Source organism: Pseudorasbora parva, chromosome 23, assembly GCF_024679245.1.
Source record: "Pseudorasbora parva isolate DD20220531a chromosome 23, ASM2467924v1, whole genome shotgun sequence".
NCBI lineage: Eukaryota > Metazoa > Chordata > Actinopteri > Cypriniformes > Gobionidae > Pseudorasbora > Pseudorasbora parva.
In genome coordinates this window covers 26,194,954-26,443,615 of record NC_090194.1, presented here as the reverse complement: position 1 = coordinate 26,443,615, position 248,662 = coordinate 26,194,954, and the positions used below count along the sequence as shown (strand labels likewise).

At 39.0% G+C, this 248,662-nt stretch overlaps 13 protein-coding genes across 21 annotated transcripts; 9 read left to right on the top strand and 4 right to left on the bottom strand.

Annotated features, from left to right (window-relative positions):
- Positions 1 to 11,360: 11,360 nt before the first annotated feature.
- Positions 11,361 to 84,213, top strand: sez6a (seizure related 6 homolog a). Of its 4 annotated transcripts, XM_067433786.1 has the most exons (17): positions 40,227 to 41,023; positions 50,329 to 50,922; positions 51,629 to 51,756; positions 59,804 to 59,996; positions 63,787 to 63,972; positions 64,290 to 64,458; positions 66,044 to 66,210; positions 67,538 to 67,732; positions 70,063 to 70,201; positions 73,689 to 73,885; positions 75,007 to 75,201; positions 77,362 to 77,553; positions 77,719 to 77,913; positions 77,997 to 78,032; positions 78,830 to 78,938; positions 79,019 to 79,118; positions 83,755 to 84,213. In XM_067433786.1, the coding sequence occupies exons 1-17, from the start codon at positions 40,858 to 40,860 to the stop codon at positions 83,782 to 83,784; spliced, it is 2,991 nt and encodes a 996-aa protein (XP_067289887.1). In that variant the 5' UTR covers positions 40,227 to 40,857; the 3' UTR covers positions 83,785 to 84,213. The 4 variants fall into 4 exon arrangements, with proteins under 4 accessions (XP_067289888.1, XP_067289886.1, XP_067289885.1 ...); XM_067433787.1 differs by lacking the exons at positions 40,227 to 41,023; positions 83,755 to 84,213 and adding an exon at positions 11,361 to 11,792 and having other exon boundaries at positions 79,019 to 79,460; XM_067433785.1 differs by lacking the exon at positions 83,755 to 84,213 and having other exon boundaries at positions 40,222 to 41,023; positions 75,010 to 75,201; positions 79,019 to 79,460.
- A 2,736-nt stretch (positions 84,214 to 86,949) lies between these two features.
- Positions 86,950 to 101,831, top strand: phf12a (PHD finger protein 12a). Its single transcript, XM_067433122.1, has 15 exons — positions 86,950 to 88,220; positions 88,449 to 88,630; positions 90,127 to 90,199; positions 92,465 to 92,891; positions 94,807 to 94,927; positions 95,508 to 95,640; positions 95,734 to 95,898; positions 95,982 to 96,125; positions 96,217 to 96,778; positions 96,872 to 96,988; positions 97,428 to 97,571; positions 97,649 to 97,747; positions 97,822 to 97,904; positions 97,987 to 98,125; positions 100,887 to 101,831. The coding sequence occupies exons 1-15, from the start codon at positions 88,155 to 88,157 to the stop codon at positions 101,240 to 101,242; spliced, it is 2,811 nt and encodes a 936-aa protein (XP_067289223.1). The 5' UTR covers positions 86,950 to 88,154; the 3' UTR covers positions 101,243 to 101,831.
- Positions 101,832 to 102,231: 400 nt separating this feature from the next.
- Positions 102,232 to 105,767, top strand: dhrs13a.1 (dehydrogenase/reductase (SDR family) member 13a, tandem duplicate 1). The gene is made up of 5 exons (XM_067432959.1): positions 102,232 to 102,547; positions 102,829 to 102,947; positions 104,628 to 104,751; positions 104,854 to 105,180; positions 105,269 to 105,767. The coding sequence occupies exons 1-5, from the start codon at positions 102,421 to 102,423 to the stop codon at positions 105,526 to 105,528; spliced, it is 957 nt and encodes a 318-aa protein (XP_067289060.1). The 5' UTR covers positions 102,232 to 102,420; the 3' UTR covers positions 105,529 to 105,767.
- A 3,369-nt stretch (positions 105,768 to 109,136) lies between these two features.
- Positions 109,137 to 115,299, top strand: dhrs13a.2 (dehydrogenase/reductase (SDR family) member 13a, tandem duplicate 2). Its single transcript, XM_067433686.1, has 5 exons — positions 109,137 to 109,531; positions 109,883 to 110,001; positions 110,070 to 110,193; positions 110,315 to 110,641; positions 114,806 to 115,299. The coding sequence occupies exons 1-5, from the start codon at positions 109,219 to 109,221 to the stop codon at positions 115,063 to 115,065; spliced, it is 1,143 nt and encodes a 380-aa protein (XP_067289787.1). The 5' UTR covers positions 109,137 to 109,218; the 3' UTR covers positions 115,066 to 115,299.
- Positions 115,300 to 117,840: 2,541 nt separating this feature from the next.
- Positions 117,841 to 144,427, bottom strand: si:ch211-176g13.8 (F-BAR and double SH3 domains protein 2). Its single transcript, XM_067433255.1, has 20 exons — positions 144,114 to 144,427; positions 143,772 to 143,869; positions 143,591 to 143,636; positions 140,081 to 140,157; positions 139,829 to 139,973; positions 139,606 to 139,739; positions 139,367 to 139,421; positions 137,423 to 137,551; positions 135,991 to 136,113; positions 135,155 to 135,250; positions 133,056 to 133,172; positions 131,827 to 131,922; positions 129,606 to 129,758; positions 129,396 to 129,518; positions 129,229 to 129,312; positions 122,484 to 122,676; positions 122,137 to 122,360; positions 121,853 to 122,003; positions 118,845 to 118,906; positions 117,841 to 118,760 (listed from the first exon to the last, which is right to left on the bottom strand). Exons 1-20 carry the CDS (start codon positions 144,279 to 144,281, stop codon positions 118,677 to 118,679), a joined length of 2,358 nt encoding a protein of 785 aa, XP_067289356.1. The 5' UTR covers positions 144,282 to 144,427; the 3' UTR covers positions 117,841 to 118,676.
- On the top strand, positions 144,302 to 154,744 carry plekhb1 (pleckstrin homology domain containing B1). Of its 2 annotated transcripts, none has more exons than XM_067433257.1 (7): positions 144,302 to 144,406; positions 146,170 to 146,371; positions 149,137 to 149,289; positions 149,376 to 149,478; positions 152,716 to 152,755; positions 152,841 to 152,919; positions 154,421 to 154,744. In XM_067433257.1, exons 2-7 carry the CDS (start codon positions 146,335 to 146,337, stop codon positions 154,552 to 154,554), a joined length of 546 nt encoding a protein of 181 aa, XP_067289358.1. In that variant the 5' UTR covers positions 144,302 to 144,406; positions 146,170 to 146,334; the 3' UTR covers positions 154,555 to 154,744. The 2 variants fall into 2 exon arrangements, with proteins under 2 accessions (XP_067289358.1, XP_067289357.1); XM_067433256.1 differs by having other exon boundaries at positions 152,841 to 152,934.
- A 3,453-nt stretch (positions 154,745 to 158,197) lies between these two features.
- Positions 158,198 to 175,444, bottom strand: rab6a (RAB6A, member RAS oncogene family). 2 transcript variants are annotated; one of them, XM_067433789.1, is made up of 8 exons: positions 175,066 to 175,444; positions 167,523 to 167,581; positions 167,345 to 167,398; positions 163,171 to 163,276; positions 162,054 to 162,165; positions 160,175 to 160,268; positions 159,835 to 159,901; positions 158,198 to 159,692 (listed from the first exon to the last, which is right to left on the bottom strand). In XM_067433789.1, exons 1-8 carry the CDS (start codon positions 175,133 to 175,135, stop codon positions 159,628 to 159,630), a joined length of 627 nt encoding a protein of 208 aa, XP_067289890.1. In that variant the 5' UTR covers positions 175,136 to 175,444; the 3' UTR covers positions 158,198 to 159,627. The 2 variants fall into 2 exon arrangements, with proteins under 2 accessions (XP_067289890.1, XP_067289889.1); XM_067433788.1 differs by lacking the exon at positions 163,171 to 163,276 and adding an exon at positions 162,916 to 163,021 and having other exon boundaries at positions 175,066 to 175,434.
- Positions 175,445 to 176,055: 611 nt separating this feature from the next.
- Positions 176,056 to 179,088, top strand: mrpl48 (mitochondrial ribosomal protein L48). Its single transcript, XM_067433149.1, has 8 exons — positions 176,056 to 176,210; positions 176,392 to 176,444; positions 176,526 to 176,557; positions 177,894 to 177,976; positions 178,058 to 178,227; positions 178,406 to 178,508; positions 178,651 to 178,740; positions 178,912 to 179,088. Exons 1-8 carry the CDS (start codon positions 176,190 to 176,192, stop codon positions 178,987 to 178,989), a joined length of 630 nt encoding a protein of 209 aa, XP_067289250.1. The 5' UTR covers positions 176,056 to 176,189; the 3' UTR covers positions 178,990 to 179,088.
- A 196-nt stretch (positions 179,089 to 179,284) lies between these two features.
- dnajb13 (DnaJ heat shock protein family (Hsp40) member B13) lies at positions 179,285 to 188,116 on the top strand. Of its 2 annotated transcripts, XM_067433137.1 has the most exons (8): positions 179,288 to 179,467; positions 179,594 to 179,697; positions 186,661 to 186,822; positions 186,976 to 187,133; positions 187,214 to 187,327; positions 187,399 to 187,512; positions 187,764 to 187,840; positions 187,946 to 188,116. In XM_067433137.1, the coding sequence occupies exons 1-8, from the start codon at positions 179,400 to 179,402 to the stop codon at positions 188,100 to 188,102; spliced, it is 954 nt and encodes a 317-aa protein (XP_067289238.1). In that variant the 5' UTR covers positions 179,288 to 179,399; the 3' UTR covers positions 188,103 to 188,116. The 2 variants fall into 2 exon arrangements, with proteins under 2 accessions (XP_067289239.1, XP_067289238.1); XM_067433138.1 differs by lacking the exon at positions 187,214 to 187,327 and having other exon boundaries at positions 179,285 to 179,467.
- Positions 188,117 to 188,179: 63 nt separating this feature from the next.
- ucp2 (uncoupling protein 2) lies at positions 188,180 to 191,654 on the bottom strand. Its single transcript, XM_067433139.1, has 8 exons — positions 191,513 to 191,654; positions 191,238 to 191,372; positions 190,466 to 190,696; positions 189,892 to 190,105; positions 189,585 to 189,779; positions 188,797 to 188,898; positions 188,536 to 188,716; positions 188,180 to 188,458 (listed from the first exon to the last, which is right to left on the bottom strand). The coding sequence occupies exons 3-8, from the start codon at positions 190,589 to 190,591 to the stop codon at positions 188,344 to 188,346; spliced, it is 933 nt and encodes a 310-aa protein (XP_067289240.1). The 5' UTR covers positions 190,592 to 190,696; positions 191,238 to 191,372; positions 191,513 to 191,654; the 3' UTR covers positions 188,180 to 188,343.
- Positions 191,655 to 193,056: 1,402 nt separating this feature from the next.
- ucp3 (uncoupling protein 3) lies at positions 193,057 to 196,039 on the bottom strand. The gene is made up of 8 exons (XM_067433140.1): positions 195,929 to 196,039; positions 195,637 to 195,766; positions 195,323 to 195,530; positions 194,790 to 194,997; positions 194,515 to 194,712; positions 193,874 to 193,975; positions 193,617 to 193,797; positions 193,057 to 193,527 (listed from the first exon to the last, which is right to left on the bottom strand). The coding sequence occupies exons 3-8, from the start codon at positions 195,446 to 195,448 to the stop codon at positions 193,413 to 193,415; spliced, it is 930 nt and encodes a 309-aa protein (XP_067289241.1). The 5' UTR covers positions 195,449 to 195,530; positions 195,637 to 195,766; positions 195,929 to 196,039; the 3' UTR covers positions 193,057 to 193,412.
- Positions 196,040 to 203,813: 7,774 nt separating this feature from the next.
- Positions 203,814 to 246,401, top strand: rsf1b.1 (remodeling and spacing factor 1b, tandem duplicate 1). 3 transcript variants are annotated; one of them, XM_067433130.1, is made up of 16 exons: positions 203,814 to 203,984; positions 227,241 to 227,332; positions 227,541 to 227,633; positions 227,775 to 227,980; positions 228,110 to 228,252; positions 234,447 to 237,070; positions 237,980 to 238,276; positions 238,360 to 238,464; positions 238,551 to 238,630; positions 238,818 to 238,872; positions 242,290 to 242,399; positions 242,508 to 242,575; positions 242,661 to 242,868; positions 242,946 to 243,187; positions 243,569 to 243,748; positions 245,792 to 246,401. In XM_067433130.1, exons 3-16 carry the CDS (start codon positions 227,601 to 227,603, stop codon positions 246,343 to 246,345), a joined length of 4,905 nt encoding a protein of 1,634 aa, XP_067289231.1. In that variant the 5' UTR covers positions 203,814 to 203,984; positions 227,241 to 227,332; positions 227,541 to 227,600; the 3' UTR covers positions 246,346 to 246,401. The 3 variants fall into 3 exon arrangements, with proteins under 3 accessions (XP_067289231.1, XP_067289230.1, XP_067289232.1); XM_067433129.1 differs by lacking the exon at positions 203,814 to 203,984 and adding an exon at positions 225,424 to 225,767 and having other exon boundaries at positions 238,001 to 238,276; XM_067433131.1 differs by lacking the exon at positions 203,814 to 203,984 and adding an exon at positions 225,484 to 225,767.
- LOC137062411 (uncharacterized) lies at positions 213,987 to 219,474 on the top strand. The gene is made up of 16 exons (XM_067433285.1): positions 213,987 to 214,070; positions 214,149 to 214,290; positions 215,217 to 216,070; positions 216,163 to 216,282; positions 216,354 to 216,401; positions 216,522 to 216,605; positions 216,710 to 216,775; positions 216,967 to 217,055; positions 217,637 to 217,688; positions 217,774 to 217,824; positions 217,947 to 217,991; positions 218,087 to 218,151; positions 218,228 to 218,300; positions 218,627 to 218,780; positions 218,976 to 219,086; positions 219,203 to 219,474. Exons 1-16 carry the CDS (start codon positions 213,987 to 213,989, stop codon positions 219,307 to 219,309), a joined length of 2,145 nt encoding a protein of 714 aa, XP_067289386.1. The 3' UTR covers positions 219,310 to 219,474.
- Positions 246,402 to 248,662: the final 2,261 nt, after the last annotated feature.

Here is a 248,662-nt window from a genome sequence, read left to right as displayed (position 1 = left end):
ATAATTCTGGATCAGAAAGCAGACAGTGATATAATCAATGAGCAAGGGGACTCTTTGTTACCGCTGTGATATTTGCTGTTTGTTTGGTTTTGCAGCCTCGTGCACCATTTCAACCTTCCACGCAGCTATCACAGAAGATGTTGAGGACCTCGTCTTCACGCATTTAAGAGTTGTGATGTGAAACAATGTTTATATAGTCTAACCTCTGGGTTCACAGACAAAGCTTAAGCCTAGTCTCAGACTAAAATGCATTACTGTTTTAACTGAATGCAACTTGCACTGAGGTATCTTAAAATACACTATATTGCAAAAAGAATTGGGACACCCCTCCAAATCATTGAATGTATGTGTTCCAATCACTTCCATGGGCAAATATGCATACAATCAAGCACCTAGGCATGCAGACTGCATCTACAAACATTTGTGAAAGAATGGGTCGCTCTCAGGAGCTCAGTGAATTCAAGCATGGTACCGTGATAGTTTGTCACCTTTGCCAGTCCATTTGTGCAATTTCCTCACTACTAAATATTCCACGGTCAACTGTTAGTGGTATTATAACAAATGTGGAAACAATTAGGAACAACAGCAACTCAGCCATAAAGTGGTAGGCCATGTAAAATCAAAGAGTGGGGTCAGCACATGCTTAGGTACAGAATTCGCCAACTTTCTGCAGAGTCAATAGCTACAGACCTTTGTGTGGCCTTCAGATTAGCTCAAGAATGGTGTGTAGAGAGATTCATGGAATGGGTTTCCATGACCGAGCAACTGTATCCAGGACTCACATCACCAATCCGATGGATGAGTCTGGGTTTGGCGGTTGCCAGGAGAACGGTACTTACGCGTACATAAAGTTTGATGGAGGGGGGATTATGGCATGGTGATGTTTTTCAGGGCTTGGGCTTGGCCCCTTAGTTCAAGTGAAAGAAACGTAATGCTTTAGCATACCAATGTATTTCGGACAATTTCATGCTCCCAACTTTGTGTGGAACAGTTTGGGTGTGGCCCCTTCCCTGTTCTAACATGACTGCACAGCAGTGCACAAAGCAAGGCCCATAAAGACATGGATGAGGAAGTTTAGTGTGGAGGACATTTGCTTTGCCCTGCACAGAGTCCTGACCTCAAACCAATAGAACACCTTTGGGATGAATTAAAGCAGAAACTGCAAGCCAGGCCTTCTCATCCAACATGTGCCTGACCTCAGAAATGCGCTTCAAGAAGAATGGTCATAAATTCCCATAAACACACTCGTAAACCTTGTGGAAAGACTTTTTAGAAGAGTTGAAGCTGTTATAGTTGCAAAGGGTGGGTATAGTTCCAAATCCATATTAAACCCTACGGATTAAGAATGGGATGTCATTAAAGTTCATGTGCATGTAAAGGCAGGTGTCCCAAAACTTTTGCCAATATAGTGTATGTCAGTGCCATGGTGGATAGTTCACCCAAAAATGAAAATTACCCCATGATTTACTCACCTTCAAGCCATCCTACACTCTAAAAAAAACTGTGCTATATAGTACTAAAAGGGGTTCTTTGGCTTGTAATCATAGGGGAACCACTTTAAGTGCTGTATAGCACTAAATCTCAGTTGTTCTTCAGTGGTTCTTCACCAGTTCTCATATACAGAACCTTTTAAGCCCCTGGATGGTTCTTTAGCAGTTCTTCATGGTTCTTTGGGGTGATAAAGGTGCTATATAGCACCACTGCTGAACAAAGAACCTTTCAAGCCCCTTTAAAGGTTCTTTACATACCAAATAACTACTTTTGGTGCCGTTTAGCACCATTATCGAGGAATAAATAAAATGCGATATGGCACCTCTTATGGGTTCTACATAGCACCATTTGACAAAGGTGCTATAGAGCACCTTTAAAGATATGGTGCTATTTGGCACCATAAGTGGTTCCCCTATGATTACAAGCCAAAACCGCTTTTAGTGCCAAATACCAGCAATTTTTTAGAGTGTAGGTCTATATGACATTCTTCTTTCAGACGCATACAATCAGAGTTACATTAAAAAAATATCCTGGCTAAGCCAAGCTTTATAATGGCAGCCCAAAAAGGTGCATCTATCCATTTTAAAAGTAATCCACACAGGTTTTAATAAAGGCCTTCTGAAGCAAATTGATGTATTTGTGTAAGAAAAATATCCATATTTAACACGCTATAAAATTAAATATCTAGCTCCCGCCAGACCGCCTTCTGTATTGAATTTATGAATAAATAAAAAATATTATATAAAATATTTCTCCCAATTAATGTGTGTGGTAATAAAATGCATTAAGATTTTGGTGTTTAAAACAGTTATAGATGTAGCATAACCACAGGACGCTGCCGTCACTGCTTGAAATGTCATTTCAACTACCCATTTTCTGCTAAAATGACTTATTAGCAGTCTGAGCTTCGGTCCCAGCCTCATGAATATTAATTTTACCACCCCAACATGCAAACAGAGTAATGTTTGTTCTTGCCTGATGAATAATTTACTTGGGCTTAGAAGTGGTCACAGGTGTGAGAGAGTGTTCTCAAATGTGAAAGAGAAACTTTTTTTTTTAAATCACGACTTAAACCTGAGGGTCAGACTGTACCTGTTCCCTCCTGAGGCGAAATCCTTTGTGTAAAAACATAAAACTCTGTTTTATAATCTCATGCTGATACAATCTCAGCAGCCATTCTAAAAAAAAAACCTCAGAACATGATGTACAATGTTATGAAAGTATAGAAGGAAGGTTCAAGTATGCTTAATCTCAGATGTGTGGCTTTTTTGATGATTTGTTGAAAGAAACATACTAAGGCTGCATGGATTGTGTGGGTCATGTAACATATTGTGGAGTCTGAATATGGAAGGCAGACAGCTTTATGGTTTATGGCCATTGCGATATTGGAGAAACCTTGGAAAGGTTTCTTTTCATTCTTTCAAATCACATGATCTCATTCATGTTGTTACTGCAGCTATTATGAAAAAAAGCCATTTCACAAACATCAGCTGCTATTGAGATGCAAACAGATACCACTCAGGTTTTATAGACATCCTCACTGCATACAGTCAACGCAGGGTGCTTGGGTATGAAAGACATTGTTTCTGCTCATGTTGACAGAATGACTTCATCAGTACAGGCAGAGCTGTCCAGTCCTGAGTGGAAATGTTTTCAGGGAGAAAGGCTCATTTAGCAGAACAGAGGGAGGCCATGACATCAGCAGACTGAGACAAAAATATCTGGCAGCTGTGAAAAGCTTGGTGCCTGAATCACACTTTTCACACTAGTTTCCAAACCCTCGGGAAGATACATATATAATCAAGTAGGTCTGCCTTTAGAAAAACGAATTTTACCTTTCATAATTGTAATATTAATCTTTGAAAGTGACATTTAAACAAGAAAGATTACATCAAGAAATCACATATTAAACTAACTGAAAAACTAAAATTATTAAATTATTAAAATTGTTTACCATGTTTATATATTTTGTTTGATTACATATTGATACATCAATATATAATATTTTATTTAAAGCTGCAGTCTGTGACTTTTTTTGCGCTCTAGTAGTTAATAAACAGAACTGCATGCGTCTTGCGAAAGAACATTGAAGCCGGAGCTTCTTCTCTCTGTTTATGTCTATGGCGAGTCACGCAGGGACTGTGCTCCTCCGCAGCGGGTCCTACCAGACCGGTCTGAAATAGTCCCAATATAAACACTTATTATAAGTGTACCATAATCCCCAGGAGATAGTAATGGAGGGTAAGAACGGCCCACCGGATTGCCAAGCATTCCTTTTCGATGGTGCATTACATCGTCTCTCTCTTAGAGAGCTTGCGACTTATGTACAGTACCGGCCGCTCCTCCCCCTCCCTCTCCTGGGTCAGGACTGCCCCCAGCCCCCTGTCCGATGCATCAGTCTGTAACATAAAAGGGAGAGAAAAATCGGGTGATTGTAAGAGCGGCCCACCACACAGAGCAGCCTTCACCTGAGTAAAAGCCTGCTGGCACAGCTCTGACCACTGACCGGGTCTGGTGCTTCCTTTTTAGTGAGGTCAGTCAGTGAGGTAGTAAGGTCCGAATAATTAGGAACAAACCTCCTATAATATCCCGCTAGCCCAAGGAACTGCCTCACCTCCTTTTTGGTCTTGGGTCTCGGGCAGGTCGCAACTGCTGCTGTTTTGTCAATTTGTGGACGCACCTGCCCATGACCCAAGTGGAAACCCAGATACCTGACCGCACGCGCCCAATCACACACTTCTTCGGGTTGGCCGTTAGCCCGGCCAGTCTCAGCTATCTCAGCACGGCTCGCACATGCTCCATATGCCACTGAAAATCGTTACCATAGATCAGGGCTATTCAAATCTTACCCTGGAGGGCCAATGCACTGCAGAGTTTAGCTCCAACCCTGATCAAACACACACACCTGTGATTTTCTAATGATCCTGGAGACAATGATTAGCATGTTCAGGTGTGTTTGATTAAGGTTGGAGCTAAACTCTGCACTGCATTGGCCCTCCAGGGTAAGATTTGAATAGCCCTGCTATAGAGGATGATGTCTTCCAAGTATGCAGCAGAATATGCAGCATGCGGCCGAAGAATTTTATCCATGAGCAGCTGAAACGTGGCCGGAGCTCCAAACAACCCGAATGGAAGCGTGACAAATTGGTGTAATCCAAACGGCGTCGTAAAGGCTGTTTTCTCTTTAGATAAGGGCGTTAAGGGGATCGGCCAATATCCTTTTGTTAAATTCAGTATCGAATAAAAACGAGCCGTGCCCAGCCGATCGAGCAACTCAGCAAACCTTGGCATTTGATATGCATCGAATTTCGACACAGCGTTCAACTTGCGATAATCGACACAGAATCGGACTGAGCTGTCCGTTTTAGGAACTAAAACTATCGGGCTGGCCCAATCACTGTGGGATTCTTCTATCACCATATCCAGCATCGCCTCTAATTCTTCCTGAACCATTTTTTTTGTGTTCTGGTAACCTTTTTTTTTTTTTTTTTTTTTTTTTTTATGTTTGTAACCTTACTGTGTTCTGGTAACCTGTACAGCCGACGGCAAACTACCATGCCCGTCTCCGTCTCGATATGGGGCTGAATGAGATTCGTTCGACCAGGAACGGGCGAGAACACATCGGAAAAAACTTCCTGTAACTGGGCTATGTCAGTGAGCTGCAACGGCGAGAGGTGATCTCCCCCTGGGGCCAGAACGAGGGATGTACCTTTTGTGCTCACCTCTGGCCCAAGATCCTCCTCCCCGCTTACCGCCATTGCCAGCATCACTGACTCTGCCTCCCTCCCCTTTTTCAGGAGGTTGAGGTGGTATGTTTGATTTGCCCTGCCCCGATCCGACCGCACTACCTCATAATCAAGATTTCCTATTCGCCGTGTGACCACAAAGGGCCCTTGCCACTTGGCGAGTAATTTTGAGCTAGAAGTTGGGTAATACAAGCACTTTATCTCACGGTGTATATTCACGCAGTTTTGTTCCCCTATTGTACAGCCGGCTTTGTTTGTCTTGAGCCTGTAACAAATTGTCCATGGATAGCCACCCCAATGTGTCGAGTTGTGTTTTCAGGTCCATGACATACTGAATTTCGTTTTTGCCCTGCGAAGGTCTGTCCTCCCAAGCTTCTCTAAGAACGTCCAACACCCTACGGGGCTGATGTCCATAGAGAAGCTTGAACGGGGAAAACCAGGTGGAGGCTTGCGGGACCTCGCTGCAGCAAACAATAGGGGTTCCAACCATCTATCCCAATTTTTGGCGTCTTCCTGTACAAACTTTCGGATCATTGTCTTCAACGTGCGATTAAATCGTTCCACCAAAACATCCGTCTGTGGGTGATAGACGCTGGTGTGGACCAATTTAATGCCCAACAATCGTAAAGTTTGCGTAACGTCCGTGACATAAACGCCGTGCCCTAATCAGTGAGGATCTCTTTCGGGATCCCCACTAGGGAGATTAAACTAAACAATGCCTCCGCAACACTCTTCGCAGAAATGCTACGGAGGGCAATTGCTTCTGGGTATCGTGTTGCATAATCCACCAGGACCAATGCAAAACGATGCCCTCGTGCAGATAGCTCTAATGGTCCGATGAGGTCCATGCCAATTCTTTCGAAGGGGACCTGCATAAGCAGTAGAGGGCGCAATGGCACTTTTGTACAGGCCGGTGGATTTACCAGCTGACATTCACGACAAGACGCGCACCACCTGCGCACGTTCTCGTGAATGCCCGGCCAAAAGAACTGGACCATTAAACGATTTAGTGTTGCCGATTGCCCAAATGACCGGCCATGGGATTAGAATGAGCTGCCTGGAAAAGCATTTCCCGACGGCTTTTTGGAATGAACAACTGCGTTGTATCTTGTTTGGACTGAGTGTCTTGGGTCACTCGATACAACCTGTCTTTTAATATGGCAAAATAAGGATATGAGAGCGTCTGCTCAGGGTGGAGAAGCTGTCCGTCGATTGATCGGACCTGCGCAAACACATTATTAAGCGACTCATCCTGGGACTGTTCCAGAGGAAAATCATTGCGGTCAGTGAGGTTCAGCCTCTCAACACTGCTCCGTTGCTCTGCAACAGTACCTGTTGGTCCCGGCTCAGCTTCTCCCACCTGTACAACTGCTTTCTCTCCCCGCCTTCTTTTGCCCCAAGAGACATCCACACATAAGTACCCCAATAGACTACCAAATGCTGGCAAATTTGTCCCCCAAATTAGCGGATGTCGGAGGTGCAGACTAACTGCCACCTCCACTCTATGTTTTTGAACCCGAAATTGAATTATAACAGTCACCAGCGGATAATCCACCCCATCCCCGTGCACACATCGTACCTTAACCAAGCGGCCATTATCCAATGCCAACGATTTTTATCAGGCTTTGATGGATAGCGGGCTGGTTACACCCCGAATACACCAAAGCCGGATAGGTACCCCCCTGAATACTCACTTGTATTTGGTACAGCCCGGCGTGATCGGGGGCAGCCTGGGGCGCGTTGGGGACCCGGATCAGCGTCCCCACCTCCATCACAGGACACCGATCTATCAAGTGACCCTGGTCCCCACACCACCAACAAGCCGGCCCAGACTTCCCCGCCGACCCAGTGGCAGGAAGGGAACCAGGGAATTGGTGTGGAAAGAGAGGGGAAATGGGACTGGAGGCTGGGGTGAACTCAATGGGCTCTGCACCCCTGGATGGCGCTCAAGAGCCCGACGCTCTGTCCTGGAGTCCCCCGAACCTTCCCCGGGCCTGCCCCCATGGCAGATACCCTCCCCTGGTATGTAAGGAGACTGAGAAGAAAAAGGGGAGGGGTGAGAAAGAGAGAAGCCGCCGGCAGGGTTTCGCCGACCCCTGGGCACGCCACCATTTGGTCCTCCGTTAGCAGGATGGCTTGGTCCAGCGATGTCGGCCTGTGGCACTAAACCCATTGTACGGTTTTCCTGGGCAACCGCGAAAAAATCTGCTCCAGTGCCACTCAATCCACGACCTGGTCGACTGTTGACTGGTCTGCCATCAGCCATCTGCGGCAGGGGTCCTGGAGCTGCTGGGCCATCACGAAGGGCTGGCTATTCTCCCCCAGGGTCAGCGGCCACCGGAATCGCTGGCGATGCTGTTCGGGGGAGAGCCTGACCCGCTGAAGGATGGCCCATCGTAGGTCTTCATAGACCAGGAGGTTTGGGACTGGAAGTTGTTGGGCCACTATCTGCGCCTCACCGGATAACAGCGGGATGAGGCGCACCAGCCAGTCCAGTCGCGGCCACCCACATGCTTCCGCGGACCGCTCGAACAGGTCCAGAAAGGCTTCTGGATCGTCCTACGAACCCATCTTAGTGAGCTGCATGCGGGTGGCGCTGGCCGGGGTAGATGATGTGTCCCCGGCTGAAACCTCCCGATCGATGCAGCTCCGGAACAGCTCGCGGTCCTGCTGCTGGGCCAGGAAAAGCGTCTGGAATTGCCGTTCCTGCTCCTCCCTGATCTCCAGCATAGATTGATGTTGTTCCTTGTGTAGGCCCACGAGCGCCTGGATGATGTCCGCAAATGGTGTTGCTGACCACCAATGTAATAATGTTCGTGTATGTGGGTGAGGACTTTGCACTGTTCAACTCAGTCTCTCTCAAAAGTCTCTCCGGTTTCTTTCAGCAATTCCTCTCTGCGTATTTCCAGCTCGAGTCCCAGCACGCTGTGAAGTCCCAGCTTCTCTCCTCCTGTCGTCATCGCCTGCGTGGCTTATAACCTGACACAAGAGACAGGTGTTCATCGTTTGCCCCTGATTCACTTACGTGCCGCTCGTCCTCCGACTCTCTCTCCCGTCACAGACCTCGCAAAACCATGCCCCCCTTGCCACAGTGACATTCTTTTTTTATATATTTAGTGACATCTATATAACAATTGTAAAAAAATATAATCACAAATATATTGTTTTATATACATTTAAATACAAATATTATAGATTCATATACAAAATTATTTGTAGTCGTCATATACAAATATATATGTAATGATTACACTAAAAAATGTTGGGTCGTTTCAACCCAATGTTTGGGTCAAATATGGACAAACCCACACATTTAAAAATGTAAAGCAACAAATATAGGTTTGTCAATATTTTAGCATGTGTTTTATTGAAAATAATTTTTAAAAAAATTGTATGTTTAATTGTTAAAATTGTTTCAATTAAATTATTTCCTAATTATTAATGCAGTTTGATGGCCTGATACCGCTATTGATGAGGACAAAATTAATATTTATCCTGATACGGGAGGCTATAGATTAACTTCTCAGTAATAATATCGAAACGGCTGTTTAGTCAGCAACCCATCCGAAATGAATTTAGAGCCCGTGAAGATGATGATGATGATGATGATGATCGCTTCATTAACTCAACACATTGGTCAGTCTATTTCACGGCTGTGATTTTCATTAGCTAAGCAGACAGAAGTGCTTCGCATCTTAAATCTCTGGCTGAGGGTATAAGCAATGAGATACAAGCATTAAAAAAACTGTCTGGACAAATATACAGTACAGGGTGTAATAAAGAGCCTGGGGCCAGTTGCATAAACTGTTAAAACTAAACAAGTCAAATCACCTTCATTTATATAGTGCTTTTTACAACACAGATTGCTTCAAATCAGCTTTATAGTGATACTAGGAAATTCATTTTGCTTTAGAAGAAAAGCTAAAGTACAAGTTTTTTAAAGTCTGCTACATACAAATTATTGGTCTTGATTGGTCTTGAGGAAATGATTGAACTTTATTTTTAATGAACATCCAGCTCACGTGGGGAAGACATTGCGGGTTTGTTCCTTCATTTTTTACTACGGATTAGTTTTTAAACAAGAGTCTGGATTTGCAGACAGGATGAGATTACATGAATGAATGAAGCAACACACTAAAGGTCCTTTCACACCAGACGCGTAACAAAAAAGCGTAACGAATAAGCGAATATTTCCTGTCAAAACCATTCATATCAGCCGCGACATGAATTTGCGACGTTTCAGAGCTCCAACATTCCAAAACATTCGCGGCGACAGCCGAGAAAACACGGGCACTTCATCATTCAGAGAAGACGAGCTTTTCATTTTATTTAAAGAACCAAGAAGAAGGTTTTAAAGTCTGTGGGACAATTTGAGGATCTCCTCCAGAGACGGCGCATCTGACGAGACAAACCGTGCACTTCAGGGAAACAATCGATCCGAGCAGATGTTTCCAGTCGAGTCACAATGTAAACATTTCCGTGCCACAGACGTAGCCTACTGATGGCAACACGTTCACTTTCCATAATTGTGGACTCAATGTAAAAAAAAAAAAAAATCAACTATTTATAAAAGGTTATAAGATATTGCTGTCTGTAGCATGAGAAATGCCATGCCTGGCAAAGGTTAAAGTTGATTGAATAGCTTGTGACATCAACTGGACATTTCGTCACCTTCGTTTCCTTTTATGTGCTTGGTTGAAGCCGTTTTTGTCGCCGCTAGAGTAAAAAAAAATCGACATCGAAACGGAAAAAATAAACGTCGTTTTTTCGCCTCAGCACATTCGCGTTCGGTGTGGAAGTGCTCATTACACAAACAGCTGTTCGGGAAAAAAAACCATCGCGCGAATACTTCGCACGTCAAAATCGCGTCCAGTGTGAAAGGGCCTTAATGTGAGTAAAAAATTGTATTTATAGATTGCTTGATATTGATCTATTGATTATGTGCATGTGTCTTACTGAACATACCTTAGCATGCTGTCAAAGGCTGAAGAATCCTTTATTTGAGGTGTTGTTGGTTCATTGCTATTATGGATCATGCTCAGACTGTTTTGACTGACTCTGCAGTGAGGCTTTGTGTGTGTGTGTGTGTGTGTGTGTGTGTGTGTGTGTGTGTGTGTGTGTGTGTGTGTGTGTGTGTACAGTTCAAAGTTATATCCACTGATCAGACGGGCTAAGTAATAAAAAAAAATTCTAATCAATCACGAGTGGATGAGCGATAAATCTTTGTATTTTTTTAATTAAGACACATTGCAAGCCCTGTGGGATGAATGATTCTGGTTGCCATTTTTCCACAGGCTTTCAAAACAATTCCCAAATACTGATAGGGGAGCAGAAGCTCATTAAATACGCAAATCTTATCCTAGTCGTGGGCGTTTACTTCCAAGTTTTCAGTGTGCCACGCACATAAAAACCAAGCATTCCAGGAGAGAGCCTCAAAACCAGGACATAAAATAGCCTATTACTCATTTATTATGATGTTTTTAAATGTAAAACCCATGCAAACATCATAAGTTGACCTCAGACAACAGTATAATTTTTTAAAAGCTAGTTCCTGACACCTTTAAAGATTTAACAGCTAATTTTTGAACACAACATTTTACAATTGTAATCTGGACAAACAAACTGAAAACCTTCAAGATTTTAAAATGTTTTCAAACTTTCTGATCCAGCTTTTTCAAGCCCACTTCAAAGTTTGCCTTGATGAACCTTTTTATCTAGTTGTTCTTTATAGTTATTTTGCACTTTAGTCTGTTTTAAACATTTGTTTACTTTATAATTTTTGTGTGTATGTTGTAGAAAAAAGTTATTAAAACCTTCTAGGAGAACAACACATATGCTACTGTGATAAAATCTTCAGGGTTTTTTTTTTTTTGTGATAACCATATTTATCTGTTCTGAAATGTAAAACCTGAAATGTAAAACAATGTTGTTTATATATTGCTATTATTTTACCCACTAAAACAATTCACTCACTGTCTATAATAATATACTGTCTATAATAATAATATTGCTATTATTTTACCCACTAAAACAATTCACTCACTGCCCCCCCCCCCCCCCCCAACATTTTAAATTTCTGTATTCCCTAGGGTTAAGTTTATACTTGTTCTCATTACATTAGGACGGTATGTCCATCCTCATGCATCTGATGTAATTCTCCTCTGCCTCTCCACACACAAAAGCTGCTGCTCTAAATAAGCCCAGTGCCACTGGATGAACGCCAGGCTGCTGTCCAAAGTGTCCAGGCGCGCTGAGGTTGATTGGAGCTGTCCGCGGTCCTGAACCTCCACCGCGCAATCCGCTTATAACAGCCCGTGAGTCGAGCTCTCTCTCTGCGCGAGTCACCCGGAAAGACGAGTATAGACCATATGCTTACAAGACCTTACGGACATTTTATTTGAAATTCGAGTCATTCTCGCTGGATTGTTTGACACAAGGACACATTATAGTGTGTCCCGAGGAGTCGTTTCAGTATGTGCGTAAGGATCGAGCTCCAAACGAACTGTCTCTTTCTGCTGCTCATTTTGAGTCTTTCAGTTGACACGCGTTGTCAAGGTGAGTATTTATTTTTAAGTACATAAATCTACTAATGCTGCTGTATGTAATAGAGTTAGACATTCATCTTGGATACATTGACTGGGATACCTGCTATCTGGTGCTTTACAGGCAAATTATTCCCTAGTTAGCGCCACACTTGCCATATCCTACAATTAAAAATGCGCATTTAATAAGACAATTTAGGATATTTAGAGGTTCATTGATCACGTGTTATACTTTAACAGAAATATCGCAGGACTGCACGAAGCTGTCAAGCGTAAACTTCATCTGTAGAGTGTTGAAAGAAAGTCAACAGGGTCCGCTCACATTAACGCGATATAAAAAATAAACAAATAAATAAACAGACGCAGGGCAACAGAATTAGGTCTCGAGACGCCTAACTTTAAGCTCCAGACGGCCAGACCGGCCGTCTGCGAATAACTTGAACCTCCCAAAGTAAGTAAAAACAAAATGCTTGAGCGGTCCTGTAAGTATATTATGGGGCATAGTATTTCAGCAAGCAAAAAAGTTATATTAAACGTTGGTTTTGGCACGTATTTTCACATTTTTACGCGTTACGTTAGTCTGTGGCAGTAACCATAGAAACAGTATGCTGCTCGAGCGCTTTGATCGACGCGAGTATCGTGATGAATTTTAACAAAACATGACGAATGTTTTCATTATCACGTCATTATAAATATAGTATATTGAAATATATGCATATATATATGTAATTTTAAACTTGTTTAAAAAGTATTTCGACAACAGCAAATTGCGAGAGAGAAAGAGACCGAGACGAACCTTAACATTGCGTCTCGAAAATGAGATGTATAGAATCAGTCGCCTCAATTTTGCACCATTTCACAAGTCAAATATCGGCGCAGTGTTACAACGGGACAGAGTGATTGTGCTGTGGGTCCCTGCAGCAGAAGATAATGACACTAATCCTGAAGATCAGATTACCACCGTCCCGAACAGACCCGTTTATGAAACCAGAAGAGTTGTGTTGTTTTTACGAGTCTAATAACAGACTCTCAGCTTATTCAGGTCATTTTAACAGACACGGATAGACTGCAGATGGCACAGAGGTTTTTTATAACAAAACTGCTTCATAAGTCAGTGTATTGTTGCGGTTTAAATTTAATTTAGTGACACAGCATGTTTGGCAGCCATATGTTGTGTTGTACAAATGAGATGCATACCTCCTGTCCTATCCTGTTTTCTCATGTTTGCTTTAGAAGTAGCCTACTCTGCAATGAGATTTTAATGAGACAGTTGTATTGCACAAATGGACTTTAACACTATTAAAATATGCACCTTTTTAAATCAAAGCCTAAATTATAATTTATGCAAGCTTTAAAAAACGAATTGAATTAAAGCATAATGATACTATTTTCAACATAAACAAAAAGGGGGCTTTTATAGCGATCTAAGCGCATGGTCTAAAGGCGCAAATGCACTTAGTGCATGTCCGAATCCACTTTTGCTAGTTTAACAACAGGAAAAATGGTTGGCGCACCAGGTGCTTGGTCTAAAAGGGTTGTCCCTATTCTCGTAATGAGTAATGGCTGTGTTTTGGGCATAACATGCAATAAACTAATCAGTCTCATCTCCCATTCCCTTTAAAAGCCAGTTTCATGGCGGATTCACTATTTACGTACATGGCGGACTTGACTTTAAACGAGGGGCCTTATCATACACCTGGCACAATGCGCCGCCAAGCGAGACGCACAGGTTTTTGCTATATATTATTTTCATGTTCAGTACCACATTGTTTTTAAATATCAAATGCATTTGCGCCCATTTGAGCGCCCATGTCCATTGTGCGGCCATTTTTACACCCATGCGCCCTGGTCTGAAAATGAGGTGTGTTCAGGCGCGTTGCTATTGCATTACTGAAAATATTGCAATATTTTTATTTATTTAAAGAGGATGTTAGTAATATGCGCCTATAGGCAGGTTCACAATGTGCGTACACTTTGCTTATTACACACACACATGTCCGCAGCAGTGTGTATTAAATAATTTATTATTATTTGCAGTAATGACGAGCAAGTAGGCGCCATTGGACGAGCAGATCCATTTCCTGGCTAGAGAAGCGTTCAGTTTTTCTGCTTGCAAATTCCGCCATGTATAAGCGAATGCAACTGGCATTTTAAAAGGGAATGGGAGATGAGACTCTGATTGGCTTATTGCAAATTATGCCCAAAACTAAGCCCATTTCCGCCACTAAATAAAAAAGAAAAAGAGTAATTGCGATTTTTTTATCTCAGAATTTAGAATTTTTTTCTCACAATTGTGAGTTATAAAGTCAGAACTCTGAGATATCAACTCGAAATTTTGTTATATAATGTCAGAATTTTTTCTCTCACAATTTGCCAGTCAAAGTCAGAATTCTGAGAATTAAACTCCCAATTGCGGGATATAATGTCACAATCCTGACTGAGAAAAAAAGTCAAAATTGTGACTTAAAATCACGCAATTGCGAGTTTATATCTCCAAATTCTGACGTTATCATCATGCAATTGCGAGTTTATATCTCCGAATTCTGAAGTTATATCATGCAATTGCGAGTTTATATTGTGCAAACCATTTTTTCCCATCGTTAAACTAGCAAAAGTGGATTCGGACACACCCTAAGTGCACTTGCGCCGTACTTTAGACCAACCCGATCACACATAAATGCGTATAAATAGTACGAGTGTGCAATGTCGTGGAATGTATACGCCAAAACTCATTTTGGCGTGCATATGATACGCACTTTATGGCGTATATATGACACGCTCTTGGGTAGGTTTAGGGTGGTGGGGCGAATATATGACACGCTCTTGGGTAGGTTTAGGGTGGTGGGGCGAATATATCACACGCTCTTGGGTAGGTTTAGGGTGGTGGGGCGTATATATGACACGCTCTTGGGTAGGTTTAGGGTGGTGGGGTGGGGGGTTCGTATGTATAATACGCCATAAAATGCGTGTCATATGCACGTTTTGGCGTATACATTCCACGACATTGCACACTCGTACTATTTATACGCATTTATGTGAGAATAGCCTGTTAGACCATACACTCAGATCATTAAAATAGGGCTCCAGGTTTGTTGCCTCAAAAAAGCTACGCACCAACAATGTGTCTAAACACACCTCATTTTCAGACCAGCACGATGTGTGCACAAATGGGCGCAAATGTATTTGCTATTTAAATAGCGTGGTGCAGGACGCAAAAATGATATCTGCGTCAGGCTGAAACTAGCAAAAAACATGCGTCGCACCTGGGGCCGCATTGTTCCGGGTGTATGACAGGGCCCTGGGGGTTTATAGTCTAATTACTCAAATAAATAAAAATAAATATAATATCATTGCTTTCTGTGGTTTGCTCTTTACTGTAAAGTGCCGAAACATCTACAGTACACTACAATTTAAAACACACAGACATTTTTAAAGAACGAAACTGGCGTTTCTGTGTACAAATGTAGCATTTAAATGAAACTTCTGGTGTTCCTCTCTGACTTGTTGGTTCCACATTACATAATGTCAATTTCTGCTTGGTCTTGTGTGGATTTTTCCACCATTATAGGAGACTTTTGTGTTTTTTTTTAATCAAATACATTTTAGATGGTAAATAGTCAATGTCATTGTGACTTTTTGAGCTATGAACGGGAGTTTTAGAAGTATTCGAGAGTGAATGAGTCATTTAGGCTGCTGGAGAAAAAAATAATTTATATGCAGGCAGAAGTATGTGAAGTAATTTAGAAGTGCGCACTAGGTCTATTCACGTCTGTTGCTGAATTCATTTTGCTGCAGCTTTCTTATCAGGTCCTCTCATAATTCCGTGCCTTGTATTCTGGTTATTCAGAAACAGAAGCATGGAAACACTCTGAGGGTTTCAATTTCTGCCTTTCATACCTCTGATTTCAGGGGAGGGTTTGAAAATGTTCAACACCTGTTTTTTGGATTGCTGGTGATTAGCTTGATCAAGGGCTATTCAGAAGCTGCTAGTTGACATAATTAGTCTGGCGCTTTGTCAGTTTATGGCTTGTAAATGGGAGTCATTATGGCAGAATGCTCTCTAATGCCTGCTACAGACTGCAAATTCGGCAATCCTAAAAGATCATTACGACCCACAATGGATCTACACATGACACGGATGTAATATACTTGGGTATGACATGTATGTAGATTGTATGATGATGACACCTATTGAATTGTAAGCTACAATGTGGTCATGGCTAGGTCAACCTGGTACTTTTGTAAATAGAGCATGAGGTACAAGTAAGTAAGTTTTAGCATGTCACGTTGATCAATGCGCATTTCATGTTGCATTTTTATTGGCTAAACAGTAGACGTCAGTCGTAGCAGCAAACACACTCGGTGCGTCCCAATTCGCATACTATCCATCCTAAATAGTATTCGAGAATAGAATTAGTATGTCCCAAATTGTAGTATGTTAAAATGAGTATTCCAACGATACCCGGATGGTCTATTATTTTCGGTTTTGAACATCGAAGTTCAGATCCGTGTAGTATTTATTGTCCAAAACCCATTGCCTTGGACGAGGATTTGATTTGAACTACAAACGCGGATAAATATTGTTTAAATAGTGAGAGGTTTAAAAAAAAGGGTGGTTTGAGTGAATACTTATCAGCATCTAACCTGACGAAATGAAATTTATTCAGTGTTATCCAAATTATATTTCACCTGTAACAGCAATGAGGACTTTTGTAATGATACTTTTGGCTATTATTTTTTTGAACAACATTATATTTAAATTGCAAACACATGAGGGAAGTTTCCAGATGAAAGATCAAAATGCTACTACAATTATTTCCGAAAGGGTAGGAAATGAAATTAAACCGAATGTGCAGGGTTTTAACTATGACAAGATGATTGACAGGGCAGTTTAAATAATAATAATAGATTTTATTTATAACGCACTTTTCAAGTGCTACAATGGAAAAGGAAAAAAACAGAAATTAATAAAAAAAAGTAAAAATATAGAATAATAAAAACACTCAAAAGATAAGTCTTTCTGAAAAAAAAGATGACAGGATGCATGACAGAGCTGTCCGTTAAAGATGACGAAGTAGTATCGCCAAAGCTTGCTTACTTTTCTGCAACATACTCAAAAGTATGTACTTTTTCTTCAAAAACAGTTTGCATACTTTTAGGACATTTTGAGATTATCATGCTAAATCTCTGACAGAGTGACAACACCTCTCTCTCACCGTTTATGAGCCACAAACATAGAAATCGGCACAATTGGTAATCTTTCATTTGGGGAAAATCATACAATGTGTACCGGGCATAATATCCTCATGTTGTCTGAACTCTGCAGGTGGGGCTGAGATGCTAACCCTCCCTTTATCTCTCTCAGAAACTGAAGGATCTGTCTTTTTGGGCTCTACTGATGGTTTATGTACTTTATGTGTATGTGAAAAAAAGCAGAAATCTACACACATGGGCTAATATGGCCATCCAGAACCGTGGCTGATATTACATCCGGTTCATCCGTCAAATAGAAATGTGAGGATAAGTTGGTTGTATTGCGTTATGGCATACGGCTTTGAACCATAAGCAATGGCAGGCTGATCTGAGATGGCCTTTTCTAATAAAGAAAGGCTGCAGATTATAGACAGACAGTATAATGTGTCTGGAATCATTTATTGAAGCGTTTTATCTGTGTGACCATCCGCACACATTTCCTTTTGTGTCAAAAAGGCATTTAAAACACTTTATTCAATCAGCACGCTGTGATGGTTCTTGTATTGATTTCAAGTGTTTTTATTTCAGCCTAAAGGGCGGCGACATCGACTTCCTTGGGCATCAATACTTGCTGATCCTCTTGAAAGCGCAAAGCTGATGCTCTTTACATGCCAGGCACCTGCAGCCACACAACCATAAAATTGGTATATTTAAGAGGAAGATTACAAGTTGACATTTTGACTTTTAAAATGCCACAAGTCCATCGGCCTCCTAATCCTCCTCTTGTTATGTGTGACATTTCATTATTTAGTATCCTGATGGTTTCCTTGGCCTCTGATTCAGAATGCAAAACAGGGTCTTCAGCGTCTTAACATACACTAACACAATTTTTTTTAGGCTAAAAATGTTCTATTCCGATTTTGCTTTCTTCATGAATTAATTTAAGAAATGTGTCAGAACTATCTCTGTGAAGTTGTTTTAAAGAGTTCTCTAATGACATCTCTAATTAAAACAGAAGAACACAAGACTGTTTAGTAATGAAAAGCAGCTGTGCTCTTCGTGGGATATGCGTCTTTTTCCATATGTGTTCCATATGTGCCCTCAATAGTATGTTATCGCAAAAATAATTTTCTAATCTTGTAAATATCTCACCAGCCCTTCAAATGTCTTTGCATCCCTCAAGCCTTGATTGACAGCTACAGCTAGAACAAACCTTTGCTTTTTCGACATAAATCATTCATTCATTCATAAATATGTATGAATCATGAGCAGAGTTATTTTTATTAAGGGGCAATATTTTTTAAATACTATTAAGAATATATGTTTTATATTTACTATTATAATGTAACTATTTTATATATATATATATATATATATATATATATATATATATATATATATATATATATATATATATATATATGTATATATGTATATATATATATATATATGTATATATGTATATATATATATATATATATATATATATATATATATATATATATACATATATATATATATATATATATATATATATATATATATATATATATATATATATATTTTTTTTTTTTTTTATTAAGGGGCAATATTTTTTAAATACTATTAAGAATATATGTTTTATATTTACTATTATAATGTAACTATTTTATATATATATATATATATATATATATATATATATATATATATATATATATATATATATATATATATATATATATATATATGTATATGTATATATATATATATATTAAAATTTTTGGACTGTAAAAGATTTGTATTTATATTAAGCATATTTTTAATATACTTTAAATGTAACAGCAGCAAACTTAGATTGTTTGTATTGGAAAAGTAGAAGTGAACTTACACTTGATCATGCTTAACATTATGAAGTGAATAACAGATTATCTTTTCATCATGGCACCTGTTAGTGGGTGGGATATTTTAGGCAGCAAGTGAAAAAAATGTACTCAGTTTTTTTTAATCTATCAAAAGTGGTCCAAGGAAGGAACAGTGGCGAACCAGCAAAAGGGTTAAGGCTCATTGTGGACCGAGTGAGGAGTGAAGGCTGGCCCGTGTGGTGTGATCAAACAGATGAGCTACTGTAGCTCAAATTGCTCAAGAAGTTAGAAGTTTGTTGCGTATAGGACTGCACAGCCGCAGAGCAGTTAGGGTGCCCATGCTGACCTCTGCCCACCGCTGAAAGCAGAAACAGTGGGCATGTGAGCATCAAAACTGGACCACGGAGCAATGGAAAAAGCTGGCCTGGTCTGATGAATCACGTTTTCTTTCATATCACGTAGATGGCAGGTATACTGATAGTTTACTAGTTAAATATGTGTAGCACATTTTTTAGTTTATGAAAGTATAATTTGATAGCCTGACAAGCCAGACCAACATCAAGATGTTTGGTCTGGAACCTCACCATTGACAGAGCTCAATCCAAGGGGCGGGATAAACGGTTGTCTTTCAAACTCCCTCTGCACACGATAGGATAGCGCTACCAGAGCTAGTTGGAAGATTAAACTTTCACCGTATCCGTTCGGCTAAACTCCGAAAACATCTTCCCTTTATAAGAATGGCTTCAGTGCCGTTCTTTGTTCTTTTCTCAGAGAAAAGCTTAACGTCATTATGGCCCCGCCCACCGACTCTATACACGATGTGATTGGCCCGACCAGAGTTTGGCTATTACAGCTCAGACTTGTATTGAGAGTTCCTAGACGACACTCGCGGCAGATTAGATTTGTTGCCGCTAGGGTCCGTCTAGATTTCTAAGCTAATACTTTGAAGTATACTCTCAGTAAACTATATTTTTGCACTTTAAGTACAGTACTATGTACCTATTTATGTATTATGTTTTATACTTGAGATACACCTTTAAGTGTAATTTAACTTTTTTTTATATTATTTATTTATTTATTTATTTATTTATTTATTTATTTATTTATTTATTTATTTATTTAAAGCACCAGTCAGCACCAGAATTTCTAATAATTTTCAAAAAACTTTCATGGCCCCCAGAATATTTTGAGGTATGAATATCTGAACAAACAATCAAAAGAAAGAGCCTCTGCTTTCAAAAAATAAAAAAAAACCTTTTTATTTTAGCTTCATGCATTCTTTTTTTTTTTTATCATCACTTGAATGTGGGTAAGTTTCATTAAAAAAGCAATTATTTAGAACAAAAAGGCTGTCATGACTATTTTAGAGAATGGTGATCAAAACATAGATGGAGTAGATCGAGTCCATCAACACCCCCAAAGCTGCACAGTCCTATAGTTCATCCTGGGTTGACATTTAATTTGGTAACATTTAGCACTTTTGATTTATATGTTGTTTAATTTTTGATGATCACATTAGATTATGTAGTAAACAATGCTTTTATCACTTGTTTCAGCATCTTCGGCTGTGTTTTGAACCAGAGATTCTGTACTCTTTCAGAAGATGTGTAAGAGAGCCTGACATTTTCGTCAATGGTGGAGAAAGAATTAAAGGGTTAGTTCAACCCAAAAATGAAAATTCAGTCATTAATTACTCTACCTGCCCCTTAAGATCATCGGAACACAAATTAATGTTTTGAAGATGAACGAAAGTCTTATAGGTGTCGAACGACATGAGGCCAAGTAATTGACGACAGAATTTTCATTTGTGGCTAAACTAAACGTTGATTTGAATTGGACTACACAAAAAATCACATGCTCAGAATTAGGAACATATATGTTTTCTTTATAAATCAATATTTTCAAACAAGCATATTGTATTGCATGCCAGAGCCAATTATACTTTTAAGTATCTTGATCAAAAGATTGAGTATTAGCCAAATGTACTTAGACTTTTCTGTCAGTAAATGTTAAGTATACTTAAGTGTATTTTTAAGTATATTTCTGAGAAGTACATAAAAAGTAGACTGACAGTATACTTTCTTATTTTTAGTTTAAAGGTTCAATGTGTTAATTTTAGCGGCATCTAGAGGTGAGGTTTCAAATTGCAACCGTCCACCACTCATCACTCTCTTTCGAAGCACATAAAAAAGCTACGGTGGCCAACAGAGGACAAAGTTGTCGTTGTCTGAGACAGCAGAGTAGCTAGCTTTATTTGTTGTGCACTTTGATATTTAAAGTTTTTCAGACCTTTTACATTCAGCTCTATTACAGATATATTGCACACTGAGTGAAAGGTAATATTCGAAAAAAGCATAATAGGGGCAATTTAAGTGATTTGAATTTGGGGGTCAGGTGTCTGGAGTCTGTGTAATTATTTGAAAATGTCGTACTTGCATTTTTTCCCTTTTAAAAAGAGCATTTTGTAATATAGTGTTTGTTAATATTCTAAGTAGATAATATGCTGTAATATTCAGTAAATGAATTATTTTTGGTTTTTGGTTTATGCTGTTCTCAGGTAACACAGCTGCTCAGTGTCTTTAAATAAAGTGACAGGGAAAAGTTTCTGTGGATCCCTTGAGCACATTTGTCAAATAAGAGGCTCTGTGTTTTGGCAGGATCAGAGCAGAGGACAGGGGACTCTCAAAGGCTCCAGGACAAATGGAGGTTTCATGACGTCTCAGATGCCACTGTATTTGAAGCGGCCGCTGCGATCGATGCGAGCATTTGAATTCTGCTTTCAGTGACTGCATCTGTCATTCTGTAAAAAATGCTCTGTTGATGTTCTTCAGTTTGAGACATGTCTCTCTGCATTCCTCCTTTAGAGGTAGAAACACAAATAACTGATTGCATTTTTTCTTGTTATCAGTTGTGCCTCAAACTTGAATTACTTTCAGATCTAAGGAACATGTAAACCCATTGAACTAATAAATAAAAAAATAGACCCTGACTCCTGGAGACTGCTTAAACCAGCAAATCAGAGCAGAGCTATCTGTTTTGAGAAAACACTTGCCATTTTTTTGTGCAATATGCATCAGACAGTCAACGACAACTGGTTGTCGATATCTAGATACAAGATTTATGAGTCTGAGCCTTTATGATCATGCTTCTTTTCGGGCCTTTCTAATGGTCATCTCTTAAAGCTGCACTCTATGTAACTTTTCCGTCCGCTAAAGGGCGCCTATTCAAAACAAAGGCATATTTTGATAACGCCAAGTTTGAGCAAAGAATCTTGGGACATGTGGTCTTCACCTCACAGCCGGTGAAAAAGAATTGCGATAGAAATTATATTCATGGATGCGGTTATTAACGTTACTGTAGTATGAAGCAGAGCAGGACCGAATGTTGAGGGAGCTGAACAAGGCCGCTGGAGCGATTGTTCATAACATCCGGCTCGGAAACCGAGGGTGAGGCAGATATGACACAATTGACAGGCGACTCCCTCAGACGGCCCGGTTCATTGGTTAAAATAGTTGAAACATTTGGGATATTGTAAGAACTCAACTGAACAAAATATATAAAACTGGCCTAGTGGTGGTTTTTGGATATTTTACTGCAAAACAAAATATCACATAGTGCACCTTTAAGTTTGACACCCTCACTTTGGCACTGAGAGTTCTGACACTGAATACGATAAAATAGGACTTAGCAGTCAAAATCTCAGTGGTATCTGTTGTAAACGTAATAATGCTCATTTAATTGCAGTAATTAGTCCAGTTGAGGAACTGCTAAAGCTGTAGCTGTTTGTGAAGTTGTTTAGGTGTTGTGCTGTTTACCTTTGCAGTGATTTGACAAGGTGAAGAAGCCACGGTTGGACTTTAAAGCTCTTCTGTTGCTACGGGAGACGTCTTTCATGCCGACAGAACTGTTCGCACCCCGTTCTCTCTCATCCAAAACAGAGAAGAAAAATCTGTGTTTTAGAGGAGATTAGTGAGCACATTACAAACAAATACAGACAGACCCACAAACAAATTGCAACACAGGCTGTCAATAATGGGTGTCTTACAACTAAACATGAAAGATGAAATCTCTTCCATGCGAGCTTTGGACATTATGGTAACACTTTATTTTAGGGTTCAGTTATTAACTATTATTAGTATGCACATTACTAGGATATTGGCTGTTTATTAGTACTTATAAACCACATGTAACACATATAACAGTTATTCTTCATGACCTTATTGTACCTCCCTTACCCAATACCTAAACTGAAATGCTAAAAAAACTACCGTACTAACTATTAATAAGCAGTAAATTAGGAGTTTATTGAGGCAAAAGTTGTAGTTAATAGTATGTGTTCCCCATAATAAAGTATTACCTAATTAATGAATTAAATTGTTTTGTTATAAGTTTAAATTTCGAATGCTCCAAACATTGTGTGTAAGTGTATATACATAATATTTTTTTATTCTTAATATATTGTATTTTAGATAAAATTCAAATGTATTTGTAATGAACAAAATAGGCAAATGCCCTGTTCAACACCAATAAAATAAAACAGTGTTTATGTATTTGGTAACACTTTATTTTACAGTGTCCTTGTTACATGTACTTACTATATATTAATAACTATAAATTACACATAATTAGATGCAATTAACCCTAAACTCTACCCTAACCCTATAGTAAGTACATGTAGGGTAGTTATTATTACTCATAATTTATAATCACACTGTAACACGGACAGAAGTAATGCACGGACACCTTCAAATAATTGTAACTATGTCTTTTTTTAGGTGCATTCATATGATTTTGCAGTGCATATATTTTTGTTTAACATAAATTAGTGCTTTGCAGGACTTTGAAATCTCATCTTCCACAAAACACATAAAAAATGTCTTTATGCTAACAGATAGCTTTTGTATATTATATGCCAAAAATCGAAAAGACGCATTGCACCGATATATGGGTTTCACCCTTTTTGTGAATAGCTTTTTTTTTTTTGCTATTCACTGAACTGTTTAATTTAGCTCTTGGGCGAACCTTAAATTCAGTAAACTCACAAGAAATATGACCAGTGGTATGGACGACAATTCGATTGACAGTTTAGAGTTCACATGGTTCATTCAGCTTGCATAACCGCTCTAATACAAATGAGATCAAATAGCTGAAGTGGCACCTGGTCTGCTGTCAGAGTGTGAAGTGATCATTAGAGGTGTAAGGTTAATGCATCAGGACTCCGGCAGGGGACTGTGGTCCTGGGTTTGTTCTCGTTCTCCTAGGCCTGACTGATTATACACATAAGAGAAGCTGATTAGAGAATGGGTCGGAGACACAGTCAGTGCTGCCAATCACAGCTGGGGTTCCTCACACTATTGCCTCGCATAGCCAGACCGTCTGACTGACAGCTTTCATTGACCAAGCACCGCCCACAAGCCATCTGACTGATATGTAAAGCAACCAATCACAATTCATTTTGTTCCACATCATGTTTAGGGGCTTGAAAATGTAACGTCGGTGTCCCTACAATAACAGCCCTGTGTAGAACTCTTGGGTGCATTTTAAAGACTCTATGCTGTGAATAATACATCCTTCACATACTTTTGAAAATCCAGCTTTTAGTTGATCCTGATAAGAGCTCATTGACACAGCTGTAAGAGCTCATTGACACATTGACGCGACACACATCTCCCAGAAATCCTGTAGAATTCAACCAATCAAACGAAGTGTTTACAATTTTGAGTTCCATATGCATCAGACGTTCAGCCAACGGTCCTACTCACATTTAGCCTGGATGCCAGCCGAACATAGCCCCGACCACAAATTTTTTAGGTCGGGCAGTTCGGTCTGGCCTTGCTCCATAGAGGAGTAATTATCCCCGAACAGAAACTGTTCGGACCAATGAAATCATCAGGGCGGGACTTGCGACAAACTTGGCAACACAGTGCAGTTGAACTCTGTTGACATTTGACAATGCGTCTCTTCGTTGCTCTGATTGGTTGTAGGTCTATCCAATTGATATCTTTCCTGGTTCGGCTGAAACACACCCCATAATCACAGCCCAATGGAATAGTTTCAGACTCATATTCTGACTAGAATTGAGTATGACCACGTCAGGCTAACTCACATTACAACGCTAGGAAAAAGACAAACAGACCGGAAGAAGAGACTCAAAAGAGAGAGAGAGACAGGAAGACATACGGAAGATCTGTTCAATACTTAGTGAGTTGTCTTGTAATAAAGTCTAATTTGGGACACTGTTCATAGGCTAAAAGTCTACGCAACGCACAAAAGAAGCGCATTAGTTAGCATTTGCTATGAGGTGATACTCTAATAGCATAAACAAATATTTTACAACTTCAACTTTACAGCAGAAAAAACATTTTATAGCCTGGTACAAATTGTGGTTTTGGCCTATACGGCTAATTTTGACCTTCATGACAACTGTGAGGGGGGTGATTTTTATTTATTTATAGCTCATTAGTTTACATTATATAAAGCCTTAAAGTTCTGAATAATTAAGGGCATAGTTACTTTGATTGACAGGTGGATAGCCATTTATCCGCCATCTATAGTCATTGCGTCACCTTAGCTCCGCCCACATCCCGGCTATTTGCCCATTTTCTGTTTCTGTTTCGCTATGACACGGTGCCAAGATGGCAACAGCCAGCTCATCTCTACTTTACGCTTCAGAACCATAAACTGTAAAAAAAAATATGGGCATAGTGTCCGTGACATCACCCATAGGATTCCGATAAGCCGTTCTGAAGCGTAGAGACATATTGCAAGCTTGCCATCGCGTGTCACTCCCGGATAACAGAAAATGGGCAAAGAGGCGGGATGTGGGCGGAGCTTAGGTGGCACAATGACTATAGATGGCGGAGAAATGGTTATCCACCTGTCACTCAAAGTAACCACGCCCTTAATTATGCAGAAATGTAACGCTTTATATAATGTGAACGAATGAGTTGTAAAAAAATTCACCCCCCTCACAGTTGTCATGAAGGTCAAAATTAACTGTATAGACAAAAACAATTAGCACCAGGCTGTAAATATGTTTTTGTCTGCTGTAAAGTTGGGAATTTTAACATGGTGCTCAATGAGATTCTGCTCCCTTCTGGAGCCTGTCTCTAGTGGCCAGTTGAGGAATTGCAGTTTACATTACTTCCGTATTGGCTTCAAGAGAGATCGCGGGATGTTGCCGCTTGTTTAGAAAGGCTTATCGGAATCCTATGGGTGATGTCATGGACACTACGTCCATATTTTTTCACAGTCTATGGTGTAAACTGATAGAGATGAGTGGTGTAAACGATCTTTGCTGGTGTTTTAAAAATAATTTAAGGATACACAGAGTACTTACACACACGATCATAATTTTCGAGAGAAATGGTAAAGGGGATTGCATATACGAACAAGTTCTCACTGTAGTAAACAAATTCCACCCAATCTCTCTTTGGTGACGTGGATGATTTCATTGCATTAACTGTACATCATCATATAAAGCCCGACCTGACAATTTGTTTGGTCCGAACAGCTATGGTTCATGCATAGTCCACACTGAACTTCCCGACCTCAAATGTTGTGGGCGGGGCTAAGTTCGGCTGGCATCTAGGCTACAAATATTTGGTAAACTGTACATTTTTAAAGGTGTCATGAACTGGCTTTTTTAAAATTTTATATATACTGTTTTCTGAAGTCAACTAATAATGTTTGTGTGGTTTTTACATTCAAAAACATAACTAATAAGTAATAGGCTATTTTCTACACTGGTTTTGAGGCTCTTTCCAAAACGCTGGGTTTTGATGGGCGTGTCGCACTGGAGACTTGGAAGTAAACGCCCAAGGCTAGGATTGGATAAGATTTCCATATTTAATGAGCTTAAGCTCCCCTGTCAGTTCAGGGAGAGAGGAGAGAATGAGGGAGAATCGGCAACCAGAATGATTCACTCGATCACAGGGCTCATAAACATCTTTATCAATCAAACAAACATGTTTTATTTGTCATCGACCCGGGAATGATTGGACTTTTATTTTTATATTACACATAGCCCGCACGATCGGATGATATAAGCATGAACCACGGGCACATACATACACATTCGGCGCGCGCCGTCCCCTTCATATGTCAACTTGAGAGAGAGAGAATAGCAGAACATATCTGCTCAGAGTCTAGCGTGCTAAGGTATGTTCTGTTAGACAGGTACACATAAGCAAAACGATCTATAACAATGCAATACTATTACACATAAAAACACGTTTTACTCACATAAGTGTGTTGCACCATTCCTGTCAGATCCAAATCCTGCATCAACCGGAGATTAGTTTACAAACGATTCCGCAGTGAACTGAAGTGAATGTCTTCCCCACATGAGCTGGAACTTCATTAAAAATAAAGTTCAACCACTCCTTCCTAATATTAGGATCAGAGGGAAGCTTATGCAGCGACCGTGTTCTTACACAACCAGGAATAGCGCAATATCTTAATCTTCCTCTGCATATTTATTGTTGTTGACCAGCTTGCACGAGCCCCCCTTAAGTCGGTGGACGTGCTACTGGATTAGACGTGCTGTAGAGGTGTGTGTTTCGTCCCACACGGATGTAAGAATGAAGCACAGGACGGTTTGAAGAGCCTGGTGTCTATAAAAGCTATAAAAGAAAGTTTTCAGCTCTGAAACTTAGAGGATATTCTTATATTACCATGACCTTTTATATATCAAAAGCTCAAGGGAAAGTTGATTTCTTAATTCATCACTCCTTTAATTAGACTGAATTTTATAAGATCTAATTGTATTGAGTGAAATGTATATTCATGTTCAACATTTGTCCACCATTTTAAAGGTGCCATATGTAGGAACTTGCTAGTCATGCTCACACTTGTGCACCAGTAAAGTACAAGAGACATGAACATGATTCAAGGCACGATATACTCACAGCAAAGTCCTTTTGTGTTCTTCGCTTAGGGGGATATATATATATATATATATATATATATATATATATATATATATATATATATATATATATATATATATATATATATATATATATATATATATATATATATACATATATATATATATATATATATATATATACATATATATATATTAGGGCCGGGACTTTAACGCGTTAATTAAGATTAATTAACTACGGGACTTTAACGCGTTAATTAATTACGCAAAAAAAAAAAAAAAAAAATTAATCACACTTATTTTTGCCCCGCGGAACGTTTTTCAATGAATGAGTTTTGACGGACCGATTATACTGGAACACCAACTAGCGCTCATGAGTCACGACAACAACCATGACAACAACAAACCATAGTGAACATGAACGAAGAAGCTGATGAGACCCCTTTGCTTGGCCCCGTGGATGGGAAATTTAGTTTTAAAAAACGAAATGATGGAAGCGTCGACAAGAGCATGGTTGTGTGCAAGCTATACAACAGGGGTATCCAAAGTCGGTCCTGGAGGGCCACTGACGTCCTGCAGAGTTTAGCTCCAGCTTGCCTCAATACGCTGCTAAAGTTTCTAGTATTCCTAATAAGACCTTAATGAGCTGGTACAGGTGTGTTTAATTGGGGTTAGAGCTAAACTCAGCAGAACAGTGGCCCTCCAGGAGCAGGATTGGACACCCCTGCTATACAACAAGGAATTAGCGTATCACCGCAGCACATCGAGCCTCAAATATCACAAATATGCTTTTGCTACACTTAATGGCAAACATTGCACTGGTCTGCTGGACTGAAATAAATAAACAACATTTTGTTGATTAAGCTTATGTATTCAGTCATTATTCAATGGTATGCTAAAAATCCATGTGAAAAATTGGGCTACTTCTCATTGTTCCAGGTCAAATATTTATATGCAATTAAAATGCGATTAATTTCGATTAATTAATTACAAAGCCTCTAATTAATTAGATTAATTTTTTTAATCGAGTCCCGGCCCTAATATATATATATATATATTAATTTGCAGTACGTATACGTATACGTATATACGTATATTCAACATCCTGACACCATCCGCAATGCTGACAGCAGTGTTTAGATGATTATGTAAATATATGCTGTGCACTTTCCTCTTATAACAACATAAACACAACAAAAAAGAAGTGTGAGAAAGCAGCAGATAAGAAAGTCAATGTGGTAATCAATGTGGAAATGTACCAACTCTACAATTCCCGGCATTATTTCGACTGAAGAGGTAATTAAAATTAAATGTTTATGATAGTTTGATTATAAAGTATATTGGAGACTATATTTGACTATGTGAGACTATTGTTTGAATGAATCCCTTTTCTTTTTTCATAACACATTGACATTACACTTCAGAATAGTTCTTTCTGTATTAACCTGAACATTGTATAAGCATTCGTTTTAATGTGTCAAAATAAACGGAAGAGAGGCTCTTGGAAGCGTGCATAAACGTCATATTTTCGTTTTTTCACAACAGGCTTTCAACCTAGAAATTTAGGGAAAGTCCTGTTTTTTTTAAGCTTCTCTACAAGCTGTTCACATGCCGGCAATAATAAAATCATTGAAAATACATGAAAATTCTAGCTCAGAAGTCAGGATCCCTTGAACTTTGAAAGCGTGTCTAGCTAGTGTGCGATGTGTGTTTCTATCTGCATTTTATGTACAGTATTTCACAGAGAGTAACAAAAAAAAAGTGAAAATAGCTTGTGCGTGTTTTTAGAGGAAAGTGCAAAATCTCAAGTGCAAAAAAGAACTCAAGCCTTGAATATCTTAAACAACAAGGCCAAATCAACTTGCCTGCTTCTGATTTTCATGGTACTCATAAACTGAACAAGTGTTTTTAATGCATGAAAGCAACTTTATTTCACTGGAGTCCATCTGACCTTGAAAGAAACCAAGTATTTTCAATTTTCCAAGTGCAGGGATTGTTTAGAAAGCCTTTTCTGAATGCTACACAGGTTAAGTCCAGAAATTCTCTGAGATCTTTAGAGGTCTGTGGTTGCTTGTAAAACAATCTATGGTGTTAAGAAGTCCGTTTCATACAGCGCACGTCCCGCAGCTCTGTTGCCCCGTGTCTGTGTTTTTCCAGTCAGAGCTGAGCAATATCTCTCACCCTGTTACATATTCATACACTTAAAAATCCTCTGTGTTGACCTAGACAGACAGCCTGGGAAAAACCTGTACATTCATTACTCATCATTCATTGCATAAATTGAAAATATCCAGTGGGACATATCTAAAAGTTGTTTCCATGGTAATTTGCTGGAGAAGTGGCACCCAGCGGGAGCTTCGCAAATAAACCGTGCAAAACTTGAGAAGTTAACAAGACACAAGGGGAATACGGTCTACACCATTAGAATCACGCCTTTCTCGCTGTCAATCCATGACTTACTGTCTCAGATGTTTCTCATAAAATTGCTTAGGATAAATAAATGAAAGTGTTTGCATAGAGAATGTAAAATGAATGTGGATCACTCAGATAAAATGTTTATGGTTGGGCGGATATATTCTGGAAAGGTTTTGGGGAGACTGGGCTCATCACAGAGCATCTAATCAGGCCCCCTCTCTCGAAGTTTTTAGCAACCATGACCTTTCCTTTGTAATAAAACCTGCCTGTCAATCACAGATGTCTATCAGGACTGCGGTCTCAGAAGAGAGAAGCAGACAGAATAAAAGAGAGCAGAATACCAGGATTTAACTCAGACTTTTCTTCTCACATTGTATTTCAAATGTCCAGATGGAAACCCCAGCTGATCAGGAGTTTTCTTTTAGACTGACTGATGGAACGTTCACAGATACATTTGTGTATAAATGCATATTTATCCAAATTACTTTTACATTAACGTATAAGACTAATTCATTTAATTAATTCAACTAATAATCTAATTATAATTTAACTAATAATATGCATTGTAAGGAATCTTCGATTGGAAGGAAGGAGGCGGGAACCGGCGAAAGTTTCAAAACTTTAATTCACAAATAAATAAACAAAACGAAAGTAAAACCGCGGGCAGCCCCTCACGGACGACTGCCCGCAAATACCCACACAATAAACCGTGGGCAGCCCCTCACGGACGACTGCCCACATAAACATAATAAAACATAAACAAAACATAACATAAATCCAGGCCTGGTCCTCTCTCGTCTTCCGCAGCCCTTGCCTCTTCTTTTATGCTCCTGTCACATGGCCGCGAGACGAGACCAGTGTCATGCAGCTGGCACTCGTCAACACTAATCACCGGGCCGTACCCCGCGTGATTTCACCACATACCCCCATCGCCCCTCGCAGGCCCGGGGGCACTCCCGAGACTGCGCTCTAACCCCCCCGATCACGGCGGCCTCGGCACCTGGGGGTAAGGACATAGAGGCGAGAGAAATGTAGACGGGAGCACGAGGAGCCAGCGAACGAGAGAGGGGAGAGAGGGAAATAAGAAAGAAAGTAAAAAAAAATCAGGTCCGTTTCCCAGACACACTGCCGTTCGGCCCTCCGCCCGCCGAGAGGCTCTTCCTCGCGGTGCTGTGTGATGGCACTGGACGCCTGGTGGACAGCTCGATCCTTCTCCGCTCCCTGGCGGCCGGCGGTGACTCCTCCTTCTGAGGGACCCGGCAGCGAGACCCGCGCTCCCTGCTCCTCCCCTATCAGGCGGACGACAGCAGACTCCGGCTCTCAGCAAGCGCGGCGACTCCTCCGCCCCCTCTCGGACGGCAGCCACCCCACCTCGACCCAGGGGCACGGCAGCAAGGTCTCTGTCCCACCTTCCTCGCTCCAGCACCATGGCCTCGGGCAGCCCTCGCGGTCCTCATTCATCCGCTCTGCCCGACCTCCTCAGCACCGCGATCCCCTCAGCAGCGAGGGCTCTTTGACAGCATGTCCCTCCTTCCTCGCGGGTTTCGGCACCAGTGTAACGAATCTTCGATGAGGCAGGAACCGGTGAACTTTTCAAAACTTTAATTCACAAATAAATAAACAAAACGAAAGTAAAACCGCGGGCAGCCCATCACGGACGACTGCCCGCAAATACCCACACAATAAACCATGGGCAGCCCCTCACGGACGACTGCCCACATAAACATAATAAAACATAAACAAAACATAACATAAATCCAGGCCTGGTCCTCTCTCGTCTTCCGCAGCCCTTGCGGTGTGCCATGCAGCTGGCACTCGTCAACACTAATCACCGGCCCGCTCTCGCGGTCCCTCGCCCCGCTGCCTGTCACACCACATGCATTTATATACACTTCTCAAAAAATGAAGGGAACACTTAAATCAAACATTGGATCTCAATGATATATTCAATTTGAAAATATGTATTTATATACAATCTATCATTTGTTAAGAACAATGTGACATCAGTCAATGAAAACTAAAATCATCAATAAAACAGACACTGGAGGGCTGGATTTAAAATCATACCAAATATTCTATGTAAAAAATTGAAGTTACAGGCTGGTCCTGAAGTTCATCACAGCAACTCATTATGTAAGTCAGTAATGTGTATGGCCCCCACTTGCCTGTATGCACTCACAACAACATCTGGGCATGCTCCTGGTGAGATGGCAGATGGTGTCCTGGGGGATCTCCTCACAGACCTGGATAAGGGCATCAGTGAGCTCCCGGACAGTCTGTGGGGCTACTTGGCGGCTTTGGGTGCTCCGATACATGTACCAGCGTTTCTGAATTGTATTCAGGTCTGTGAAACTTGAGGGTCAATCAATGGCATCAGTGCCTTCGTCATCTAAAAACTGCCTACATACTCTAGCTACATGAGGCCGGCATTATCATGCACCGGAAGAAACCAAGGGCCAGCTGCACCCGCATATGGTCTGACAGTGGTTCTGAGGGTTTCACCCCCCCCCCCCCCCCTTTAATATTAGGAATGTATGGTTGAATTTTTGTTCACATAGGGAAGACATTATACGTGTGTTCACTTCATTTCACTGTGGAATATTTTGCAAACAAGTCTCACGTATGCGATTCGGTTCGCGCTTATATCCACCGATAGGGTGGGCCAAGTAATACAAAAATAATAGTGCAATAAATTGTAGGTGGATGAAAAATAAATCATTGTGTTTGTTTGATAAAGATGTTTATGAGCCCTGTGATCGAGAGAATCATTCCGGTTGACGCTTTCAAAACAATCCCTCCCTCGTGTGAACTGAACTGACAGGGGAGTTGAAGCTCATTAAATATGCAAATCTTATCCAATCCTAGCTGGGACCTTTTACTTCCAAGTCTTCAGTGCGGCACGCCCATCAAAACCCAGCGATCAGAAGAGAGCCTTAAAACCAGTGTAGAAAATAGTCTATTACTTATTAGTTATGATGTTTTTGAATGTAAAAACCACACAAACGTCATTAGTTGACCTCAGACAACAGTATAAAAAAATGAAAAAGCCAGTTCATGACAGCTTTAAAGCAACATCATCGTCAATCTTCTAGTACAAATACAGTGTTCACATTTATTTGTGCATTAAAAAATTACACACCAGGTTGTGCCTTGTATTGTAATATTTACAGAATATTTTCTTCGGAGATACGTAATGTTAACAAATACATTCGTCCATGCACAGGTTTGACGTAAATTTAATCACCTTTTTGTTTATTTCATAACTTAATTGACAACACAACTACGACTTTGCATGCTCGTAGTTTCTTTTGCTCTTTATTTAAAGGGGGGGTGAAACACTCAGTTTCAGTCAGTGTCATGTCAATCTTGAGTACCTATAGAGTAGCATTGCATCCTGCATATCTCCGAAAAGTCTTTATTTTTTTTATAATTATATAAGAAAGATGCGCTGTTCCGAGTCTTTCCGAAAAAAGCCGAGCGGGTGGGGGCGTGTCGTGTGAGCGGAGCTAAATAATGACGTGTGCCCGCTGCTGCTTTTGTGTTGAGTCGAGTGCGTCGTAAAGCTGTGTCATCCCTGACAGCGGGAAAAAAACTTTATTCAAAATAAAAATATGGCTTTTAATCAGATACAGCCATACATCTATGATCCGGAATCAGACCCAGAGGCTGCAGTTGAACAGGAGCAGCAGCAAAAACGACTAGAGCAGGACGTCTCTATGTGGTACAAGTTATACACTAACTATATAATATGCTTAGCGGCTTGTGTTATTTACATATTTATACTTGAATTATATCGTCGTATTTTTGTCTTTGAAGGTGTACATGTGGGAAGTGCAGTTGTGCACGTGTGTTTGTGTGTTTACGCGTGGTTTGTGTAGACAGTAAGCAGACTGGTTTTGCACGGCAGGTTAAGTTAGTGTTTACATAGAAAGAGACGGAATAGTAGCGCATTTGAATGAAGAAGCGTGCTTATTTAATTCAACATATTTCCCCACTCTTTGTGTATTGTTGTTTGGAGTGCTTTTACAATACACAAACATAAAGTTACACATATAGTGGCCAGCTAAACAAATGTACACGCACTACACATCGCATGCTCCATTGATCAATTAACTATACGTGATCATGTTTGGGCTACTTGATGAGCATAGACATTTGAAGCACTCTTACTCACAGCCTGCGGTTCTAACGTTAGGACCTTTATCGTTGGGACTGCTCCATCCTTCAGCATTAGGCGATTGGAAAAGCCGGCGTCAAGCTGGGCCTTGTTTATGAAACAGTCGGCACCGAAATGCAGCGAACAGATATAAACATTCGCGCAACTCAGTTGCTGATCCGGAAAAGCAAATTACATCCACTGTTGCCTTAACGCGGGGTTTTGGGGAATCTGTGCAGGACTGTCTTGGTCTGGCAACCAAAAACGCACTTTTTTGGTGACATTGTTATGTGCACATCACCTGTGCAGCAGCCTACGAGCCAGCGCTTTAATGGGGGTAGCCTGTTACTTTCGCTCTCTCCCTCTCTCTCTCTCTCACGCGCTTCCGGTAGAATTGTCCGTAAGGCCCATACAAGGAAATTCCGCCCCCATTAACGTCAAAGGGGACGTATGATCTCAAAAAACTTGCCGAAACTTATGACTAACCGGAAGTAGTATTTTTGACAAAGAAATACTCCCATCAAACGTCCACCTTAACTTTTGAAACTTTGTCTATGTTTAGTATGGGATTCCAAGTCTTTAACAGTGTAAAAAGATCAGTATGCATGAAACAGCATTTCACCCCCCCTTTAAAGGTACATTCAGCACGCCACATTTGCACGTGATATTGCGCCGCGAGTATGGCAGACATGACAGGAAAGTTCGTTTTTCTAAGTTTTACTGACCTATAGCTCATCTGACCGCAGATACTGAATAAGGGCAATGTGTTTCTCACAGCATCTGACAGAAGTGTCACCACTTTTTACATACAGACACAGCAGTTGTACCATGGCCACCCCTTAGCTCTTGCCCTGGGAAGGTGGATATTTTTCCAAGACCAAGGTTCTTAATGTTTTGACCAGGTTTTTAATAAGACTATATTTTGCTGTGTTGTTTTATTAAGGCTATATTTTGCAGCATTGAGCTTTCTACCTTGATTAGTTACCTTGCAACTGCAGCTGAAAAACAGCCCCACAGCATGATGCTGCCACCATACACTTTACGTTTGGGATGGTATTGTGCAGATAATGAGCAGTGCCTGGTTTCCTCCAGACATTATGCTTGGAACTAAGGTTCATCAGAACAGAGAATCTTGTTTCTCACAGTCTGCAAGAGTCCTTTAGTTTTTGCTAATTCCAAGTGGGGTTTCATTCGTCTTCACTGTGGGTAGGCTTAAGTCTGGCCATTCTGCCATAATGCAAGTGGAGTGTTGTGGACCATCAGCTTCTTGGTCACCACTCTAACCAATGCCTTTCTCCATTGTTTGCTCAGTTTGGCCTGAAGGCCAGCTCTAGGAAGAGACCTGGTTGTTCCAAACTTCTTCTATTACGGATTATGGAGGCTACATGCTTCAGTGAACCTTCACTGCAGTAAAGTCAATCCTGTCTCTAAGCTCCACAGGCAGTTCTTTTGACCTCATGGCTTGGTTTTTGCTCTGATATGTATTTTCAGCTGTTACATCTTTTATTGAGAGGTGTGTGTGTTATTCCAACTCCTGTCCATTCAATTATATATAACACAGGTTTAAATCCAATTGAATTGTACGGACATCTCAAAGATGATCCAGTGAAACTGAAATGCTCCTGAGCTAAATTTCAAGTGTCCCATAGGGCAAAAACACTTGCAATGCAATGTGATCCTACATATGATAGAAAACACGGTTAATAATCGCTGTACACATCCATCTCTCCTTGACAGCACATAGACTGCATGTTAATTTACTCCAAGAAATGTAAGAAATAAAGAGGCATATGTGAGCGCGCAAATAAACCAAAGACTGTTTACTTTACCTCTGTTTGTTTGCTTTTATGCCCCGTGTTGTTGTCTCTTCTATTCCATGGCTTTATTTTTTTCTGACAAGCTGTCATTTTCTCACAGGCCTTTGTTCTTTCAAATAGCATGAATTATGCTTTTTCTTTCTCCCTCCCTCCCTCCCTCCCTCCCTCCCTCCCTCTCTCTCTCTCTCTCTCTCTCTCTCTCTCTCTGTCTCTCTCTCTCTCGCTCTCTCTCTCGCTCTCTCTCTCTCTCCTGTCACACTGATCAAGTGTTTTCTGAAGAGTTTGGTGCAGAATGAAAGTGTCTTAGTGAGGCTGCCTGCAAGATTTCATTTCACAGTCCTCTGAGTATTGGCGCATACGTCTGTGTGTTAGAAAGATAAATAGATCTCCAGTGTAACTCTTCTTTTCATTGTAGAGACACTATTTATCACAGGAAACTTTGAATTTATTTTAGAGTAATTTTCACCTTTTTAAGATACATGAGCTGTTATTGATCAACTGGTAATTATTAATTTAGATATTATGTTCGTTTAAGGAAAGTCCCTTTAAAGGGGTGGTCACACAAGATTTTGAGCATGCAAAATTCACAGCAATGGTCACTGTACACTATATTGCCAAAAATGGCCACTAAATACAGTACATACCACAGAGACAGACGTCCTGCTGTTGCTGTTTCTCCTTTTCAATTTATTGCTGCCTCAGATTTGATTCTGGATCATATTTGTATTAGCTGAGATAGCCATGGGTTTCTCCACGCTTGAGGACGTCACCACTTTGTGCGCACTCGTTATTCTTTAGCTCCGCCCACACGATACGCCTCCAGCCGCTCGGTTTTTTCCGGAAAGACTCGGTACAGCCTATATTTCTTTTATAAATCTAATAAAACTAAAGACTTTTCGGAGATATGAAGGATGCAATACTACTCTATAGGTACTCAAGATTGACATGAGATTGACTGAAACTGAGTGTTTCACCCCCCAATTTAATGACTCACCCCAATGTCGGACATCCTCGGAACACAGTTTAAGATATTTTAGATTTAGTCCGATGTCTTTCTGTCCTTTGAATGTAAGTGTATGCCAACTTGCTGTCCACGACCAGAAGGGAATGAAAACATCATCAAAGTAGTTCATATTTGACATCAGTTAGTTAGTTAGTTAGTTAGTTAGTTAGTTAGTTAGTTAGTTAGTTAGTTAGTTAGACTCTTTTGAAGCGTCAAAAACTACGACTTTATTCAGCATTGTCTTCTCTTCCGTATTCCTCAAATAAAGAATCAAACGGTCATGATTCTAGATTCGGATCGCGTGTCAAACTGTCAAACTGCTGAAATCACGTGACATTGGCGGTATGAATCACGAATCAATCTGCTGATTCGCGACCGTTTTTTTTTTATTTGAGGGTTGAAAACAAATGCGGAAGAGAAGACAATGCTGAATAAAGTCGTAGTTTTTGTTATTTTTGGACCAAAATGTATTGTCGACGCTTCAAAAGAGTCTAACCAACCAACTGAAGTCACATATGGACTACTTTGATGATGTTTTCATTACCTTCTGGACGTGGACAGCAAGTGGGCATACACACATTAAAAGGACAGAAAGCCCTCGGACTAAATCTAAAATATCTTAACTGTGATCCGAGGATGAACAGAGGTCTTACGGGTGTGGAACGACATTGGGGTGAGTCATTAATGAAAGAAATTTCATTTTTGGGTGAACTAACCCTTTAATCCGTTGGGTCGTCACTCCAGAGAACATGTCTAGTGTCCAGTGGCGGCGTGCTGTACACCACTGCATCTGACGCTTTTATAATACACCTGTGGCTATGGAAATGATTGGAAAATCATTTCCATAGAATTCAGGGATTTGAAGGGGTGTCCCAATACACTTAATATAGTGTATGTCCTTTAAAAAAATAAAAAAATCCTAAGATCCTATTCCACTTTTCTGCATCTTTGAAGTTTTTAGCCTTGGAATTCACTACTATGTAGTTAGCTACTAAAATTTTAACTAGCAATTTATGATCATGTTAACTATGTCTGATTTCCAAGCAATTTACTAGTGGTGCCATAGGAACGCTTCGGCTTTTGCCACCCGGAAGTGTTGTGAGGTCATAGTGAATTGTTGTATATAAACATGAAAAGTACTTATTTTTTGATGTAAGTACATAGTTAAGGCCACCTATTATAAAGTGAGACAACTGAACTTTGTACCACAGCAAAATATGTATGAATGTATAATGCTGTATTATAAACATCCTTAGGTCAAATCACCCTTAAAATATATATATTTAGCTAATACTATGTATAAACATCTGAAGAGTTCAGATGTAAAAGCCTCTAATCTTTGGTCAAAAATGAGACAATGATACTGAGTGAATGCTCTCCACATATATGCGTTCATAGAATACTTTCACTTCATACTCACTAAATCACAGCCTCAGCCCATTCAGAAGTACCAGTACTTAGAGAGAAACCTATGGAAGCCTGATACAAATGCTTTATTTAAAGGGATCCCATGGTGTTGAGACTTGTATGGCTTAATATAACATAAATGATGTCTCTTACTGAATTATGTAGTAGAAAACCCATGAAAGATCTACGTTATTTTAAAAATCGATTTTATATTTGGACCATGGGCGGCGCCATTTTGTTTGCGTTCTAGGTTGATGACGTAGAGTGGTTGAACTCCTCAATCAGCTGGCATTACCCGTTGCTATTTTTACCACAACGCAACTCGAAAATTGTTTCAGAGTTAAACAAAACCAATGAATTCCTTTGTAATTATACTTAAAACACACTCAAACATACATGTGCACACAAACTCACCTACACAAGTCACAAACAGATCGGCGGGCGCGCACACGACAGGCTCTGTCTCAATCGAGATGTTGGGCTGCTCAGTCTCCACGACAGGGGCTGAATCTGAAATCGACCCTATACCCTTAAATAGGGCATTATTTGAAGGGACGGACATTTGTAGTGTTGTCCGACACCATAGTGGACATGTTCGAGTGCAGTCATTCAGTCTCACGTTCCACCGCAATAACGAAAGCCGATTTACAAACAGCTGTCCGACTTCACGCACTCAAACATACATGTGCACACAAACTCTCTCTCTCACACAGACTCACACACACCCCAACAGATCGGCGCGAACACAGCAACACACACACACACCAACAGATCGGCGCGAACACACACCCAGCCCAACAGATCGGCGCGAACACACACACACACGCACGCACGCACTGCGCGCGCATACATAACCCTCAATCTATTCCCTTTGTTGATATCCTGTTCAACACATCCTGTTCCCCAGATAGACTCTGTCTATGGATAGACTGTTGATAGTAGATTAACTATAATGCCTAATGTGACCAGCAGAGGGAAATATCTAGGTAGGACGATGGGATAAAGTAACGTGAGGAAGAGAGGCAGGATGTTTTGGTGATGATGCATGCGATTGAGACAGAGCAGTCAGGTGTGTGTGTGCGCGCCCGCCGATCTGTTTGTGACTTGTGTAGGTGAGTTTGTGTGCACATGTATGTTTGAGTGTGTTTTAAGTACAATTACAAAGCAATTCATTTGTTTTGTTTAACTCTGAAACAATTTTCGAGTTGCGTTGTGGTAAAAATAGCAACGGGTAACGCCAGCTGATTGAGGAGTTCAACCACTCTACGTCATCAACCTAGAACGCAAACAAAATGGCGCCGCCCGTGGTCCAAATATAAAATCGATTTTTTAAATAACGTAGATCTTTCATGGGTTTTCTACCACATAATTCAGTAAGAGACATCATTTATGTTATATTAAGCCATACAAGTCTCAACACCATGGGATCCCTTTAAAGAAAAACGCCAGACGGATTTAGAGGCTTTTGGATCTGAAGTCTTCAAATATAACTATAACCTAATATAATGTAATATTTAGAATTGTTTAGATTGTTTAGAATTGTTAGAAATATAATCTATTGCTATAATGCAGAATGGTGGTTATCTTTTGTTTCTGTTTAATCTCACAGTAAAAAGTGGGGAGGAAGTAGAGAGAGAAAGGTAAATGGGGAGAGAGATACAGAAAGGGAGAAGTGAATAACAAATCAAACCATTATTTAGAGTGTGCAGACTATTTCTGATCTTATAACAATGTTTCTCTGGATTTACAGCATTCCTCAGGAGGCGGATGTCCAAAAAAGATCGTTATTATTTCCTTGGGCATGTTCCCTTCCTCCGTCTGTGCAAACTGTCATGGGATATCCTCCTAAAAAAATCGGCCACACTAAACCTACAGGAGTTTGGTGCAGTTTGAAAACAGAGCTTTTCATCTGGGTGAATTTTCTTTTTTTATCAAACATGCAGTGGTGCTGTATTAATCATGGAACTAGATTTGATTTGAAAGGATGCGACGCTTAATTCAAACTCTGCTTAGATGAAATCCACAGAGAGCAGCGATACCTCAGAAGAGAGGCAAGGGTTTTGTTGTTTATCTCTTTGATAAAATAAGTTGTTTGTCATCAATAAGCCCCAGAAGTTTGTTGTCTGTAGCTCAGTGTTCCAATCCTTAGGGTCCCTGTGCAGTGTTCACTGCTCCCTATACACACTCATCTATAAAATCCTAAATATAGTGATAAATTGCTATGCTGCCTTGTATGAAAAGAATTGTGATTTTGGTTAATTTCATATCTTATTTCACTTTCCTTTGACAAGTGTCATTTATCTTATCACATAGTACAGACAGCAGTATCAGTGAGACAATATTATTAACAAACATGATGTACCAGCCTTCATTTTCAGGTCCAGAAAACTGCCCATTTTTAACAGGTTTCAGCGAGACAGAAATGAATGACCTCTCCTCCATGTGGGTGGAAAGCTGTCTGAACGTCCACGCTTTAATATATTCCACAAGCTGCCAACGATTAAATCATGAGCTTTCAGGTATAACAACAGAGAAGAGCTGCTAATATATGAGCTCAGTAAATGATACATGCTGTTCACTAACACCTACACAAGCACGCTTTGCTTTGTTTGTCGCTGCGCATAAGTCAACTTTCACTCTCTATAGCTGCTGGCCAAAAACGGTTTATTATAGAATGTAAACTTTAAAAGTTCTCTGTCCAGTGAAAACAGTTTGAAAACAGAGCTTTATTATAGAATGTAATAAACTGCTATTCAGTTTAATGAAGTTTCGGATCTTATATAAAAGGGCTGTTTGGAAGGCAAGTGAACTGCTCAGTGCATATACACCAATCAGGCATAATAGTATGTCCTACTCCTAATATTGTATTGGTCCCCCTTTTGCTTCCAAAAACAGCCCTGATCCGTTGAGGCATGGACTCCACTAGACCCCTGAAGGTGTGCTGTGGTATCTGGCACCAAGATGTTAACAGCAGATCCTTTAAGTCCTGTAAGTTGTAAGGTAGGGCATGGATCGGACTTGTTTGTTCAATACATCCCACAGATGCTCAAATGGATTGAGATCTGGGAAATTTGGAGACCAAGTTAACACCTCAAACTCGTTGTGCTCCTCAAACCATTCGTGAACCATTTATACTGTGTGGCAGGGCGCATTATCCTGCTGAAAGAGGCCACATCTACCAGGGAATACCATTTGCATAAAAGGGTGTGCATGGTCTGCAACGATACTTAGGTAGGAGGTTTGCGTCGAAGTTCGTAACATCCACATGGATGACAGGACTCAATGTTTCCCAGCAGAACAATGCCTAAAGCATCATGCCTCCGCCGGCTTGCCTTCTTCCCATAGTGCATCATGGTGCCATGTGTTCCCCAGGTAAGTGAGCCTTGGCCACACTTCCTTGGACTACTTTTGATGGATACTGACCAATGCAGACCTGGAACACCCCACAAGAGCTACAATTTTGGAGATTCTCTGACCCATCTTGTCTAGTCATTACAATTTGGCCTTTGTCAAACACGCTTAAATCCTTACACTTGTCCATTTTTCCTGCTTCTAACAGATCAAATTTGAGGACAAAATGTTCACGTGCTGCCTTAAAAATTAAAGCAGGTGCTGTGATAAAAAGAAAATCAGTGTTATTCACATTACCTCATAATGTTATATATGTCATAATCATAATGTTATGCCTGATCATTGTATATATATATATATATATATATATATATATATATATATATATATATATATATGATTTGTGTGTGTGTGTGTGTGTGTGTGTGTGTGTGTGTGTGTGTGTGTGTGTGTGTGTGTGTGTGTGTGTGTGTGTGTGTGTGTGTGTGTGTGTGTGTGTGTGTGTGTGTGTGTGTGTGAGCCTGTTTATGTGGTTTATGAGGACACAAATTTGTATAACTACATGGGTATTACACTGGTATTACACTATAAATGTGGTTTATGAGGACATATCAAATGTCCTCATAATTCAAATGGCCTTAAAAACATACTAAATGATGATTTTTTGAGAAAGTAAAAATGCAGAATGTTTCCTGTGATGGGTAGGTTTAGGGGTAGGGGCAGTGTAAGGGGATAGAAAATACGGTTTGTACAGTAAAAAAAACATTACGCCTATGGAGAGTCACTGTAAACCACATAGACCAACATGTGTGTGTGTGTGTGTGTGTGTGTGTGTGTGTGTGTGTGTGTGTGTGTGTGTGTGTGTGTGTGTGTGTGTGTGTGTGTGTGTGTGTGTGTGTGTGTGTGTGTGTGTGTGTGTGTGTGTGTGTGTGTGTGTGTGTGTGTGTGTGTGTGTTATATATACACTATATTACCAAAAGTTTTGGGACACCTGCTGTTACATGCAAATTAATTTTAATGACATCCCATTCTTAATCCATATGGGTTTCACGAGTTTGTGTGCCCATATAATCTTAGTGAAAGTGGTAAACAGATTTGGCTTGCTGTCTGCTATAGAGGGGCTCGGAGAGGATATTCTACCCGAGCTCCGATTGCCCCCCTATAACAGGCAAATTGAATGAATAAAATAATGAATGAATGAGTCATTTATATAGCGCTTTCATATGTACTACTGTACACCCAAAGCGCTTTACACTCATGTCAGGGATCTCTCCTCAACCACCACCAATGTGGTGTACAAAAGGAGGAGCAGGGGAGGAGGAGGGATGCTTCAGGAACCAAAAAGGGGAAGAGGTAAGCTGCTGGTTTTATACCTTGGTATTAATTGAAAGATTAGATGGGCGTACTCCTCCCGAAATTACGTTTATTAACTTCACTAAGTATGGAGTTGTCCCATCTTTTGCAGCTAAAACAGCTTCAACTCCTCTGGGAAGGCTTTCCACAAGGTTTAGGAGTGTGTTTATGTTATTTTTTAGAAGCGCATTTGTGAGGTCAGGCACTGAAGTTGGACGCAGTCTCCACTCTAATTCATGCGAAAGGTTCTATCGGGTTGAGGTCAGGACTTTGTGCAGGCCAGTCAAGTTCCTCCACACCAAACTCGCTCATTCTTGTCTTTATGGGCCTTGCTTTGTGCACTGGTGCGCAGTCATGTTGGAACAGGAAGAGGCCATTCCCAAACTTGAAAAAGTTGGAGCAGGAAATTGTCCAAAATGTCTTGTATGCCAAAGCATTAAGAGTTCCTTTCACTGGAACTAAGGGGCCAAGCCCAACACCTGAACAACACTACACCATAATCTACCCTCCACCAAACTTTACACGTGGCAAAATGCAGCCAGCCAAGTACCATTCTCCTGGCAACCACAAAACCCAGACAGACAGAGAAGCATATTCGTCACTCCAGAGAACACATCTCCAATGCTCTAAATCTCCCCATAATCTCCCCTCCACCAAACTTTACACTTGGAAAAATGCAGTCAGGCAAGTACCATTCACCTGGCAACCGCCAAACCCAGACAGACAGAGAAGCATGATTCGTCACTCCAGAGAACACGTCTCCAATGCTCTAAAGTCCAGTGGTGACATGCTTTACACCACTGCATCTGACACACTGCATTGCATTCAGAGATGTAAGGCTTGGACGCAGATGCTCAGCCATGCAAATCCATTCCATCAAGCTCACTACGCATTGTTCTTGAGCTAATCTAAAGGCCACACAAAGGTTGGAGGTCTGTAGCTATTGACTCTGCAGAAAATTGGCGACTTCTGTGCACTGCGCTTCACCATGCGTTGACCCCCCTTTCTGATTTTACGTGGCTTGTCACTTTGTGACTGAGTTGCTGTTGTTCCCAATTGCTTCCACTTTGTTATAATACAATTAACAGTTGACAGTAGAATATCTAGTAGTGAAGAAATTGCACAAATGGACTTATTGCACAGGTGACAGCCTATCAGCATGGTGTCACACTTGAATTCACTGAGCTCCTGAGAGCGACCCATTATTTCACATATGTTTGTAGAAGCAGTCTGCATACCTAGGTGTTTTATTGTATACACCTGTGGCCATGGAAGTGATTGGAACACCTGAATTCAATGATTTGGAGGGGTGTCCCAATCGTTTTCACAGTTTATATACTGTATACTGTTCCCATAAATCTTTCTTTCTTTTTAATAGTATGTGAAACTGTATGCAGTAAGCAGCAATGAATGTTTTAAACAGTATTATGTTATAATATATTTATTAATTTATATAAAATATATAAAAAATAATATAAATAAATAGATAATAAATAAATAATAAATTGAATTCTTAATGATTAAGTTGTCAAATACTTATTTGTGTTGCTTCATTCAAGGATTATTTTAAAACATTTTCAAATCATTTTTATGCGATTTCCAGAAGTTAAAATGTGCAGTTGATAATACTACCAATTTGAAATGGAATGTCAAGTTGGTTGCTGGTGAGCTGATTAATTTGATATTGTCAACTCAGTATTCTTCACTGTCCACTACAGAAATAATTACACCAAATACTCTCATTACACAATTGAGTACAGTGAAAAAAAGAATGAATTCAGAAACTGCTAAAACTGAGATGGTTCTTCGATTTAGTTTAAGGTGCTCTAAGGTTTGATGAAAGAGTGGAGATAGGAATAACTGCATGATTTCTCATCTGTAAAGGTCCATTTCAAACCTCAGGGTCACTATCTGTGTCCTGGGACTAAAACAATCACAAACATTCTCTATCTTTTTAAGAACGGAGAGCTTCATCCATCAGTGTCAGCTCTAATATTGTGTTTCCTGCAGATGTCCGTTGGGCAGGTAGGACCTTTTGTTTTGCCCGTTTATGTTTTTAGACATGTTGACTCGCAGCATGCTGCACTCTGACACTTGCCTGCCAAAGCGAATAAAAGCAATTTTAGACTATTTAAACACCTCAGCGCTCTCTACGTCTCACTGCGGGATTCTCAAACATGCTGGATACTTCAGAGAGCCTGACTTTAGGCTTGTAGCAAAACAGGAAGAAACCGCCTGATTGACATAAAATGGCCAACTACAGTTTGAAGTGCAGTTTACGGCAGGAGTTTAAGATCTAAAATAGATCTTAGTGCATGTATTATCTTGAGTCTGAGGGGAAGGTCAACACTATATAGTGTGTATTGTGCCATTAAAGGTGGCATTTATTTGCAGAAGTACACTGGGATTAGTCTTTCCATGTCACCGTCTAGAAAACACGGCTGAATTACCTTATCTTTTAGAGATTCATTTTAGAGATTGTCCTCTGGTTTAATCTGACTGGATGGTCTGACATTGTGTGGCTTTGTGAAGAAGCTGTTTATTGCCACTGGAAGGATCTGATCCCACTTCCATTACAGAACGTGTCATCTTGATAAATGGGATTCACTCTGGAGTGACATGTGCTCTGTGTGTTCTTAATAGGAGAGAGATTGTGAGGTCAGTGCTTTATTTACAGTGATTTCAACACTTGTGGGTTATATCAGGAAAGTTATTTTGAGGATGCATTTGTGAGCATTTGGCCTCTAAACAGTTTATGCACCCAGATTTATGTTCTTGATATACATTTTTTATGTTTACAATACAATATATTTTAATGTTTAGGAATTTTATTTAGAATACTCAAGTAAAAAGTTCAAGTATATTTTTAAATATACTTTATGTAGTAATCAATGTACTAGTAGTATACTTAAGTGTGTTCAGTACTACTTGGAGCAAAATTGGCCCACTTTTTAGTGTATGAAAGATATTTTAAAGCATACTATTAGAGTTACAGCAGTCAACTTTGTGTACACATTTACATTTATACATTTAGCAGACGCTTTTATTCAAAGTGACATACAACTGAAGAGCACAGGAAGCGAATAGGGATGAACAGACAAAGAAACGGAAAAAGTGCATTAAGTTCACTCAACTTTTACACAAAGTAGTTCACTCAACTCCATTAACTGAGTAAATTTGCATGTCTCCCAATTTAAGATTCTTTGTTCAGCTGACTGAGCTTTTACAGTTTTTTTGTGATTTTGTGTTGATTTTTTTTTTTTTTTATGTCACCATCATGGTGATTAGTGTTTTCTTTAGTTGGGCAGTTTGACGACTTTTTAATGATAGTGTGAATAAGAATTGAATCATTGTGTAGTGGTTTAATTCCGGGATTTTATGACTTTTTTATGAGTTTAATATGAGCAATATACAACTAACTTTGTCTTATTATGATGCTAGAAAAGATCCAGCACGGTTTTAATCAGAAATGCTGAAATAGGTTTAAAACCAATTTTACATTAAGCACTTCGACCTCCTGCGAGATTTATTCCCACAGACATCAAGAATCATCTCAACAATGGTGACATGCGTAATGCTGCAATGCATGCTGGGAGCCGTGGATGAGTTTTGAATGATACACCCAGAATGCATTGTTAACTTCTTGGTGCAACTTGTATGCTTGTTAACTTGCAATTGCAAATCAAATTTACAATTAATACTAAGTTGGTCCAACAATTGTTGAGCCAACTTCTTTTCACTGGTTAAGACCACTTTTTTTTGCATTTAATTGTCCAGTAAACTAAATCATAATCATTAGCCTAACTTTTTGTGAGTTGGATTTTTTACAGTGAGGGAAAAGAAAAAAATAGAGGACCAAGAATGATTTTTTTTTTAACACAAGTACAGTACACAAGTTTACATGAGTACACAAGTTTATAACAATTTTTTGTGTTTGTACTGCAACTATGCTAAAAGTGAACTTATAGCTTTACTGAGTATCACTGTAAAATATTGTTGGTTTAACTTAAGTAAGTAACTTGGTTGCCTTAAATTTGTGAGTTTATTTAAAATAAAAATGTGAGTTGATACAATGAAGGAAATTGGTTTAATAAATAGAAACTCAAAATATTATTTTATCTGAACCACATAAAAAATGTGACAATACTTGAAAATAGCACACTTTGGCATCTTTCACTGCGTCTTCACAAATAAAACACACACAATTACCCAATATGCTTACAAAACCTTTTAATAATATTTGAATAAAGGTTGTCAATTCTCAAAAATGTTCATTAACTCAATTTTTTTATTTCAATGAGCACAAAATTTTAAGGCAACCAGGTAACTTATTTTTTAAATATTTTTTACGGTGTAGTTAAATACTTGTAGCTTTTTTTGTTTATGAAAGTACACTTTGACGTTTACTCTCATTAAACTAGTTTATTATATTTATACTGCAAGTACTGTAAGTTTTATGTAAGTTGTAAGTTTACATGTAAGTTTTTATAAATCAATATTTTCAAACAAATGTATTGTATTGGATGCCAAATCAATCTTAAATCTTAAATAATCTTAAATAATAAAATTATGTTGTTGTTGTTTTTTTAAGTATTAAAAAAAATACTTAGATACTTATGCTTAGAATACTTAATTATTCTTTTAAGTATCTTGATCAAAAGATTGAGTAATGGACAGTATTCTGTCAAGTTCTTTCAGTATAAGTCAAGTCAACTTCTGTGTAATTTTCAATAGGCTATATTTCTGAGAAACATAAAAAGTAGACTGACAGTATACTTTCTTATTTTTAGTTTTAAAAGAAGTATACTAATAGCACACTTGAATAAACTTCTTTTTTTTTTGTATGGGATCCTGAGATGTGCCCAATACAGCTTTCTGGGCTCTAACAACATTTACAATTACAGTCTGCAACTGATTATCTTCATTCAGTCTTCCACCAGTGTTCACTGCACCTCACTAACATCCAATAATAAAGCAGAGCTGTAGCTCCTGTTGAGCGTTTGACTGTGCACTGGTCTCCAGAAGTCGCCTACAAATCCAGTGTCAGTGATGTTCTTTTTATCTCTTACTGTCTTCATTGTGTCTGTTAGAACCCATTGTCATCTAGTTCCCTAATTAGGGAGGAAAACATACACTCGCAAACTCATGCTGTTTGAACACAGAAATAACAGTAGTCTCAGAAGTATCTGCTTTTCTGGGGTTCACAATCTGCTTAGGACTTTGTTTAGCCGTTCACGAGAGTTACAGGATGTACTATGAAAATAAACAGTGATGATTGTTTCTGGTTGAAAAATTTCTTTCTTCATGTGGAACATTTAAAGAAGGATATTGTGATTTGAGAGCTAGGGTTAAAAATAAAAAAGAAGTTGGGAATGACATGACTCACGAGTGGCAGAATGACAGAAGTCAAATTTTTAGATGAACTATCCCTTTAAGGGTATGTTTACATGACAGCAATGTACTAAAAACTTTTTCCTTTGCTGTATTATACAGGCCAAGCAGCAACACTACACGCCTATAGACTGAACACATAATATGCTTGCATATGAGGTCACCATTTTAACAAATTTGCATATTTTTAGTTCACACACAGACAGTGATGGTACCCTTTTCAAAAACGTGCAAATGTAGCATTTTCAGGCCCCCAAACATCATTGGTATGTAAATGAACGGCCAAAACCAGTTGAAATTAGTTGAAAATGGTGTTGTGCAAATGGCTCCTTAGACTTATTTATTGAAAACACAAATAAAAGAAGCTGAATCAGGGTTTCAGGGCACTTGCATGTTTGTAAAAGAGGGAGTCTGTACATCTGCGTTAGAATTTTCTTCAAGCCAGACATTGTTAATGTCCCAATGGAGAGCTGCTGTAATCCAGTAGGAATGATTATAAAGAGACAGAAGATCTGACAGCAGTTCAGTGCAGCGTTTCTCTCACACGTCTTAATAACGAAAACAATTCTTGACAGAAAAAAATAAAACTCCAGATGTTGTTTTTAGCACAGCGATGTCGCACAAGCAGTTTTTTCTTTTTGATGGGTAACAGGAAAACAATAGGCTTTCCTTCACACAGTGAAATATTACAAATATCTCAAAAAGAAAAGCTGAGTAACATGTGCACTAATAGGAAATTTTCAATAGAATTTTTTTTGTAGCCAAGACTTTAAGGTATTTTACTTTAAGGTTCCTATGCAGAAATTGACTTTCAACTATAAACCTATACCCTGAGAAATATTCATTGGTGGAAAAAGTGACAACTACAACTAGACCATCCAGTCAGTTATGACTAAACATTTTATAATGTATGGAAAGAGATTTGACATTTTAATAAAAACTAACTTTCATTTTCTACAGAAAAAAAAGGTTATTTAGGTTCTCAATTAATTAGATGATCTTTATAAAAGTACATTATTTTATTTTTTGCTTTCTTTTTTGTTTACCTTTTTTAACAATCATGCAATAATTTTGTTCAACTTTAAAATTCAAAATTCTCAAGGAGCACATGCGGTTTTGAATGGCATGATGCATTTAACAAACAGTCCCTGACATTCCCATAATGACTGTTTTTGATCAAGCTAGACTTTTTATTTATTTATTAGACATGCTTTTAAGAATCTTTTTGTCTGAATGACATTTCAATGACTCACTTGAGGTCTGTCTTTCCGATTACAATTTGTTTCTGATCATAAACAATTATTGAGACTTTCAGGGCTGAAGTGCCGGCTGTCATTACACAGCTCTCTTTCTCTCTCTCTCTGAACCCTTCTGAGAGCTCTTCTGTCTAGTGAGGTGTGTTAATCTTGAGATGAAAGATGTTCTGTAATTGCCTCACGCTTTCTTTTCCCTGAAAGATGTTGCCGTTCTTCAGCACTGAAGATCACAGCAATATTGAACCTTGTGTCACTCTAGTAAAATAATTACTTTGCAGAGAAGCATTACATTAATATGCTCAAAAATAGAATATTCAAATAGCTTTACAACTTTTTACTTATAAAGCATCCGAAGAGCATCAAGCATCCAGCTGTCCTCCTGAAATAATTATGGAATAAGCATGAGGGACCTGTTTAAAAGGATCTGACTAGGTTTGTCTAGTACTAATTTTCAATCTGTTTGGACTTTGCAGAAGATGGAAAGGTACGAACTTGGAGAGGAGGAGAGTCAGAATCAGAGAAAGAGTTTGACACTTTCACCAGTAAACAGCAGCCACCAACCGACTTCCAGCAGCTCACAACAGATGCCATACCAATCCTTCCCAACCTAAGACTGCTTAAACTCCATTCAGCTCTGCTGACCAAGAGCTTTGTGGGAGATCAGCAGTTTTTTAAAGAGGCACCACACACCGTGCCAACAGTCTCTACCTCTACATCTAAGATGGAACATTCACTTCTGGTGCCTCAGGAGGATTCAGCAGTTTTCTCTGACCTTGCGACCACACTGACCATGACTACGGCAACATCTGTACAACAAAGAAGACCAAGCAAAAGCCGTAGTAGAACATCGGGAAAGATAGCAGTCACCTCTCAACCTCTTACAAACCCCACTGTTCCAACCAGCTCTCCCACAAGCACCAGACAAATACCAACTATCATCACAACAAGTACAACTTTTGACAATGAAACTACTTCGCCACCACTGTTTCTGTCAACCTCACCTAAGAAAGATCCACAAAGGCCGGAAGGGAAAACCACATCAGGGTACTACTCTGAGACATATTCAGGTACATTTTGGATGGATGGATGGATGGGTGGGTGGATGGATGGATGGATGGATGGATGGATGGATGGATGGATGGATGGATGGATGGATGGATGGATGGATGGATGGATGGATGGATAGATAGATAGATAGATAGATAGATAGATAGATAGATAGATAGATAGATAGATAGATAGATAGATAGATAGATAGATATTATCCTTTATTATCCATATATGGACGGACGGACGGACGGACGGACGGACGGACGGACGGACGGACGGACGGACGGACGGACGGACAGACAGACAGACAGACAGACAGACAGACAGACAGACAGACAGACAGACAGACAGACAGACAGACAGACAGATAGATAGATAGATAGATAGATAGATAGATAGATAGATAGATAGATAGATAGATAGATAGAATCAATGATGGATGGATGGATGGATGGATGGATGGATGGATGGATGGATGGATGGATGGATGGATGGACGAACGAACGAACGGACGGACGGACGGACGGACGGATGGATGGATATACTGCATATTAATGGATGGATATGAAAAAATAGATAGATCTTTAAAGCAATGTATTGAACTCTATGACATTGCACATGCATCCAAGATAATTAAGGGTTAGTGCACAGCCAACCAAACATAAGACCACTGTAAAACAGGTGACTAAAAGAAGTTCTCTCGCTCTATCTTTCTTTTTCCAGCTCACTGCGATATGAACTTCACAGAAGCTGAGGGTTATATAGAGCTCCCTCTGGATGTCTCATTTGAATCCCACATGCATTGCACCTGCCTGGTTACGGTATATCTGGGTTATGGTGTTGAGATTCAGGTCAGTGCTTTTTCATCCAAAGCTTTTATCATATGCAGATTAGGAGAAGCGTCTCTCTCACACATCTTTGTCTCAAGGGCAACAGAGTGTCATTTCCATCTCCTCTACACTTAACATTGAAATTTAATAAGTGTACACACAGAAATTAAAAAGTCCTGGCCTGTCTCTGTAGGCTCAGTAATATAAGATATTTCTCTTCTTTGCGTGGTTATGAAATAAATATTTGACTTCTTAAATTGAAAGGATGTTTTGAGTGGCCTGACAACTGCAAAAAGGGCACTGCAATGCAATCAAAATTGACACCGCTTGAATGTGTGCCAAAAATATTAATACAAAAAAAATGAGGGAAAAAAAGCTAAGAAATAGCACAATTACTATTTAATACAATTCATTTTTAATAAAATCAATAATATTTGTGGCCTCTTAGTTGATACAGTGTATCCAGAAAGTATTCACAGCGCTGCATTTTTTACACATTTTGTTATGTTACTGTCAGGGTTCTCCTCTGACAGCTCTGTCTGTTTTGTCATTGTTTAATGTGTCTTTATTTGTGTTGTGCTTGAACACATGGCTCTGTCTTGGTTTGTGTTTGCCATGTACTCCTTGTGTCCCGCCTCCTTGTTTCCTGATACCACACCTCTTGTTTAGTTAATTAGTCCTCATTTATTTGAGTGTGCTCACCTGTTCCTTGTCTGAGTGTGTCTACCCTTTCCTAATGTTCTCTGCTCCTTGTTTGTCTGAGGGAGCTCTCACACTAGCACTTTTGGTGCGCACCCGGGTTCGATTGACGTCAGAGTTCGGTTTGTTTAGAAGTTGTGAATGCAGTCTTCCGAGCTTAAAAAGTCCCCTTAAAAAGGTGGTCTGGGTTCGTTTCTTGTGAACTCTGGTACGGTTTGTTACTGATGTGAACACAGTCGTACTAAATCGTGAAAGGAAACCACTTTTAATGACGTATACTTTGATAAAAATGTGTGTTTTGTGTGTATTTCACTCATTTACCTGATGAGCGTGACTGAAATACTGCAAGCAGAGAGCTGTAGATCTAATTTCTGCTCGTCTTCGGCGTTTGCAGCGTTTACAGCATTTGCAGTACATTTGCGGCAGATTGACGCAAGTGTCATTACTTACTGAAGCTCTGGTAACAAAACCAACGGCTCAAAAACAAAAACGCTATGCATTTTGCCGCCTTCACACTCGCTGCCGTTACTAAGCAACCAGGTAAACAGCTGCTGCTTTGATGACACAAACGAACCACGGTTCCGACTCAAATAATATAATATGAACACAGTCCAGTGGGGGCAGGAGAAGGGGGAGCAATCAAACTCGGGTTCGGTCCAGGCAATCGTACCAAGTGTGAAAGCATACTTAGTATGTATACCCTTTCCTCATATTCCCTGCTCCTTGTTTGTCTGAGTGCGTTCACCTGTTCCTCGTTTTTTCTGTTCTCTTTATAATGTGTGCTCTTATCCTCATGTGTAGCTGGTTCGTTATACATTGTGCTTGCTACATGCTAGTATAAGTGTTAGTTCTGCGTCTTGTCTTGTCTTGTATCCTGTGTCTCTAGTTCCTGTCCTGCAAGCAGCCTACCACCTTCTTGAACTAGTTATAGTGGCTGCACTTTCTGCCTCTTATTATGTTCCTTATCTGCCTACAGTTTGGACTGTGTTCACCTCCTCACCATTTCTTGTCTTGCCAGCTGTCTTGTCAATAAACCCCTGATCACTAATTCCTGCATTTGAGTCCTCTCTCACATAACTGTGACAGTTACAGTCCTTGTTCCAAAATGGATTGAATTCTTTATTTTCCCCAATTCTACAAACAATAGCCCACAATGACAACGTGAAAATTGTTTGAAATCTTTGCAAATTTCTTAAAAATAAAAAACAAAAACATTTACTTAAGTATTCACAGCCTTTTCCATGACACTCAAAATAGAGCTCAGGTGCATCCTGTTTCCACTGATCATCCTTGAGATGCTTTTAAGAACTTGACTGGAGTCCAACTGTGGTAAATTCCATTGATTGGCCATGATTTGGAAAGGCACACACCTGTCTATATAAGGTCCCACAGTTAACTGCATGTCAAGGCACAAACCACGCCATGAAGTCCAAGGAATTGTCTGTAGACCTCTGAAGACATGATTGTATTGAGGCATAGATCTGAGGAAGGGTACAGAAATATTTTTGCAGCATTGAAGGTCCCATTGAGCACAGCGGCCTCTATCATCTGTAAATGGAAGCAGTTTGGAACCACGACTCTTCCTAGAGCTGGCCGCCCGGCCAAACTGAGATCGGGGGCCTTAGTCAGGGAAGTGACCAAGAACCCGATGGTCACTCAGAGTGGAGAACCTGGAGAACAACCATCTCTGCAGCACTCTACCAATCAGGCCTATATAGTAGAGTGGAAGTCCTCAATAAAAAGGTACATGACAGCCTGACTGGAGTTTGCCAAAAGGCACCTAAAGGACTCTCAGACCATGAAAAACAAAAATCACTGGTCTGATGAAAATTACCTGCTGACCAGGCCTGAATGACAAGCTACATGTCTAGAGGAAACCAGGCACAGCTCATCACCTGGCCAATACCATCCCTACAGTGAAGAATGGTGGGGGCAGCATCATGCTGCGGGGATGTTTTTGGGGGAAACTAGTCAGGATTGAGGAAAAATGAATGCAACAATGCACAAAGATCATCCTTAATGAAACATCCTTTATGAAAAACTGCTCCAGAGCACTCTGGACCTACAACTGGGCAACAACCCTAAACACATAGCCAAGATAACAAAGGAGAAACTACTGGACAACTCTGTGAATGTCCTTAAGCAGCCCAGCCAGAGCCCAGACTTGAACACATTGAACCCGATTAAACATCTCCGGAGAGGTCTGAAAATGGCTTTGTGTGCACCAACGCTCCCCACCCAACCTGATGGAGCTTGAGAGACCCTGCAAAGAAGAATTGAGAGACTGAGCAAAAATAGTTGTAGTATTGTCGCATCATACTCCAAAAGACTTGAGGCTGTAATTGATACCAAAGGTGCTTAAACAGTATTTAGCAAAGGCTGTGATTCTTTTCGTTTTTTTATTTTTAATACATTTGAAAAGATTTCAAACAAACTTCTTTCACGTTGCCATTATGTGGTGTTTTTTGTAAAAAATTTAGGAAAATAATGCATTTAGTCCATTTTGGAATAAGGCTGTAACATATGTGGAAAAAGTGAAGCGTTGCGAATACATTCCGAATGCAATTTATATCTCATTATGAACACCAGAGGAAAACTATGTGCTTTTCTGAATCGTCCTTGGAAGAAAGCACTAATTAAAAGGAGGATTTAGCAAATATCTTACTTCATTACCAAGGCCAAGAGTGTACAAACCGTTCATTTTGAGCAAATGAAGCACCACAGACACTCCGTTTCATGCAATCAGTTGGAACTTGTTATCGTTCCTGTCAGCCGTCCAACTCGATATGGTTCGATCGACTGCACTGAAATTTGTCAAACCTCTAATTTTGGATTGATCAGAACAGAGAGAAGCGGATTTAAAAACTGATTGTAAGGAGACAGAACATTGCACGTAAAAGTTTTCGAGACACGCAGGCAGATGCTGCCAACTCTCTCTCAGGCATTAATAAAGGCCTCCAGTCTGAAGTTGTGAAAGTGTCCGTATGGAGCTCCAGGAGGATAGTCATGTTTGTGTATCAGTGTGTTTGACTGCAGCGCAGCTGCTCTGTCATATACTAAACATAATTTCCCTCTAAAATGGCCCTACAATATAATAGTTATGTTGGTTTTCTTTAAGGAACGAGAGGATCTGTTATGTGATGAGTCCTACATGTGATGTTTACTGTACTTTTTTGACATTTAAGATGTGATGTTTCATCAGCTGATTCCCTTATAGATTTGGTATCTGGTTTCCTTATAGATTTTCTGCAAAAACAAGACTTTTTCAAAAAATAATTGGTCTTTCCTAACATTTGTCATTCTCTAGGTGGCCAATTTAAAGCCGGTGGTTTTAAAATGTGCATGCTCTGGAGGGAAATGCCAAGGGCTGCACACTGGCCACATGTTTGTTTAAATATTGATCGATTTCTCTGCAGATTCCTTAGAGTTTTAGAATTATGTTTTAGATAGTGAATGTTTAGAGCAGGGGTGTCAAACATGTGGCCCACAACATTGTCCAATCTGGCCCGAAGGATGAGTTTAACAATAATAGAGAATAGAGATGCACTGTTCGACCGGCCATAACTCAAAATGGTTTTAAGTTTTATTTTGGCAAATCTCTTTTCACACACAAATTGCTTTGAAATTATTACCCTAAATGTAATTTGTGTGTTAATATTATAAAGTCACTGTAAACAAGACATTAACACAGGCCAGCCGGGACACAATGAAGTTGGACGCAAAGAGGAGAACACTTATGTGCTAGCAGAGCAAAAACTGTACCATGCAGAGAAAGCTCACTGTTCATGAAATACAGGAAGAAAAATACATACTGAATGGGGGTAGGGGTTAATATGAATGTGTCAATGAAAGGGAACTGTCATCAGAATAGTTTTGATACAATGTTCTTGTCCTCTTACATCCGTATGAAGTAGTGTTTATAAGTGCAGTGCTGCTTTGTGTACAGCAGTAAACAAACACCATATTGCTGCTGTTCCATAAGTGCCACCTGACAGAATGAATTTGCATTTTCATCCGGTCTGTCTGCTGTTTTTGTTTTGTGCAGGTATCTTCTAGCATAATTTCAAAAATCTAAAGCGTGTAGCATCTTTTTTTTTTTTGCATCATGAATAAAATGTAGTGGTTGCCTCCACTACACTATGGCTGGCTACATGTTTTTTTGTTTTGTTTTACAGAGCAAATAAACAACAAATAAATGTGCTTAAAGCCGCAATATATAATTTTTCGCAGCTAGAGGTCGCTTATGCAAAACAAAGCCATAGCTTGACGGTTTAATTTCATAAAGCTTTTAATATGCCACAGACAACAGTTTTTTTCTGGTTATGCGTATGTTGGGTAATTCAGCACTGTTTTATTATATTAAAGGTATCCTATGTAGGATTTTTGCAGTAAAATATTCAAAAACCACTAGGCCAGTGTTATATACACTGTTTAAAAAATAATGTAAGGAACACTTTGAAAACGCATCAGATCTCAATGGGGAAAAAGAGCATGCTGGATATCTATACTAATATGGACTAGGTAATGTGTTATGAACAAAAGGATGCCACATCGTTTGACGAAAATGAAAATGAAAATGATCAGCCTACAAAGGACTGAATTCAAAGAAACCCTGAAAATCTAAGTGAAAAAATTATGCAGCAAGCTAGTCCATTTTTCTGAAATTTCAGAAAAGCAACTCAAAATGGTACTTAGTAGTTTGTATGGCCCCCGGGGCATGCTTCTAATGAGACAACGGATGGTGTCCGGGGGTATTTCCTCCCAGATCTTGACCAGGGCATCACTGAGCTCCTAGACAGTCTGGGGTGCAACCTGGCGACGGCAGATGGACAGGACCACAATGTCCCAGATGTGTTCTTGTGGATTTAGGTCAGGTGAGCGTGGTGGCAATTCAATGTTATCAATTCCTTTATCCTCCAGAGACTGCTTACATACTCTTGCCACATGAGGCCGGGCATTGTTGTGCACCAGGAGGAAACCAGGACCCACTGCACCAGCATAGGGTCTGACAATGGGTCCAAGGATTTCATCCCGCCACCTAATGGCTGTCAGGGTGCCATTGTCTAGCCTGTAGAGGTCTGTGCATCCCTCCATGGGTATGCCACCAAAGACCATCACTGACCTACCACCAAACTATATGCTGAACGATGTTACAGGCAGCATAACTGCACGGCTTCTCCAGACCCTTTCTTGACTGTCGTGTGTGCTCAGGTTGAACCAGCTCTCATCTGTGAAAAGCACAGGGCACCAGTTGCGGACCTGCCAATTCTGATGTTCAATGACAAATGCCAGGCAAGCTCCACGGTGCCAAACATTGAGCACAGGGCTCACTAGAGGACATCGGGCCCTCAGGCCACCCTCATTAAGTCTGTTTCTGATTGTTTGGTCAGAGACATTCACACCAGTGGCCTGCTGGAGGTCATTTTGTAGGGCTCTGGCAGTACTCATCCTGTTCCTCCTTGCACAAAGGAGCAGATACCAGTCCTGCTGATGGGATAAGGACCTTCTACGGCCCTGTCCAGCTCTCCTAGAGTAACATTCTGTCTCCTGGAATCTCCTCTATGCTCTTGAGACTGTGCTGGGAGACAAAGCAAACCTTCTAACAATGGCACATATTGATGTGCCATCCTGGAGGAGTTGGACTGCCTGTGGAGCCTCTGTAGGGTCCAGGTATCGCCTCATGCTACCAGTAGTGACACTGAACCTAGCAAAATGCAAAACTGCGATTTCCCTGCGATAGATACAAAATGAACATGAAGTAACTGCCCTCAAAATCCATAATACTGTATATACTCTTTCACAGAATGTTTGGATCATCTAATCAATGTTTTTGTGCTGATAAATGGGTGGTGGACAGTGTTTAGTACTGAAATTAAAGTTAAGGCTAATTCACACTGCACAGACAGACGCCAAGCAATGGCAACAATCACCAGAATACAGTACATCACTTCTCAGACATTTCATGACCCAGCCAATGCCAACAAACACTGACAAGTGTAACACACTGATTGGACAAAACCCAACAAAGTCTCTGTTGCCATTTTGTTTTGCAGTGTGAATTGGCCTTTAGTTGAGCTGTAATTAGAGATACCTTGTATTTACACTGCCTTCTCTCCAGGGTCCAGAGCTAGACTTGGCTAGACCCTCATTAACTTTCCACAAACTGGTCAGCTGGAGTCCACAAGTTCCTGTGAAAGGCCACAAATCATTAAGATTCTCAACACCATTTCATTTTAATTGCTTGTCGACCTGTTGACCATGAAAGCACTCATATTATTCAATTCACACTGCCCTGCTAACTCTACCCAGCTCATGGGTCAGGGAGCCTCAACCGAACATCTGATGACACTTTAAGAACCAGTTTATGGAAATTAGACTTTGTACTTTATTAGTTGGATTTTGTGTTTTAAGAAACTCAAATTATGGCAGAATAAATGCGCTAATTTTCACAGAAAGGAGTCACTTGAACGAGGGGAGAATTTCAGGGTCTTGCTGCCACATTTGAAATGAGTTTTTTTTTAGTCAAGGTCTCAGTTGGAGAGACTGCTGTCAGCTTATAATAATTTCACCTCTGAAAAGGGCAATGAATGTAGGGATAAAGCAAAAGAGTGTCAGGGACAGTTATTCCTCTCAGTGTGTGAGACACATCACTAAGGAAAAGTAAAAGCAATGTATTACATATACATAAGCATGATGTGTTCATATCTAAGCAAATTTGTAACAGGTATCAGCTCCTTCACCCACTCTTAAATTAATAAGTTGTTCCCAATCTGTATTAATTTCTTTCTTCTGCTGAACACAAAAGACAATATTTTGAAGAATGTCGGAAACCGAACATTTACAGTCGATGGATTTTCCTCCATACTATGGAAATCAATGGGGCCTTTACTGATGCATTTCAGTTCTGTTTATTAACCGCTAGAGTGCAAAAAGTTTAGCTGTTTTAAGTAGGCCTAAGTGAATGTCTCTAATACAATGAAACAAAGGCAGAACAGCCGACACGTTTATCTTTATATCTCCTGCAGACCTTCTGTATTGTCTGTAATACCACAAGAAAACAGTTTCTATACTGTGTAGCTCATGAGCTACTCTCACAGCAGTTCGTAAAAACATATCAGTGTGTGTATCTGTCTCAGTATTTGCTCTGACAGCTCAACGCTTCACACCAGCACAGAGCTGCACACATCGCTGGTCAATATGCTTATCTCAGAGACACATGCGACAAAAAACCAATCGGAGGAACCTCCATATTCACTTCCAAATTGTGGACCCACTTAAGTGCATCTAAAACACACTTTCAGTTGAGCTGACTCTAGGAAGTATACACACACATGCAGCCTATTCTGATCAGATTCTGCCCTTGATGCAGGTGCTGAACGTGAGTTTGGATGACGGAATGGAGGCAGTTCTGGAGGATCTGGGTGGACCTGTGACCTCCATCTTGGCCAACAACTCTGTTTTATCCAGGGGTTTGGTGATACGGAGCTCCAGTAACCAGATCTCAGTGCGGTTCAGCAGTGAATGGCCCGCTCGGCCTGGCTTATTACTACTGCGGTATAGAGGTACCGTCTCACTGTTGTGATACCTTTCTCATTTGTGTGCTAATTGTGCTAAATGAATAATTTACCTTAATATTAAGAGATAATATTGCTACAGGTTTGTTTACAGAACAGTAAACAAATATTAGTATTGATTGATTTACTCTTGTATAATGTCATGGAAATAAGCCCCAGGAATAAAACACATCTCTCATGCTGGAGTCCTTCAGGGGTTTGATACTGATGGTACTCCTCAGTGTAAACATGTAGAGGTTGTTTTCAAGAGGAGAGAGACAGCGGCTGTCTGTTTGGATGTGTTTGTGTGTGTGTGTGTGTGTGTGTGTGTGTGTGTGTGTGTGTGTGTGTGTGTGTGTGTGTGTGTGTGTGTGTGTGTGTGTGTGTGTGTGTGTGTGTGTGTGTGTGTGTGTGTGTGTGTGTCTACATGGGCAAATGCACACTACATTTATTTTCAGGCAGACAGCTAATTCAGAGAGACAGTATTGTTATATGGGCAGCACTCCGACACATCACTGTCAGCGAGACATATTTCACGGAAGCAGCCTGTCTAGAGATACAAGGAAAAACGTGTCTTATGTACTGTTGAACACTAGGGCCCTATCATACACCCGGCGCAATGCGACACCAGACACAAGGGTTTTTTGCTATATAGTTTAAGCCTGACTCAGTTATCATTTTCTCATCTAGCACCACGTTGTTTAAATAAAAAATGCACTTGTGCCCATCAGTTCAACCGTGGGCGCGCTGGTCTGAAAATTAGATGTTTATGTTCATTGTTCGCGCGTTGTGATATTGAGACCAAAACCTTTAGAAAACCTGGTCTAAAGTCAATAGCACAGTATTTATTGTGTTATTTAAAGGGTTACTTCACCTGAGTTGTTACTTTACTGAGACGAGAGAGGTATGTATCAACTCGTTTAAGTTAAGGGAATAACATAATTTAATATGAAAAGGCAGTGAAGTATCCCTTTAAAGAGTGCATTATGGGCCTCTAGGCGAGTACACAATGCACGTACACTCCACTTATTACACACACAGGGATGCACAGCAGCACACAAACATGCCAAATATTAAAAATAAAAGGATTCCTCTCGGGAGAAGTGTTGAGTCCTTCTGGCAAATTCCACCGTTTAAATAGCGAATCCGCCATGGTGCAAGCACAACTGGCTTTTAAAGGGAATGGAAGATGAAACTCTGATTGGTTCATTGCACCTTACACCTAAAATATACCCACGACTCATTAAGAGACAGGTACAACCCTGCGCCTGGCCGGCTGTTTTTTTTTCGTCGTCAAATTCAGACATGCCAGAAGTGCTTCAGATCAGACCAGAACAGATTGTTAAAATATGGCCCTAGCTAATACAAATATTGTGTTTTTGCTGAATAAAAGTATAATTTTTATTTTCTTAATTTTTTTTATAAATAAAAAATACTGACCCCAAACTATATATAAACTATCTAAGAGCAAATCCAAAATCCAGCATCTTTAAGGTTTGGCAGGCACCACCGATAGGGTTTCTGGCCAAAAGCCTACTGAGTATAAATGCATTTAAAAGCGCACGTGAACTCCTCTCCTGCTAAACCGAGATCAATAGCGTTTCTCCCAGAGAGATTAAATGAGAGAGAGCTATAATGCATCACTGTGCTCTATTGATATTTATGCGCTAGGGTTAAACGCTCTGTTCAGATGGTCAAGGGCTCAATAAAGTCAGAGAGATGCAGCTCAGGGGCCATGAAGAGCACTGATACACTCGCATAAGCGATTAAATGAATGAACCATCCAGCATATGATGACCTCCCCATGATATGATGCTCTTTGGCCAGTATTTTACACACAACATCTAGCAGAATGAAGCAATTAAGGTGTGAATTTACTAAACAGCATGTTGTATTTCAATGCAAAAATAAATGGGATAAAATCATTGTCCTTATTTTCAGTGCAGATACAGTGCTTGTATCTATGCAAAATATGCTTGTTTTAGATATTAGTGATGTTCAGATATTACTACAGTAAATGCTTATACTAAATCTTTGATAGATCTTTCTGATATTTGTTATTTTTAAGCAAATGCATAAGAAAAAATGTATAACTGTTATTTATTTTTTTATATTCATATTATTTTATATTATATTTATTTATAAACTTACTTGGATTTACCACTAAAGTTTTTTTTCCCAAGCAAAAAAAAAATATAGGTTTGTACTTATTTAAATCATGATCCATTCCGTTTCTTTTTTAGACCTAAAAGCTTTTGTTCTGCCGTTATAATTCCCTTTCCATTGTGTGGAAACGTCTGTGCGTTGACAGACAGATTGGATTAGTGTTAGATAAAGCCCTGGCACCTGTTGGTCGTAACCCCAAGCAGCGAATCTGCCCTGCTGTGCTTGAACGGAGTCATTATTAATAATAACTAAACAACTGGGCATTATGGAACATTAATCGCCATGGAAACAGAGACAGCAGGGCTTGTTATCCGCAGCTGGTGAGATCGGCTGGACATTAAATGTTGCTTCGGAATATTTAACCAGCACCTGAATGGTTTAGTGGCAGATGAAGAAAGTCGTTCTGTTCATTTGCTGAGCTCTAGATTCCTGTAGCTCAATTGCACTGGCAGAGCTAAGATCAAAGGTTCAATTCTCTGGAAGCACATAGTGATATTTAATGCACTGTATGTTGCTTCAGATAAAATTGCCATTGAATGAAAGTGCTAAATTAGAGGCTAAAGGTCACAGAACTGCTACTCATATTGTGACAGCAATGCAAACAAATTCAGCCACCTTCAGCTAAATATGGGCAGTACTTGGTGAAATCATATATAACTCACCTAAAGGATTATTAGGAACACCTGTTAAATTTCTCATTAATGCAGTTATCTAATCAACCAAACACATGGCAGTTGATTCAATGCATTAAGGGGTGTGGTTCTGGTCAAGACAATCTCCTGAACTCCAAACTGAATGTCAGAATGGGAAAGAAATGTGATTTAAGCAATTTTGAACGTGACACAGTTGTTGGAGTATTTCACAATCTGCTCAGTTAATGGGATTTTCACACACAACCATTTCTAGGGTTTACAAAGAATAATGTGAAAAGGGAAAAACATCCAGTATGCGGCAGTCCTGTGGGCGAAAATGCCTTGTTGATGCTAGAGCTCAGAGGAGAATGGGCCGACTGATTCAAGCTGACAGAAGAGCAACTTTGACTGAAATAACTGTGATTTACTTCTACTAAAGTTTTTTTATATTATGTATAAATATTTTATATATAAATATTCAAGAAATTGGAAATATTTGCATGCTTGTGTGTATCTATATATACATAATAATTATAAATTGTAAAAACAAACTTCTATTTTGGATGTGATTAATCACGATTTTTGATATGACAGCACTAATATATATATATATATATATATATATATATATATATATATATATATATATATATATATATATATATATATATATATATATATATATATATATATGAAGTTACAATTATGACAGATAAACTGAGAGAAAGAGTGTTTGTTTAGATCTTTTCCAACTCAATTAGCTTTTTTTCATGCAAAAAGATATGATACACTTTGTGGTTATTTAAATCATGATCTATTTTTTAGATTCTATCATCTGATAGTCATCTGCAATGTATCTCTCTCTCTCTCTCTCTCTCTCTCTCTCTCTCTCTCTCTCTCTCTCTCTCTCTCTCTCTCTCTCTCTCTCTCTCTCTCTCTCTCTCTCTCTCTCTCTCTCTCTCTCTCTCTCTCTCTCTCTCTCTCTCTCTCTCTCTCTCCAGCCTTTGCTCTGAGTTGTGTGTCCCCGCTGGCCCCTGATAATGGTGAAGTATCAGTCACTGGTGTTCAGGTTGGGGGCGTGGCCTATTTCTCCTGTTTGAATGGCTATCAGCTTCAGGGCCCCACCTCCCTGACGTGCCGAAATGCCACCACACCCTACTGGAGTGGCAGAGATCCCAAGTGTCAAGGTATGAGAGGACAAACTAATATTATTCCTTTATGTACGGATTACATAAAGATTTATGTACGGATTACATTCCTCTTAAAAAAGGTCCACATAAAAAATTACGACTTGTTCCATGTTCCTTTTCATTAGTCTCATTCATTTTTGACAGTCTGTTGCAAATTTGTGCCATGCATAATGAAAATAAAGAGAACTGAATGCAGAAAATCTCTCTCTCTCTCTCTCTCTCTCTCTCTCTCTCTCTCTCTCTCTCTCTCTCTCTCTCTCTCTCTCTCTCTCTCTCTCTCTCTCTCTCTCTCTCTCTCTCTCTTTCATGCCTAGTTGCTTGTGGGGGGACGTTGAGAAATGCCACTCAGGGCCGTATTGTCTCTCCGGGGTTTCCTGGAAACTACAGCAACAATCAAACGTGTCACTGGGTACTGGAGGCCCCTGAGGGCCATCGGCTCCACGTTCACTTTGAGAAAGTGGCACTGGCTGAGGACGATGACAGGCATGTGCTTTGTGTATTTTTAATTAAAATATTTATACTAAATATTCCCCAGAATTTTGTCCTATGTCCATATTTAAATAATTGTATTTTTACCGTTCAAAAGGTTGGGGTTTGATTGGAAGAAATTAATAAGAAGGAACATAAATAAATCAAAAATGACAGTAAAGAGATTTAAAATGTTACAAAAAATGTTTGTTTCAAATAAACACTGTTCTTTTAACTTCCTATTTAAGTTTGGATCCAGGACAATCATATTAAGCAGCAAAATTTTATTTTTAACATTGATGATAATAATAATAAATGTTTTGAGCATCAAATCAGCATATTAGAATGATTTCTGAAGGATCATGTGACACTGAAGACTGGAGTAATTATGCTGAAAATCTCAGGAATAAATTACATTTTAGATCAGATAAATGCCTCCTTGGTGTACCATAAGAGATTTCTTTCAAAAACATAAAAAAAATAATTCCAACCCCAGACTTTTGAATGGTATATAAGTATAGAGGTGTATCCCCTCTCCCCCTCACTCTGACTCGAGGTTGCCAGATAGGCTGCAGGATCAGCAGGAACGTTTGTAGCTGCAGCTGTGGTAACTAGAGCAGATCTGGCAACCCGGATGCCCAAACACTACTGACTTTGTGATTGGTAGATAGGTGGAGGCTGGAGCTTCAGACCAAATCACAACATGACAACATCAACATCAGTTGAGGGCTGCAACAACAACTTTTAAATGACAATATCCTGGCCGGACTACTGTTGTCAGTTAGCCTGACAAGCCAGACCCACATCAAGATGTTTGGTCTGGAAACTCACCATAGACAGGGCTCAGTCCGAGGGGCGGGATAAACGGTTGTCTTTCAAACTCCCTCTGCACGCGATAGGATAGCGGTACACCAACCGGAGCAACGACGGTGAAGGGGAGCTCGCTGACTGATTAAACATTCGCCGTATCCGGTCGGCTAAACTCCGAACACATCTTCCCTTTTTAAGAATGACTTCAGTGCCGCTCTTTGTTCTTTTCTCAGAGGAAAGCTTAACTCCAAGTCTTCCGGAGGCGCGGGCAGAGCTGATTCGAAAGACCGCCGCCGTTCGCCAGTTTCTGTGTTTACTAGAAGACTGTGTTACTAGAAGCACGCAAACGCAACTCGGCCGTCGTCATTATGGCCCCGCCCGCCGACTCTATAGCCTACCTACACGATGTGATTGGGCCGTCCAGATTCTGAGGAATACAGCTCAGATAGGAATTGAGAGTTGCTAGACCACACTTGCGGGCAAATTAAATTTGCTGCCGCTAGGGTGCGTCTAGATTTCTAGGCTAGTTGTCAGTGATATAAGTATTTGAAATTAACATGATTTCTTCATGTCTAGTGACATTTCAGGGTCATTTTATGAGTATTTGAAATACATTTCTTACATTCGTACAGTTCCTTTAAAGGGGAACATAATCCAATATTATCAGGCCCATTAATAAAAATTTCATATGACCAATTTGATTTAATCCATTTTTATAAAAACTGAAAGATAAAATCTGTTCACACATTTACATTTTAGTGATGCAGACTTGGTTTTGTTTGTTTTTTAGGCTTCTCATAAAGGATGGGAGTAACATTGATTCTCTGCCCCTGTATGACTCGTATGCAGTCGAGTATCTGCCCATTGAGGGAGTCACCAGCACCGGCAGGCATCTTTTTGTGGAATTCACCAGTGATGATACGGGCACATGCACTGGTGTCGCCATCCGATATGAAGGTATTGTATTTCCTGAGCCGTTCATGTCTCACAGTCATTTAACAAAAAACCTTATTCTCTTCTGCCCCTCATTAGTTCTGATCTCTCTATAAGACCTGGACAAATATGTTACAGCAACTGAACAAGAGAAGAGAGAGCCAGATATGACAGATGTAACCTAGAAACAACAGATTTCTGGGTATATTTAGGTTAACAGACATCACACTGAAATGTGCACTATATAAATAGATAGAGAATGCCAGAACTAATACAATTAGTACCTACTTGCAATTTAAGTCACTTTGGATAAAAAAAACTCTGCAGATTGCATAAATGTTAATGTACACATCACTTCAAAAAAAAAAGTATTTAATTATTCAGTTTAATTCATTAAAGTGAGTTAAAGTAACACAACTAAAGTTTGTCACAACTTAATTTAAATGTGTTCAGTCAACCAAAAATATTTAAAACTGATGTTTACCTCATTAATTTGTGTTTAAAATACATGGACATTTTTTAGTGCTTTCGATTAATCATGATTGATCACATCCAAAACAAAAGTTTTTGTTTACATAATATATATGAGTTTACTGTGTATAATTATCATGTATAAATACACACTCCTTCATGTATATGTTTAAGAAATATTTGCATAACTGTTATATATTTATATAACCTATCGGAACATATCTTCAACATATTTTTTCTTAAATATATACATGCATGTGTGTGGGGGGTATTTATATATACATAATAATTATACATAGTACACTCATATATATTTTAACACAAACTTTTATTTTGGTTGTGTTTAATCGATTGCCCAGCACTAATATTTTTTGTTGACATTAGTGGGTCTATCTATAGCTCCCAGCGTGCTTTGTAGGGACTGCATTTAGGGATTAAAGTGTTATTTATGTGCTTTTCAGTAAAGGGAAAGGTGTTTTTAGTTAATGTTAGTTTCAAATGTTTAGATATGTTGGATATTTAGAGGAGCTTCTGTAATGTTTTTGAATTTTGTGGTTACCATTTTGGTTTTTGGTGTTTATGCTGTGATGCTGGCATTAGGTCAGCAGTGACACCAGTCTTTTCTTACTTTCCCCATTATATACATTGTGTAAAATGATGAAGGAAACTGCTTATAATAGATTTTTTAATGGAATGTCTAAATTTAGGTTTGATGAGCATAAGTCATTTTATAAAAGTATTATTAAATTGAGTAGGACCAAATGTGTTGAACATGTTTTTACTGTTCATGAGATAAACAAAAATGTGAACACTGCATTGTTGTGTTTATTATACTGTATAAAGAGACTTTTAAAGTTGAATTTTTCTGCATGTTTTTCAGCGTTTGCTCAGGGCAGCTGTTATGAGCCATTTGTGAAGTATGGAAATTTCTCCACGAGTGATCCTGCGTTTGGAGTTGGTTCTGTGGTGGAGTTCACCTGTGAGCCGGGTTACACACTGGAGCAGGGCGCTGTTATTTTAGAGTGCGTAAATGATGAAAATCCACAATGGAATGAGACGGAACCAGCATGCCGAGGTGATTTTGTGTCTGTCATTTACGACTGAAAGTTTATTTTAGTAAATAATCTCTGATTTAATTTTTGTTTTTACATGCACTCTTTTATGTTGTTCTAAACCTTCACGACTTACTTTTTCTGTTTGACTTTTTGAACAATGTCTCATCATTCATATTTATGCATTGAATGCACATGATCTTTTAAGCCCTAAATTTCCATGTCAGTGAGAAAACATCAGATGTCAGACAAAATGGATGCAACCTCTCCATTACAGTGCATTTTCTATTAACAGTTCCAATTATAAGTTGCAATTACTACGATGTAAACAAAGGGCAAAGCTTCGCCTCTGCTCACCTGCTAGCCAACATTAGTGTTAAAATAGTGTTTATTGTAGCTTTTGTAAGCTCTCACTTTTGTAAGACTTTTCACCAACCCTTAACCTTTTACCTTAACTATTAACCTTGGTTTTGTGATCAATTACTACACCACTCTGAAGTGTCCTGAAATCCATGCCTGGGAAGTCCGTGCATGAAATCCGTTCTGGAAGATCTTCTTGTTTGTTAACATTTTTAAAGGGTTACTTCAGTGATTTAGCATTAAGCTTGGTATTTAAACTGGGTCATCAATGTAGTAGAAATGTGAAACTATTTTTGAATTTGGTGCCTTCTAGACTGAGAAAAAACAGAAAATGTATTTTTGTCTCATGGGAATAAAAGACAACAATTAGTTAGAGAACAGACACTACAATTAATAACTGAACGTGTCTGTTCAATATAATGATTGAGCCGCTGAGCGAGTGTAATAGCACAAACGCAGCAGGAGTCAGATTACATTCATCGTGATTAATGAGCTGAATGAGCTCTCATGATGAGAGCTAAGGTAACCGCGTACACTGCATTTTCAGTTCATGCCTTTGGAAGCTTAACTTTCATAGGAATTTATTTGAGAAGTTGAAACACTCACTTTGCTCCGCCCCATTTACACGAATGCCTGCAGCTGCCCGAGCCAAGTGCTGTGAGTGCAATCCCACTCCCCATGTACGGGTTGAAAACATGCGGAAATAGCTCCTACTACTGGCTGTAGTCTTTAGCCTCTGGCCCAATAATCCTCCGATGACGCAAACTGACGATATTTGCGTCAACTTTCAGGGGGGTATGGGGGGGGGCACGATTATTCGAATATACTCCCGGGTTTCTACTGATACAAAGCCATATGCTAATCACTGTAGTAACCCTTTAAGTCTGAATTGGTTTAAAAATGGTGCCATCCTTAACATTTGAGTAGCTTGCTGTTATGAAGGGGCGTGACATTTCCTGAACACACACTAAAGGGTGCCAATCAAAACAGACTTGGCCAGCTAACCAATCACAGCACATTTAATATTTTGAAAGGTGGGGCTTCATCAAAACAGGAACTATACAGTGTTTTTGAGTCAGACTAGGGAGGGAAGTGCAATAATAATGTAAAATATGTGAATATAGTGCTTTTTTGAAAAATCAAGCATGAAAGCATATAGTACACCTCAAAAACTAAATCAAGACTTTCTAAAAGGGCATAATAGGACCCCTTTAATTGCAAATTTAATATAAAAATAATTAAAATAATAGTTAAAATAATTTGTTTTGATTTTTCATTTACAATAAAACTAAGTTGCATGTACAAGATCCCTAGTTTTGTGTTATAATAATATATGGTTCAAAAAACAAAAACAAATCAAGTAATACAAAATTAAAAGAAAAAACACATCTAATGCACTTTATTCATCATTTTGTAGATGTAGAGTTAAAAAATCTTGTTGAATTCTATGTAGGAAAGGTGCATCGCCATCTTGCTCCACCCAACGTGATTTGAACGCATCTTCTTAAGACGAGGCTTAAGCATATTCCTTGACTAAAATCCATGTTTGAGCTGTTTTAATCTAAAGAAACTTGCACTAGCATATCTTAAAATATGCCAGTGCTATTGTTATTTCTCAACACTGTAAAAAAAAGGCAAATTTTGAACTTTTGCAGTACAATCGACTTGGATGTTTAAGTTATTTCAACTTAAATTATGTTAAACTGACTTTAAAAAATGAGTTACATCTTGTATAACAAATAAATAGAAGTTTAACATTTCTTAACTTATTTTGATGAGTTAAAACAATGTAAAAACATATGTTGTCATAACTTATTGAACATATTATTTTTACAGTGAAGATGCACACCAGAAAAGTTTTTTAAAGCTACTTAAATGTCTTAATTAAACTATGGCCTCTAAGCCCTGTCTGTGAAACCAGACACTGATGTTGTAATTATGTATTCGCAATAACTTCCAAGAAGGACTTCAATGCACCATTTTTGTTTTACAGCGGTGTGCAGTGGAGAAATAACAGACTCAGCAGGTGTGGTGCTTTCTCCAAACTGGCCTGAAGCATACGACAAAGGTCAGGATTGTATCTGGGGTTTACATGTGGAGGAGGACAAGAGATTTATGCTGGATGTCCAGGTGTGAGTATCTGAACCTATATGCATGTGTGTGGACAGAAGGGATAGATAGTTATGTTTTAGGACTGGCTTTCTGTAGGTATTTGTGTGTTGCTTTTTCCTTTAATGAGAATGCTTTCACTTCTCTATTAGCATGCGGTTCAGTTCACCACCTTCCAATTACAGAGGAACAGTGTGTGTAATGACAGCTGATTAATTGATTTAGCACAGACATGGAGGCCACCCACGGACTCATTAACACAGAGCACTAATGGGCCAGTATACAGGTGCCAGACTAAACACCTGGACGGGGATCACACCTGCACATGCTACTTCAAGACCTTGGAGCTTTTTCAATATCTCAGTCACTGATTATGGGATGTACAGGTTGCATAGGTTAAAGGTTCGAGTAATATTGGTGGGTTTTGTGGTGGTATGAAAAGTAAAGGTCTTGAAGTATTTTTTAATTCACTTTTCCCTTAGGGATCTTATAAGCCATGAATCAAGACAATCAGCAACGAGGTGAATCACAACACTACAAACTTTGATTTCGCTCAGAATGTTAAAGCTGCTTTTAATTTGCCTAGAAATGTGGACGCACCCTAGCGGCAGCAAATCTAATTTGCCACGAGTATCGTCTAGCAACCCTCAATACACGTCTGAGCTGTAAAAACTAAACTCTGGTTAGGCCAATCACATTTTGTATAGAGTCGGTGGGCGGGGCTTAGCATAATGACGGCGGAGTTGTGCTTGTGTGCTACTAGTAAACACAGAAGCTGGCGAATGGCGGTGAAATAAAGTTCGTAGATGGGAAGGAACAAAACGAAAGTAAACCGCGGGCAGCCCCTCACGGACGACTGCCTGCACACACATAACAAACGATAAACAAAACTCAACGTAAAGTCCAGGCCTGGTCCTCTCTCGTCCTTAAATGCCTCCGAGCTCCCTCATGAGAGGACTCGAGACCGATGGTCTTACTCGCTCCTCCCATGTCCCTCACTCATTCACCTCCCCACATACCCCCATCACCCCTTGCAGGCCGGGGGGTACACCCAAGACAGCGCCTACCCCCCCCCCCCAATCTCCGCGTCTCACGTGTCTGGGGTATGGGCGGACAAGACGAGAGAAGCGGGAGACGGAGACCGACCAACAGGACGAGAGAGTGGAGAGAGGAAAAAAAATTAAAAATCTGGTCCGGTTCCCCGACACACTGCCGCTCGGTCCTCACCAGCCGAGAGGCTCTTCCTCGCAGTGCTATGAGAAAAGAACATAGAACAGCACTAAAGTGTTTCTTAAAAAGGGAAGATGTGTTCAGAGTTTTGCCGACCAGATACGTCGAATGTTTAATCTATCAACAAGCTCCACCGTCGAAAGCACCAATTGCATGTGAGCATCAGAACTAGACCCCGGATCAATGGAAGAAGATGGCCGGTCTGATGAATCACGCTTTCTTTTACATCACAAAGATGGCTGGGTGCAAGTGTGTGTCAATTACCTGGGGAACATATGGCACCAGGATGCACTATGGGAAGAAGGCAAGCCAGCAGAGCCAATGTGATGCTTTGGGCAATGTTTTGCTGGAAAACCCTTTGTCCTGCCATCCATGTGGATATTACTTTGACACGTACCCCTACCTAACATTTTTGCAGACCATGTACAGCCTTTCATGGAAACGGTATTCCCTGGTGGCTGTGGCCTCTTTCAGCAGGATAATGTGCCCTGCCACAAAGCTAAAATTCAGGAATGGTTTGAGGAGCACAATAACGAGTTTTAGGTGTTGACTTGGCCCCCATATTCCCCAGATCTTAATCTAATCGAGCTTCTTTTTTTAGGATGTGCTGAATAAACAAGTCTAATCCATGGAGGCAACTTACACGACCTGGTACTAGATACACCACAGCACATCTTCAGGGGTCTGTGGAGTCCATGCCTCAATGTATCAGGGCTGTTTTGGCAGCAAAAGTTGGACCAACACAATATTAGGAAGGTGGTCATATATGCCTGATCGGTGTAGATTTCACCAGGAATTCCAGTGTTAAACACAATTATTTTACAAATAAGCTGAAACAATGCAGTAAATTGGGCCAATACCATCGATTAACAACCTTGTAGCTGTCTTGAAGGTTTATAAGTTACTTTTCAAAATACATTTTCCTATGTAAAGAATGAACAAAGTTTTTACTTCAAGAACCCAAATATTGCACTCTATAGGTAGGTTTGGAGTGCTATGAGTTGGTTTTGTGGAGTTAATGGTGGTTTTTGTGGTGGTACTAATGGGAGGGTGGTATGAATTAGTTTTGGGTGGTAGATTTGGGGCTATATTGTGGGTTTTGTGGAGTTATTGGTGGTTTTTGTGGTGGTATAAAAGGCTTAGATTGATATGGGTAGGTTTTTGTGGACTTATTTGTGGGTTTTGGGGCATGGTATTGTTAGTTTTTTTGTTTTTTTTAATTGGGATAGAGGATGTTTATCTGTGATTGGTGGGTTTGGCATGAACTCAAGAGATTGCTTTGTCAGGATGACAAAATAGGTTTTGCAGAGGCCCCTGATGTGTAGTTTTAAAACCAACCTACACAACTGTATTTATTATTATTACATATGAAGAAGAAAATTAAAAGTAGAATTAACCTTTTTTTAATGCTCTGACATCCTCCCTTATTGACTGTCAAAGAGACTAATGGTCCACCAGTCATCAAGTCTTCCTGAGGCTATGACATTTTCTCTGCACCCAGAGCCTCTGTGTCCCAACATGCATCATTAGCTCAGCTTTGCTGGCTTATGCTACTAAACTGCATCTTCCAAACTCTCTAAACACACACACACACACACACACACACACACACACACACACACACACACACACACACACTTAGTGTATAGTGAATAGTCTTAACAATGAGCCTGTTTGGTTTAGAAGGGAAAAAAACATCTCAGTTCATCTCAGCTAATCATCAGGATGTATATATCTATCTTAATTTAACTCTGCATCCTTCCCCTGTTGTACTATACAGTGAATATTAACACAGCTCATCTGTGACCTTCCCAAACAACCGAACCCAAAGGGCTGACAGCTGTGTGACGCCCTGAGGGTTCTGCCTCTGCTTTCCAACATTACACTAAATAAATCTCATTTCTTTGCAAAATGTCACTTCACACTGAAGAGGTAAATGCAGCCTCTCGATAGATTAAGGAATCTAAACATTGGCCTTTATTGCCATTTAGCATGACAGAATGGGAAACATGATTGATTCTCAGCGAGGATACTGTTGTGTAAAACCTGCATGGACTGCGTAATTTGTTTTTCCCTTGCATTACTCATGTTAGTTCAGAAATGAAGATGAATTGCAGAATGACGTCAACAAACCATCTGGGAAAAAATGTGGCTGGTCAAGTGACAGCTTCTTATGTTAGGAGGATGACAGCATTCTTTTTAATTAAAGGGGTAGTTCACCAAAAATGTATTTTGCTTTAAACCTATAATTTTTTTCATTCCTGTGTGTTGTTTTATTAGTCTTCGTCTGGGAAAAAATGACCTGCTGACCTTTTATGATGGGGATGATCTCACAGCCAACATCCTGGGCCAGTACAGTGGTTTCCTCCCTCGATTCAGGCTCTACACCTCTACGGCCGACGTGACCATCCAGTTTCAATCTGATCCAGCCTCCAATGTCTACGGATACAACAATGGCTTTGTAGTGCATTTCTTTGGTAAGGGGCGCTATGAGAATGTTGCTTATTGGCTTGACGAAAAGGATTTTTGTAAAAGGATTTTACAAAATGATTACGTTTTTAAGGGAACACTGATCAAATGAGAACAATCCTTAAAGGAACTGTATGTAAGAAATGTATTTCAATTAATCATAAAATGGTCCTGATGTCACACTGTAAAAAAAAATGTGTTGGTTTAACTTAAAAAAGTAAGTAACCTGGTTGCCTTAAAATTTTGAGTTTATTGAAATTTAAAATTTGAGTTGATACAATGAAGGAAATTTGTTTAACAAATAGAAATTCAAAATATTTGTGTATCTGAACCACATAAAAAAATTGATAAATCATGAAAATAGCACAATTTGGCATGTTTCACTGCGTCATCAAAAATAAAACACACACAATTCCCAATATGCTTACAAAATCTTTTAATAATATTTTAATAAAGTTTGTCGAATCTCAAAAAATGTTCATTGTGTTAAGTCAAAATTTTAATTTCAATGAACTCAAAATGTTAAGGCAACCAGGTAACTTTTTTTTAAATAATTTTTTACAGTGTAGACATTAAGAAATCATGTTAATTTCAAATACTTATATCACTGACAACAGTAGTCCGGCCAGGATATTGTCATTTAAAAGTTGTTGTTGCAGCCCTCAACTGATGTTGATGTTGTCATGTTGTGTTTTGGCCTGAAGCTCCGCCCTCCACCTATCTACTAATCACAAAGTCAGTAGTGTTTGGGCATCCGGGTTGCCAGATCTGCTCTAGTTACCACAGCTGCTGGATCCTGCAGCCTATCTGGCAACCTCGAGTCAGAGCGAGGGGGAGAGGGGATACACCTGCAGTACCAGTTTTGGCCACAATCTTACATACACTTCCTTTAATATGTCTGTTCAGCTATGCTAGTATTCTCCGAAATTGAATCATGATTGTAAAGTGATGGTCCCCTGGTGTCTGAACAATAGCGGTGCCAATATGCTTGGCAGTGCCCATCACTGGCAAAGACTGAGATGAGCAACTGTTTTCACACAGCAGTCTCACACATGTAAAGCTTAATGATAAAAATAGATAAATCCCAGGACCACATGCCTCCTTTCTCCTTCTATGAACCAAATACTAGAAGTACCACGCAACGACACATGCGCAGAGCTGCCAGAAATCCTGAACGGCTGGAAGAGCACATCTCATCCTGATTTGACCCATGGAACCGTTATTACTTACCAGTGTTACCCAGGCTTCCATCTGCAGGGCTCAGAGATCCTGATGTGCCAGTGGGATTTGACGTGGAGTGGAGACGTTCCCCTCTGTGAGAAAAGTAAGAGCTAACATCACACTTAAAGGTCACACCAGATCATTAGTGCTGAAGTCACTCTGGGAAAACTTAATTAACATGGTGATAATGGCTGCATGGGTTTACAGCTAGGTCAGCTGCCACCTGCTGGTGAATTAATAGTAGCCCACATAGTAAGCAGTAAACAGATTTCATGATAGATTGCTAAATTGTTGAAAATGCAAGGTTTTTAGAAACACTATGTACCTGTGTGGGTTTAGCAGTGTTGATTTGTTGATTTTAACATTTTTAATAATAATTAGACTGCTTTTCTTCTTCAAGAAGAAACAAGACATTTATATTTATTATATTTTATTATATTTCCATGAAACATTCTTCAATATAATGATGTGCATCACAGTAGAATGGGTCACATTATCTGTGCATATCCTTTATTTAAAAAGGATAAATTAAAAATGTATATTATAATATAACTTTTTATATATATATATATATAATTAATGTTACTACTTTTTAATTATTATTAATGTTACTAATGGAACATTTTACATCCACCAATCAGTCATAACATTATGACCACCTTCCTAATACTGTGTTGGTCCCACTTTTGTTGCCAAAACAGCCCTGACCCATCAGGGCATGGACTCCACTAGACCCCTGAAGGTATGCTGTGGTATCTGGCAGCAATATGTTAGCAGCAGAAGATTCTTTAAGTCCTGTAAGTTGCAAAGTGCGAACAGGAGGGGTTACATTGGTGCCGTGACCCGGATGGCAGTGAGGTTTAGGGGTGTGAGTGTAACGGAGGCCAGCAAGTACTTGCTGTGAGAGTAAACCGTACTCTTCTGATCTCAAGAGATGCTCTAACGACTGATGCTATGAGGTTGCAGCCTTTTGCCTCCTTCTTAGAGCGTCCGACTCTCATGCCGGTGGACCTGGGTTCAAGTCCCGCTTGGAGTGGGGAGGTTCGAATAGGAGGGCTTACATGTACATGGTGTGCATCAATGCTTAAATAAGTTGTAAGTGTCCAAGTAACTTTCACATGCCCAACGCATCACACTGCCTGCGCCAGCTTGCCTTCTTCCCTTCTTCCCACAGTGTATCCTGGTGCCATGTGTTCTCCACGGCCATCCACGTGATGTAAAAGAAAACATGATTCATTAAACCAGGGCACCTTCTTCCATTGCTCCGTGGTCTAGTTCTGATGCTCACGTCACGTGCCCACTGTTGGCAAAACATTTTTAGAGGTGGACAGGGGTCAGCATAGGTACCCTGACTGGTCTGCAGCTATGCAGCCCCATACGCAACAAACTGCGATGCACTGTGTAGTCTGACACCTTTCTATCAGAACCAGTATTAATTTCTTGAGCAAAATCTTGTCTGTTTGATTGGGCTATATGGGCCAGCCTTTGGTCCCCACGTGCATCAATGAGCCTTGGCCACCATGACCCTGTCGTCAGTTAACCACTGTTCTGTCACTGGACCACTTTTGATAAATACTGACCACAGCAGACCGGGAACACCCCACAAGAGCTCCAGTTTTGGAGATGCTCTGACCCAGTCGTCTAGCCATCACAATTTGGCGCTTGTCAAACTCGCTCAAATCCTTATGCTTGCCCATTTTACCTGCTTCTAACACATCAGCTTTGAGGACAAAATGTTCACTTGTTGCCTAATATATCCCACCCACTAAAAGGTACAGTGATGAAGAAATAATTAGTGTTATTCAATTCACCTGGTAGTGGTCATAATGTAATGCCTGATTGTGATATATTTGTACAAAACATTTCAGTTCCAAATACTTACATTTTCCTACTAGTTTTCTTATTTAAAAGATAATTATCTTCATGATATATATATATATATATATATATATATATATATATACAGGGGCGTGGGACTGGGGGGATAAAGGGCACTGAGTAACCAGGGCCCGAGGCAGGGGGGGGCCTTAGAAGTCAGTTTTCTATACATACACATACATGGTACGGGGGCCCAGCAAGATGGTTTGTACCCAGGGCCCAAAATTTGGTGCTACGCCCCTGTATATATATATATATATATATATATATATATATATATATATATATATATATATATATATATATATATATATATATATATATATCTAAAATTTTTTTTTTTTTTTTTTTTTTTTATGTGCTTTTATTTGTGATATTTGCCTAGTTATGTCATGTGAGGATCCGGGACTAGTGGACAACAGCCGCAGACTAGTGACCGGCTCTCGTTACGCTGTGGGGTCGTCGCTGGAGTACATCTGCAACAAAGGATACTTGCTTTCTGGCCCTGGAGTACTCACTTGCTACAGCAGAGAAACTGCAAATCCAAAGTGGAGTGAAAAACTGCCTAAATGTGTCCGTGAGTATCCGTCAGAGTAACAAAAGAAAAGGCATCCTAAACTGATCTATTCTGACTTCAGTTCTTATACTCTATTGCCATCTAGTGGACTTCAGGATTACTGCATTCCAACACATAGCTCCAAATGCATTCCAAAAGACTGATCTTGTTTTTTTCTCTCTTTAGCTGAGAGATATGAACCTTGCAGTAACCCCGGCGCACCCTCCACGGCTATCCAGAGTTCAGAGAAAGCTTTCTTCCAGGCAGGAGAGACACTGAGCTTCACCTGTCGTGTAGGTTATGTGCTTCAGGGTGAAGCCACTATCCACTGCATCCCAGGACATCCATCTCAATGGAGCGGTGCGCCCCCTATGTGCAGAGGTAAGAACTGTGCTCTTAAAGTCCTCATCTTGAAATTTTATGTGAGATTGCATCAAGTGTCTGTTGTTTCTGGTGTTTTTCAGCTTCTTCGAGAAACATTGAGGAACACAGGCTGAATGGTGATACTTTTCAAAACACTTAAGATTTAACCACACTGTAAAAAAATATTTAGGAAAAAAGTTACCTGGTTGCCTTAAAATTTTGAGTTCATTGAAATAAAAAATTTGAGTTAATACAATGAACATTTTTTGAGATTCGACAACCTTTATTAAAATATTATTAAAAGGTTTTGTAAGCATATTGGGTAATTGTGTGTGTTTTATTTTTGATGATGCAGTGAAACATGCCAAACAGTGCTATTTTCATGATTTATCAAATTTATCATGATTTATTATTTTTTAGGTGTTTCAGATACAATAATATTTTGAGTTTCTTTATATTTAACAAATTTCCTTCATTGTATCAACTCAAATTTTTAAAGTACAATAAACTCAAAATTTTAAGGCAACCAGGTTACTTACTTTTTTAAGTTAAACCAAAAAAATTTTTTTTACTGTGCATCTTAATTCATTATCATATTGGGCAGGTTTCACAGACAGGGTTAAGATTGAGCAAGGATTAGGCCTTTTAGTTCAATTAGTGCATTTAAGAAGCTTTTATAAACGTGCCTTGAAAAGCATTACTAATGTGCATCTTGAGACAAAACATAGTTTAAGATTTGTCAGTGCAAGTTGTTTTCAGCTAAAACAGCTCAAACATGCATTTTAGTTTTGGACTGGCTTAAACCTTGTCTGTGAAACTGGCATATATATATATATATATATATATATATATATATATATATATATATATATATATATATATATATATATATATATATAAATATATAATATTCTGTAAAATGTCCACATTATAGCTGCTGATTCAGAGTTTGATGTGGAGGGCGTCAACATTGCCATCGCAGTTCTAATTCCTGTTGCAGTGGTGCTGATGCTCCTCTTGGTCTTTTTCCTCTGCATTTCAATGTAAGTTCCAAGAGCCGGGAAAAAGACATGGCTTTTATTGTTTTAGGGTTTGTTTTTCACTAAAAAGGCTGTCTCTGCAGAGCTCAAAGCAAGACACTTCAGCTCCCCGGGTCGTCTTCTCCACCGTATGACAACATGACTGAAGAATCTGCGTTTGACAACCCTGTGTATGAGACAGGAGTAAGTATGGATGCCATGAACCTCAGAGACGTGGGCTCTCACAACACCATCGTCCTGTCCTGATCCACCCTGCCTGCCATTCTGTCATTCCACCTGTCGTCTATGACTCTGACCTGATCCGCAGAACAAATAAAAGGAATTTGACCAGTTAAACAGCAAACGGGGACATATCCTTTTATGTTAAAGGCCAGTATTTATAATGTAGCAGTATCAGCATGTAATGCCGCTATACGTAAATACGTATCATAAAACTTCACAAATGAGCTTAATGTTGCAAAAACAAAAAGTTCAAAAATGCTGCTTTATATTCATAACATGCATATGAAAGGGTAAAAATAAATACACTCTAAAAACTAATTCAGAGGACCTTTAGTCATGACTTAAATATATATATTGTTGTGAAATAAAAAATCAAGTTCTGAGAAACTATTAGACTTTTTAATTGTAATTGTTATTTTATTGAGTTGGGATGACACACACATTATGCCTATTGATGAAATATACTATCATGACTTGTCAGAGTTTAACATTTTCAGTTAATCAAGAAACAATTTAATTTTAAGTTCTGTTAATGTAAAAAACAATTTGATGACGTGCAAACAGCTAGCCCACAGTTTCCGCGCGCAAGGCCATGCAACGAGACGAGTGAAGCATGTGGTGAATGGTAAGTAGTTTTATGCTTAATAGGGCTTGGGCGTCATGACGTCATTACTTGGCGTGGCGGCCATGTTGATGGCATCCTTTACTACTACTCGGACTACTGCGCACTGTTTATAGACGTACTCCCTCTCAGTCGTGTGTCTTAATTTGATTATTTTGGCGTTATTTCAACTATGGTAAACCGTTGCTGCATTTTGGGGTGTAACAGCGCAACACATAATCACCATGGGAAATGTCGAAAATGGATTAACTTTCCACCGCTTTCATGCTTGGAGGCGCAACCACGGGCAAGAAGTAATAACAGTACGATGTGCAAAAAGCAAGAATTTTCACACAATCAGATGTTTTTTTTAGTGTTTATCTGCAAGTAGTGTAACCTGAGAACACAGAAATGTGGAATGCTTCAAGGTAAAAGGTTACAAATAAAAAATGAACACAGAAAACGGAGTGCAAGTTGTTGCACTTTATATAACGGAGTGCACTTTATATAACAATAATAAAAACACTTTAAAAAAAATAATAATTATTTCAATACTATATAAGCAAATAAGTAGGTCTCTATAAAATAACAACAAAAGACACAGAAAATGGAGGAAGTGCAAATTATAAATATAGTAAACAATAACATTGCAATAACAAATAAAAACGGAGGCAGAGAAATTTTTTTATATTTTATAAAAATAATAATAACAATAATAATATATACGTTTCAATTAGACTTTATTTCGATAGTCCACTTTAAACATTGTACGTCTAACTGTACGTTTTCAACAGCATGTCAACTAACACTAATTAGAGTAACTGTACTGTTAGTAGACTGGTAGGTTATGGTTTATGTGTTGGGTTCGGGTTAGTAGAATAAGTTGAATTGTAGTTGCAAAGTTACTTATAGTCAGTAGAATGTCTGTTGGGGACCAACAAAATAAAGTTTTCGTCGTCGTCGGTGCTCCGCTCTTTCTTTGGAAATTCATGTGGATCCAAAACTTTAATAGTTCCGATTTTGTCTCTATAGCGGTCCCTGCCTTCCCTATTTAACGTATCCCGGTAAATTCCACATCCCTTTCAGGATTTTAACATGTTTTTTCTTTCTCCCAACTCTGCTTCTCCTCATACGAATTGCTGTATGTTTACATTCGCGAGGCCATCAACATGGCCGCGACGTCCCAGAATGCAACGCGGCGCCCAAGCCCTATTACACATATTCGCATTCGCTCAGGATTCAGTTGGTGACAGCCAGTGGTCGGCAACTGGCGGCCCGCGGGCCAAAAGTGCATGGCCCGCCAGCGATAATATCTGGCCCGCGGCGCGCCCGCATCTGCCGAATCTGGCAGATTGTTTTGATAGCGGCTGGTTCTGAAATATATCTGTCAGTGTAACGGAGGCGAGTTAATGAGAACTGTGCAGGTAAACTCCCGTTATTTCAAGAGACGATCACTTCGTCTAGTGGCCAGTAGGACGTTACGCAGCGTTTAGTCTCATAGTTAGAGCGTCAGACTTCCGTGCAGAATAGACCCGAGTTCGAGCCCCTCTCAGAGCGGGAAGTGCGAATTTATATCAACATTCAATCAATTTTGTCTTTAGTGATTTTGCCTTTTTTTTTTAAATACAGCAACGTTTCAGCAGTAATGTTTTATTTTAGGATAAATTCAGAGCTTTCAATTTGAAAAGTTCTGAAAGACATTCAAGAGTCTGTGGAATAGATCGCTAGACACGCCTCTAAAAGAGCCTCATGAAATGTGTGGTATGATGACAAAACGAACAGTGAAATATTGAAACGTTTGATTATATCGCGGGGCGTCAGCACCAACACATGAACAATAACAACTCAAATTCAGCTTCCTTTTTATCAAAAAAATATTGACAAGAACCAGCAAAAAGGTGCCATGCTTAGATTAGACACACCAGCTTTGCATTCACAAAACCAGGTAGGATGCATGCACAGATGTCTTCCCATTCTTCTTTGTATGCCCTGTTTTCGCTGTTAACTTTCCTCTTTAGACTCTTTGATAGTGCTATCTTAAATGTTAACATCACTAGTCTGCACTCGATGTAGTAGCCTAATCGTTTAGCCTGCCTCTAAAACGCAAACGATTGCAAAAAAATGCAGTTTACTACGTGAGGATGCCAAGGAATAATTCTGAGCTAAAAGTAAGCTACATGACGTCAAATAAGTATTACAATAGGTTCCATGTGTAACAAGCAAATTAAAATACATTTATAATTCACAATATGGAAAGTGGAAATAATAAAACATAGTTCGTTAAGAGCAATCAAACATGCCAATAATGGGCTTATTCAAATCCTCTATTATGTTTTGACTTATTTTTATTTATTTATTAAATTATCCCTTGACTATATTCTGGCCCGCCATCTAGTGGCATTTTTTTTTGGCCCATGGTCAAATATACTTGTAACCAAATACTGAAATCTGTAAGTCCTTACTCTGAAATCTGCGCAGTGTTGATAGTAACGTTATAACTAGTCTGTGTGCCGAGGAGGTAAAGTTAGCTAACGTTATAGCTGTAGCCTGTCACTAATTGAGCTAACTTAGCTACACTATTTGTTCAGATACTTTGCTCAAAACCAGTCGGAATTATGTAGGGCCCAATGAATTACGTTTTATTTTTTCCTAAATTTCGTTTTTTTTATTTCTCCAAATTTCGTTTTTTTTTTTTAACCTTCTGCTCGTATTTTACCACAAAAAAGTGTGTTTTACAGCCTGCTCTCGTCTGTTAAGAATTTATTTTGGAGAACCATATTTCATAAGGTTTAATATTCACGTTAAGACCGTGAATGTGATAATTAGTTAAACACATGGGTTACAGTGGGGCTGGGCGATAAAACGACATGTCTCGAGATAGACATGTAATCAATAGGCTATTAATAAAAATGCGTTCGATAAAACGTTCGATATATATTTTTTATTTATTACATATACGTTATATTTTTCTTCGTCGGAACAAACGGGAGGCTGAGTGTGGCTAAAGATTTTTTCTCACGGTCATGACAGAAGAGCAAAAACATGGTAAGCCTGAATATCATTAGGAAAAAAAAAAATATCATTAATGGTGTCTGTTTATATTTAAAAAATTGCCTCCTGGAAAACACAGGAAAAATTATTTTCTATAGGACAGGGCTCAACTTAATTATTAAGCTCATGTTACTTAGAAATGTGTTTTATTGTGGCCAAAAAACTTTTTCACCTAACTTAAAACATTATGTTGGATCAACTTAATTACTTGCATTCATGTAGAAAATTATTAAGTTCATGTTACTTAAAAATGTGTTTTATTGTTGCATAAAAGGTAATTCACCATACTCAAAATATCGTTTAGAATTAATGTAATTCTGCCAGTAGTCTTAACATTAAAATTCTAGTGGAAAACGTTAACATATTTTTTTTTGTTGACCCAATGTTTTATTTTTTAGAGTGTACATTTCAGCCCAGAATGAAAAATTCTGGGTCCCATGAAAACATTAATTTTAGATATTAAAAAAAAACAACATTTAGGCTTGAGGCCATGGGTCATAACGAGAACTCAGCAGATGGTGTGTGTGTGTGTGTGTGTGTGTGTGTGTGTGTGTGTGTGTGTGTGTGTGTGTGTGTGTGTGTGTGTGTGTGTGTGTGTGTGTGTGTGTCAGTTTACACTCTCTGCATGTTATCTAATTGTACATTCTAATACTGGTATGTACCTCATATTAACCAAAAATGCATCTCCTAATCATACAGCATGCAGGATGTCTTATGTTCACGACTTCTCGTCATTCACGATTTTTGTGTTTCATGTTTTCATAACTTTCCTCTCTCTTGATTCAAATAAGCACACTAATAAAGCTCTTATTGAAATGTGTTTTATTTGTCTTGAGTATAACTTGGTCACCAGTCCAGTTGTATTTAAGGAGGCTCTGAATAAAGACAATAAGACAAAAAGAAACCACTGTACTGTTCTGAAATCGTATTTGTTTATCTTTTCAGGATGCAAGGCAATACGAGGTGTGTATGTAAAATCCATCTGTCTTTTATTCGGCATCTCTCCCATTTTTCTGCTGGGTTCCTGTAAATGTATGTTTTTCCTCTAAGACTTCTGCCAGCACTATGGTGGACAATAGGGTGTTATTTCTGTAGCACATAAGAGCCTGAGGTTTGTGTTGTACTTTTTATTTGTCTGGTAAAACATCCCAAGGCTCACACCTTGAGATTGGACTGTTTCAGAGAGCACCAAGAGGGTTCCTGGTTTAAGATTGAGGAACAACAGAGATGAGAACTGTTTTCTCCCACAATCTATAAGACTCAGGTGGGAGAGTGTCTGGGAATCTTGAGTTCCTGTGGTGCTTCATTTGCACTGGTGATAAAGCCATTTCTTTATGTATAAAACGCTGTCGCTGCATGGGGGCTTATTTGCAGAACACTTTGTAAATAAACTGTCCAAAACTATAGTATGCTGTTGTGTGTTTATTATATAATATTGTGTTATGAAGCTTTTATTTGGCAATGACTATCTCCTCTTTATTTTCAACCCTTCTAGTGTCAGTTTTATTGTATTAAAATTTTAATAGAATATATTCTATTATAATATAGGCCTACTTAGAATATGTATGGATTAGATACAGTAATAGGAAACTTGGTTTCTGAAGACCAAACAGGCTTTATCAGAGGCCGGCATTCTTTTAGTAACATCCGGAGATTGTTAGGGGTAATCCACTCACCTAAACTTTCTCAGAACCCTGTCCCTCAAGTAGTCATCTCGTTAGACGCTGAAAAAGTTGAATGGAATTATTTATTCTCTGTGCTGGAAAGATTTGGTCTTGGAACGCATATTCTCTCATTGATTAAATTATTATACTCTTCCCCTAATGCATCTGTTATCACAAACAGAGTACGTTCAGAGTCTTTTCCCCTGTCAAGGGGTACAAGACAAGGATGTCCTCTTAGCCCTTTACTTTTTACTTTAGCCATTGACCCCCTATCTATAGCATTAAGATTCTCACAGCATTTTACCGGCATTAACACTAGGGGCATAGAACATAGAGTATCGTTATATGCAGATGAGATGCTGTTGTACATTTCAGATCCAATCTTAGGTATTCCACAAGTGGTCAAGATGTTAAAACAATTTGGAACATTCTCAGGCTATAAATTAAATTTTTCAAAAAGCGTCTGTTTTTCCATAAATGGTAAGGGTCTCCATATTTCAAACACTGATATACCTTTTCAGTTGTCTGTATCAGGTTTTAGATACTTAGGGATAAATATTACACAGGGATTTCCTAACCTTTATAAAGAGAACTTTGCTCTTTTAATCGACAAGTTAAAACTAGACCTCAAAAACTGGAATTTGCAGTTTCTTTCTCTAGCAGGCAGAATCAATTCCGTAAAAATGAACATTTTGCCAAGGTTCATACTTGTTTCAATGTATCCCAATCTTTTTAACAAAGTCCTTTTTTCAGAATTTAGACAGATTGATTTCATCATTTATATGGGGTGGGAAAACACCTAGAATAAGGAAGGAATTTCTCCAAAAACAGAAAACTCAAGGTGGATTAGGGCTTCCTAACCTTAGGCATTATCATTGGGCTGCAAACATCTCAAAATTACTTTATTGGCTTAAAAACTCCAATAATGTCTGGTGTATTTCAGAGGCAAAATCATGTACTTCATCATCTCTTCCTGCTTTAGCTTTATCTAAATTGCCCCTTGGTATTTTCTTTGTATACTCAATGCCCAGTTGTAGCAAATACCCTAAAGATTTGGTTTCAGTTGCAGACAATATTTTGGTTTTAAAGACTTCTCCATAGCCAGCCCTATATTCAAGAATCACCTATTCCTACCGGTTCAGTTGGACTCAATTTTCAACCAGTGGCAACATTTAGGTCTTGTCAAATTCAGCGACCTTTTTATGGATGATTTTTTTTTTGCCTCATTCTCCACTCTCTCCTCAAAATACAATCTGCCAAGATCACACGTTTAGATATTTTCAAGTTCGTCATCTAATCCAAAATCATTGTCCCACTTATCCCTCCATTCCTCCCAGTAGGATTGGACACAATTCTAAATATTCCACTGCATATGAAGGGAGTCATTTCTAATATATATAATATTTTAATGTCAATAAAAAGTACTAACCTAGACAAAATCAGAGCAGACGACAAAGGATCTGACAGTGGATATATCAGATGAAACTTGGAATAATGCAATATCTAGAGTGAATGGAACAACCTCCTGTGCTCGTTTAGGTTTAATTCAGTTCAAGGTACTCCACAGACTTTATTACAGTAAGGTTAGACTGTCCAAGATCTATGCAAATGTAAATGACGTGTAAACGGTGTTGTTCTGATAGAGCAGACTTGGCTCATATGTTCCGGGCTTGCTCTAGACTGCTTGCCTACTGGACAACTATATTTAAAATTTTGTCTGAGGCATAAAGCAAGGATATCAGACCTAGCTTTGAAATGGCTGTTTTTGGAGTATCTGAGCAAGGTGTGGTCATGTCTAAAAAATGTCAAGATGCTTGTGCTTTTGCATGTCTTTTGGCTCGGAGGAGAATTTTACTTGATTGGAAATCAAAGAAACCACCCTCAGTTTCACTCTGGCTTAGTGATTTAATGTTGTTCTTGAAACTGGAGAAAATTAAATATTCTCTTAGAGGATCCACCAATCGTTTTTACTCTGTATATGGACTCCAATGATCACATATTTTGAAAAGGGTGCAACACTTCCCCCAAATTAAATGATGAATACTTGTCTTGTACAAGTTTAAGAAAAAAAAAGTCAATCAGACACAATGGGCTAGCAACCTTTTCAATTTCCTCATTGTTTGTAACATCATACTTTTGAGATTTAACCTTATTTAATTTAATTTATTTATTTATTTATTATTATTATTATTATTTATTTTTATTTTTAAATACTGTTCTGGGGCGGGTCGAGGGTAAGGGGTTAATTGTAAAAATTGTAAAATCATAAGGACACTGTTCAATTTACCTGTATGTAATTTCTCATTGTTCTTCCTTTAATAAAATACATTTATAGAGAATATATATGGACATAAATGACTATTAATTTAAATCTAAATATTTAATATATAAATATGAATCTAAATACACATATAACCAATTAATGAATTAATTCACGGCTATTGTTCAGTGCTCACTGACGATAGTCATGAAAAAAAAAAAATCTCTTCCGTTACGCGCATTGGTTCATGTTACGCCGTCGACGAAACAGTCCAATCAGAGGCCAGAGAATTCCCTCACAATACAAAGAAGCTCGAACACGTAAACAAACCGGATAAATGCATCTGCTTTCTAACCCTCGCTGGCTGCTGTATTGAACAAGCTCCTCACACCCACAACAAATACACACTGATGATTCCCACAATAACCCAATCGACGGAGAGGTTTTATAAACGGAGAAAAAGAGCAAGATGGCTCCACCGTTGACGGGTAGTGATGCCTGACCGCGAACGAATCATTGTCTTGAACCGACTCTTTTTTAAAATCCATTTGAACCGAATCGCAAAGCTTTTGTAAAACGCCCGAGTGTAAACAATGGATATAGTTAACCCAAAAGTTAAATCCCTGTCATACTTTTCTCACCCTCATGCTGATTTATAAATGCATGGCTTTATTTCTTATGACATGAAAGAAGAATGGCAGTTTCAGTGACCATTCACTTTTATTGTCCATATGAAATGCAAGTGAATGGTTACTGATGTACTGATGTATATGCGGCTGTATAAACATTCAGTTACCAACTGCTTGGAGGGTGAGTAAATTATTTATTTATTTATTTTCTGGATTGACTTTCCCTTGTAAGATAAAATTTTGGTTGTAAAAGTGTAACGTGTGATAATAATTATTCGATAATAAATATAAGTTACGGCAAAACAGTAAATTGATTCTTCTGCACAAAAACGAACCGATTCTCTAAATGAATTGAATTCCCAACTCAACTGACTGACCCACGCATGCGCACATAGGGTTGTGCGTCAGTTAGCGCGAGCGTTCCTTCATCACAACAGAGACGCTCTGCCGTTAAGTCGCTTTTTCACCGGGAGAAAACGTCTGGTTTTCGCCACTGCCAGTTCCTCGGAAGAGTTGTTCTTCGGGGGGATTGATGTTTGACGTCTTCGCATCATGGACTTAATGATAATTTCTGTGTCTTTATTATTCCTTCTCTTACCGGGCCGGAGTCTCATACAGCACCGGGGATAGAGGCCTCCGCGCGCCTGCTCGATTAACGGAGTGCCCGCGCGGAGCCATAACAGACACGGGCGGGAATTCTAAGGTGATTTCGGTAGAGGTCAGAGGCTACTCATCTGATAGGAGTCGGGGTGAAGCGGCCAAGGGAATCAGAAACAGTCTTGGCCGGCGTTGATGTGGGGTAAAATGGAGACCCCGACGATCGTGTACGATCTGGATACCTCCGGTGGGCTGATGGAGGTAAGACAAACACACACAAATACACCCGTTTATTACTCTCGTTGCTGCCTGGTGAGTATTCTCAATGTAGCCGCTAATTGCTCACTAATGTCATCCTTAGGCTCCCTTCACATGAACGTACGTGAGCGCGCTCGCAGTCACGGCCCAACAATGGTTTGAGCGGCTGATCTGACGCGTGCAGATGTTTCACTAATGAGTTTCTGAACCTCTCCCGCTTTCCTCTTGCAGCAAATCCAGACTCTGCTGGCGCCGCCCAAGTCTGAAGATGGAGAGAAGAGGACCAGGAAACCGGACAGGAACACCAGGAGAGCCGGCAGGGCCACCAATCACGACACCTGCGACAGCTGCAGGGAAGGAGGGGACCTGCTGTGTTGTGATCACTGCCCCGCTGCCTTCCATCTACAGTGCTGGTGTGTGATGCTAGGGCTGGGACAAAATTGGGCCCAGGACCAGTCCTGTGATGCTGGTTTAGTTGGAGAGCAGAAGTAATTTGTGCTGCATTTTTGCGGTGACAACTAGACGTTCTTCAGATTTGGTTTATGCCTCTTTTTATGGTACCAGATGGAACATTATGGAAGCTGGGGTTTATTTAAATGCTGTCTGATGTTTTTTGAATGAGCTGGGAAGAGCTCTAGCAAGGAGCTGAGAAATGAGCATTACTACGGGCATCTAAAGGACGATCACGTCTCCATTATGGAGAGATCTGATTGAGATTATGAGGTGGATTTTCCTTAATCATCTGTCAGTTTGTTAGATGTTTGCAGATCTGCTAAAGATCTGTGATCGCTTTGCTTTGTTTATTAACAACGGCCCTATCTTTTTTCTAAATGCATGTTTTAGGCCTTGTTGTGATAAATTCACCTAATGCTTGGTGTTTTTTTAAAAACATTTTAAAGAACAAACTTCTGTCTGATGATGAATGCAAGACTTCTGTTATCATTTAGTGCACCTAAACCCTGCAAACCTTTGAGTGCGGCGCCCGAATCTATAAATCCAATCAACAGCCGATGCATAGAACCTACCGCCCTACATTTATTTAATTTTTTTTCTTCGATAATCCATTACACTCGGATGTACGTCAGCGTTTGTAAGAAAAGATCTGTTTATATTTCTTTTTAATCACACTTCTAACTCACTTTGTGCTTTAGTCGGTCAGCTGTAAAGAAGGATGTTTGAATTTCGATTTCCCCTCCATATTTTCTCATTGTTTATTCTTTGTGTTTGGGATCTGAAATGATTCCATGTGTGTTTGAGGGGAAACACATGCAGCTGGTGCAGTGTAGCCCACGGGCCCCAGGATATCTGCCACACTGGCCTTCGTTTTTTGGTGTAGTCCTGAATAGAGTTTCTACGGAAAAATAACTGCAATAGCATGTCAAGATCTTTTAATGGGTCTTTAGTGTTCTTAGTTATTTGAAAAAATTGTGGCAAATTAGAAAGATGGAACAGGTTTCTATTTACTTGATGTTTTTGAAGTAATACATAATCTGAGAGCTGGTGCTGTAGAATACCATCTGTAGAACAGAAGCGTTTAGATGTAGATCTGTTCGCATGTATGCAGTGTATTAGAAAACAGAACCTCCCTTCTTGCAGAGTGAACTATTGATTTAGCATCTCTATTGCAGGCTTGGTACAAATGGTTAATTCAAAGTCCTCCTTTAAAACATCTCTTGTATTTATGTTTAACGTAGGCCTGGCTTTAAAAACTGCTAAAGTTATATTATCGTGCTGGATATTGTTTGCTTTATTTGAATGTCACACACAGAGTAGACTGGAGTATAAAGCCTATGCTCGTTTATTGTAGTATTGAATGGCTGTTCATACCATAACTGTATATGTTTGTTGTTTGTTCTGTGTTAGATGAAGCCTGTAGTTTCATCTCTTGACTTTGTTTACATTTCCTCAGTAACCCACCAATGAGCAGAGAAATGCTGCCCCCTGGTGATTGGATGTGTCATCGCTGCAATGTCCGCAAGAAGGTTGGTGTCCCGTCTGTTATGAAACAACCTCTATGGTTGTGCAGTTATCCATCCGATTTTTTCATGAGAATTATTTATAAATTGTCGACAAAAGAAGCTTTAATATTTCCTTCAGGTTATCATTTAAAAGCAAATCAATTAAGACTTAAAAAATATTTACACTGTTGTTCTGTAAAAAAAAAAAAAAAATTATTAAAGTATTATAATTTTTTACAATTTAAATACAATTATATATTTTTTAAAATAACAATAATTAGGGTTGGTCCGAATACCATTTCTTCAGCTTCGGTAGTAATCAACACATAATATTCGAAGCTTCGGAGTGGGCTGAATATATTCTTCTCTCTAATAAAGGCAGGAATCTGGAGAAGCGGCGCGCCTCGCAGGCAGGGCTTATACGCTCCAAGAACTGACACTGCACTAGTGATACAAAACACACAGGTCTGCTTCATCCCAATAACAAGCTCCTATATTTTGCACTAGATTCATTTAGATTACTGCTATAGTCGATGTTAGTGGTCAGGCATAACACCGTTTACATCACTTGCCCACCCCACTGTCGTTTTGATTTTTTGTTATAGTAAAAAAATAATTGTGTTCAGGTAGAGAACAGACACTACAAATAAAAACTGAACGTGTCTGCCAATAAAGCGTAGGCTAAGCCGAGCGAGAGCCGCCACACAAACTAGCAACAGGAGTCAGATTTCATTAATCACGAGAGTCAGAAGCTGGATGACAAGATGATCGCGGAAGATTTGGTTTCAAAGCGAAATGTAAAAGCGCCTATTTAAGTGAGTTTGTCATTGTAATGTTTTGTTGTTCTGTTTTTCATTAAGAATATTAGGGTAATGAACTCACCATTCAAGCAATCCGCCCCAGAATTGGTGCTAATTCTAAACCGAAAGTAAAATGCAAACGGCTGCACTGTCATCCGTTCATGGGCACATAGTGCACAAGTGCTGATGTGGCGGTAGGGGGAAATTCTCACCATCACAAACCTAACGGGTGAAAAGGCTAATACATTTTTATTCTCTTATTCTATTTTCCACAATATCAAACACTTCATCCATACAAGCTCATGCAGTTGTGCGCTCTAGACAGAATCAGTTGCAGGGAATACTTAGGCTAAGAAGAAGCAAATATATTAAGTATAACAAGGTTGGGTTCCTATTCAACTGTCCATCCTATTAAAACGGCTAGGTTATAAGATATTTGTAAAAAGAAAAAGTATTTTGCCAGATTTTAAAGTGTAAACATATTCGAGCATAAATGAGAACCATTTCAAGGGGAATGCCAGGTATGTGGAAGAAAAACGGATATTTAAATCCCAGAATAGAAAATCAAATACCAACCCACCAAATGAATATTAGAATATTCTGGTCCAGCCCTAACAATAATATTTAACAAAAAATAAATGTTGTTGTTATTATTATATTATTAGAGCTAGTCATATTGAATGTGGAACAAAACTGGTATTTCATTGTTGTCCTAAATTTTACTGTGTATTTTACCTTGTAGGAAATGTCATTTTTTTTATTTAAAAGCCAATTCACACTGAACAGACAAACGGAAACAAACAAGTTTGCCATTAGATTTACATTTTTATGAAAAATAACTGTCATGTTCACACATCACCAACAGACAAACTCGAGCACTCACGGAAATGGTTGAGCACCTACAGAAAAACGAGATATTCTCCATTCATTTTACAAATAATTGTAAAAGATTGCAGCTTTCAGACATGACTTTCTTCTTGTTTTATAGTTAATTTGTGGCCGTTTCTATACCTTGAAATGATGAGAGCGTATTATTGTAACGTGAGTGCATCCATGTTCTTTCTCTAGTCTTCTGGTTTCTCTAGTCTGTCTTCTGATTTGTAAAATTTTCACGCATTCAAGCATGCCCAGCACCTACACGCAGTCTTTGTAAGGGACTTGCCTTATCATCATGGCAGCGGTTTGTGTCCAGGTCAGATTACGTCAGTTTGTTGGAAAACGATAACACACTCCCTAGACATTCCATGAACCAGCAAAGGCAGATTGAACATGTTCAGTCGGGGGAAAACAAATGACCAACAGCAACAGACGCTAACAGGTATCACACTGATCCAACAAACTCCGATGGACCTGTTTGTTGGCGTTTGTCTGTGTTGGTTGAATTGGCCTTAAAATGTCTTTGACCTAAACTGATAGAATGTTCGGCTTCCATAAACACGGATATCAATGTCATTTGTCTGGAGTCTGATATATGTATTTATTTATTTAGAAAAGGGAACAGAAGAAGGAGCAAATTAACGGTTTGTTGGAACGGCAGCTTGGGAAACAGACACCTTCTCCAGCTCCTGAGCAGGAATGTGGAACATTACGTCTGGATCCCTCTGTGGGGTCGGGCGGTATTGGGCTACGGGCCGCCGTTGCTCAGGTACGACTCTTGGAGGGACGACCCAACAGCCGACCCGCGACCCCCAACTCCAACACTTCTTCCACTGACACGCCCACACCGTCTGAGCAAAATGACATGGAGGAAGACCTCCTGGACGTGGAGGACGAGGCCCAGGGTTCTGAGCCCGAGCTTTTGAATACCACAACCACCCTCAAAAGACCATTTGACCTCTTAATCGCCGCTGCCATGCAGAGGAACCCCACGCAGTTCCAGCTTCCAAACGACCTCACCTGTACGACTGCACTTCCAGGTACAAGACATTCTCATCTAGGCCACAATCAATATGGCTAAGTGTGATTGTCAAATCGAGCAGGCTGTGTTTTAATTTATTATTGCACTACATGTGTGGTTCAGTGTTTAGTGTGTTGTGTTTAGTAGTCTCAGAGCACCTCAACTCGTTTATTGTCAGTCGATTTGTTCTGAGACACGAGGTGCATTTACATGGAGCACTGTAATCGGTTTAAAAGTCAAATACGAAAGAAAATGCTCCATATAAACACCTCAATCGGAATAAAAATGCCGAATGAAATTATAATCGGTTTGAGAGGGGTGGGATAAACCTTTTCATGAACCAATCAAAGGAAAAATTTCACCATGTAAACGACCTGACCCAATTACTTTTGAGTGTACGTCCTTATATGACGTGATACACAGTGCGCACCTCCATTACTGAAGAGCACGCGCTGCGCTCATGCACACCAGGCTATAATGCTGACAAGAGAGGAAACTTTCTATTAAGTTATATATGTTATGAAGCTAATGTTGGCATAATGACACAGACATAGCCTGGTTACACTCTCATCTTGACAGCGTTTATCCCAAGCACTTTTTACTTCAACTGCGCCTGACAAAAGAATGTATTTTTCTGAGATGACACTTTACAACAAATAAATAGCTTTTATAAAACCGTATAAGTCCCGGTGGTCATTGAGAGTTGCTATTGCATCCGTGAACGCATTCCAGCTGCTGGAGAGGACCGCATCGACATTTCTAATGGAAGCGGGCACACCCGACACGAAGCTCAGCGTCGCGTCTCAGAATCTCACGCCGGACGCACACATTATATACACGCAAGCTCAATTTTTAATGACTTTTGACAGAAGAGCTGCACGGTGGGTGTATCTTGTAGCACAGGGTGAAATCAGTACATTGATCAGATTTTATCAAATCAGATTTGAGGGAAATATAATATAAATTTAATATAAAATCTTGAAATGGGGCTCTGTGGCACGGCAGAATTTAGAAAAAACTCAAGAGTCGCCACAGACAGGCACCGAATGCTTCCGCCGGTGTGCTTGCCCTCATTGAAAACAATGTGTTTGAATTTCGCGTCTGGTGTGCGACCCCCTTGATGCGGCAGACAAACTGCATGTCACAAAATGATTGCGATTGAAAGTCAGCACATGTAAACACCAGATCGGTTTAGATAACGTCTCATGCAAACAGTCCACTAAATCTTTCAATCCGAATGATTTTAATCGGAATGGCAAAAAAGTGTGCATGTAAACGTGGCTACTGATGTCATGAGCTGCATATGTGTCTAAACAAACATAGTTCATCGCTTCACTCTGAAACTGGCAGCACATATTTTTATTAGTCACAACCTATCAAAATAAAAGGTCAATGACGTTAACGTTTAAAAAATTAAGATTATGTAAATATTGATATTGTTTACTTTGCAGTTCAATAGTGTAATTTCAATATATTTATAATATTATTATATGTATTATTATTATTATTTTATAGTCATGTTAAATTTGTTTAAAAAAACAACAACAAAAAACAGGAAGAATATGGCCTATGAAACCTCAAGTGCAAACACTTAATATTTAAAATATTATAAATATTTCAATAAGGATTTTCCTAGATTGTTCATTCCTAAAAGGATTTTGCCATTAAAAAAAGTCTTCAGATTTAAAATGTATTTAGTTTATATTTTTTCTTTGCAGATGAACTCTATCTTCACCCCACTCATTCTTTCCAAATATACAGTAGCTATTTAAGTAATCTGGTGAAAATTCCTGTATTTTTTTTTTTTTTTTTTTTAATGTATCACATTGTCAGTTTTTTCCAATATTGTGCAGCCCTATCCTGTGAAGTCTCACTGTAAAATTGTGTGAACAACAGATTGTGTGTAAAATGTGATGCATTTATTCTCTTCTCAGGCACCAGCAAAAGAAGACGAAAAGAGGAGTTATCAGGCAAGAGTGTTAAGCGGCCTCAACATGAGCTGGACAATCATGGACTGGTTCCACTGCCAGTTAAAGTGTGTTACACATGCAACAGGTACACAAGCTAGTATTTTGTCTTTTCTTTTTTTTATAATCAAACTGATGGTGCTCTCATTTGCATATTGTATTGTGTTTTGACTGTCTTGCAAGCCCTTGTTTTTTCTGGGATAATTATGGTAATGTCTTTTAGAAGCAGATTAACCTCTGCATTCTGTCTGTCATTACTATAATCAACAAGAGGAAACTCTTTAGGCTAAAGTGGCTGCACATTGCACCAATAAAATACTTTTTTTTTTTTAATTCTGTTCATTAATTTCAATATAAACTCTCTTCAAAAATCGTTCTAATATGCTGATTTAATGCTCAAGAAATATTTCTTATCGACCATGAAAAATGCTTTTCTGAATAGAAAGTTGTAAAAAACTATTTATTTGAAAGAAAAATCTTTTGTAACTACAAATGTTTCTTTTTAATGCATCCTTGCTGAATAAAAGAATTAATTTCTTAAAAATAACATTACTTACCTTTTGAGTGGTGCTATAAATCCCACCTGTTCACACTGCATTGACCTTTGAGACATTATAAAACCCCTAATGTTAACATTGAGACAAAAAATTATAATTTTTTTCTCACAGGAGCTGCCGAATGGCTCCACTGATCCAGTGTGACTATTGCCCTCTCTTGTTTCACATGGACTGTTTGGATCCGCCTCTCACTGCCTTCCCTACAGGCAGGTGGATGTGTCCCAACCACATCCAGAACCTGGTTGTAAGGAAGCTTGCATAAAACAAAAAACAAGACTTGCAAAAACTTTTAAAGCAATAACTTTTTACCACTCATTCATTCTTTCTTTCCTCACAGCTAAACCAGAGAACTGTGTCGCTCAGCAACCGTTGCCAGTTATTTGACCAGTTTCAGGACCGCATATCCCAGCATGCCATCAAACTTGACTTCCTGCAGAGGATACATCGGCAGCGCCCCCCTATATGGCGGTCAGCTTATGCTCAAAGCAAAAAGACTCTGAAGGTGATCCATCTTCTTTTAAACTCACTGTATGACACCAGTGATGTTGTTGAAACTCATTCGACATTATGGCTTGGTTTTCGCAGGTTCCAGATGCCATTAAATCACAGTATCAGAACCCGCCCACTCTGATGGCCCCGGCAGGGATCCGTGAAGGGGAGCTTATCTGCACTGGCCTTACAGAAGCTTTTGTCCCACAGCATTTAGCCAGTGAAGATGAACAGTGTCAGGTGTGTATAAGGTGTCCACTGTTTGCTGCTGCTTTTGGAATCAGTATTTTATCTAAACCAGTGATCTTATTATGTTTATGCTTTGGTGTAGTGGCTCAAAGACGTCATCTCGCTGCAGTGCAGCATTATGAGGCATTTATGGAACAGACAAACATCTCCTTGGGATTCAGAGCACACAGAAAAGACTGATCTGAAACTCAGAGAATCCTGCCAGAGTGCCACCTCACAGGGCAGCCAGAGTGTAGCGCCAAAAGTTTCCTGTAGTTCATGTACTGACGGACTGTGCCAGAACTGTAAGACCCCGAATGGCCCTGTTGACCGATTGGTTCAGTCCAATGGAACACAGGGTCTTATTAAAACCCAAGAAAAGACAGCAGACCAAGAAACACCCGGTTTACCCATACCCCCTCCACCAAATCATGCCAACTCTGGAGCCATTATCAAGACAGAGGATGCCAGTTTAAAGTCCTGTAGTGGCACAGAGGTCTCTTCTCCTCCTTGTGTCAAATTTGAGCCCAGCACTCCACCATATGACCATAAAAAAACTCCATCAGTTTCAGATGCAGTGGCAGCAAAACTCTCAGCTTCTACTGTGTCTACAGGAGTGCATGCTGTAAAACCGCAGAAAATCACCTCAGTCACAGCATCAAAAGGTCAGAGATAACCATCCCCTTCCTGTGCTAAATCTCTACTTTTGTAGTTGTTATTATTACTTAAAATATTGAATGGCTGCATTCTCTTCTAAGGTGGAAAGACCAGCTTGGACTCAGTGATAGCAGGAAGTGGGGACGTCTTCTCTTGCACAGAACCTAACATGTCAGAGCTATCCGGTCGAATAAAGGACATCATGCCGGGCAGCGGAGGTGGGTTTGTGTGTATTTGAAAGAGGATTCTTAGAGAACATTCGGTTTTGGTCTTGAGGTTAAGCAAATACTTGAATTTTAACCCTTACACGCCTAACTTAAACATTATAACAAAACGTTGAATTTAACTTCCGATAGATTATGATTTGGGGAAAATTTGGATGATAAATGTTAATATAAATCAATATTTATTATTACTACTAAATAAAAAATAAACAAAATAAATATTACTGTAGTATTTGTCAAAGAAAAGTGCCATGCTTTACTCTGAAACGCACAGCACGTAGTATAATCACACTAAACCGTATTGGGATTAATCATACAGCTTTCACAACAGCAAAAAATATTTATTTATAACATGGTCATAGAACAGAAAAGGACCTAACTTCAAAAGACAGCAGCATTTTGTAATCATTCTGAAACCTTATTTGTATTGCAGAAGTTGAGCTCGGCTCATTGGATGAGAAGTTTATCAAGCTCTTGGCCTGGCAGCGGATTCAGCAGCTCTTTGAGTCAAAAACCTCTCCAGTTCAGAGCAGTTCTCCTTCGTCCGTGTCACCTGCTCACAGGAAACACAGTGAAGGTATGAGATTATATTCATTGTGGTGAAGTTTTTGTTTCCGTCAGATGCACATGAATTCTTGATGTTTTCGTTCACAGCCCAAAGCAAGGAAGTGCAGGCGAGAGCTTCGTTCTCTTCGGTCTCAGGAAAAGGATCGGCTGTCAGTATGTGCTACAGGAGTCTGTACATCGGGACAGGTGAGTATCATCTTGTGACTGCAGGAAATGAATTCTCTTACAGTAGTCAGTACAACTGCCTTTTCTCATTGCAGGTGCTGATATGGACGTGTGCCTTACAAACTACGGGCATTGTAACTACGTTTCAGGGAAACATGCCTGTATATTTTATGATGAGGTATGCCATTTTAAACAATTAACACATTTAAGGACACAGGTTTCATCTCTCGAGTGATTAAATTGGTTTTCTCCTCCTCTAGAATACAAAGCAGTATGAACTGCTGAACTACAGCGAACATGGAACAACCGTTGACAATGTATTATATTCTTGTGACTTCTCTGAGAAGATGAGCCAGAGCCCATCCAGCAACTTGCTCACCAAAGTGCAGAACATCATCCGTGAGTTATTTCTTCCAGTCACTTGAAAACTGAAGTAATGACAGGTCTTCTCTTCCTTCTTTTAATGCACATCTGATTGAAACAACTATTGGAAAAGAAAAAAATGTAGAGCAGGGACTTATGCTGCCTTCACATGCTCTCGGAATTATCGTAAATGCGAGTTTCCTAGGTAAAAATTTCACATTAATGCCCTTACATTTTGAAACGTGAATGCAATGATCTCGTAATCACGACTTCACAAGTACTACCCTGCGAGTAGGGATTTTTATGACGGGGACATTTTTACCCAGAACTTAATTTATCAACTCTGGTCCCTGCGGTCGAAACACACAGAATACCTAGTTCCAAGGGAAAGTTCCTGCGGTGGAAATGCGGCTTTAGTGAATGGATCTTTGGATCGTGCCAACGTAAAAGAAAATTGAAAACATTAGGGATAGGAATCTTTTGGTACCTCACTATTTGATTCATATTGATTCTTGAGGTGTTGATTCGATTAAATATCCATTCTTGATTTTGAATCAAATTTCGGTTCAATATATGCAGATTTGATTGTAGTTTACTTTTTTATGTTACTTTTCTTATTTACTGTGATAAAACGTTTAATAGGTCTAAACCTTGTAATTCTAAACCTTGAAATGTATTTTTGTTTGTTTTTTCTTCCCTTTTAGTCAACCCAATATTATAAAATAAATGCCATTTATTGCACAAATGACTGGCAGTCTTCTGTAATAAAGCAAGGCAGCCCTTAGACAAATCTACTTAGTACATCAGTACAATTCCTCGATGCAAAAATATAATCGATTTTTTTGTACAAATTAAACAAACACAGCAGCCTAGTTTTATTTAACATGTCCTAAATACTACAGAAATTAAATATATTTAAATATAAAACTATAGTCTTCACTGTATAAATTATTTTAAAAATTGATTCATAATAAAGGTAACAATGTGATTGTCAAAAGCAATGAGTGTTGTTGTTTTTTTTTTTACATTAATGAAATTCATTAATGTAAAAAAAGGCTGCTGTCCCTTTAAGAACAAATGCACAGATATATTATACTGTTGCACATCTGATTTGGTCCCAACTGTTTCCTTTCACGTAGGACATAACAGACTGTGAATGTGTGTTTATGTGAATACTCCACACGATGTGCATATTGACATAATTGTGTGTATTTGACCATTCAATCACACTAAGCTGTAAAAATAATAATAATAATAATTTGTACAAAATGAATCTGAGAGGTGGCATCTGTGCTCAAGCTTCTGCCTTTTCCGTCCGTGTGAGCACCGCATTTACTCGGCTTATTGTGATTTTTAACACTAATGTTAGAAGTCAGTACCGTATTTTCCGGACTATAAGTCACTCCGGAGTATAAGTCGCATCAGTCAAAAAATGCGTCATGAAGAGAAAAAAAACATATATAAGTCGCACTGGACTATAAGTCGCATTAGGGCAGAGCGGGAGCCGCACGCGCATGCGAGCACCCGCTCGCGTGCACTCGCGCCCGCTCACTGCATAACCGAGCGAAAGAAAGAAAGTTTGAAGTGAGTGAGTTTGAACTTGTAAGGGACTGGCGAAAAGCAGAGGTTACTTTAACTGTAATGAAGAAAAAAAAAGAAAGCTACTTGCGGACTGTAAGCAAGATGGCCAGAGCTGAAGGAACGAGTCCACAGACGCTTGAACTCTGCCGGGAGAGGCTCAGCCGCGGGCGAGACGAACGCTGTGTGAATCATTCTCCGCTGCAGTTTACTACATGCAGTTTGTAATTTGCAGAATAAGATTTTCTTTATGGGGGCATTTTGTTTGTGTTCAGTCTTTCTAAGTTGTTGTCTTTAAGTTAATATTTCAGTTAAGAGGTTTTTTTTTCTGTTTTCAGTTTTTTTTCTGGGGTAGGCTACAGGAGCAGCATAGAGCGCCCTCTCGCGGCTATATGTTTATTCTTGTCAGTCAGTATGAATTAAATTTGATATATAAGTTGCACCTGACTATAAATCGCAGGACCAGCCAAACTATGGAAAAAAAGTGCGACTTATAGTCCGGAAAATACGGTAACTTTAAGTAGCACAGCGACGTTTAAGAAATGTAACACTTTAGAAAATCTATTTATGAAACTATGCGAATTGGCAGAAGATAGAATCGCAATTTCATATGTAATTTTTTTTTTTTTTTTCTTCTTACCCCTAGTAAGCATCAGTATTAAAGGATTAGTTCACCCCAAAATTAAATTGATGTCATTAATGATTGTTCTACACCCGTAAGACCTCCGTTCATCTTCAGAACACAGTTTAAAATATTTTAGTCCCAGAGCATATGCAGTCTATGCACACTTTACTGTCCATGTCCAGAAAGCTAATAAAAACATCATCAAAGTAGTCCATATGTGACATCAGTTAGTTGATTAGAATTTCTTGAAGCATCGAAAATACATTTTAGTCCAAAAATAACAAAACTACGGTTTTATTCAGCATCAGTCTTCTCTTCCGTGTTTGTTTTCAAACCTTACATTAAGATTCAAACGGCCATGAATCAGTGAATCGATCAATGATTCGGATCGCCAATGTCACATGATTTCAGCAGTTTGTATCACGTGTCAAACTGGCAAACTGCTGAAATCACGTGACATTGGCGATCCGAATCATTGATCGATTCACTGATTCATTGCCGTTACGGCTGTGGAATGACATTAGGGTGAGTCATTAATGACATCAATTTCATTTTTGGGTGAACTTACCCTTTAACTTAAATGTGTGTTTGCAGGACGCTGCAGGAAAAAGGAGCAGGAGGAGTCTGCAATGGGTGTGGCCTCTGCAACCGAGGCCAGAGTTATGAGCTGCCAGTCCCACGATGCTCCCATCACTCCCTGTAACTGTAAAAACAGCAGCTCCAGTTTGATCGGAGGCAACGGTGCGGGATGGGAAGGCACTGCTCTCCTCCATCACGGAAGCCACGTCAAGCTAGGCTGCTTGCAGTTTTTATTTAGCATCACAGAGTTCGCCAACAAGCCACTTAAAGAGGAGCTTACCTCCTGCAACCTCACTCCCACACCTGGCCAACAGGGGGAGCACCTGAGCAAGGTCACACCTCCTTCGCTCCAACACAACCTTGTAACTTAACCCCTAAAGCACCGACCTGTACAGTTTAAACGGTTTCCTAATTATTTAATTGTTTATACATTTGCATGTCATGAGGTGACAATTTTTTGTCTAAATTCTTCAAGACTCTTGGCAGGTTGCACATTTTGTGTCTTAATGCAAAACATTTTTAAAGGGAAACTTTGATCATCCTCACTGCTCCGAGAACCAATGAGCAGTTTTCACATGTAAAGAAATCAAAACATGTTCTATTTTGTGCCAGTAACAATAGTTTTTATACAAACATGCATTTTCCTTTGTTTCCCATAAAAACGGATGCTTTTATTTATGTATGTCCTCTGGAGTGCAGTCAGACCTGGTGTTCCTTGAGCCCGACACATGCAGAGCGACTCATGTACATATGTGTATGTATTCATGTCAATAGCCAGAGATCCACACAATTCAGTGTGCAAAAAATGCTCCAGTTTGTATTATTTCGGTCGTGCACCATTTGGTTGCTGTTCAGTCTTTTGTGTCTGTTCCATGTGTTGTGCAATTAGTTTTCACCAGGTTCTTGTGTCAAACTATGTAAATACAAACCAGATTTTAAATAACATGCTTTAGAAATCCACCAGCCTGTGTTTGTGTCATGCTTACTTGTTCTTTAACTTTTCTAGAAGATTAGTGGTTTTCTTAAGTTAGCATTACTATTGCTTGTATTTAGGGTTTTGTAAAATCTCAAATGCAAAGTATTTAGACTAAAGGTTTTTGAAAAATATGCAATGCAAAGTATTTAAGCGCCTGACGTGTGCAAACAAATTATGTGGTTGGTTTGTTAAGAAAATATGCTGTTTAATGTTAAGCAACCAGAGCTCTATATAGATCTGTGGTCGCAAATGTTTTTCAGAGGCTCTGGTTCTCAAAATCCTAGCAACAGAAGCCACTTAGCAACTGCATAGCAACGTTGTAGGAACATAGTTAAGAAACACTTTTTCCTCAGATTGTAACACATACCTAACGTTTTCAGATGCACTCTGTCTGAAGTAAATATCAGCAGCACAACAGTAGTTATGTTCACTGTATAATCAGTTAGGTTTTGTAATCTAAATGAACCGTGGCCAAGTGGGATTGGCTTCGTTCGGAGGCACGTCTTCCTGTTCCAGTCTGGAGGAAAGAGCTCTTCATGCGCGACTATAGCTGTTATTGCTTATCGATTGAATATGTTTACCGTTCTGCTTATTTGCGGAGGACTCGTAGGGTTTTACCTGCTGCTGTGCGTGACGGTGTTGCAACTGCCAAAATGTAAAAGTACAGCCAAACTGCACGGGAAGACGGTGGTCGTGACTGGTATGTGTTCAGATTTAGGGCGTTTGATTATTGTCCATAAACTGTCGCGCATATCTTCATTTTTGTCATTATTATAGTTTTAAAACAGATTTTTGTGGATTTTACGCTTTTCATAAACATTAAGGACGTGTTACATAACGCAGAACTGTACAACTCGTGAAATTACGTTCACACTCCACACACAGGCATTCGTGATAAGCAACTGAACAGATATGACCATAGATATGTATACATATCTATGGATATTACTGACATGTGACTGTGAGCTGGTTTACTTCCAGGAGCAAACACGGGTATCGGCAGGGCCACCGCGCTGGATCTGGCGAGGAGGGGAGCTCGTGTGATTCTAGCCTGCAGGGATGAAAGCAGAGCCCAGGCTGCTGTCACACACATCCAGAGGGTGAGCGAGAGACTGACCACCATTGTATGTTGGGGTTAATGATGATGACCGTTTCCGTCGCTAAAAGAATACGTTCCACTAGAGGGCGCATGGTGGTTCGTGCGAACTTATTTCATTAGACATTTGTACAAAAAGTGGGATGTTTTAAATGTTAATTAGCATTTCATATGCAAACGCAAACCCCAAGCAATAAACCGATTTGACAAGAGGTGTTACCGTTATATAAACACATTAGTTGAAATGAAGGTTTTAGAATAAACACGAAACACGTGCTCACTGTCATGCGGTGAATCTGACCAATCATGGAACAGTTTGTCGTCATCAGAACTCGTGCAGCCTTGGAGCATTAGGATTTATTAGGAATGAAATTTATAAAGAATGTGTTGTATTGGAAGGATGTGGTACTGGTCTTTGTAGATTATGATCTTAAAAAAGGTCAGTTTTTTTGTAATTAATCTGATCTTTTTACTAAAATCCAAATTTATAAAATACCTATTTTCAATACAATTTTCTGAGGAAAAAAAGCGATAAAAACATTATCTCTGCAATAATTTTCCTTTATTTAGTGTCATGTAATTATCATAATTTATCAATGTGTAATTTATATTATCCCCCCAGTTTTTTTTCTGTATCCTGTTATTTTTTCTTTTGTTGTTGTTGTTGTTGTTGTTTTTATAATATGTGTATTGTTCTGAGCATCAAAAAAAAAAAAGAGAGAGAAGCTGCGCAAAATGCACCTTTGACTTAATGTCATAATGTTAATAATTTACTTATAATGTTAATCATTTTTAAGTAAAAAAAGTAAAAAAAAAATATTATTTTCAACCCTCGTTCTGACCCAGGCTTGTCAGTTAACACTCAGTTGCCTAATGCAATTTCATAAAAATGATCAACACCACCTCATGTGAGATAGTGTTTTGAATACATATACATTTATAAAATAGTATTTGTGATATAAAAAAAGATATAAAAAAAACAAAAAATATTAACATAACGTAATAAATGCTGTTGAATTTAAAGGGATAGTTTACCCAAATATTACAATTATCCCATGATTTACTCACCCTCAAGTCATCCTAGTATGACATTCTTCTTTCAGACAAGTACAATCAGAGTTATATTTAAACACCCTGGCTAATCCAAGCTTTATAATTGCAGGGATTGTTTTTGAAGTCCATAAAAATGCATCTTTCCGTCAAATAACATGTGCCACATGGCTCTGGGGGGTTAATAAAGGCCTTCTGAAGGAAATTGTTGCATTTGTGTAAGAAAAATATCCATATTTAATCACTGAAACGTTTATACAGTTTTAAATATGGATATTTTTCTTACACAAACGCATCAATTCACTTCTAAAGGCATTTATTAACCTCCCGGAGCCACGGAGCACGTTATTTGATGGACAGATGCATTTGGATTTTAAAAACAGAGCAACAATCCCTGCCATTATAAAGCTTGGATTAGCCAGGACTTTTTTAATATAACCCAACTTTTAGTCGTCTGAAAGACGAATGTCATATACACCTAGAATGACTTAGGTGAGTAAATCATAGGCTAAATTTCATTTTTGGATGAACTATCCCTTTAACAAATCAGTGATTCTATTGTATAAGTTTGCTGAGTGAGCATTTCCTTACCATAATGTACTGCTGTGTTGTTGTTCAATGATTTGGAGCACAGGAAACAGGAAACAAAGAGGTGGTGTATATGCACTTGGATCTGGCCAGTCTGAAGTCTGTGAGGTCTTTCGCCGAAAACTTTCTCAAGAAAGAATCCAGATTAGACATTCTAATCAACAATGCAGGTAGCTATATGTAATTTTATTTTATACATTGTTACAATTTCTTTGTTTTTAGGACAACTAATTAAAAAATGGTTTGCTTTACTATGTTTTCTCTGTTTGTAGGACTTGTAGTTGACGGCAAGACCGAGGATGGTTTTGGAAGGATCTTTGGCGTCAATCACCTCGGTCACTTCCTGTTAACCGTTCTGCTGCTGGACCGGTTAAAAGAGTGTGGCCCCAGCAGAGTTGTGACTGTGTCTTCAATGGCCCATTGGTGGGGGAAAATTGATTTCAACTGCATCAACACTCATAAAGATTTGGCTCTTGGAAATTCAACACTGGACTTATTGAAGTTGTACAGTCACAGTAAACTCTGCAATATCCTCTTTACACATGAGCTGGCCAAAAGACTCAAAGGCACAAATGTCACCTGCTACAGTCTTCATCCAGGTCAGTGGATGTTTTTTATTCTCTGAAAAGCAGGACTTGATAAAGTATCATAGGTCATATGAAGTTAACGCTGATTTATTTCTTATAGGGGCCATAAAAACAGACATCGGTCGTTATGGCACTCTATGGTGGCGGCTGATCATGGCACCGATCCTGCTGCTTTTCTTTTCGGATGTGGAGTCTGGAGCTCAGACGTCTCTTCACTGCGCACTTCAAGAGGGTCTTGAGCCCCTGAGTGGACGCTACTTCTCTGCCTGTGGAGTGAGGAATGTTCCTGCTAAAGCCAGAGATGATGCAACTGCCAAAAAACTTTGGGAAGTCAGCGAGAGGCTTGTTGGTTTAGCATGAGAGCATGTTTCATTACACCTGTACAGATTAGCACTTGCACAGTTAAAGGATTAGTTCACCCAAAAATGAAATTGATGTCATTAATGACTCACCCTAATCTCGTTCCACACCCGTAAGACCTCCGTTCATCTTCGGAACGCAGTTTAAGATATTTTTTAAATTTAGTCCAACAACATATCTAAGTGTATGCACACTATACTGTCCATGTCCAGAAAGAGAATAAAAACATCATCAAAGTAGTCCATATGTGACATCAATTAGTTAGTTAGAATCTCTTGAAGCATCGAAAATACATTTTGGTCCAAAAATAACAAAAACTACGACTTTATTCAGCATTGTCTTCTCTTCCACGTTTGCTTTCAATCCTCAAATAAAGATTAGAACGGTTATGAATCAACGTACTGATTCATGATTCGGATTGCATGTCAAAATGCTGAAATCACGTGATATTGGCAATCTGAATCATGAATTAATACGCTGATTCAAGTGGCACTTTTTTCGCCTTAAATGGCACTTTGTGGTCAACTGTATTGGATGCGCCTTATAAAAATCCTGTGTAGACTTTGTGATTCATAACATGCTCTGAACGCAACTTAAAGGAAGTGTATGTAAGATTGTGGCTAAAACTGGTACTGCAGGTGTATCCCCTCTCCCCTCCCCCTGACTCGAGGTTGCCAGATAGGCTGCAGGATCAGCAGGAACGTTTGTAGCTGCAGCTGTCATCGGTTGATGAACATTAACATCAGTTGACGGCTGCAACAACAACTTTTAAAAGTGTCATGAACTGGCTTTTTTCATTTTTTAATACTGTTGTCTGAGGTCAACTAATGATGTTTGTGTGGTTTTTACATTCAAAAACATCATAACTAATAAGTAATAGACTATTTTCTACACTGGTTTTGAGGCTCTCTCCAAAAGCTGGGTTTTGTTGGGAGTAAGATTTGCATATTTAATGAACTTAAGGTCCCCTGTCAGTTCAGAGAGAAAAGAGATTGAGGGAGAAGCGGCAACCTGAATGATTTTCTCGATCACAGGGCTCATAAACGTCTTTATCAAACAAACACAATGATTTATTTATTTTTTATCCACTCGCAATTGATTGGACTATTACTTTTATATTACTCCCGCAAGATCAGACGATATAAGCGCGAACCACGCACATACACTTGTGCGCGCCACCCTTCAGATGTCAACTTGAGAGAGAAAGAGAGAGAGAGAGAGAGAGAGAGAGAGAGAGAGAGAGAGAGAGAGAGAGAATAACAGAACAAGAATGGAATATAATGAGATTCATCGGCCTGCCGGGCTTTGAGAGTCGGAGCGTGCTGAGGTATATTCTGTTAGACAGGTACACATAACCAAAACGATCTATAACAATGCAATACTATTACATATAAAAACACGTTTTACTCACATAAGTGTGTTGCACCATTCCTGACGGATCCAAATCCAGCATCGACCAGAGATTTGTTTACAAACGATCCCGCATGTGAACTGAAGTGAATGTCTTCCCCACATGAGCTGGAACTTCATTAAAAATAAAGTTCAACCACACATTCCTAATATTAGGATCAGAAGGAAGCTTATGCAGCGACTGTGTTCTGTGTTCTGTGTATTGTTGTTGACCAGCTCGCACAAGCCCTCCATGAGTTGATGGGCGAGGCTACTGGATTAGACGTGCTGTAGAGGTGTGTTTTGTCGCACAATGACGTAAGAATGAAGCCCATGACCGGTTGCTGGGCCTGGTGTCTATAAAAGCTTTTCTTCGACTAACAAGGAAGTTAGCAGCTCTGAAACTTTGAGGATATTCGTATATTACCATGACCTTTTATATATCAAAAACTCAAGGGAAAGTTGATTTCTCAATTCATCACTCCTTTAAATGACAATTTCCTGGCCTACTGTTGTCAGTGATATAAGTATTTGAAATGAACATGATTTCTTAATGTCTAGAGACCTATCTGGGCCATTTTATTATTAATTGAAATACATTTCTTAAATACAGTACCTTTAAAGAGTCTGTTTAATTCCTCTAATAAATATGTTCTTATGTTTTACAAATTGTGTTTGTACAAATATCACATGTGACTTGTGAAAACCTGCTTCACTTCCTTTCCTTCCTTTTCTTCACTTCCTGTAGTTTATGTGATAAAGTTTCCACTACATAAAATGAAATCATGTGGCTTTGTCATACCAGGGTAAAGACGTAACGCACAAAAGGCGTGTCTGGGGATGTCGAGGCATCATATGTGGAACATGTCACCTCTCCCAGTTAAAATATGTGACTGCAAAAGAACAACTTGTAACATGCATCACCTGTGGGTTGCATGTTTCAAAAGTACGTCAAGAGATGTCAATAGTTCTTCTTTAAACTCAGTTACACAATAACTAAAATGTGAAGCAAAATAGTTTGGCTCTGAACGGTGTCACCCTTACTATTATTTCGAACAACATTCAAGCACTTGATACAATTTTACCAATAACTTATATATAATCAAAATGTTGTACTCTGAGACACATTTTCAGTAATAATTTATTCTACCCATTATATAGGTATATATATATATATATACACACACACACACACACACACACACACAGTATATTAGGGTAACATGGGGAAAGATGCACCCCTTAAGAACAATGTGTTATAGCATAAATAGAAACATTGCTAATTTAATTCTTCTAGCACAAAATGTCAAATATGAAAAGAGGGGCGGCCCCTACTGGGGTAAGAAGAGATACAATTCTCATTAATTTTTATATTACTAAAGCAACTATTCTGTTTAAAATCCTTTATTTTGATAATTTAGTTGAATAATTGAATAACCAATCACAGACAAAGCAGAATCAATAATAACCCTGTTAATTACAATTACAATTATTGTTTACAATTACATTGAAAAACAATAACACAAGTAACAACATGGGTCCTTCTGTGCCAAATCTCTTACCCTTAGGGTCTAATTTTATCTTTTTACATCAAAATAAAATGACCTTTTACCCCACAAATGTGAAAAAATGAATGTACACAAATCCCTCATTAATAAAGAGACAGAAAAAAGGTTTCTTGTTGTTGTGGTTGATATACAACATAAGACTATTTTTCCACACAGTTTTGGCTGACTAAATTTCAAATTGATATTTAGATGAAAAGACAAAATTAAAAATAGCATGGCCATTCATCAAAAGTGATGAGATGAGATGTTCAGAAGAAAAAAATAAGGTGGGAGGTCATCTTACCCCAGAGGGCGTCTTATTCCATGACATGGTAATATGCAAAGCAACTTATTATTACTAAACGTGTAGCGAACCACATTTTGTACATAATAGGCCTACTTGTAAAAATAAATAAATCTTTTTTTAATTAGGCTACATTTTATTTTATTTGCAACCTTATTATTTATATACAATTGTTATTATTTCCAAGTGTTTCGTTATGTTCACTTAATTGTGGGGTTTATTTAATAGTTGTAAAATAAAATAAAAATAGGCTATAAACAGTTCAGGGATTAAAATTTAATTATTCAATTCAATTCTTAAATGATTTAAATAGAATACAAAGAAAATAAAACTTGACCCCTTTAAAATATCAACATTTCATAATTGTGAAGGCAACTCTTGTGAACGTAGCCTAGTAGCCTAGCTACTAGAGTTTAAAGATCTATTTTTCAACCAATTCGTTAACAAAACATGATGAGATGTACAGATAAAACGGCAATCTTTGACATTGAACTGTATTGTTTACTTGAGCACACGCAAACCGGTCCGGTGAGAGAGCAAAGACGGTGGAAGGAAAGAAACCCCGGACCGGTTTATCAGGCTCTGGCCCGAGCGGAGTACATAAGAACAGCCGGCCGAATTTTGCCGGTCACAATCATGTTTCATCTCATTATCGTCGCTGCTCTCATCGCAGGTCTTTATGTCTTCTTGGTGGAGACGTTGTTTAAAAAGTCCAAATGTAAAGGAACCGCTGATATGACGGGGAAAACGGCGATTATTACAGGTAAGGTTTGTAATCAATGTTCTCACTGTGGTAAACGCAACGCACCTGTGGAAAAATGCCTCTTGTTTTTGTCGTCTTTACTTTGGCTTTCTCTTTACAATTTTTGTCTTCTTTTTCCAGTAGCCTACTCGTGAAGTAAAATTAATTCTATATTAAGTCAGTTTTAATTTTAATTTTAAAAAAATATTCAAAAATAAGTGAGTTCAGTTAAAACTGTTTTAAAAAGTCAGTCCGCCGGTAAGAAAACGAATCTTGATATTTGTAATAGAAAATACTAAGATTTTTTTTTTCTGTGATCATGGAAATATGTTATGGTTTTGGTAATGAGAGATATTTGGTTCGATGTTTCAGGCGGGAATACTGGTATCGGTAAGGCCACAGCTCTGGATCTGGCTGGTCGTGGAGTCCGAGTAATTCTAGCCTGCAGAAACCAAAAGAAAGCTGAGGCAGCTATAAATGACATCAAGAAGGTAAGGACTCACTTAAGACCACTGATTCTAGAGTTCTACGTGTTTATTGACCCATGTTTGTTGTTCAGGCCACAGGAAGCAATGATATCCTGTTCATGAAACTTGATCTTGCAAGCCTCACATCTGTGCGAGCTTTTGCTGAGAGCTTCCTCAAATCTGAGTCGAGACTGGATCTGCTCATCAATAATGCAGGTAAACCAAACCCTCAAAACTGTTTTAGGATTGGGCAAACCAAAGGTAAAAGTTTGGCCATCTTGATTGACCTCTTATCTGAATATTAGGGAAAGCATGGCACATGGCTTTTTCTGTTTAGGTCTTGTTGCGGATGGTCAAACGGAGGATGGTTTTGGCATAGAGTTTGGAGTCAACCATCTTGGGCATTTCCTGCTTACATGTCTTCTGCTGGACCGTCTGAAGGAGAGTCCTGCTGCTCGGGTCATCACTCTATCCTCCATGGCCTATCGCTGGGGCAAGATTGATTTTGATTCTCTTATTGCCACCAAAGACTTGGGGTCTGGGAGATACAGCTGGCAGTTCTTCCAGGCCTACTGCAACAGCAAACTCTGCAACGTCCTGTTCACTCACGAACTGGCCAAGAGAATGAAGGGCACAAACGTCACCTGCTACAGTGTTCATCCAGGTAAAAATCATACTTGTTCTGTATAGTTAAGTAAAAAGAATGTTCTGCCATTGTTTACCCAACCCCTCATGTTGTTCCAAACCTGCATGAATTTTTTTTTTTTTTTTACATAATTCAAATTCCATTTTTCGTACAGGTTTGTAATGTCACGAGTTTGAGTAAATGATGGCAGGTTTCATTTTGGGTGGAAAGTTCATGTTTTACATGAAAATATTATATCAGTATTTGTACTTCTGCAAAATGTATCTTTTAAAGGGATAGTTCACCTGAAAATAAATATTAGCCTGTGATTTATTCGCCCTCAAAGTCATTCTAGTTGTATATGACATTCTTCTTTCAGACGAATACAATTGGAGTTGCATTAAAAAAGTCCTGGGCCTGGCTCTTCCCTGCTTTATAATGGCATTGACTTGATTGTTTTTTTTAGTCCATAAAAGTGCATCTATCCATCATAAAAGTGCTCCACACGGCTCCGGGGGGTTAATAAAGGCCGTCTGAAGAAGTGTTGCAACTGTGTAAGAAAAATATCCGTACTTAAAACTTAATAGACTAAATGAACTAGCTTGTGGCAGTCAGCGGTACACAAGTCGGATTGTGCTAAAAGTTTCCCCTGGCGTGATGTATAGGAGCATAGCAAGCTTTGATGCATCTCTTGGATAGGGCTGGATAACATTCCCTATCATTTCTCATAAAATTCTAATTTTAGCCTAATTATTGATCTGTGTTTTATTTTAGTCTATCCTCTGCACTTCTGCGTTCGTCAATACATATGCCTCAAGGGTTCATGGGTCAAGGGTTACTCTTTCGCCATAAACTAAACTTGTGTACCGCTGGAAGCTGGTTATTTTAGTCTATAAAGTTTTTAAAATTAGCATTTTCAGGGTCCTGAAACACCGTTGTGATGTGTATGAATGGCCAAAATGTATGTTTACGGCATAAATGTAAAGGGGGCTTGGCCAAAAAAAAATATAACCACTGTGTTAAAGGCCCACTGAAATGCTTTGGAACGTGCCACATTATTCAATAGCTGTGTCCCAAAGTGAAGAGTGCACACTTCGAAGACCAGGCCAGGCCACGCCTTCAAAGTGCACGAAACAGCATGAAGGGTGAACGGAGGGGCAGGGTTGCCAAGTCTGGACAACAAAACCCCTCCAATTGCTATTTAAAAGTATAGCAATCACGGCCAGAATAGGCCAAAATATCCCAAAATGCAGGGCGCGAGCGGTAGAAATATTGCTTAAGTAAAGACAACTTAACCTGTGGACTATAGGCTACAAACACCCCAAAGCAACAGTAGCCTAAATGCAGGCCCATTCCAGACTTGGCAACAATAAACCAAGCGTCGTTAATGGCCTAGCAGGTTCTGACAACTGACAGCGGACATTTGTGAGGAGATATATATATATATATATATTATATATATATATAATATATATATATATATATATATATATATATATATATATATATAATTTGCTTTGTTTTTTTTAGAGCTTTTTATTAGATTTTGACATGCTTCAAAGCCTGCGACGATGAGAGACCGGACCATAAGCATGTAAATCTGTAGCTGGTTCAATATTGTCAAATTGCAACTAGCTATAGTTAACAGTTTATTTCTTATGTTAAATGTAACTGTTACAATATATTTAAACATTTATATATTATGTCCAAGTCTTTATTTTTAGTAGGCCTACTTATTTTTATGCAACGCATCATCTCAGATGCATCTACTTTTTATGACATCCCACCCGTCGACCGATTCAGCCCCGCAAAGCTGCGGACAGTGGAAATATGCCCTGATTATCCCAGAAGATGATGTCCGGCTAGGGCCTTACCACAGTCTCTATTGTGCATTATTCCCCATCCTTGACCGGCTCCAGCTTCTCCCGCTCAACGCAATTAAAGTGTAGAAAAGTGGTTTTTTTCTGGTTTAGTGTAGAAAAGTGTTTTCTTCTGTTGTTTCTGATGTTAAACTTAAGTTATATTATTGGTCTATAAATAGGCTAGCTGTAAAAAAAAAAAAGTAGGCCTACTTATTTTTTTTTCAATCTCAGATGCATCTACTTTTTATCTACTAATGTATAGACCAATTTATCTACTAACATCTACTAATGTATAGACCAATTTATCTACTAACATCTACTAATGTATAGACCAATTTATTTTCATTTATACATTTTAAATTAGGCTACATGACAAGAAAATATATGTATAAACATATATAAATGTCTTTAATTTAGCTACAAATTATAACGTGCATTACAGAAATAAACAATGTAGGCCTAGGCTAGGCTACAGAACAACCACTTCTCTTTTATTTAGCCTACATTTGAAGTTAACGAAAAAAACAAAGAAACTGTTGTCTATTGTTCTAATTTACAAATAACTTGTGGGAAGGTTCCATCTGCTGTACCCTTCCTTTGCCTGAGAAACGAAGGGCGCATTTTGAACTTGCTCATGAATTGAGGCAGCCTTCGTCGCACCGCTGTGACGCAATTGCACTTCAAATTTGGCCTTCAGAGGTGCAGCTTTCACTTTGGGACAGCCTTCTTAGTGTTGCTGTGTCGTCTAGCAACTCTCAATACCCTTCTGAGCTGTATTCGCCTCACTCTTGCCGGGCCAATCACATCTTGAATAGAGTCGGTGGGCGGGGCCATATTGACGACGGCCGAGTTGCGTTTGCGTTCTTCTAGTAAACACAGAAACTGGCCAACGGCGGTCTTTCAAATCAGCTTTAACCGCGACTCTGGAAGACTTGGAGTTAAGCTTTTCTCTGAGAAAAGAACAAAGAACGGCACTGAAGTCATTCTTAAAAAGGGAAGATGTGTTCAGAGTTTTGCTGACCGGATACGGCGAATGTTTAATCTATCAACAAGCTCTGTTTCACCTTTGTTGCTCTGGTTGGTGGTAGCGCTATCCTATCACGTGCAGAGGGAGTTTGAAAGATTTATCCCGATTTATCCGTTTATCCCGCCCCTCGGATTGAGCCCGGTCAATGGTGAGTTTCCAGACCAAACATCTTGATGTGGGTCTGGCTTGTCAGGCTAGGAGCAGCCTTCACATTGGGACCAAAGAAAAATAGGCTAACGATTGCGACTGTCGCACAGTTGAGAAATGACTTTATAGACAGGAGGAGACTCCTGTGATTCAGATTTCACTTTCCACAACTACTAGAAGACCTACAACTGTCAGACAGGTTGCTTATGTCACATCTATGTCGTCAAGCTCAGTCTGAGCCTGTGCAATTCGCTCAGCCATCAGGAAGTGAGTGCCTCTAATTTACCTTATTTTCCGCCGTTGACGTCTATGGGATTACTCTGTCGATTTCTTTTTTAAGTCTATGATTGGGACAGCCTTCGTAGTGCCGCTATGACGTAATCGCACTTCAAATGCGGCATTCGGAGTGCGCGCACTTCACTTTGGGACACAGCTAATGTGTTGACGGGATTTCCCCTGAAACGGCTCCACCTGTTAGCAGTTCCTCCCCTTTTTTGAAACGGCCAATAGCGTTTGGTTAATATACAGTTTGACTAGAGCGGACCTTTCTGTTTGGTAAAGCAGTTTCCACTAACACTGTTTACCAACATAATCTCCTCCATATCGCTTTGAAATGTAGCATTCTGTGCAGAATTCAAATGGGTCCGATATGTTTGTTGTCTGCGCGGACTCGCACGTGCTCTCGTGTCTGTAGTCTAAATTTAGACCAGAGCGAGAAACTAACGTGAAAACAGACTTCATTCGCCTCAAATGAAAGCATATTTACACTGAATAATTTCCTATCGCATATATAGTGTGCTATGTGCCTTTCACCATGTAGAAATTAGTAAATGTGTGTTAACAACTGACGATTTAAGCCGCAGCTTCAGCAGTGTAGGGGGCGGGCTTTAGATTGTAGAGAGGATTTTGATTGGACAGAAGATTTGATGAGAAGGTGAAGTCTACGATGATGTCATCAAAATCTGAGATTCATTTTAACGGAAGTGAGAGACTGTACATTTTGAATGCTTATATCTCCTAAATGCAAATTTTGTCACTGTTTTGGAACATACCAGCTTATTCATAACTTTAAGGCTAACACAGTCATACTAAAAGCCAATAAACTTAGATTTTGATTTCAGCGGGCCTTTAAACTAATACTTAATATTGCATTACCCCCTTTTGCAGGTGTTGTAAAGACAGAGCTCTCCCGTCATGTGAGTCTCTGGCAGAAAGTGTTCATCGAGCCAATAGCTAGACTGCTGTTCCTGGACCCAAAAACCGGAGCCCAAACGACTCTTCATTGTGCCGTTCAGGAAGGAATTGAGCATTTCAGTGGACGTTATTTCTCATGCTGCGCTGTGGAGGAAGTCAGTGCCAAAGGCAAAGACGACGCGGTGGCCAAAAAGCTTTGGGAAGTCAGTGAACGACTGAGCGGCCTTTCATGAAGCCAGAGGAGCTGTTTTATTTCTGGTGGATGGAAACCGTCTGTGAACTTACTTACCCCCAGTCGGGTGGGGGGAATGAGTATGAAGTTACGAAACTGATTGTGGCATTTTTGTGTTTATGGACACATAACTATTTACAAGGCTTATAGTGTTTTTTTATTTGTATGTTTACATTAAATGCTGTATGCTGGGGTGAGTTTTTTATGGTATTAAAATATCTAACAATCACTTTTATTCTAGTTTTCTTTTTTACTGTATGAAATATGACATTATATTTGATTATAAAATCTAAATCAAACACACGAGCAATATAGTATTTTTTTTTTCTTGACGCATATGCTAATACCCAACATACATAATTCAAGTAAATTGAGTGAGACGTGAACCTTTTATTGCATATAAAGTATATGTTGGGGGGGGTTCTCGCATTCCACTGATCATATTTGGGAATTTGTGACATCTGAAAGATAAAAAAAAACCTGCTCAAAGAAATTGCAGCTCTCAAAATGAGTGACTTGTTTGAGAAAACATCTTAAATGTAGCCTAGAAATCTAGACGCACCCTAGTGGCAGCAAATTTAATCTGCCCGCAAGTGTGGTCTAGCATCTCTCAATTCCTATCTGAGCTGTATTCCTCAGAATCTGGACGGCCCAATCACATCGTGTAGGTAGGCTATAGAGTCGGTGGGCGCGGCCATAATGACGACGGCCGAGTTGCGTTTGCGTGCTTCTAGTAAACACAGAAACTGGCGAACGGCGGCGGTCTTTCAAATCAGCTTTGACCGCGACTCTGGAAGACTTGGAGTTAAGGTTTTCTCTGAGAAAAGAACAAAGAGCGGCACTGAAGTCATTCTTAAAAAGGGAAGATGTGTTCAGAGTTTTGCTGACCGGATACGGCGAATGTTTAATCTATCAACAAGCTCTGTTTCACCGTCGTTGTTCTGGTTGGTGGTACCGCTATCCTATCGCGTGCAGAGGGAGTTTGAAAGACAACCGTTAATCCCGCCCCTCGGATTGAGCCCTGACTATGGAGCTAGAAATATGACTAAATTATCTAAATTTGAATAGTATAAATTTGAATTATTGACAAGTGTAATCTAACAAAATTGAATATTATGTTGCATTTTACATAGTACTGAATTTGACTTTTATAAAATGTTGAATATAGAACCTTTGAAATTGAACACATCTGAAATGTTTTTATGTCGAAATTGAATAGACATGTATTTTCAAACAGCAGATATTTTGTTCTGAATTAATAGACTGGAAATATTCAGTTTTTGAAAATACAGATTCAAGATTTCAGATGAAGAAGAAATTCAGATCATCAAATTCAATATTCTAAAATTCAGATCCTCAAATTCAATATTCTAAAATTCAGATCCTCAAATTCAATATTCTAAAATTCAGATCATCAAATTCAATATTCTAAAATTCAGATCCTCAAATTCAATATTCTAAAATTCAGATCATCAAATTCAATATTCTAAAATTCAGATCCTCAAATTCAATATTCTAAAATTCAGATCCTCAAATTCATCCTGAGAATATTACTTCAAAATCAATATATTTATACCACCAAAAATCCCCCCAATACACTGTACAGTACAAACAATTTACTCTGTACTCTACCTGATAGGCCGGATTTTGAAACTTGTTTGCAGATGTGTATTTGAGAGTATAGGGGGCGATCTCAGATTCAGCCCAGGTCTGTTCAACAAAGTAGTAGTCTTATAGCAGTAGAAGACTACCGCTTCTTAAACTGTACAGGGCAGGTCCTAGATCAGGCAACTTTTATGTGCTTCTTAACGTGTTTCACAGAAAAAAAATGTTTATCTGGTATATAAAATATTAATCAGTACCCGACCTTATTTAATTGTGCGGTAAACCACATGAAAAATGAGAAATCTAGCCGAAATCTCTTTTTCCGTGCATTAATCTAAAATAAACAAAAAAGTATAAGGGGGTCGTTTGATCTTTTCTCTTTATTCCATTACAAATTGGAAATGAAATGATCAGATGGTGCTCCGTTCGACTTTTCTGACATCCTTTACTCTTCCCTGATGATGACCTCTGGCCTACTTTCTGTAAGATCTGAATTTCTGCCATCTGAATTTTAGAATATTGAATTTGAGGATCTGAATTTTAGAATATTGAATTTGATGATCTGAATTTCTTCTTCATCTGAAATCTTGAATCTGTATTTTCAAAAACTGAATATTTCCAGTCTATTAATTCAGAACAAAATATCTGCTGATTGAAAATACATGTCTATACAATTTCGACATAAAAACATTTCAGTTCAAAGGTTCTATATTCAACATTTAAAAAAATTCTAATTCAGTACTATGTAAAATGCAACATAATATTTAATTTTGTTAGATTACAATTCAAATTCAAATCATTTAGTCATATTTCTAGCTCCATACCTGTCTATGGTGAGTTTCCAGACCAAACATCTTGATGTGGGTCTGGCTTGTCAGGCTACTTCTGACATGCTTTTCGGCGTGAACCCTGAAGTGCATTTAAGCAGGTTTGTCTCGTTTGTCTAGGTTTAGTAGGCCGTACGCGACGTCGTCTTAAATTAAACCCAGCCACGGGTGTTTGAGCCGTGCGCACACGAACAGGAGCATGAATCTAATGCTGACTGGAAAAACAAAGGATGTTAGGTGGTTTTGGTGAGTTTGTGACTTCAGACTATAACTAAAAAAACTAACTCTCTTCCCGCTTCTTTTGCGTCGGCCACAAATAAAACACTGTTTACAGAAACCAGACATTTCAATTTTTTGTTCAACTTTATTGTATGCCATTTTACAAGATGTGTTAAGTGAAATGTTTTTCACTTTCGCTTTGTATCTTACTGTAGCAGCCTTTGAACACAACATTAAATCTGACAAGAACACAATAAGACCCATCCTGAGACATGACATGAGGTCAAAAATAAACAAACTACTATTTGTAAACCTTAGAATTTTAAGGTTCTTTTTAAAAAGACAAGTTTAAGTTGTCAAACAGATTTGGAAGTTGATATAAAATTATGTCATACGTTTCATTTTTGGGTTGACCATCTCTTTAAACTTGAGAGGACAGAAACTAATGTCTCACAACACTTCAATTATTTCTCTTTAAAGGTTATAAAGAAAGACAATGACAACAAACTGAAAACAAGACTATTTCAAAAAAATTAAACAAAATACTGTAATGCATTATAAACTACTTCTAAAGTTCTCAGCTTGAGTTTAGCCCCCTGGAATTTACAATTACTAAAATATATTTGAATATTCATTCAAATAATGGCTGTGACAGATAAAATAAGTAAAATACTGACAAAAAAAGAGGCTAAAACTAAGCTCCTATATGCTCCTAAAATTGTTTATGGACAGAATCATACACATAAACTCTCACAAGTCAACACTGAAATTGCCACTTTTCCCTTTAAAGTCTCTTTGTAGCTCTAGTAAAGCACTGTGTTTTAATTGCCCTCAAAAAACTGAAGCTGGGCGGCGTGGGACAACATTAAATAATGGTCAGCTTGTGCATCCAAATCTTCATTAATAAGTTCCTGAATTCGCACGGTGCATTTAAGCGTAACGTCAATCTTGCAAAATGTTTTCACACCAGTGTGATCTCCACCTCTTCTCTCTTCTGCACCTGGCCCTGTGCCTGCTGTTTGGGTGGAGGGGGAGCAGCTCGTACCTGCAGAAACAAAAACAACCATCAAATTTCAAACATATGCGCCCATCACCAACCGGCATGTAGCTTTAGGAGTGCAGATCTCACAGGTCTCAGGGTGCCTGACCCACCCTCTCCTGGGGATCTGGGTGATGGGGTGTGGCCGTGGCCTGTGGAGAAGACGACATATAGACATATATGTGATTCTGACATTTGCCATAAAATAACAAACCTAATATACTATAATATATGATACTACTATTAGTTTATTAATATTTTCCCATTTTAATTTTATTTAAAGTAATACAATTTTTAGTAATTTAGTAATTTTTGATTTGGTTTTATAATTTTTAGCTTTTTTCTATAGTTATTTTTTCTTTTTGGTTATTATTCCTTTTTATTTCAGTTTTAGTTACTTTAGGACATTTAAAGTAAATGAAAATAAGAAATAATGTTTTAGGAACTAGCTGAAAGTAACAGGTAATAATAATTACATTTATATAGTGTTTTTATAGGCACTCAAAGCGCTTTACATAGAAGGGGGAATCTACTCAACTACCACCAATGTGTAGCATCCACCTGGATGATGCGACGGCAGCCATATTGCGCCAGAACCCTCACCACACAACAGCTGATTGGTGGAGAGGAGACAGAGTGATAAAGCCAATCAGGATATGGGGGTTATTAGGAGGCCATGATGGACAGGGGCCAATGGGCAAATTTGGTCAGGATGCCGGGGTTACACCCCTACTCTTTATCGAAGGACATCCTGGGATTTTTAACGACCACAGAGAATCGGGACCTCGGTTTAACGTCTCATCAGAAAGATGGTGCTCTTTGACAGTATAGTGTCCCCATCACTATACTGGGGTGTTAGGACCCACACAGACCACAGGGTTGAGCGCTCCTGCTGGCCTCACTAAAACCTCTACCAGCAGCAACCTAGTTTTCCACGTTGGTCTCCCATCCAGGTACTGACCAGGCTCAGCCCTGCTTAGCTTCAGTGGGAAACCAGTCTTGGGCTACAGGGTGATATGGCTGCTGGCTTTGAGGTAAATTTAAGTTATTAATCTTATTAAGTTAATTTTATTTTTTTGTCCATTTTTTGTATGGTTTTAGTATAATAATAAGCCTGGGTTTCAGTGTTGCTACTGTTAGCTAAAACTAAACCTTTTTACAAATCATGTTATCATAATAATTTTTTTTTTTTTTTACTTGAACTAAAGCTGAAATTAAATAAAACATAAATATTAGTAGAAAAACTTTGAAAACAAAAGCAAAAAAAAAATAATAATAATAATAATTGAAAAGTGACATTGGCAGTTGACTGAAATAAAAGTTGAAATACTAAAGTGACTAAAACCAAATAAAAAATAAAACAAGTTAATAGAAATATATTTGTAAATGACAAAAGCGTATAAATACACACACACACATACATTTGGCAATCATGGAAATATTTTTTTTCTATAAAACTTATTAATATATAATTTAAATAGAAATTACAATTTATTTTCAAATTTGATAAAATTATAATAATATATATATATATATATATATATATATATATATATATATATATATATATATATATATATATTAATGCTTGTTTGTCAGTAGCTAAATTAATAAAAACAAAATTAGCACTTAAACCAAGCCTGTAGAGGCCTCCACGCCTCAATTGCCCCCAGGTGGTTGGTCCCAGTATAGTTCATAACCCCCGCCCCTCCGTGTTTTCTATTGGACATGAGATAAACTAAACAATCAAATTACAAACGTGATTCTCTCGATCACAGGGCTTGTAAACATCTTTATCAAACAAACACAATGATTTATTTCTCATCCACCCGCGTTTGATTGAAATATAATTTTTGTATAACTTGGCCTGCCCAATCGGTGGATATAAGCGCAAACCGCACGCATGTGTGTGTGTGCATGCGCGCCCATATCATTGAAAGGAATGTTATTGCACTATTTGAGATTCAGCGGCCTGCCGACGGGCTTCCGTTTTGGTAGCCTGTCTGGAAAACAGACAACCCCCGCCCCTGGATTACTTTTACATATAAAAATATGTTTTACTCGCATAAGTGTGTTGCACCATTTCTGCCTGATCCAATATAGAAGGCATAACATTGTGTCTGCAAATCCAGCGCGACCTGAGACTTGTTTACAAAGGATTCCGCAGTTAAATAAAGCGATTGCGAACATGCGTACAATTTCTTCCCCACGTGAGCTGGAACTTCATTAAAAATCAATGAAGTAGTATCACACATTCCTAATATTAGGATCCGAAGGAAGCTTATGCAGCGACTGTGTTCTTCCTGATAACTTATCTTCTTCGGCATGTTTATTACTGCTGGCAACGTGATCCGAACGGCTCCATGAGTCAGTGGGCTGGGCGACGTGCTTATTATTCTGTAGAGGCGATGTTTCATCAGTCAATGACGTCAAGATGCGAACACGATCGTTTTCTTGACATGGTGTCTATAAAAGCTTCTCTTTGACTAACAAGTAAGTTTTCAGCTCTGAAACTAACAGCACATTTTTATATTACCATGACCTTTTATATATCAAAAGCTTAAGGGAAGTTGATTTCTCAATTAATCCCTTTAAAAAAAAAAAATCTCCCAAAGCTGGTTTCTGTGATTGTAGGCAGTTTTTATCTCTATGATTTAATTTCAAGTGTTCGTTCTTTAAATAAGTTTAGATTTAGTTAGTTATTTGACGTCATAAAAACGTGTGTGTGTGTGACATCATGACTGACAGCTTCTCTGAGCAAAGTAGTTACTGAGGCACTAACTGACTTTTTGCAGGATTTTTTGGGAGGAGACTGGAGCTATAGCTTTAATTTCTACATTTCCATAACTGTTTATTTCACACCAGCATAATGAATTGTTCTGCATCTGCGAGTGTGTGTGCGGGCTTTCGACTGCGCAGACTCTGTACCAAATTTGTGCAATATGTCAGCGCCATATTCGGACCTCCAGAGGCTTCAATTATTTCAGCAGAAGAGAATGAAGTCGCAACATCCATATTTTTTTATGCTCTATGCTAAAAATGCTAGTCATGTGTGAGGTTTACTTTATAAAGCCTTAGGGTTTGCCCTGGTGTCTTACAGTAGCTTGAGATTTTGGGGGGTTCTGGGGTTTGACAGCCATTTAAAGTGAGTGTGCTGGTCAAAGATGGCAGCGAGACCAACTCTGGACTGCTACAGGATGGAAACACTGTGGGTGGACAAGCCTCCTGATCCAGAACTGACAGAGACACCTGGTGGTAAGAAATATTACATATTACACAGCATTGGCATACATTTTCCACCATTGAACATGGTCTTACTATAAACATGAACACAGAAATGTTTTCAATGCGGTCTGTGTTTCCCAGTAGTATTTGTATAAACCTGCACGTCCGTGCCCTTGTGTGTTTGTGCACCCTCTGGTCCGCTTAGATCCTCCACTAATACTGCGGGAAAGACGCCCACTGCGCCATTAAACTCGCCCTCCCAGAACCCATCATCTTCCTGGTTGTGTTTGCTGAGAATGCAAATAACAGCTCCCTCTGGGAAGGACAACTCATCCTCGGTCTGAGCCTCATAGGCATACAAGGCCCTGGCCAGATTTATGGCTGTGCAAAAAAAGGAAGAGGGCAGAAAATGTTTGTTAAATTCTCTTAAGCATTCAATGCTAGCAAGGTTTAACACTATAAACTTGTATTATACCAGATATAATACTATAATGGTGCTCTCACCGCTGGCATGACTATGCGGGCTGCTCTGGGTGAGTGTCTCTATTTCTGACTCTTGTTCTGCAGAAGTGCTGGAGGTGTGTGATTGGGTGTCAATGCTGGAGAGAGACTGGATCATGCTCAGTAGAGAGCTAGAGGTTGGAAGCTGCAGGTATTTCTCTGGCACGTATCCCACCTGCCCTGTTCGGTTCCTTGCCTGAAAACCAGAAGACCATTAGACAGGTGCAGCTCATACAGAATGCTGCTGCCAGGATTCTGAGCAGAACCAGAAAATATGACCATATCACACCAGTCCTCAGGTCTTTACACTGGCTTCCAGTTACATTTAGAATCGATTTTAAAGTACTATTACTTGTTTATAAATCACTCAATGAGCTAGGACCCCAATACATCGCAGATATGCTGATTAAATACAAACCCAACAGATCACTCAGATCAGCAGGATCAAGTCAGTTAGAAATACCAAGAGTTCACTCAAAGCAAGGAGAGTCTGCCTTTAGCTATTATGCCAGCTGTAGTTGGAATCAGCTTCCTGAACAGATCAGATGTGCTCCAACAGTCGCCACATTCAAATCCAGACTCAAAACACATCTGTTTAGCTGTGCATTTACTGAATGAGCACTGTGCCACTGTACGTCTGACTGATTGCACCTTATCTATGCATCATTTTTTAAATATTTTTTTTTTTATAACGGTTTTAGTTTACCTGTTCTTTTCTTTGTTTATCATCATTTTATTACTTTTAATTCTCTTTACATTGTATTCTTTTTCTTATGCATTTTTTAGCCCTATTTTAATTCCTTTCTATGTAAAGCACTTTGAATTGCCATTGTGTATGAAATGTGCTATATAAATAAACCTGCCTTGCCTTGCCTTGCCTTGCCTTGCCTTGAAAAAAAAGTTATTAAAGTGGCAACTACTTCAGGTGTTATCAAACAGAGCCACAAGGGGATGCCTGTGGAAAATCTGAGACATAAAAAAATCAAAATATGTAAATCATATGTAAAAAATACAGGTCCTTCTCAAAAAATTAGCATATTGTGATTAAGTTCATTATTTTCCATAATGTAATGATAAAAATTTAACTTTATATATTTTAGATTCATTACACACCAACTGAAATATTTCAGGTCTTTTATAGTTTTAATACTGATGATTTTGGCATACAGCTCATTAAAACCCCAAATTCCTATCTAAAAAAATTAGCATATTTCATCCGACCAATAAAAGAAAAGTGTTTTTAATACAAAAAAGTCAACCTTGCCAATGCAGGCAATCAGCCTGTGGCACTGCTGAGGTGTTATGGAAGCCCAGGATGCTTCGATAGCGGCCTTAAGCTCATCCAGAGTGTTGGGTCTTGCGTCTCTCAACTGTCTCTTCACAATATCCCACAGATTCTCTATGGGGTTCAGGTCAGGAGAGTTGGCAGGACAATATTAAGCAAAGTATTACCATGGTCAGTAAACCATTTACCAGTGGTTTTGGCACTGTGAGCAGGTGCCAGGTCGTGCTGAAAAACGAAATCATCTCCATAAAGCTTTTCAGCAGATGGAAGCATGAAGTGCTCCAAAATCTCCTGATAGCTAGCTGCATTGACCCTGCCCTTGATAAAACACAGTGGACCAACACCAGCAGCTGACATGGCACCCCAGACCATCACTGACTGTGGGTACTTGACACTGGACTTCAGGCATTTTGGCATTTCCTTCTCCCCAGTCTTCCTCCAGACTCTGGCACCTTGATTTCCGAATGAGATGCAAAAATTGCTTTCATCCGAAAAAACTACTTTGGACCACTGAGCAACAGTCCAGTGCTGCTTCTCTGTAGCCCAAAAGTGGCTTGACCTGGGGAATGCGGCACCTGTAGCCCATTTCCTGCACACGCCTGTGCACGGTGGCTCTGGATGTTTCTACTCCAGACTCAATCCACTGCTTCCGCAGGTCCCCCAATGTCTGGAATCGGTCCTTCTCCACAATCTTCCTCAGGGTCCGGTCACCTCTTCTCGTTGTGAAGCGTTTTTTGCCACACTTTTTCCTTCCCACAGACTTCCCACTGAGATGCCTTGATACAGCTCTCTGGGAACAGCCTATTCATTCAGAAATTTCTTTCTGTGTCTTACCCTCTCGCTTGAGGGTGTCAATGATGGCCTTCTGGACAGGGTCGGGTTGCCAGTCTTACCCATGATTGCGATTTTGAGTAATGAACCAGGCTGGGAGTTTTTTAAAGCCTCAGGAATCTTTTGCAGGTGTTTAGAGTTAATTAGTTGATTCAGATGATTCGGTTAATAGCTCGTTTAGAGAACCTTTTCATGATATGCTAATTTTTTTAGATTTGGGGTTTTCATGAGCTGTATGCCAAAATCATGAGTATTAAAACAATAAAAGACCTGAAATATTTCAGTTGGTGTGCAATAAATCGAAAATATATGAAAGTTTAATTTTTATCATTACATTATGGAAAATAATGAACTTTATCACAATATGCTATTTTTTTTAGAAGGACCTGTATACATTTACATTTACATTCTGTAAATATTCTGTATATACACTGATCAGGAATAACATTATGACCTAATATTGTGTTGGTCCCCCTTTTGCTGCCAAAACAGCCCTGACCCATCGAGAAATGGACTCCACTAGACCCCTGAAGGTGTGCTGTGGTATCTGGCACTAAGATGTTAGCAGCACATCCCTTAAGTCATGTAAGTTGCGAGGTGGGGCCTCCATGGATCGGACTTGTTTATTTAGCACATCCCACAGATGCTCAATTGGATTGAGATCTGGGGAATTTGGAGGCCAAGTCAACACCTCAAACTTATTGTTGTGCTCCTCAAACTATCAAAGCCACCAGGGAATACCATTTCCATGAAAGGGTGTACATGGTCTGCAACAATGCTTGGGTAGGTGGTACGTGTCAAAGTAACATCCACATGGATGGCAGGACCCAAGTTTTCCCAGCAGAAAATTGCCCAAAGCATCACACTGCCTCTGCCGGCTTGCCCCTTAGTGCATCCTGGAGCCATGTGTTCCCCAGATAAGCGACACACAAACACCCGGCCAGCCACTGGACAGGGGTCAGCATTGGCACCCTGACTGGTCTGTGGCTATGTAGCCCCATACACAACAAACTATGATGCACTGTGCATATTCTGATCTCCTTTCTGATCTTCTTTCTATCAGAACAGCATTATTAATTATTATTATCAATGTTAAAAAAGTGGAGCTTTGTTTAAAACACTTTGTTTTTACTTTTTTTTTTTTTTTTTACATTATTCTTTGATTAGAAAATTAATTAAAGTTCACATAACATTATAAATGTCTTTACTGTCACTTTTGATTAATTTAATGCATCCTTACTGAATATAAGTTATTTTGTTAAGTAATCTTACTGACACCAAACCGTTGAAAGATATAGTATAATAAAAATTTTCACACAGTATAAATGGGTATGTACAGGGAGTGCAGAATTATTAGGCAAGTTGTATTTTTGAGGATTCATTTTATTATTGAACAACAACCATGTTCTCAATGAACACAAAAAACTCATTAATATCAAAGCTGAATATTTTTGGAAGTTTTAGTTTTTAGTTTGAGCTATTTTAGGGGGACATCTGTGTGTGCATGTGACTATTACTGTGCATAATTATTAGGCAACTTAACAAAAAACAAATTTATACCCATTTCAATTATTTATTTTTACCAGTGAAACCAATATAACATCTCAACATTCACAAATATACATTTCTGACATTCAAAAACCAAACAAAAACAAATCAGTGACCAATATAGCCACCTTTCTTTGCAAGGACACTCAAAAGCCTGCCATCCATGGATTCTGTCAGTGTTTTGATCTGTTCACCATCAACATTGTGTGCAGCAGCAACCACAGCCTCCCAGAGACTGTTCAGAGAGGTGTACTGTTTTCCCTCCTTGTAAACCGCACATTTGATGATGGACCAGAGGTTCTCAATGGGGTTCAGATCAGGTGAACAAGGAGGCCATATCATTAGATTTTCTTCTTTTATACCCTTTCTTGCCAGCCACGCTGTGGAGTACTTGGACGCGTGTGATGGAGCATTGTCCTGCATGAAAATCATGTTTTTCTTGAAGGATGCAGACTTCTTCCTGTACCACTGCTTGAAGAAGGTGTCTTCCAGAAGCTGGCAGTAGGACTGGGAGTTGAGCTTGACTCCATCCTCAACCCGAAAAGGCCCCACAAGCTCATCTTTGATGATACCAGCCCAAACCAGTACTCCACCTCCACCTTGCTGGCGTCTGAGTCGGACTGGAGCTCTCTGCCCTTTACCAATCCAGCCACGGGCCCATCCATCTGGCCCATCAAGACTCACTCTCATTTCATCAGTCCATAAAACCTTAGAAAAATCAGTCTTAAGATATTTCTTGGCCCAGTCTTGACGGTTCAGCTTGTGTGTCTTGTTCAGTGGTGGTCGACTTTCTGCCTTTCTTACCTTGGCCATGTCTCTGAGAATTGCACACCTTGTGCTTTTGGGCACTCCAGTGATGTTGCAGCTCTGAAATATGGCCAAACTAGTGGCAAGTGGCATCTTGGCAGCTGCACGCTTGACTTTTCTCAGTTCACGGGCAGTTATTTTGCGCCTTGGTTTTTCCACACGCTTCTTGCGACCCTGTTGACTATTTTGAATGAAACGCTTGATTGTTCGATGATCACGCTTCAGAAGCTTGGCTATTTTAAGATATCTCACTATTTTTGACTTTTCTGAGCCTGTCAAGTCCTTCTTTTGACCCATTTTGCCAAAGGAAAGGAAGTTGCCTAATAATTATGCACACCTGATATAGGGTGTTGATGTCATTAGACCACACCCCTTCTCATTACAGAGATGCATATCACCTAATATGCTTAATTGGTAGTAGGCTTTCCAGCCTATACAGCTTGGAGTAAGACAACATGCATAACGAGGATGATGTGGTCAAAATACTCATTTGCCTAATAATTCTGCACTCCCTGTATATATGAAAACATATAATTAATAAATAATAAATATATATGCCTGGCAAGGTATCATATGTATTAAAAAGTTCAAAAACCCCTGATGTATAAACCCGATTCCAAAAAAGTTGGGACACTGCACAAATTGTGAATAAAAAAGGAATGCAATAATTTACAAATCTCATAAACGTATATTTTATTCACAATATAATATAGATAACATATCAAATATTGAAAGTGAGACATTTTAAAATGCCATGCCAAATATTGGCTCATTTTGGATTTCATGAGAGCTACACATTCCCAAAAAGTTGGGACGGGTAGCAATAAGAGGCTGGAAAAGTTAATTGTACATATAAGGAACAGCTGGAGGACCAATTTGCAACTTATTAGGTCAACTGGCTAGCCTAGAAATCTAGACGCACCCTAGCGGCAGCAAATTTAATTTGCCCGCAAGTGTGGTCTAGCATCTCTCAATTCCTATCTGAGCTGTATTCCTCAGAATCTGGACAGCCCAATCACATCGTGTAGGTAGGCTATAGAGTCGGCGGGCGGGGCCATAATGACGACGGCCGAGTTGCGTTTGCGTGCTTCTAGTAACACAGAAACTGGCGAATGGCGGCGGTCTTTCGAATCAGCTCTGCCCGCACCTCCGGAAGACTTGGAGTTAAGCTTTCCTCTGAGAAAAGAACAAAGAGCGGCACTGAAGTCATTCTTAAAAAGGGAAGATGTGTTCGGAGTTTAGCCGACCGGATACGGCGAATGTTTAATCAGTCAGCGAGCTCCCCTTCACAGTCGTTGCTCTGGTTGGTGTAGCGCTATCCTATCGCGTGCAGAGGGAGTTTGAAAGACAACCGTTTATCCCGTCCCTCGGATTGAGCCCTGTCAATGGTGAGTTTCCAGACCAAACATCTTGATGTGGGTCTGGCTTGTCAGGCTATCAACTGGCAACATGATTGGGTATAAAAAGAGCTTCTCTGACTGGCAGTATCTCTCAGAAGTCAAGATGGGCAAAGGATCACCAATTCCCCCAATGCTGCGGCGAAAAATAGTGGAGCAATATCAGAAAGGAGTTTCTCAGAGAAAAATTGCAAAGAGTTTGAAGTTATCATCATCATCTACAGTGCATAATATTATCCAAATATCATCCAAAGCTTCAGGAATTCTTCCAGAAAACATTTTCGGTCACAATCCACTGTGCCATTTGCCGTCGCCAATATATGCTCCCATTCAGACGTCGTCTTTTTCAGGGAAGATCTTGCATTTTCCAACATGACAATGCCAGACCACATACTGCATCAATTACAACATCATGGCTGCATAGAAGTAGGATCCGGGTACTGAAATGGCCAGCCAGCAGTCCAGATCTTTCACCCATAGAAAACATTTGGCGCACCATAAAGAGGAAGATGCGACAAAGAAGACCTAAGACAGTTGAGCAACTAGAAGCCTGTATGAGACAAGAATGGGACAACATTCCTATTCCTAAACTTGAGAAACTTGTCTCCTCAGTCCCCAGACGTTTGCAGACTGTTACAAAAAGAAGAGGGGATGCCACACAGTGGTAAACATGGCCTTGTCCCAACTTTTTTTGAGATTTGTTCATGCCATCAAATTTAAAATCAACTTATATTTCACTTAAAATGATACATTTTCTAAGTTTAAGCATTTGACATGTCAGTGAAATTTGAATCTTCCACATCATTGCATTTTTTTTTTTCACAATTACAGCGTCCCAACTTTTTGGGAATCGGGTAGTTGAGTGAGTGTGTGTGTGTACCTTGACCCAGTCCTCCATGTCTCCATCATCAATCAGCTCCAGTATTTCCTGTTCCTGGATGGTTAGCTCATCAGGCTGAGATGCCTGTGGAAGTAAAGCACAGGAAATGCATGAATAGAACCCTGAAAGCCTGACGAATGACAGGCTAGACCAGACAAGGTATGTACCTGATATGAGTACAGCACAGAGCAGGTGAGCGGGTAGTTCCTGTGAGTGCTTGAAGGGCTGGAACTGCTGTCGTCCAACGTCTCTGTGTCCTCATCATCTTCTCTGTCCAAATCTACAGAGTGCTTAAGACATTTGTAGTAAAATATGATTATAAAGGGGTATAGGATTCTACATGAATATGGCTTTGACTGTGAGCGATTGAGACTTACAGATACTGAAGCATCGTGGGTATTAAGGGCTGCCCATCTCTCGTTCTCCAGTTCCTCCATCACTTGGTTCATGGCGCTCTTCAGCCAGACGTCAACAGCCACACCTACATCTCTGAGGAGGTTCAGACGCGCCTCTGCCTTCTGTTTTACTGTCTACAGGAAGAGTGGACTCAATATCTACCCACTGTTTTTAATACATATTATTTATGCACAACTATTCCAACAACTCTTGGTACTCTTGGTAAATGGTACTGACAAAATATGAAGCTTCTTTTAATAACCAGTTTAACGAGAAATTACCAGCAGAGGGAGTATGATGCCATTGAGCCAATATTTTCATTTCACACTAAGACAACTTATGATCTGTGGCCTGTTGCACAAAACTGGTTTCAGTTGTTACCCAGGTAAGTTTGAGATTAGTTTGAGCAAACTCTGTTTTGGACTAGTTTTTGGACTCAAGAAGGTGGGTTGGTTTTTATCAGTGTTTATCACCATGGTAACTGACACTACACAGCTAACCTGCTCTGGAGCAGGTTTTATTCTGGGTTTGAGCTCGCAAACCCAAACTGGACCAATCAGCAGCAAGTAAAGATGCAATAAAGCCACACCCCCTGTATGTCTCATTCCAAATTAAAGCAGTTTATAATGAAAAAACTTTTGAAATAAAATTGTGCATCTTTTGGTGCTAATTATTTATTATATTTATATTATATGAATTATAATCACTTTGAATTCATATATGTTCATATAAATATTATTTTAATTGACAAGTAGCCAAATAGTAATATAAATATGATACATGCATTCATAATTCTTTTAAACAATGTGTATTCATTTGAGCTCTTTGTGAACCTATAATTATTAGGCATATTTCTTTGATTCACATCATGCATTGATATAGTCGGATCATCTTTCAGCTGCCTTCTCAAACTCTCGCCGCAGCAGCAGTGTTTATTCCTGCCTTGTAAACACATTTAATTTCATAGTAATTTTCAATCTTCAGAAGAGAAGTGACTCAAACGGACACTGTGATTGGCTGTTTGCCGCATATGTCACAGATTCAGGTGCACGCGCTTTACGCCTGTTTCACACCGCAAGCGTGAGCAGCGCGTGAGCAGCACTTCAGCGTAACTACACCGTGACTGCAGCTGCAGAAGCGCGAGAGTATTCACACTGGAAGCATTGGTGCAGCGTCACAGCAGCGGCTCCCACAATGATAGAGCCTATACCTGTCTGAGTATTAAATACTAAACTAAAATAAATTATTATATTTTCTGGCTAGTTTACTTTACTTTTTATAATACTTTCACCCAAACTGAATAATTAAAACAAGTTTAAATGGGTAAATCTTCTACAGATGATTTTTATTCTTCGTTTTCTTTAATGACATACTCCAGTTATTGTTAAAACACACCACATGTGCTTCTTGTGTGCATTTTGAGCGCTTTTGTGATATTATATTTATTTTGTCCATCAAAAGTGTGCTTTCGCCGTGACTGCAGCTGCAGACCAATCCTTTACCTGTCTGAATATTTAATACTAAACTAAACGAAAGTTTGTTATATTTTCTGGCTAGTTTACTTTATTTTTTATAATCATAACCATACTTTCACCCAAACTGAATAATCAAAACAAGTTTAAATTGCTAAAATCTTCCACAGATATTTTTTAGTCTTCGTTTTCTTCTCTGACATACTCCAGTTATTGTTCAAATACACTACACGTGCTTCCTGTGTGCATTTTAGGCACTTTTTGTGTGAAATCACATTTATTTTGTCCTTTAAAAGTGTGCTTTCACTTTAATTGAGCGTCAGGAGCGTCAGCAGCGCAGCAAAAATAGGCTCGAAGCCGAAACCCCCGCTTCACTGCTGCTCACGCGACGCTCCTGCTTGACGCTCAGGTGCTGCTCCTGCTCCCGGTGTGAATGCACTCATTGATTAACATGGGCGCCGGAAAAAATACGCGCTGCTCACGCGCCGCTCACGCTTGCGGTGTGAAACGGCCGTTAGAGTTGATCGCTAACTCTGGATTAAACTTGAGTTGGCAGAGAAAGTTTATACCGAGCTTTGAGAAACAGTTGAACTTGATCTAAACCAGGTTGGATTTATCTGGATTTGTCAACTCTAAACCTACTCTGAAACTCAGAGTTTGTTCAGCTAGCTTCATGCAACAGGCCTCAGAAGTGACATACTGTACAAACACAAACAAAAATACTCTTCACCTCTGATTTCCGAATGCATTCTCTTGCATCATCCATTTTCAGTTCCAGCTCGTTGTTATTCTGGTCCTGTTGCTGCTCTTCGTACCCCATTAGAGTCTTGAAAGAAAACAATAAACCAAACACAATGTACATTAAAATGTTTTAATGCCTAAATTCACTTGCATCACTTTTTTATATTGTTTTTAAACGTTCTTTCAAAATGGATTAAATTCATAATTGTTTTCCTCAATTCTGCAAACAATACCTCAGTCTCAAGTCTTTTGAGTATGATGCTACAAGCATGGCAGACCTATTTTGGGGCAGTTTCTCCCATTCTTCTTTGTAAAAAGGAAGGGAAGCGTAGGTGCACAGCCATTTTCAGATTTCTGCAGAGATGTTCAATTGGGTTCAAGTCTGGGCTCTAGCTGGGCCACTCAAGGACATTCAAAGACTTGTCCCGGAGTTACTCCTTTGTCTTGGCTCTGTGCTTAGGGTTGTTGTTCTGTTGGAAGATTAACCTTATCCTAGTCTGATGTCAAAAGTGTTCCTTGATGTCCAGATCAAGGATGTCTCTGTACATTGCTGCATTCATCTTTCTCTCGATCCTGACTAGTCTCCCAGTTCCTGCCGCTAAAAAACATCCCCGCAGCATGATGCTGCCAACTTTTTTGAGCCCCTTTTAGATCGCACTGCAGTGCCCCCGTGAACGTGATTTCTAATTTCTACTTGTCATTATGGGATATTGTTTGTAGAATTGAGGGAAAAAAAATATGAATTTAATTCATTTTGGAATAAGGCTTTAACATAAAATGTGAAAAAAGTGAAGCACTGTGAATACTTTCCAGATGCACTGTATTGATTCATTATTATTTTATTGAATATAGGGTTTTTTTCGTAATTTTTTTTTACATTTATTTAGACAAAATATTTTTTATATTATTATTTTATAATATTTGATTGTTATTTTTAACTTATTTCGACAAAACAGATTTTAGATAAGATAATAGCATAATTAATCTTATATTAATAATTAATTTTAATACATCAATCTTTTATTTGTTTGTATTTATTTAGATAATAGAATAATAACTTTATTAATTTAAATTGTTATATATTTTATTAAACTTAAATTGTTATATATTTATTTTAATATCGGACACTTGAGCCAAAATTAGTGCAAATCTAAATATATAAATAAAGAATAAATAAATAAATAAAAAATGATCATATTGTGTCAGTGACCCCCTCACCTGCTGCGTGAGAATGATATTCTTGTGTTCTCTGGCCACACGTGTAGCCCATTTCCGTGCTTCCTTATTCAGACTGTGTTCTTCAGCCGTGCCACTCTCCTTCAACAGTTCCCTGACCTGAAGAGATGAAGAGAGAGAGAGAGCATTGACTAATACAAAACACAGACCCTTTTTCTGCACATGAACCTTGATAACTTCTCAGTGCACATGTGTACACAAAGGTTTTAGCATAACTCAGGGCTTTAACCACCATAGGCATTAAGACAAGTCAGAATGATGGCCAATCAGATCAAAGAAGGCGGGGCTTAATGGTCACTGAAGATTAGTTTGAGTTCAAACTTGCTAAACATTTAATATTTGACAACCGTTTTAGGATAAATATGTTTAACGACCCACAGTAACATACATACAAACAAGCATGAATGTGTATTTTAAATATTTACATTTACATTTGTGCATTTGGCAGACGCTTTTATCCAAAGCGACTTACATTGCATTCAAGGTACACATTTTACATTTTGTCAATTCTTGCTCTCCCTGGGAATCAAACCCATAACCTTAGCGTTGCTAGCGCCATGCTCTACTGTTTGAGCTATAGGAAAGTAATAAATATAAAAGTATAAATATTAAGTTTAAATGGATTACTTCACAACTTTTACCATTCTTATTTCTTCTTTATTACCTTAAATCCCTCTTAATAATTTAATTATTCAATTAATTCAAATAAAAGACAAATTGAGATTTAAACATCACATGAAAGCTTTACATTGGTTAGGATAGGACAATATTTGGTTAAGATTCAACTATTTAAAAAAATTAATCTGAGGGTACAAAAAAGACAATATATTGAGAAAATTGAATTAAAAAAAGTTGCATTATTACTACTAATATTTTTATAATTAACTTTACTTAATATCCTAATGACTCTTGGTAAAAAAGAAAACTCGATAATGCTAACCCATACAATATATTGTTGGCTATTGCCTGTGCAACTAATGACTGTGCTGTGAGCTCTTGAGGAATGATCCTTCCATATGCTTCTTTACAGAGCAGCTCCTGTTCACCAGAAACTAAATATTATGTCAGTTTCTTGAAAAAAATGCATGCAGGCGTGGATCTACACTACAGCATGCAAATGCTGAGATTTATAAACCCAATGACTGGCATAAAACAATTTCTAAATAATCTCCATTATTTATATATATATATATATATATATATATATATATATATATATATATATATATATATATATATATATATATATATATATATATATATATATATATATATAAAATAAATGCATTTGAATGTATTTTTATTGTTCATTTATTTTTTAAATATATGGAACGGGGGAATGAGAGGTGCGAGAGGTAGGGCAGGTTCACTTCTCAATGCCCTCTTTTCACAGACCATGCTGCTTCCTGCCTGCACTGACGCCCAGTTTTCCCTGATCTTTCCGCCACACCAGCGTTGAGGGCTGCATCTCTAATGTTTTCTTTAGGAACAGACTAATGCTTGTTAGACCTGCAAACAAAAAGGGGGTTAGCGAACAAACGGACCACTATGCTGCGTTGGTGAGGGGCGAGATGACATGAGGGCGGCAGGGGGCGCTGTTGCACATCTGAAAAACATCTGCGCAGTCAAGGAAGAACAAATTCGGCCTTCATTAGAGCACCTCTCCTCTTTGTCAGACTGATTAATGGACAAATAGAAATATTGTATAAAATGACATTTCTCATTTTAAACAAATGAGAAGTTTTGGATAAAAATATGTGGTGAGCCTCTATTTAAGAAATTGAATCCATAATAAACATCAAATCTGTCTGGTAAAATCATCGTTGTTTATAAGTATTTAGGTAAAGGAAAGTAAATTTGAATTTTGTATATATATATATTATTTGATAGTATGGCCAATAAAGGATAAATAGTCAATATTAAAATTCTATAATATTTTGACTAAATACAAAAAATATTTATTATTATTATATTTATATTATTTTCTATTATGAAATCATTATTTAGGCTACTAGTGAATAACAATATTATAATGTACATTATTACAAATTAATATATTTATTAGGAGTGTTACAACTTACCGAATCATTTTCACAGGGCTGGTACTGGAAGGAGGTGGCTTTCTGAAACACTGGGTTGTCCTGAATGAAAATCTGTTGGTGGATATCCTGTGTCACCTACAGAGGGGAAAACACACACACACACACAAACAAACACACAGGAACAATTAAACTAATGTAAACTAAAGTAGTTTAATGTCAAGATGTCACAATAACAAGAATAGCACAGTTAACACAGGAGGAACAACAGACCAGAACAGGTAATTCATGATCATACGTGTGTGTGTGTATGTGGGTGTTGTAACCTAATGCTAGCTTGAGACATTAAACCTGAGTCTCAAAACTGAATGGAAACACTGTGAGAATCATCGAATTACAACAACACAAGACCACAAAGAGACCTAATGACACATACCGAAGGCTGTCACACTGTTAAATGAGCTGATTCTCTTCAAATTACACATTTATAATAACTAACACTCCTTTTAAATCAATTTTTTAACATTTTTGAATTTCTACCCTGTTAAAGCAAACTTGAACTATCAATGTATCTTTAAAAAAGCCATTCCGCTCTAACGTAACATAAAGATCACATTCCTAAACAGCTACAAACTCTCTAAACCAGGTACATTTTTCTCTTTAAGGTCAGGCTTAAATGCTTGAGCTGGGATTTGATCCAATAACCCTCCAGTGGGAGATCATATTTCCTGCTCTACATTCGGCCACTGTGGTTCATGTGTGCTTTTCCGTAGCAGTGCATATTCAAGTGTGTGTGTGTGTGTGTGTGTGTGTGTGTGTGTGTGTGTGTGTGTGTGTGTGTGTGTGTGTGTGTGTGTGTGTGTGTGTGTGTAACTCACCCCACTGGACGTCTCCAGCAGGCACTGGAAAGTGTCCTGAATGCTTTGAGATGTCTCAAGCTCCGTCTGACACAGTGAAATGAGAAAACTCTGTAGGTGATCGTAGAAACCGCCATCTAGAACCTGGATTTAAAAACAAGTAACAACCGTTTTACTTTCAGCTGGATTTTTGCTTGTAATGCACTATATTGCCAAAAGTTTTGGGACGCCTTTTCATTCACATGATCCATTAGGTTTAATATGGAGTTGGACCTTTGCAGCTATAACAGCTTCAACTCATCTGGGAAGGCTTTCCACAAGGTTTAGGAGTGTGTTTATCGAAATTTTTGACCATTCTTTAAGAAGCACATTTGTGAGGTCAGGCAGTGATGTTGGACGAGAATTTCTTGAGGTCAGATCAAGTTCCTCTATACTAGACTTGCTCATCCATGTCTTTATGGACCTTGCTTTGTTCACTGGTACGCAGTTATGCTGGAAAAGGAAGGGGCCATCATTCAAAGTTGGGTGTAGAAATTGTCTAAAATATCTTGGTATACTGAAGAATTAAGAGTTCCTTTCACTGGAACTAAGGGGCCAAGCCCAACCCCTGAAAAACAACTCTACACCATAACCCCCCTCCATCAAACTTTACACTTGGCACAATGCAGTCAGGCAAGTACAGTTCTCCTGGCAACCGCCAAGCCCAGACTCATCCATCGAATTACCAAACAGAGAAGTGTGATTTGTCACTCCAGAGAACACATCTCCACTGCTCTAGCTTTACAACACTGCATCTGACCCTTTGCATTGCACTTGATGATGTAAGGGTTGGATGCAGCTGTTCGCCAAAGGAAATTAATTCCATGAAGCTCTCTACACACTGTTCTTGAGCTATTCTGAAGGGCACACAAATTTTTGAGGTCTGTAGCTATTGACTGCAGAAAGTTGGTGAATTCTGTGCACATGTGCTGACCCCTCTCTGTGATTTTACGTGCCCTACCACTTCGTGGCTGGGTTGCTGTTGTTTCCAATTCCTTACACTGTATTATAATACAACTAACAGCTGACCGTAAAATATATATATATATATATATATATATATATATATATATATATATATATATATATATATATATATATATATATATATATATAATGTAAAGTTGGGAGCATGAAATTCTCCAAAATGTCGTGTTATGCTGAAGCATTCCTTATACTGGAACTAAGGGGCTGAGCCCAACCCCTAAAAAACAATTCCACATCATAATCCCCCCTCCACCAAACTTAACTCAAACTAACAGTTGACTGTGGGCTAATTTTTTTATACACCTTTGGCCATGGAAGTAATTTGAACACCGGAATTTAATGATTTGAAGAGATGTCCCAATACTTTTGAAAATATAGTGATATATATAAATTATTAGGCCAAAGAATGGGCAACATCGAGCCTCACCGTGATGCAACTGATCAGATCTGTCTCATAATAGCGGTCCTGATGAGCGTTAGTAGCTGACAGTGCGAGCAGGTAATCATTCCTTGCTTGCGTGGCTTTGCACTTCCATTCGTTCTTCTTTGCTTTTAGCTGAAATCAACAGGAAATGTTCATATGTAAACTTGACTCTCAATCATCATGATTTATTAGGACATTTTACTAAATAATTTTAAGTGTTAGATGATGGCAAATGTAATCCAAATGTAAAAATAGGACAAATGAACATGCACTATTAACAGTGGTTTAAAATTGCTTACACACTACTTCTGAAACTATGGCTCCATTTCTCAAAACTCTACACACAAAACCACAGCACGCACACAAGATGCAAAACATCACACACCTCTTGCAAAAGCAGGCACTTAATTCAAAACTCTTCTAAAAATTGTGTTTTTGTATAGTAACTCAACACACACACATTTCGATTAACCATATACACATTCGACTGCACACAGATGTGAAACATGTAAAACACTACTCTTCTTATGTCTTTTGCTTGTTCAGTGGGCAGTGGAGTGTAAAGGAGTTTGTCATAGCACTTACATATATCCGTACAAATACACTTTATAAAGCACGAATGCACAATTTATAAACTTTACAGCTACTGAACTTAACTGAATCAACACTGGACTGACTTCAGCTGTATAAAACACGATTGGTTTGTTAGATAAATTAATTAATTACACTATTAATAGAAATGCAAGAGGGTAAAAATGATTTCTTTCTTTCTGAAAACACTGAGTTTTGAACTCATCTAATCTTTCAATTAACTGCCATAGCATATAAGCAGCCATCCATCTTTTTCTGGCATCAGCCGTTTGGGCAAATCTCCACCTTTACAACACCACCAACATGAATTAGGCATCTCGCTTTCCATACTCATCTTCCTAGCCCTAGTAGTCCTTGGGGGGTAAATCTAAGCTCGAGTTAAAGCTGCTTCCTTGAGCTCCTTCACTGCGGACAGCAAGCCAGCCCAAAACGCTTAACCTTACTAGCTCAAAGAGTATATGGCCAAACAAACTCCTGAAATTTATGTAGTGTTTTCACACGTGATCGTTGGTTGTAGGTTAAAGCCATAATATTTGGCGCTAGAGGTCATGTGTATGTGGGGTAACGCAGCGCTGTTTTATCATAGTAGACACATTATTTGAGTGTGCTGAAAGTTATGTTATAATGCTACTCTGTGCATTCGCTCTGCGGTTACTATGAGACATTTTGCACACTGCAGTGAGCTAGATCGATATTAAACATGGTACTAAATCAAGAAAACCAGATTTAAGACTAACTGTGTTGAGCTATTATGACAATGATTAGTTTTCTGTCGATGAATATATCTAATCAATTGCTTACCTGTCTAATTAAACACATAATATATTAAACCGTCTTTGGTGTTTCCATGGTTTCTACACAATAAAATCTGAAAACGAGGGTAACTCATTGATGTCAATGATAGGCGACACGGACACGTGACGGTCTGTGTCCTGGTTAAAAAATTATTTCTCTGGATTTATATATTCTTGCAAACATTTGGTATAACATAAGTACACGTCAACAAAATATACATACATTGTTCTAATGGTTGTTTGATATTTTAATCCAAAAATCTTAAATATTGTGCTTTTAAATGATTATGGCATTTAAATGAGCTGTTAGTTTCAACTGATGTGTCTAATGTATTAGAGCTGTGTGATTTAGTATTTTGCAAAAAGTTTGTTGTACAAATGTAAACTGAGTGTAAAGCATATAATGTGCTTGCAGTTTTGGTCTGAAGATTGGGTATATGAGTGAATGGTTTCGCTAAGTGGGCCTCAAGTACCACTTTTAGTGTGCAAGCATTTTTACAAAAACTGCAAATATCCAATATAGACCGCTAAACAGTATGGTGCTGATATTGTGCTAGATTACCTTCACACTCGCCCTCTTCAAACTGGAGCGTGACTGAAACAGGCTGAGCTTTGACCTAGTGTTGCATGAGACAGAAGAAGAAGAAGAAGGGAAAATACCAGCGGAAAAGAAGCGAGATAGAGAAAAAAAGCAAAAAATGATGAATCTTCATTTAAAACTGAATAACATGATAACCCTATGCCCTGTTCTGTGGACAGCTGATGTCTCTTCGTTCACATGTGACAGGTCAGCGAACGTACTTGGCCTCCATATCAGCTTTCTCTCTCACAGTCTGCGCTGTTTGTTCCGCCTCCTGGTAGGCCTTTCTGCTCTTTTCCAGGTCTCTGATCGTGACCTGCAGATCGGCCTGAGCTCTCGCCAGCTGTTCGCAGCACTGAGAGAACAGATGAATAAACACGCTCGTGAAGAGTCCAAAACTGCCACTATGCCACTTTAGTGCAGTGTGTCTGTTAATGTGTTTACCCTCTTCAGCTGCATGTCCTTCTGCGCTCTGAACGTCTTCACGGGATCTGAGATCTGGCTCCTATAGTTCTCACATCCGTTGATCCGAGACTGGCTCACCTTCATCACACCCTCCAAATAAGATCTCCATACGGCCCAAACATTTCTAAACACATATATACACAGACATCTATTTCAAGTCTGTTTAATGATTAATAAAAATGGAAAATGCAATCAAAAATCAATCTGATTTGCTCTTTTTATCTCTCCTACCTGGAGTCTCTCAGCTCCTCTGATGGGGCTCCATTCCACTCTCGCTTCAAGTACTGCGAGGAAAGCTTATGCAGAGCCTACAAAGCCAAATCCAGGAACAGTTATTTGTATAGCGTTTTATACAACACAGATTCTTACAAAGAAGCTTCACCGTAATTAACCAGAAAATAACAGTTTTAATGCTGCAATGTTATTCAATTATGAACAAATACAATTTCAGCAGTAAAACCGCTCTAAGAAATACAATAGTGTAATGTAGTTTAGTGTTGATTCAATTTAGTTTAATGACAGTGAATTAGGAAGCAAACTTATTCAACTAAAAAGCAGCTCTACAGTTCAATAATAGCTCAAATGTCATCAAATTATGAAACAAGCTAAAAGTTGGCATGAAATAGAAGTTGAGATAGTATTTTCTTCCCCATTGTGATGTATATGCAAGAGAAGCTGCTTCATGAACAAGTAAAGATGTAGAGTGGGACTTGATTTTGTCCATTGGCAAATGATTGGATGGTTGTGGTGATTGTTGTGATGTCATGTAAGTGACAGGTTGTCCCTGTTTGATTCAGCAATAAAGCAAATATCAATCCACATAAAGCTATTGGCACTGCCCAGCTCAATTTTGTTATTTTTTGTTCTAAGTGTAGTGTCAGTGCAGTCAATTTGATAATATTACTTAACTCTTGTGCATCAATTAAAAAAAGTTACACATAGGTCCATAGAGGACAAAAATGTATCTTGGGAGCACAATGTTTGGTCTCATTTTAAAGAAGACCTTTGGCAAAGTATTTTGGAAGTAAACAAACTTTAAAAAGTGAAACTCAAAAAAAGTTACGTTTTACGTTTATGTAAATGGTTGATGAACATTATTTTATATTAAAGCAACACTGTGTAACTTTTTTTGTTTATTCTTAGATAAAAACACTTAGTTCTTTCAAAAATATATGTGCCCATTAATGTATATTTACTTCTTTCAAGGTATAAAGTATTCTCGTAAGTTTATAATATTCCATTGAAAATACATACGGGTGAGGGGTTCAAATGCCGGTCGCCATGTTACCCCTCCATCTTGAAAGTGCATTAGCCAAAGAGGGACATACCCATAAATTCAAGCTTCGCCTTTCGCGTTTTAACACTCGATGGCACCGTGTCGAATGTGAAGAGGGGGATTGCCATGTTAAAAGAAAACTATTATTCCCTGGATGGTCATATATCTTTTCACCGCTAGATGGGGGAAAATGTCACACAGTGTAGCTTTAAATATATACTTTATAAAACAGGTTGAACTCTAATACTGCTAGATCAAATCAAAGCCATGAATCTAAAAAAGTTTTGTTCCAAATTTGAGGTTGATATCTCAAAAAATGAGCTTTTAGTAAGAGTTTGTTTGGGTGCAGTGCCAAATTTTCCCCATTAGATGCACACAGCGGTTGGATTTGTGAAGTACAGTAGAGTACACATATACAAACCACACTCTGAAATCTATACCAACACACCCACACAAATATAGCTGCATAATTTACCATACTGGCTCTATAATATGCAGCAGTAGAAAACAGGAATAAAGTGAGCATTTGCTTTATAGGCCAAACCTAAGAAAATGTCACCAGATGCTAAAAAACAGTAAAAATGTACATTTTAAAGCCTTGCCAAAAGAATGAAAACCTATTAACAAAGATTGCATCATTTTAGAGTTAAATGCCACTGGGATATTTTAATGAAGACATTTTTGTTCAAAATGTGCTGAGAGGAAACTATTTTGTGTACAAAACAGATTTATTAAAGTAACTGGGCTTGAAATATTAAAATTCCAATAAAAATGCACACGTGCCAACATTTATGCAATTGGCATTAACACAGGCAAAATGATAGATACATTTAAAAAAACTGCACAAAAAATGTCTATAAGGATTCACAAGGGTTAACATTAAGTGCCTTTAAAACAAACAAGAAAACTATGCTTTAGATTCAGAGCCTCTGAGTGGCATTTTAAAAACTCCACTTCAAGAGTCACCATGAAATAAAACAGACATCTGAAAGGAGAAACATTAATTCATTCCGTCACTCCAGATCAGTGAAAATGTGGAAAACATGGAGGACAACCTTTAGTCTGTAAAAGCGAAACCCACATGGGCACTTCTGCCTGTCTTCTTATGCCAGACAGTGGTACAAACTGTGTGTGTAGGTTTACACGTGAGTAAGGAACTGGCTGGTTATGAAGCAGAAGAAAGAAGCAATTACCCCTCAATTTCTATCCTCAAGTCAAGCAAATGTCACTGTGTTGGACTGATCTCCAAAAGTCACAAAAACTAGGCAAACTATCAGCGCAGAAAAACAAAAAACAAAACCTTGACAGAAGTTTTTAAAAAAAGGTTAGTATTTGTCTAACCAAAATCCTTTCATTACTTCACCACTACTGATGATATTTCCAACTAACTATAACTAAACTTCAACCAACTGCAATGACTGAACTGTAACAAGTTCTACAAAGGACAGAGAGTGACCAGCATCCCCTCAAAACAGAGAGGATTCGCTTCCTGGCCCTCAGTCCACCAGCTGGCACTGTCAACCCAATCCTATGAACTGCCAGCTCTGATGTGTCCACTCAGGAAGAGACCCTGAGGAAGAGAGAGATCCCTGTCTTCATGAGCCAATCAGCACGCAGCAGCCCTGCAGGTGCACAAGCTTCAGATCCAACAGTAAAGAATCTCACGCACACACACAGAGCGTCATTCAGACATCTGGGCTCTCCATTTACCAAATGATCACACCGATCTTATAGTATCACGATGAAGACAGTCAACATGTCGGGGTGTAAATATAAACAGTTGGGGTGTGAATCTGTTGCGCTATACAGTTTAAACGTTTGGGGTCGGTAAGATTTTATGTTTTTGAAAGAAGTCCCTCATGCTGACTAAGACTGCATTCATATGATAAAAATGAGGTCAAAACAGTAATATTGTGAAATGTTTTTACAATTTAAAATAACTGTTTAGTATGTGCATATATTTTAGAATTCCTGTGATGGCAAAGAATCCTACTTCCTGTCTCGTGTGTCTCAATATGGTGGCTTAGCGCTCAAGAAACATTTCGTATTATTATCAATGTTGATTTATTGTGGAAACAGTGATATATTTGTGATATATGATACATACAATTTTCAATCAAATGAATGCTTCTTTTGTGAATAAAACTATTCAATTTAGAATTCAAGTATTACTAATCCCAAACTATTTTAATTGTAGTGTAAATTGTATTATAGGCAGTAATTTTCCCCAAAGTTTTTGGTTTAAATGGGATAAAAGGTAAAAAAATCTGTGTCGTGATGTAATGTAATATAATGTAGATCTTCTCAGCAACTCAACAGAAAGAGACGTGCAGAGAAAGCACATTCAAACCAGAACACAACTGGTAAAAACATGACCACCTGCAGATTGTTAACCACAATTTTTTCCACTGAGTCACGAAATCTGCTTCTCTAAAAAAAAAAAAAAAAAACAGATTCAAACTCACCTGTGAGTAATCTTTCTCTATTAGTGCTTTTTTCTGGCTGTAAGTCCTGAGGATGACACACACACACACACACACACACACACACACAGTCAAACAATTCAGCACTAACATACCCACAAATAGAAAGAATATATATTGATAGACATTGAACTAGCAATGTAGAAGGTCAATCAAACTCGACCTCAGGTCCTCTAAGAACTCCAAGTCTGTCTGGTGTTTGAGCTGGAGTCTGTTCAGCTGCTCAGTGTGCGTGTGTTTCACCTCTTGTGTTACTTTTACCTGCAACACACACACACCAATGACAACTGAAGAAACTCTTACACAGATCACATCAGCATTAAAGAGGAATCCATGTCTGGCATCCTCGAGTCAATGGAGACATGAAATGAGATGAAATCAGCATAAACATGAATTCATAATTTGATAGATGCTGTCTAACCATATATTACCAGAAATATCCAGTCAGACAGCTGGACAACATCTATGTATCTGTCTGTCTGTCTGTCTAAAGAACACGACTCACCTTTCTTGGAGGAGGTTGCATGTCTGGATCTGGATATACGAGACAAAACCTTTGGAAATTCCACCGCGAAATCAAGACATATGCGGGACGGAGCAATGCAGAATATTCGGCAGCCAGAAAGAACGAGCTGTAAAATACTTTGAGACGCCTCCGTTGAACCGCTCGCATAAAAACACATCAGAGAAATGAAGTAAACTCTTGTAAGCGCTTAAGTCAGTGCAGGAGCAGAATGAAGAAGAACAGCGTCCTCCAGTGACCAAACATACACGTTCTGAAGGACTCATCGTGAAAATGTAATACATGTTTATGTGTGTTCTGTTGTGTGTTTATGAATGCGTGTTGATATATGTGATATGTTTCCGTTAGAATATGAGGCTGTGTTGATATATGTGTAAAGATTCCAGATGTGGACAGGTTTACAGACTCAACTCTGCGCCGCTCTCATTCTAAATATAATTGCAGTTATGATAGTAAATATTTTCTTTTTTGTCAATTTTCATCACAAAATAACTGAGCATAGGTGTGAGAGGCATAACATGTTGTTGGCGTGATGATGCCATCTAGTGGTGGGGTATGACAAACTCAAAATCAATATCCTCAATAAAAATAAGTAGTTTTTTGTGCTAAATTAACAACAATTATATAAATTATTATTATTATTAGGATATAGGCCCTAGTTTTTATTATTATTAAAATAACTAAGTACACTGTAAAAAAAATGTTTAGAAAAAAAGTTACCTGGTTGTCTTAAAATTTTGAGTTCACTGAAATAAAAATTTGAGTTAATACAATGATTTTTTTTTTGTTGAGATTCGACAACCTTTATTAAAATATTATTTAAAAATATTGTAAGCATATTGGGTAATTGTGTGTGTGTTATTTCTGATGATGCAGTGAAACAGGCCAAATTGTGCTATTTTCATGATTTATCAAATTTGTTATGTGGTTCAGATACAATAATATTTTGAGTTTCTATTTATTAAACAAATTTCCTTCATTGTATCAACTCAAATTTTTAATTTCAATAAACTCAAAATTTTAAGGCAACCAGGTTACTTACTTTTTAAAGTTAAACCAACAAAAAACAACTTTTTTGTTACAGTGTACATATTATTTATCATGATTTAAATAGGCTACATTTTTCAATAATCGTGCATAATGTGATAGCTGTTCAAGCAGTGTGTAAAAATGTTAACAAGTTTAAGGAGTGTTAAAGCCTGTAAAATGAACATGGCACAGTGTTTAGGCTACTAGAGATGATGATTTATAAAAATGACAACAATGATGACTAAGTATTACATCTATTAGCCTATATAGATTTTATTATCTATTTATAATAGATTTTTATTATTAGTTTAAAATTCAAACATCCTGTAGAGACAAAATTAAAACAAAATAAATTAAATATGAAAATACATTTTCGGTTTAAGGTTGTTCATCTAATACTACACTGTAAAAAATTTGTGGTGGTTTTTGTTGTTTAACTTAAAAAAGTAAGAAACCTGGTTCCCTTAAAATTTTGAGTTTATTGAAATTAAAAATTTGAGTTGATACAATGAAGGAAATTAGTTTAATAAATAAAAACTCCAAATATTATTGTATCTGAACCACATAAAAAATGTGATAAATCATGAAAATAGCACAATTTGGCATGTTTCACTGCGTCATCAGAAATAACACACACATAATTACCCAATATGCTTACAAAATCTTTTAAGAATATTTTAATAAAGGCTGTCGAATCTCAAAAAATGTTCATTGTATTAACTCGAAATTTTAATTTCAATGAACTCAAAATTTTAAGGCAACCAGGTAACTTTTTTTCTAAATAATTTTTTACGGTGTGAGAAGAATAGTGAATGTGAACAGGTTTAAATTTTCATGTGATCAGGCACTGCTAAAAAAGTTAACTATAAAGACTTAATATAATAGCCTACACAAGAACATGAAGAAGAGATTGAGTAACGCAGAGGGAGAGAATATTCCACAGACAACCAGTATAAACTCACTGTAATCTGTAATCTATAATCCGAAGCTTCACTTTGGCCTGTTTAAGGGATTAGAGGAAGAGTCATCAAACTATTCCAGAAGTACAACCCCCTCCGACTGCTGAGATGTCTTACAGTCACTGTCATCACTCACAAACAAAAGCACAAACTCTGCCGTCACGTCAAACAAGCACCACAACACGGCTCTTGCTCTTGTGACGGTTGACTGATCAATGGCTCTGCTCAAATCTGGCTGGCTCTGGAGACAGTGTAAGTGGAATTATTCATTTAGGTATTTTGGCAACACTTTACAAAAAGGTCTCATTTGTTAACATTAGGTAATGTATTAACTAACATGAACTAACAATGAGCAATACACTTATTGTATTTGTTAATCATTGTTAATGTTAGTTTATAATGTTTTAGTAAATGTTGAAATTTACATTAATTAATACATTCTAATATTATAATAAATTCATTATAATAAAGTATTGTTATTGCTAGTTCATATTAACTAATTACGTTAACTAAGTTTTAAACTAATGAAACCTTAAAGTGTTACTGCTATTTTTAGAGTTATATAAAAATATATAAAGAGTCCTATAATCTGCTCAATGCACCTCTATGAAATGGAAGTTCCGGAATAAAAAAGTGTGGAAGAAATGACCCGGGCATGAAAATTTTGTCTTTAAAAAACAGAAAACAAAGTTGCTTTTGACTCAATAGCTTCCAGTCAATAAAAATCATATAAATGAAATTAAATTGTTTGATTTGGAAATATCTAGCCTAGATAGTAGGATGTGAATAATACTAAACAGATGTTTTACTAAACATAAAAATATAACTTTTGACAACTGTTCTTCAATACATACATATACATGTATGATTAATCACGATTCACGATTAATCAATTTGACAGCACTACTATATATATATATATATATATATATATATATATATATATATATATATATATATAATGCATACATATAATATGTTTAAACACACATTTATGTTATGTTTATGTTAGATGCAATTAATTGCAATTAATCGACGACAGTGCTGAATTAATTGCGATTAATTGCATCTAGCATAAAAGCTGGTTTATATAATATGTGTTTATACGTATTATTATATACTGTATATTATATTGGTAACACTTTACAATAAGGTTGCATTAGTTAACATTAGTTAATGCATTAGTTACATGAACTAACCATGAACAACACCTCTGTTCAGCATTAGTTAAGCTTTGTTAACGTTAGTTCATAAAATAATAATGCACTAGTAAATATTCAAACTAACATTAACAAAGATAGATAAATGGTTTATACGTGCAGTTCATTATTAGTTCATTTTAACTAATGTTAACTAATGAACCTTAATGTAAAGTGTTACCATTATATTATACAGTATGTATGCATGTATATGTAATGAAATAAAATGACTGTTCCAGAAGGTCTGTTATGAAACTCAGAGCCTGACACTGTTTGCAGTAATAATCCTCTTATGGACAGTGTTACAGAACAGTACAGTAGCTGTTAGTTATATACTCCAAGTTTGATCTGTATTCTAGAGAATCTCCAAATGATACATTCATTTAAACAGAAATGAAAACTGTCAATGGGGTTACATTAAAATATGGTCCCCCTTTAAAATTTAAAGCAAATTCTTTCTATTCATAAAATAAAATGTACAATATGACTAGTAATATAAATGACTAAGTGACATTTATTTTCTCTGTTAAAAAGAAATATAGGTCTATTCTTTGTTAGCACAACATCTTCGAGAAGTTTTAGTTGCTAATGCTAACTTCAGTGGAAGACTTTGTGATATATCATATGTTGTTATGAATGTTTATTCCTATGTTCATTCATTGTATCAAATACACAAGAGATGCTTTAAACAAACAGGTACTTATTATAATCTAGCTGCAGGCTTTTAAATCTGTATTAGTACTATCATGCATGGTGTTTTGAATGTGAACAACTTTTTGAACAATGATTTTGAACGAATAGGTTGATGATTAATTTGATTCAAATGAATTAAATGATTCAATGTCTTATTCATAATACACGTAAACACGCTCACTGGGTGCCACCTGTAACCATTGAAATAAATGAGACGATTCTGAACGGAATCAAAAGACAGCTAGCTAGTAGTGGCCATTTTAGTTCTTTCCAGTGAATTGAATCTTTTGATTTCATTCAGATTAGTTCATTGAAGGCTCTTAAAGGGATAGTTCACCCAAAAATGAAAATGACCCCTCAAGCTATCCTAGGTGTATGACATTCTTAAAAGTAATCAATACAGTTCTGGGGGGTTAATAAAGGCCTTCTGAAGCAAATCAATGGGTTTGTGTAAGAAAAATATCCATATTTAACACATTATAAAGTAAAATATATAGCTTCCGACAGACCGTTCCTCATATTCAACTTACGAAAAAAGCCTAACTGATGCGACATATGACATCGGACGTAGCGTAAGTTTTGAACTGCGAGAGGCAGTACGGATTACTTGGATGGATGCACTTTTTTGGGCTTCAAATTTTGGGCTGCCATTTGTTGCCATTATAATGTTAGCCAGAACTTTTTTTTATATAATTCTGATTGTATTTGTCTAAAAGAAGAATGTCATAAAATGGCTTGAGGGTGAGTAAAATGAGTAAATAATTTTCATTTTTCAGTAATTGTTCCAAAAGGTTTTTTTTTATTGTTTTTTTTTTGCTACAGCAATAAAAGAACCATTTTCTGATTCTCCAAATTAAAAAAAAAAAAACATTTATAAATAAAAAGTATCCCTTTTTTCCTTTAAATATCTAAAGAACCCTTTTCCATATAAAGAACCTTTTGTGGAGTAGAAAGTTTTGGATGTTAACTGTTCTTCATGGAATCATCAATGCCAATGAAGAACCTTAAAGATTAAAGATGAAGCAGAGAGTAGTTTGTCGGTGCTACAAAAGACTATGGAAACTGAGACAGATATTCCATAATATTGTATTTTCTTCTTTTTTATTTTGTTAAAAACATTCACAGCTTCAATCCTCAAACGCTGGAAGCTGAACTGGTGTGACCTGTGGATAGATGGGAGCTTTGTCTTTTACACATCTGAATCCAGAAGAGACTATGAGACCAAAGTAAATCTAAAGAACAGCTGTGTGAATGTGAAGTCTGGACTGGAGTGTGCAGGTATGAATGAGCTTATCATGTAGAAAGAGCACGTTATGAAAACTTGAATGCTGTTGTAACTGCTGTCTTTGTGTTTATGTGAGCAGGTGTATGTCCTCCTGAGAGTCACCCTAGAGAGAATCTGCTGGTTGTTTATCTGAGGGATGGTGCTATGCTGATCCTGTGTGCCAACAGTGAAGACGAGGCATTGTAAGTTTTGACCTTTGAAATTTGAACTTAAAGGGATAGTTCACCCGAAAATGAAAATGTGATGTTTATCTGCTTACCCCCAGGGCATCCAAGATGTAGGTGTGTTTGTTTCTTCAGTAGAACACAATTATAGATTTTTAACACCAACCGTTGCTCTTATAATGCATGTTAATGAGGTGTTTTTCTATGACAGTCATATGAGAGTAAAAAACACCTAGACATACAAATCCATATTAAAGGTGCCCTAGAATGAAAAATTGAATTAACCTTGCCATAGTGAAATAATAAGAGTTCAGTACATGGACATAACATACTGTGAGTCTCAAACACCATTGCCTTCTACTTCTTATGTAAATCTCCTAAATCAAAAACACCAGGGGGAAAAAAGTAGCCTGACAAGCCAGACCCACATCAAGATGTTTGGTCTGGAAACTCACCAATGACAGGGCTCAATCCGAGGGGCGGGATAAACGGTTGTCTTTCAAACTCCCTCTGCACGCGATAGGATAGCGCTACACCAACCAGAGCAACGAAGGTGAAACAGAGCTTGTTGATAGATTAAACATTCGCCGGATCTGGTCGGCAAAACTCTAAACACATCTTCCCTTTTTAAGAATGACTTCAGTGCCGTTCTTTGTTCTTTTCTCAGAGAAAAGCTTAACTCCAAGTCTTCCAGAGTCGTGGTCAAAGCTGATTCGAAAGACCGCCGTTCGCCAGTTTCTGTGTTTACTAGAAGCACGCAAACGCAACTCGACCGTCGTCATTATGGCCGCGCCCACCGACTCTATACACGGTGTGATTGGCCCGGCAAGAGTTAGGTGAATACGCTCAGAAGGGTATTGAGAGTTGCTAGACGACACTCGCGGGCAGATTAAATTTGCTGCCGCGAGGGTGCTTCTAGATTTCTAGGCTAGGTAAGAAGTGCTTCTCAACCTAAACCCAACTGTGACGCAAGCGTTGGGGATCATTTATATGTACGCCCTCAACATTTGCATCTGTCCAAACATGTGCATTGTCTGGTGGAACTGACGGTAACTTGGACTGCAGATAAACAAAGTTCTCTCATGGACACATGTCATGTTCCAAGCTGTGCAGGAGACTTTTCTACCCTTCCCACAGATAAAAAAATGTCAACAGTCATGGTTTATGTTTATTATAATCGCATACCACAACAATTTAATTCAAGATCGTTCGTTTGTTCGGCCCATTTCAAGCAAGCTTTACTCAGTGTCTTAAACTGAAGAAAGTGGCAATTACAACTAGAGTCCTGCAAGCAGTAAGTAGCGATTTATCCACTTATTGACTGTTTAAACAATTTCTGATTAAATTGAAAGTTTCTTAGAGAGACCGCATTGTCTAGATAACGCAAGATGCTAGTACAGTAACAATAGGAACACCAAGTACCATACAAAACTAAATAGTTTGTCTAATGATAAAGGTTAATATTATTTTATATTACAAAATACAACCGTATAATTTACGTTGCTTACAGATCGTTCACTCGATCCTTCTAGCAAACGTCACCTTTTCCACCATATAAGTTAAAATGATAGTCATTTGACAAGGCTATTTATTTTGTAAAAAATATATAATATATATATAATATTAAATATATATATATATATATTTGAGAACTTAAGTAGTCCTAAGATGTTTTTGCATGCTTTCAGAGTACATCACAGTCACTGCGTAACGTTAGCCTACATTGTGACTAACGTTATATAAACATGCAGTATGGTTGACGAAAAAAGACAAGTCTAAAATGTAGACTGGATGACACTTTAAGCAGAACATGTCAAATGGAGATTGCTGAAATGCAGCTTACTTGTTTATTGGTGTTTTCAGATCATCCTCACGAGAAAGAGAGCTCAAGTGCATATGGTTGCCAGATTGGACATGTTTAGGTAAAACACTGGAGTGAGTTTCGTTTCACAGAAAAGCTCTGTTTGGAGGATTTAATGACTGAAATCTGGCAACCGGAACCACACAAACTCTTTCTCTCGCACGCGGATGATCTGAAAACACCAATAAACAAGTACGCTGCATTTCAGCAATCGCTATTTGAGTTGTTTTGCTTAAAAATTCAGCTGGTCTGTGTTCTGTCAGGACGGTCAGGACTCACGAGCCGCTTTACTGAACTGCTGTGTGCTTTGAGCTGCTGAAATAAGCCGATCAGAGCAGAGCTCAACATTAATAATCATGACTCTTCCAAATAAGGCAAAAACAGAGCATTACATCCTAGGGACAATTTATAGGGTTGTAAATGGACCTGTAAAACTGTATCTGGAAACAGTTTTTTTCCACAGTTCCACAGTTTTTTTTTTTTGCCCTTAAATAAACCACATAACCTCTGTAGATATCAGAGAACAATTTAACCTATTGTTTCAATCATTCTAGGGCACCTTTAAACAGCGGATTGTGGCAACACATTGATGGCTTAAGACAGGGGTTTTCAAACTGGGGTCCGAGGACCCCCAGGGGTCCTCCAGAAAGTTCTAAGGGGTCCCCAGAAAATTTCAGAGAATAAAAAGACAAAGCAAAAATGGATAAAGTCTACCGAATGTTCTAATTGTTTCATTTCTAAATGTTTCTCTCCTTTCTTGCCATATAAATTCTAGAATTGTATATGTTTGCTTTGTGTCTTTAGTGAGTTTTTCTTACTATAGTCCCCTTTATTTTTCTCACTGGGGTTGTAAGGCAGTTTTCTTAACATAGTATGCTGCTTGCATACATTTATTGTAAAAATTGTATACAAATCATTTTAATTAAAAATGTTCTTCTTCATTAATAGCTATTTAAGATGGGAAACAATATATTGTATTTATAATGTCACACTTACTATTTATCTAACAATTTAAATGTTTTTTCGTACATAAAAATATATGGATTTTAAGAAGAGGGTCCCTTATAAGGGTTCATCATATTTTCGGGTCCTTGGCATCATAAAGTTTGAAAACAACTGCCTTGAGACACGTAATGATCGGTTTCTGCGCGAAGTATTGGCATTGGGAATACTAGATGAGATGCATCTTATATGAGGTAAAAAAATAATTTAAAAAAAATAATGTTGGGTTTCTCGTAGAAACCAATCGTTTCGTGTCATAAGACATCAATGTGTTGCCACGAGACACAGGGTTTAATATGGATTAATTTTGGGTGAACTATCACTTTAACCCCTCCCAAAACAAAGCACCACCTACTTTGCCTCTAATTTATTTCATTTCGGTCACTTTTCAGGGCTTGGAAACTCACAATCATGGAGGCGAAAAGAAATCCAGTGAGTGTTTTTCTTGACTTGCAGGACGGATTTCTATTTTTGCTTTAATGTTTCATTCAATTCACATTTCTTTTCACTCTCACAGGTTTTCACATACAATCCCTATGACGATACTTACCAGACCGTTCCGATTGACAGTCATAATGCAGTTTACATCATGCCAGGTACAGGTTGTGGAGGTAATTATACATACACGTACCTTATTCAGAAGAAAGCACAGAGATAGGGTTATTGAATTATAATATATATATATATATATATATATATATATATATATATATATATATATATATATATATATATATATATATATATATATATACACACACTCACCTAAAAGATTATTGGGAACACCATACTGTGTTTGACCCTCTTTCGCCTTCATAACTGCCTTACTTCTACGTGGCATTGATTCAACAAGGTGCTGAAAGCATTCTTTAGAAATGTTGGCCCATATTGATAGGATAGCTTCTTGCAGTTGATGGAGATTTGTGGGATGCACATCCAGGGCACGAAGCTCCCGTTCCACCACATCCCAAAGATGCTCTATTGGGTTGAGATCTGGTGACTGTGGGGGCCATTTTAGTACAGTGAACTCATTGTCATGTTCAAGAAACCAATTTGAAATGATTTAAGCTTTGTGACATGGTGCATTATCCTGCTGGAAGTTGTATGATCAGATGATGGGTACGTGGTGGTTATAAAGGGATGTACATGGTCAGAAACAGTGCTCAGGTAGGCCTTGGAATTTAAACGATGTCCAATTGGCACTAAGGGGCCTAAAGTGTGCCAAGAAAACATCCCCCACACCATTACACCACCACCACCAGCCTGCACAGTGGTAACAAGGCATGATGGATCCATGTTCTCATTCTGTTTAGGCCAAATTATGACTCTACCATCTGAATGTCTCAACAGAAATTGAGACTCATCAGACTAGGCAACAATTTTTCAGTCTTCAACTGTCCAATTTTGGTGAGCTTGTGCAAATTGTAGCCTCTCTTTCTATTTGTAGTGGAGATGAGTGGTACCTGTTGGGGTTTTCTGCTGTTGTAGACTATCCGCCTCAAGGTTGTGCGTGTTGTGGCTTCACAAATGCTTTGCTGCATACCTCGGTTGTAACGAGTGGTTATTTCAGTCAAAGTTGCTCTTCTGTCAGCTTGAATCAGTCGGCCCATTCTCCTCCTACCTCCAGCATCAACAAGGCATTTTTGCCCACAGGACTGCCGCATACCGGATGTTTTTCCCTTTTCACATTATTGTTTGTAAACCCTAGAAATGGTTGTGCATGAAAATCCAAGTAACTGAGCAGATTGTGAAATACTCAGACCGGCCCGTCTGACACCAACAACTATGCCACACTCAAAATTACTTAAATCACCTTTCTTTCCCATTCTGACATTCTGTTTGGAGTTCAGGAGATTGTCTTGACCAGGACCACACCCCTAAATGCATTGAAGCATGAAATTGAACAGGTGTTCCTAATAATCCTTTAGGTGAGTGTGTGTGTGTGTGTGTGTGTGTGTGTGTGTGTATATATATATATATATATACACACACTCACCTAAAAGATTATTAGGAACACCATACTGTTTTTGACCCCTTTTCGCCTTCATAACTATATATATATATATATATATATCAACCTGATGTGCTTCCTTGTAGGAACTCAACATGTCTGGGTGCACAGAAACTCTGATGACAATTTCGGAGAGCAGATTGCTTTGGGACTCCTGGCTGGAATGGCAGCGGGTGCAGCCATGCGTTCACTTCTATGGATGCCCTTCTGGTTCTGTTGAGGACCAGTCGGATAGCACGATGATCACTGGAAGATGAAAGAATATACTGGAAGAGTCGTCCATAAAGCTCGCTGTTCCTGCATAAATATGTAAATATGAGAATAGCTTCAGCTGGTCAATCAAGTATGTAAAAAGCTGATTCTGAGTTTGCTTTAAAGTTCACTATGTAACTTTTGGCCCTCTAGCCAAATTGTATTAGTGATGGGAAGTTCGGTTCTTTTCCGCGAACCGGTTCTTTCGGACAGTTCGTTTCAATGATCCGGTTAAAAAAACCGGATCACCGGTTCTTTTACGTCTTTACGTAATGACGTCATTTCTATCATCCCGGCGGATGAAAATACATTCAAACACATCCATATAAAGTATTTCTAATCAAAACTTAGTATAGTAATAATTATAATTGACATCATCATCATCTTGGAAACATTTTTTCATTTATGTTTTGCAACAGCACTAAATACAGTTTAGTACAGAACTGAATCGATTGTTACAACATCTACTTCAAGATATTAGTTTTATTTCTAGTTTGAGAGACTGTCACTGTCGTGCAAACACTGATGTTTTACACGGATTAAATAAACGTACATTGACAGAATAGGCCTACTTACACAAATCCTCAGTGTTCACCCGTGCTCATGTATTATCAGCATCAGCTGTCCCAGTCCGAGAGAAACAGTTCGGTTACGACGCTATCACGCATGCTCAGTATCTCAGCTCACCGGTTCTCAGAATCGAACATGTCCGAAAGATCGAACGTGTCCGATAGAAACGGTTCTCGATTCTGTACCGGTGATCCGTTGCAACCGGTCGATCTGACTCGAGAACCGCTGTATCAGTGTGTGTGTGTGTGTGTGTGTGCTGAGCACAGGGTGCTGAGCTGCGAACTGCTGCAAGCTGAATAGTCTATATCAAACCTACTGTTTTGATTACATCTATTTTAAAATCTTTATCGACTTAGAAATTAAATAAGATAAAAGCTGTTCCTGAAAATATCATGCATTATTGATAAAACAAATAAATGTTTAATTTGACCGTTTTACAATCTATTGTTTCCAAAACTTTAAAATAATACAGTGACAGCTTTGTTATAATGTTTCCAAACGTGATTAGTTTTATACACTTAACCTTTATTTCGTTCCTCTGAACAAATAACACGCATGCGCAGCTCATCGGCTCATCGGTTCTCAGTATCGAACGTGTCCGATAGAAACGGTTTTGATTCTGTACTGCTGATCCGAGGATCCGACAACCGGTACGTTCGGTTACACGCGCATGCTCAGTATCAGCTGCTCGTGAGTTCATCAGATCTCTCAGCAAAACATGTCTCACTTCAGCTAACGATTGGAGTTACAACATCTACTTCAAGATATTCGTTTTATTTTTTAGTTTGAGAGACTGTCACTGATGGCAGAAAGTTAATCTACAGTATTTGTGGGATCAGCCCTGATTTGAGACGCGAACCGTTTAGAACGATTCAGTTCGATTTGGTGAACTGGTTCGACCGGTTCACTATAAAGATCCGGTTAAAAAGAACGATTCGTTCGCGAACCGGACATCACTAAATTGTATGCATTTTGCAGGAGAACATTGTTTTGGTTGTGCTTTAGCCCTGCATTACTGTTCGGATGAATATGGTTTTCCTACTGCTCATAATAAAACATTCACTACTATATAGGCTATATAATCAGATTAGAAGGAAGAGGATCACAAACTGATTAGCTGAAGACGTTATTGCAGCTATACCCATTAATAGACACTGTACTTCCTTGAAAATAAATTCCAGCACAGTGCTACAACAACCATAATTAAATGACTCTTCCCAATAGATAATGCTTAACAATGAACTCTGTTATAGAGCTACATATAGCACTTTGTTTAAAAACAGCATCTCTAAATCACTTTTCCAACATTTCAAATCCCTTAGTTCTCACTGTCTCCGAAAAGCCAGTGTTGATTCTTGTTTTATTACAAGCTCTGTTGCGTTCTCTTTTTGCCAGCAAACTGTACTGTTTTTTTTTCTAAACGAGTGAGGTTCGAAATGTAGCATGCTCCATGTCAACCTTTCTCGTTCATTGTGACAACTAACCTACGCAATTTCCACACCATACACACATCAAGGTAGTTGGTGTCATTAAAAACTTTTGTCTCCACCTGGGATAGGGTCTCCATCAGCCCGAGTGATCCCATTGGCTCAAAGAACTTATAATAGGTACTATTTTTAGTAGCAGGCAATTTTTTTGGTTTGTTTGTTATAGCTTACCGAGTTAGCTTAGCCTATATACACCATGCATTTGAATTTACCCAACATATATAAGTGTTAAATGTCCAAATATTTGGAGCAAATTTTCTATTCTCAGATTGTCTATGGGCGAGTGCCGTATAATATTGCAATTTCCTGTGAAAACCATCCAGACACGTCTAAAATATAAACACTTATAATAAGCTTACCATAAATCAGGGTAAGACAGAAACACATTTTGGAAGAGAGATTGATGTTTGCACATTAAATTACAGTGCACCTTCAATAGTTTAAAGAAAACAGACCTGTTCTAGCTGCTCAAATTGAACAGAAAATGACTGTTTATCTCCAATTGGTGAAATATCAATAGATATTTCTAACACAGAATAATTCTGCACATAACAAAATGATTGTATTTTCTTGCTGCTATGATCCTGCTTTGTGTATAATGTAGAGCTTTGCAAACATGTTGTGTCCATGATTTTGTCAAGATACAAGAGTTCCTATTTGTAGGACTATTTATAAATAGCTTCAGATTTTTTCTTACTACAGGTCACTTGAACCTTTATGTCCTATAGGCCAGGGGTTTTCAAACTTTAAGATGCCAAGGACACCCAAATATGAACCTTAATGAGGGATCCCCATATAATTTAATGTAAGAAAAAGCAAAAAAGTTAAATAAATACTGTGACATTATAAATAAAATTTCCAAGCTTAAATTGCTTATACGTAATGTTGGATGTATAAACCTGAAAAAGAACATTTTCAGTTAGAAATTATTTGTATAAGCAACTTTCACAATAAATGTAAGTAAGCATGCAACTACTGTGTTAAGAATACTGCCTTACAACCCCAGTGAGTGAAATAAAGGGGACTAGTGAGAAAAATTCAAAGAAACAAAGCAGATATAAAGAAATTATGTATTTAGTAAAAAAGGAGAGAAACATTTAGAAATGAAACGGAGTAGACTTTATCCATTTTTGCTTTGCCTTTTTATTCTCTGAAATTTTGTGGGGACCCCTTAAAACCTTCTGGAGGTCCCCGGACCCTAGTTTGAAAACCCCTGATATAGGCTATGGCATGAGGTTTGACCGTCAGACCGTTGATTGCTCTCCAAATATAAGAATCTTGTATTTTCTTTCCACTGTCTTCCTACGCCTCATGATGCTTTGCGAGAATTTAAGAGTCAGCTTAAGGTTCACTCTATGAATGCAATAAGAAGCGTGTTCAAAAACTGTGTACAATAAGATGACATCAATCAACTCAGTGACTGCATAATGGAATCAGTTCTCATGACTGACCACTAGAGGGGGGCCTGTTTGTGCACTTAGTTGCAAATGTAAAAAGTTATAAACTTGAAATTGTTTTGCAACACTTATAAATAAAAAGCTGCTACCACATAAAGAATCTCAAAACATCTGGAATTTATTTTCTGTGTTTGCAATCAATGCACAATTCCTGCACATATTTCAATATACTCATACTGTATTTTTTAATTTTCTGTCTGCACTTGTTTTACAAACAAGCGTTATACATTATCAATCAATCAAAACTAAAGAAAAATAATGTTGCTAAATAAAGATTTTATTAGGGATGTCTCAAAATGCTGATCAATTTTGGCAGTGCAAATAATGAGTATTGGTGTCAAGCAGCACTGCCAGACGAAAACTGGTTAAAACCCATTTTAAATTAGTGAGACACTTTAAAGAAAACAACCCCCAAAAAATTACACAAAACGCACTGGAAACGTTTAGATCAGTCTGAGGACAAAACATCACTGTACATTTAAAAAAACAAATGTGGCAGCTGCTTTGGGAAAGAATATCTAAACGTCTCCATGAACAACGAAGAACCAAACAGTGTTTAAAAACAAAACGGTACAAATAAATATTAGGGTTCATGGTTGATTCAACAAATCAAAAAGAAAACAAACCACATCTAGTGTGTCAATATTAAAACGAATCAAACTTTACAATGCTAATAAAAAAAAAAGCAAACCAGTGGAAGCCCAATAAAACAAACCATTGAAGGCAACGGCTGCATATTTTCTGTTATAACGGATATGATACTTCCCTTAATATACATATTTCTTTACAATAACCGTATCTCTCTTAGACTAAGCTATTGGCTTTCTAATGCTCAAAATAAGAAGGAAATCAAATAAAAAGCATCTAAGCAGAAAAAAGCACAGTGCTTCAGGGGCAACCGAGCAAAAAGCAGCACTTGTTTCTCAAAAACATTTGTTTTTACACTTTCCTTTCTTCTCTCTGAAGAAGAGACATCAACAACTCCACAGATTCAACATGCTGTAGCCACATATGATGAAACCTAGAATTGGAATTTCCCAAAAACATTATTTTGCAAACTTTTCATCCATCTCTGCACCATTATGATGGTCATTGCATATTCAAATCTGGATATCCTTCTCCTAATAGCCATTTCATTTATTTATCTTGTTTTGCTCCTATTCATGTCATGTTCATTACAGTAATATAAGTATTATTTCACATATAACGGAACATGGACAAAAAACAACAACCACACTTTATAAAGCGTTTTGAGTGGAAAAACAAAAGCACCACAAAAGGTGTACGGTTAACGGAAACAATTAATAGAAAAGCAACATCATACACATCCACGTTGTGCTTTCGAATTCAAAGTCATTTGAGTGGGTCAGTGGTAAGCATGGTAATGAGGGTGATGATGGGTAGTGTTCTACTCCATCCGGCTGGGCGGAGCTTCTGCAGAGTATCCAGAGAGATGCTGCGAGTGCAACTAAGAGCGTCTGAAAGACTGACAATAAGAGACACGGCACAGAAATGTCGACTGAAGCCTCAGCATGAACAGCCGCCTTCACTGACCGGCTGCTCTGGTGGCTTTTCTAATTTTATGTCGATCACTGAAGGAATAAGGAATTAAGGAAAAACATGATGCTTTTGCACAACAACACTTATTCAGATGGACAACTGAGTATTATTACAAGCAACAAACTGTGAAAAGCCCAATCACATATGCAAGCATACATAATTTGTGTAGGATACTGTCCTCTCTGCTCTTGTCTTGTGTGCTCTCCATACCAGGAAGAGCTGCTGCTACACGCCGGAAAAGCTTAATAGACAAGCACAAACACCCATTATTAAACTCTCAAACCGGGATCAGGAAAAACAAGCAGTGTGCGGGTGTGTTTGAGATAGTTTGCATTCAGAAAAGTTGAATATTTAATCATCTGGTTTCTTCTGAAGACAGCGCTATGAGAGAAATGCTCAGTAATGGTCTTTTTAAATAATAATTTAATAAAGTTTGGGATTCACAATTTGATTCTCAATCATTACATCATGCCTTTTTACGCATTGAATCAAGTCAAATCTCAGTCACACTCACCTGTTTGACATTATATCCCGCTTTAGCACTAGTTTCAATAAACATTACATTCAGTTCTTTGGCTTTCCTTTCTCCTTCCTCGATAGATACTTGCCTGAAATGAGCCCAAAAACACATGTAATCATTACTATTTGCTCATAGATTTCTTCAATACTAGATAAAACAGCTTGACTGAATAATCAACTGATATTTAGGCATTTTGAGCAGATTAGTTAATTTGTGACATTCAAAAAGATACCAATGTGCCATGTTAATGGATAAATAATTTCTGTTAATTTAGTGAAATATTTTTATCAAATATTAATTTTTTTTGTGCACATACATGACCTAAACCAAAAGTTTGTGGTCTGAAAGATTTTTTTAATGTGGCTGCATTCATTTAATCAAATATACAGTAAAAAGAGCAATATTGCAATTTAAAATAAACTGTTTTCTATTTTAATATACACTGTATTGCCAAAAGTATTGGGACATCCCTCCAAATCATTGAATTCAGGTGTTCCTATTATTTCCATGGCCACGGGTGTATAAAACCAAACACCTAGGCATGCAAACTGCTTCTACAAACATTTGTGAAAAAAATGGGTCGCTCTCAGACGCTCTGTGAATTCAAGCGTTGTACCGTGATAGGTTGCCACCTGTGCAGTAAGTCCATTTGTGAAATATAATCATTACTATATATTCCACGTTAAACTGTGTGTGGTATTGTAACAAAGTAGAAGCAGTTGGGAACAACAGCAAAGTGGTAAGCCACGTAAAATCACAGAGCAGGGTCAGCACATGCTGAGGCGCAGTGTGCAGAAGTGGCCAACTTTTCTGCAGAGTCAATAACTACAGACCTCCAAACTTTGTGTGGCCTTCAGATTAGCTCAAGAACAGTGCAAAGAAATCTTCATGGAATGGGTTTCCATGGCCGAGCAGCTGCATCCAAGCCTTACATCACCAAGTGCAACGCAAAACAAAATGGTGTAAAGCACGCTGCCACTGGACTCTAAAGCATTGGACTCTCTCTGGAGTGACAAACCACGTTTCTCTGTCTAGCAATCCGATGGGTTAGTCTGGGTTTGGCGGTTGCCAGGAGAACTGTACTTGCCTTGACTTCATTGTGCCAAGTGTAAAGTTTGGTGGAGGGGAGATTATGGTGTGGGTTGTTTTTCAGGGGTTCGGCTTAGCCCCTTAGTTACAGTGAAAGGAACTCTTAATGCTTCAGGATACCAAAACATTTTGGAAAATGTCCTGCTCCCAACTTTGTGGGAACAGTTTGGGGGTGGCCCCTTCCTGTACCAAACATGACTGCACACCAGTGCACTAAGGAAGGTCCATAAAGACATGGATGAACGAAATTGGTGTGGAGGAGGTTGACTGGCCTGCACAGAGTCCTGATCTCAACCCAATAGAACACCTTTGGGATGAATTAAAGTGGGCATTGCGAGCCAGGTCTTCCCATCCAAACTCAGTGCCATCAGTGGCCATAAACACTCCTGAACCTTGTGTAAAGCCTTCCCAGAAGAGTTGAAGCCAACTCCATATTAAACCCTACAGATTAAGAATGGGATGTCACTCAAGTTCATGAGTATGTAAAGGCAGACATCCCAAAGCTTTTGGCAATATAGTGTAGATTTGAATATATAATTTATTCCTGTGATGGCAGAGCTGAATATTCAGCATCATTACAGTCTTTAATGTCAAATGATCCTTCAGAAAGCATTCTAATATGCTGGTTTATTAAATATTTATTAGTATCATGCTGCTTAATATATTTGTGCAAACTAAATTATTTTTAGGATTCTTTTACAACTGCAAAGTAAAAAAAAAAACTGCAATTGTGCAACAAACTATGTCAAAATGTTCCTAATAAGTTGCAACCGTTTAAACGAACCGTTTATCTGCAAGATCTGTTTTGTTTCCCACCAGCATGATTATGACATCACTTCCTCTTTCTGTTCGGACATCATCAATCCACTTGGTGGTCTGCTGGAACGAGTTGACATCTGTCGAGGGGATTTCAGAGACACTGGGTTAAAACTTAAGATTAGCCTTAAGGAGTCTATGGGGGAATCCCAGGATCACTGACAGGGAGACAAAACTTGCAGGTAGAAAAAAACACAAGGATAAAATAAGAGGAAAGACAGAAGGAAGTTCTAAAGCTGGAAGCGACTCATGAATGTGTCAACAGGAACTCGGCCTGCAGAAGAAGAAAAAAATAAATAGACAAATCATCTTTCATCTACATTTTATCAGTCTGTAAAAAGGTGAATGAATGAATTTTGTTGTTATAAAATAATTTACATTTTTATATGAACAAAAATTAAGTAAACATAACATTTAACGTTTGATGAAAAATATTAATATTTCTATTGAATATAAAAATGTACTGTCGAAAATAAAAATGGAACTTAGGAACTTTTTTAGAAAAAGATATATTCTCTCACTATGAAAACGGTATTATTTAGCCGTTTATTAACAACATAGATCTGCACTACATTTTAGCTGCTAATAAACCAATGGCCTGTTATCCTTTAAATGCGAAGATATGCATGTAGCCCAAAACAAAGATTTTTTTGAAATTTTTCGAATTGAAATTGCAAAGCAAAAAAAAAAAAACAGTTACAAATAAGAAAGAAGGCAAAAAGAATGAAAATCACAGAAAACTCAAAGGATGTGAAGAAAAAAAAAAAGGCGTTGAGAGGACAGACATCTTTCCTCTTCCTTGAGTTCTGCCGCCGAGGAGCCACACTCACTTGTGATGTCAAAGACTACCACGGCAACCGTAGAGTCCCGGATGTAGCTGGGAATCAGACTGCGGAAGCGCTCCTGTCCTGCTGTGTCCCACAGCTGCAGCCGCACCTGACCAAATATTTTAGCACCAGAGTTCCAGCAGAGAGAGGGAGAGAGAGAAAGAGAGAGAGAGAGAGAGAGAGAGAGAGAGAGGGGGGGAGAAAGGGGAAGAGGTAAGAGGAGGGGAACTGGACGCAGAGCGGGTCTCAGATACCTACTTGTGATGTCGTAAACTACAACAGCAGCAGCAGAGTCTCTGATGTAACTGGGAATGAGGCTACGGAAACGCTCCTGTCCTGCTGTGTCCCAAAGCTGCAGCCTGATCTGTGTGAATGGAGAACAAACAAAAGAAAAAGAGGGGAATAAAGGAAAAAAAAGAGAGGAGAAATTAAATGTTCAAAGGGGAGATGGTAAAAAAAAAGGAGTGGAATGAAACGTAAGAAAAAAGAAAAAGCAAAGTGGATCGAAAGGATTTTTCAAGCTGAGGATTCGGGTTACGGTGCACATTAAGATATTCAGATGGACTCATGTTAGTAGGTTTATAGGACCCTATAATTTCCACAATGCAAAAAACATGTAAAGAATCACTGAAGCCAATTGACCTATCGGTAAGCCCCGCCCCCAGCCTTAGTTACTTTTGCTAACTCGGACAAACAAACAGATTTGCTATGTCTTACAATGACAGCTGTCAGTGTGTAATCCTCATCCCAAGATGTTTTTGGACACAAAATGTAGCGTATACCCCATCTAAACGATGACCAAACTTTTCAGGTGGTTTATGAAGTTTATTATATACACATTACGTTTTTCACTTTTTCACAAAATCACCTGAAAATCAGCTGAACAAACAAAGCGTGCGCATTACGTCTCATTCAGAAACTCTATCTCCGTTGCATCATCATTAACATACACCGCAAATTACACAAAAGCACTCATACAACTAACAAAAAAATAAACATATACAGACCATGTGCCTTTTCGTGGGTGCAGTTTATAACTGGTAAATCTGTATCTGCAAAACAACTATGATAAACTGCATCCGAGCTCTCCCTTTCACTACCTGTAAACTATAATATCCATCAAAATAGGAGTCCCTCAACTATATAGTAACATATAACGTAGACCTTAAACATATTTAAACTCACAAAAATATCAAAAATAATAACAAAACAAACTAAACGATAAGAATATGAGGAGAAGCCTTATTACGATCGCCGATGATAACATCCAGGATCAACACTGTTAATGTACCACAGGGTTAACGTTAGTTAAATTAATTTACATGTAACGTTGACCATCTTAATATTGGTAGATACAATGAAATGTAGACCATTGTTTGTGTGTTTTTTATTTAACTGAACACTGTTACATGACATAACAGTTAGTTACCCATCACTTACTTTAATCATAACTTTATGAGATTATAACAACCAAAAAATCCTCTCAGGATACCTGGAATGAGTGTTACAGTACCCCAGGAACATTGTTTTAACATTTTTGTAGCCTAAACACCATCAAACCAATGACAGCATCAGATTTTCCAATGTTTCTCTATGGCGCTGAAACCTAAAGATGTCCGAGTTCCAGTGCTCGTGCAGCTGATGCTCAACTGCTATTGGCTCATCTGCGTTCGAGGGGCGGGGCTTACCGATAGGTCACTTATAAACATGGAATGTCACGGAATTTGGCAAGTTTTGGATAAATTATCTAAAGTAGGGAAGTGCAATTAAAGGGATAGTTCACCCAAAAATGCAATTTCTGTAAATCATTCTTAGCCTCAAGTTGTTCCAAACCTTTTGAGTTTCTAAAAGTTTCTCTCTTCTGTTGAAAACCAAAGATGATATTTTGAAGTATGTCAGTAACCAAACAAGTAATTCCCATTGATAGGGGAAAAAAACTATGGAAGTCAATGGGGACCATCAACTCTATGGTGGTTACCAACATTCTTCAAAATATCTTCTTTTGTTCATCAGAAGAAAGAAACAGGTTTGAAACATCTTGAGTAATGACAACATTTTGGGTGAGCTATCACTTTAATCAAATTGCGAAAACACAACACTGGATTAAAAAAATTATAATTATAGGGCCCTTTTTATTATATACAAAAAGTAATAATAATAATAATCAAGTTGTAAAACATTTGTCAATTCAATTGATATAAACATGCTTATTGATTAATAAAATGTAATTAACCAATTGAAATATAATCAAGAAAAATTAAAACAGAAAGCAGAATTTGGGAAAATTAAATACTTTAATTTTGTTGAACTTTTAATTATTGCTGAATTGTATGAGCTTCATTTGAATTAATTAGACATGTTTTTTTATTACAGAAATTTTATTTAACCAATAAAATAAATCAGAGTCCATAATGTTTTTAACTGAAGAGGGGGAAACAGAATTTGAAAAAAATAATTAAATGGAAATTATTATTAAATGGAAATAAATGGCCCTAGGGTTATGGTATGGGTTATGCTATCAGGACTGCAGATCTTCAGAGTGAAACATTCCCACTCAAATCTAATCAAGAAGAACAATTTGTTAGAGTAAGAAACACACAAAAGTGAACAAATAACTAGACAGGTAGATGTACAGCAAGAGATAGAGAGAAAAAGGGCTGAAGCAATGGACACACCAGGTGGAGAGAGGCACAGGACTTTCTCATAGTTTATATTGGGCTTATACAGACACCTCTCACTAAACGTTCGAATCAACGTTCAACAAAGCAAATAAAAAAACTAGGGCTGCACAGTATAAGTTGTATACATTAAAATAACGATACATTTCCATAAAGAAAGAACATTAACAATATTTTAAAAATGCATTAAATTCATATTAACTGTAATAAATTCACTTACAATGTTTTTAAAATGACACACTGTAACACCATAGAGTACTGACCAATGCAAGCTTTAAAAAAAATTATCCAAACAAATCCCTCAATAATCAAGTTAATAATCAACCGCAACCGGTCCTGTACCATGATGGTATTTTAGCAAACTCAGGGTTACAGGATTAGTTTTGAGTTGACAAAACCAAACCAAACCAATCAATTTAGGCTTTGTTGCTGATCATCAGTTTTCCCTGTCAACTCTTTGATTCTGAGTTTAGAAGATTAGCTGTGGCAAAAGTAGTGAACAGCCAGTTCAATTCAAGGTGAGATTAATTTCTCTCTTTTGGAGAATATTACATGATTGAAAAATATTAAGAACTTAAATGTATACAAAAAGAATAAAAGAGCGGTCTATGAAAGAGGACAACTTAAAAGAAAATCTTAGTACATCAGTGCAAGTAAAAGTTAGTTTAGTTGATATATAGATCACATAGTCATTTTTAAAGCTTTATTTATTGATTTTAAAGCTTATTTGTATGACCTTTATATAGTCTATTTATATTAATTTGAACAAAGTACTTATTAATGATTAACTAAAATGATACATGTAATTGATTATGGGTATACTAATTACATAAATTATATCTAAATCATTCAAAATTATTATTATTATTATAAATAAGCATTGCTAAAAGCCAAACACGTTTGTCTTTAAAAACCATTTGCTATGTAGTGACCTTTAATTTGGAGTAAAACCTGGACTGACTTTATTGCTTCAGAGGTGCTTCACTTTGCTCACAACTGATCTGTCCAATTTCAGTTTGAGATCTCTTATCCAGAACATAAGCTGCTCCGGAGAAGGTTATTCGTGGAGTGCAGGTTACTATGGAGATGAACACAGCTAAAAGCCAAACCACTTAAATGGTATCTAAAACCCAGGATTGGCACAAACTAAGCTTAAAGCTACACTGTGTGATATTTTCCCCCATCTAGCTGTGTAAAGGTATATGACCATCCAGTGAATAATAGTTTCTGTTCCTCTCAATTCTGATTTCGTTTTAACTCTTACGGTGGCCAATTTAGTCCAAGATTAACATGGCAATCCCCCTCTTCACATTCAACACAGTGTCATTGAGTGTTCAAACGCGAAAAGTGAAGCTTGAATTTATGGGTATGTCCCTCTTTGGCTAATGTACTTTCAAGATGGAGGGGCAACATGGCGACCGGCATTCGAACCCCTCACCCGTATGCATTTTCAATGGCATATTATAAACTTACGAGAATACTTTATTACTTGAAAGAAGTAAATATACATTAATGAGCACATATATTTTTGAAAGAACTAAGTGTTTTTAGCTAAGAGTAAACAAAAAAAGTTCCACAGTGTAGCTTTAAACATATCTGGCTAGCCAGCTAAACCGGCTTCATGGTACAGGCCCCAGATGTGCGTGTCATTTAAACACCGGTAAAAAACTGTATTTATATGTTCATGCATTTCATTCCTTCAAATTATTGAAAGACACATGCATTCATTGGTAAATCAAAAAATATTGACTTACTGTTCTGTCCTCAAGATACATTGTTTTCGACAAGAAATCGATTCCTATTGTCGCCTGAAAAGGAAAAGCAACAAAACGTTTAAGGAAAATGACACTAATCCACGCAACTGATAAGAAACTTCCAAAATGGGAACCAAAGAAATCAGAACACAACAAGTCAGAAAAAAGATTAACTTACCTGGTAGGTATTATCGAAACTGTCATACATAAATCTGGTAATCAATGACGTCTTTCCAACTGCAAAACCAAATGAAAAATGTACTAGTGGTTACTATCAAATCAATACATCTTTGAACAAACGTTGACATTTTGCATCACTTTCATTGAAAATACATTTTGAATGCAGAAGGAAAAGAAAGATCCAACCAATTACACAAATAAATGTCTATATCATATGTGTCCATCTATCAGTTGACACTGACATGCAAACATTAGATTTCACAAGGTCATTCAAAAAGTATAACTTTATTTTAAAAGCTTAAATAAAGTGCATAAATGCATAAACCTGCGCGCAATTTATTTCTGATTCAGATCAGATGAAACATTCAGGGCAATTGAAATGAATCTAAAAACGGTGAATGAAATGAACACATGCATAGACCGACATGCATGTCTATGTAAATATATGCAAATAGTTTTGTTTATTTTCCTATTCAAATTTTTTTGAAATCCAAGAAAAAGCCATACTCTCTTACACATGTCTAGTCTTACTAATGTTTACAAAATAATGCTAGATGATCTGTGTTCATGCTTTATACTAATTTACACAGAACCTGCAATTATGGTACCAGGGGCCTATTGCACAATACTAGGATAAGGGATTAAGCCGGGATATTTGGGTGATCCTGGCTCAATTTATCCACTAATATACAGTTATCGTTCATTATCGTTATCGTTCTTGGTATGAGTTTGCCTTCAGGGTATGTTTACATGACAGCTGTGTACTAAAATTTGCATTAAAATGACAAGATCCCCAAGATATCCCGGCTTAATCCCTTATCCTAGTTTTGGCCCCAGGTGAGGGTTTCCTCTGGGTTTTTTTTGTTTTTTATTAGCCCCGTTTCCACCAAAATTACCCGGAACAATTTGTACCAGGAACTTTTTTACAGGAACTTTTCTCCCCCCCAGACCTGCAGCTGTCTGCGTTTCGACCGCGATAAAGTTCCGAGAAGATTAGGCAAATAGTCCGGTGATGTAGGACTGCACGCGACTGCTCCTCCAAATCAGTGAAGGACATGTAATCATTTTTAAGTGTACCGATTGAAAGGACTGTTTACATGAGACGTTATCTAAACCGATCTGATGTTTACATGTGATGACTTTCAATCGCAATCATTTTGTCACATGCAGTTTGTCTGCCGCATCAAAAATGTCGCCGCTGTTTTCTCCAGCAGCTGAATGTGTTTACTGTAGCCATAGCAACTCTTAACGGCCACCAGGACTAATACAGTATTATTTATATCTATTTGTTGTAAAGTGTAATAATCATCCCAGAGAAAAAAATCTTCTGTCAGGCGCAGTTAAAGTAAAAACTGCCCGGGGCAATATACGTTGTGTCATTACTCCAACATTATCTTCATAACTCACGAAATAAAAAGTTTACCCCTCAGAAAAATTTACTTTCCTCTCTTGTCAACATGAGCGCGGCGAGCGCCGTGACGCCGTCACGTCATGTAAGGACACACACTTAAAAGTAATCGGTCAGGTCGTTTACATGGTGAAAAAATAATAATAACGAGTATGGAAGAGATTCAAGCTGTGCTGCTTTTGCTGGTTATGTATAGGTTTACGAGGTAATTAACCACGACAGAAAAGAGCACTAATATGCAGATTCAGCAGCATGCAGCATATTCAGAAAGCTTGTAAAGCTAGATTTAAAATGACAATATATTATTATCAGCTATTACGGACATTGAACGTGAGATGGCTGAGACGACCGCGCGCCACCAGACAGAGAGCAAGACTGATATTTACTGAACGCAGAACGAACCTCGCAAAAGACTTTTAAAAATGCCTGTTGAACTTAAAAATGCTGCGTGATCTAAACCAATCAGCATGTTCAGCGCCCAAGTCCCGCCCTCGAAAGTTCCTGAACTTTGAAAAAGTACTACCTCGCGAACAGGGCCGTTTGGAGGGGGAAATATTTACCCGGAACTTCATTTATACCCTGGTTCCTGCGGTCTAAACACACGAAGTACCACCCAAAGTTCCTAGTTCCTGGGTAAAGTTCCTGTGGTGGAAACGGGGCTTTAGATTGACAGGCCACCTGTGTCTGGGCCAAATATCTCAGAAAGGGGAATTCATCTTAATACAGAGACTTTAAAGGGGTGGTTGCATTCGATTTAACTTTAACTTTAGTTAGTGTGTAATGTTGCTGCTTGATCATAAACAGTATCTGCAAAGGTACAGCACTGAAAGTTCAGTGCAACGGAGATATTGTCTTCTAAAGTTATGGCAGTTTATTGCCTACAAAAACGGTCGGTTTGGACTACAACGAGCTTCTTCCCGGGTTGGTGACATCCTAAACCCTTGCTAGTCACCGCAGATGTGACTTCTGCCCGTAATGGTAAGGGCTGTGTGTTTCCGGACAACCTGTGCTTGGCACTTCAGCCAATAAAAATACATCAGCAATCTAAGACCACTGCGCTTTTCTGAGGGATGGGCTTCATAGAAGCAGGAAGCAAATGAGCTGTTCAAAGGACAGTGGAGACAGTGGTGTGGAAAAATGCAGCGTAAAGCCTCGTTCACACCGCCAGCGATTTTGTCGCTGCATGTCGCCAGCGCCAGAGATTCATGTCGCTAGTGGGCGTTCCCACTACACGGGTTGCATATAAACGTCATTAAATATATTTGTACTATAGTACCGTTTTTATTACTAGTGTTTTGCAGAACAGAGCAAGTTATTAGAATACATACACACTGTACTGTACTTGGTAGACCATATTGCATGCAGTTTAGTCAAAACTTACTTTATATCCCCACAATCCCAGACACGTTTTTCCATGCATCATTTTTTTAAATGTGTCTCTGTATGTAGGCTACACAGAGACATATTATAAAGAACAGGGGGCTTGCTAAAAGCTAATATCAACAACTCCTCCGGACACCGCAGTAAAGCAGACGGATCACGTGCACTCCACTGACTTCACTCCTATTGGTTGTCGCTCGCGAAAATCGCTTCTCGTTTGCATAAAGTTGAAATTTCTGAACTTTTGTCGCGCGTCTCGTGTCGCTTGACACGCCCACATTCTGTCGCCAACGGTCACTGTCGCTCGTGTCGCCGGAAGTCGCCAGTGCTCCATTGAAATGAATGGGATCGTGTCGCTTTGTCGCTGCGTGTCGCTGGCGGTGTGAACGAGGCTTAAAATAAAAAAATTAATAAAAAAATATATAAATACATGTTATACTGCGTCCCATAACACAACCAAGCCATAAAAAAACCACAGAACCACCCCTTTAAAGTTTTATTCACCCCAAAAAAGAAAATTATGTCATGAATTACTCACCCTCACATCGTTCTAAACCCCGTAAGACCTTTGTTCATCTTCGAAACACAAATTTAGATATTTCTGATGAAATCCAAGAGCTCTCTCCCTCCATAGACAGCTATTTAATTAACACTTTCAGGGTTCAGAAGGTAGTAAAGACGTCGATAAAATTGTCCATGTGACTACAGTTGTTCAACCTAAATTTTATGAAGCGACTAGAATACTTTTTGTATTCTTCAACAATTTTTTCACGTCCGTGTCAGTCTCCTACGCTGTTGACGTAGTAAATATAGTGCAGAGCTATGTCAGAATGCCAGCATTGCATTGGCGAAGCTGTTCAGGTGAACACCACAATGTATGTGTCGTGTGATGCTGAAGCAGGAGCTAGCCAATGGTAAGCCACCGCCATAGAACTCGGAGGTGCTACACGGTTTACACTACGTCAACTATGAAGGAGACTGACACAGACTAGAAGAGATTGTTGAATAGTTATTCTTACTTAATAGCAAGTAGTTATTTTTTGCGCACAAAAAGTACTCATCTCTTCATAAAAATTAGGTTGAACCACTGTAGTCACATGGGCTATTTTAATGATGTCTTTACTACCTTTCTGGACCTGTGTTCATTAAAGGGGGGGTGAAACACTCAGTTTCAGTCAATCTCATGTCAATCTTGAGTACCTATAGAGTAGTATTGCATCCTTCATATCTCCGAAAAGTCTTTAGTTTTATCATATTTATAAAAGAAATATAGGCTGTACCGAGTCTTTCCGGAAAAAACCGAGCGCCTGGAGGCGTATCGTGTGGGCGGAGCTAAAGAATGACAAGCGCGCAAAGCGGCGACGTCCTCAAGCGTGGAGAAACCCATCTATCTCAGCTAATACAGATAATGATCCACAATCAAATCTGAGGGAGAAATAAATTGAACAGGAGAAACGGCATCAGCAGGACGTCCGTCTCTGTGGTATGTAAGTTACTGTATTTAATGGCCTCTCCACATTTCTGTGTGTTTACTCGCAGAGTATGAGGACATGATTCGGTTTATGGACTATTGTATGCGACTAGACCTTAGAAGTAGCAAGCAAAACGGTTTTGCACGTCAGAATACTGTAACGTTATACAGAGAACAACAATGGAGTAACCGTTAGCGCATTTGAATGACGAAGCACGCGATCGTGTCGTTTACTGATGTTTACTCATGCGACGGTAGCCAATAGCAGAGACATTTGAAGCAGTTTAAGTTAACTCACCGTCGAAGCTTTATCGCTGGGACCGCTCCGTCAGAAACACACTTCTTTGGTATGATTTGGTAAAGTCCTGTGACAGCAGTGGCGTGTAAATCCATTTTGAGACGCAACTGAAACGATGTTGTCAAGCTTCCCGTCATTTCTGCGTTCAAATCGGTTCAAATGCAGCGCTGCCTTCCCGGAATGCTGTGCTGAAGAGTTGAAGTCGCTCGACGTCACCCATAGGAATAAAGTGGAGCGCGGCGCCGTTCACGGACGACTGGATCTGCAGCTGAGAGACTGTTTACAGCGTGCTCTAGTCACGCGCGCGCGCACCCTATCGGGAGAAGAGCCCGTACGGCCCATACAAGGACCTTCCGCTCTTATTAACGTCAAGTAGACCCATACTCGAAAAAAACTCGCCGAAACTTGTGAGAAACCGGAAGGAGTATTTTTGACATAGAAATACTCCATCAAACGTCCAACATTAGTTTTTGAAACTTTGTCTATGTTTAGGATGGGAATCAAAGTCTTTAACAGTGTAAAAAGCTCAGTATGCATGAAACAGCATTTCACCCCCCCTTTAAATTGCTGTCTATGGAGGGAGAGAGCTCTTGGATTTCATCAGAAATATCCTCCATTAGTGTTCCGAAGATGAAAAAAGGTCTTATGGGTTTAGAACGACATGAGGGTGATTAGCCTAATTAAAGGTAGAGAGGTAAGAATGATCTAAAACACTTGTCCAAATTTGTTTAAACTTTCTTTATATGTCAACACATAATTAAAATGTAAGTACTAACTATCTGCAATAATCGCTCATTATTTTCATCCGGGATGAAACAAGTGATTGGCTTGGGCGACTGTCACTCTCTCTCGCTACCATGGCTATCACCCCTTTTGCTACAGGATCTGCCCACATGCGCGCAAGAGCAAAATAATGGCAGAAAAAGAGCATTCAAAATTCAGACTGCCGGGTTTTGCAGTCAGTGAAGGCAAACAATGCAAAAAAAGGAAGACAATACAAGAAAAGGCAATGCACAAAAAGTCTTTGGATGAACAAAGAAATCAAACGCGAGTAAATATCGCCGTGGCTTTCCAACGATGGCGAGAACTGAGCGACCTCAAGGGGCTGAAAAGCGACTCCTCGATGGCTGTATTTCTGCTAGACAGGTAATCTTTCATTTTTGGGTTTATGTTTTCATGAAGCATGTATCACTAGCACATGTAGCTGCCTAATATAGCTAACATAACATTACTTAGCATAAAGTTACAATGTTACAGATTTAGCGAGCCATTAGTAGAGATGATAAATCCTCAATATGCTTAGCTCAAGTTGATTGCTCTCGTGTTGAATTTTGCAAAATGTAACTTTAGATAACAAAATGCATGTGTAAAAGCCAAGGGGGTAATCTAGCGCTCGGAAAGCGTTCCACCCCTAGGGGCTGCCATTGCTAACCAAGCCATCACCTGCTGTTAGCATCCCATTGACTCCCATTCATTTTTGAGTCACTTTGACAGTGAATAACTTTACATCTGAGGCGTTTAAAGACTCCATTTATCTACTGTTTATTTCTAAAGAAACACGACAATGCATAAAAGGCTCCATTACCTTGTATCTTACACTATCGCCCCGCAGAAGCTGTTTTTGTAAAAATAGGCTAACTATTGCGTCATAACCAACGCGACTCTGTCGCACAGTTGAGAAATTACCGTATAGACCTGAGGAGACGCTCGCAGGCAATCTTTTACTGTCTATGAGACAGTCGGGGGGACGTGTAGACATAAAGTCTGATAAAGTCAAGGGTTGTTAGGGTTTCAATTCTTACCTACCCTACCTTTAATGAGAGATTTTTCATTTTTGGGTAAACTAACCCTTTAATGCAGTTTTCAAACTGGGGTCCGGGGACCCCTAGTGGCTGTCCAGAAGGTTCTAAGGGGTTTCAGAGAACTTTCAGAGAATTAAAAGACACAGCAAAAATGGATAAAGTCTCCCAAACATTCTAACGGTTTAATTTCAAAATGTTTCCCACCTTTCTTGCCGTGCCTTTCAGAATTGTATACGTTTTGCTTTGTATCCTTCAAGTGAGTGTTTCTCACTATAGTACCCTTTATCTTGCTCACTGGGGCTCTTAACGCATTACATAAGCTGAAAATACATTTATTGTGAAAGTTGCATATACAAATAATTTTTGATTGAAAATGTTCTTCTTCAGGTTTGTATTTCCAACATTAAGTATAGCCAATTTAAGTTTGGAAACAATGTGTTGTATTTATAAATGTCACACAGTTTATCTAACACTAAAATGTTTTTCATACATAAAAATATCTAGATGGATTTTAGGAAGGGGGTCCCCCATAAAGGTTCATCATATTTGGGGGTCCTTAGCATCATAAAGTTTAAACTCTTTTAATGTTATCGAATAGGCAGTGCTGGTGTTTATATTCTTATGAACATAACAGTTATCCTAAGCTTTGAAATATGAGTGTTTAGTAGCTAGAAGACCCCGAAAAAAATCCAGCATGTCAGCAAAACACAGTCAAGCATGATAATATAATGTTCACACGGGAGACAGACAAAAATATACTGTGAAATGAATATGAAATTCAGTTCAAAACCAGACAGCCGAAATCTGATTTCACTACATTAGTGATGGCATCTCATGAATGTTGTAGGTTTTATTTGGCAGTGATGATATTTGCTGAGAGTTATAAGAGTGATTTTTGATGATACTTTACTCTCTAAACCAAACACTCACAAACCTGTTGATATTAAAATATTAAAATAAAAACTTGTTTTAGCTGATGTAATAACATTTGAAGTTGTCATAACTATCATACATGTTGGTATTTGACATGTCTTAACGTTACTGGATTTGTGAGCATATAAAAACTTATAGATAAATATGTAGACATATTCCAGCACATACAGACATTTAAACTTAGATATTTAGAAGACAAAGTCAAAAAGACACACAGGACTATAATGCTCGGTTCGGCTCGGCACTCACCACTCTGTTCCCCCAGAAACACCAGCTTGAATTTGCGGAGCGGATTGCCGAAATCTCCTGCTGCAGACATGCTGCCGGTTCCGCTGGGTCTAACGTGGATGTTAATTTGTTGCTAAAACTATCAAAATGCTCTAAACAAGAAAATAAAGCGGTAATTCGGTTCAGTTTGAGACTCTCGGCCGTCTATTCAGGCCCCGTTCTGCGCCGCAACCTACCATGATGCTCACAGAGACGTGATTGACAGCTGAGCACAGCCTATAGAGTTAAACAGAATACAATGACATGCGTCGTTGTGTCGAATTAAAAACACATAGTAGTACTACGACGTCTTTTCAAAACAAAATATACATTTAGCAGGCCTCATTCGCATCAATATTCAAATAGAACACAAATTAAAATGGAAAACGTTATAGAGCAAGGGAGCAGAATGCGTAATGTATATGTGGAAATAAGGCGGGACTTCTAGCAAGTTAGATTGAGCTCTGCAAACGCCACCGGCGCCACGTCACGTTCTTAGCGTCATTTGCTATGGTATTTGCCATGGTATTTGCCCTATGTATTTGCCCCATATCTGTGATTTGCCCTGCATCCTCGCATTCCGTTAACCTTTGAACTGTGAAAACTAAAAGGGAGACTTTCAGGATTAAATTATTCTGTTGCTGCCCATTATAATACATTATACAATGATTTGTAAATGGGGCTCTAATGCTTGTTTTCTGTGCCATTGGTTATTTATCATTATTTCACATAGAGAGTGTAGAACCATTTGATATTAATTTTTTTTAATAAATGTTCTCTTTCAGAATAATATTTTATTATTTTTAAATTAATATTTCATAATGCTTTTTTCTAAGCCTAGTGACAAATTCTGAATGCTAAAGGAAATGAATCATACTGATTTAAACTGCATGTGACATGACAAAAACATGCATCTCTCCAAGTGCCCAGTAGTGACGCCTTTTCACCAGCGGGTGGCAGTATTATGCCGAACGAGCGTAAATTCACCCTGCTGGAATCCGTGAAGAAGATATCGCACAGTACATGCGTTTATCGGAGTGATATTTACGGTGTTTGGCCGCTTGTTTTAAAACGTTACTATTGGATGAATAAATCAACGTGAAGCAATGAACTATTTACTGAATAAGGTGTAGTATTTAGCGTATGACATCTTTGTCATCATTGTCGGTCTGTTGCAGTAGTGTATGTTGTTGACGTGCCAAGGTCGTAGAGGAAGAGCAGAACATTTACATTAATGATTTAGATTATCCCTCTATAAATATTATTTTTTGGTTTGTGACATTAGTTTGTGTCATTCTTTTGCATCAGGTTTTTCTCCTTCAGAACACACGGGCGCTGTTGTGTGCAGCAGCATCGGTCCAGTAAGTGTCTGTCTGTATCCATCTGTCAGTCTGTCGTGTGTATTATTAAAACTGATCATCGTTTTTTCTATAATGTCACAGAAGTCAAGTGTTAACTACACAGATGCCTTTGGGTAAGAACAACAAATGTGTTTTTCTCACTATTAAATTATCTAAACTATCTAAACTCACTATCTAAATATGTGTTATTTTCATTTATATGAACACTATTGCCAAAAGTTTTGGAGCGCCTGCCTTTACAGGCACATGAACTTTAATGACATTCCATTCTTAATCCGTATGGAGTTGGCCCACCCTTTGCAGCTATTACAGCTTCAACTCTTCTGGAAAGGCTTTCCACAAGGTTTAGGAGTGTGTTTAAGGGTATTTTTACCATTCTTCTTGAAGCGCATTGGTGAGGTCAGGCATTGATGTTGGACGAGAAGGCCTGGCTCACAGTCTCCGTTCTAATTCATCCCAAAGGTGTTCTATTGGGTTGAGGTCAGGACTCGCTCATCCGTGTCTCTATGGACCTTGCTTTGTGCACTGGTGCGCAGTCATGTTGGAAAGGAGCAATCAACAAACTGTTCCCACAAAATTTGGAGCATGAAATTGTCCAAAATGTCTTGGTATGATGAAGCATTGAGTTATTTTCACTGAAACTAAGGGGCCAAGCCCAACCCCTGGACAACAACCCAACATCATAATCTACCCTCCACTAAACTTTACACTTGGCACAATGTAGTCAGGCAACCACCTAACCCAGACTTGTCCATTGGATTGCCAGACAGAGAAGTGTGATTTGTCACTCCAGAGACAAAAAAAAATTGTCAACACATCTCCAATGCTCTAGAGCCCAGTGCGACATGCTACACTACTGCATCGGATGCTTTGCATTGTAATGATGTAAGGCTTGGATGCAGCAGCTCGATCATGGAAACCAATTCTGTCAAGCTCTCTACACATTGTTCTTGAGCTAATCTGAAGGCCACAAGAAGTTTGGAGGTCTGTAGCTATTGACTCTGCAGAAAGTTGGCGACTTCAATGCACTGTGCTCTTTAACCTGCACTGACCCCGCTCTGTGATTTTTACATTGCCCACCACTGTGACTGAGTTGCTGTTGTTCCTAATTGCTTCCACATTATTATAATACCACTAACAGTTGACTGTAAAACATTTTATAGTGAGGAAATTTCACAAATGGACTTATTGCATAGGTGGAAGCCTATCATGGTACCACACTTGAATTCACTGAGCTCCTGAGAGCGACCCATTCTTTCACAAATGTTTGTAGAACCAGTTTGCATGCCTAGATGCTTGATTTTATACACCATGGAAGTGATTGGGACACCTGAATTCAGCGATTTGATGGGGTGTTCCAATACTTTTGGCAATATAGCGTATGTGTGTTCAAGTATAATTGTTAGCTTATGGTAATAAACTATATGTTGTTTTTTTATGTCTAAACAGGTGTTTTGCTGACCAACAGACAGTATAGATCAATGCCTACACATGGTATTGGAAGATACAGACATCTTCTTCCAAAAGCATTGGTAAGACCTAGTTTTTTACAACATCAGTATAAAATGTTTTCACTGCCAATTAATAGCATATGCTAAATTATTTTCATTCAGCCAAAGAAGAAGAAGGAAAGAATTCAGGCAAAGCAGATTAAAGCAGCGACTGCCACAGAGTTTGGTGTGCTAAATGTGTGCGTTTCCGGTTATGACATGACTCAAGTGGAACATTATTCCCAGTACATCCACAATCTCTGCAGTCACTTGGACATCAAAGTTGATGAATGGTGGGATAGAGAGAGATATTTTATATGTTATATTATAATGTTATGTTTTAAAATCGCTATGCGCACAGAACACATTCTGAAAAGCATGTTGTTTTTAATTAACAATACATCATTTAACATGCTATGAAATATTGAAAGGTAATGGTGAAAAGAATCCTGTATTATTTGTGTTTTGAAGCTATGCCCTGCCTACAAAAAGCACAGAGGTCATGGTGATGCAGGAGCAAGGCACAAAGATGTATGTAGATGGAGTCCTGAAAACCCACGAGCGTGTTGTTCAGGTAGAGTGAATGCAGGAGCTTTGAGTTTGTGTTTGGTTGTATGAATAAACTACATCATTTTATGATTGCATGTAATTATTATAGGTTTCCTGCAGTCTATAACTGATTAATTGATGATGATTAATTGATGATGTGCGTTTAGATCAGTGAAATGAAGGCAACACTTTTTCCCATACTTGCGGAAGTTCTTCTGAAGAACCAGCCTGAGGGAGTGCAACTCTGTGTAAAGCAGGTCAGAAAATTACACATATTATATATACACATATTATATATTACACACCATACTTATATCTATCTGTATGGCTGTATTTATTACATTTCTATCAACTGTTATGGGCTTCATTTGTTTTTGTGTGTGTGTGTGTGTGTGTGTGTGTGTGTGTGTTTCTTTTTCTTTTCTCAGCACACTGAAGCAGATTATCAAGCACGGTTCAAAACAAGACCTGAGCTTGAGGGCCTTATTGCAAAAATGAATAATTAATGAATTATTTAAAAATGTGTTTTGATATGATAAAAGTGTTCTTCAATGACAGGCATTTTCTACCTTGTATGTGCTGTAATAAACTATTTCATGATTGTTTTCCGTATCTACTCATTTTTGTCATCTTAAAACGTTGATTTGTATGCACTGGAGTATGAGAAGAGTTGAAATTGCTCCTCAATGTGACTATGCTGTAATGTTGTTGAGAATATTAGAATATTTTAATCTCTGTAGTTAAAGGATTCAGGAGCTATTTAATGAAAGACTGCATTACCCAGAATTCCGTTCTCTGTTTCCATAGCAGCCTCCATTGACAACAATAAACTAAAGTTCCTTCCTGATGACGAAATCCCGTTTTGCATTAACGTTAGTACCTTGATACATGTAAAGTGTTATTTAAACAATTGGCGATGGGCAGAGACTATTACGCTATTTTGGAAATAAACCGCAACGCCACTGATGCTCACATAAAGAAGGCGTAAGTGACGTTTTGTTTAATTCCTTAGTAGTTTTGTAAATATATACTCAGTTAAAAGCAGATAAAACTAGTCTTCATTTTGCGGACTCGTTTGCTAGCAGCATATTGTTTTTATTTTGGTATTAGGTACCGGCGGCTCGCGCTGAAGCATCATCCGCGCAGCAGCAGCCACGCGCGCGCCGCCGAGCGCTTCACACTTCTCGCGGAGGCGTTTGACGTGCTGAGCGACCGTGAGTTCACAAGACAAAATATAGACAACAAATAAAAAACTAGCTATATGCATCCACAAAATAGTTTTTTTAAACACTATATATAATTACATGCAAAGCTGTATCCCAACTATTTTTGGTTCCCATAAAGTCCTGGCAGGCAGTTTATAGTTATAAAAATAAAACCTCAAAATAACATTTATACTAGAACGTTGTGTAACGTTAGCCTATATGGGCTTACAATTATTAAATAAAAACGTAAAGATTTAGTTCCCCTTCCCCCCAAATTAACCAAAATAGAACCATGCACTAAACGCTAGGACGAGCGTTCTGCTTTTACCGGGATGGTATTCTTTAAAAGGATAGTTCACCTAAAAATTACAATTTTGTCATTATTTACCAACAAAAACAAACGAAGATATTTTGAAGGATGTTGGTAACCTGACATTTGACGGCACCAATTCCATAACTTAACATAACTTTTGTTACGGTCTGGTTACGAACATGCTTTATATTATCTTGTGTTTAACAGAAGCAAGAAACTCCTACAGGTTTGGTCGTTTGGAAACACATGAGGGTAAGTAAATGATGACAGAAATGTTATTTTTCAGGTGTTTTTAAACATTTTGGTGCCAACATAATATATTACATATCTGCATCGTTTTTCTAACCGAGAGAAACATAAAATAAACAAAGTAACTGTCATTAATCTCATGAGACCAGTCTTTAGAAAACAGAATATACTGTAAACTGTAAATGTAATTATATCCTTTATATAATTTATTTATAAATACATTTTATAATTGTTTAGTTTTATTCATTTATTTGCATGCATATATGAACACACACACACACACACACACACACACACACACACACACACACACACACACACAGAGAGAGAGAGAGAGAGAGAGAGAGAGAGAGAGAGAGAGAGAGAGAGAGAGAGAGAGAGAGAGAGAGAGAGAGAGAGAGAGAGAGAGAAAGGTGGTCAAACGTTTTGGTACCCCTGGTAAATACAGGGCCGGCGCTAGCTCAAATGCCGCTCTAGGCAGAGCATGATCGTGCCGCCCCCACCTCACACTCACAATTAGGTATCCTTAGGATGCATGTACATACAAAATAATATGTTCTTTATCTATAAAATAACACTAAAATAAAAACGTGCAGGCATGTTTTCAGATTTTATTTTTCATTCTGCAACGTGAAAAAAGTACACAGTGCTACAGCTGCATATCATTTCTGTTTTATAATAGACAGTGTACAGAATAAAACTAGAGCCCTGCACGGGCCTCAAATCTAGGCTTATCAAAATTCTCGGCCCGAGTCCGACTGGAGGCCGGGGTTTTTTGTTTTTTTGTTTTTTTTTTACATTGTTGCAGCCATTAAAATAGTTCTGTTTTGTTTTTAATGTCAAAGTAGATATATTTCGTTTCGTTTCTTTATTAAAATAATTTAGAAAAATGTTTAGAGCATTTTTTTGTTTGTTAAATTAAAGTTTTATTTTTTTTAAGTGACGACCAAAAGCGACCAGCGGCCGACAGTGAGTTAACCGCATATTTAATCGATTTAGTCTCTCAAATCAACTCTTGGCTTGTCTTGCCTATAATAAAATCCATAGATATAAAACACTTCAAGCATCACAATGTTAGTTAATTTCGCCTACTATTACCACCTCAGTAGCCTAAAAGGCATTTTGACGTGCTGAGGCAGGCTGATTCTGCTCGCGGCTCTCGCAAACGGAGCTAAACAAATAAAAATAAAAAAAGAACATGCAGGTTGTCTTATAGCCTACCTTACACCTACGCAAAATGAATATAAATCCGATCTTCAATTCCCGTGGTATGCTCATTTAATGGAGTTTACAGCAACGAAAGCATAAGATTAGATGCATTTTATTCAGCAGCTCATTTCAAATTCAAAGACCACAGAAGAGAGAGCGCGACCTAAGCGCACGATAATTTAGTCATTTCGCAATCAGATAAATACCTGTTATAAATAACGAATGAAGGAACCAGTTGTGAAAAGGCCATAACGCCGGGGACACACTGCAAGCGTGTCGTGAGCATCTCGGCTGCGTGGCGTGTCCGTTTTTATTTCGGCTCCCATGTTAACCGGTTAGAGCTTGCATACTGCCTACGTCGGTCCGAGCCGCGCGGAAAATACGTGCATGCTTCAAATAGGAGATAGGCCTACGCCTATTTTCACGCGACACGCGAGCGTGTTGGAAGCGTTTCCAGGCGAAATATAATAGGAAAAGATGTGTATATGCCATTTTGACACGAATACATATTAATACAAATGACATTTTCATGTTTGAAAGTCTGTACATAAATGCAGATATAGGCCGAATTGTAATAATAAAAAACAATATAATTATCGATTTTGAAATATTAAACCAGTCAATACAGAACGAAATATTCTGTAGCCTTTTGCCGTCAATACCATGGATATGGTATGGGCCGGCTACTGCCGGCGTTGTCTTTGCTGTATCAATCGGCAATATATTTATATTTAACATGAAGTATAGGGCTTCCCTGTACATTAATAGCAGCAGACGCCCCACGGATGACACGCAACAGAAACGCCACGCTTACAAGAAACGCGCGCTGCTGCTGCTGGCGCGGACTCTGAACTGAACACTGCGAGCCATATCTTGAAAGTCGCGTTAGCTATTATGGTCTCCTGTTGTTTCCACCAGCAGAACATCTCTAAACATATGCAATATGCAAACAAATATTTAGCTCATTGGAGGTTTCGATTTTTTTCTTGACTGATACACACAAACACACATTCACATAATAGCCTACATTTCAGAAGCGTGTTCGTCGGGCTTTCGCAGCGGCAAAGGGCTTTGATTGCGTCCTCGAGTTTAACTTTTTCAGCTAGTTCGTGCTCAATTGCAATTGTTGCTAGTCCATTGAGTCTGTCTTGTGTCATTGTACGTCGGAGATAATTTTTAATCAGTTTAAGCTTTGAGAAACTGAGCTCACAGTGACGGGGAGAGTGAGAAGCACTCTCAATGCTATAAAAACATTGGGAAAAATCAACACAATCTCATGGTATAGCTCATGCGTATAAATACTAAGAGTGTAAAATCTTTTTTGCGTGCATATGATACGCACTTTATGCGTATGTTTACGCCATAACCCTAATAATATGGTTCATATAATACGCCATAAAGTGCGTATCATATGCACGCGAAAAACCACGTAGCCTACCATATGCATGCCAAAACTCATTTTGGCGTATACATTCCACGAGATTGCAAACTATTTAAAGGCTATGCATTTTCGTGAGATCGGGCTCAGAAAAATTTATTCCATCCCTTTTTCATAGATGAATTTAAGCGCATCCAGTGGTTTAGATCCAGCAACCAGGCGTCTACCCAAAGCAGTCAGCTCTTCAAACTATTTATGCCTATCAACATCCCATGAGTCTCCATGAGTCAGGGCTGTTTCCAGTCTTAAGCAATCCTGAAGAACTATTGTAGGCTATTCTCCTTTTCTTTGAGAGATGTGATGTCATATAAAAACCCAAATACGCGCCCATGGTCTCGAAGCAGCGAAAAGCGCTCTTCCACGGAACGGATGGCACAGTCGAGCGTATTTTGCACGCATATACTAATCGATGCTGCTCTAAGTGAGGTGGGGGCGCGGCCGGGCGGGAATTTTTATTTTTAAATTTATACTAATGGAGTGGGAAAAAATGTTGTTGATATAAGTGCCATAATTGTAACCTACCTAATGTAAAACTAACAAATACATATTTTTTTTAATTCTCTCGCTCGCTTACACAGTTACACTCTCTCTCTTGCCGCCCTGGCTGAGCCGCCGCCCTAGGCGGCTGCCTAGTTCGCCTATAGGCACGCGCCGGCCCTGGGTAAATATGATCAGATAATGGCTGTAAAAAATAAATCTGCAATGTTTATCCTTTTGATCTTTTTTTTTTTTTAAATCACAAAAATTGAACCTTTCAATTAAGTAAAATAACTGAAAATGGGGGGTAAATCACATTATGAAGTAAATGCTTTTCTCCAAAACATGTTGTGGCACCCTTAGAGTAAAATATCTCTGAAGTATATTCCAATTAATATTTACATTTTTTTATTACACCAGGGTGACAAAGAAAATGATATTGTCCAGTTATGACGTTTTGTTTCACAGGAGTAGGCCTATAAGGAAGCACAAAGGCCAAATTCCCTTAATCATTTATCACAATGAGTAACACCAACAAATATAATTCTGATGTGCAGCAAAAGATTGTTGAGCTTCACAAAAGAGAAAGTGGTGGTAGGAAAACAGCTAAAGCATTGAAAATCCCCATTTCCAACATCAGGGCAATAATTAAGAAGTTCCAATCAACTAAAGATGTTACGAACCTGCCTGAAAGATAAACTATATCTTCCTAATATACGGCGAGCAGGAACGTTTGAGTGGACAAAGACTCTCTAAAAGTCACAGATGGAGAATCGCAGATATTAGTTGAGTTTGGGGGTCAGAAAGCCTAAAAAAAAACTCAAACAACCCCTACATTACCACATGTTGTTTGTGGGGGTTTCAACAAAAAATCCTCCTCGCTCATCCAGAAACAAACTCCAGCATATTCAGCTGTCAGACACGACTGGAAATTCAAAAGGGACTGTTTTGTGGTCAGATGAATATGAAAAGAGCTTTTGGCAGCAAATCAGGTGACTTTGGTGCAAACAGGGATAAAAAGTACCCCATGCCAGCAGCTAATATTGAGGGCCTTTTTTGGACATCTTTTGGACATTATTGGAGAAGACTTAGAGCTGTTATCTTGGGAAAAGGAGGTTGCAAGAAGTATTTAATAAAAGGGTGTCAATAATTGTGCCCAATGTGTTTTGGAGAAAAGCATTTATTTTATAATGTGATTTACCCTCACTTTCAAAAAAATTACTTCAATGAATGGCTAGATTTTTTAAAATAAAAGATCAAAAGGATAAACAATGCAGATTTATTTTTACAGCCATATTTGATCATATTTACCAGGGGTGCCAAAAATTTGACCACCACTCTATATATGCAGTGAGGAATATAAGTATTTGAACACCCTGCTATTTTGCAAGTTCTCCCCCTTCGAAATCATGGAGGGGTCTGAAATTGTCATCTTAGGCGCATGTCCACTGAGAGGCATAATCTTTAAAAAAAAACTCCAGAAATCACAATATATGATTTTTTTAAAACTATTTATTTGTATGATACGGCTGCAAATAAGTATTTGAACACTGTCAATCAGGAAGAATTCTGACCCTCAAAGACCTGTTAGTCTGCCTTTAAAATGTCCACCTCCACTTCATTTATTATCCTGAATTAGTTGCACCTGTTTGGGGTCGTTAGCTGCATAAAGACACATAAAGTCCACCCCAAACAATCAGTAAGAATCCAACAACTAACTTGGCCAAGACCAAAGAGCTGTCCAAAGACACTAGAGACAAAATTGTATACCTCCACAAGGCTGGAAAGGGCTACGGGGAAATTGCCAAGCAGTTTGGTGAAAAAAGGTCCACTGTTGGAGCAATTATTAGAAAATGGAAGAAGCTAAACATGACTCTCAATCTCCCTCGGACTGGGGCTCCATGCAAGATCTCACCTCGTGGGTCTCAATGATCCTAAGAAAGGTGAGAAATCAGCCTAGAACTACACGGGAGGAGCTGGTCAATGACCTAAAAAGAGCTGGGACCACCGTTTCCAAGGTTACTGTTGGTAATACACTAAGACGTCATGGTTTAAAAACATGCATGGCACGGAAGGTTCCCCTGCTTAAACCAGCACATGTCCAGGCCCGTCTTAAGTTTGCCAATGACCGTTTGGATGATCCAGAGGAGTCATGGGAGAAAGTCAGGTGGTCAGATGAGACCAAAATAGAACTTTTTGGTCATAATTCCACTAAACGTGTTTGAAGGAAGAGAATGATGAGTACCATCCCAATAACACCATCCCTACTGTGAAGCATGGGGTGGTAGCATCATGCTTTGGGGGTGTTTTTCTGCACATGGGACAGGGCGACTGCACTGTGTTAAAATAAAATATATTATTATTATTATTATTATTATTATTATTATTATTAAGGAGAGGATGACTGGGGCCATGTATTACGAGATTTTTGAAGATGACTACATGATATGAGGTCTTAAATTTACATCTTTATGGTCTTAAAATGTCTTAAAAGTCATATTTATAAGAAAGGAATATTTCGATTTAATTAATTGCATTGATTAAATTCAAATAAGTGTGCAGATTAATGTAGATGATTACTCAATTATGATATGTAGAATCTAATTAATTTTTATTAGTACTATTTACACATTAGGGAGTTTATCTTTTTCAAATCAACTCAATATTTTTGTTTAGGTTATAATTAATTCTGTACCGTTTTCTATTCAAATTTACTAATATTAAATGTGTAACTATTAAGAGTCTCATTTAATTAATATTTACTCAATGCCAAACCTTGTGAAATTTAATTAATAATATTGCTTGTAATCTGTTGCCTCATTTTTATTGAGTAGATATGGTGTTTTTTTTTTTACAGTGTAGTACAGTCTTATAAATCAGTCACGTGACCACCAAAAATACACATAAACAAAATAAGCTTGTGATTTGATTAAAGAGGAAGGGTCTCAAGCCACCCTGTGCATACCACTGTTGTTAGGAAGCCATCATTTTGAGATTACTCAGTTGGGTTACTTAAAAATTACTTCTTTCCATGATGTTGAAGTTATCTGAACAAATTATGTTTGTTTAACTTAATTGATTCATGTGGAAACCCGATGTACATGATTAAATCATGTATATCCAACACCTTTTTTCAGTGTAGGCTAATTTTTATTTTTGGGTGAAATATCCCTTTAAGGTGTCATGTTAACACTAAATGAATACATCACACAATGTATTGTGAGGAAACAGCCCTCATTTTGTTGTTTCCTTGTAAATTGGTGATGGCCTTTCTCATCCAATGCAGCACGTAAAAAGGCCACTTACGATAAGTTTGGAGAGGAGGGTTTAAAAGGAGGAATCCCATCTGAGCTGGGAGTGAATGGTGCCTGGTGTTCAGGATATGTCTACCATGGAAATGCAGATGAAACATTCCGACAGTTTTTCGGAGGAGATAATCCTTTTGCAGGTATTTAAAAAATAAATAAATAATAAACTGGGTTAAACAATTTGTATGATTTAAAATTCAATTTCAAGAAAAAATCTTGAGCAATCAAGTCATAAAGCCATGGTGTTTTCAAGAATCCATTCTGGTTAGTAATTATCTGTTTACCCTCCATAGATTTCTTCACTGGTGATGGCAGTGAGGTCAGCACAGCTTTTCAGAGCCTGCGTGGGCAAAAAGAAAAACTACAGGATCCACCAATAGAGAGAGACCTTCATCTTGCCTTGGAGGACCTTTATTATGGATGCACTAAAAAAATTAAAATATCCCGTAGGGTAAGTTCTGCAGACAGGGGTACAGATAAAATCATATGGACTAATGAGAAATTAATTGTTTGATTATCATGGATGGTCAGGTCATGAATGAAGACGGACACACATCCAGTATCAGGGACAACATTTTAACCTTCACCATTAAAGCAGGATGGAACGAAGGGACACGGATCCAGTTTCCAAAAGAGGGAGACCAGGCATGAACTACAATTTTGTTTTGTCGTAGTTGTAAGTTGATCATGATCATCACAATGCTTTTTCTCCTCAGGGACCAAACAACATCCCAGCAGATATTGTGTTCATCATCCGCCAAAAGCATCACCCACGCTTTGTCCGCCAGAATGATGATCTGTACTACACGGCAAATATTTCTCTTGAGAAGGTGAGAAACATTTTTAGAATGGCATTTAAAGACACATGGGTTTAAGCTCTAATAAATTAGGATCAGAGACTTTATAGCTTTTCAGTCTAGTTCATACAGAAAAGATGAGGTCTCTATTGGACAAACATGATTAGTGCCACTTTAAATGTCTTTGTTAGTTTAATTGACTATTTAAAGTTTAATAAATGTAACCAATTCAGAACATTTAGATTACATGTCTTTGAATATATACCTCTATGGTAACTCTACAGGCCTTGACTGGTTTCTCAGTAGAAGTTGAGACACTAGATGGCAGGCTTCTCAACATCCCTATTAATGACATTGTGCAGTGAGTAAAACGGCTCTTTATAAAGCATGCATGCTTACATGTTGCGTAGCAGAACTTCTGAGCAGTTTTCATATTTAAGACGGTTGCTTTAATTTCTTTATACAGTCCTCATTACACCAAGGTTGTGACCGGGGAGGGAATGCCGCTAGCCAACAGCCCAGCCGAGAGAGGCGACCTGATCATTCGCTTCGTTACACAGTTCCCAGAGAAGCTCTCGCCTGAAAAGAAACAGCTTCTAAAACAAGCCCTCTCTTTAAAATGAATCCAGACTTCATTAGAAGTCCAGTCAGTCATTAGAAATGGTGATTCTCATTATTAAACACTTGAATGAGAAACTGGTGTTTTTAAGAGTCATTTTATTTAACAGATTCTGAAAGACAAGAAACACTTAAAAACCAAAAATCTAGTTTAAAAAGACATGTAAACAAGTCACATAGAAAATCTAAAGCCAAGAGAAGGTTAGAACCACATCAGCAAAGCTCAACTAACTGCATTCTCTGCTTTTAAAGAGGAGTGACCCAGTTATGGCGAGCTGCCATCATTGCCCGTTTCAGCTGTTCATAGGTGACAAACATAACCACGTTCCAGGAGCCCAGCCTCAGAAACGATGGCATGAATCTAAAAACAAAAACAGATGTCAATTCAACATTCATCCTCCAATCATTCCAGTGAATCTATAGCTGCTAAAGACTGACCCCTTGTAAAAAGCCTTTGGTCCCTCTTTAGATAGCATGGCTACAGCACAGTTGAGGGCACCACTGTACTGGCCCTGGGCGGAGTTCATGTATCTTGTCTTCACAACATCAACAGGAGAAGCAATAACTGTGGTGCAGAAACCAGCTCCAAATGCAGATGTGAAGTGGCAGGGAAGATCATCTGTGAAGGAGCAGTTATAAATATGTATTTCATGGTCTGACACATAAGTTTGCCATACTTTTTCTGCAGCCTCATCTTACCAGTCATCAATGATGATTTTAGGAGTGCATCTTTGATGAGGTCATAGGTCACCAGCTCAGTGCAGTTTACAATGGCATTGCGGGTGATGTTTGGACCAGTTCCTTTGAGAGGATAGAAGGATAGTATAAATTAGAAAGAATAAGGAAACCATGCATGACAAATCATTGTAGTTTGGGCACTTAAGTACATTAAAGGGGTGGCTGCATGCAATTTCACTTTTTTTAACTTTAGTTAATGTGTAATGTTGCTGCTTGAGCATGAACAGTATCTGCAAAGTTAAAAAGTTCAATGCAAACATTGATAGTCTTTTAACGTTATGGCAGTTTATTGCCTACAAAAACAGCCGGTTTGGACTACAACAAGCTTCTTCCCAGGTTGGTGACATCATAAACCTTTGCTGTTAACAAACACTACCTATATCTACTCTTATAAAAACAATACAAGTTTATTCATTTACCTTTTTTTTAATAAATTAGGCAAAGTTATTTAATGAATTATTAATATAGCTACATTTGTTAAATATAAAAAAACCCCACCAATTATTAAAAAGTTAACTACATTTATATACAAGTTTTTTAAAAAGTACAACATTTTTACATGTACAAGTTTAATGCATAGATTAATCAAGTTTATATATATTAAAAAAATTATTATTTTTTGTATTAAAAAAAAAAAAAAAAAAAAAGAGTAAAATTAATAAATAGTCATTACCATGATTATAATAAAGTTTCTTTAAGTGTACAGATTAAAACAAATACAACATTGACTTGAGTGGCCCCAAGCTTACCTTTCCACAAACCACGAAAGCCCTCTTCTCTTGCAATGGTCCGATACGCATCCATAGTGCCATGGTAACGTTTACTGGTCCCAGCACTGATCTGAGCCTGAAACCGTACCTTCACCACATCTGTGGGTTGGGCCAAAGCAACTGCCATAGCTCCAGTCGTACATCCCGCCATCAACCTACTACCAATCCCGACATCTAATAAAGGAAAATGACACATTGGAAAGGGGGTTAATTTGAGCAGCCTTGCATAACAAATAGTTTCCAATCATCTCAGCATACAAGTGTCGAGCACATCGAGTGAACTTACGATCAGAGCCTTTGGTGTAGAACTGCTTGACTGAATCGTAGAGACCAATGCGTACAGAGGCAAAGCTCATCTGACGCTGCAGTCCCGCGGCCAACCCGCTGTAGAGACTGCGCGGCCCCTCGACACGCACCATGGTGCTGATAGTGCCAAACACTCCACGATATTTCACCGGACCATGGCCTGTGTTTGCAGGACCTTTGGTCTCCCCTTGAATCTGTACAGAACAAAAGGTGGATGGAGAAACTTTACAGAATCACAGGGGAGGAAAGCAGCATCTTCAGGTTAAAAGGGTCCACAGTGATCCTGGGGCAGCAAGGACAATCGTCAAGACCTGGGCCTGCTTATGGTGCTAGTGTAAAGAGAGTCAAAAGAAATAGAGCTGACGTCAGTATGGGTGTGACTCTAAAATCATCCAGCTGAAAGGAAAGATAAGTTTGTTTTTGTTACTGCAAGTTGACCTGGGTTAAGTCGTCACGCGTGTCTGTTGTCTCCAGACTCAACCGCTGGCTCAGCTTTCACTCAAACAAAAGTTGCCATTTAAAAAGTTCTCAAATTCCACACAATAACGACTCACCTGAAGTCTAACTTTTGCTGTGTCCAGTGGGAACGTGAACAGGTCTGCAATGCAGGCTGCAGTTCCCGCACCAATAAACTTCACAGTGGCTGTAGGAGGCACATCACCAGCTCTGAATCCAACCATGTTTAGTTGAAGTCGGAATCACGGGAAGTCGGGAATGTAAAAGGTGAAACGGAACGTGTTGAAAACCAATGAAGTGAACACAAGATAGGTGGACTCCACCCAAACCTGGATAAGGAAGACACATGATTATTCACCCTTATTGTATGCATGTAATGTTTTTTTTTTAAATTTTTATAAAGGTTATTATGCAAACTTAAGCCACTTGGGCTGAGAAAGGATTTAATTTTTTTTAAATGCAAAAGCAAGCCATTTAGGTTGGGGCACATTTAATAACTTTTAGATTCTTAACCTTTAGATAACTTTTTACATTAATTAGTTTTAAATTAATGCAAATTTAAGCCTTTGTGTGTGTGTGTGTGGGGGGGGGGGGGGGGGGGGGGTTGGAGCCTATGCTTAAGGTATTCATCTCTGACAGTCAACAGACAAAACAGGAACATCATGTTCTTTTTGACATGCTAATCTATGAACTGACGTCATCATCCTGTTCGCATCTGTGTGCGGCTTTGTTGACTTTCTACCACACAAAGGAACTTCAACAACAAAGGAAGTGCGGATACGCACAAAGTGCGATATATATAATGCTTACACGATATTAAATCAACTATATTGTTTAAAACAAAAGAATAAGCGCTTTTGTAAAACTTACCGGTTTAGATGACAACTTTAAGATTCTCTAAAAGCATCTCTTTGGTTGAAATTACGTTCAACTTGTATTTTGTTGCCGTGTTCTTCCATAAAGAAACGTTTAGAACCCGTACAAATACAACACATACTCCAAAGTCTGAAAGAAAGCAGTATTCACGATTACATACAGCTCAGCATCACTTCAAATAAACTTTAAATCAATTAAATTAAAGAAAGAAAATACATTCGCGAGTAGCGATGAAAGTCTATTCGTAGTATGTAAGGTCACATACTCACCTTGAACAAAATTGTATAACGTGTCTGTTATTAAAGGGGTTTACTGGAGGAAAAAAAATACTAACTTGGAAAGCAAACAGTTAAAAACCCACAGGTGCTCCGGTCTGTTCCGGACGCCGCATCCACCCTTTTAAACTCCAGCGAGGAAGTCACGTGATACACGTGACGCGTCATGATTCGTCGAATAAGTTAACGCCTCTGTCTGTTGCTTGCGGTTGCTTGCTGAGGTGCTGGCACTACTGATAAACACCGATTTCCAACGTTCATATCCTTTCATTGTTTTCATTGTAAACTAGAAACCTGTGTTATTTAAAGAAGTTTATCACCACAAGAAAACGATTTTTTTAAAAAAAGCTAAATGCTACTAAGCGTTCGCACAAGTAACTTACAAACACCACGAATAGGACACTCCATTTTAAAATAGACCGGGGTTTGTTGTCACAACGAGGCTTCGAGTAAAAAAACTTATACAATTGCATTTTCTCTAGTTTAAACTTGTCGAATGTTGGGTTTAATAGTTGTTGGTGTTTCACGAATCTTTTTGTGTTTCGGAATGGTTTAACTTGGCTGTGACAACATGCCAAGTATGTGCTTATACCGCATAGACTGTCAAAATTACCAATGAACATGACTTGCAAAAACAAATCTATCCTGAGAAATATTCTTAGGAGTAAAAGTGTGACAACTAGCCCCTGACTCCCCATTTAACTGAAACGCTGAGTCATTCTGAATCATTATGTGATGTTGTACATATGTTACTCATAAAAGAGCACGTTCTGCTCTCCCCTTTTTCAAGACACATCCACTAGATTTTTCTTTTTACATAGACTGGTATTTGACACAAAAGCTGCACGTTTGTTTTAATTTTTTTCTCAGTTTCAATGAATTGATCCTAATATCCTAACTTTTTCCTGCAATACAATAACCAAAACATCTCAACTACCTACTAGCTGAACTCATTATTATGGTCTGAAGACAAAGCTACTGGTTAAGTTTCATGGTGGTATGTTCTCGCAGAACTACTGGAGAACGTACAACCTCAAGGCAAAAAAAAAAAAAAACCTGTTCTCTTGAGAGATGGGTTAAACCCGTTAAACCCCACAGTGACATGTGCTTTATTAACGGCACACTGTTGCTTATTATTGTGTGACTATCATGCCTGATCTCAGGTCAATTCAAGGGTCACATTTACACAGCAGTCTTCAGGGAGAATCAGGCAACCCTTTTGTCACACACCCTTCCTTTTGTCACCCACATTTCACAGGTTTGCATTTGTCTTCTGATTGTTAATTAGGTACTTCCTCTTTCCCTCAAGTGAACTTCACAGCTCCGTTCTAATGAAGAATAGGTCGGCATGAGAGCTCGGAAAAGCAGTTTGCACACGTTTCCTAAACCTTTGTCACGTGGAAGCCATATGTGATGGGCTGTCTGTTGATTTGATCATTGACTGAACCTGATTAAATGACTCTTAGGCATGTGATCTAAATGGGTTGTATGTTCCTGGTTTGAAACTTCAAACAGTTTAGACCTTTCATCAAAGGAAATAGGTATATCATAAAAAACTTTATTTTCCAAAAATGTACAGTTTACAATTTATAGTATAAATATACATTCATTCATTAGAGCTATGGACCCATTTTCATGACAATTTAAAGGCACATACATAAACAGTGAACTCTGATGCTAATACAACCTATGGAAGTGTACCATGACACTGAAACTAAGACAAAATATGCACATTTTGTTTATCAGCCATGCATCTCGTGATTTTTGGTGACTCATCTTTCATTTTTAATGAGCTTGACCTTTGGCCTTTTTTCAGTGATAAGACTTATCCGTGAATCCCTCTGTATTTGCTCTCTTTGGTTAATCAAAATCAGAAGATGCTGACAAATTCCATTCAGAAAGGTGACTCCCACGAGTTGTGCATTCTAGTCATACATCTCTTGATTTGCTCGTAGGAGACGAACATCACAATGTTCCAGGATCCCAAGCGCAGGAAGGAGGGCATGAAGCTATTGGGGAAGATGAAGATGGCACATTCATGGTACTGAAAATTGCATTGTTCGACATAAATAATGATTTACAACATGATTTTTCTTACCCCTTATAAAAAGCTGCTGGTCCCTCTTTTGTCAGCATAGTGAAGGCACAGTTAAGTGCACTACTGTACTGCCCTGTAGATGAGTTCATGAAACGGGTCTTTACCACGTCTACTGGAGAAGCCACAATCGTGGTGCAGAAGCCAGCGCCGAATGCAGCAGTAAAGTGGCACGGTAGGTTATCTAAACAGGGCACACATGTTAGACAACAAGTACATTAAAGTAACCATAATGAAAGCATATTCATATGGCAGCATACCTGTCATGAGGCCGTATTGTAATATGAGATCCTTGATGATGTCGTAAGTCACCAGCTCTGCGCAGTTTACAATCGCGTTCCTTGTGATGTTTGGCATGCAGCCTAAAATAGACAAACACACATGTTTATCTCCACTAGAACACTTCCACTTAGACTGGCATGTGAAAGCTGAACTTAGGGGATAGTGCATTGAAAAAGTACAATTTTGTCCTAATTGCCTCATGTTGTTTCAAATCTTTATGTATTTTGTCTCAGTGTATTTTTATCCATACAATGAAAGTCAGTGGGGTCCAATATAGTGTTATTTTTGTATTAATTCATATTTTGAATGAGCTTTTATTTTACATTATTTACAGGTTTCATTCAAGTTTTTAGTTTTTTATGTACTTTTGTCATTTTTATAACTTTTTTATTTATTAAGCTGTATAGTAATTTTATTTCATGTTTTGTTTTCTGTAATTATTATACTTTACAGTGTAAGTTTTTCATCTAATATTTATAGCTTTTTATAGTTTCAGCTTTATTTGACTTTTATTAGTTTTAGCTATAACAACACTGTCTGTCATACCAGTGTTGTATGACAACATAACATTTTTATAAAAGGTTTGGAACGAAATGAGGGCGTTTTTTTTATTGCTCACCTTTCCATAGCCCCCGAACGCCCTCATCACGGGCGATAGTTCGATATGCATCCATTGTGCCATTGTATCTTTTTAATCCATCGGACTGAGGCACTTGAGCCTGGAAGCGCACTTTTACGACGTCTGTGGGCTGTGCAAATGTGACAGCCATGGCCCCGGTGGTGCAGCCAGCCAGCAGGCGAGTCACAATGCTCGCGTCTGAGAAGAAAAGAGCAGATTGTTAGCATGTCTATAATCATTTCTGTTTCTATTTAAACAAACAGGTTGACACTCACTCTCAGATCCTCTGGAGTAGAATTGCTTCATTGAGTCATAAAGACCGATACGAACAGATGCAAAGCTCATCTGTCTTTGCAGTCCTGCCACCAGGCCATTGTACAGACTCCTTGCGCCCTCTGTACGCACCATAGTGGTGATGGTGCCATATACTCCACGATATTTCACCACGGCTGATCCTGATGCAGCTATAGACTCTCCCTGGATCTGAAATAAGATGTACTGATGAAAGCCATGACAGATGGATCAAATATGTTTTTTTATTTTATTTGAGTGTTTCAGACATAAAGTAAATGCATTCTTAAAGTAACTCTTACCCTCGGTTTCACAGACAAGTCTAGCCCCAGATTAAAATGCATGTTTCAGCTGTCTTGACTGAAAGCAATTTTAAAATATGGCAGTCTCTAGATGAACATGGGTATAATGAGGTCTAAGGTCTACTCCTGGCTCAATTCTTGTCTATGAAACCGGGCCTTAATGTATATTAAAATGATATACTTTATGCAATGCTTTTTATTAAACTTTTCCTCACCTGAAGTCTCACTTTTGCTGTGTCCAGGGGGAAAGTGATCAGGTCAGCAAGACATGCTGCCGTACCAGCTCCAAAAAACTTGACAGTGGCAGTTGGTGGCAGGTCGGTAGGTTTTATTCCAACCATTTTTTTGTTCTTATGACAGGAGAATCCGCAGCAAGATAATTAGATTGTCTTTTATTTATTGAGCTTCTTGTGTTTTTCCCACCTGAGGGAGAAAAAGAAGCAGACCGAATGTGGTTAAAAGTCATCATCTCAAATGAAACTAGATTCAGATTGAAGAATTCTAAATAAACGTTTAGGCTTCAATTTACCTCAGCTGATTCACGATCAAGTTTCTTCCAAAAGAATAACTCTCTTGTCTTTTGTTTTAAATGTTTCAACACCATTGGCCATACAAAATTGTGGCTCAATGTCCCAAAGCAGCATTCCAGCAGCACAACACTACAACGAAACATTAAAGATCAATAACCATCATATGCTGATTGGTGATTATAGAAAAAGCTAACTCGATATCTCTCATTACTTCAGCTCTGACTGCCCAGAAACATCTTAATTAGCGTTAACATTGTGTGAAATATAATAAAATACATTGTGCTCACCAACCTTGCGGTAATATGAAATTGTTAGTCCTGATAGAAAGCAAAATTATTATTTCCATCCAGGGGGTTAATCCAGCAAGTGTGTTTTCCACCTGAGTATGATGGAGCCGGTCTGTCAAACTCTGAATTTATAGGCCATGTGCAGCCAGTCCCATGTATTCCTTTCATCACGCGACTCTAATTTTAACTTTATGTGGCGGGAGAACGTGAACACTTGTTTACTAGCTGGTAGTTTACCGATAGGGTTGTTGTCTGTTCTCCATATTAAAAGGTACACACCTATTAGTAAAACATTTTTTTAAAAAGGCAAATATTGGAAGTAGTGTCTTGTGCATGTCCATTTAAAATCACAAATTGTATTGTTTATATATTGTATTTTTACAAAAATAGATGTTCATAAACACACATGGGCCTCAGTCATGGGTTGCTGTACCAGCGCTGTCACCTTTCCCCCACTTCCCAAAACACCTCTGGGGGAATGCTGCACTGTAATCTCAGTGCGATCTCATTGGCTTCTGAGGGGATGTGTTCATCCTATCAAAGAGGGGCTTGTCACCTTGACTTAAGCACCTAGGGATACTTTTCATTTCTGCTCTTTACAGAGAAGGGATCAGTGTTTAATAAAAACCCAATGGTTTTTCTATCCATTTTTTCTTTGTCGGATAAAGAAAGACCAATGCCTTTCCGTAAATATGCCTGACATCCATGCCGGAGGAAAACAATATGTACCAAGATGCTGCTCCGCCCCAAACTTGTTAAAGTTGTATAAGCTGTTCGGGGAACGCCACTCTTTACAGCCAATCTGTACATGTCTCGGGGTGGGAGTAAATGTGTGCATCTGCTAACAGTAAATCAGGAACCTTCGTAGTCCGGATGAATCCGGATCAGGTCTAGACATTATTGCATAAAAAAGAAAGTGCATTTTAAGGACATTACACATTACAATGGACAAAAATGTGTACCATATCTTAAATTGTTGTATATATTTATTTAATACAATTTTTTGGCCACTTGACCAAGAATGTTTGGAATAATTTTCATGTAAAAATTTTTTAAACAATCCCTTCACTGTTCATTATCATTTGGCTGCTATTTTAGCTTTGGCTTTGAACAAATGCAGTTACATAACAGTGGCATTATCATGTTTCAATAAATGGTGAAAAATATTTGCTTTCTTGACCTGCTGTCTTAAAGCTGCAGCAGGCAGAAAATTAGCATAAAAATAAAAGCAAAATATAGTACATGAGATCAGGATATTCAACTTATGAAAGTACTGCGTTATTATGATGTTTCTGCCTGAACTGCCTTATCAGCTATTGCACCATTGAAATAAACAACCTGCAGATGTTTGCTACCGTCATTCCCACCAGGAATGTGTGACAAATGAGCTCCAAGAATAGGTTTGCATCACTGGCTAATAGAGGCATGGGATTTCCACCTTGATCACAGCTAAACAACCGTTATATTTTCACCTTCTGTATTTTCAAGATTAGTTTGTATGTGTGTATTTGTCTACTCTTGAATCACTTGCACCTTTTTCTGCATTGTTTGGTCTGTAATCTTGATACCCTACCTCTGCTGTCTACATCCAGCTTGAACCAGTTTCTTCAATGTACCCTGTGATCTTTCAGCTTTTGAAAGAGGTAAACAAACCCCTGTGTCCTACCAGACACACACTCACACCGCCCACTACTGAAAGCAGATACATCCTCGACTGACGCAGACATCAATTCATGCCAACCATAGACAGCTGCCGCTGAGACCTGCCTTGCATATGATTACATATTTCCTCTGAAAGGAACAGGCACATCTATAAATATACCCCCTGCATTTAAGCAAAGGTCTGTAGGTCACTCAGTCTATGGAAAGGCAAATATCTCATATCTCAAAACTCCATATGTGGTCATTCATCAGTGGCCCAAAAAAAGTATTTGGACAAAAAATGTCTGCCAGATAAAATACAAACTCAAGCGGCATCAAGCTAGATCTTTTCTATGAATTTGTACAATTTTAAGCAGATAAGCACAAGAACGAAGGTTTAGACAGGTAACAGAATAATAAAATAAGATTTAATACACAGGAGAACTTCAGGCCTACAGGAATTTGAGTCATGTACCGCTGGTGATTTTCTTGACCACCAGAAGGTCCTAAAAGATGCATTCATAATCATCACAAATGAGCAGGTGCACTGTGCACATTAACGTCACTGCTGACTTCAGAAGGATCGTTTTCTTTCCTTCTCATGCCACATCATTTATTTGCTGGCTATTGCTGTGTTAGCTGGCCGGGCACATGGAAATCATTGGCACTCCAGTAATTTGTGCCCTGTGTAATGGGCACAAATCCAGTAATTTGTGCCCATTCTTAATATGAGTAATATTAGAGATATCTGTCCCATCATGCCACATCATTTATCTGCAGGCTATTGCTGTGTTAGCTGGCCGGGCACATGGAAATCATTGGCACTCCAGTAATTTGTGCCCTCTTCTTTATACACTACCATAGTGGCGTTTTTAAAAAAAATTTTATCTGCATGACCCTCTGTAAATGTCACAGACATGCCAGGCTCCCACGTCACACTATGGCTGCATCCGAAAACTTAGGCAGCTGACTCGTTGCCTCGCTGCCTTATCAGACAATGGCTTGTAAGGCAGCGTTTTGTGAATGAAGGCACCTCACAAAACTGATTTCGGCACCTCACAAAACTGACTTCTAAGGCAGTGCAACCATTTATAACGCACTTTTCATTCAAAAGAATCTCAAAGTGCTACATGGGAAAATTACTAAAAACAAGTAAAACTACAGAAAATAATAAAAACAATTAGAAACAATAAAAGACAAAGAGAGAGTCAGATAGGTTGATGAGTCTGAAGCTGGATATTGAAGGTGTAATGTTGAATGTTGTTAGTGCCTATGCTCCACAAGTAGCTTGTAAGCAAGACGAGAAAGACAGATACTGGAACGAGTTGGAGGAAGTGACGCAGACTGTTCCCAGAGGTGAGAGGGTAGTGATAGGGGCAGATTTGAATGGACATGTTGGGGAAGGGAATACTAGGAAGTGATGGGCCGGTTTGGTCTTCAGGAAAGGAACCCAGAAGGACAGAGGTTGGTAGGCTTTGCTAAAAGTATGGAGATGGCTGTGGTGAACACATACTTTCAGAAGAGGCAGGAACACAGGGTGACATACGAGTGGTGGCAGGCGCACACAAGTGGACTATATCTTATGTAGACGCTGTAATCTGATGGAAATTTGCGATTGTAAAGTAGTGGTAGGAGAGAGTGTAGCTAGACAGTGGTGTGTAAGATGACTCTGGTGGTGAGGAAGATGAAGAGAGTAAAGGCAGAGCAGCAGACAAAGTGGTGTAAGTTGGAAAAGGAAGAGTGCTGTGTGGTTTTCAGGGAGGAGTTGAGACAAGCTTTAGGTGGTCAAGAAGTGCTTCCTGATACTACTACAGCCAAAGTGATCAGGGAGACAGGTAGAAAGGTGCTAGGTGTGTCATCTGGAAGGAGGAAAGAAGACAAGGAGACTTGGTGGTGGAATGAGGAGAGTATCCAGAGGAAGAGGTTAGCTAGGAAGAAGTAGTACAGTGAGAGGACGGAGAAAAGTAGACAGGAATATATGGTGATGCAGCGAGAGGTTAAGATAGAGGTGACAAAGGCCAGACAGAAAGCGTATGATGACATGTATGCAAGGTTAGTAAGGAAGTTGAGAGGGATGTCTATCGTTTGGCGAGGGATAGAGATGGAAAGAATGTTCAGCAGGTTAGAGTGATTAAAGATAGAGATGCAAATGTTTTGACAGGTGACAGGAGGGTGAGGGAAAGATGGAAGGAGTACTTTGAGGAACGGATGAATGAGGAAAATGACAGGGAGAGAAGAGTTGAAGAGGCAAATATTGTTGACCAGTTAGCAAGGGTGAAGTTAGGAGAGCTTTGAAGAGGATGAAGAGAGGAAAGGCAGTTTGTCATGATAACATACCAGTGGAGGTATGGAAGTCTCTAGGAGAAATTGCAGAGTTTTTAACTATATTGTTCAACAAGGTTTTAGAGAGTGAGAGGATGCCTGAGGAATGGAGGAGAAGTGTTTTGGTGCCGATTTTTAAGAACAAGGGAGACGTGCAAACTACAGAGGTATTAAAGGACAACTCTGGCGAATTTTTAAGTTTATCTTGATCATTATATCTCAGTCTATAGAAAAATAAACCGGATTGGTCCTTGCAACACGGCGCTGTTACAGTTAAAGGGGTACTTCAGCACAGGAAAGATGAAACTGTATTTAAACTGGGTCATTAATGTAGTAGAAATGTGAAATTATTTTTGAATTTGGTGCTTTCTAGACTGAGAAAAGACAGAAAATGTATTTTTGTCTCATGGGGATGAAAGACTACAATTCCCAGAATGCTTCACTGCCCTGTGAGGCCATTCCCAAAGCCACCACTACTGGATTACAGTGACTGAGTAGAGAACAGACACTACAATTAAATACTGAACGTGTCTGTTCAATATAACGATTGAGTTGCTGCGTGAGTCTCACAGCACTAACGCTGCAGAAGTCAGATTACATTTAACGTCAAAAATGAGAGCTCTCGTGATACGAGCTGAGGTAATCGCGACCACATTCGCGGCATACATTCACAACGCATGTTCAGTCTGACGCATTTTCAGTTTATGCCTTTGGAAGCTTAACTTTCATAGAAATTAATTTGAGAAGTTAAAACACTTACATTGCACCCGATCCGTTTAAATGAATGCCTACAGCTGCGAGCTGTGCTGTGAGTGTGATCTCCCATCCCCATGTGTGGGTTGAAAACATGCGGAAATGGCTCTCATGTAAACTTTATTTATCCTTCCATTTAGGCACACACGGCTTGAGGAAAGATGTGCAGTAATAAAATAGATACAGAGATACAGCTAGCCATCTAAAACACTGTTTAGGTTAATTTAAACAATGGCTAAGTGGCTAAACGCATCTCGTTGTCATGTAAGTGCATAACTGCCGTTTTAGCTGAGTGGGGGCTCTAGGCATTAACTGTAATAACTGTGTTGCAAAGACTAATCCGGTTCGCTTTTTCTTTTTCTTTTTTATAGACTACTCACAAAGGTATAACAATCAAGATAAACTTAAAAATTCCCCGCAGTTGTCCTTTAAGCTGATGAGCCATACAATGAAGTAGTGGAAGCAGGGCTAAGGGGAGAAGTGGACATTTGTGAGCAGCACTATAGTTTCATGCCAAGAAAGAGCACTACAAATGCATTATTTGCTTTGAGAATGTTAATGGAGAAGTACAGAGAGGGTCAGAAAGAGCTGCTTTGTGTCTTTGTAGATTTAGAGAAAGCATATGGTATTGTATGAGGAGGTCTGGAGTGGCAGAGAAGTATGTTAGATTGGTACAGGATATGTATGAGAGCAGTAGGACAGTGGTAAGGTGTGCCGTAGGTGAGACAGAGGACAGCGAAGGTGGGACTACATCAAGGATCGGCTCTGAGCCCCTTCTTATTTGCGGTGGTGATGGCCTGTCACAATGTAGAAAGGACCCAAAAGCGAACGCTGGTTATATAGTAATTTATTGAACAGGGAAAAGGTAAATAAGGCTGACTGCCAGTTATCAGCCGTAAAGGCGGAAGCAGATCAGGAGAGGCAAACTAAAGAGTCCAGATAAAGAACTGGCGGGTAGCCTGGTAACCAGTAGCTCGTGGCCTGATTGGCGGTAGCTCGCCAACTTTGCATCTAATCAGAGTGAGCTAATTTAGACTGACTTAGAATTTTTTATTTATGAACAAATTTAAGTGTAAACATGCAAATGTAGGGTTGTCACAAGTACAGGTAGGTTACTTTAGTACGATGTTGGTAGTGAAATTTAAAAAATATGACGATACCAGCATTTCTGTATTACCAGTATAGGCCTACCGACTCCCGAGTATATTCGGTACACGCAGCTTTTGTGTTCATCCAAGCGCAGGGCTCCAAACTGTAGCCGAATATATACTAGTGTCTGTGAATATTAAATTGCAAATTACTATTTAAATATTACTCCTGCAAATTCTGCGTCTCTGTGTGAATAACGGGCGTAGAAGCGAGGGCGTGGCAGCGCGTGCACACACACACACACACACACTCGTGTGTCTCTGCCGTGTGCCACTATATGAGGACACACAGACGCATAAACTGTCACTTCATGAGAATTTAACGTTTTATTTTAGTAAGCTGTTATATGAACACAGACACTCAAAGGTCTTCACGGCAACCTGTCAAAATGAAAGCTTGGTTTAACGTGAAGTTTAACGTGGAGAAATTGACAGAATATATTTGGCTACTGCTGAGCCTACAGTAGATTTAACTACGTCTCTATGTAATAATAATACGTCTCTACTAATATTAATAATTATGCCCAGATGGTTCCTTATTTTTCACTTGATATTTTATGTATAAACAATGATTACTTTTTTAACAGCATACAGCCTTTAAATGTTTCTGTATGATTTACTTATAATAATTATTATCGTAAATAATAAACGTATTCAATTTAATTGATTTTAAAAAAAATATTTAAATAAAAAAAATCGCATTATTGATGCATTATTTAAGAGTTTTAAGTATTGTAGAACATGAGTAGCTCTCGGCGACTTTCATTTTTAAAAAGTAGCTCTCAAATGAAAAAAGGTTGGAGACCCCTGCACTAGACATTGTCTAGTGTAGTAGACATTAAGAAATCATGTTGACTACAACAGTAGTCCGGCCAGAATATTGTCATTTAAAAGTTGTTGTTGCAGCCCTCAACTGATGTTGATGTTGTCATGTTGTGTTTTGGCCTGAAGCTCCACCTATCTACCAATTACGAAGTCAGTAGTGTTTCGGCATCCGGGTTGCCAGATCTGCTCTAGTTACCACAGCTTCAGCTACAAACGTTCCTGCTGGATCCTGCAGAATATCTGGCAACCTCGAGTCAGGGGGGAGGGGAGGGGTATACACCGCTCTACAGTCATTTGAAAGTTATTGGAGTCCCAGTTTTGGCCACAATCTTACATACACTTCCTTTAATGTTCCTAACCTATAACATGAATTAACAGTGAACTGTTTACTAACATTAACAAAGATTAATGGGGCCTGATTTTAAAGTTATTGAGTTACCCTTTTGGGTGTGTGAGATGGCAAGGAACATTTTACAAGCATCAAAGGAAGGAAGAATAATGACTACAGGGATGAAGAGAAATGGGGAATTGCCTGGAGTTATGAAAAGGAGGGAGATCTGGATTATCTGGTTTGATTATAGTCAAGAAATAGACCAACCTGGTCTCACAGAATTCAGTGAAATCAACACGGACCCTTAACTCAAAAATCTGTGGTAGTTTCACGGAATCGCCGACAATTCTGTGATGGGTTCATGGAAGTGATGCCTATGTAAATGACAGGCAGCATCCGTGGTCCACACACGGATTCCCAAAACACATTTAATTATTTGCATTTGTAAATGTAGACATGAATTTATGAATATTTATAGCTTACTTTTATATTTCGGAGCAACTATATTTCAACTCCACTCCTACCCTAAACCTACCCACTTAACAATATAAAACACATAACAGGCAAATAAATGTACAGTCACAGTTATTTATTGCAAAAAACGGTCCAGAAACAGTATAAAAGTATTTGTAGATAACCCTCAGTTTATTTGAATTAGTATTGGAGCTTAATATAGTATTCTGATATTATCTCATATATTATATATCGTAATTCTATATTTTCTTAGTATTAGTTATGTTTTATTATATTTTGGGATGTTAGTTTGCACTCTTTTAGTTATTTCACCTATAGAGACTTTTATTATGAAAGGCGTCTTGCCGGAAAGGTCAAACAGAGAGCTCGCGCAGACGTGCACAGAGAGAGCTCGCACACGGAAGATAACAACACTGACGGAGACACGGAGACATGCGGTCACAGAGATAACACACTTATTAAGGGCACTTTTAAGTTGATTTAAGCATTTAGATGCTGTTTGTTGTTTTCATTTTGTAGTATTTTTTGTTTGTTTTGTTTTGCACCTGGTTGAAAAGGAGTACAAGGTATTCATTTATATTTAAGCACTTGTCTATACATATCATATCTTGTCTTAATGATTGTTTATGTGTTTGTTTGATTTAAGAGTAATTTTATGTTTTTAGTATAAATGTTAGTATTAATTTCTGAATTTGTTGCTATAGTCAGTTGTTTCGTTTCATTTATATGGACGTGTATTATTTTCAGATTGCAACAATTGTTTATTTTTCTTTTCTAGCTCTTACGTTGTTGTGAAGTCAACAAGGGCAATAAAGGGACAGTACAACATCAGTGCATGAGCAAATTCTTTATTAAATTCAACCGGGCTGTAACAGTATTAACTCATGTTGCATTCCAAGTCTTCTGAAGTCATACAATATCTTCATGTGAAGAACAGAGTTGATCTTAATGACAGTCGTTGAAATGATTCAAATGATACAGACGACTCTTCAGCATGACGTGATCGGTCACGAGACACACGAGAGCCAATGGCATTTTACAATCAAAGCTGATGTAATGACGCAATTGGTCACGTGACATAAAACAGCCAATGCTGTCAAACCTGACCTGACGTTTCTTCCGGCGGCAATATTTGAAATGTATTAATATTCGCCGGATGGACTCGACGTTACTGATCGTTTTTGGGGATTTTCTTCACACAAATCAATCGTTTGGCCTCGGAACACTTGGAATATTTGTAGTTTCTGAATAAATTGTGCCTGCAGTATCCGTGTATCTGCCTGTTATATCCTGTTTTTTTATAATACACAAATGGGTAGGTTTAGGGTAGGGATTGATATAAAAATAAATGTAAATAAATTATGCTGACTGAATCAAACTGACAAATATAAGGTGTTGGAACAGGGAATCAGTGAAACTACCACGGATTTTTGAGTTAAGGTTCCTGTTTATTTCACGGAATCTGTGAGATCAGGTTGAACAGACATGTTCCCTTTCAAAAGGGAACTCGAGCTGCGTCAGCTGACGCTATGGGGAACGCCTCCAGCGTGACCGGTGTCTGAGCTACTATCAAATCACAGCAATCCTATTGACCGGCGACATCCTATGATGTCATCAAGGTGCGACCAGGAAGTATATAAGGGCACCTTGCAAACATGACACCAGCTTCTTCGTCTTCAGGGACTGTTTTTGTCTGAATGCGTCAAGTCAAAGGTAATCCAAATTCATTTATTTTCTGCCTGGGATAAAGAGCATGCACAATCAAGCTCTTGTGGAATCATTTGTTCGATTGTGTGTAATGTGAGCGAGGTTTTCAATCAGAGATCGCTCCATTCTCGTCTAGCGCTCTTCCTGAGGGAAGAGCGTTTTTGCATCTGAGAGCAGTGATGTGGTCTCCGCTCACGCCGAGGCTGATGTTTGGAGGATGGGTGGATATGGGTATGTGTTCTCGCCCCGGATTGCTGTTAAGAATAATCTAGAAAGATCCGGGTAGGCGGGGACACTAAGAGCTCCAACCCTATCATCTGAGCTTTTTTCAACTATGTTTCAAGAAGTTTAGATGGCGGGGCATACACGGGAGCGGGTCAGCCTGGTGCTACTTTTACGCCATGTCGGTGTTGCAAGTGTACTGGGAAGACCTGCTGAGGGATCTCAATCAGGGAAAATACCCTGACGCGCTGCGCAGTTGTGCGCCATATCAGCGATAGCAGGGCCTGAGAGCCAGTGTCGCAGAAGCGCGGGTGGTGGTGTCCGAGGACACGCACACTGCTGAGATCCGGGTCCCATGCAGGCGGGAGGCGTCACGGTATACGGACCAGTGACGGGGCCTAAGTGCCAACATCGCCTCTCGTGCTCCCCGCGGTTAAGGGGTTCCCACAGAAGAGGAATAGTATCACAACGCTGTTGGCGTGAATGAAATATCCCTCCCTTAGGTGGGTGAGTTAAGAATTACATCTAATTTACTGCTTTTCTTCATTGTCTCCCCAGGCGCTTCTTACATCCGGCCCTGAGTGGGGCCGTGACGATGATACTCTAGATCCCGCCTGGCCGGGCTGTGAGAAGCGCACCCTCAGGCGGTTGCGCTCCTAACCATGCATACTGTGAGTAAAACTTATGCGTGGATATCGTCACGTGCAGGAGGCGAGCTGGTAAGTCCCCCTTGTGAGGGAAACATTTATTCTTTATGTTGTGTGAGACTTCATGCTCCCCGCCGAGGGTTTGGGGATCACGGTATCGTGGACACCATAGGGCCCTGTAGTTCCCCTGTCCGGTGGCTAGAACGATTTTTTTTTTTAGATGCCATTATGTGGTATGTTTAGAGCTAGCTTTGCTAGGAGATAATAGCCGCCGTTGTATGTACAGCTGTGCGAACAGTTTTTGCCTTCTCTCTATGTGATGAAGCAGTATTGAGGCAACCGCTCATTCTTGTGGGAATGTGCTGTTGTTTTAGGCGAGTGTGCTCTCCTAGTCAAACAGGAAGCTCTTAGCCACCCCAGGGTAAAGCGGTTAACGTTGCGCCTCGTGGAAATTCATAGACGGGAGGGTGAGTTCAGGCTGACGCACGAACTACAGATTTATGTCTAGCCTCGCAGGGCTTGGACGGAGTATTATTGAGTTTTTTTCGCTCCCCCGAGCCGCGGATAATACTCTTATGCAGGCTGGCCCTCTCTGGGCCGCCGCATCTGTTGGCCTAGGCTTTTTCGGGATGGGGGGCATTTCTTTCCAAAGAAGGAAAGTAATTATTGCCCGAGGCCCTCTGTTTGAATATTGCAGGGCGTTTTCTTTCGCATCCCTAGTCAGCCTCCTCTTACATTAAAGTCGTCCGGCCAAGGCCCACCCCCTTCTCTGCGTTTTGGGTTTTTTAGTAATGCAGGTTGTTGTGAAGCAGAATGAACAGCGACTTAGCCAGTGGTCGTGGGGCGGGGTTTGGCGTCCCAATCTTGTACGCGGGTGGGCTAGTTTTGCGAAAACCTCGCTTTCCAGAGCTTGTTGTGGCTGGAGGATGTTGGGCCGGTGGGTAGCATATTTGTGAATATTTTTTGCCCTCTGCTCTGTGTCTTCTGCTCCACCTTTTAGGGCTCGGGTTGAGCTGCACTCGCAACCTGCGTGCTTCGTGATGGTTCGGTCGGATGCTCCCCTGGGAGCCAAAGCATTGCCATGGCTGACTCCGTAGCGTGAACGGTAGGCAGCTGCATGAAGGAAGAGCGGCCGCCCGACGCAGGTGACGTAAGTTGTACTCCCCTCGCTTTGAGGGTCTAGGTACTTTCTGCTGAGTACACTGCTTTTGGCAATGTGTTTAGGCTATGTCTGTAGGCACTGCCGGATGGGACTGCGTCATCGCATGGAGGACCCCATGAGCCTCTGGGATGAAGCCAGCCCTGGGAGGGGCATGGGTTGCCAGCTGGCTGTAAGCAGCCAGCTTGGGCAGTCCTTGTAGTGGACTCTAGTACCTAGAGTCTAGTATCTAGTACCTAGAGTCCGGCTTCAGCAGTACCTCGTCGACAAGCAGGCCCATCATGGCCTCCCTGGGGATGAGTCCCCAGGTGATAACTGGATGTCTAGTTCTTCGGCAGCCAAGCGCACAGCCACTGTCAGCCCGACTTGGAGCGGCCAGCATTCATCCAACCTGCCAGGGAGCATTCGTCACTGGCATGGCTACAAGCCCAGTTAGTAGGCCTCCCTAGGCCTCCCTGAAGGCCTGCTGGGGTGCAGCAGGCCTTGCCGGGCTTCCCTTGAGGGGGGTATTCGCGTGCTTCAGGTGTTAGACGGCAGGTAGTAGGCCTCACCAGGCCTCCCTGAGGGCCTGCTGTGGTAGCAGTAGGCCTCGTCTGGCTTCCCCGAGGGGTTGTTCCTGGGCTTCAGTCACTGGATGACAGGTAGTAGGCCTTGCGGGGCCTCCCTGAGGGCCTGCTGGGATGCAGCAGGCCTCATCTGGCTTCCCCTGAGGGGGTACTCCAGGGAATCAGCGCTGGATGACAGGTAGTAGGCCTCTTCAGGCCTCCCTGAGGGCCTGCTGAGGTACAGCAGGCCTCCTCTGGCCTCCCCTGAGGGGGTGTTCCTGGGCTCCAGTCACCAGATGGCAGGTAGCAGGCCTCACCAGGCCTCCCGGAGGGCCTGCTGGGTTGCAGCAGGCCTCATCTGGCTTCCCCTGAGGGGGTATTCCAGGGAATCAGCGCTGGATGACAGGTAGTAGGCCTCTTCAGGCCTCCCTGAGGGCCTGCTGAGGTACAGCAGGCCTCCTCTGGCCTCCCCTGAGTGGGTGTTCCTGGGCTCCAGTCACCAGATGGCAGGTAGCAGGCCTCACCAGGCCTCCCGGAGGGCCTGCTGGGTTGCAGCAGGCCTCATCTGGCTTCCCCTGAGGGGGTGGTCCAGGGCCTCGGCCACTGGGTGACAGGGAGTAGGCCTCTCTAGGCCTCCCGGAGGTTGAGCCCCGGTTCCCAGTTCCTATGACAGTGAGCATGGTTGCTAGCCAGGGCAGCTAGCATGGTCTGCTATCAGGTAGCAGGCCTCACCAGGCCTCCCTGAGGTCGTTCCCCGGCCTCAGTGCCGGCTACGAGTAGCCTGGCAAGTAGTAGGCCCTGCGGGGCCTCCCTGGGGGGAACGAGTTCCTTGGACGGAGACACATAACTGGCTCAAGCTGACAGCTAGTGGTTCCTGCCATCAGGCTTCGGTCCTAGCTGGCAGCACCTGATGGTGGTCGCATACTCTAGCACGACGAGATGACGCTGCTGCTATGCGGTCCCTACAGGAACGGGGACCTGCATATGTTGCCTACACCATGGTACCTACCAGGCAGGCTTAAGAGCTCCCCTCCTATGAGGGTCGTCTGTGAGCTTACGGCCGCCTGGGCCTGATCAGTTGATTGTAGGCCCCTCGGGGCCTACCTGTGAGATCAGCCTGTAGGCCTTCTCAGGCCTCCTTAGCACCCCTGTAATGTATGTGCTTGGTAGATCCTAGGATCGAGCAGCTGACTCCCCTCGCTAGCAAGGGTCGGAAGGCACTACGCTGAGTGCTGTTTTTTAACAGACAGGGCTGGCCGACGGAAGCGTCCCGCATAGTGATGCCAGGTCAGGCCTCCCTGGTGGCATTCGGTGAAGTTCTTCCCGAATAGTGACTGGCTGGGGCGCCCTCGGGTCCCCTAGCCACATATATATATCGGGTATATCGTTCCCCAGAGCGTCAGCTGACGCAGCTCGAGTTCCCTTTCGAAAGGGAACGTCCCCGGTTACAACTGTAACCTTAGTTCCTTGAGAACAGGGAACGAGACGCTGCGTCACCTTGCCATGCCTCGGGGCCTGCCTGCGAACAGTCCCTTCAGACGGAGAAGCTGGTGTCATGTTTGCAAGGCGCCCTTATATACTACCTGGTCGCACCTTGATGACATCATAGGCTGTCGCCGGTCAATAGGATTGCTGTGATTTGATAGTAGCTCAGACACCGGTTATGCTGGAGGCGTTCTCCATAGCGTCAGCTGACACAGCGTCTCGTTCCCTGTTCTCAGGGAACTAAGGTTACAGTCGTAACTGGGGACATTTCATGTGTTCTTTCCTCTATGCTATGCAAATAAGTCACGCACTGATATGTACAAAGCAACAAAAATGTCACATGATTGTTGTATAATTTTTTAGATTGCTTTGCCTATTATAAAATTTCTCAATATGCACAGTCATGACTTAGCAGACTTTATGATGTGCAAATGAAATAGCTGTGAATTTTGTTATTCCACAATTCTTGTTTAAACAAAAAAGACTGTAAAAAAGATCTGCTTTTATTATTTAAATGACTTTCAAACCTACATTTCGAGCTCATAAACTTATGTAATACTTTCTAAATGGCACACAGCATCTGGAATAGTTTTGGCTCCAGCCAATAGGGTTTTTTAAACACCCTCTGCCCTCCTCATTATCCAAACTTCATTGAAAGGAAAAGGACCACCTTAGTGCACAACACATAAATAGCTCCACTTAAAAAGCTGGTGCTTTTTCTTATAACTTCACAATCAGAATAATACAATACAGTTCCTTTATGAATGCACAATAAAATGTAAATTATATGCATGAAATTATCCCTAGCTTATTCAGACACACAGATACTTTGAAGACACATTTCCTCATTTCCTACTTGCCTGATCTCATGAGAAAACTATGAGATAGCCATTTCGTATGAACTCATTCAATGAGATTCTAATGGAAATGTATGATATTTAGAAAAAAAGAAAACATGAAGGTCCACCCCTAAACCTAACCATCAGCGAGGCACGAAACTGCCCAGTTAGAGTAAGGAAATATGATACAAATTAAACCAGGACTGAATGTACTCTGTACACCAGACACTTTCTGTCCTCCTGATTACCTTAATTATAGCCTCACATTTTACTGACCATAAATATAATTAGATATTCTCAAATAAAATACTAAGCCAAAAAATTAGTTTGAAGTGATGACTCAAACTTAAAAGCCAAACGGTCAGTTTTATTGCACTGTAACAGAAATTCTTGGTTTTAGATAAAGAAAAAAGAAAACAAGCATGTGACATTCAAATAATGAAAAAGTAAGATGAAGACTCAAGTGCAAAAGGAATGTATTTATTATAACAAAAAGAAACATAAACGCAACACAAAAACAAAATATCAACATTAACAAATATAAACTTAATAATGAGATAACAAGGGGGTGTGATCTCGACAAAAGACTGGGCACATGCCCAAAATAACCAAACACCACACATGTGCTACAAGAGACAGGACAGGCATGTGACATTACCCCCTCCTTAAGGAGCAGCTACCAGATGCTCCACTAGGGACAGGAGGGACAGACAAGGGAGGAACAGACAATGGAGGAACAGGGGAGACAAAAAGTTCAGTAGGCCATGGCGGTCCACAGAGTTCAGGAGGCCAGGGCGGCACGGGCAGAGCCGGACAACGGGTTGGCACAGGCAGAGCAGGACGCCTGGGCAGTGCGTGAAGATACAGGAGCCTGGGTGGCACATCAGGCACAGCAGTGACCACCGGAACTGTATCCACCCGAACACAGCCCACCAGAACACGATCCTCCAGGACATGGACCACCGGAACAGGGATCACAGGAACACAATCCTCCAGCACAGGGACCACCGGAACAGGATCCGCCAGAACTGGGACCACCGGAACAGGGATCACAGGAACACAATCCTCCGGCACAGGGACCACCGGAACAGGATCTGCCAAAACTGGGACCTCCGGAACATGATCCTCCGGCACAGGGACCACCGAAAAATACAATCCTTCGACACAGGGACCACCGCACCAGGATCCACCAGAACTGGGACCACCGGAACACAGACCACTGGAATTAGATCCACCGGAACAAGGACCACCGGACTCAATGCACTGGCCAACCATGGTAAAGCTATCACCCTGGGTGGCTCTGGACTAGGGACTGCCAGACATAGGACCTCTGGAACAGAATGATCCACCGGAACAGGGACCACCGGAACAGGGTCCACCGGAACTGGTTCCACCGGAACACGGACCACCGGAGCAGTCGCGGATGGTGCCTTCCTTCTCCTCCTCCGCTTTGAGACCACCTGAGCAGGGTCCACCGGAACAAGAGCCACCAAACTCAGAACCCCCCTTATCCATCCCTGAGTCCTCAGAGGGCTGGGGTCTCCACTGACTGTAGATGGAACTCAGGACCAGTCAGTGGGCTGGGATGCTGCTGGTCAAAGACGTTTGGACTTCTTTAGGTGGTATACAATGTCCCAGAATCTAATCGGTGTTTATGGAAGTCATACGTTAAAAACCAAATTGTTTATTAAAATAAGGTATTGCTCTAACGTTATTTATCCACAAATGTTATGCACTATCAGCAGCTTTTCTAGCGTTAGCTAGTTTCCAGTCCATTGAGTGCAAGAATAAATTAATAGGCTACCAAATACATTTCCAAATATATAAATAATGTAAAATAAAAGGTATAACAGCTTCTCATGCCTAATGAACCATTTTTTTTCTCCACTGTTTTCCTCAAATAAGCAAGGAGTAAGCACCTTTGGCGATAGAAATTGTAAATGAGCATAAGCACCGTATGGTCTTCCATGCTTTGTTTACATCTAGCTACCACAATTCTTTGCCGCTTTGGCTGTTTGCCGTGACTTTGCATGGAGCGCTACAAAGTCGTGAGTCGTGGTTTGAAGTCGTAATTTACGGGCTTAAAAACCTGCCTGGAACAAGTCCTTGAAAACATAAGGTGTATGCAGTTTGGTTTCAGAGTAAATTACTCTGAAACAGCTTCTTTACATTCACAAATAAATCTAGACTTGACAAAGGAGGATTAGTTGGTGCTATATTTTTAGATTTATTTAAAGCCTTTGATACAGTTAATCACAAAGTTCTTCTCTCTAAACTGTCTTAAGTCTCAGTTTTCATCTGGAACTTTAGCATGGATATCCCCATATTGATCAAATAGAGAACAATGTGTAAAAAAATATATGGGTTCCGTTCTGTATCTTACATTATACAAAGGGTGTAGGCCTACCCCAAGGATCAGTGTTAGACCCCTTTTTGTTTAGTCTGTATATTAATGATCTCCCTCAAAAGTGTAAAGAGACAAAAGTACAAATGTATGCTAATGATAATGTTATTTTTACACAAATGTGAGAACAGCAAAGTTAGCAGCTGAGGAGTTAAAAGCTGCTATGGATATTGATATTTTGATATGTTGATATTTTGAAAATAGATAATTACTGAGTTCAATTACATCAGTGTAATATTGGACTCAAATCTTAGTTTAAAAAAAAAACATGTAAAGAAAATGGTGAGGACTATTAAATATAATTTGGCAAATTTTAGAGAAGGTCCTCACTGCAGAATACAAGATCCAGGAGGCGTGGTTGGATCCAAATCCAACTCCTCCCACTTTATATGCCGCGATTCGTCATCGTCAGGTGAAACACAGCATTTATGTGAAGTTGCAGCCGTAGTCGGTGCCTCGGTGGTTGACTGTTGACCGTGGTTGCTGTTTATCAATGTAAGTCTACATTTGATTAATAATATGGTCGAGATAGATTCATAATTTAGTGTACCCTATAAGTAATGATCACAGTTACATGTTTTGACAATGTCCATTTTTTTTTTATAACGCCAAGACATTATCTATCCATTAAAATATAGTCTGACAGGATTTAACGTTAGTCAGGGGAGTGTTTCTGACAGGAAAGTGTATTTTCTGAAGTATTTTTATCACTTAAATTGCATTCATGATTTTGAAAAAAGCCGTAAAATGGCAAAATATATATATATTCTGACAGGATTTTAGTCAGGGGAGTGTTTCTGACAGGAAAGTGTATTTTCTGAAGTATTTTTATCACTTAAATTGCATTCATGATTTTGAAAAAAGCCATAAAATGGCAAAAAAATATATATATTCTGACAGGATTTTAGTCAGGGGAGTGTTTCTGACAGGAAAGTGTATTTTCTGAAGTATTTTTATCACTTAAATTGCATTCATGATTTTGAAAAAAGCCATAAAATGGCAAAAAAATATATATATTCTGACAGGATTTTAGTCAGGGGAGTGTTTCTGACAGGAAAGTGTATTTTCTGAAGTATTTTTATCACTTAAATTGCATTCATGATTTTGTAAAAAGCCGTAAAATGGCAAAAAATATATATATTCTGACAGGATTTTATTTTAGATTTACCGCAAGTTTTCAAAAACGTGATAATCAAACACTGTTTTAATGATAATTACATTTTAAATGACAATACTAACCGTTAGTACATTTTATCGTGGTTTAACGTGAAACTGATAATCGTTCCATCCCTGTGTGTGTGTGTGTGTGTGTGTGTGTATATATATATATATATATATATATATATATATATATATATATATATATATATATATATATATATATATATATATATAAATATATATTTAAGTTTTTACTGTTTTTACTTATTGATTGATGTACAATTTTTAGGTGCCTGTCAAAATCCTTTTTTGGTGTCACCATCATACCACTACTGGGCTCCTTGGATCGGTCCCAATACCAGAAGAGAAGATACAGTTTTAAATACTGAGTATGCCAAGATGCACGCCCCAAGACCAGCTACTGAAGATGCCGAACTTCACGTTACAGAAGAGAGGCTAGAAGAAGTGCTGACCAACCTTAAGGTTATTTATTTTGTATTATTTAACACAAACAAATCAATCCTTTGGATATTTTTTTAAATTGCCACCTTGTATGTGCAGGTGGATGTGGTCCGCCGCCTTTGCAAGCAGTGTGGTCTGGATCCATCAGGTTCCAAAATGGATCTTGTGGTTAGACTTAGACAGGAGATGAGAAACAGGTCATCTTATGACAAGGTCTTCCAGAAGGTTTGGGGGGCTTCAGGTAGGTTTACTTTTGATAAGTATTTAAGTCTATGTAATATGAATGGTCTTGTGTTTGCGCAGAATGGAACTGATTTAATTTTTTCAATGATATTGCTTTTATTATAGTATTGTTTTAGACCGCTTAGAGTTATATATTTACTAGCGTAACAAATACGTATTTATTTTCTTTTTAGAGGGTTGGGCAGTCATCACATGCCCCTGTGGAGTTGTGTATTCACTGAAGTTCCTTGTTCGGGCAGAGTCTCCGCGTGACTACGCAGATTGTCTTTTGTCTTTTAAACATTTCCCAAATATCAATATCTATGACTTTGCAAGGGGCTTAGCCACGCACACTAACCTAAGGGAACCAGAATGTATCCCTTTCAGACCACATGAGGGACGACTAAAAGAGCCCACTCCAGAAAATATGGAACTGGCAGTTGAGGGTCAGCTGAAAGTAAACCTCCTTTGGTTGAAGGAAAAGAAGGACAACATGGACCCAGATTGCCACCCTGTTACAGGTTCAGCTGAACATTATGCACTTTACGATGTGTTTCATGAAAATAACACAAAAGATGCTCGAGATGCACTGCGTAAAATTCAGATTGTCCCAGAATTGGCAGGCTGGGTGAACAGTCAATGTGCTGAACAGCTTTTTTCTGACATGAGAAAAAACAATTACTTCCTCAACACACTCACTCCGTCTGGACACATTTTCCTGATGCGAAATATACTACAGCATTACAACACAAAACGAAATAAGAAGACAGAAGATGACATCAGAAAGATTGTACCACAGAATGCCCAGTTGCATTTAGATGAAAATGGCCAAATAAAAATGGGTAACTCACATTTATTTTTAAACTACAATTTGTTATACCTCTTTGTGCCTGTCATTTATATTACATTTTTGTAATATTCACTTTATTGGTGCTTTCCCTGCAGCCTCGGCCTCAGATGGGACACCTGAAGATTCGTCCTCAGATGGGACATTTGCAGCCTCTGCCTCAGATGGGACACCTGCAGCCTCGGCCTCAGATGGGACACCTGCAGCCTGGGCCTCAGATGGGACACCTGCAGCCTGGGCCTCAGATGGGACACCTGCAGCCTCGGCCTCAGATGGGACACCTGCAGCCTCGGCCTCAGATGGGACACCTGCAGCCTGGGCCTCAGATGGGACACCTGCAGCCTCGGCCTCAGATGGGACACCTGCAGCCTGGGCCTCAGATGGGACACCTGCAGCCTGGGCCTCAGATGGGACACCTGCAGCCTGGGCCTCAGATGGGACACCTGCAGCCTCGGCCTCAGATGGGACACCTGCAGCCTGGGCCTCAGATGGGACACCTGCAGCCTCGGCCTCAGATGGGACACCTGCAGCCTGGGCCTCAGATGGGACACCTGCAACCTCGGCCTCAGATGGGACACCTGCAGCCTCGGCCTCAGATGGGACACCTGCAGCCTCGGCCTCAGATGGGACACCTGCAGCCTGGGCCTCAGATGGGACACCTGCAGCCTGGGCCTCAGATGGGACACCTGCAGCCTCGGCCTCAGATGGGACACCTGCAGCCTGGGCCTCAGATGGGACACCTGCAGCCTCGGCCTCAGATGGGACACCTGCAGCCTGGGCCTCAGATGGGACACCTGAAGATTCATCCTCAGATGGGACACCTGCAGCCATGACATCAGATGGGACACCTGCAGCCTCGGCCTCAGATAGGACACCTGCATCCTTGGCTAGGCTGATGCGTGCGGAAAGAGAAATAAAATACTTCCGGCATTGGGAAGGCCCGAAGACTTTGGTAAATACCCATTTGACAGTATTCAGTGGACCTCAGTTGTGGGTCAGGGAAGTTGTGGAGAGTGCTGATATGTATTTTGTTTTATTTTCCAGCATGAGTATGTGTTTGATTGCACTAAGAAACCGGACGAAGTCATCGGCTCTGTCAGCACAACAGTCTTAAGAAGAGCAGACTGTGTTGGCCTGGGAACCAATTGCGAATTGGAGGCAACAGTAAGTAGCATTTATACGGTTTCATTACTGTTTAAGCTTGTTTACCTGTGCTAACATTATTATTTTACTAGGTTGTAAACTGCTGCCTTTCACTGATATGCCACCTTGCTGGAGAGAAGGTATGTTGTTTTTTTATTTTTATTTTAATAACTTATGTAAATAAATGGGTTGTTCGGAAAGTCATGCTATTGATCTAGCTATATTTTTGGCTTTATACTTTAATTTTCATCTAATATTAGGGATTAGATGTCCTTGCTGTAGATTCCAATGTATTGGCATGTTGGAGTCCACCTCACTGTGTCGACCCTTTTGAGTCACTACCGGTAAGTGGTTATTACTTCATATAATTTAATTGAGGAACAGAGATATGTATTCTTCACTGTTGTTGCACTATCAACTTTGATCTGTATATTTTGCTCACCAACAGGCAGATGCAGCACTTAAAGACTGCATCCTATTTCCAATAAGTACAACTGGACACTGGCACTTGTGTGTAAGTTTTGACTGTCAATTTTGTCATATTTTTGCATTTTGTATAGGTGTTTAAGGCAGATGTAGTGCAGTTTTGTCTTGTCTTATGAGGAGCGAATAAGCCCAATCGTAGATTCGTACATTCCACATTAGTAATATACAAGTGAATGCACTTTGGCAACATTGTTTTGATTGATTTACATATATTCACAGGTCATGAAGCCCAATCTTAAAAGGATGTACATTCTTGATTCATCCGACCCTTGTGGTTTTGGGCAGGCATATTATGTGTCCATGTTCAGGTTTTCTTTTACTATTTAGGGACTGTTCTTTGTCCCCTGTTCTGTGTACCGTTTGGGACTGTTCTTTGTCCCCTGTTCTGTGCAACGTTTGGGACTGTTCTTTGTCCCCTGTTCTGGGCGAAGTTCTGGAGGTATTAACTGCTGTTTGCATAATTTTTAATGTTTAATGTTGTGATGGTCCTAGCATAAAAGATACAACTCTATATCGTGTGAAGACTGAGCCAAGGTGGTTTATTTAGAAATATGATATTACATCTTCTATGCCCTAATCTGTTGAATAGTTGTTAGCTCTAGGCAGGTTATATAAAGATTGGGTTTAGGCCTAGTCAACCAATAAAATAATGGCATGAAGCCGTTGAAGTAGGATGTTTGCGGGAGTGAATATCATTTGAGCTTTTATTTATTGAATAGTGTTTGCTTTTTTATGCGTGTATATATTTTCCCTCTGTAACAGTAGAGTACGTCAAACTTGCTACTGCCACACAATTAGCGGGTTGTCAAAATAGACCTATAGAGGTTGATATGTTTAAAACTCTAAAACCCATTAGAAATTTTAACTGTCTATCTGTTCTCTTTTGAAGCATGATCGCAATCAAATTAGTTCCTGGAAGCTGGAAACTCATTAAAAACAAGGTATATAGCACTCAGCATTCAACACAGTTTTCTGACAACTGTCAACAATACAAATTGTATATAGTTTGGTTTGGATTTTTGCCAGGACATTCCATCACAGAGAGACGGCGTGGACTGTGGAGTGTTCATGCTTATGGTATGTTACAAATTAAGCTACAAGTTAACATTACTTGACATTTCAAAGTCATTGTGTATAGGAAGAATAAATGAGTTCTAGGAAATTTATATTATATTAAAAAACAACGTCTTGTGTTACAGTATGCACTATACATTACTTTTGAGTGGCCATTTGATTTCACCATGGTGAGCACCCTGATTTTATTACAGAAAATAGTTGATAACTGTTTCAATTTGTCTCATTTTGTTTTGTATTTTTGTTGTTGTTCTTGTTTCCTTAGACTGACACGCCTTACATTCGAGAGTGTTTGCTGAACCTTGTATTGAAGTGCACAAGTCATGAAAGGTGAGAACCAGATTTGCTGTCTTTCCAAAGTTTCACTTTCTTTGTTTTATTTCTGAAACCTTTTACTGTGTTATAGGGAAGCCTCAAGCCTCAAGAAATATCAAGTGGACTACATGCATGGTTGTCTCAAGGACCACGGGATTCTTACGGTATAATGTCTGACAAGTCACTAGCAATTGTACATGGTAGAAATTTGACCTCACACCATACTGGTGTTTGTATTCCTTGTACATGTAACAGTATGTGTTTTTTTTTTTTGTTTTTTTACAACCTTGACTTCACCTCACCTGTGCCCCAATTTTTACTTCACAATAAAAAGAGCTGGGCCGATATCCCTTACCTTTTACCCACTACATGCATACATACCAAGAACAAAGACGTATAGATATAATCAAGAACTGGTGTATTGGGCCATTATCTTTTAATTTCATTATCTTTTCTTTTACATTTCTCATGTTTGTTTATTTGCTTATAGTTGCCAGCATCTGTTCTGGAGGACATTTTTATCGATGTGGTTCTCCAGGAGGGTGACGAGGCAATTCTGACGCTGGCCCTGGTGTGCACACGCTTCAGAGACCTTGTCACTCGTGAAGCCTTCAGGAGACGAGCTCATTTTCTTTGGCTTGACAGTAAGTGTCAACTGCTCTTGCAATTGTTTGAACTATTTATCACAGTGTTTTTGATGTCTGTTCCCTGGTAGTTTTTACATAAATTGTTACATATTTTTATAAAAAAATTAAGAAATTCAGATGCTTTTTTGCCAATTATTTTATTATTTTCAACCTTGTGTATTTTTAAATGTGTGTGATTCTACATGTGTACAGGTGTCACAAATTGGACTGTTTTCTCCACATCCTACAAGGCGGAGTACTATCAAATGTACAGACTGGATACTTGTAGACAATGTGGAGATGCATTCAAAAACTGCACTCCAGGTATGCATTATTAGTTTTAGAGAGTTTTGCTTCTGATGATGAATTAAAACATTACAAAAAATAATGAACATTTTAAATATTTCCTTTCTTTGCTTCCTTTCTTTGCTAACCTGTAGGATATGTAGGCAGAGGAAGAAGCGGGGAACTTTTTAAAATTATTAGCGAAGATGCCCACCCAGACTTCTGCAGCGAGTTCTGCCAAATCTGTGCTGACCTTATTTGAGTGTTGTGTGCATGATGTAATGCCCTGCTAGATTTGAAAGGATGAATGAGATTTTTTACTACCTTAAGGGGACACACATCTCTGTTTTTTAATACCTACTTATTATTCACTACTGTATTCAGTGTCTGTTTTAACTTGTGTGTTAATAAAGTTTTTTTTATGTGATTAAGATGCTCTTTTTATTTTATATAAATTAAGTCAGATGCCCATGTGAAGTAATGTATGTAAAAAATTACAGTGGACAACCAGACTGCTGCAATACTTTAGTCACAAACATTTTTATATTATAGGGGAAAAAGCACACATTTTCTACTTCAAGTAGAAAGGGAACTTGTTTTAATATTATGCCAATGTATATGTAGAAGTAACTATTTATTCATCTACTTAAGTCAAGGTGCATGTTGACTACTGCGAGTGGTAATGGATCAGCCAATCAAAAAATACACATCTTTTAAGAAATATTTATTCTTGCATGTAACAAGGAACTACGGCTTTACAGGAAAGAAGAATAGTAAGATTTGTTTAGCAATAAAAGCAAACGTTTCTCCCAATGAAAATATTCCAATACAGTACTTAATTACAGATACACATTAACACAATTTACATACTACAGTGTTTTAACTAACCATTTTAGACGTTATTAAAATGTTTGATTGTTTTTCCGTCAAAAGAATAGCTTTATTTAGTACCGACTCAATGCGGAAGCGCTAGAGCAACAACCGGCAACAACAACCATGACAACAACACGAGTCGTTATGACGCGCAATCGGTCGACCAATCAAAATGCAGTGGGAGGAGTTCTGGTTCTAGCGCCGCCCCCCGGATCTCGATCCAACTCCACCCCCTGGATCTCGTATTCTGCAGTGAGGGGCTACTGAAATTTTAGACAAATTGGACAATGTCTCTCTATTGACGTAGCTAAGATAATTTCTCATATGTAATATTCTCTGACATGTTTGGGTCAAGCTATAGTGAAACTGTGAATAAACCCTTAAAATCCTGTATAAACAGACTTTACATTTTTTAGATAAAAAGCCAAACCATTATCATTGAAGTATCTGAGAAAAAACATTGACGTTTTGACAATTTTAGAGTTTTTCCAAATGTGTAAATGGTATATCTCTTTTTTAATGGTTTGGCTTCTTCTGTACATTGTGATTTTGTTCATTTTCATTCTAAAGACTGTGAGATCTACCAGATTATTATCCAAAAGGGATTGTGTTGTTCCTTTTTATAGTTCTGCTTCTAGACTATTGTCTTTCTCAGTGAAAGCTGCTATTCATTGGAGCGCTTTACCTGAGGAAATATCAAAGAAAATATAAAAATATAAAATGTGTGTGTGTGTGTGTGTGTGTGTGTGTGTGTGTGTGTGTGTGTGTGTGTGTGTGTGTGTTTTTATTGTACGTAGGAACTGTTTGTGTTATTTTATCATTTATGTTAGTGATGACCTGTCAGGGGACTGCAGATACTATGCATGAAATGGAAACATTTATGTAAAAAATTGTACATGGTCCTTTTTCAAATAAGTAAACTAAACTAAACTTATTTTTAAACTGGTATTGTTTTTGCATGGCATGCTGTTTCGTGTCTTTCCTCTTATCAGATTACCTGATTAACTTTGTTTAACAAACAACACTTCTCTGTTGCATCTACTTTGCCTATCTTCTTCATCTCTTGACTAGACATGACAGAATACCTGACTAGAAAAGTATGGTTGTTTCTTCCATTAATGTTGCCCCAATGAAATGTTTTTTTTTTTACAGGCTCAAAGGGGCTGTTATTTTTTATTTCAAGACTACTACGGTAATGCCGAAGGGAGATTCATCAACTTCACTTTGTGGGTATACCTCTTTTTCTGTGGGCTAAGTTTAAGAGTATTCCATCCCCCAGAGCCCAAAGTGGATAAATACCTGACACAGACCCAATGTCTGAGCCGATGCCACTATAGAGCAAGCAGGTTCTTCTGTCCCGGAGGAAAAGACTGAGGTCCCGTCTGATCAGGTGTCTGAGTCAATCATTACATTCCTCACCCAGGGCCTGTTCTATGTCCTTGATGTGTGCCTTCCTCTCCTGTTTGCTCCACCGAAGCCAGTTATTTTTTTGGCCACCGTTCTGCTGACTTCCTTCAGCCCTTAGGCTCCTCTATTGGCTCCATCATGTAACACAGATTTGCCTTGGGTCTTCCAGTCACCAGTTTCACCATGACGTGTGGATTCCCTGGCTACATCTGATCCTTCATCTCCACCTCGGCCAATCGACCAGTCGGTTTCTCCATGGTTTCTTGGCCCAACCTGGGACTTTCACCCTTCTGGCTTCACCGGACTACTCGTCCCACCAGCTTCACCTTGGTCAGTCATTGCTCTACCATTGCCATGGTCTTTCGGCTGTGCCTCATCCCTCCCCCCTACGGCTCTGTCTGGCTCCTCTTTCCCTTTGGCTCCAACTCTGTCCTTACTCACATCTTCGTCACCGCATCTTCACCTTGGTCATCTGGTCCATCGGATTCCGCCTGGGCCTTCAAATCTCCCAGCGCCACCGCTGTCAGTTAGGCTCAAAGCTCCACTATGGCTCCTCCCTTTATCAGTTCCACCATTGGTCACCTACCATCTGGCTGTCTCCTGGGTTGATATGGGCTGCTGTCAGCTGTACTGTGAGGACTCCTCCATGGTTCCTCCCACCATCAGCTCCTCCATGTTTCCTTCCACTGTCAGCGCCTCCATTGTTTCTTCTGCCGACGTTCCTTCCTAGTTCCAGTGGCGGATGCAGAGGCGTGACAGATGGGTGGACTTGAATCTGGATGTCCTAAAATTAAAGCAGGAAATACAGGGTCGGCTACTTAACGATGTGCCATTAAAGAAAACGTATTTAGGTTCATATTTATGTTTAAATATTATAATGCTATTTTTTTTTTTTATTGAATCGATTTTGGTTATGAAAAGGGAACACTGAACAGCATGGGTAAAATACGCTATATGTCGCAGGGATAGACATTAAGCATGTTCATCGTTAATTCATTTTTCCGAGTAAAAAATTTGCTTGTCCAGAAAAATATATATTCTATATTTTTGTGTGTGTGTGTTGTAAATATAAATCTGATATTTTTACCTTTTATAAAAGGCATTTTTCCCCTAATCTTATCAAATATATGCTATGCTTTAGTTTTCATTTTATATTGTTAAATTTGATCAATACATTCAATTAAAATAATACACTATATAAGGGCTGTTACCAATCAAAGGAAATAATTTACACTGAAAAATTACGTTTTTTCCCAATCAGCTGATAGCAGAGCTTGACTATGTGGCCTGCCAGAACCAACGCCAATGCTTGATATGTTATAAATATAAAAACTTCACATTTTGAATGTTTACTGCAGTCTCTCTATGTGAGCGGCGCTCAAGTGTTGTGATTTCCCCTCGAGAGGCTGCACGAGCATCAACAGCGCCATCTTGTTATTGTCAGTTCATTATATATTATTATCCACTATCGATCGCGACAAACACTAAATGAATGCACAATCATTCTTGCATTTTGGTGATTCACTAGTTATTTTTTGTTATGGGCGTTTTAACCAGGCTCTTGCCCATCGGGCAAGTAAAACTCTCTTTCACTTGTCCCTTCAAAAAAATACACTTGTCCCGGACAAGCGGACAAGCGTTAATGTTGAGCCCTGTGACGGGAGACATGGAGGGGTCAGACATGATTTTGATCACTTTATTAAGGTTTGTTTTGTAGAAAGACTTTCTTTAAATTAAATTTTGTTTTGTATAAATTGTATCTTAAAGGAACTGTATGTAAGAAATGTATTTCAATTAATCATAAAATGGCCCTGACATGTCACTAGACAGACAATAAGAAATCATGTTGACTACAACAGTAGTCCGGCCAGGATATTGTCATTCAAAAGTTGTTGTTGCAGCTCTCAACTGATGTTGATGTTGTCATGTTGTGTTTTGGCCTGAAGCTCCACCCTTCACCTATCTACCAATCACGAAGTCAGTAGTGTTTCAGCATCCGGGTTGCCAGATCTGCTCTAGTTACCACAGCTTCAGCTACAAACGTTCCTGCTGGATCCTGCAGCCTATCTGGCAACCTCGAGTCAGGGGGGAGTGGGGGAGGGGATACACTGCTCTACAGTAATTTGAAAGTGATTGTATAACCAATTTTGGCCTAGCCTGGATGCCAGCCAAACTTAGCCCCGCCCACAAAAATTTTAGGACGGGCAGTTCGGTCTGGCCTTGCTCCATTATCCCCGAACAGAAACTGTTCGGACCAATGAAATCATCAGGGCGGGCTTTAGACGATGACGGACAGATGATCAACAGTAGCGTAGTCATTCACGTCATCAAAGGGGCTTGGATTATATTTGTTCGAATCCTAAACGGAGATTTGTATATGCATTCACCTTTCACAATTTCTCTCAGAAATGATGATCATGTTGGGTAAGTACTCTGTGTATCATTCAATTATTTTTATTTTTTTACAACACCGGCAAAGATTGTGTATTCCAGCCTGATTTCAGCTCGCGTGCAGACAGGGTTGCCAAGTTTTTACAACAAAACCCACCAACTACTAGCAAACAATAGCTTCTCGGGGGGTTCTCTGGGGGAAAAATAGCATTTGGGGGGTAAAATGTGTGTTATTTTGGCATGGTTGCCTGCTAAAATTCGCACTCATGGGTCTATAACATAATAGTCGCTTCAACCCGCGGACATAGAAAACAACGCGCTGGGAAAAAAACGCGGACTTGGCAACACAGTGCAGTTGAGCTCTGTTGACATTTGACAAATAGCGTAATGCGTCGCTTCGTTGCTCTGGTTGGTTGTAGCTCTATCCAATTGATGTCATTCCTGTTTCGGTTGAAACACACCCCATAATCACAGCCCAATGGAGCAGTTTCATACTGATATTCTGACTAGAATTGAGTATGACCACGTCAGGCTAATTTTGGCCACAATCTTACATACACTTCCATTAATTTTCCTTCCTTTAATTGTACGCAGAGCCCCCACCCACTCTTAATTGATCGGTTATGACATGAGGATGCACCATCTCTGGGTAGGCGTTATGTCACGTTTAGTGTGTGTGTTTTTTCATGTACTTTTAGTTGACTTTGTTTCTGTTCCTGCTTTTCATTAGTTGTCATGGTTATTCATTGTTAGTAGAGCACACCTATTTGCATTTGAGTTTGACACATTGTGTATTTAAGTCCCTCGGTTGTTTGTTTGTGCATGGCATGCTGTTTCATTTGTTTCCTCTTCTTGGATTACATCCCGGAGTTTCTTTGTTTAATAAAAAGCACGTACATTTTTTAACTACTTCACCTATCTTCTTCAAACTTGGACTAGACGTGACACATATGATGCAACATAAAAGCCTAATGTAAATGAATGATAAATAGAAGAAGCTAATTTTTTTTTAATTAAAAATTATCAAATGTGAGCTGTCAGAAAATGTGGGGTTAGTTTATGGCTTATTACTGTAAATTATAAGACTATTTGTTTTGAAGGTTTTTTTACTTCTAAAAATGTTACATTTAACTGTATTTTACTGTAAAATATGTACTTTATATAATACAGAAACTTTAGGCATTTTACAGTTAAAATTACAATTGTTTTTACAGTTAGGACTTGTTTATAAAACAAAACCAGAATGAATGTCAGTTTATTGTACAAATATATTATTACAAAATGTGCAAATTGTTCATTCCACATTTAAGAAAGATAAAACAAATTAATTATGTTCTGTGTGTGCGTGTGTGACCGCAGTAACATAAATATAGTTAACTGACAACGCCCTCTGCTGTTAACCTATGATATTGTTAACGCTTCATTAACTCACCTGTCCCGTGAATGCATAATGGTATGTGGGCATACAGGAGTTATTTTTTTGTTTTATTGATGATGCTATTTTTGATTCCAACTAACAGGCAGGAGAGATGTCACCAGCGGTGTCTGGATTTCAATCAATCTTTCTTTTACGTTAACTGTTGTTTCTATCTTCCTATTCTCTGTCTCACTCTCAAAGAGAAAGTGTCCCTAAGTGCAGTTTATAGTATGGCAGTGACAGAATTATTTTTTAATAGCCTTTTTTGCTTCTTATATGGAATATTGTGCCATTTGAGGGTTTGGTTGATGGTCTTTGTTTCTTTTTATTGCTCCCGCTTTCTGTCTCTCTGCTGCTGCTGGTGGTTTGTTTACATCAGTTCAGTGTCTCTGGCGCAAGGGCTTCTGGGCCATGTGTCTGCCATAGTCGCGGTGCATTGTGGGGAGGTTGTGGTCCTCCAGCGGCTCGGTTCGGAATAATGTCCTCCTCGGAGGCAGCGGACGGTTCTTCCACGGAATTATGCCCGAGCTTTGCCGTGATCTGCTCGTTTCTGGAGCGATATGGAGCGCTGCTAGATCTGCCGGAGGTGTCGTTCCCGATGCTGGAGCGCAGTCTGCAGGAGAGCAGCGCGGGTGAGCCGCTCCTCCATTGTTGCTCTTTAGCCGCTTTACATGTGTTTAAACGGTCTGCTTAGTACTCCAGCAGCGAGTGTCTGTGTTTTAGTCGCTGTTTGCGTCTCTAATGCGCCTATTCTGCTGTTGAGTTCGGCGTTTTGAGGGACGGAAGGTTTTATTCCGCTTTATTTGCTCATCAGTTCACAGAAACACATTGCTGCTCTATTTGCGTTTATATGCGACGTTTTGCTTCGGGAAAACGCCTGAATTTGCATATAACGACGCACATGTATCGATGAATTAAATATTCATGTTTATTCATGGATAAATAATAATTTGGCATGAATTAGTGCGATGTGAGCAGCGCGCATGCGCAGAATGTGTAAACTTCCTGCTCTCGCTGCTGTGAGGGAGAAATGACAATATTGTGATTATTTTGATTGACACACTTGAGTGAAAGTTGACAAGACCTTTTATACGTGTCTGTGCTTGTTTTGCAGCATTATAACTGTATTAGATATGTCTGACGTTAACTCATGAATTATTCAGAAAATGTTATATCCTTACAAATATGTACAATGATGGTAACCTTAGGTTCATCCCAAAAATGCTACAGTTGTAGTTATTGTTACTACACTTAAACTGTAATTAAATTATGTTTTTTTTATTAAAGAGTTTACATACCCAATTACCCGTTTTGTTGTTGTTGTTTTGTTGATGACATTGAGTAACATTAAACCCAGAAAATTTTTAACTATTTACTTAATAAATTATTTAAAAATGATTCACCCTCATTTTGTTCAAACATGTTCAACCATGTGATTTGGAGTTATTAAATAAAAATAAATTACTAGTTTTATTGTAGTTAAAAATAAATGTAATTGTAGTATTTAAGGCTGCTATGATACATGCAGTAGAGACAGATGGATTATTTCTCTCATAAACATATTAAAATAATACATTGATAAATTAAAGCATGTGGTAACTTTGGCAGGTATAAGAACAACAGTTATATTAAATGTCCAATAATGTGTGTCACTGCAGTGGCTGTAAATACCAATTTAATGTGCATACATGAATATTACAGTGTACAATAGTAATAATTTGCAGACTGATAATTATTTTAAAAGATCATTAAATGATCCGACTGATTCTGGATAAGAAATTGGACCATGCATGTTTATGAACTACTGTGTTACTGCCAGTTATGTTACCGAATGAACTACTACTATATTAAAAACAGTAATAAAGGATTAATCAGTGAGTTAATTCAATGCATTGTCATTTTGTAATGTCTAATTTATTTACTTTAGTTTTTTTTTTTTTCAATCCACAAACTGACCTGCAGAACGATTTGAACACACAGTAGTTTGAGAACCACTGCCCTAAAATGACAAAAAAATAAATAAATGGATGTGTCAAACATGGCTGTGTACATTATAATTGTGCTGTGCATTTTGCTTAAATTTTGAAATACTTTTGCGTCTCTAGTGCCCAAACTCCTTGTGGACCTTCACGTGAAGTTGCTGAGGAAAATTGGCAAGTCTGTGTCTGCAGACAGATGGGAGAAGAATCTCATTAAGGTAAGTCAATCAGTGTTTAAATATGGCACGCATTCTGCTTTTAACAATCAAAAAGCTGCGACTTATAATATATTATATATGATAAGTGAGAACGTTTTTTTTTTTTTGTAAATGGTGAGCACAAAAAGCCATTGACAGTGTTATGTCAATATTGGTATCATCTTTGTTTCATTTTTGATGGCTTTATTACTTTGATCTGTTGCTGTAGATTTGTCAAGAGTTTAACACCACATGGGCATGGGAGCTGGAAAAGAAGGGTTATCGGGAGATGACAGTGGAGTGCAAGACAGGAATACTGAAGGTAAAATATGAAAATCTGTTAATGTCTAACCACTGGAAGAAGTTTCATTGGGACATCACATCCATCCCTGTGGTGGCTGTGTTTGTTACACATTTCTGTTTTTACAGAGTATAACCTGACAATGTTTTGTTTTTCAAACAGTACTTGTGTGAATGCCAGTTTGATGACAATGTCAAGTTTAAGACCGCTATCAATGAAGAGGACCCGGATAAAATGCGTCTTCAGCCCATTGGCAAAGACAAAGATGGACTCATGTACTGGTTTCAGCTAGACCAAGACCATAATGTGAGGATCTATGTGGAAGAACAGGATGATCTAGATGGGTCATCCTGGAAGTGTATAGTAAGGTAGGCATTCTTATAACATGCATAACTTGTACTTGATGGCTGTTAAATTGAGAAAAACGTTGATGCCAAACGGCAATATCATTCACTTGCATGAGATTGTGGGGGATAATCCATTATTTTCTACTGCAGAAATAGAAACGACTTGGCTCAGATTCTTGGTCTGTTGAAGACTCAGATTGATCCAGCGCTCCTGGTAAAGAAGGATCAGGAGGAGGGCTCGTCTAGTCCAAACCCAGACAATGAGGAGAACAAGAAGAAAGAGGGAGCTGAAGGTGTGTAAAAAGGATTTGACTATCATGGTGGTAATAGAATACTGGCAGTGGCTGGAGGATATATAGTGAATATATACACTATATTGCCAAAAGTATTGGGACCCCCCTCCAAATAATTGAATTAAGGTGTTCTAATCACTTCCAAGGCCAAAGGTGTATAAAATCAAGCACCTAGGAATGCACATTGTTTGGGTCGCTCTTAGGAGCTCAGTGTATTCAAGCGTGGTATCGTGATAGGTTGCCACCTGTGCAATCCATTAGTGAAATGTCCTCACTACTAAATACTCCACGGTCAACTGTTAGTGTTATTATAACAAAAGTTATAAGCAATTGGGAAAAGCAGCAACTCAGCCACAATTTGGTAGGCCACGTAAAATCACAGTGCGGGGTCAGTGCATGCTGAGGCGCACAATGCGTAGAAGTCGCTCACTTTGTGTGGCCTTCAGATTAGCTCAAGAACATCACGTAGAGAGCTTCATGGAATGGGTTCCTTGGCTGAGCAGCTGCATCCAAACCTAAAGCACGCCACCACTGGTTTCTAGAGCAGGGGAGACGTGTTCTCTGTAGTGACAGCGCGGTTCTCTGTCTGGCAATCCCATGGACAAGTCTGTGTTTGGAGAAGGGTACTTGCCTGACTGCATTGTGCTAAGTGTATGGTTGGAGAGGGGATTATGGTGTGGGTTTATTTTTCAGGAGTTAAGCTTGACCCCTTAGTTCCAGTGAAAGGAACTCTTAATGCTTCAGCATACCAAGCCATTTTGGACAATTTTATGCTTCCTACTCCTTACTGTTCCAACATGACCAGTACACAAAGCAAAGTCCATAAAGACATGGATGAGCGAGTTTGGTGTGGAACTTGACTGGCCTGCACAAGCGTCCTGAACTCAAACCAATAGAACACCGACACTCTAGCTCTTCACGGCAACCCAAAAAAAGTATTAATAGAATATATTAGGCAACTGTTATACAGTAGATTTAGCTATGTCTATCTTCTTTTTCTTTCCGCTGTTCCCTTCAGGGGTCGCCACAGCTAATCACCTGCCTCCATCTAGTCCTATCTTCAGTATCCTCTACTCAGACCGACTACCTTCATGTCCTCCTTCACTACAGCCATAAACCTCCTCTTTGGTCTTCCTCTTGATTCATAATGTTATGACAATGATATCTTAGTGCTTTACTGTAGAGCAAGTTTTAGGGCTGGGCGATATGACACTGGTGATCCTCTAGATTTTGATGTAGCTTTATATTGTATTATAACTTTATTTGTATATTAATAATAACCTCCTGCCTGGCAGCTCTAAACTCAGGACCCTTTTAACACATTATATGGCCCATCAGCTTGTAGTTCTACAGCCACCGCTGTAGTTTCCACAACTCTGCACATCTCCATTGTTCTTAAAAATCAGCACCAAAACACTTCTCTTCCATTCCGCAGGCATCCTGTCATTCTCTAAAACCTTGTTGAACAATCTAGTTAAAAACTCTACTGCAATTTCTCCTAGACACTTCCATATCTCCACTGGTATGTCATCAGGACCAACTGCCTTTCCTCTCTTCATCCTCTTCAAAGCTCTCCTAACTTCACCCTTGCTAATACTTTCTACTTCCTGGTCAACAATATTTGCCTCTACAACTCTTCTCTCCCTGTCATTTTCCTTATTCATCCGTTCCTCAAAGTACTCCTTCCATCTTTCCCTCACCCTCCTGTCACCTGTCAAAACATTTGCATCTCTCTCTTTAATCACTCTAACCTACTGCACATCCTTTCCATCTCCATCCTTCTTCCTCGCCAACCGATACACATTCCTCTCACCTTCCTTACTATCTAACCTTGCAAACATGTCCTCATACGCTTTCTGTTTGGCCTTTGTCACCTCTATCTTAAATACACGCTGCATCACCCTATATTCCTGTCTACTTTTCTCCACCACCAAGTCTCCTTGTCTTCTTTCCTCCTTCCAGATGACACATCTAGCATCTTTCTACCTGTCTCCCTGATCACTTTGGCTGTAGTAGTAGTCATCAGGAAGCCCTTCTTGACCACCTAAAGCTTGTCTCAACTCCTCCCTGAAAACCACACAGCACTCAACCTTTCCCAACTTCCACCACTTTGTCTTCTGCTTTCTTTTCTTTTCTTATCTTTATTTATTTAAACATTGACAGTGTAACACATTCATTAAACCTTAAAAAGGAGAGATGCATTTTACCAGGTTGCAGCACTTGTGCTAATTTACACCTGCAGTCCCTGGACAGGCTGATGCAAACAAATCAAGTTAATAATACATTTATCCCTGAACAACATTAAAATAATCAAACCCTACATTCTACGACATACATTTATAAATACACTCTCACCTACACATCAACTACTAAACATTATGTGAACAGGTTTGTTGTGAAAGAAGTCATTTTTTGACCCGATGTGAAAAAGTGTTAAAATTCATACATGTGATTACTGGCAACCTATTCCACTGTCTGACGGCTACGCTTGAAAAAGCCGAGCTACCAAATGCTGTTTTATATAGTGGAATCCTACTCTCGCCCCGAACAGCCGACGAGTAGCTCGAAATGGATTTTCTGAGCTCAGTAAGATACTTTTTTTAAGGGAGGAACTGCAGTACCATTTATTATCTTAAACAAAAGACATAGATGTGAATATATGATTACATTTTCAAAACTTAATTAGCTACGTTTTTTTGAGAATATGACTGATGAAATAACCAAGATTTCTTATCAAGAACCTTAAGAAAACTTGTGTACAATGATTCCAGAGGCCTCAATGTTGTTTTACAGGCCTGTGACCAACTCATCATGCAGTAATGAAAGTGTGAGAATATAAAAGCATTTAGATATAAATTAGATGCATCTATAGTCAAAGAGTTCCTAATATATCTAAACTGTGCTATGTTAATTTTTTAACGTGCTAGTTATCAGTGCGTATTAGTGCTCTGCATTTACTCTCTTCATCTTCCTCACCACCAGAGTCATCTTACACACCACCATCCTATGCTGTCTAGCTACACCCTCACCTACCACTTCTTTACAATCACTAATTTCCATGAGATTACAGCGTCTACATAAAATATAGTCCACTTGTAGCCTGACAAGCAAGACCCACATCAAGATGTTTGGTCTGGAAACTCACCATTGACAGGGCTCAATCCGAGGGGCGGGATAAACGGTTGTCCTTCAAACTCCCTCTGCAATTGGATAGCGCTACAACCAACCAGAGTAATGATGGTGAAGCAGAGCTAGTTACAGTCTATGGTTGAAAGATTAAACTTTCGCCGTATCCGATCGGCAAAACTCTGAACACATCTTCCCTTCTTAAGAATGACTTCAGTGCTTTTACTCAGAGAAAAGCTTAAAAGAGTTCTTCAGCGCTGGGAAGATGAATCTGTATTTAAACTGGGTCATCGCGGTAGTAGAAATGTGAAATTATTTTTTAATTTGGTGCCTTCTAGACTGAGAAAAGACAGAAAATGTATTTTTGTCGAATGGGGATGAAAGACTACCATTCCCAGAATGCTTCGCTGCCATGTGAGGCCGTTCCCAAAGCCACCTACTGGATTACTGTAAAGGAGTTGAAGACACTACAATTAAAAACTGAACGTGTCTGTTCAATATAATGATTAAGTCACCGCGCGAGTATCACAGCACTAACTGCAGGAGTCAGATAAATGAGCTGAGCTCTCGTGGTGAGAGCTGAGGTAATCGCGACTACACTCGCGGCATACATACACAACGTGAGTTCAGTCTGGTGCGTTTCAGTTCATGCCTTTGCAAGCTTAATTTTCATAGAAATTAATTTGAGAAGTTAAAAGACTTACATTGCTCATCATAGCTCCGTTTAAATGAGTGCCTGCAGCTGTGAGCTGAGCTCTCCCTGCGAGCTCAGCTGAGTGTAATCTCCCATCCCCCATGCGCAGGTTCAAAACATGCGGAAATGGCTCCCTCTGCTGGCTGTAGTCTTTAGCCTTATTCCAAACATTCCTCCTATGATGCAAATATCGTCAATTTCCATCATAGGAGGAATTTTTACAGAAATAAACTGCATAAATCTCTTGTCTCAGGGGGATATGAGGGGGGAAAGCACAATCATTTGAATATACTCCAGGGTTTCTACTGATACAAAGCTATATGCTAATCGCTGAAGTAACCCTTTAACTCCAAGTCTTCCAGAGTTGAGGTCAAAGCTGATTCGAAAGACCGCCGTTCGCCAGTTTCTGTGTTTACTAAAAGCACGCAAGCGCAACTCAGCCGTCATTATTTTAAGCCCTGCCCACCGACTCTATACACGATTAGATTAGATTTGCTGCCGCTAGGGTGCGTCTAGATTTCTAGGCTAGGTATTGGTACCGACTACTGGAATTTATGGTACCATGAAATCCCTAGTATGTAGTATAGAAAACACTATATATATGTTTTCAGGCCATTTCATATTTGGTTCTGACGTAACAAACAATATAGGATATCAAAACAAATATTTTTTTAATTTTTAGAAAAAATTAAGAGACCTGCAATTTTTTATTAAATCAGCATCTCTACAAGTATGGAAGCCATTCCATTCCAATGTCTGTTGAATTCCAAAACAAACACACCTTATTCTACTGTATGAGGTGCTGATTCGGTGATCACCTGAACCAAATCTTTTTTTAATGAGGAAAAGTATAAAAAACACTTCTGTGGTCATCACTATCCTCTTGCAGTGGGACCAGCTGGATGGACCAGCAAAAACAGTGCTAGTAGTTCCTCAAAAGTAATTGGAATCAAAAAATAACTTGACCATGTCAAAAAAGTTTAAAAGGAAAGTTTTAAGTGAGGAAAAGAAGGGTTCAATTCTGGCTTTACTGGCAGAGGGATACAGTAAGTGTTAAAGGAAGTGTATGGAAGATTGTGGCCAAAACTGGTACTGCAATCACTTTCTCCTCTTCCCCTCCCCCTGACTCGAGGTTGCCAGATAGGCTGTAGGCACGTTTGTAGCTGCAGCTGTGGTAACTAGAGCAGATCTGGTAACCCGGATGCCCAAACACTACTGACTTTGTGATTGGTAGATAGGTGGAGGGTGGAGCTTCAGGCCAAAACACAACATGACAACATCAACATCAGTTGAGCGCTGCAACAACAACTTTTAAATGACAATATCCTGGCCGGACTACTGTTGTCAGTGATATAAGTATTTGAAATTAACATGATTTCTTAATGTCTAGTGACATATCAGGGTCATTTTATGATTAATTTAAATACATTTCTTACATACAGTTCCTTTAAAATTTCAAAGGAAGGCGGTTCATAAGAACAAGATCAAGCAGCAGACGTTGGGGACCACAAAACTACAGACCGGCAGAGGGCGAAAACGAATCTCCACTGACCGGAATGACTGCCAACTCATTTGAATGTCACTCAACAACCATAGGATGACATCAAGTGACCTTCAAAAAGAATTGCAAAAAGAAGCTGGGGTGAATTACACGGCGAGGACGGTTCAAAACAGGCTCCTAGGGGCAGGGCTGAAGTCGTGTAAAGCTTCTCAATGAGAAGCAAAGAAAAGCCAGGCTGAGTTTTGCAAGAGACCATAAGATTGGACAGTAGAGGACTGGAGTAAGGTCATCTTCTCTGATGATTCTAATTTTCAGCTTTGTCCAACACCTGGTCGTCCAATGGTTAGACGGAGGCCTGGAGAGGCCTACAAGCCACAGTGTCTCGCAACCACTGTGAAATCTGCCCACAATCAGTATCTGTCCTCTGTTTTTTCTTAACTTTGCACCATAAAGAATGCTAATATAGTAATTAAACGGGAACAAAAATAAGAAACGTTTATAATCCCCTGCGAAAATGGCTGAATTGGGAGTGAAGATTTGGGAAAAGTTTAATAACGGAAGAAGAATAAAATTCTTTAATTTCGGCACAAATCTAAATGTTTCCATGGTTTGATGTAACATTTAATTGCTAACCTATTATTTATTTTGTTATTTTTGTCTTTTTATTTTATGCTTCACTTGTGTCATAATGTTCATGTAAAACAGCATTCACATACCAAAAATATTTTTGGTGTACTACCGCTGGTGCTACTTGGCCGGTGGAGTGGTTGTCAAGTCCAAACGACACAGCCCTAGTATTGACTGAACATAGATTGAATTAGGTCTGAATGTTTTACTAGTTTTCATTGTTATTCTGTGTGTTTTGGCTTCTAGTGGAAATCAGAGATGAGAAGTCACAAGACAATTTATCCACATCTGAAAATAAGGAACACATCATGGAGAAAGAAAATGCAAAGCAAGAAGATCCGGAGGCCACAGATGCTTTGTCGGAAAAGGGCTTGAAGGTGAAGGAAGAGTTGCAGAAACATTCGGAGACGTCTAATGGCACTGGTGTTGTTGCTGGAACTATCAAAGAAGAGCCACAGGATGAGGAGGAGAAAGTCAAGGACTTGTCAACACCTTCACAGACTGCAGAACAGATGGAGGATGTGAAGAGAAAAACTTTAGAGGAGACTCAGAGAACTTTGAAAAATGACCATCAAGCTAAAATCCCTCTTAAAAAGCGAGAGATGAAACTAACCGAAGACTTCGACAGCAACAGTGCAGGAATACGAAATACACCTGTCACTCTGGTGAAAGAATCACGGACATGTTTCGATGACAACAGATTGAGTGCAGAAAAGATCAACGGCCATGTGCCTCACCTTAAACCCTCTGAGAGTGAAACGCAAAAAGGTTCAGAGAGTTTTCAAAAAGAAACGACAGAGAAAGATTCAGACAATCTCCCGTGTGTCGCAGATGAGTCCAGTGAGATAAAAAAGGATACCAAGGATGACCAGACAGAAGATAAGATGGACACGAATGAAACCAGATTGTGTGCTGAAGAGCAGATGGAAGTGGAGAAGCCTGGGAAATCTTGTGCAGCCACCGCAGAGGAGAATAAAGCAAAATCTGAAACTCCCCAACGTCATGAAAAGCTCTCAACAGTAAGTGAGTTGTCAGAAAAGACACCTGGTTCTAAAGAAATAACTGAAACTAAAAAATCTCCCACTAGTGATAATATGGAAACTACAGAAGCAAATACATCAACACTGCCTGAAGAGTCGACAAAAGATCTCTCAAAAGAAGAATCAATTAAAGATCTCACAAACAAAGAATCAATGACAGCTCTCTCAGGAAAGAAAGTAAGGAAGGATCTCTCAAAAGAAGAATCAATGAAAGATCTTTTAAAAAAGGAAGCAATGAAGGATCTCTCAAAAGAAGAATCAGTGAAAGATCTCTCAGAAAAGGAAGCTAGGAAGGACCTCTCAAAAGAAGCAAAGAAAGATAACTTAAAAGAAGCAATAAAAGGTATATCAAAACAACAAGCAGTGAAAGATCTCCCAAACAAAGAATCATCAAAGGATCTCGCAAGAGGAGAGTCAATGGAAAATCTCCCAAAAGATCTGCCGAAAGAACAGTCAATAAAAGATCTCTCAAAAGAAAAGACAGTAGAAAATCTCCCAAATGAAGAATCAAAAAAATATCTCGTAGAAGAAGAGTCACCGAAAGTTATCACAGAAGAAATTCAGAAATCTCCCAAAGACTCGGACAACTCCAAAAAAGGCCTGGAAAAACAAGATCCAACTGCTTCCACGGCGATGGAACCTGAACCATTCCAGTCATCTAAAATGGAGGAGTCCTCTTCCGGTGAAGTAATCAAACAGCATTCTGGAACAGAAAAGCCACATAACACTGACAAAACAAAAACTCATCACAGCTCTGCAGACACCACTACAGAAAAAACGTCTGCTTCCCCTGTCTCAAAACCTGAAGCAGACAAACTCTCACTCAATGAAGAAAGGCAATCCATTGCCTCTAAACCTTCTAAAGATACAGTTAGGCCTCATGACAAAGCCCAAGAACAGTCTGCCTCCAAGTCTGCATCAAAGGATCTTGAAAAATCATCTGTTTCTGATTCAACGAAGAAACCAAATACACCAAAAACCACAGAGAAAGTAGATGATGAGGAAAAATGTGACCCAGCTGAAACGGATAAAAATGAGAATTCTGAAACGACAAAAGAAGATGGAAAGGGTGAAGCTGCTAAAAGCTCTGAAGACTATACAGTGAAAAAATTGGTTAAAGTTAAACCTACGGAACAACCCAATGAATCCAACAGTTCTGAGAAATCTCCTTCTGGAAGAGAACAAGAAAATGAACCAGATTCAGTGGAAGGGAACAAAGAGAAGCAAATGGAAGTTGATTCCGAGATCACTAAAACTGGTGAAGTACAGTCAACTGTTGCGAAGGTATGTAAGACTACAAGAGCAAGAAAGAACGAATCTGATGTTCCTGTGGATCGAAGCACCAACTCGAGCAAGAAATCTGAGCAAGACACAACTTCTGAACAATGTGAGGCTTCCGGTGATGTTCATGAAAAGAGCGACGGAGCTGTGAAAAGCAGTAAAAGACCAGGACGGCCTTCAAAGAAGTCTCAGGAGAGTCAGGATGAGGATAAAACGGGAGAAGAACAAGAAGAAAAGACCAACTTGCAACAGGAAGGAATTCGTCTGAAGATCAAAATCCCAGCTCACAGAAGGAAGGCTGAACTCCAGAAAGAAGAGGTCAAGGGAGATTCAGAGTCTGAGACGACCGAAGGCAGATGCTTGAGGAGATCTCCGAGAATCTGCAGGCCCACTGCTAAAGCTGTGGAGATCCAGGATAGGAGGGTGGAACGGAAGCAGGTGACTCCAGTGTCGGAGAAAGAAAATGATGACGACGAAGAAAAAGAGGATGAGGAATCCGTACAGAGGAAACCGAAGAAAGCTGAGCCTGATGGGCAAACAAAACCAAAGGTACGTGTCAAAAAATACAAATATATGTATGTGTGTATATATGTGTAGAGTTACAGTGGTCTCCACAAATATTGGAACCCTTTGTAAATAAGAACTATACTGACTGTGTTTGTCTTAGTCTTTCTTTCAAAATATTTATATAAATATATTTAACATCTAACATTTAAAGACAAATATTTGAAAGAATAAAAAACAAAAACTAATTCATATTTGCAGGTGTTAATTTAATATCTGCTAGTATTTGAGTTATTGGAGTTTATGAAACCAGGTGTATCCTAACAAGTTGTCCAGGCCCTTAGGAAAATTAAAGGTCCTCCACCATAATTCACCTTCCTATGGTACTTTTATGGATTTTGAATTTTGGAGACTTTATTTTTATTTTTTTGCCTGTTTATTTAGGTAAAATGAATTTTAATATCTGCAATTTATTGTTTATTGGCAATAACATGACAGTAGTACTTGTAAATAAAATAATACATATTTTATGTATTTTTATTAAGTTGTGTTAAAAAGTTTGGGGTCTGTAAGATTGTTTTTGCATTTTTGTGAAATTGTGAAATATCCTGTGATGGCAAAGCATCATTAATCTCCAGTCTTCAGTGTCACATGATCCTTCAGAAGTCATTCTAATATGCTGATTTGATGTCCCAGAAACATTTCTTCTTATCAATGCTGAAAACATTAAAAAAATGTAAAACTGCTCTATATTTTTGTGGAAACTTTGATGCATTCATTGATGTACAGAAACTTTAAAAGAACAGCATTTATTAGAAATAAAAATCCTTGATTATACTTTTACTTTTGCTCAATGGTTTTTGTTGCATGAAAGTGTTAATTTCTTTCTAAAAAATCATGCTGACCCCAAACTTTTGAATGATAATGATAAAGTCATTTACACTCTATTTACAGTCATTTACAATCATTCGACAGGTTGGGAGACGTCGAAAGCGACAACCATGGTCTCGCATGAGACGTAAAAAGAAATGTTCTGAAGACGAAGATGAGGAGGAGGAGGAGAGCGAAAGTGAGGAAGAGGAAACGGAGGAGGATGACAGTGATGAAGACTACAAGGTGGAGAAGACCCAGAAGAGGAGAAGAAACCGAAACCGAGAGCGGAACAGCTCGGACTCCTCTACCTCTTCATCAGAAGATGTACCCAATGATGACCCCTGCAAACACTGTGGCCTTCCCAATCATCCCGAGCTGGTGCGTCAGTCTTCTGCAAAACATGACCTTCAACTCAGTCAAAAGTACTGCAAAAGTGCAACCTCTCGTTTCTATTCCCCTAGATACTCCTGTGTGATTCCTGTGACAGTGGCTACCACACTGCCTGTCTGCGGCCTCCGCTCATGATCATTCCAGATGGGGAATGGTTCTGTCCCCCATGCCAGCATGTGAGTCCATTCAGATTTCATGAGTTTCTTTACAGAAATAACAGTCCTGGCTATTCAGATGCTGATGCTCTTTATTTCTCTTGCAGAAACAACTTTGCGACAGGCTCGAAGAGCAGTTGCTGAATTTGGATGCCGCCCTCAAAAAGAAAGAACGCGCAGAACGAAGGTGAATAAAGAGATATTTAGACCAGCTCAAGTAAATTAGTTTAAAGCAGTTGCAGAAAAGTTTCTGAATTAATCCACACTAATAGTATGCACTATTTTGCTGCGGCACAATGTCTACCTGTAGATGTTAAGTCACTGAGAAATTATTTTCAGGCCTGAAACAGTCATTTTTGTTTTTTTCCTTACAGAAAAGAGCGACTGGTGTATGTAGGCATCAGCTTGGAGAACATCATCACACCTTCTGTAAGTGCCTGTAACAGTGGTGTAAATTATTTGAATAAATGTTATTAGTTTCTGTACTCAAATATATTTTTGGCTGCTTTGCAGTTATACTTGATATCAAAGATATTAACAACTTTAACTCTCTACTCGACTACATTTTTGAAAAAGTAAATGGAGTCTTTACTCTAATACATTTGTGATGGGTATTACAATTACTCATTCAATTTTTGCCTGGCACCTAACTTTTTCTGCAGCAGTTTATTTCTGCTACAAAAGAAGTGATATCTGCATCTACAGGGCATTAAAGGTACTATATATTGTGTGTTTTGCCCTTACTCACTCAACAAGGCTACTTTGCGTGAATGCGAGTGCATTAGCAGGTAGTTGTAATTGCAGGTTTCATGAGCCCCTTTCACACTGCACGTCGGACCCGCAATATTCCCGGAACATTGCGGGGTCGCCTTCTGTGTGAAAGCAACCACGTCCCGGGATTGATTACCGAATTCGACCCGGGTCGGGGACCTAGTAATATTGCGGCATTCGACCCGGGACGAGCGCTGTGTGAACAAAAGCCGAAACTAATGCCGCAACGTGTACGTAGTTATCGTGCGACTCCTAGAGCTTGTTTTTTCAATAATACAACCCTGCAGTGCCAGAAGAGCTAGTCGGTGTTTTAAACGCAGAGAGTGTTCGTATACAAAAGAAACTAAAATTAAACAAGCAGAAATGTGCACAAACTGGACACAAGTCGAGACCACGGAGCTCCTTACTATCCGCGCTGAAGCGGAGATCGCTCGCCATTATACGTCACATCAGGATGTCACGTGTCAACTCGACCCGGGACCGTTGCGGGTTGTGTGTGAAAAGTGCACATATTACGGTATTTCGCTGGCAGTGTGAATGGACCAAATCTAGCGACCCAGGAACAAATGCCGGGTCGCATTATCCGTGTATTTGCCGGAATCGCAGTGTGAAAGGGGCTATACATGAGGACATGACTGAAGCAGTTGTTGAGGCTGAAACCAGCATGTCCAGTGCAAATTGTTGCCTTTGACTATTACATTTTACTTAACATTATATTATTTATCCATTATATAGAAAATACCTTTTTGAAGGATATTGATTTACTTGTGCTCTTTTTGAGCACTTGAGCTTAACTGAGACTTTAGAGTTTGTAGACATTTAAGAGGCTGTCAACCTTGCAATTTTGATGGGTTAGGTTTTATTTTGATTTTAGGAAATACATGTTGCTCTCCTCACAAATTAGTGGTTTCTTGTTTTACAATAGCATGTCTCTCTGGTCTTGAGGACTAGTGCATCTCTGAGCCTGCATTCAGAACCAGTAAAATTCTTAAAGGGATAGTTCACCCAAAGAGGAAAATTAGCCCATGATTTACTCACCCTCAAGCCATCTTGGGTCTATATGACATTCTTCTTTCAGACTAATTCAATCGGAGTTATTTAAAAAAACGTCCTGGTTCTTCCAAGCTTTATAATGGCTGTTTCTGTTTTAAAAGCCCATAAAAGTGCATCTATCCATCATAAAAGTAATCCATACGGCTCTGGGGGATTAATAAAGGCATTCTGAAGCGAAGCAATGCATTTGTGTAAGAAAAATCTCCATATTTCAAACTTTACAAACTAAAAGAGTCTGACATTCCAGCGTATGGCGCAAGACTCCGGTAAGAATATGCTAGTTCTCGGGAAAACCAAGTTTTGTTTTGCTCTGTCCTCTGCGCTTCTGTCGCGTATGACAGTTAGCGGAAGTTAGAAGCTACAATTTGTAAAGTTTTGACTATATTTTTCTTAAACAAACACTTTGCTTCACATCAGAAGGCCTTTATTAACCCCCGGAGATGTGTGGAGCAGTTACATGATGAATAGATGCACTTTTATGGACTTCAAAACAGAAACAGCCATTATAAAGCTTGGATTACCCAGGACATTTTTTGAATATGACTCTGATTGTATTCGTCTGAAAGAAAAAATATCCTTTACACTTTTAATTTTGGGGGGAACTATCCCTTTAAGTATTGTTAAAATCTTTTACTTAAGTCATATGGAATTGGTGTCTTATAACATGTTATAGAGTAATTTTGCTGTAAGGTATTTGTACTTCAACTCAAGTATGGTTTTTGGGTACTCTCTGGCCTGCATTGTTTGTTGAAATTTGTGAATACTTAATATGGATATATATATATTTTTAAATCTTTATATTCTAGAAGAACCATATTGACCAAGTTAATGAAATAATAATTTTAAATCCCAAAACTGGATCCGACTTTTACACCAGATCATGTGGCACGAACAAAAAGAAATCTAATCTGCTGTTTCTGGAGGGTGTTTTTCCTTTTAAGCTTTTTTTTCATGCATAATCCTCCTTTACACTTCGTTTACAAGTTTGGGGTTGGGTTGGAATAAAACAATTTTTTTATTTTATTTTTTTTAAAGTAATCTCTTACAACGTGTCTACACCAGACGTGAGCGGAGTAATGTGACGAAAGACATTAAACCCATTATAATCAGTGATGTTGTCTATGTGGCACTATAAGACACAACAAATCCCTGACAGTAAACTGATGCCTTGTTCTATTTATGACGTACTGACATGAAGGACAAATGCTTTGCAACAGACTTTTCTTCTAGCTGTTTTGGTGCGACGCTGGACTTAGTAAACCCAGCCTGATTTGATTTCGCACTGCAACTCTGGAAACCCGTACATTAATTTCTCCTGCTTCTGTTACACTTTTGCTGGAATAATCACAGACTTGCTTATCCACCTGGCATGCTATTGGTAGCTTTAACACGATGACGGATAGAGCAGCGAGGGGTCGTTGCCCATTGATCACGCCTCTTGTGGTCTGATTAGTTGAAGGACTATCCAATTACTTACATAGTCATTTGAATTATGCTCGTTTATCACACCTCTTGTGCAGTAGAAAATACAGAGTAGACTCCCCAGACCAATGTTCAATCTTAAATTGAGCTTGGTCTGGTGATAGCCAGACAAGTGTGACGTGCCAACATTTGTGTCCAGTTTAGACATTCACCAAGATTTTCACCAAGAATGCATTTATTTAATTAAAAACTGTAATATTGGGAAATATTATTATAATTTTAAATAACTATTTTACGTTTGTTGTTCATTTTAAATTGTAATTTATGTGATTGTGATAAGAAACCAGAATCAAGAAGTGTTTTAAGGAAACTTGTTTTAGGACTTTTTGATGAATAGAAAGTTAAAAAGAACACCATTTATTTGAGTCGTCATAAATGTCTATAAAAAGTTTGATCAGTTTTAAATGTCATACTTTGATAAGTTTTAAATGTGTCATACTTCACAAAAAAAAAAAAAAAAAACTTCCTGACCCATACGTTTGAATGGACCACATCTGTTGTAAAAGTAAAAAAAGAAAAAAAAAGTTTTTTTTTTTTAAGGTGGAAGTGGAAGAAGAAAAGGAAGAGAAGGTGGTGAATGAAAAGGAGATTAAGAAGAGCAAAAGTTGGGGACGTAGATCAACACGGGCAAAGAAATACATAAGCTACAGGTATGCCAATCTGTCTGCTAGTTACATAATTATATGATTTGTACTTTTTCATTATCTTATGCTGTTTTTACATGATCTTTATTCATTGTTTATTGCAAATTTTGTCAGATTTGATGAGTTTGATGAAGCCATTGAAGAAGCAATCGAGGAAGACATCAAAGAGGCAGAAGGGGGAGGTAGGGGAGCATTTTCTTCAAGCGCTTCTGCTGCAGCTGTCATTACATCTCGCAGTTTAGACTGATCAAATGTGTCTTCACACAGGAGCAGGCCGGGGGAAGGACATGGCGAACATCACTGGCCACAGAGGGAAGGACATATCCACCATTCTACAGGAGGAAGGGAAAGAGAATGGCCGACCACGGAGACCCAGTGCAGCTCAGAAGAAGAAGAGGCGGCGTCTCAACGATCTGGACAGCGACAGCACTGTGGACGAGGAAGAGAGCGAAGACGAGTTCCGTCTTAGCGACAGGTTAACAACATTTAATTTTAAAGTATCACGGGACCTTGTGACGAAATGACACTCACTCTGCTCTGATTGGTCAGCAGTTCGGAAGAGGAGGAGTTTGTGGCATCTGATAACGAGGCAGAGAGTGAAGCAGAAGCCCCGTCCTTGGATGACAGTGACTTCGGGAGCGACGCGGGCCGCCCGCGGATAAAATCTTCAAACAGAAAGGCAGCAAGCCGGTGTCGAAACAGAAGACAGCCGCCACGCAGGAGACGCAGACCCAAAGGATACTCTGACGAAGAGGAGCTAGAAACTGATGATGATGAGGAAGAGGAAGAGATGGGTGAGGCATTTATTTTCTTAGTATTGACTGCATTGGTCAAGCTCAGGAAAAATGGTTAAATAAACATAAGAAATTAATAAGTTTGTCAATATCTACAAGCCAACATAGGAGTAATTGTTTCATTGAGGTATTCTGCCAACTTGTATTTATATTGTTGAAATGTTTTTTATTATTATTTAATGTGTATTTCTTATGCTTATTTAATTGCTAGAAAAAGACCTAGACCCGCTGAGGTAGACAAAAAAAACTTTTTGTTGAAAAAGATTTAAAAAATGTGAGTTTTAAGCCATAATTTATACCAAACATGTGGTTTACTCTCTGTTCACTGATATATTTCTCTGTTTGTTTGACTTCCCATTGTGTGTGGTTGTTTGCATGCAGTGACAGAAGGCTCTAGTGAATTCAGTGACAGCGATCTGGACGTCCGCTTTCGACGGTCCTATCGGAGCCGTAAGCAAGAGGTGAATTACTGTGAAAGTTCAGATTCTGATGGCTCACAGGCCAGCACCAACAAAGACAAAAAGAAGAAACGCAGACGTCTTTCCAGCTCGGACAGCGAAGGTCAGTGTCATTTACCTCTATATATTACTGTAGTCATTGTGATCTTGTATAATATTGCTAGAATTTTTAGTGGTTGAGTGATATACCGATATACCTTGGTGACTAATATGTGCTTAATATTGTTTGAACAACATCTTTATTTGGCAAGGATGCATTAAATTGTTTAAAAGTGTCTAAAGACATTTTTGTTTGAATTTTCTTTCAATCAAAGAATCGTAAATATATCACAGTATCCAAAACATTTTTTTTTTTTCAAAATTGATACATTTATTATTTAAAAATGATTTGAGAAATTGAATGATTATCATGTGGAATCATGTGACACTTAAGACTGCAGTAATGTTGCTGAAAATTGCAATCACAGGAATAAATTATATTTTAAAATACTTCACATATATATATATATATATATGTATACTGTATTTATACAGTATATATGCATGTGTATATGTATGTATGTGTGTATATATATACACACACACACACACACACACACACACACACACACACACACACACACACACACACACACACACACACACACACACACATATACAGTCAAAAGTAATATTGTAAAATATTATTAAAATGTATAATAACTGTTTCTATTTGAATATATTTTAAGATGTCATTTATTCCTGTGATGTAAAGCTTAATTTTGAGCATCACTACTCCAGTATTCAGTGTCACATGATCCTTCATTTATTATTATTATCAGTATTGAAAGTGATTTTTTTTTAAGGATTCTTTGATGAATAGAGAGTTCAAAAGAACAATATTTATCTGAAAAAGAAAACTTTTGAAACACTGTACTATAATATGTAATATGTACAATTTCAGGTCTGTAATATGTTTGTTTTTTTTGTGTTTTGGGAAAGAACTTATAGAACTGCATATGGTTGTTCAATATAGCAAGGATGCATTAAATTGATCAGTGACATTATAGATATTTATAATGTTGCAAAAGCTTTATATTTCAGATAAATGCTGTTCTTTTGAACTTTCTATTTTCAACATTGATAACAATAATAATAAATTCTTGAGCAATTTCTTGAGCAGTAAATCGGCATATTAGAATGATTTCTTAAGGATCATGTGATAAAAGCCTGGAGTAATGAATCACATAAATAAATTGCTTTTTAAAATATATTCAAATAGAAAAAAAAGTTATTTTAAATTGTAAAAATATTTTACAATAATACTGTTTTGGCTGTATTTTGAATCAAATCAATGCAGGCTTGATGAGCAGAAGTATATATATGTATATACAAGTATATATTATTATATGTTCAGTACATATAAAATAATATAAAAAATGTAACTAATTGGCCTGGGGTCTCATTTATAAAGCCCGTCATGTTTGTTTTTTACAGATCACAACCTTTGCGTGGGAACTGGCGTACGTACGTTTCCAGCCCTGTTTTGTGCATACGCACACCAGTTCCCACGCAAAGGCTGTGATCTGTCAAAAACAAACTTGACGGGAGAATGTGTGCACCTTTAAGCAAACTTTGAGCAGTGCGTATGCACATTCTGGAGATAAAGGGAATTGGAGGATTACGCCAATGGCAGAATAAGGAGAGGACGAGTTTTCATTCAGGGACATTATCAGCAAAACTGCATGAATTTTATTTGATTTGAAGTGTTTAAAATGAACTAAATAATTTTAATTAGCCTAAAATAACACTTGCATGCAAATGATATGCAGATAAGGTCATGCATAGTAAAACTAGGTGTTGTAAGCTCCATATATGGTGATTTCGAGGAGGAGACTGTGGAGAAGCACGCACGCACAATCTGCTGCTGGCTGTGATTTATAAAGGGATTTTTGCGCAGCTTCTGACGTACGCATGGTTTAATAAATCATAATTGTTTTGTACGTACGTACACTTTTAGGATAAAATCTACGCAAAGTTTTATAAATGAGACCCCTGCTCTATATATTTAAACTATAACCAAAAATGCAAATCAGTTCAGACTGATTTGAGGCGTACTGTTGTCATAATCTAACCGTCTCCTCCATGTGTTAATTTGCTCCTCCAGCTAGTTTCCAGTCAGCTGAATCTGATGAAGAAGACAGGAAGCCCAAGAAGATAAGGGCGGACTCGTCCGAGGAAGAATCCAGGAAACGGCGCAGGCGGTTGTCCCTTAAACGCCGGAGGGAATCAGAGGATGACGATGAAGACGACGACGATTCAGACGAATCCGAGGAAGAGGAACGGCCTGTCCGGAAGCGTGTAAACCGCATCGACTCTGACGACAGTGAAACTGAAGAAGAAGAAGAGGAGGAAGAGGAGAAGGAGGTGAAGAAGAGCCCGTCGGAGAAAGAGACAGAGGAGACCGTTGTCAAAGGGCCCAGTCCACTAGAATACAACTTGGTGGAGCTTCCTCCCACTAACGGACAAAGCCCAATAAAGGCTATAGAGGGCCTCATGCCACAACCCGGGGTGGGGGCAATGCCTAAAAATGGCAACGCCCCATTGACGGTATCCATAGCGCCGAATGGCCTGGAGATTCCTGCGCAGGACGAAGATGAAGACGACCTTTTGGGCGTCACAGACCTCGTAGACTATGTCTGCAACAGTGAACAGTTATAACTTGGTATTCTTTTTTTTCTTGCCTTTTTTTTGTACATTTTCTCCTTTTTTTTTTCCTGACCGGAACAGATCAGGGACAGCTCGGCCTCGGTGGCACATTAATAAATAGCTGTAAATATTTTACCAAGCAGACGTATCAAGGGAAGGAAAACGCAACCCTTCCGAGAGATTCCCCGAGATATTCCTTCTAAAGTATTGTTTTTGTTCTGTAAGAGTTGATAGCTCTCACACAAACCCTCTCTGGAAACAACCTCTAAAACCTCTTTTTACACTAACCACACAGCCATGCTCACGCTCACACGTCTGACGTAGAGACATTTGTCCAGTTTACGTGCGTTTTGATCTCCACTGCTGTCAGTTGCACATTTCAGAGAGAACCGGAAGTGGGTGGAGTCAGTGCAAAGGGGGAGGGGCCAGAGACAAACCTCATTTCAGTGAAATTCCACACGTCGCTAAATCTCTTTAGCGTTCGGTTCCACTCAGAGGCCATTTTTAAACATTCATCTTTTATAATCTAATTGGAGTGGAAGTTGAATTTCTACCAATTGGTGTCATTTGGTGGGGAAATATTTTTATTAAGTGATGTCATTATAAGCTTTGTTTTGTTATACTACTATTTATTACAGAAATTGTAATTTGTACCTGAAATTATCGCTTGGTAGTAGAGCTGCTCGCACCATTAGAGCAAAAGATTCCTGGAAGTTTCTAAGAAATGTCTAATAGTGAAAAATTGCTCGTTTTCTTATGCCAACGTAATAACAACGCATCAAATCCTGTTGCTTTGGACTGTTTCAGCACCATGTTTTAATTTGAAGTCAAACACTATTTACTCTGGCAGCTTTTCAATGCGTCAAATGCCAAATCTTCCACTCGAGGATGATAAAATGCTGAGGACTGTCACCCACACCGATGTGCACCAATGTGTTTCTCCGAGGGATTCCTTGAAGTTGAGTGCTGTTCATCTCATTTTATTACAGATATTCCATCAAAGGGATTCTACTTTGCCCATCATGTCCTGCTTATGTCTGTTTATGTACTTTATATAAATATATGAATATAATCATTGTAATGTTTTCCTTTTATTTTTAAGCATACTGATGATGTATGACATTTAAAGTTTTGTTTTTCATCAATTACAAAGCAATACATTTTTCTTACAAGACATACAGGAAGAGATTCATCATCTCCTGGTTTCGTCTATTTTTTAAAGATCGAAATTCATGCTGCCGGCGACATTAAAATGATTTCCGACCCTTCCGAGAGCAGCGTGATGTGAGACGCCCCTCTGAGATGTATGAACACGTCTGAGAAACATGGTATAGTCTTGCATTATCCTGGTGTGTATATCTGTAGTTTTTGCTGTAACATATTAGAAGCATTTTTAAATCATTTAAAGTATACATAGCAGTCCTTTTATGATTGCAGCTGTTTATAATTTGTGTTGCCGGTACACTTGTGTACCACTCCAAAAGTGTGTCTGTCTCGTTTTCATCAGTTTATCGTTTTGCTTTCGTCTTTCTTTGAGGGTTTTGAGTCTCTCTGTCCCATTTCCACTGATTGCTAAAACATTAATAAGAATGATCTGTTCTCAGAGGGAAAAGCATTCGATATTAAGCCCAACAGACAGTTTAATTGTTTTGATGTCAGCATTGATAGACAAAAGCGGTGTAAAAATGTCTTGTACATTAATGTTTATGCTTGGCATGCACATATCTTCTAGTCTGATTTATTTGCTCTTGCAGCATTAGGGCACCAGATTTTGAGAATAAAAACTTCCCTGAATTTTTTTTACAAATATAGTTTTAGACATGCTGAGATCAAGAGCATCATTAGGTACTAGACCACAGTGGATTTTGGTCTATTAACAGTATGTTCATTTCCTGTGTAATTTAAAAATCAAAGGTACAGACATCGATTTAAAATTGAGGCCCAGCCTATAATGACAGTATATATTTGTATTTCACATAAAAATCTGATATTCTGTAATGAGGGATGCCGACACCAGTGTTTGAAGATATTTGGCTGATGTAGTATGACAGCAGATGGACAGATGCCGTCTGGTTTTAGCTTTTAGAAACGTCTTTTGTGTTCGTCTGTTCCTCTTTTGGATGTTTTTGTTAACTGTATTGTATTTTCTTTCATATGATTTACTATCTTGTACATTTGTCATAATAAAAATGAAATGAAACCTGTTTAATGATGGTCTAATGCTTTATACTCTATATTACCAAGTTTTGGGTTGCCTGCCTTTACGTGCACTGATGCACATGAACTTTAATGGCATCCCATTTTTAATCCGTAGGGTTTAATATAGAGT

Bases quoted from the DNA above. Each gene is read 5' to 3' on its own strand.
- sez6a (XM_067433784.1), top strand. From the start codon at position 40,858: ATGATGTACCAGCCTTCATTTTCAGGTCCAGAAAACTGCCCATTTTTA. The intron at 41,024-50,328 runs GTATAACAACAG...TGGACTTTGCAG, and splicing joins ATTAAATCATGAGCTTTCAG to AAGATGGAAAGGTACGAACT. The intron at 73,886-75,006 runs GTAAGGGGCGCT...ACCAAATACTAG, and splicing joins CTTTGTAGTGCATTTCTTTG to AAGTACCACGCAACGACACA.
- dnajb13 (XM_067433137.1), top strand. From the start codon at position 179,400: ATGGGCAGAGACTATTACGCTATTTTGGAAATAAACCGCAACGCCACT. The intron at 179,698-186,660 runs GTGAGTTCACAA...CATCCAATGCAG, and splicing joins GTTTGACGTGCTGAGCGACC to CACGTAAAAAGGCCACTTAC. The intron at 186,823-186,975 runs GTATTTAAAAAA...TACCCTCCATAG, and splicing joins AGGAGATAATCCTTTTGCAG to ATTTCTTCACTGGTGATGGC.
- mrpl48 (XM_067433149.1), top strand. From the start codon at position 176,190: ATGAACTATTTACTGAATAAG. The intron at 176,445-176,525 runs GTAAGTGTCTGT...ATAATGTCACAG, and splicing joins TGTGCAGCAGCATCGGTCCA to AAGTCAAGTGTTAACTACAC. The intron at 176,558-177,893 runs GTAAGAACAACA...ATGTCTAAACAG, and splicing joins AACTACACAGATGCCTTTGG to GTGTTTTGCTGACCAACAGA.
- rab6a (XM_067433789.1), bottom strand. From the start codon at position 175,135: ATGTCTGCAGCAGGAGATTTCGGCAATCCGCTCCGCAAATTCAAGCTG. The intron at 167,399-167,522 runs GTAAGTTAATCT...TTTCCTTTTCAG, and splicing joins GTTTCGATAATACCTACCAG to GCGACAATAGGAATCGATTT. The intron at 162,166-163,170 runs GTAGGTATCTGA...TCCCCTCGACAG, and splicing joins TGTAGTTTACGACATCACAA to ATGTCAACTCGTTCCAGCAG.
- phf12a (XM_067433122.1), top strand. From the start codon at position 88,155: ATGTGGGGTAAAATGGAGACCCCGACGATCGTGTACGATCTGGATACC. The intron at 88,631-90,126 runs GTGTGTGATGCT...ACATTTCCTCAG, and splicing joins GCCTTCCATCTACAGTGCTG to TAACCCACCAATGAGCAGAG. The intron at 98,126-100,886 runs GTGAGTTATTTC...GTGTGTTTGCAG, and splicing joins CAAAGTGCAGAACATCATCC to GACGCTGCAGGAAAAAGGAG.
- si:ch211-176g13.8 (XM_067433255.1), bottom strand. From the start codon at position 144,281: ATGCGAGCGGTTCAACGGAGGCGTCTCAAAGTATTTTACAGCTCGTTC. The intron at 122,361-122,483 runs GTGAGAGCACCA...TTTTTTGCACAG, and splicing joins CCCGCATAGTCATGCCAGCG to CCATAAATCTGGCCAGGGCC. The intron at 122,004-122,136 runs GTTTATACAAAT...TCTTACCACCAG, and splicing joins ACAAGGGCACGGACGTGCAG to GTGTCTCTGTCAGTTCTGGA.
- ucp3 (XM_067433140.1), bottom strand. From the start codon at position 195,448: ATGGTTGGAATAAAACCTACCGACCTGCCACCAACTGCCACTGTCAAG. The intron at 194,713-194,789 runs GTGAGTGTCAAC...TTTTCTTCTCAG, and splicing joins CTACTCCAGAGGATCTGAGA to ACGCGAGCATTGTGACTCGC. The intron at 193,798-193,873 runs GTATGCTGCCAT...TGCCCTGTTTAG, and splicing joins ACAATACGGCCTCATGACAG to ATAACCTACCGTGCCACTTT.
- dhrs13a.1 (XM_067432959.1), top strand. From the start codon at position 102,421: ATGTTTACCGTTCTGCTTATTTGCGGAGGACTCGTAGGGTTTTACCTG. The intron at 102,548-102,828 runs GTATGTGTTCAG...GTTTACTTCCAG, and splicing joins GAAGACGGTGGTCGTGACTG to GAGCAAACACGGGTATCGGC. The intron at 104,752-104,853 runs GTAGCTATATGT...CTCTGTTTGTAG, and splicing joins CATTCTAATCAACAATGCAG to GACTTGTAGTTGACGGCAAG.
- dhrs13a.2 (XM_067433686.1), top strand. From the start codon at position 109,219: ATGATGAGATGTACAGATAAAACGGCAATCTTTGACATTGAACTGTAT. The intron at 110,194-110,314 runs GTAAACCAAACC...TTTTCTGTTTAG, and splicing joins TCTGCTCATCAATAATGCAG to GTCTTGTTGCGGATGGTCAA. The intron at 110,642-114,805 runs GTAAAAATCATA...CCCCTTTTGCAG, and splicing joins CTGCTACAGTGTTCATCCAG to GTGTTGTAAAGACAGAGCTC.
- plekhb1 (XM_067433256.1), top strand. From the start codon at position 146,335: ATGGCTCTGCTCAAATCTGGCTGGCTCTGGAGACAGT. The intron at 149,479-152,715 runs GTAAGTTTTGAC...GTCACTTTTCAG, and splicing joins AACAGTGAAGACGAGGCATT to GGCTTGGAAACTCACAATCA. The intron at 152,935-154,420 runs GTAATTATACAT...GCTTCCTTGTAG, and splicing joins GCCAGGTACAGGTTGTGGAG to GAACTCAACATGTCTGGGTG.
- ucp2 (XM_067433139.1), bottom strand. From the start codon at position 190,591: ATGGTTGGATTCAGAGCTGGTGATGTGCCTCCTACAGCCACTGTGAAG. The intron at 190,106-190,465 runs GTGAGTCGTTAT...TGTTCTGTACAG, and splicing joins CAGCAAAAGTTAGACTTCAG to ATTCAAGGGGAGACCAAAGG. The intron at 189,780-189,891 runs GTAAGTTCACTC...TTCCTTTATTAG, and splicing joins CTACACCAAAGGCTCTGATC to ATGTCGGGATTGGTAGTAGG.
- LOC137062411 (XM_067433285.1), top strand. From the start codon at position 213,987: ATGCACGCCCCAAGACCAGCTACTGAAGATGCCGAACTTCACGTTACA. The intron at 216,283-216,353 runs GTAAGTAGCATT...TTATTTTACTAG, and splicing joins ATTGCGAATTGGAGGCAACA to GTTGTAAACTGCTGCCTTTC. The intron at 218,301-218,626 runs GTATAATGTCTG...ATTTGCTTATAG, and splicing joins AGGACCACGGGATTCTTACG to TTGCCAGCATCTGTTCTGGA.
- rsf1b.1 (XM_067433131.1), top strand. From the start codon at position 225,614: ATGTCCTCCTCGGAGGCAGCGGACGGTTCTTCCACGGAATTATGCCCG. The intron at 242,400-242,507 runs GTATGCCAATCT...AAATTTTGTCAG, and splicing joins AAGAAATACATAAGCTACAG to ATTTGATGAGTTTGATGAAG. The intron at 243,749-245,791 runs GTCAGTGTCATT...TTGCTCCTCCAG, and splicing joins TTCCAGCTCGGACAGCGAAG to CTAGTTTCCAGTCAGCTGAA.